The sequence below is a fragment of the Anolis carolinensis genome, chromosome 1 (genome assembly GCF_035594765.1).
Source record: "Anolis carolinensis isolate JA03-04 chromosome 1, rAnoCar3.1.pri, whole genome shotgun sequence".
In the NCBI taxonomy this organism is placed as follows: Eukaryota; Metazoa; Chordata; class Lepidosauria; order Squamata; family Dactyloidae; genus Anolis; species Anolis carolinensis.
In genome coordinates, this window is record NC_085841.1 from 264,791,250 (window position 1) to 265,068,311 (window position 277,062).

The following is a 277,062-nucleotide window of genomic DNA, read 5'->3' on the forward strand; positions in this document are numbered from 1 at the left end:
ATTGCTCTAGCCAGTCTCTGAACCGGTTTTCCAGTGCGGCGAGGAAGCGGGGCACTGACCTCAGGCACGGGTCGCGTCTGGCATGTAGTTGCACATACCAGCTGGCCGCTCCTCTCTTTAGTGTGTTGCCGATGGCCCGAACCATGCTTGCTTCGGAGGGGAATGTGTGTGCATTGTCTTCTATATATCCTCTGACGCTAATGAGGAAAAAGTTCAGTTCAGATGATTCCCCTCCGTATTCCAGTTTGAGATCTTCCCTCCTTTGCATCCATTCTGCGGCCCGTTGCTGCTGTCTGGGAGGCATGGGGTAGGGTTGCATCGGGTTTCCTTGGACGGCCCCTTTTAACACGCTGGGCCGACTCCGGCGGTCGTTCTGCGCGGCTCCCGAAATTCTGCCGCTGCTGTTGGCCCTTCTACCCATCCGAATGCGGGCCTCGCTGTAGCCCCCGCACCTCGCCTTCCCTCGTCGTACGGCACCTCCTCCTCCTCTTCCTGGATCTCCGGCTCCTCTCCGCCTTCGTCCGCTAATCCACTGGACCCGATCCCTGGCCTCAGTGGTCTTTCCACCCCGACGCCCATTCTGGGGGTTGGAAGTTGGGTTGGAAGTTCTGTTGGAGTTGGCGGCCTTAGAGTTCCCAAAGCTTGCTGGTGCTCCACTTCACGCGCCATTCTGTCTCGGAACTCCAGTTCCTGCCAGTATTCTTCATCCCCCTCGCTCCTCGCCGCCACGGGGCTCTGCGTTGAGGCGCGCTGGCCCCTTTGGCTCCAATCTTCTTCCTTACGTGGCTCTGTCTCGGCGCCATATCGGGTGGGCTCCTTCTGGAGATTCTCTTCCAATAGTGGCACCAACCTCCCCACGGTTTCCGACAGCCTGGATAAATTCGTTTCCAGGATGGATAACCGCAGGGCCACGGTCTCCGGCATGCTTCCTCCAGATCCCCAACTGGTTTCTGCCACCGCCGAAACGCCTCTTCCTCCTCTGGGAATCCTCTGGGTCACGCCGTTCGGCTTGGGGTACCCCGTAGAGGAAGCTATGGCTTGCAGCGTCTCTTCCCCCAACTGCCGGGCCCCTGGCAAAGGCCTCTCTGCTCCATTAGGGCTTTGATCTCCTTCTCCACTCATTATCACTTCACTGCGAATTCGCAGGAGGGTGAGAACGGGATTCTCGACTTAAATGTCACGCTCACTTCAAAGGACCAGTCTGAACGCAGATCAGAGATAGCTGCTCTCAAATCCAATCTTTATTGAAGAATACATGACTTTGGAAAAGTCGAGAATGACCTAATGTTTACATACACTCATTTTTATCACCTCTGATGCTACGTAACACCACACGCAAATATCATCATCAAACCCCACCCTTTGTATCACATTTCTACTATTCCCACACACTATACCAATTATAATTGTTTATACTTTCAACCCTGAGTTCCCAGGCTCATTCTATCTTCTCCCGCCAGGTGCTTTCAGGGTTATTTATGTTATGACTCCAAGTCCAGGGCTTGGAAATCCAGCCCTGGGAATTGGTTCCATGACACTTATGGATATATCTGTGGATTGACTATTGCCTACTGCATCTCATAGGACCCACAAAAATCAATGCGCATTTTTAGGAAGATGAGTAAAAGTATCAAAATGGCTAAGATTTTGAAGAATTGAGCAAAATGTCACCAAAATGGGTAGATGTTTACATTATCCAGAACTCTTTGTTAAGCTTATTATCCACACAATGTGACAACGAGAACTCAAAACCTAGCACATTATTTTGACATTTTGATTGGTCACAAATATTGCTTACATCTGAACTTTTGGATTACTTTTTGATGAGTTGCTAAGGGCCCCATAGGACACTGAATCCATATTTAGCTTATGTACTGCTCTTAAGCAATACATCCTCAATCCTATAAATGTGCATTTGTTTTTGTGTGTGGCATGAATGTAGAGTTTTGCATTGTTCTATTTAATTTCACTCAACCTACAGTGATACCTTGAGTTAAGATTTTAATTAGTTCAGTGACCAAGCTCTTAACTCAAATCGCTCTTATCTCAAAATGAATTTCCCATTGAAATGCATTAAAATGCTATTTATCTATTCTGCCCCGTACCCCACCCTATTTTGTTACATGTTTTAAATAAGAAAATGTACTTTAAATGGCAAATAATGTATAAATGCACATTCACATGGAACAATAAAAAAGAAAGATCAACTTTAAAAGGATAGAAGGACAAAGTTGAGGCAAGGAAGTACATTTGAAGCAACAAAATATGTGTTGGCCAGTGTTAACAAGTCAAAACTAGCACATCCACATGGAAAAATAAAGAAAGAAAGGTCAACTTTAAAATGGTAGAAGCACAAAGCTGTGGCAAGGAAGCACAAAGTGAAGAGGCAGAAGCATCATTTTCTTCATACTGTACTCATTCCAGCCTTCCTCCCTCTCTTGTTATCTCTCCTCCTCTTGCTTCATGAAGCCAAACATACCAGGAATGAAAACCACACAAAATCAACCAACCCAAAGTTCTTTAAAGTGAACAAGAGCAAAGCGGACCGCAATATCCCAAAGTGGACAAGAGCACGCACAAGACATGGTGGCACAAGGCATGGCAGCTGCTCCCTTGAAGCCCTGTACTCTCATGATAGTGCTCCTTCTGGTGTTAGCTCTTAACTAAAAATGCTGCTCTTATGTCAAAGCAAAACCTGAGCAAGCGACTGCTCTTAACTCAAAATGCTCTTAAGTTGGGATGCTCTTAAGTTGAGGTTCCACTGTATTTCATTCCAATTGTCAAGTTTGTTGTCGATCTTTTGAATTTTGCTCTTCCTTTCCAATGTGATAGCTACCTTTCCTAGTTTTGTATCATCTTGTAACAACTCAATAAGTATGTGATAAACCTTTCTTATTAATGCAGATATTTGGAGTACCTGAAATCCTGGAAAGTTCTCAATATCTGGGTTATAGGAATCTGATAGCCTTAAATTGTACAAGAACAACAGAACCTTCAGCATTTTCCTGTGACTGCCCCTATACGACTTATGGAGAAAGAGGCAACTGGGCACCACTAGAATCAGTTAAAGCCTGTCCATAGAAACAAAGGAGGGTAAAGAGTTGCTATGCAATGATGAATGGGTGGCATTTTAAGCTGTAGCTTCAACCTGGTTGCTCTCTGGACAAAAACATACAGTTCAAATAAAGGCTTTCCAACCGGAGCTTAGTTCATTTGCAGCAGGAACTTGTCATAAATTGAGAAAAAGCTTATGAACCTTTTTTTTGTTTTATCTGCAGTACACACCCAGATTATATCGTAAAGATGGTTGCATTTTTATCAGCTAAGGTAAGCAGCTGTTGTCAGTTTTTGCAACCAGATCCTGAACATTTATTGTTTGTTCCTTTCAGAGAATTGCTAGGGTTTGACACAGGATAGCATTTCTACTCCACCTGTTTACCTAGAACCATAAAACTTCTGTAATAAAACCAGTTTTCTTTACTTCTTGATAACAAGTAACAGGTTTTTCAGTCTTCAGTCTAGTGTTAGATGGAAAATACTTTGTGAATTCTAGTACCAACCCTGAATAGCACTAGATAGGATCCAAAATAGGCAATAAAAAGTTTCAGCCCACTTTTTAAGCTCAAATTTCCTTGGGGAAATTTGTTGACCAACTACAGATCAGGACCTGCCACCTCTCCAAACAAAACCTAAAGTCTGGAAAAGATAACAATATTAGTTAACAGAACAATAAAATTCATAACTCGAGAGGTTGGGGATATCCCTCATAAGTCAAGGATGTCCAGCGCTCAATATTCTGGAAAGATCTCACATCCAGACCTATGGTGAAAGCCATGGAAAAAGGCCAATTCAAAACAAGTGAATTCTGTAAGTCCCTTACAGATCTAAGCACTGCAAGTCCTTGTAGGTAACAAGCCAAAAACTGGTAAGGGGTGAAAAGTCAGCATGACAAAATAAAGACCTAGCCCAAATCTCCTGACCACTACATAACTTTGCCAAGCACGAACAGGGCATAAAGCCTCTTCAAGACAGTCTCAATGTAACATTTGTTCTTATCCTTCTCTGATCTGTCTTAGAAGTAAGGATCTGCAATACTGTTGGTTGTCAAGAAGGAGTTAAATATCTTTATGTACAATACTGTACACAATACATCCCCTTCAGACCACAAGACCACTTCACTAACCCACAATGCACCCAAAAAAGACAAAGATACCACATGGAACAAAATGGACTCATGACCCAAATTACAAATTGCTGATCGAGACCCAGGATCTTTCTGCCTGAGCATTTTAAAGGCTCATCCCCCAAACTACAGGCCCCAGAATTCTGCAGGAGGCTGCCACAGGATTTGATATGGTATGCATACTCTTTGTCTACTCTTTAAACTCTAGTGTGATATGGTCCTGAGTATCCCCTAATCCCTTACGGATCTCAGGGGGTAATGGTTTGTGACTGTCAGACACTTTGCCTCATTTCCGAGACAAATTCCTTGAGTGCCTTGTGAAATCTGAAGTCATTTGTGTTTTCCCTGAAACCCTGAACCTTGGAAGCAAAGTCTCAAACTGCCAACCTGTCTTGAATGGCTCATGAAGCTAACTTCCTACCCCTTAGGTGGACATAGAATGGCAAAGTGTGTGAAAGATGGATTGGTCAGAGAGACCAAAACCCATTCTCAGTTCTAAAGTTTTAAAATATCAAACTGGTCTTCTTATAACTTTAGGAGAAGTTATAAGAAGGAAAGCCCTGATCAAACTCATCACTCTTGAGGGCATGAATAACAAGGAAATAATAAACTGTTCAGTGGTTATATTATCACACTAGATATGGACAGAGGAGATAGTTGACTCTTCTGCCTAAATATGAACAGCCACCACATTTAGAAACTATTCCAAAAATATTAAATCTTGGGCACAAGGAGTGGGCTGAAGCACGGACAACTGACATCCAAAAACAATGGAGAAAGCTACATTTAAGGCATCCTGAATCCTCAGCTCATTTCTCCAAACAGAGATCCCATTAAAGAAAGAAAGGCATTCTGACCAGACCTTCAAATTTCTCTAATTTTTTTTTAGTAATACTCTGATGAAATTTACATATTCCACTACAGAGGTCCTGGAATTTATTAAGCATAATCTTCCTGCAAATGACAAACTGAGGGCCCATATAATCCAGAATATCAAGGCAGATAATACACATTATCTATTTTGAACTGGATTATCTGAGTCTACACTGTAAGATAATTCACTGCAAAGCAAATAATCTGGATTTTATACAGCTGTGTAGAAGGGACTTGAGATTTTTTCCCCCTGCAAATCAATCATCTTCTCCTTGGAAAGCCAACAGTATTGTCCCGCTGTATTGTCTTGATACCCAGAAAAAAACTGAAACATTGACTGTGTTTTCTCATAGGTTAAGGGCATACCCATTCCTGATGGCAATAAGTAATAATAATAAATTAAATAAATAAATAATAACTTGCCTCTGCGTCTGTTTGTCTCGGTCTCTGTTTGATGTGTTTATGGGCATTGAATGTTTGCCCTATGTGTGTATAATGTGATCCGCCCTGAGTCCCCTTCGGGGTGAGACGGGCGGAATATAAATACTGCAAATAAATAAATAAATAAATATTTATAAAAACTTTATTTGTATTCCGCCCTATCTTCCCGAAGGGACTCAGGGTGGATTCCAGCCACAAAAAGGCAAATATTCAATGCCTAAATATAACAACTAATATAAACATCATAGCAAAAATAACCCAACATATAAGAGCAAATTATAACTTAAGATCTAAATATAAATGAAACATAACTTATCAAATAAATTATATCTAACATAAAACAAAACATCAAACAGAAGCATTAATAACTTCTTCATTTAGGCCCCTTCCACACTGCCTCTATATCCCAGCATCTAATCCCAGATCATCTGTTTATCCTAGATGATTTGGCAGTGGGGACTCATATAATCCATTTCAAAGTAGATAATCTGGGATCAGATCCTGGGATATAGGGCAGTGTAGAAGGGACCTTAGAAGGTACATTGTCCTGTTCCTAGTTGTCCTGTGAATAAGAAATCATCCTAGTAATTGAATAGCCCTCTTTTGCTGAGACCTAATTATAAGGACTGATTCAAGAAAAGTTCACAACTTTTAGCATCATAGAATCAAGAATCATAGAATAATAGAGTTGGAAGAGACCTCACGGTCCATCCAGTCCAACACCCTGCCAAGAAGCAGGAAAATGACATTCAAAACACCCCTGACATATGGCCATCCAGCCTCTGTTTAAAAGCCTCCAAAGAAGGAGCCTCCACCACACTCCAGGAGAGAGAGTTCCGCTGCCAAACAGCTCTCACAATGAGGAAGTACTTCCTGATGTTCAGGTGGAATCTCCTTTCCAGCAGTTTGAAGCCCTTGTTCCTCATCCTAGTCTCCAGGGCAGCAGAAAACAAGCTTGTTCCCTCCTCCCTATGACTTCCCCTAACATGTCTCCTCTCAGCCTTCTCTTCTGCAAGCTAAACATGCCCATCTCTTTAAGCCGCTCCTCATAGGGCTTGTTCTCCAGACCCTTGATCATTGTAGTCTCCCTCCTCTGGACACGTTCCAGCTTGTCAACATCTCCCTTCAATTGTGCTGCCTAGAATTGAACACAGTGTGATTCCAGGTGTGGCCTGACCAAGGCAGAATAGAGGGGTAGCATGACTTCCCTGGATCTAGACACTATACTCCTATTTATACAGGCCAAAATCCCATGGTTTTTTTTGTCGCCGCATCACATTGTAGGCTCATGTTTAACTTGTTGTCCACGACATTGTAGGCTCATGTTTAACTTGTTGTCCAAGGTCTTTTTCACATGTACTGCTGTCGAGCCAGGCATCCCCCATTCTGTATCTTTGCATTTCATTTTTTCTGCCTAAGTGAAGTATCTTGCATTTGCCCCTGTTGAACTTCATTTTGTTAGTTTCGGTCTCTCTCTCAAATCTGTTAAGATTGTTTTGGATTCTGCTCCTGTCTTCTGGAGTATTAGCTATCTCTCCCAGTTTGGTGTCATCTGCAAACTTGATGATCATGCCTTCTAGCCCTTCATCTAAGTTGCCTTCTAGCATCAAATGTATGAATTCCAGTCCACAAAACAAGAACACACTTTTAAAATAGTTGACTTTAAATGGTGTAAAACCAAGCAGTAGCAATGTAGAAAACAAATTATGACCAGAGCCAGGAAAGCCCATTTGACAAACTGTGAATTCAAATATAACCTATTATAAAATGTAGCCTCTTATTCCCTGGCCATCAGTGTTTTTCTCAGGGCCCACACAAGCCCTAAAGCCCATGATAGCTAACGGGTTTACCTGAGGCATCCAAGCTGGTTTTCCCAGTTTACTCCACATTAATTTAACAGCTGCTAAGATCTGGACCTTAAGCTAATGTAGGAAATGGGGGTGGCTAGCCACCCCCTGAAGGAAAGCTTGGGTTGTGGGAGAAGGTGGGGATTGAAACCCAGGAGGAAGTGGTTTTTTTTAACCTGCGTCCTCTCGAGTTTTAGTTAAGTGTAGAAGGGCCCTCAGTTAAAGATCACACAGGAGAGGTGTGTTGGTGGGAGCAGCAAGAAGGCCAGGAAAGTGGTTATGAGCAGCAAAGCGAATATGTGGAAGACAAACATGTAAATGGACCAGAATTGAGGTAGATGGTGCAGATTTATCCTTTTGACTTCAATGAGAATTCATGCAATTTGGCACCACTTTAACTGTTATTGCTCAATGTGATGTATTTTCAGCTACAGATGGAATTGTGGGAGTTGTAGTTTGGTGAGGCATGATCACTCTCTAGCACAGAATGCTAAAGACTTTGTAAAACTACTTGCTCCCACCTTTTCTCTTAACCTTGGTTTATCCCTTTTCCTGTTTTCATACTGCAGATGCTTACCTGTTCCTTACTAAGCCACTCATGTTGCAACCATGCACTTGCTCTCTTCAGACAGACCTTGTGACACCATGTAATTCTAGTGAATGTAGTAATGCATCGATACCATGTTAAATGTATTGCTTTTCACCAAGACAGGTCATCTTGATATATTGTCTCATGCTGTTAAGAATCCACTACCCCTGCAAGGTATTTTGCCTTGAATGTAGAAAGAGGCCCACACCGCTGTATAAAATCCATTTTGAACTGGATTATATGGCAGTGTGGACTCAGATAATCCAGTTTAAAGCAGATATTGTGGATTATCTCCCTTGATATTCTGGGTTATATGGCTGTGTGGAAGGGCCAATTTTTCCATTGGGATGTTATGAAAACAAACAAAGCACAAACACAGGACAACTAAATGGTTGACCAAAAAGATTCCAAAAGCCACTCTATACTCCCATCTACATTGACCATTAAATGCAGTTCAAAGCTAGCTTCCAGACAACAAACTCCCACAAAAGCATGCAAGAGAAAGCCCTTAACATTACGTGCATTGGTGCTCTGTGGGTTTGTGCAATCACCATCTGGGACTCAAACCTCTTCTAGGATTTCGTATGCAACCATCTGTGCAGCAAAACCACTTTCTTTAATGCTGGCTTGAAACTGATTTAAATGGTCAGTGCAGATGTGCCCAATATTTCTACATTTTAAAAATCCATACAACAAGAAAGCAACTATTATAGTATTGCTTGGTTGCGCAATTGTATTATTGATGCAGAGCCCTCAAATACATGTGCTCACAAGTTGTTGAAAAGCACCTCACCATTTAGCAGATAAGGAGAATAATTTTGATATTTCGCATTCCAAAATGCAAGAATGAGATGAGCAATGATCAAAATCCTTACTGACCATTGTGGATGTGATCGAGGGTCTTACATGTAAGCACTAGAGACCAATGAGAATAAACCTGGGCCTTTTTAGAAAATGATGCTTGAATTGTTATCTTAAATCTGATAGTTAGTCCCAAGTAGAGTAAGGTACATGTAATAGTTTCCCCCTGACATTAAGTCTATTCGTGTCCGACTAAGGGGTTGGTGCTCATCTCCATTTTTAAGCCGAAGAGCCAGCGTTGTCTGTAGACACCTCCAAAGTCATGTGGCCAGCATGAGACTAGAGACACTGAATTAAGTAGAGTAGAGATACTGAATTAACTGGATATATCTGTGTTGATTCAAGAATTTGATTGACTAGGGGCCCTTTCTACACAGCCATATAAACCAGAATATCAAGGGAGATAATTCACACTATCTGCTTTGAACTGGATTATCTGAGTCCACACTGCCATATAATCCAGTTCAATGTGGATTTTATACAGCACTGTGAAAGTGGTGTAGGTCTGCTCTAGATGGGACTAAGTCAACTGAATTCCAATTCCTATGTCTGTTACAAAGACAAATTTCAACAAACAAGCTTTACAGAGCTGTGGCATGGAGAATGTCTTTGAAGCAAGATATATGGAAGTGCTAAGCATCTGATATGGTTTTAGCAAGAATGGCTGGTAGGTCTGCCACTAGAGGCAGTCCCCGTGTTATGACCAAGATATGTTCTGTAGGTTTTTTTCTTCAGTTGAATTTGTATGTAAGTGGGAACAGGTACATGTTTAAAGTGTAACTCCAGCCACACACACACATCACATACATACATGGTTTGGATAGCATAGGGACACCCTGTGGTGTCTGCTTTGTTGTCTGTGCCCCTGTTCAGAAGATTTCACCTCACTTTCTGTCCCTGTGATAATTGGATTTTGAAAAAAAAATGGTGGAAACAAGGATTGGTGATAATGCTTCAGTTGAGACATGTTTTTCCTGGGATAGCTCTTCCAGGAGTGAATTTTCCTTCCTAGGGGTAGATTTCTCTCACTTCCTCTTGCCTCACCTCCATTCTTAACTATGGGTGATTTCTAAGTCAGATGTTTGTAACTGAGAGACTGCCTGTATTCAGTCTTGTGTTCCTGGAACTGTTTTTAAGGTGGAGTAGGAGGATATAAGTGTAGGGAATCCACTCTGGACTTTATCACTACTTCAATTTGTATGGGAACTCTTTTGGTGTTGGATGCTGGTTCAGCATGGGAAGAGCCTCTATTCAGATCACCTGTGAGAGGAACAGCCATAAAGTCCAGTATAGGATAGGTTGGGATAGGTGCGCCACGCCAATGCATTCACCAGCCCTCTCTGTGCAGCAGCTGTGAGATTCTGCTACTGTGCCCAATCGCAAGGAAAACAGTCCCAGAGAAATTTCATAGACTGCTATCCTGCGTCACTGTAGGTGTTCTTAAATAAATATCACAGTTGGTATATTGTCACCTAAGGCATAAATTCACTCATGATGATTTACCCGTTTTAAGGATCCCATAGATTTAAGAGCTTTACACCCTGCTTCTAAATATTTGCACTGAGCAATATATGCAATGTGCATCTTTAGCATACACAGGACCTCTCCAAAGCATGCATGGGGGGGGGGGGGACATGAAAAATGAATGTGGATGTATAAAATGCTCAATTTTCGTCTAAATTTGATGGAATAAATACCCACACATTTACATGTTAAAAAAGCAAAATTTCAGTTTTGCTTGCTCTCCTTCCTCTAGTTTCAATTTCTGATGGTTTTGAGGGCTGCCATCACTTTTTCACCTGATAGACACCTTAATTTTACAGTGATATGATAGAAAGGTATAAACTTAATATTCTCCATGCCTGAAATTTTGTATTTGGCTGATCTGTGATCATTTTATAGTATTTGTATTTTGCTTTCTCTGGCTGGTTCCAACCAGCACTTTAATGTAAGTCTAATTGGGTTTTAAAAACCTGATTGGACTTGCATTGAAGTCCATCCCCCTCCCCCCCCCCCAAAAAAAAAAAAAAGATTGTGCTTTTCTGGGGAAGGTGTCCAGATGCCCTGCTGGACTTTCTGGTGGGGCACTGGGACACAAAACAACCCCCTCCCTCCAGAAAAGCCTTAAAATTGAAAACAAATTACCCAGCTGCCAATCTCCCTTCTTGGGAGCTCTCTTGGTGAGTAGAAATGACACGCCAGGAGAAGGGGGTGGCAAGAGTGATTTTTCTCTCCTGCCTTCTCCTGGTGCATCGTTTCTACTCACCAGGAGAGCTCTGGAGAAGGGGGAATGGCAGCCGAGTAACATTTTTAAAAGGCTTTTAAAAGGGGTTTTGGAAGGGGGTGCGGGCTGTTTTGGGTTTCCGGGGGCCCAAGAAACCCAAGATAAATGTGTGGATGGGCACTGGAAGCATAGCGCCCACAGCTGGAAAGACCCAGGTCTTCTGAAAGACCCGTGTCTTTCCAGCTGACAGATTACTTGGGGATAAAACAGGGCTTTATTTTTCTCTGAGGCTTCATTTGGATGCCCCAGGGGAAACGCTGGAGGGCATGCATTTTGGGTGCTATGTTGATGTGCCCTCTTTCTAAAGAAGACTCAAAATGACTATGAGAATGTTTGCAAATTTCTGAATTTCCTTATCAACAGAAAGAATCTGGGAATGATCCAAAATAATAATAATGAATTTGCCAGAAGTTAGTATTACAATTATGGATCCATAATTGATATATATTCATGATGCCTACATAATCATGATTATGGCACTTTTGTGATGGTTTTAATTGCTCCCGTAATCTACTTTTCTGGGCATCAGCTGCACCAAAAGAAGGAGGGCCATTCCAATGATATTTAGAGATGAATGAATAGTGTTTTCATTCACATCCTGTCAGTGAACAAGGCTGCAACATAGAAGTGAGGTTTAGGGTTATGCTTCTGATTGTCACAGCTTCACTTGTTGGCAGGAAACATCACCCACCTGCTTCTTCATTGCCAGAAAAATAGAACTCAATTCTCTTGGTGCAGCTGATGCCCAGCAAAATAGGATGGGAGGTGGGGGTGGGAAAAGGGGTGAAGAGTCAGGTTAAGAGCCATTACTTTGATTGATAAACATTATTAAATAGACTATGTAGAATTTGTTCATTTTTGGTTCAACCCAAGATATAATCAATTCTCTTTCTTATGTCAAGAAAAGTTTCCATGCAACCAATAGAGAGTCCCTGTTGTATATTCACAATGTAGCACATACAGGCATCCTGGATCCTGTAATGTGCTTTCCTTGAGGCCCACTATTGCCTGAATTCTACTTCCTGTACTTCTGTCAATGTTCTGTCTAAAGTGGATATTTGTTCATGTGTTACCATGAAAGTCCACCAGCTCATGATTTCAGTCTTTAAAATAGAAGACACTCAAGCCCTCTGCACTCCATGGTTTTTCAGCAGACACTAGATGTTGGATCTAGCTTTAGTGTTGCTTCATAAGCACAATTTGCCCATGCAGGTTGGCCAATTTCAAGAACTTAAATCCATCTGGAAATGTATTTTCCCTCCTTGTGAGTCATTCAATCGTTTACTATATCTTCTTCTCAAAGGATAGGTATTGATGATTGCTTAGTATATTAACTCGCATCAACTCCTAACATTTGAATGATAGCATGTTTGTATCACAACATGAATGATACAAGCTCTGTGACTGACCCTTGTGCAGATGAATTTGCTGTAAAAATGGAGTAAGACATTACCATGGCCAGCCACAATAGTAATAGGGTGGATGACTGTTTTGGCCAGATTCTGACTCTTATTCCATATGGTAATATAGTGATTCTCATCAGATTCCAAATATCTTACTATACCAAATCTAGAGTTATAGTTTGCTACACAGATAACTTAGAGAATAAAGATCTCCATAAAGGACCATTAGATGCACATGGGACCATAGGCCATGAGCCAACTGATCTCTCGATACTTTCCCCACAAAATACTTAGGACAGTAATCAGAGAATTTTCCTTTTCATTTAACTGGTCATCTTGAATTTTAATGCACATTCTTCCCTTTCATTTCCTTGTGTATTAATCTTGGTTGTGAAATACAAATTCCATGTTAAAAGAAAGCAATTATAAAATGCCCTACATACCTAGTCTAATCTCACTTTATACATTCAATCACTAACTTGTATTTGTTAACTGTGATAGCAGTAAAAAATAACTTGAGGAAAGACTGATACTGCAATAACTATGTGTACATTTCTAAATGCAATCAAAATGTTACCTGGGCAGCAATCGTTTCCTTCAAGGAAATTACGTATGTAAATGGTTTAATAAAGCCATTAAATGGGTATCAAGAAATGTTACCCATATTCTTTTGCTTACCAATCTTTCTGTTGTTGCAATTGCTATTGCAATGTCTGGTGAAGGTTGCAGCTTATAGTGCCATAGTTAGACTTTGAGAGAAGAAGCTCCAAGAAACAGTACTAATAGATCTATTAATTTGCTGTAGCTTGGGACTGTAATATGAATATATATTCACATGTGCACTGGTACATATTCTCACGACACATAACTTTTTCACCCACACCAGACCAGAATCATACAACACAATACGGTATATCAATCACAACTGAAACCCAAACATGGTCTTTCCCTGAATATCTGTGTATGTAATTTTTTATACAACATTTCACCTAAAAATAAAAGCACCCAAAGCAGGTAAGAGACATCTTTTAAAACTAAGAAACAAAACCATCTAATTCATTCCAATAAGCCCAAAGTATCAAAGGACTTTCAAAGGCCAGATTGAAAAGATGTGCCTTCATTGTTGCTATATGCTTTAACATTGGCTCTGACTCATAGCAACACTACTGTTTTCTTGGAAAGGTTTATTCAGAGATGGTTTACCATTGTCTTTGTATAAGGCTGAGCCAGTTTGACTTGCATAAGGTCACCCAGTGGATTTCTGTGGTTGAATGGGCAGAAGAATTCTGGACTTCCATAGACAAAGGCTGCTGAAATCTCCACACATTGTGGCAATTCCGGTGGTGCCTAATGGGGGGCATGAAGGATCCGTCACCCCATGCCCCACATCACCTGAACTCACCCAAGTCCCCAACGTAAGCCGGAAGTATCGACCGCCTGGCATCCTCCCCTTGTCCCTGGAGCGATATTGTGTTGCAACCATGGCATCACACTCCACTTCACTTTCTTTTTAAGCATGGAGCCCCTCTGGAAGTAGCTGTGCATCATGGAATAGGAGCCAGCAGGCTCCGTACTTAAAGGGAAGGCAAAGTGGAGCATGCCACCAAAGTCACCCCTATCTGATGAGGTTGTTAATCCAACAACCCAACAATCTGGCCTCTATGATTGCTCAGTGGATCTTCTCTCAAGACAGTCATAGTTGTTCTCCTTATTGCAGCTCTGAGGAGGGGGCAGTCTGCAATCTGGAAGCAACACAGGAAGAAACCCTCTCCCCTATGCCTTTCAAGTGAGGCTTCATGCGGAAAGGTATTTTTTACCAAGACCTCTCTTGTAAATCTTAACATAGACAAGTTCATAATGAAACAGGTGATGGTCCATTAGAATGCAAAACAAACACATTGAATTGATGTGGAAAGCAATCAGCTACCTGTGCAGGTTTTTAAGAGCACAATAATCTTGATAATTGTTTCAGCCAAAGAGGAAAGCAATCGCAAACCCACTCAGAAAAAGATCATGCCAAGAAAACCCCATGATAGGACCTTGTAGTCACTATATGTCAGAAATGACTTGAAGGTATACAACAACAACAACAACAACAACAACAACAACAACAACAACATGCTCTTGATACTATGAGTTGGGATAATAACTTCTTAGGAATGTCTGAGCTATGATGGTGTCTTCCAACTTGATAATTCTAGAGGAAAAACCCATTACCTAAAGAGGCAAGTAATAAACCAAAATAACTTCCCACAATATATATGTGATGGCTTGTGTAAGCTCGCTTAACTCACTGTAGAAGAAAATTCCTGTGTGTGAACATTTACAGATTTGGCACATACTAAGCATGGAAAGGGAAGTGAGTATGAGTATGGACCCTCACCAATTCCATGAGTGTCATTGTTTTTTCTTAAGCAAGGAATACTCAGAAATGATTTATCATTTCCTTCCTCTGAAATGTAGCCTATAGCATGTAGCATTCTTTGGCAGTCTCCTATCTAGATACTAACCAGGGCTGACCCTGATTAACTTTAAAGATTATAAGGGATGTGGTCCCTTTAGGGCATTTTATGCCCCCTGGAAGAAAGCCTCGTATATTCAAAGCAGGCTGCTTACCAGAATTTGCAATGAAATCCAATGCGTATTAGATTCTGGAACAAAGCCAATGTCCTGTTATACGCTCCATTCTAATCAGTAAGAACTAAGAGCACTTTACTAGATGATGGAGTCCAGCCAATGTGATTTAAAAGATATTCTGGTTTCTTTCATTCACTTTCTAATCTCTATGTGTACTCTCTGTATATGATTGTCAGGTCTTTCAGTGCAAATAAGATGAATTGCTTCTCAGAAAAATGTCAATCTTCCCAAATTACAGGTGAAACTTTTTAATAAAACATCACTAATGATAAGATGTTCTTTAGTAAGACAAGAACATATTAACATTTTACATTATTGGGTGGGGTTTCCTCCATTGGGTGGTGCATATTATAGCCCCAACCTTCATGTGTCAAAAAATCACAGATTTCAGATTTTGTTTCACAATGGTCATATTGTTCTGCTTTACATTATGATATGCCACCCTTAGTCCATTTGGGAGGGTAGATGTATCTCTGAGTACTTTACCACTGATGGATACTTAAGTAACCAGACTCTTGTCTGTCTGAGTTCAGCCTATTTTCTGTGTAAGCAGTTCTGAAGCAAACTCTGCCACTCATGGATCTTGGGGCATATTTTATCTGCAAGGATCATCCTTGACCTATATGATGGATTTTAACTATGTTTTGCCCCACCACAAACTGTAAGGAGAGGCAGGAAATAATAATAATATACCTGCCTCCCTCAAATGGGCATTTTCTTTGCTATCCCTTCTTAAATCCTATTACTATCTCCTGTGGAATTCCGAGGTGTATAACTTAGTGAGACCTGAGAATTTTAACCTCTCAAAACTGCAATCCTATGGTTCTATGGGAGGCAGCCATAGGATTTAGAGTGTGATAGCAGCACTTCAACAGTGTAGTGTCATAGTCCTCTCGGGAGCCATCCAGACAGTCCCAAAATATGGGACCTGTCTTGATTTTCACCGGAGGCATCCAAATGAAGCCTCTGATAAAAATGTATTACTTCAGAAGAAACCAATGTTTCCTTGGTTTGTTTTGAATTAATTAAATACCTCATTACATCTGGACCTTCCTGAAAGGTCCGGGTCTAATGGGGTATTGGGCCCGTGGGGACTCTCTCTTCTGCAGTCACAGGTGTGATGTCAGGGAGGAATGGGAGCAGGAAAGTGTTCAGGAACCTGAGTTGGAATCTGAGGAGGAGACTTTGCTAGTACCCTCATTCCAGGAGAGGCGAAAGGAAACAGAGCAGAGACGTCGTTCAGCTAGATTAGCTGCCAGAAATGTAGCTGAGGAATTAGGAACTGCCCTAGCAGCTGTGCGGGGACCCAGGGCTATAAAGCAGAAGCAGGTGCAGCCAGCTCTTGCTGATAACAAACTGACTCTAATGCCTTTGCTCACCATGTGCCTGCTCTGAGTCTGCATCTGGATTTATGCCTGTTTCTTTGTCTGAAGTAAGACTTCCTGGCTTTCTTTTGCATTATTCCACTGAGTGTGCTGTACTTTATGTTTTGCTGAAGTAAAGCAGTTTTTATTTACTTGCCACAGTGTCTTAAGGCTGTTCTTGAAAGACAAAACAGGACATGTGAGTCTCCACAGCCATTTCGCTTCTTTGGGCTTTGAAAAACCCAGAGGAGTAGGATGGCGCCCACCCCCTCTCCCAAGGCCCAAATTTAGCCCTAAAACTTACTAAAAAGGTCCCTGGCCAACACTAATACTCTTCTCGTGTTCTCCTAGTGCAAGTAAACATCCTTCTGGTGTGAGAAAGTGAGGAGATCGGGGGGTGCGGGGCAAGGAGGGATTTTCCTCCTCACCCCTTTCATCTCCTCAGGTGTCATTTTTTAACAGGAGGAGAACATGAGATGAGTATTAATGGTGGTCAGGAACGTTTTCAGGAGTAGGTGGGGGGCTACGGGGTGGCTTCATGTCATTCCGATTTCAATCTGGATGGTATGCAGCCCCCCTCCCCCAGAAAGCCCAGTGTTTGTGTGGGTAAGTGGGGATTAAAACCCACACTGAAGCAGGCTATTTAAACCCACTTCTGCAAGGGTTTTAGGCCTGCATAGAAGCACCCTTAGCCATCTTATTAAATTATTCCTCCAGATCTTCCTCACACTTTTGGCTCACACAGATCCACTAAATTTCAAGAACTCAAGACCACCATAAGAGTTTCTACTTTGCTATTTTTTCCAAGTTTTGCTATTTCTCCTATCTAATCTCTGCTGCTCCTCTATTACCACAACTTTCTGTTGATCTTTGTAGCCATGCATCTGATTTCCAATTGGTCAGGATTGCTTAAATACCCATTCTAGCTACATTTCCTTTTCTTTCTTCATGGTCAGCCACAGCTATTGCTAGTGCTTATTGGTAGATGAGCACACTACATACAGTGGTATCATTCCAAGGTTCCATTATTCCCAGTCATCTATTGGACATTGTCTGAAGGGAGTAAAGTTTGGGAAATGGTTCCAGACAGATCCCATAGATAATTTATTGATTTTTGTATTTCTAATGTTTTAATGTGCTTTCAAGTCAACTCAGACTTATGTAGACCCTGTCATGGGGTTTTAGGGGCAAGATTTCTTCAGGGAAGGTTTGTTATTGCCTTCTTCTAAAGCAGGGAGAGTCTGACTTACTTGAGGTGGGTTTCCATGACTGAGCAAGAACTTCAACCCTCAAATGTTACTGCATATGATTTTGTCAATAGCCATCTGTATTTAAATCATTAGGTGAGTTGCTGTGTTGTCCAACCCCTGGATCATTTATACAACACATATAATATTTACTTTTTCTCACTTCCAGAATCTACTTTATTTTTTATATCTTCAAACTGTCTTTCTTGAGTGCTTCCAGACAGTGCCATAATCCATGTCACTTTGGTGTGGATTTGTGTCCCCAGGTATGTTTTATTTTATTTTTAGGGGTAAATTGGGGACTTGGGGGGAGGGGATGGCCTATGAGAGTGTGCCCTGCCCAATGTATTGGTTTGTATGTTAGAACTAGAATTCAAACCCCAGTGTCCTAGAGTTCCAGACCAATATTCAAATCATTATGCTAACCTAGCCCCTTCTAATAAGAAAACGAGCACAAATATCCAAGCAAATCTTATAACACCATCATTAGTTGCTCCGATTGCAAGCACACATATATGCAAGCATGCACACAGGCATCCACGCAATTGAGTTTATTCAATTCTTGCTTATCAGCTCATTATGTTTCCTCAAATAAGGAAAAGGTTTTTTTTAGTTTAGTGTTTACCTGTGATGAATTTTCCTATGATTCAGGCATTAATAATAATCAAATATACCTCAGAAGATGTCACACAGAGCATCTGTGAAGCATGGGTACAAACTAAACATAGCTCAGTTTATTAGATATTTTACGTTGCCTGTCTTCCACACCCTCTGTGGCTATGCCCGTAACCTATAAACAGAGTTATGTACACAGGAGCTGCAGTAATTAAAAGAAAGCACCCTTGTCTGTATGTTACAATGCAAATAATAAAACCTGGGTTTAGAAAGGAAAAGAAAACTGTTCCCTTTTTGAGAAGTCTTGACACAAGAGACCAGCATCTCAAGAATTTCTCAGTGATAGTGTCAAAGTCCTCCTGGGCAATGTCCTTATTTTTTCCATGGTCTGTATGGCATGCAGCCAAGGAAGGCCCAAGGTAAGCCCAAAGCAATGGACAGAAAGCCCCTTTTAGATCTTCTGCTTGATTATCTTTGTTGCTATTGTTAACATGCCTTCAAGGTGGCTGTCATTTATGGCAACCCTTTCATATGGCTTTTTGTGTTGGGCAAGATTTATTCAGAGGCGATTTGCCACTGCCTTCTTTTGTGGCTGAGAGAGTTTGGCATCTCTAACCACATTAAGTGGAAAAAAATATTAATAGAATACTGAGATAAATTCTACTGGTTCCCACCCTCAAGAAACGTAGTTCCCCTAAAGGTTCTATATCCCCCCATCTTGACTAAAACAACTCAGGGCCCATCCAGGCAGGGCCCAAAATTCATGAGTTCTCTCACTTTTACTGGAGACATCCAAACAACACCCTCCTTTATTCCAAATTAATTTGATAGCTCATTCAAACTGGGCCTTCCTGAAAGGCCCATTCTAATGGGAGATGGACCCTGTGGGACAGACTCCCGGGTAGTCCTGGGACTATCCAGGTGCCAATCCCCACACCCATCTCACACCTTTTGGACTCCTGGAGTCCAATGATGCAAGATGGAACCTACGTCCTTCCCCTCCCCCCAAAGCCCTAACATCATTCAAAACTGAATGGGCCACATTAATTCTCTCTTCAGGCTTTTTGGGATGTACAAAAGATGTGACAGGAGGTGGGGGAATCACTCCTGCCCCCCATTGGTACATTCCAGGAAGCCTGTAGAGAGGCCTAACGGTGCCCCAGCATGTTTTCCTTTATTTTTAAGGCTTTTAGGGGTTGGAGGGTTGGGTGTCCTCATGCCAGTGCAGAAGTTACCATGCTGGCATGGGGACAACCCCCAGGAAAGCCCTCTTCTTTTGGGTGCCTGTGTGGACAGCAACATGGGCGAAAACAGGTTATTTTAACCCGTTTTCACCCACAATAAATTGCTGTCAGAAAATGCTGACATTAAAGCAAGGGAAAATGAGATTAGTTAGACCCTCATCACAGATCAGAGTTCAGAGGATGACTTAAAGTCAGGGTTTTAAACAACCAAGGAAATCAAAAAGAGGTTCATATAGGTTCATATAGTGATCTATAGCTGTTATAGTGTTCAATTATACCACTTTAATTGCCGTGGCTCCATTGTAGGGAAACCTAGGCTATGTCATTGTTCAAGTATTTGGAAGACTGAACAAGAGTTCTCCAACACAGTATTCTAAGCACTTCACTAAACTAGAAAATCCAGGATTACATAGTACATAGTATTACATAGTATAACATAAAACACACTTCAGAACAGGTATATTGTTTATGGCTACAAATGATCCATGGTAAATGTGTCTCTCTCTGCCACCCTTACAGATGATGTAATATGAAATCAATGGACAATAGTTTCAGTCAAAATAAGATTTAGTCCCCTTAACAAAAGTTTACTTCTGTGGTCAGATCTACACAGCCTATATAATGCAGTTCAAAGCTGGCTTGCAAGTGGGGTGTTCACAAAACATATACCCCAAACATATACTTCATCATGCATTAAGCCCAAAACAGTGCACAAAAACTCACCAGAAAGTCCAGAATAAGCCAAAGAAATGCACTTTGAGTCCCCTTAGGGAGATAAGGTGGGCTATAAATAATGTTGTTGTGGTTGTAATTATTATTATTATTATTATTATTATTATTATTATTATTATTATTATTATTATTATTATTGTATGACACAGCAAACAAGATAGACATGCTGGATTTCGTATCACAAAATCACAAGTCGAACACTTCCCAAGTGTCTAGGACTGTGTGATGTATTTTCGGATGATGCGTGCAGATCCCAGCAGGGTGGCCTTTTGCAGTTGGCAGATTGTGATTTTGTCAATGTCTATTGTTTCCAAATGCCGGCTGAGATCTTTTGGCACGGCACCCAGTGTGCCCATCACCATCGGGACCACCTGCACTGGTTTCTGCCAGAGTCTTTGCAGTTCAATCTTGAGGTCCTGATAGCGGCTGAGTTTTTCCTGTTGTTTTTTGTCAATGCGACTGTCACCTGGGATGGCGACCTCAATGATCCAAACCTTTTTCTTTTCCACAACTGTGATGTCTGGTGCAACTGTCATCTGTATTATTTATTTATTTATTTATTTTACTTCAGTCCAGAATAAGCCAAAAGAAATGTCACATTCTGGGCTCAAAACTGGGATGGGAAAATGCAGAGAGCTTGTCAGGCCACCACTAGCACTGAAGCACTCTAAGAAACTCCAAAACACAGTTGGCCTGAAGTAAGCAATTACTCCTGCAAGAGGGAAGCCACATCATTCCTATTGGGACTACCACTTTCCACCCCTTTGTTCTCATTTCTTATGCCCTGCCATGTTTCAGCACTGATCCTGAATAGATCTGGTGATACACATTGGTGCATCTCAGTGGATAAACTAAGAAAAAACCTTTCCTGGGGCTGGTTCCATCCACAATTATCCTCAAACTGGTTCCTGGGGTGTTTGTGTCAGTGCTCAGCAATGGAACTGGTTCTTTTTCATTCACTTTTGAACTCAGATTTAATGCCTGGTTAGAACTGCTGTGTATGAAGATTATATAATACATCAGGAAAGATAGACCTATATTGTCATAACTAATGCAGATTAAGATGTCTGTAGTTAAACAAACTTTTATCTCCCTCCCTGGAATCATGTGTATTAGAAGTTAAGGTAGATTAATTCAATCTGATAAAGTTTTGTACAGAGCATTATATACATTTTAAATAAAATTAGCAAAAAATCTCACTGGGATCCTAGATAAGCTGTAATATTTGTGTATATTTCTCTCCAAAGTGATGTAAAGTGTGTCACTTTAGGATCCAGCTGCCAGAACTGGCTTACTTACTCTGACTGAGTAAGTAAGCCAGCCACCAAGACTTGTGAAAGAGGTCCTGTTTCTTATTATCACAGTTTCCTTTACTAGTGTAAGAAAGTGTCTGAAAAGAAATGTTCTCCTCTTTTCACCTTGAATGGAAGCTGAACAGATTTTCTTCACCAAATCTAGACCAGATCAGAAAGTGGACTGGGAAGAATTTATGTAGGTTTCCAGTAAGACTTCAATCTTACTGAACAGAGACCAGTTACAAATCCATAACGCTAAGATATTATTCTGTAATTTCAGTTCATAATTATCTGTGATATTATTCACCTTGAGCTAAGTTCCGTAGTGATATTATGCACTTTAAATAATAATTAAAATTACTATAAGAAGGCTATATATACCTGCAATATAACACTGCTCAATCTATAATAACTTATAATTCTGATAACATACGATATATTGCAACATTCAGTATGCTAAGAAACAAGTTTTCTATCTGCTTTTCCAATATTGTTAATAACGGGGGGGGGGGGGGGACATATTAGAACACCTGTAAAATGAACATTAATCTTTGTAAATGTACAAGCAGCGTATTCATAGACAGGTGTGTGAAAGTCCTAGTCATGGGTGATCATCAGATGCTGACAGGCAACCTTGAAGGCATAAACCTTAACACATACACAAGATACTCTAGTGTAGAGTTTCTCAAACTATGCTCCTCCAGGGGTTTTGGATTTCAACTCCCATAATTCCCAACAGCTGTTAGTTGGCTGGGATTTCTGGGAGCGGAGGTCTAAAACAACCAAAGGAGCAGAGTTTGAGAAACTCTAGTGGTTTGAATAATAGAGATCAGGGTTCAAATCCCTGCTCAGGCATTAAAAATAACTCAGCCTCAGCCTCAAGAGAATGGGAAAGCATCCTCCTCTCTGAAATGATATTGGCAAGAAATTCATGAAACAGATTTTCATTAGGGTCGTCATATTTCAGAAATGAGATGAATGTATAGAAGAACAACAATGTAGTGCAGATTATCTATATACTTCAAAAATAATTATTACAGGTTGCATGTTTTTCAGTGTTACCACATTAGATTCGGGGGGGGGGGGGAGTAATTATATGCCTATTTATTTATTTTATGTCAAAAGCATTGCATAATAAATAAGTTTAAAAGTGATAAAATAAAGGAATCACAAACGGCTAAATAGTTTTAGACCAAAAGTGGGCAACAGCAATCGCATTGTCCGTAGCTTTAAACAACTCCTCCTCCGTGCATGAGGCAGGGCATTGTGGGCAAGCATACATATGACGAGTTGTTTGTTCTTTTTCACAGTCACACAAGGTGGAAGATGCCTAAATGCCTAAATGATGTACAGTGCTAATGCCAGGTTCAATACGGGAATGACCACTTTATCAGATGGGGTGAAATCAGTATTGTAGGATGCTTTCACCTCATCTGGGGGATGGAGGCTGACGCCAGACATCACACAATGTTGTGTGACTTCTGGCATAGGTCTTGCCCCAAACCGGGGTAAAAGCGTTGTTGGAGGCTTTCACCACAACATGGGAGGCTTCCCATGTGGTGCTGGCTTCAATGAAGCCAGCATGGGGCTTCCCTGCAAGGATGACACTTTCCCCATGTGATGGGAAAAGTGCTGCGAGAGAGAGTTGCACGTGGGGTGACAGATTTGCCCTGTTGCTCCCTCTTTCCTCACCAGAAGTCAGGCGAAGTGAGATGCTTCACCTAGCCTTTCTCATAAGGTCATCAGACAGAGAGCAATTAGTCTAAACCGATTGTGTATCTTTGATGTCAGATAGTTCTGGATTGTTGCCTATGCTTATCAGTTTTTCACATGTAAAATTGATTAATTTTAATGGTATTTGAGTGAATGTAAAATTATTTTTGGTTATTTGCTTATTTAATGAAAGTGCTCTAAAAGTTGAGGAATGTTAATTGGTTAACATGGTAATTATTTCTTTCCATCAAGCCACTAATGTATTGTATTTATGCGGGCAAAAATGACAAGGGGGATATTTTGCTGTCTTCTTCATTAAATGCATCAGCTCATTTAAATCCATTCACAAATCTCTGTTATCATTGCATATTTCTCCTTATCTCCATTCAGTCTGCATAATAGATTGCTTACATCATGAAAACATCCTTTTTGTATAATAGAAATAGCAGTCCTTAATAAAGAACTATGAATATTTTCGAGTACCCTGTGAAGTGTGCTTATTTAATTGTTAGCAGAAATGTCACAATAAAATATGCAGTAGTACATATATCAGCTGCCACTAAATGCCTGATTTTGTGCTCCTCATTTCCCTGAGTAGTAAGAAATCCCCAGAACAGCTATCCAATATAATTTCCTTAGGACAGAAGAAAATTTTGGAGACTGTTACATCTATGGAGACAGATACCTATTTAGAGGGCAGCATATTGTCATGCCTAAAAAAGATCCCTAGAGGTTTCCTCTTCATCTCTAAAATACCTTTACTTATTTACTTTCCTTCTCTTTCTCTTAGATCCAAGTTCTAGAGCACACAAAACATGAAACACATTAGTTGTCTGCAAGGCTGTAGCTGGGGTGTGTGTGTGTGTTAGGGGTTCAACCCCCCCCCCCCCCGCCAAATTTCAGGTTAAAAAAAACTGGTTAACTCATGAATTTCAACTGATTAGCCAAATCCCCATGAGTGTCCACTGAAGTTTATAGATGGAGCCTGATTTCTAAATTATTTTGCATTATGGAACTACTCTTCATGATTTGCTAAAAAAGGATTTCAGCCCCCCTGTCCCCCCCCCCCCCCCCGGAAGGCTTTTCATTGTTTTCTGGCTATGGTCCTGGTTGTTTGCCAGCCACACATGCTCTATTAACATAAGAACTTCATCACACCAGTCTGCTATTTATAAACTAGCCAGCATGGAAAAAGTGAGAGGAGAGGGGAGAAGAGAAGAATCATAACCTTCTTTCTATTTATTTATTTCATGTCAAAAGCATTCCATAAATATTCATTAGAAAAATACTGAGATATAAACATATGTCAGCAACCTGCACGGAATTCATCACTATATAACTGTAGCTAAAAATGATCTAAGGAACTAACCCCCCTAAACCCACCTTAAACTGCCAAATTAGTTATGAAGGCCAATAGTTTCTGGACATATTCTTGTTTGACTTGCTTTGAGATTCCAGGAGCTGTGGTCCATAAAAGTAATAATTTCTAGCTCTGACTCTCCTTTGGGGCATAGAACCATCATATGTATTTTCCCCCACAATAAGCAATGACAATATCAATAATTTATCTACTATGAGCCATGGATAATTACTAGTTTACAGAATTTTCAAGACTAGTAAGTACTTTTAAGCAAGCAGGAAAAAATCCATTTTAACTACTTTCTGCAGGTATGATAACTAAGAATCCTGTGATACTATAAAATAACAAATTGTTGTTGTTGTTGTTGTTGTTGTTGTTGTTGTGTGCTTCCAAATTGTTTCCAACATATGACTTATCACAGGGATTTCTGAGGGTAAGAGTGTCTGACTTGTCCAAGGGCCTTAGCACACTTGAGCATTTATCCACTTTAAATCAGGTTTCTGCCTCCTGTAGAATTCTGCGGTTTGTAGTTTGGTGAGGCCCAGGACCTGTCTAGCTGAGCTGTTTAAAGCCCCCCCCCCAAAAAAGTGGATTTAAAGAGGATCCAAACTCTAGTGCAGTGGTTCTCAACCTGGGGTCACCAGATGTTTTTTGGGATATAGGGCTGTGTGCAGAGCCGGACCTAGATATTTTTCAAGTGTAGGCGAACAGAATTTTGGCGCCCCCTCCCCCAAACCAATCACTGAAAAATAAAAGTGTTGAATAAGCGAAAATGTTGGATAATAAGGAGGGATTAAGGAAAAGCCTATTAAACATCAAATTACATTAAGATTTTACAAATTAAGCACCAAAACATCATGTTTTACAAGAAATCAACAGAAAAAGCAGTCTCAACTGCACCCCCATATGTTTTGCGCCCGAAGCAACCACTTAATTTGCCTCATTGTTGGACCGGCTCTGGCTGTGTGGAAGGGGCCTATGAAGGAGTATTCAAAATCTTCAGAGAGAGCTCTAGTGCAGTGGTTCTCAACCTGTGTGTCCCCAGATGTTTCGGTCTTCAACTCCCAGATATCCTAACAGCTGGTAAACTGGCTGGGATTTCTGGGAGTTGTAGGCCAAAAACATCTGGAGACCCTAGGTTGAGAGCCACTGCTGTAGTGTGATGAAGCCCCAAGTCACCCAGAGAGTTCTTATGGATGAGTTGGGATTCAGACCCTGTTTTCCAGAGCTGTACATTAAAATTCAGACCACTCTTTCATATAGGGTGATGACTGAAAATGTGATTTTTAAAAGTAATAAAAAGGTTTTTCATTATTTTTGCAGCAACTGAGTTAACACAGGCAGCCACCACGTGCTTGCCCTATGGAAATTCAGGCTGTGAGATACTTCAAATTAAAATTGGGCGTGACTCTGGTACAAATAGCATCTTTAGGGCCAAGTAAAATTGCAGTAAAAAGAGACAATTGCACGATAACTGAATCAATATTATACCATTTCCTGAATGGTAGACTAAAGGAATTACAAATAAAATTTCAGCTCTGTTTACTTTCTAATCTTTGCAAACATTGCGCCCATATTGACCCCTCCTTCTTCTCTCCACCTTTCATACCCTCCCCTCCAGTGATATGAATTGCATTTAGGGGCATTATATAAAGAAAGGTTGCCCAAAGGTTTCTGTCCTTCCCTCTTAGCCACCATGGGGCTAAGGCTAACCAGCCTTTTGCTACTATGGCTGGCTGTCTGCTATGCAAGTCAAGTTAAAACAGGTAAGACTTTTACAGGTGATGCTGGGCAGCTGTCCAGTAGAGAACCTGAGGAACATCCATTAGCTGCTGCCATGTGCTCAAAGGCTTATGCTTTTATTTACTCAGCTTATTAAAAGGGCTTTTAAGAATATGACTATTGTTGTGTAGTGAACATTGGATGCTTCTGCCTTGGATTACTTGAACTAATATGCTAGACATGTTAAGAAACAGAGAATTTAGTCTCAGATTATATGGGCTGGGTAGATAAATATGTTTTATTAGATTGTCTTAATGTATCTTTCAAACATTCTGATATTCTGAATTCTCTGTTCAAATTCAAATGTAAAATGGAGCTAAGTGGCTCTATCATTACTGGAAGCATCTTGATTCTGTGGCATATGTGGGGGGTGAACTTGTATTAATTTTTAATATTAATACAGTAGAGTCTCACTTATCCAACATTCTGGATTATCCAACACATTTTTGTAGTCAGTGTTTTCAATACATCGTGATATTCTGGTGCTACATTCGTAAATACAGTAATTATTACATAGCATTATTGCGTATTGAACTACTTTTTCTGACAAATTTGTTGTATAACATGATGTTTTGGTGCTTAATTTGTAAAATCATAACCTAATTTGATGTTTAATAGGCTTTTCCTTACTCTCTCCTTATTATCCAACATATTAGCTTATCCAATGTTCTGCTGGCCCATTTACGTTGGATAAGTGAGACTCTACTGTATTTAGAAAATCTTGGGTGGGTAATGGCAACTGGACCTAAAATGCCTCAGCGGGTGTTTTTCTTGCCCTTTGCCATCTTTGTAGCTAAAGAAATAACACAATGGCTTTCCTGAGAGGCAGCACATCCTACCTAAAAGTATCAATGCTTCATGGTTTTACAGTGATGATTTTGCTTTATCTGAAGTCTTAATAGTGTATAGTTGAATTGTTTATAGTGTGAGCTTACTTATCACTTGAGATGTTGCAATCAAATGTTTTAACAGCAAAATACCAACATTTCAATAGAACATTTGATAGCGGTGACCTCTTCTTCTCCAGAAAAAGAACTTAGTTTTTCCTGAATTGTGTAAGCAGCATTCTTTTGCTTTTTGATCCCATGATTGCACTTAAAGGTTACTTTGGCATTCTTTATCATTCCAGGAAGAAATCCTAACCATGGCCAATATGTCTGCAGTACCTGGGGGAACAACCACTTCAAAACGTTTGATGGCGATTTCTATCAGTTTCCTGGTGTCTGTGAATACAATTTTGTTTCTGATTGTCGAGAGTCCTACAAGGAGTTCTCTGTCCATTTACAGCGTGAACTGAATGATCAAGGGCATCCTGACATCAAATATGTCCTTGTCACAATTAAGGATGTTACCATCTATCTCACTCAAACGTTGGTTGTGGTGAATGGGCAAATGTAAGTTTCTCTGATATTATACTTTTGAGGCATGTAATCTTAAATACCGATCCAGGAATCTTTCACAGAAAGCTCATAAACTAATTATTGAAGCAAAATATAGAATGACTAGTAGCTGTGACCAGTAAACAATATGTTTCCTTCAGTGTCAGAAGCAATATATTCTCTTAATATCAATTAGGAGGAACCAAAGTGAGAAGGTTAAGTTGCTTTCATGTCTTGCCAGCAGGATCTAGAATTCTGTGATCTCCGGCTATCGTGAGAGCAGAATTCTGGATGGATGGATGGTGTCTTCCAGTAGCGTATTTCTTGCATCCCTAGAATTATAAACTTATACCAGTAGAACAAATATGAGCCGCATTGTATGGAAACTCAACTCACACTTTCGGACCATCTTGGGCAGTGTTACCACAAAATTCAAAGCAAATTTGGAAGTTATTGAGTGAATCCCTAGGGACTTCAAAGGGATAGGAAAAAAGGATATGTTAAGCTGCAAGATAGTCTACATATCTCTAAATCATGACCAGCTTCCAAATGAAAGAAAACTTGAAATGAATTTTTGCATTCTCATTTAACCAAACATCTGGGAAACTGCCATGAAAGCCAAAGGAATTCTGTTTATTTCTCAGTTGAGGTTTTGAACATCCTGCCTCCCACTACTGATGACGTGGTTTTCTAAAGTATTATTAAACCAAAATCTAACAGCTACATAGCAAGCCTTCTGCCTGATGATTTGATTTCCTATTTTTTATTAAGCCAGAATATAACAACTGCATAGCAATCCCTCTCCCTCTTAGAAAACAATATAATGCTGTTGTAATAATAATTTCCTTAACATTACTATAATGGGCACATTATTGCGATTCTATCCTGCATTGTAGATCAATGTTATAAAACATTACTGTTAAGGCTTATTTATGCAAGGGACAATATTGGAAAAAACAATATAACACATGATTTTATAATACACAGGATAGTTAAATTAGTAATAATTTGCATTTTCCATAATCGACTCTGTCATTTCTTATCTTTTTCATTTACCAACAGCAGATACAGAGCAACCATCTTCATTCTGTTTTAGCTTAACAATTTTAATTTTGTTCATCCTGACAAAACCTCTGTGCATGTATTCCCACTTTACAGGTGAGGAATGGAGACTCAGGCTCCATCTACCCTGACCATGTAATGCAGCTTGGAACTGTATTTTATGGTTCATTCTTGCATTTGCTTTCCACACCTTGGTGCTAAAGGTAGCCTCAACCCCCTATCTTTAAAAGACTCAACTCCTATCTTTAATCACAATATAAAGGTGTGTTATTGTATCAGAATACCATTTATTCTAGGAGTTTTTAAAGTCAGACAAGTTCCCTCTCAGGTTAGCTACACAAGTATTTGATGTCATGTATATTTCAGCATGCTTTGGATGCAAATCTGTTCTGTTGCTATTTCCATTGAGCTGAATTCAGAGGACACTGCTCTGTCCCCATTTTAGGATGCCTTTAAAATTCCATGTAGGCAATTTCTGGTGGAAAGAAAACAGGGGGGGGGGGGGGGAGAGAGAGATGAGGGCTGTCTCTGAAAAGCACAACTAAATTTTCTTAGGCAAACTTTACAGTCATAATGCAGAAACTGAGAAGAAACCTAGTGTGTTGCTATCTGGGGATGAGTGAGATGAGGGCTTTACTGCCCTCATGAGAATGAGTCAGTGCCATTAACACTTACAACTCTTCTGTTTACCATGTTCACATTCACTTTGGAACACTGAACTTCACCTGCTATTTTGTTTGAATGCCCAAAATGCATTTCTTAACGCTCAACTATAGTTTTAAATTACTGCAATGCTAGGAAACTGGAGACTGGAGGACCAGAATTTCATTTGGTGGACCAGAATTATTGTTGGAATTGCACACAACTTGTTCTCCTGTAGAGAACTTCTGATGAAACCTGGCAAATGTTAGGACTATATAAACAGCATTCGGCTGCATTTGGTCTTTTCCTATTTAATATTACTCAAATGAATAGGATTGGAAGCAAAATGTAAATATCTACACAATTCTAGAAATGTATCATTTCCCCCTTTTCCAACTCCTTCTCATGCTGGAACTATGATGCCATGGAAAGTAATAAAAGTTCAATATGTCATTTTTTTCCCTGTAGTGCAAAGACCCCATACCACAATTCTGGTCTTCTCATTGAGAAGAATGATATATCTACTAAAGTCTATGCCAGAACTGGTCTGGCACTGATATGGAACAGGGAAGAAGCTTTGATGGTATGTATATATGGCCAGTAGTGGCTAATGGCTTTCATTTCAGAGGAGCGTTGAAGCCTCTCTGGCTTTTTAGCGTGGACTTTAAAGGAACTCTCTAAAGCATTGAACCATATTCTTCAATACATTCAGCACACTGGGCAGCACATTTAAAGATTGCATTAAAACTTGGAGTGGGGTAACTACCATACTGACCATGAACTATACCAACTGATGTTGTGTGTGGTCTTTGACTTTTTCAGTGACTAATTGAACAAATAGACTGATATGCTGGTGTAGCCACCACAAGGCCATGGGGTAGTGGTTTGAGCTTTGGATTACTGATCTGAAGAATCCCTGCTCAGCCATGAAAGCCCACTGGGTGATCTGAGGCAAGTTGCACCCTGTGATATAATGGTTTTAGAGTTTCCATAAGTCAGAAATGACTTGAAGGCACACAGCATCATCTCATCAACAACAACAACACACATAGTCCTAAAGCACATTGGAGACATACGTTCTTTTCTACTGAGTATCTAAGAATTCTTCTGGAATAGGCCTGTTGACATTAAGGGAAAGGAAGTGAGCATTCTTAGTGATTGCTTTACAGCTGAAGGACTCATTTCCTTTGGCTACTTGAAAGTAGCATCCCTCAAATGGATGCCTTTCAGTTATGTTTTACTGCAGGCCTTATTATCTTCTCCCAATGCAAGCAGGTATAGGTGTTATAGTTACGGACCAGAATGCATACACACATACTTACTAGGGCTAATGAGTGTTATATTCAGTGTATCTGGGTGTGCCAGGTCAGAGCACCACTGTCTTAGAAACTAAGTCCAGACCAATTCCATGCATATTTCAAACACTTTTTATGGTTTTGCATCCCATTAGATGAACTTATGGTTTTGGGGAGAGAGAACTTTAGTACTTATACTAAAGTACTAAATATACTAAAGCAATACACTAAAAAGAGCATACTTTAAACTGGTTGCTGTTTAAAGTATGCTTTCTTTAGTATATTGCAAAAAGGCTCAGTTTCAGCATCTGTTTACTGAAAATTGATAGCCATTTGTGAGATGTTTTGTTTTCTAATTTTCCATCATGCTACTTCATTAATTACTCTTTTTAGAGAATTCTCCAGCTTATCATATTAGCCTTGATTTAGAAATCCTGTAATTAATTAGTAGAGGAGAGGTAGAGCTATACAAAGTTACTTTTGGGGTTAACTTCCAGAATTGTCTTGCCAGGGGATTTTATGAGTTTTACCCCCCAAAATAAAATTTCCCAAACTTGGCTCAGATGCTGCATGGATAAGGTTGCACTGCTGGTATCTCTGTTTAAATGGTCTTCTGAAACCTCCTTAAAGTTGTTCATTCTTAGAGGTTTCTGGGGAAACTATTTCTCACACTTCCTCAAACTCTGATCCAAAATTCTCAGATGGCACTACTGCCAGTCAAAGTAGTCAATACTGGGTAGACATCTCAATAGTTTAATTGTAAGGCAACATTATATTCTGTTTAGCTGCAGATATGTTTTTTTTACTTTTGATTTTTCAATTTAGGTTGAACTTGACATCAAATTCCGAAATTATACATGTGGTCTTTGTGGGGATTATAATGGTCAGCAGATCTACAATGAATTCATCTCGAATGGTAAGTGAGATTCAACTACTGAGAAGCACCTGCTGCAGAATAGGTAGAGGTAAAGGTTTTCCCCTGACATTAAGTCTAGTCATGTCCAACTCTTGGGGTTGGTGTTCATCTCCAAGGTCATGTGGCCGGCATGACTGCATGGAGCGCCATTACCTTCCCACCAGAGTAGTACCTATTTATCTACTCACATTTGCATGTTTTTGAACAGCTAGGTTGGCAGAAGCTGAGAACAGTGAGAGCTCACCCTGCTCCCCGGATTTGAACTGCCGACCTTTCGGTCAGCAAGTTCAGCAGCTCAGTGGTTTAACCCGCTGCACCACTGGTGGCTTTTTGCTGCAGAATATGCAACCTGAAATACAAAAATTACAACCAGGCCAATTCTTACAGTGTGAACTGTTGCAAATGATAAATAACAATTTAGTTCTGAAGGTTGTGAACAATATCATTTAAACCAAATTAATGAATTAGTCTGTAAACATGACTGAGAGAAAAATGTTCAATCTTCCATAAATCTTTTTTAAGTTATTAAAAAGATTAGGGTTATTTTTTAAAAGGCTTCGTTTATTTATTTGTTCATTTAATATCCCCCCCTTTCTCCCAATATGAGACCAATAGTCTCTTAATAAGCCTAGTGAGCTGACAAACAAGAATTGAACAAACCAATGAACATCTCAGAAACAAAAATTGTTCATGGAATATGAAAAAATATGTATGTGATTGCATGCATATATATGTATGCATATGTAATGGGAGCAAATAATTATGAAATAACATTTTACTGAGTACACATAACTAGTTTTACAATTAGAAGGAAACAGTGAAGTGTAGCAGTTTGAATACTCCAGGACACCATGGATCCAATCTCTTCTCAACCATAGAAATCACACTCTCTCAGTTTCAGAGAATGACAATAGCAAATATCATCTGAACAAAACATGGCAAGGAAATCCTATGATAAGATTGCCAAGTCAGAGTGAACTTGGAAGTAAATAACAAAACAGGAAGACAAATGCACCATGGAGTATAATGTTTTACTTTAAATCCTTATTAATAATTGTGGAAGCAAAAGGGGGTATTATGTAATCTAGTGAACTGAAATAATACAAGAAGATTCTTCCGGTAGTCTTCTGGATCACCTCTGTTTTCCAAAAGGATCTCATATAACACTTGTAATTCACGGATGTGTTATCTTGCCTATTCCTCATTGCCTACTCTCTTTAATTACTAGGATACTGGCACTAGGATACCAGTGGTATGAGCTATGAAAAGAGTTGTAATTAGTCTGATTATGATAAAGATTTGTTTCCCCTTTCTTGTAGGACTGAAATACAACCCAATCACATTTGGAAATCTACAGAAGATTAATAACCCCAAAGTAGACTGCGAAGACCCTGATGAGACAAAAACTGTACAACTTTGTAACCAACACGTAAGTCTTAAAAGTCATGCCAAACATTTCATCAGCCATAAAGTGATTGTTTTTATTTAGGGAAAGGAATTTGTTATTTGGTGTGGAAGCAGAAGTCAGAGGGCAGGAGAGCAAGAATATTTGTCCTATGTGGACATAGCCTCGTGTATAAAGCATGGGAACTTTCTTTTTGTTTGGATGAGCTCAGCAAATGGAGGGAGAGGGAGACTTATGAAATGAGATAGGATTTCCCTATCCTAGCCATAAGTAATCCAATTTTTCAAAATCATTTTCACCACTTTCTTGTTAGGAATACTCAACCATACTTTGGAGTCTTGACAGCAGAGGTTAAAAAACTACTTTGGAGAACTATAAATCCCATAATCCCCCAGACAGCATGCTGCTGATATGTTAGCTTGGAAATCTGGAGATTTGTGTTTCACAATTGTTAACCTTTCCAAGTTCTGCATGAATCCATGATTTAGCTGTGTTATTTTAACCAGGCATGTTTGCTGACATTGCTTTTTAGGCTGTTTTTAGAAAACGTATCATGAGGGTCTCAAGAGATCTGTTAAACCTTTCTTTCTTTTAATTCTAGCGTGATGAGTGTGAGAAGCTGCTGACTTCTTCTGCTTTTGATGACTGCCAGTCCCATCTGAATCTGGAGCAGTATGTTCAAGCTTGCATGCAGGACAGATGTGCCTGCCAGCAAACAGAAGACTCTTTCTGTGCCTGCAGTACCATTTCAGAGTTTTCCCGTCAGTGTTCTCATGCTGGTGGCAAGCCTCAGAACTGGAGGACACCCCAACTGTGTCGTAAGTTTATAATTGGCTCTTAAATATATGCCAGGCATTCTTAACAATAGAGGGAAGTTCTTGAACTTCTTTTATCTGAGGTTTCAAACTGTCTAAAAGCCCCTAGATTTGCCAGGAGTTATAGATATATCTTTCAGGGGGTTCAGATATTGATGCAAAATTCTTCCAGCAGGGCCAGCCGTAGGTAATTTTCAAGTGTAAGCGAACAGAATTTTGGTGCCCCCCCCCAAACCAATCACTAAAAAAATAAAAGCATTGGATAAGCGAAAATGTTGGATAATAAGGAGGGATTAAGGAAAAGCCTATTAAACATCAAATTACATTATGATTTTACAAATTAAGCACCAAAACATCATGTTTTACAACACATTGTCAGAAAAAGCAGTTCAATACATGATAATGTTATGTAGAAATTACTACATTTGTGAATTTAGCACCAAACATTGAACTGGGATATAGGGCAGTGTGGACTCAGATAACCCAGTTCAAATCAGATATTGTGGGTTATTCTGCTTTGATATTCTGGGTTAAATGGCTGTGTGGAAGATCACTGAGGGTCCTTCCACACCGCCATATAACCCAGAATATCAAGGCAGATAATCCACAATTAAAAGGCCACCGAAAGGGAATCTGGCCCCTGGTATTAAAAAAACTCTAAAATCAGGACAATAAATAAAGAACACCACTCAGAAAACAGAGGAATTCCAGACAGGAAACAATCAGGGCCAGCTAACCTCTCAACAATGGATTCCCCCAGACAGGAAGCAGACAGGCTTTGAAGTTGCAAATCCATTCAATCCTAATCAAGGTGGCCACTTACAACATTCACACTTTCCTCAAGGACTGACATTCCACACATATATAAACCCCACTTGCCTAGTTTCCAAGAGACCTCGCTGGAAGCGGCGGCGTGCACACTCTCCAGCTGCTTCACCCGGCAGGAAGCAGCCTTAATTGCACCCCCAAACGATAGTACCCAAGGCAACTGCCTAAATTGCCTTACGGGTGAACCGCCCCTGTCTTCCAGCTCTGCTATTTTCATCTACATTTTGCAAGAGAACAGCTTAAAAACTCACTGCAGCATGTGGTTTCTTTCTCTTGGGAATTCCCAACAAAGGTTTTCCACAGAGTTTCATTCCCTCATTAAATTTCTATTTACTGGATTCAATATTTCTAAATCCCCCCCCCCCAACCATTTGTTTTACAATTGCAGGGTAAAATGGTATATGATTATAACAAAAATGTGTGAGGTAGAGAATGGGCATAGCTGGTAGAATGGCTAGTTGTTGAGATTGTGGAGGAAAGCCACATGCAGACCAAAGCTGAACCAAATCTCAAGTGGGAGGCAATGTTTGAAAAGAAATGTGCAGATTGAGGGTAACACTGAACTCTCCTACAACCAGCAACAAACTAAGGCCAACATTTTGGAATATTTCAGACGTGACTGGATGCAGTTTTTAAAATAACAATTGCAGAGTGTGAACCCTTGAACCAAAAGCCCCAGGACTAATTTTACTGGAACTATAGGTAGTATATATACAGTACTTGTAAACCACCCTGAGTCCCCTTCGGGATGAGAAGGGCGAGATATAAATGTTGCTAATAATAATAATTATTATTATTATTATTATTATTATTATTATTTATTTTTATTTTATTTTTTTTTAAAAAGAGGACACTAAAAAATAGAACAAGGAGACCTCTCTCTTTCTCTTGCACTCACTTTTTACATACCCTTTAGAGTATTTGTTAAATTATCTTGGTTTTACTGAGAAATTGAACATTTAATGTAAAAGTGTCATTGACAAAAATGACAATTTTCCTTCTACTGAAGGCAACAATGTTTTAATTGATGTTAGCCCAGGTTCCTCATTACTGTCATTCTATTTCTCTCCTCTCCCCCTCCATTAGTATGAATCCATAGGTTAGAGTCTGCTTCTCCCAGTCATGCCTACTTCTTTTATTATTTTAGCTAAATCATGTCCTGGAAACATGGTCTACCTGGAAAGTGGCTCACCCTGTATGGACACCTGTTCACATCTGGATATCAGCAGACTATGTGAAGAACACTATATGGATGGCTGTTTTTGCCCAGAAGGTAATGATTTCAATGTGGTATAGTGGGTATAACTGTGTGTCTGAACACGAGAAATCCTGGTTCAAAACTTTTTTTTAGCTGGATGGCTATTATCATATTGCTAATCGACCTCTTGACATTGCAGTGCTATTTTAAGCACATAGACCTTATTGAAGTCAATGATGCTTACTTTTGAGTAAATCTCACTTATTAATCAGGTGGATTCTTTTCCTGAAGATGTAGTTTCACAAAGATTTATTCCTGATATGAATAACAATATTATTTTATTGTTTATTGCAGGCACTGTATATGATGACATCAATGAGAAAGGATGTGTGCCCACAAGCCAATGTTACTGTAAACATCAAGGAACTGTATTTTCCCCTGGTGAAAACATCACCAATGAGTGTGAAAGCTGGTAAGAGGGACTATGTTTTGTGCTATGCCATCCTTTTTTTGATAATAAATTAAGGCAGAGCATGCTAACTTATGGAGCCCCTGGTGGTACAGTGTGTTAAAGTGCTGAGCTGCTGAATATGCAGACCAAAAGGTCCCAGGTTTGAATCTGGGGAGCAGAGTGAGCGCCCGCTGTTAGCTCCAGCTTCTGCCAACCTAGCAATTCGAAACATGCAAATGTGGGTAGATCAATAGGTACCACTCCGGCGGGAAGGTAACGGCGCTCCATGCATTCATGCCGGCCACTTGACCTTGGAGGTGTCTACGGACAATGGTGGCTCTTCGGCTTAGAAATGGAGTTGAGCACCAACCCCCCAGAGTCGGACACGAGTGGACTTAACATCAGGGGAAACCTTTACCTTTACCTATGCTAACTTAGAGCTGACAGATTTTAGAAGAATACCAGTTTAAAATGTCAAACATAATGTTGTCTTAATGTCTCCTTTGAGAAGTCAGATGCATTCATAGCCTCCATGCAATTCAGTGCTGAAACATACCAAACTCGATCAAGTGAGTCTGGTGTATTACGTATTCGAAAGGGGAACAAACCTTTCCCTGCACCACACTTCAGACCAAAAGGAGGAGAAATCATCAGATTTTCGGCATGGCACATATAGTAGTGCAAAGAAACAGCAGATTAATTCTATAAACAAAGCTTGAAAATAAATTTTATATACAACAAATTATCCTAACAGCTCACACGAACTTTAGAATTTGCTGGATCTCAAGTAATTGGAAAGTAGTCCTATTGCAAGTTAAACACCCCTTATCCGGAATTCAAAATTTAAAATAATCCAAAATTTGTCATTGTCCACCTGAATGGCTGAGATAGTGGCACCTGTGCATACTGATGGTTCAATGTACACATGTTTCATTTCATGCACAAAGTTATTTAAAATACTGTATGCAACTACCTTAAGGTGTATTTCATGTTTACACTTGGATCTCATCTCCAAAATATCTCATTATGTATGTATGTATCTACAAACACAAATATTCTGAAATCTGAACAAAAATCCCTAAGACTTTTGATCCCAAGCATTTTGGATAAGGGACACTCAAACTCTATTAGGTGCACAGAACTTTCCATTTTCAGGTCACTCCCTGGATGTTCCCTTTTTGTACAATATGCTCATTGTCTGACCCCTATTGCACTCTGTGTTCCCAGCATCTGTGACTCAGGCAGATGGATATGTCAGGACCTACCCTGTCCAAGTACTTGTGCAGTTGAGGGTGGAGCTCACATTACCACTTTTGATGGGAAGAAATATACCTTCCATGGAGACTGCTACTATGTTCTGGCTAAGGTAAATGCATTGACCATTTCTGTTCTGAGGAAATAATTTTTGACAAAAATTAGAGCAACACTTGAATTTAAGTATGTATTTAGATATGAATTTCTAATCACATTTCCTCTGAAAAGAGGCATTCCTACACACAATGACCAAGATTTTCTATGTTGTGTTGTCGAAGGCTTTCGTGGCCGGGATCACAGGGTTGCTGTATGTTTTCTGGGCTGTATGGCCATGTTCCAGAAGTATTCTCTCCTGATGTTTCACCCACATCTATGACAGGCATCCTCAGAGGTTGTGAGGTATGGAGGATGCCTGCCATAGATGTGGGTGAAACATCGGGAGAGAATATTTCTGGAACATGGGCATACAGCCCAGAAGACATACAACAACCCCATTTTCTATGTTATTGGTAGAACACGTAGAATTACCAACCACACTTTTGGGCAGCGTCCTATCCTAATATATCCAGGAAATGCAAAAAAACCCAAAAACTGTTGTAAATTCCGATGCATAATACACCATGTGTTTTGGATCAGTACATATCAGAATTTTGAATGATAAAATTCCTCATACACTACAGAATTGTGTTATACCTATTTTGTTGAAATGGCCTTTAGAAGCATTATTTTCCCATTTTTTCTCATGCGACAGGTAACTTATTTGCTAGAAAAAAACCAATCTAGTTCTTGGCTTTGCTGGCTATGGTCCAGACAGAACTATAGTGCAGACAGTTTTGCCTCATTTCCCTCTAACTGTCTGTACAGCAGATATTGGGGATGGGCAAACAATAGTTTTCTAGTGTTGAGATAAGATGCGCTCAAATATTTTACTAAAAGACAAATAGCTTTCATTTAATGTGAAGATCTATTACTGTTACTACTCCTCCAGTGGAGTAGTGGGTTAAAGCCTTGTGACTTGAAGGTTGGGTTGCTGACCTGAAGGCTGCCAGGTTCGAATCCCACCCGGGGAGAGCACGGATGAGCTCCCTCTATCAGCTCCAGCTCCATGCGGGGACATGAGAGAAGCCTCCCACAAGGATGGTAAAAACATCAAAACATCCAGGCGTCCCCTGGGCAACATCCTTGCAGACGGCCAATTCTCTCACTCCAGGAGTGATTCAAGTTGCTCCTGATACGAAAAAACAAACAAACTATATGGTCGATGGAATTTGACTTCCTTAAGAGAAACTGTTGTGTACTGTTTGATCATCACTTCATCTTTCTAAAATGAAAAGGCTTGTGGAAGGAGGGATGGGTCACACTAATTTGTTCTTTTTGTAATTGCAGAGCAGTACAAATGACTCACATGTCCTTTTGGCAGAACTGGGCCCATGCAGTGCCACAGAAAAGCAGACATGCCTCAAGACAATAGTGTTGCTCATAGACCACAAGCAAAATGTAAGTTGAATGTGCATAATGATGCCATGGTTAAGGGACAGATCATCTCCAAGATGAGGCCAAATCAAACAAATCCTTGCTTGAAGCTAAATCAAGTCAAACATTATTTCAAAATGCCCCTCCCCTCAACAGCCATAAAACTAGCTGACATTCCTTTACAATTTGAGAGGTGAGAGAACAAAACATTTCTCCCCCTTCCAGTTGTTCATTTTGCTGAGACAATTATGTGTGTGTGTGTGTGTGTGTATAAATATGTGTGTGTAAGAAAATATAGTTACTATATAATTTTGTCATTCTAACAGTTCTACTTATTCAAACCTTTGTCACTATTGCTAATTATTATCAGTATTATGCTAAAAACTGAAATCAAACAATAAAGCCCTCTTTTGACGTATACCGTAAGCAAGGACACTTCATTTTTTCTGAGAAACTTTTTACCTGCTTACCCAAATATCTCTTGTGCCAAAGCCACAACATTATTGCATTTTGGGCTCTGTTTATTTTCCTTTATTTCTTTTTACACCTTTGTTATTTTTTATAGTTGCAGTTGTAAAATACACTGACCCTGTTCCAATGCATGCAATAAACTTTTATAGCATGTCATTAGCTGACATAAGTTAAACGCCATGGATTTAATGAGTCATTTTTAACATTATATCCTTATGATTCCAGGACTCAAGTTCCTGGTTGCCAAAAAGGACGCAGTATATTCTTGAGACCTGAACCAGTTTTGGATTATTTTATCTGGTCTTGGTTCTTTTCAAGAGAATACTTAAATGTATCATTCTAATAAAAGTTTCTTAACAACAATTCTTCAGCACTTGCAGAAAAACATACTCTCCAGAGATCATTTAAGGGATTCTTGATACTAAAACAACCCTCAAACTCACTATGTCTATCTGCCCGAAGGAAATAATTACTGTTTGTTAAAATGAATCTAGCACAAATAAATAAGTTAAAAGCATCTAAATACATTGTGCTGTATTGTGCTGTATACTTTCAGGTCTGTAGGAAAGGTGAAATAGGATGTGAGTGTAAAATATGAGTAACTTGATACAGGACTATAGAAGCCTTTAAACCGAAAACTGAAAATCTGAAACTATATGAATGCAATTGTATGTAAAAATCACCTATTGCATTCCTTTACTTATTAATGAACAAGGAATAAAGAAACTGTCAAATTTTATTTTGTCAAAATCCTGCATTGGTATTTTTGCTGACCCCCCAAAACCTACCTTTTAAGACAGGCAGCACCCCAACCCATGATGGCTCTCTGCTCACAGGGCGCATGGAGAGAGGCAGCTGGAGAGATTCCTTGTTGTCCTGCCACAACTGCTTCTCTCAACATCCCTCATATCTGGGACAGCACTGCAAATGTAACTTTTCAGGGCCTCAAATCTAAAGTGCTTCATCAACCTTTGGTTTAGGCAGTGCCCAGCTTAAGTGGTAGATTTCTACAGTTGAATATTGAACAGGGGCCAAGTAATGTGTTTGGATGATTTTAAGGCGTATGGGTAATAAGCAGCTACATCCAACAGCAATCACACCAAGTATAATTGATTAAGGAGGCTAACATATTTTTTCCAGTTTCCTCCTCAGAGACTCAGATACATATTAACAGCCTCACATTTTTTAAAGAAATCATTAGGTCTGACAATCCATATTGTGTGTGTGTATTTGTGGCACCTTTCCCCTTTGCGCAGGTACATGGGGTGTTGCATAGCCTGTTCTCCAAGTATTAGTGGGAGAAAGCTGTCAGGGTTTTACATTTCCATGATAAAATGTTGGATCTATAACACTGCAATTGTTATGGTTCATTGAGCATAACATTTCCCCTATCAGAGATGCCACTAACACAGTTCTTTTCTTTGTTCACAGATTATAGTTTTCAAATCTGATGGTACTGTGTTACTGAATGAAATGGAGGTTCACTTGCCTCATGTAGCAGGTGAGGAAGAGATCCATTCTCTCTAAGCATTCCCATCTACCCCTAAGCTTATGTTTCTACAAATCATCGAGATGAGCACCTTGCATTTTAAGCTTTTGATTATATGGAAGGCAGAGAGATGTCTAAGATATGGCCTAAGATTAAATTAAGTGATATGCTAGGGAGATTATGAAAAACTAAATTCTCCCAATTAGCATTTGACTTATAGTATTTTGCTCATTTCCTAGTGACTCCCCAATCCATTTTTGTTTACCAGTTCCTCCTCCCCTCCTCAAGGACAGATAGAGCTGGGCTATCAACCTAAGCTTTAGCCTTTTCCACCAGAGCAAATAGTGTCTGTTATGAGAATCCAGGAGAAAATAAGAAGGATATTATTTTAATTCTTCAGTTAAGTAATGAAAGAAAATGACTTGGTTTTCTCCCTTTTTTCAGCCACCTTCTCAGTTTTCCAACCATCTTCCTTTTACATTATTGTACACACTTATTTTGGCCTCAAGCTGCAGATCCAGCTGGCTCCAGTTATGCAGTTGTTTGCTGTTGTGGATCAATCTGCTAAGGGAATTCTTCAAGGTAAGTATGAACTGTGCTCCATCCCAGCTGAGAAAGTATTATACCCACATTAGAAATGTGAATTTTTACAAGAAAAAGGCAATGGGATATCTATGCCTACAAAAATAAAAGGCAGATAATGAGTTGTTTCATAAAATATTAAGATCTTGAAGAAATTATAATAACAGCCAAGACAATTGTAGTAGTAGTTGTTGTTATGTTTATTTATATCCAACCTTTTATCTCCACAAAGGAGACACAAAGCATCTTACATTAAAATCATTTCAATACAATTTGAAATCTAAAAATCTACAAAAAATAAAACAGATAAATATTGATAGTATTAAAATTTACCTTAAAATCCATAAAAACAGACTAAAAACATATTCAAAGCTAAAACCATAGCACTCCCTGTCTTGATCTTAAAAACCTTCCTCTTTAAAAGCCTGACTGAATAAAAAGGTTTTAGTCTGCCAATTGAAGCACATAAGGAAAGGGGGGCTTTCCTGGGATGAAGGGAATTCAATTACCTTACAATAGAGCTCTTATTCTCTTGAGATTCCAAATAGGTGTGTTCACCCTATTTTCAAATTTAGGCATTTGGCATATCTTCATTTTTGTAGGGATTTTTCAATTGTTTGTCAGGCTGTGATGATCCTGACATTATTGGTTCTGTACATCACCGGTAGATTTATATTTGGGATGCAGTATCTACAAATAAGGAAATTAAATGGAAGTCGCCCTGTCATGCTGTAGTATGGTCATCAATATCCTCAGATTGCATTATTTAGACATATGGAGTAGAATCCTAACATGCAAGGATGGCCAAGGAATCGTGTCATGTCACACTAAGCCAGTTAAAGCTGTGCTAAATCTAAAACCTTCTTAACTTATAGGTTTGTGAAATTTTTTAGGACTACTTTTTTCTTGCCTAGTTTTTTAAATGTTATAACTCTGCTTCTCCTTTGTCCCATCCCTTCTCATTTTGACTCTTCGGTTGGCAAATCTTAGCAAAGCAAAAGAGAGTTCTGCCTAACTGCCTACCCCCCCCCCCCCCCCGCCACTTCCCCTTCCAAGCAGTGTATCTCTAAAGCACTATAGAATTGCACTCTTACTTGCCCATGGTCAGGAGGCACTGTTTGGTTTGAAGAATACTTAGTTAGAAAATCTTGCCATTTTTCCAATCAATAAAGTACTATCTTTAAAACAGACAGAGGAAACTAACCTTATTTTTTAAATCAACAGGTCTTTGTGGAAATTTCAATGGAATTGAAAGTGATGACTTCAAAACATCAGGTGGATTGGTTGAAGCAACAGGGACGTCTTTTGCTAATACCTGGAAAGCTCAGGCCAGTTGTACCGACAAGGTGGAATCATGGGAACACCCTTGCACTCTTAGTGTTGAAAATGGTAAGCCTTGGTGGCTTTTGCTTTAAAAAAAAACATGCAGTTAAGTTCTAACTAGTATTTTGTATTCAAGCCCTGAAATAATGATCACAACAGTAGACAGTTCTGTTTAAATCAATACATAAGTTGTAACAATATTTATAGTCACAGTCCAGTCCTCAGCTCTATTGCTGAACATGTAGAAATAGGCATCACTTAATGCAGTAGTTTAGTAACATTTACTTTCTCTCAATTGTTACAGAAAATTATGCTGAACACTGGTGCTCTTTACTGAAAAGCACAGAATCTGCTTTTGCCAGATGTCACTCAGTCATTGATCCAGCAGATTATTACAAGGTATGTTGTTGCATGGATCTTTTCACTTTCAGGAAATGGAAAGCAATGATGGCAAAAGACATAGGGTTTGATTCCCTACTTGGCCATGGAAACCCACTGGATGACCTTTGGTAAGCCACACATTCTCAGCCCCAGAAAACCTTGTGATTAGTTCACCTTAGTGTTGTCATAAGTCGAAAAGATTTGAAGGCATACAATAGCAACAATTCCTGAATAGGCTGAACTTTCTAGAAGTGTCATTTAATATTTCCAGATCATTTCAGAGAGGAGGTTCATCTGCCAGCTTAATCTTGGAGTCTGAGCCCATTTGCTGGGACCCTTCCTTCATTGTAATTGTGGAACAAAGCATGGAGTGTGTCAATATTGTCGTGTCGGATGCCAGTTCACCACCTAAGTATAAATGACAATTCCCTGATTATTTATATTTCAGCGCTGCAAATATGATACCTGCAGCTGTAACTCCCAGGAAGAGTGTTTGTGTGCTGTGCTATCATCTTATGCAAGAGCCTGTGCTGCCAAAGGAGTCATGTTGTTGGGTTGGAGAGATGGTATTTGCAGTAAGTGTCTACATTTCTATTCCAACCTTGAATGAAAGGGACAACATCTTCTGCATAACAGTGTTATCTTTAAGTTTTTGAGACTTTAACAGGACTAATAACAACCACAGTGGTATCTTTATTTACCCATATGTCCTTTGGGACATGTAGAACAGTGTGTGTTTGATCTGGCCTGAGATGAGGTAGAGATAGGCACCATGGATTCAGAAAAACTAGATAGTGAAGTTCAGAAGGATTGGGTTTCCACAATACAACTTAAGTATATCTTATCAAAAATGGTTGAGGAGAGAAGTGTTTTGGATTTTGGATCTTTCTGGATTTTTGAATATCTCTATTTGTATATACGTGAATAATTAAGTATCTTAGAGATGAGACTTAAGACTAAACAAAAAGATCATTTATGTTTCATACACACCTTATACACATGACCTGAATATAGTTTTAAACACATTTTTTAAAATGCCCATGAGACATAGGCTGTGTACACTAACTAAACCACTGGGAAGTAATCACTCTCTTAGCAACTCATATGGACAGTTTTGGATTTTGGAATATTTCAGAGTTTTGAATTTTGTATGGATGGCATGTTCTAAATTATCTTTAAATATAGTTGAGCTTCCCTCCTTTTTGTTTCTTTTTCATGTATTACCTTCTATTCCTTCAGACGAAGATGTATCCTCCTGCCCTGCCAATCAGGTTTTCCATTACAATATGAACACATGCCAGCGAACCTGCCGCTCAATTTCAGAGGGTGATAAGCAGTGCCTAGAAGGTTTCACTCCAGTAGATGGCTGTGGTTGCCCCGAGAACACTTATCTGAATGAGAAAGACAACTGTGTACCAATATCCAAGTGCTCCTGCTATAACAAAGGCTCATATGTGCAGGCTGGTGATGTTATCATGAAACAGGATGCGCGCTGGTATGTTGAAGTCTTGATATGTTACCTTTTTGATAATATGGAGATATGGATATTCTTCTATTATCTCCTTTGGATATATAATGGATAATTGGAAAGCTCCTGAAAAATGTGCTTTATATAATTTTAACTCTTGTTAAAATTAACTTTTTTCCCTTCAAGTAATTTTCACCTTATACCAACCGTAAAGAAATCCTATCATGGGGTTTTCTTGACAAGATTTGTTCAGAGCCTTTGCCTTTCTCTTAGGGTGACAGACTGCGACTCGCCCAAGGTCACTCAGTGTGTTTTCATGGCTGAGTAGGAAATTCAAACCCTACTCTCCAAAGTCATAGTCCACACTTAAACCACTAAACTATGTGGGTTCTATGTTTAACTATACCGTATTGTAATTTGTGAGATACTTGGACTCCCAATTTTGGAGTCTTTATTGAAAAATACTCAGCAGTAAGTGGATGATTTGGTGCAGTTTTCTACCCTGAGTTCCAGTTTGAGAGAAGCAAGAGTAGCAGTCACAATATCTTACTAGCAATCCTGATTTTGTACTGTATTTTGTGCAACTTTCAAAATGGCTTATAGCATCTTAATCAAGAGTATAGTATCCAACGTGTATATTAAATGATTTTCTAACAGAGATGACACTCTTGTTTTTTTAGACTTTAGTAATGCATATTTAATTATACGTGCAAAATCCAGTTTCTAATTCATGCTTTATTTTTATTTTGTATTCTTATCTAGTGTTTGCAAAAATGGAAAGTTTCAGTGTGTATCAGTGGGAACAGGAGAACATGGTAAGTGAGAAGTTTTATTTTGCCACTTGACTAATTTTGCATATGATTTTCTTTGATAGTGGGCATAGTGGAACTGAATTTCCTTTCCAAGCTGATTAGGCTTAACACTTCTAAAACTATATTACGTCCCTAACCTGAATTGGCTCTACTTTTGGGGAACATTGAATCCTGCACAATGATATATCTGAGTAAAATGTTTCTCATTCAATGGGGCAGTCCTATACATGCATATTAGAATTAAGCCCCATTGGATCCTAGTATTTAAAGAAATGCAGCCACTGCCTACAATCTTGTCTATGGGTGGCCAAGTTTCCTGTCTGCAGAGAAGGATTATCTACATGTAGCAGGTCAGCCTGCATTGGTGTTAATGGCCTTCCAGGGCAGTACAGTATACAATTCTCTTTTACAGAAGTCTATTCTTTGTCAATGGCATACATATGTAAAAGGGTTAACATTTGTACAGTGAATGTTGCAAAGTTTTGTAAATGCCAGTTGTTCTATTATCTTAATCACCAGTTTTCTTTCTCCAGTGTTTTCATTTCTCTATAGATTATAAACATGGACCAGAAAACTTTATTTATTTATTTATTTCTACAGATTGTCCAAACAATAAGATATATTTCAACTGCAGCAACATTGGCTCCGGGTCATCCAAAACACCACTGCAGCTTACCTGCCAAACCCTGGGAACTGATCATGTAAGTCTGTCTTCCTTTCATTTGATTATTAAGTTAAAACATTTTCCCCTTTTATTGCTATCTAACAATAGCACTCCTTTTTCCACTTATAGAATATCCTTAAAATTTCCACAACTTTAAATTTAGGGTTTTTTTTCTTTAAATAAAATAATCAGCCACAATGAAGTAGTGGGGAATAGAATTGGGAGAGTGAATGGAGATACTGCATTGAGTAGAAGGTTGGACTCTGTGCTCCATGAGAATCCATGCAACTCTATGATTCTAACTACTCATGCTAAAACCAAGGATTTGAAGTCATGGGTTGAAAATGATTTTGAAAATTTCCCTTCTCCCTCCATTACTAAACACCAGCAGACACTCTTCCCAGGCCTGCCAGTTATGCAGGGCACAGGGAGCATGTGGAAATGCATGGACATGAGTCACTTGCTGAATGTAGATTTTTTTTTTTTTGCCATAATGCCTTTACTAGAGGTATTTAATGAATGTAAGAAGTTGAAGTCCTTCCTTCCTTCATCTCCTGTCTTGCTAAAAGACAGAAAAAATATTGGCCACTTCGTATTTTCAAAAGAAAACCACCACCTGCCACATAAATTTTGCTTATAGTCAAGTTAAACCTCTTCCCTCCCTTAGCCAATAGTAGTGACAGTTAGGCAATGAGCTTTGAATGTTGAAAGGAAATCTGATTTGGCTGCCTGCAAAGTCCATAACCAGATGTGAAACAAGTGGATTCTGACGGATCTGCTCATGAAACAGGGATGTGATATTTTATTCTTGTTTCCCATATAGTTCCAGACTGAATGTATCTCAGGATGTGTCTGCCCTGATGGTTTGCTTGACGATGGCAAAGGCCTATGTGTTAAAGAAGAAAACTGCCCATGCATTCATAACAAGGACTTTTATTCTACTGGAGATAAAATAAGAGTGGATTGTAACACATGGTAAGACCCCCTTTTACTATTAATTACAACAACAACAACAACAACAACAGTGTTGAACTATATGTTTGTAATGGTGACTGGTGGCTTCCATTTCAGGGATGCAATGGATTTCCTCTGTTATTTTTCTACAGATTTCAACAAAGTTATCCAAAGTGCTGAATCTACTCCCAAATAGGCATTACAATAGCCCCTGTAAAGTATGGAACAGAATCCAGAGTGAATTTCATAAATGGCTAATATAGATGCCATTGAGAGTTTCAGAACCTGTGTTTCAGAGCTATTGTACAGAGGCGGAGATCAGTCATTATTTATTTATTTATTTATTTTATTTTTCACAAATTCTAGTACTTGCCAAAAAGGAAGCTGGAGATGTACCACCAATGTGTGTTATGGCACATGCATCATTTATGGAAGTGGCCATTACATTACCTTTGATGGAAAAAACTATGACTTTGATGGCAACTGTGAATATGTGGCTGCACAGGTAATCTTCCGCTAGAAACCATGATGTAGGGATGATGTTCTGCTGATGGAATGGCTTCCACCAGTGGAAAAGGGGTAATATCCCTTTTATCCTGCAGCCTCTCGTTCAGGAGGACAAAGAATCCCAGTTTTGGCTTGTGTAATGGGATGTAGGAGGAGGAACACCAAACAAAGTTCTGTAACACTAGCGAGTGTATACTGATTTGATGTAGTGATAGCTGTCTGGTTAAAACAACTCCTTACAAATAATAATAATAATAATAATAATAATAATAATAATAATAATAATAATAACAACAACAACAATACTTTATTTATATTCTGCTCTATCAGAGCAGATTACAACATAAACAGATAGGCAAACATTCAATGCCTTTAATAAGAGGGAATAACAATGACGTACAAATACACAGAACAAAGGTAAAGGCTTCTCCTTTCATCTCCAGCTTCTGGAGGCAGTGCTCAACTGGCCATGGGAAGTGCTCTTGTTCCATTTCCAAGCCGAGGAGCCTGTTGTTTGTAGATACCTCCTGGTTGTGTTGCCAGCATGGCTGCATGGACGCCTTTATTACCTTCCTGCCAAGAGATACCTATTGATCTACTCACATTTGCATGTTTTCGAACTGCTAGGTTGGCAGGAGCTAGGGCTAACTGCAGGAGCTCACCCTGACCTGCGGCTTTGAACTGACAACCTTTAGGTCAGCAGATTCAACAGTTCAATAGTTTAACCCATTGCACCACTGTGGCCCCTTAATGGAAAGATTAGGATAAAACGGTTCCTTCTGAGTGACCTGGGACTTTCCAAGGTGTGGCAAAGATGGGGTTCATTTGTTTGTTTTATGCTGGCAGAATTTAACTTAAAAGTATCCACAGTATCTCAGCATAAAATTGTATTGTTCAGGTACAGGACATCCATGTGTTATTTCTGCATATAGGAAGTGAGTCTCTGTCAGCTTTAGTTATTACACAGTGAACTGTGCTATAAGATTGGATGCTAACACTAAAACCACCTAAACATCATTTGCTATTTGATTTATTATGTTTTGTTAATACAGTCCATTCATTTTTCTGTTCCATCAATACTTCGAGACTGACTATTCTCAGAACAACCAATATTTATTAGACAGGAAGTACAGTGAACTTGTTATAAATGCAAATATTCAATACAGTTTTGTTTTTTCCCCTTAAGCTACAATTAAAAATTAGAATAACTTTAATTTCATCTTGCTTCATTTTATTCAATGTCTTTTTCACTTTATCTAGGATTACTGTGGCAACAAACATTCAGAGGGAACATTTAGTGTCATCACAGAGAATGTCCCATGTGGAACTACAGGAGTGACTTGCTCCAAGGCCATTAAGCTGTTTATAGGGGTATGTATGAACAAAGTTGTGAAAATTGGTCAGTTTCAGTATTGTGGCATTTCTTAGAATCTTATCTTTATTTTCATCCAGTCCAATATCCAAATTTAAAATGCAAGCCACTTTTTGGGTATCCTGCATGAAAATGTTCATGTACTTATAATGTACTGTGCACTATTGCCTCCATATCTGCAGGAGATATATTCCCAGACTTTGAATAGATATGTGAAATTATATATTATAATGAACCCTATTGAAATGAATAGAGAACCAAGAAAATACCTAGGGAGAGCATATTTTGTCAATATTGGTAAATGAAATCACAGATACTAGTCCCACCAACACAGACATTGATATATATTGATATTATATATTTATATATAATATCACAGATATATTATATTGATACCAACATTTTTGTGGTAAAAATGTATTTCCTCCATTGAGTAAAAAGAGTATGTGTGCATTTAAACTTATGTGTATTTTTCCTTATGAATATTTATGAATAACCAAAGTATATAACAAATAGCTAGAATTGAATGTTCACAGTTTCTTCTCTACAACAGGAAAACTAAAAATATATACAAGCCATAATTTGGAGAAATGAATAAAAATACAAATATTGATTAATACACATTTTCTACTTTGTGTGTTCATTGGCTTAGAAGGGAACTGGCCTGTGAAAGGATTAGTGGTTTGGCAAATTGAGGGAAATTCTCAGAAGGAAGTATGCTTTACTTTTGAGAATGTATATAATGCCATTAAGAATAATAATAATAACAACAACTTTATTTTTTGTATCCTACCTCCATCTCCCCGAAGGGACTTGGGGCGGCTCACATGGGGACAAGCCCAACAACACAAGTTAAAACACAGAACAATCAATTAAAAATATTATAACTACATAAAACAAAACAAAAAACACATCAACAGAAATAAAACCAGGATAATAATAATAACTAAACATTCAAAAAATCTAATTGGATATTTATGTGACTTGAAAAGGAGTTTCCAATAAAGATGCCAAAATATGTTTACATTACAAAACCGTTGTTATATTTCTTTCTTTTTAGAACACTGAGCTAAAGCTGGAGGAAAAAGAAATAGCCAACATTAAACTGAATGCAAGTGGCAACATAACTCCTTGGTCTTATCAGAGAGTTGGCCTGTACATTGTAATTGAGATTGGCAATGGTATTATGCTTGTCTGGGACCAGAAAACTACCATTTTTATCAAGCTGTCACCACATTATAAAGTGAGTAACTTGGAGTTGTTTTCTATGTCATGAAAAGTTTATTATTGTGTGATGAATTAAATATTATCTTAGGAGGTTTGTGATCTAGTAACAGTAAGAGAATGTGTACCATTGTGGTACACATTGAATATCTCTTGTCTGAAATGCTTTGGACCAGAAGTATTCTTCTTTTGGATTTTTTCCTGGATTTTGGAATACTTGCATAAGGAGATATTTTGGAGATGGGACCCAAGATATTTATGCATTTATGCTTCATACAAAGCCTTATACACATAGACTGAAGGTTTCTGAAGGTTCTAATACAGCATATTTTAATCATTTTGTGCATGAGGCAAAGTTTGTGTACATTGAACTATCAGAACAATTTGGACAGTTTTGGATTTTGAAGTACAGTATTTTAGACTTTGGAATTCTGGATAAGGGATGCTCAGCATGTACTATCATCTTTCTTTTGAGCTGAGCAGATGCAGGCTGGAAAATGGGTGAGATGTCCTCCACTAAAATAACCCTTTTGAAAATAAACTAACATTTTTTTAAAATATAAAAATGGGACTAATATTAGCCCCTATTTAGTCATTCATTTGATTTGATATATCTACTGTTACTCTTTTCATGGTAACTGCTTGCAATTAATCCAAGATGAATTGTTCCAAGCTTCTGACTAACTGAATAGAAAGATAGTCTCAGGCTAAACTGAGTATGCTTTATTTGAAATTAAGTCATCACACTTCTTCCTCACTTCTCACTTTGAGTACCACTTGACAGCCTTTTCTCTACTGATGGGAATGGAGTCCACAAGCTACACTAATTTGTACCAAGGGCTAGTCAAAAACATTTCATTTGTTAGAGTGAAGGATAAAATGGCCTCTGCTCCATCAAAGATACAAGAGCTTGCTAAATTCATTTTTTGCCACAGCTGAGAAGCTGCCAAAACCATTTTAGGAGTTAAAACACTGTGTTGCACAGATGGATCTTTCCTCCATAAACAAAGAAAAGCTACTTCTAAAACGATAGTCCTCCAAATGGCCCAAGCAAATATGGTCATGAGTAATGTTGGCTGGGGGATTCTGGGTGTTGAAGTGAAAAAATAATGTTTAGTTCTCCAAAAGGAGGAGACTTGGGGAGGTTCAGAAAAGACAATTGAAGCATTTGATGAGTCTTGAAGTAATTTCCTCACTCTGCCTAATGGAAGAATTGTTTTTGCTTCTGCCTTAAATTTCCAAAACATTGTTTATATATATATATATTTCTAAATTCAGCAGTATCCATGATTTCTATTTTTGGGTCAGGGGAAAATCTCAAATTAAAATAATAAACCTTTTAAACAATTTTTCATAGGTGTAAGATGACTACACCTGCTGCATGCATCAGAAGTGGTTGATCTAATGTCTTGCATTTTTCTCCCTTCAGGGAAAGGTCTGTGGCTTATGTGGTAATTTTGATGACAAAGCCAGTAATGACTTCACATCAAGGAGTATGGTTCAAGAAGATAATCCACTGACATTTGGAAATTCATGGAAAAAGGACAGTCTGTGCTCTGATGTGGACACTGTCATTCAGCCCTGTGAGAAGAAACCACATCGTAAAGCCTGGGCAGAGAAGGAGTGCAGTCTCATCAAAAGTTCTGTTTTTGTAACATGTCACAGCAAGGTTGGTATTATTGGTTTGTTGGTAGGCAATATTTTACCAAGTAAAAGACAGGACAGGGCACTTGTGCTTTTAGTAGTTCGGCAGAAAGCGGGCTTTCAGAAAGTGTTGTGGGTCATGTAAATTCTATGTGCTTAAATTCCTTATACACAAGGTGTAGAGGCCTGTCCTGTATTGAAATACAGGTGAACCTGGCAACACTACAGTTATTTTAAAGGAAACTATGTAGTTAAGAGAACTTGTGCACCAGCATCCTACTAGTTACCTATCAATTAAAATCAGCTTAATTAAAAATATCCAGCAGATATTTCTATATCAATGTATTAAAATTCAACATACTTGAAAATGAATGTTGGAAGCATTTGTTGGCACAGGCATCATTAGCCACAAGAAAAACTGATCACCGATTAGAAATGCAAACAATGTTATCACATTTTCTCACTCATTAGAAATAGTATCCCAACACACGTTCACACAGCAAGACTTTCCGTTGAGAGAGACTTTCACACCACCCCAATATTAAAAGAAATTTTGCAAAAGATGTATTTGTTGGCTTTTGCACAAATCAAATTTTATTTTGCACAAAACCAAGTTATTAGCACATAATTTAGAGAATATAAATGTTACACACACACACATTTTTAACATTGTTTTTCTGAAATGATAAAAAAAATCTTTGAAAAAATTAGAACCCCCCCATTCTCCCACCCAGTGATGAGAAACACTTTGATATGATTTGTTATTGTATGTGAGAACAAAGCAAATGAAGATTTACATCCCTATCATAAAGAAGGATATGTAGGTACTAAGAAGAACAGAGGGAGATGTTATGGCAAACCATCTTTGATGTTCCCAGAGCTGGGCTAGGTGTTGAACTTCCATTTATTCTTCTCTACCCTTTTTAGAATTCTGTGGCTGTTGTGTTTTGGGAAATACATTCTGAAATAGCATTTATTGACCTAAATCCATTTCAAGTTGAGTAGAACCACTGAACTAATGGGAATTTGGTAAATCAACAAATCCCATCGTTTCAGAGCGATTTCAGTTGAGATTAATAACCATAACAGCTTAATTAATAAGCCGTTATGGACAGGAATACAGAACATTACTAGCTTAAAATCACAATGATGATTTCGAACTTCAAATGCAAGATTCCCAATGTTTTTTTGTGAGATAATCCATCATGAGACTGAGAAGGCAACTGGCTTATAAATATACTTTGAATACGAAAATGATGAAGAAGGTTGTGGTTGGTTAAGAATACTGTCTTAGAGCAGGGACATGGGAACAAATAACCCAAATAAATTTCCTAGCTCTGTAATGCTGTAATCTTCTCATAGGTGGACCCAGAGCCATACTATGAAGCTTGTGTACATGATGCATGTGCCTGTGATACTGGAGGGGATTGTGAATGTTTCTGTACTGCGGTTGCTGCCTATGCTCAAGAATGCACTAAAGCTGATGCCTGTGTTGATTGGAGGACTCCTGACATATGCCGTGAGTATTGCAGGTTTCTGGGAATATACACATGCAAAAAATACCTATGAGTAAGATGATTCAGTAGCACCCTGACTTAAACAATTTGTTATGGCTGGAGTGCTGCACACATTATTTTTAATCACCCTAAACCAGGGTAGACACAGTGTAGGCTCCAGACTGCAAACAGTTCCCCAAAATCAAATTTGAAGTTTCTGAACTACCTGCCTCAACAGTAGTTTGGAGGCCTCTTAGAATAGTTGTTTGGGGTTATAATAGGGTGCAGGAATCTCATGGTTCTCTGAACTAAGCAATAGCAATACATGTTAATTTTCCTTCCACTTCTAATTTGATTTCTGTGGTAAATTGTGCATTCTTCAAGTAGTCCAGAAAGGAAAAAATTCCTAGCCAAACAACCTGGTAAAATGCAAAATATATCAGTGTTTTCTGGTTAAGCAGTTTCATGTGATATATACAGTTCTTTAACATGACTTTGGTTCATCCTCATAGTGTCTTCAGTCACTACTCCAAAATGAAATTTAGAGCTGGGGAATCATAGACATAGAAGGAAATCAGTTGGTTAGCTAGGCACAATTTGGGTTTTCAAACAGGATAAATCTCAAGAATCCAGGGAATGAAGAATCCACCAGACACACTAGCTGGCTAGGTAGTATAAACCAAGGCTTGCCATGTAAAATAGTATCTACCACATCAGCTTATCTCATCAGCTTTACTGCTAATTCAAAGTTAACTATAGTGAGTCAGTACAATGTAGTTACTTACATGTTAGACTATGACTGGAGATCAGAGTACGAATCCCTTTTTGGTCATGGTGGAAACCCATTGGGTGACCTTAGACAATACACTCAAGCTCCTTGTAAAAATTTTTTTGCCAATATTGTATGATAAGTTTGCCTTGAAGTTGCCATATATTAGACAGCTGTTTCTTCGACACAAGTTTCTTTTATTTTGGCTGCAATTCTATACAATGTATTTTCATGGAAAGAGCCCACACTGTAACTATAAATCAGGATGTCCTTTACAGATGATCCTTCAAATGCATGAAGAGCAAAGTTTTGGGATCTTTGCAGGATAAAACATTATGAGTGGGAAGAGTGAATTTGTCCAGCTCCATTATGAGTTTGCTTATAATCACATGGAGGAACTAGACAACCCTAAAACTTTGGGGTTCAGATCAGAATGTGTTCCATGGCAGCACAGCAGCACAAAGAGAATTTTCTGCTCCTTGATTTCTGATGAGTATCTATTGTTTTATTAGCTATCTATTGTGACTTCTACAATCCTTCTCCGGAAGTATGTGAATGGCACTATGAACCTTGTGGACGAGACCTTCTAGTCTGTGTGATTCCAGATAATATTGGTAACATCACAGTGCCACGATTGGAAGGTAAGTAATTGCCAATTGGTGGTCATGTTTGTTTTCATTCAATATTTTTGTGATTCATTTTAGAAGGCTTTCAGTCCATTCATTGAGCTAAAAACATATGCCAATTTTTAAGTGTGTGTGTTGCTGTCTGAGAGATCTATGGAAATGCAGATTTTGTAGAACATTTTATAAATTTTGAAGACACAATCTTTCTCACTGACCATGGCTATTTGTTCTAGGAGAGACAAAATGAGTTGCTTTAAAAGGGACACTTTTCTTCCTTCTTCTCTTCTCTTCATGTCATCTTTCTTTCCCAAAGGGTCACTTCACCTAGCAATACCCAGTTCTTCATCTAGAAACAGCCAATCCAGTGACATCACAAAGGACAATTTCACCTAGCAATAGCCTTAGTGGTACAGACAGATAGACATACTTTGACTTATGTATAACAACTATATGTTAATTCTTGTTTAATAATGAGCCTCAGCTTTCCCCCAAACTGGAGAGAAGCTGCTGGATTCTTATTCACAAGGTCTCTCTTTTCTATTTATTGCCTTTTTTGGTGCTCCTCCAGACAGATTAGCTCTGCAAAATATGTTACCCAGCAAACTCAATAATATATAGATCATAATCAAACAGGAAACATTTTTGTGTTGTTACACGCTAGTGGGTAAAGTCTGCTTTCAGGCCATAAATGCTACTAAGCCACACCATCCCCATGTTAATAAATGCATATATTTTTAAATTAAAAACATTCAGAAAAAACATTTCAGGGTATCTATTTTGTATGTGTAATAAAATAGTCAAGTGCTGAGGTCATTATTTAATATTCATTTCAATGCAAATGCTTCAATGGTATTGATGTCCAGGGACTTTGACTAAGATCCCCTTGAGTCCCAAAAGTTGTCCCCCCTGCTTTAGCAGTTGAGACTGGGATTCACAAGCTTCAATGTGTCTGAGCTGAAACAGTTTTATTGTTATGTTCATTGAAAAAACAGGACAATTGGAGTTCTGAGGCCTCAGGGCTTAGTCCCGCTTTTACAGGCTTCAGAGTTAGGTGAGGAATCTCAGGGAGGAGTTCTGCCCTCAAAATAAAATAATTGTTTTTTAACTATGGTTGTCCTTGAACATTTGTGCTTTTGATTTGATTGTTCATGGATTTGATTTAAAATGTTATCTCTAGTAATCTCTAAATCCTCTAGTGTAACTCTATGGTTAACTTCCTCTAGTTCCTTCCATGTGATTTTATGTTCAGCTTCCAGTGGAAGTTGAACATGGAGTCATGCTGGAAGACATGAAAATTCCTGGGGAGCTTTTTTCTTTTCATTTTCTCACTTTTCCCAGGGGGCCTGTACTCCCAGTGAATGTGGAGGGCTGACTGTATGTGCTTAAAGCTGCTTTGAAGCAGCAACCCAAAGAGTCCACCTGACCATCTTCTCCCTCTTCTTTATTCCTTTCTCAAGTCAGAAGTGGTGAGCATAGGTAAATAAATACTGAGAAGCTTCAGTATTCACTACCATAGTAAATATTGAGTGGAGGATTGCTTCTTTCCTTACATTACTGTTGTTTCCTAGTTCTGATTCCACTGTCCTTACCTTTTGGTGACTAATTGAAGCCAAAATTCAGTAGGTTGTACTATTGTTAGAAAAGGTGTGGTGTCTTGCTTTTGAGACCTGCCTCTGAGGTTATTTGGTGTGCTGATTCAGAAAATTGCATTGGATAGATCACATTGGTTCTAACTTTTAAGATATATTATTTCTATAAATATGCAATTGACTGATATATGGCATATGTTCTAGATTTCAGAATTAGAGCTGACAGGAGAAACCTGGTGTCATTTTTGGAATGAGCAGGTCAGATTCACCCAGAAACATTTGAGGGGCCAAAATGTGTGTTGGCCAGTGTTCTTATTCTTTTTTAGTTCTGCTTTGGTACTTGCTTCCTTCATCTTTTAATTTTTAATTTTGTTTCTTGATGTATATTGACAATATATTATTTTGTTCTTTAACAAAACCACATCTTTCTGGGCAATAGGTTGCTACCCACGATGTCCTCCAGAGAGCCCATTCTATGACACAGGGACCAACACATGTGTTGCAGAAGATCAGTGTTCCTGCTACTATGATGGCGTGTACTATCTAAGAGACCAAATTATACCGAACTACCAACCCAAGGAGCTGTGTCAAGACTGGTATGTTGAGGATTCAGAGAAGATGGATTCTAAAGTGTTAGGAAAGCATTTGTGCAGACAGGGCTATTTACATCGCTGACTTTTGGGCCTGAAACCATTCATTTTTATGAAGAAACCTCCTCTTCTGAACTGTAAAATATTTGTAGGGTGATTGCGACACATTCACCTGGACATGTTGCATGCTGGATGTTGTAGATCTCTCCTTTATGAAATAGATGTATCTATCTGGCATTTTCCAGGTCATTGTCAGTGAAGTAGCCCCATAACACAATTTGTGATTGATTTCCTTGCCAGAGGAATTCAATCCCATAGGAATTTGGCATTTTTCTTCTTTATCATGGTCATGGTCATCATGAAACTGGGGCTGCAGTTTAGATGTTTACAGAAGTGAGGTTTTGTTGTTGTCATCTTTGCTTATTTCTGAAGCCTTTGTGGCTTAATAGTAAGCTAAACCTATTTGCGAATTGTAACTTCCTTAACCAGCGATTTCAGTTGCAAGGTGAGCACATGTCATAAGGTTAAAATCTGTGTTGCTGGGGTCTCATTGCAGTAAAGTATTGGTTATATCATGCATAAGCTCAAATGGCCTGTCCAAAAGCACTTAAAGAAGTATGTGTGTGTGTGTGTGTGTGTGTGTGTGTGTGTGTATACACACACACACACACACACACCCACACACTTTTTGTGTCTTTAGATTCGCAGAATAAACCATGTTTAACAATTGTGTGAATGAGGGGATCTTAGACCTCTCACATATCTGCAAAATATACCCTATCTTGAAATTGCCTTCCCAGGCAAATACTCCTGATTAATTCCATTTATAAGCCTCCAGAACCTAGCAAAAATGAGAATATACGATTTTCTGAATTTGAGATGTGCCCTTCTCAGCTTCCAAGGCCTGACAGAATTAGAGGCTTAACTTTGTCCCTAGTTACGTTATGTTGCCTATTATTTGCTTTTAACTATTTTAAATTACTGCATGATTCTCAGTGTTGTCAGTCACTGTAGGAATAATTGAGAAATGAGAATATAAAATAAGATTTCAAATATTTTATTTATAAAATAATCTTTTTCACATTTCAGTTTTTGCATCACAGGATTCAATGTGCAATGCAAGACAAGAGGTGGTATGTTTCATTTTATTCTTTTTCATAATATGAATGGATGCCATATACTTTCACATATCCTTATCAGACAGTTGAACATTAATTTAAAATAAGCCCTCCATTACTTCTCTTTGCATAGCCTTTCTCCATTTTTATGTCGCTCCCTAACAAAGGATTTCACTGAAGAAAAGTTGGTTCAGTTAACAACCAAACTTTTAAAAACTTCTCATATTGGGTTGCTGGAAGTTTTTTGGACTGTATGTCCATGTTCCAGCAGCATTCTCTCTGACGTTTCACCTGCATCTGTGGCGGGCATCTTCTGAAGATGCAGGCGAAATATCAGGAAAGAATTCTGTTGGAACATGGCAATACAGTCCGAAAAATTCACAGCAACACAGTGATTCTGGCCATGAAAGCCTTCGGTGACACACTTCTCACATTGTTTTTATTAAATATTATTATTAAAATTCTTTTTTCAAAGTACAAACCCTATAATTTTATTCGGAAATTGTTTCCATTGAGCATAGTGGAGTTTATCATTTATTAGTCCAACACTGTTCAGAATTCTAGAGCACACTGTATCAATAAAAGATTATACATAATGCAAGTTTTAGCATTTGTGATTAGTCAGACTATTGGCTTATATATACTTTAGATCCTGACTAAGGCATAACAGTCCCTGAAAGATTTTAGTGACTTCCTGTCATTCTGATGTACCTCCAAAGGTTATCGGGAAGTAGTGGTTTGAACATGGGACTATGGGCTCTTCCAGACAGCGTCAAAATGCGGGTTTTAAAAGTGAGGCAAAAAAATTCCAGGACCTGATAGCAAGTTCATACACAGACCTGTCAGTCCTGGAAAATGCTCCCACACCATCCTCACACCTTCCTTTGAAGCAGATTTTACAAGTTCGCAGGATAGAGGAGGGGATGGGAAAAATCTGGAAGAACTAATCTTGCCAAGAAAACCCTATGATAGTTGTGCCGTAAGTCAGGGATGACTTGAGCACACACACACATAAAATGCAAAGGAGGAGAGATGTGTGTTTCCTTGACTTAATTGGAAGGAAATTGGGATACAATTTTATTTACCAATTTGGAAAGTTAACTTGTTTTACGTATTTTTTGCCCACCATTGGTCTATTATTGAAACAAAACTGATATTCAGAACTTACATGGGGATGGAACCATTACTATATGTTCTGCCTGCCTGGGAATGGGAGTGACTGCAAGGGAAATTTTTGAGATAAATAGCCATTGTAATTCCTGTTTACAGAGGTTTACTACAGAGGTGGTCTTGTCATGGAAACCCTGCTACTGCTAACTCCATTATATAGGGCTTGGGGTTTATTCACTTCATAGATTATTTAGACATTACAACACACTTACTAGGAAGTAAGTCACATATATTTCTCTGGAGCCTACTTCCAAGCAATGTGTTTATGGTCAAAACATCAGCAAGTTAAATAAAAAGTATTTATCATATTTACATTATAATAGAAGAAGAAGGAGAAGACACTGTTTATGGAATTTGTTTCCAAAATGTACCAAATCTCCCACCCTCCAAAAAAGAAAAGAAAATGAATTGTAGTTGGCAGAATGTTGTTGGCGAAGAGTAGATTATTATGTACTGATCAAAACTATCAAACTGTTATCAAATCTCTTCAGTACAGGACTTAGAAAAATTGCATTTTATAGGAAAAGAGTGCATATCCTCAGCACATTTTTTTATTCCTGTAAAATTTGTTTAGATGGATTTGGTACTTTTTGGAAACAAGGCCCACATTTGAATTCTGGATTGTTGTATTTTGATGTCATGTTTTTGACTATACATTGAATAGAAGCATTTAACACGCTGTTTTTGCCCTTCCTTTTATACAGGCTGCTGTATTTTTGATGGGAAAGAGTACCATGAGGGAGAAAGTGTTTTGGAGAAAAATGGATCAATGTGCTTCAACTGGACATGCTTGTCAGATGGCAACATGCCTCCTCACATTTGGATTTGTGAAACAACAGCAGCTCCTCCTACAACAACTCTCTCAACTACTACTTCTACTACTATCACAACAACATCAAGTAAGCTTGCAATGTTGACAATATACATTTCCTGCTTTTAGTTTTTTGAAAGGAAAACAGTATAAAATTGTTTAAATAAAATATGGAAAAATAAAAACTCACCAGGTTTCCTCCCTTCCATTTCAGCCTTGACGACAACAACCACATCGGCAACAAGTAAGTGTTGAAATAGTATTTTGGGTACAGTAAATGTTTGGCATATATTAAGCTCTCGGGTGCAGTCCTTGGATCTTGTTAAAAGAGACAGCAAATGATAACACTGTGGTAAATCTGCGTAAAACACTGTGAGTTTCAATCTAGAGATAAGTGGGGTGATGTTGATGTTGATGATGATGATGATAATATTAATAATTTTTGAAGTCTAATGAGTCCTGGGATACCAGTGTCTGCCTTTCTAGTTCTCATCCTTAAGGAATTCTTCATTCTGATTTTTGACTGGTGAACATGGAAGGATGTGATGGTACAAAACTGTTCTCATTTTATGATAGAAATATTGTTCATATGAATTCACTAAATTAAACTCAGGAGAATGACTTTTATATTTGTCTTACAGCTCCATGTGTCTGCCATTGGACTCAATGGTATGATGTCAGTTATCCCAGAGATGAGCCAGGAGGTGGTGACTATGAGACATATGAAGCTATAAGAAATAAAGAAAAAACTTCAATATGCTCAGCCCCATTAGCTATAGAAGACATACGGTGCAGGGCTAAAGATGCACCTGATGAAAGTTTGGAAGCCTTGGGCCAGAAGGTGGAGTGCAATGTTACCAATGGACTTATTTGCAGAAATCAAGATCAAGATCAGACAGTGTGGAACCTCTGTTATAATTATGAGATCAGTGTATACTGTTGTTCACCTTCATGTGAACCAGCTACCACTACACCCACTACAACTACATCAACCACTTCTCCTACAACAACCACCACAACTACTACCTCGCCTACTACTACTCCCACAACAACCACTACCTCTCCTACCACTACTCCCACAACAACCACTACCACTCCTACCACTACTCCTACAACAACCCCTACAACAACCTCTACCACAACAACTACCACCACCACCACAACAACAACAGTTCCAACTACAACTACAGGTAATAAATTATTGATTTATGATACTGCTTTGCATGCAAGCATTTTATATCATTGTTGTTTTAGCTCTCATCATCTTTGTTTATATCCAAAAATTGCAATTCAAGATGCTTTAAAATTGTTACAATTTAATTTAAAATGTGAAAAAGGTTGAGACTAAAATAGAATTAACCTGTTAACTATACTAAAATTGTGAACCTGCATCTTTAGGGGAAGTGTAATCCCATCTAGCACAATTGATATCCCTGTTCCCTGATCTTTCTTTTGACTGATCAGGAGTTCTTCCATTTTGTCTGAACTGAGCTTCAATTTGCTTGATTTCATCCGGTCCATTATTGATGCCAGACAATGATTTTAAACTGAAATATCTTCCCTGTAGTTAAGTGGAAAGGAGAAATAGATTGGCTGTCATCATCAGCACATTGGTGTCACTGAACCATAACCCTCTGGACAACCTCTCCTGGTGGTATCATGTACATGTTGAATAACATGGGCGACAAAATGGAGCCCTGGGGTTTCCCACAGATCAATGGCCAAAGAATCTATCAGGAATCTCCAGCACCACTTTCTGGGATCACTCTTCCAAAAGGGAGAAAATCCATTCTAGACAAGTGCTTTCAAGTCCCATCCCAGTAGAGTGAGGCAGAGGTATACCATGGTCAACTTATCAAAGTGTAAAATACACTGACTGCTAATCATATATATCTAAACACACACACACACACACACAGAAAGAGATGGGCTTATTTATGCTGACTTCTAGGGTTTGATTTCAGGTATAACAAACATTTACTTAGGATATAGGTTCAACCTGCAATTTAACCTACAATCATTTGTTTAATTTACAAATTGCTGAAGGATTCTATTAATTTTTTTTCTTTCTTCTTTACTTTTCTTCCATGAACACGATTGCTGATGAAACAGGCTATACAAGTAAGTACAAAAGAAAAATACACATTAGAGTTCAAACCAGCCTCTAAGATATGACTTGAAAAATATTATAGTTCTGGAGCAAAGAGGAGGCAAGAAGTATTAAATGAAACATTCTCTCTAGGAACCTTTAGGTTCTATAGTCTGACTTTACAGAGTCACATTAGATGGCCTAGAAATTCCTAGAGAGAACATTTTATTCACATTAGGGAATGATCAAACCTGTAAAAATTACACCTCCAAATGTAGAGGCCTGACTGTAATGTTAAGAGCTGTGGTTTGGTATGTGGATGGCTACATGATCCCTAAAATTGTTTCACGATGTAAATCATCCCATGTATGCTTCCTATTTATGTACAGTTGTTTAGCAACTTTTTAGCTTATTCATGCATTTCATGATGTAACCAATTCCCTAGCTCATCCCATCAAAAGCTGGAATGGTTCCATGTAATATTATTTTTGATATCCCAAATTTTCGTTTTGGGGGAGATTATGGGGGAAATTAGTTTCTTTAATTGCCCTTCTTTCATGGTCTCATCTACACAGCCATATAATGCAGTTTCAGAATGCAGCTTAACAGCATTGAATTGCTTATATGGCAGTGCAGACTCATATATTCCTATTCAGTGCAGTTATTCTGAAAGTATAGATGGGGCCCATGTGGACAAAGCATGAACTATTTCATGCCATTAGAGTGTCATAGCAATGATGAAACCTCTGTTTGTAGAATGGCAATTTTGCTATCATGGCACCTGCTTTGGAGTCATTGGAGGAATGGCTTAGAACTGGGGTCCCCAAACCAAGGCCCGTGGGCCGAATGTGGCCCTCCAAGGTCATTTACCTGGCCCCTGTCCTAAACTTTAGACTCGGGGTTGACCTAAGTCTGAAACGACTTGAAGCTACACAACAACAACAATCCTAATTTTGGACTATTCCATCATAGTCCAGCCTCCCAACAGTTGGAGGGACCGTGAACTGGCCCTCCGCTTAAAACGTTTGAGGACCCCTGGCTTAGAGGCATCAATAAATAAAGAAGAGCATGAATAACAGAAACCATGGAAGAGAAGATCAACTGAGAAAAAATAGAGGATAGGGAGAAGGTGCAGTGGAAGTGGAAGGAAAAGGCAAAACAAAGCAGGACAGACCAGTGGATGGTGATGAAGTGGAGGAAAGAAGGCCATAAGGAGGACTTTCAGGTCAAATTACACTGTTTCCAAACACGCTGGAGGACCAAAGCAAGAAATCATGTTTATCAATCCCTTATATCTATGCAGAAAACAATTTCCCAGGACAATAAATTTCTGTCTTAATTTCTGACTTTTGGTAGAAAACAAAACTTAAGGTTTGATGAAGTCAATGATATTCTTGAACAAGCATTTCCACAAGCACAAAGATAGCACTATGTAACAAGATTTTTGGTCCTGGGAGATAAATATAATTTCCTAGTTTGTTCTATCATAAAAACATGAGGAAAGTTTGGTTTTACGGGACATCTTGCAGCACATTTTGCTATAGTTTTTCAATGAATATCTCATAGAGTCTAAACCAATTTGACATAGTTTGTGGCACAACAAAAATGAAGTTTCTGGAGTATAATAACTACTTTCAAAGTACCACACAATTAAACGGGAAACAACACTTTCAAACCAGGAACAGATTTTTTTTTTAAAAAAAATTATGTAGTGTAATTAATGCTCCAGTAGTGATAAAAATGGATTTTATATTCATATATATTCAATGGTTGCTTAATATATTCATATCAGTGCTATTCACATAACTTTTGTGATGTTTCCATCTGTCATTGCAGCAACTTGTGTGCCTTCTGAAAAGTGTGAATGGTCCCAGTGGATTGATGTGGGTTTTCCCCTTCCTGGCTTAAATAATGGTGACAATGAAACCTATGTCAACATCAGAGCCCACAACATCAATATCTGCGAGAGGCCAGAAAACATATCATGCCGTGCTGTGAAATTTCCAGATTTCTCCATCAAGGATTTGGGGCAAATAGTGGAATGTGATGTTACAACTGGGCTGATTTGCCATAATAAGGATCAGCCTATTGGGGTTCTCCCTCAGCCTCAGTGTTTGAACTATGAAATCAGTGTCTACTGCTGCATAACTATTATATGTGACACTACTCCAGCTACAACTCCTTCCACAACTACTCCAACTACCACTTCACCAACGACTACTTTCACCACAACCTCCACAACGTCTACCACTACATCAACCTCCACTCCTACTACCACTCCAACCACCACTCCAACGACCACTCCTACCACTACCTCCACATCCCCTACTACCACACCAACTACTACTGTCACCACCACTCCTTCTACCACTCCAACCACCACTCCAACTACCACTCCTACCACTACCTCCACATCACCTACTACCACACCAACTACTGTCACCACCACTCCTACTACCACTCCAACCACCACTCCAACGACCACTCCTACCACTACCTCCACATCCCCTACTACCACGCCAACTACTACTGTCACCACCACTCCTTCTACCACTCCAACCACCACTCCAACTACCACTCCTACCACTACCTCCACATCACCTACTACCACACCAACTACTACTGTCACCACCACTCCTACTACCACTCCAACCTCCACTCCAACCACCACTCCAACTACCACTCCTACCACTACCTCCACATCCCCTACTACCACACCAAGTACTACTGTCACCACCACTCCTACTACCACTCCAACCACCACTCCAACCACCACTCCTACCACTACCTCCACATCCCCTACTACCACACCAACAACTACCACCACCACCACTCCTACTACCACACCAACAAACACTCCAACCACTACCTCCACATCACCTACTACCACATCAACTACCACCACCACCACTCCTACTACTACGCCAACTTCCACTCCTACTACTACGCCAACTACTACTTCTACTACTACCACTTCAACTACAACTACAAGTAAGTAAGGTGTAATTAATTTATTATAATGTGTATCATGAATGAATTAGTCCAAGAAACCTGAAAGATACTAATGCTAACTGTGTACAATATCCTCACAAAAATAAATTGATGCAATCAAATTTAGTACAGGAATTCAATGTTCAATGTCTCATGACATAAATTAAGATGTTTCTTACAGCATAGAATCTAGGGTATGAGACTGCAATATGTAATCTCTCTCTCTCTCTCTCTCTCTCTCTCTCTCTCTCTCTCTCTCTGCCTGACTGCCTGCCTGCCTGCCTGCCTGCCTGCCTGCCTGCCTGCCTGCACCATTTCCAATGGCAACAGGCCCAACAAGTAAGTACAAAAGCAGCATATGTCTTATAATTTTAAAATACTATGTCCTCCAACCCCACCCTTGATTATATGTATGCTAAAATATTTTACATTTAGAAAGGGAACTGTATATGAAAAAACACTGACAGACAGAACTGGAGTGAAGTAATATTTTGCTATGTCTTTCTTGTTTCTGTTCAGGAATTTTTAAAGAAAAAGTATACAGTACGTTTACTAGGCTGAAATGATATTTACTCTGCGTAGTAACACTGTACTTCCCTCTTTAGTTAGATTAGCTCAATATATATTTTCTGCTTACATGTGCAGACCTATGTTAGTTTTATTCTCTTACATTTCAAGACATAGCACATTGGCTATGGAAACTCAAGTGATAAGCAAGGTGTTTTCAGCAAGGTGTTTTCACACTCCTACTGCTAGTAATTCCTGAACATACTGCTTTTAAGAAGCAAAGAATTAAAGAGCATTTATTATGAGACTAAATTAGCTTCTTTAATTGTAAATATTTTGTATAAGCAAAGCTCGACACAAAAAGTATCTCTCTAATAAATCCAGCTAAGCCAGGCATGGGCAAACTTTAGCCCTCCAGGTGTTTTGAACTGCAACTCCCACAATTCCTAACAGCCTTAGGCCTCTTCCTTAGTGGCTGAGGGAGAAAGGGAAGGGGCCGGAGGCTGCTAGGAATTGTGGGAGTTGCAATCCAAAACACCTAGGGGGCCAAAGTTTGCTCATGCCTGAGCTAAGCCATTTCTCTAGAACTGCCCAGATGTAATGTTGATAGTTATGCTTTTGATAATTTATTTCTGTAAATTATGGTATAGAACAAAAGGAAAATAGGGTTGTTGAAGGAAAATATTCTTCAAAATAATGCACAGAAGAAATGTGTAGGATTAAAAATGTTATTTTAATATAAGATTAATCTTCTAACTCCAGAGAACCCAGTAATCCAGTTTGGATGCAGCTAGCCAATTCACACACAAAAGCATAAATAAAAAAATGTCATGACATAGGAATGAACACAATTGTCACAGCACCCTAAGCTGTGTAAAGCTTGCCCGACCTACAGCCACCAAGGAATAGCTAATGGGTAATTTTTTTGATTCGGAGTTATATGAAGCAGGTTCCAAAATCATGCTATGATCTTACTTTTGCCCATTAGGAAACATGTAACTTTGGTTTACTCTGGGTACATCCACACTGTAGTTTGAAGGCAATGTTTTGGAATCATGGGAGTTGTAGTTTGAGGAAGCACCAGAATTTTGGCAGAGAAAGCTATAGATTCTGCAAAACTACAAATTCCATGATTCTATAAATATTGCAGTTAAAGTGGTGTCAAACTGTATTAATTCTTTAGTGTAGATTCACCCCCGTCATCAATTCTGTAGATAGCTATTTAATAACAAAAATGACACTTCAAATTGAAGTATAGATGGTGGTACAATTGGTAGTACAATTCAAAAACGGGATTTCATTCACCCTAAATAGTTTTGTACTTTGTTGCTACTTTAAGTGCCAGAACTCCATTCTTCACATTCCAGAGAGCTATAGTGCTCCATTAAACTAGAGATCTAAGGATTCCGTACAAAAAACTCATGCCATTTGAAGTATTATCAATCTGATATGAGCTCCATCTACATTGACCATTTCATGCAATTCAAAGCTAGCTTCGAACTTTGGCAACTGGCAACCAAGCAAGAAACTACCACAAAAGCACACATAAGAGGGTACTTAATATGCGTCTCTGCTCTATGGTTTGTATAATTCCCATTTAACCCTCAGACAGTCAAAGGATTTCCTATGTAAATGTCTGTACAGTGAAACCCCTTTCTTCAAAACTTCTTTGATACAGCATTAAATGATCAGGGTAGATGAGACCAACATTGTTTAGGGTAAGAAAGATCTTAGTAAAGACAACTGTATTCCTGATCAAGCATTTCTCTTAACTGTAGTGCATTTTATGATTGGCTAATACATTTATTTCAGAACCTCACACTTAACCCCTCCGTTATTTCCATCTGTCATTGCAGCAACTTGTGTGCCTTCTGAAGAGTGTGAATGGTCCCAGTGGATTGATGTGGGTTTTCCCCTTCCTGGCTTAAATAATGGTGACAACGAAACCTATGTCAACATCAGAGCCCACAACATCGATATCTGCAAGAGGCCAGAAAACATATCATGCCGTGCTGTGAAATTTCCAGATTTCTCCATCAAGGATTTGGGGCAAATAGTGGAATGTGATGTTACGACTGGGCTGATTTGCCATAATAAGGATCAGCCTATTGGGGTTCTCCCTCAGCCTCAGTGTTTGAACTATGAAATCAGTGTCTACTGCTGCAATATTGTTTGTGGAACTACTCCAGCTACAACTCCTTCCACAACTACTCCAACTACCACTTCACAAACTACTACTTTCACCACAACCTCCACAACATCTACCACTACATCAACCACCACTCCTACTACCACTCCAACAACCACTCCAACTACCACTCCTACCACTACCTCCACATCGCCTACTACCACATCAACAACTACCACCACCACCACCACCACCACTCCTACTACCACTCCAACAACCACTCCTACCACCACCTCCACATCACCTACTACCACACCAACTACTACTGTCACCACCACTCCTACTACCACACCAACTACCACTCCTACTACCACACCAACTACCACTCCTACTACTACACCAACAACCACTTCTACTACTACCACTTCAACTACAACTACAAGTAAGTAATGTGTTATTAATTTATTATAATGTGTATCATGAATGAATTAGTCCAAGAAACCTGAAAGATACTAATGATAACTCTGTACAATATCCCCACAAAAAGAAATTGATGCAATTAAATTTAGTACAGAAATTCAATGTTCAATGTCTCATGACATAAATAAGGATGTTTCTTACAGCATAGGATCTTGGCTATGAGACTGCAATATGTAATCTTTCTTTCTTTCTTTCTTTCTTTCTTTCTTTCTTTCTTTCTTTCTTCAAACACCATCTCCAATGGCAACAGGCCCAACAAGTAATTACAAAAGCACCATATGTCTTATAATTTTTAGAACTCTATGTCCTCCAGCCCCACCCCTGGTTATATGTATGCTAAAATATATTACATTTAGAAAGGGAATGTATGTGAAGAAACACTGACAGACAGAACTGGAGTGAAGTAATATTTTGCTATGTCTTTCTTGTTTCTGTTCAGGAATTTTTAAAGAAAAAGTAAAAAGTATGTTTGCTAGGCTGAAATGATATTTACTCTGTGCAGTAACACTGCACTTCCCTCTTTAGTTAGATTAGCTCAATATATATTTTCTGTTTACATGTGCAGACCTATGTTAGTTTTATTCTCTTACATTTCAAGACATAGCGCGTTGGCTATGAAAACTCAAGTGATAAGCAAGGTGTTTTCATAATGTTTGTACAGTCCTACTGCTAGTAATTCCTGAACATATTGCTTTCAAGAAGTAAGGAATTAAAGAGCATTTATTATGAGACTAAATTAGCTTCTTTAATTGTAAATATTTTGTATAAGCAAAGCTCGACACAAAAAGTGTCTCTCTAATAAATCCAGCTAAGCCAGGCATGGGCAAACTTTAGCCCTCCAGGTGTTTTAGACTGCAACTCCCACAATTCCTAACAGCCTCAGAGAATTCAGTAATCCAGTCTGGATGCAGCTAGCCAATTCAGACACAAAGGCATAAATAAAAAAATGTCATGACATAGGAATGAACACATGGACTAGCTGAAGTATCTGAACATTCTTCAAGAGCAGCCCTATACAGACTGCATTTCAATAATGTTAGCCATTTACTCAAAAACAATTTATGTTTTCCTTTAAAACTTTCATACAGCACTTGAAGTGAGAAATGTTGTCCTAAGGAGAGAATATTCAAAATATTTCAAATGATCAGACGGCTGAGATACTGTGACTTGTAACAATTTTGCATTTCAGAACTTTTCCTGCACAAAATTTGTATGTGATCATTTTGTACTGAAACCAGCATTTTCTGTGCAGGAAACTGCTTTTTTGAATGGGAAATAATATTTTAACACAGAAATATTAATTCTTTCACATCAGCAACATGTGGATCTTATGCAGAATAAATTCCAAATTACAAAATTTTCTGTGTAGGAAAGAGGATTATCTGCACAGGAATACATATTTCTTGCAGAAAAATATGCTTCTCTAAAAGAAACAAAAATGAAATAAAATGCTTACCGTATATACTCGAGTATAAGCCGACCCGAATATAAGCCGAGGCACCTAATTTTACCACAAAAACTGGGAAAACTTATTGACTCGAGTATAAGCCGAGGGTAGGAAATGCAGCAGCTACTGGTAAATTTCAAAATAAAAATAGATACCAATAAAATTACATTAACTGAGGCATAAGTGGGGTAAATTTTTTTGAATATTTACCGTATTTCAAAGAAAAACAGTAAACTAACTCTGTAAGTGCATAAGAAGGGTCAACAAAAACAATATGGTATCAACAATAACTTTATAATAATCATCATCATTATCATCATCATTAACAATAACAACAACTTCCTTTGTATCCTGCTCTATCTATCTCCCCCATGGGGACTCAAGCCGGCTTCCAACATAGTAACAGGCAAACATTCAATGCCTATATAAACAATGCAGGGCTAGATATAGCTCTATAGTTATATATACTAATTTCACATTTGCATTTCCCCCCTGAAAAGTTTGCAATTCCTCTCTCTATATATGTGCATTTCCCTCCTGCAATATTTGCAAGTCCCATTTATCTATGTTTACATCTATCTAGACGTGTGTGTGTGTATATTTAAAAGGCCTAGATCTATATTAATATCTATCTATCTAGACATTGCTCTCTATATAGAGAATTATATCTTTATAGGACTTGCAGAGACTTGAAAACATGTGAGGGAAAATTCATATATAAAATTAATGTATTTGTAGGGGAAAATCTATATATTATTTACAAGCTTTGGGGCATGCATTTGCCCAAGGAAGAAATGCAAGCAAAGCCCTCCTAAAAACAACTTTGGCCTCTTTTCTCCTCCCCTTTCCCACCTCTTTTATTTCTCCCTCTTTCAAACTCTAAAAGTAGCCAGAAAAGGCTTTTTAAAACTTCCCTCCCTCTCCCAAAAAAACCCACCCCATTTTTGTTTCCTTAGGAATAAAAAGAAATACACACCTTCTGTTGCTCTCCTTTCCCTCCCTTTTGACTCAAACGTTCTTGCAATAATAGTAATAATGATAATAAATCCTGCAAATTTGCAAGAGTCTCTTTTTCTTCCCCTTCCAACCATGCAATATTTTTCTTCTTCCTGGCTTGCAAGAGGTTCTGTCACTCACTCTTCTTTCACTTTTAAAAACATTCCCTCCTTGTCCCTCTCTCTCTTAAAAAATAAGATAACTCCAGCCTGGGAGGAGAAGTGGAGAAGGGAGGTTTTGGAAAAGAAAGCATACTGTGGCCTCCAGGCTCTGCTGCTGGCTTGACCTTGACCCGATTATAAGCCAGGGGAGGCTTTTTCAGCCCAAAAAGAGATTAAAAAACTCGGCTTATCTTCGAGTACATACGGTACTTCTCCGCAAAACAACCACATGGGACTTTTTCACTGAATTAGTTCTGAATTGCAAATTGACTTCGAAAATAGTGTGGAATACATTCTCACAATAGGAAGAAAATTGCTGAAATTACCTGTTGTTACTTTGAAGAAGAAACGTACTGAAGAATGGTGTTCCTAATTTTTTACTTGAGAATCAGACTAGATAAGATCCCATTAAAAAATAAGATCCAGTTGTATTTGTTTGGCACATTTCAATCTTTTCTTTGCTGAAAGCTTAGCAATAAAAACTAAAACCTGTAAAACAAAAAGGTAATTATTTCCCAGAAATATACCTGTCTTTTGATTTGGTTTCATAGCCAAATAAAATATTATCTAAGCTTTTTAGATTCCATTTAATTCATCCTCCCTCTTTAAAAAATGTTATTCTACATTTTTTTAAATGACAACTTTTTAAAAGGTTGTTTGTTGAAAGTTAATAATTTTCTCAGAGGAAATATCAACATACTTTATCCATTTTGGTCAATTTGCACATTATCTGATCAATATGTAGGTGAATTTTCACGCATAGCGGCTAAATTTATCAACAAGCAATGGTTCAAAATATTAGGCATTTTAATTATGGCAATAAGAATTCATTGTGTTATAAACATTTGCTTGCATTTCTATTACCTTTAGTTTTGTTTCAAGCTTTAGGTGAGCAAATTTGTAGCCAAAGTATTAGAAAATTCATTGCTGTTACCTGTTACATTTTTCTGAAAGTGAGCTTAATTTTTCTCTTGCAGCTGAGTGCTTCGTCTGCAATTGGTCTAAATGGATCAGTGTGTCTAAGCCAAACTACGCTGACAAGGACGGAGGTGACAATGAAACCTATCCAAATATCAGGGAAAATGGCGTATCTATCTGCTCACATCCATTAAATATTTCATGCAGAGCTATCAAATTTCCTACTATCCCTCTTCATGAACTGGGACAAAAGCTGGTGTGTGACGTTTCCTCAGGACTACTGTGTAAAAATGGTGACCAAGCCCCAGGAGGAGTAGCACCAATATGTCTTGATTATGAAATTAGTGTTTATTGCTGCAGTGATGTATGTTCCACTACATCGATTACAACAACCTCTGTGACTCCTGTAACATCCACTACAACTACATCGGCAACAACAACATCATCAACTACAATTCCATGCACTACTGAATCCGATGACTCCTTGGAAAGTACTCCAGGTCAGTGTAGTATCTAATTAACTTCTAAGCTATAAATAATATGGCTTACCTTTCATGTTTTGTTTGCAGTTGCATTCTTGAACCTACATGGTGAAACTTTTAATACCATATTTTCTTAGACAGATTTTCAGAACAAATAGTACTAGAAAATTGCTAGTGTTCTCTAAAACAAGGATGGTGGGTTAGTCTCCCAGTTAATCACTAATGTAGAAAAGCTTTATTTCCAATCATGCTGTTTTCTGTTCATGACTTCAGAGATACTCATATATAATTGTTAAGGGAGAAACTTTTCTATGGGCCATCATATTTAACAAAACCAGTATTTTCAGCTCCATTCCCATCTCTCTCTTTTTGGAAGCAATGTAAATCTAGGTGTGACTTCCATGATTTCATGAAATTAAAAACATATAGTCTTACATCTCAAAGAGATGGAAAATCAATTAATAAGTAAAATCTTTAGAATCTTTTAGTAACAAATTCAGTCACATTTGGCTCTCAATGAACAAATCACCATGTGTATTTTATTAAGAAAGAGTCACAAATGCCATATTATTTTCTAAAGGAATTTTATTCAAATAAATCTATAATTATATATTTATAAGAGCCAGGGTGGTGTTTTTCTTTGATCACTGAACTACAATTCTGCAGACCAAGTTTCATATTGTCATTCAGCTGTGAAAACCCACAAAGGCTGGTCAAATCTTGCCAAGAAAACCCCATGGTACCTTTGTCTTTGGGTTGCTAGAAATTGGAAATAACCTGAATGCACACAGCAGCAGACATTTCTGCATATATTTGGAAATTACACAATTCCATACTCCAGAAAATGTGGAAATCCCCACATACACATGCTTTGAGAATATGCATTAGAAAATATGTCAAAAAGTGTACAAAAATGCATAAAAAAGGATATGTTGCCAGCAAAAACATGCAAAATATTGCCTGTGCAATCTATCCTCTAAAATTCTTGTAAATGTATTACCATATGTAATTAAATATATTTGATTTGGGGATTGATAACATAAAATTTATTAAGTTGATTATATTGTTATAAATCCCGTTGCTAGCTCTCACTAGAACAAATTCGTCAGATCTACTGCTACTGTTAATGCTTATGCAGAGGTCATTGATCTGATGTGTCTATTATTTTTCAGATTAGCAATTGGATTTAGACTATTAATAGCATAATGATTTGAAATCAAAATTGTGCAATCCGCAGAATTCGAATTTGTTGATTTACTAGAACCTATGTTGAATGAATTTCTGCAAGGTAAATCTATTTAGGATTGCAGCCCATTATTTTTAAGAGTTTTAAGTTGCACGGAATTATCTCTGAGTAAACACGTATAAGATTGTGCTATTGATTAATTAACGGATTACCTTAAGTATACACTCATAATGTAAATGCTTTTCAAAAAGATGTTATGATTGTGTTTCAAAAGGCAATTAAGGGTTTTATTTTAAACTCATTTTTTTCATTCTTCCACTTCCTCTTTAGAGACTACTCCATCCAGCACCACCAAAACTACCATAAGTACTCCATCGACCACCACCACCACCACAACAGCTACACCAACTACTACTACTACTACTACTACTACAACTACTACTACCACTGAAATACCAACAACCACCACAGTACAACCCCACTGTATAGTAGATGGCAAAATATACCTTCCAGGTAAGACTCAGAGGCAAAATTAAAATATAGGTATCAAGGCAAATAAACACATTCAGTAAAATATACCTGGCTGTACAAGTAGGGTTCAGAGTAATGGCACTTCTTCTTAAGTCTAATATTAAATGACAAAATAACAAACAATAAGTACAGTAGCCTGTTTTTAAAAAATCTTAAAATAATAACCGAAACATTTAAATTTAGAATAGCACTTCTCTAAATGCCAGTAGGATTGCATAATCCCAGACGTAAACTATTGCTAATGTACCATTGATGGTAAAAATAGAATTCCACAGGCAGGAGCCACAACTGTTAATGTTAGATCAAACTGTTATAACAATGTAGTGTGTGGCACCCAACATACATGCAAGGAGGAGAATTCCCTATTTTTTGTGTGTAGCTTTTCTGATTCCGTGTATTTAGACTGGCTCTACACTGTAGAATTAATGCAGTTTGACAAAGCCTGAACTGCTATAGGTCCGTGGTATGGAATCCTGGGATTTGTAGTTAGTTTCATTCCACTACAAAAAGTAGCACTAGCTCTGCAGAATCCAGTTCTAGATTACATGTAGAAAGCATACCTTATCCAGTGCTGAACTGTAGAATTTTTAGGTATTCTTTAGAATATCTGGTTTTAAAATTTTCCTTTTAGTGTTAAAACCAGCAGATGGTTTTAATCCTGAGTAAAATTTTATTTATTTTACCATAAAACATTTGAACAATAGATTTTAGGCCAGTGGTTCCCAACCTTTTTTTGACTAGGGCCCACTTGACCGGAGACCACTTTGAGTGGGGACCACTTTGACCAAGGACCACTTTGACCAGGGCCCACTTGACCAGGGCCCACCTTGACCAGGGCCCACTCTCCAACATTAGTAACAAAAGTGTTACAAATCAGTTTTTTGTCACCTTTAGATTAGGTTTGGTTATTTGGGGTGCTGATTCAGAAAATTTTTCTGATACAGAGCATATGCTATCCTGTAGTCACCATCTGCTCACCCACAGAAAACCATATTTAAAATTCTAGACCTGATGAGGTCTATCCAATTCAATGGTCAGGTCTGCAGAAAGGAGCAGAAATAAAATTGATATAAAATAAATAAATAAATTTAGAGGAAGGAGGTTTGCGGACCGGATTTTCATTCTTCCAACCCACAGCTGGGCTGTGTTCCACAGGTTGAGAACCACTGGTTTAGGCCAAATAGACACCTTTAAATTTATCTTCTAGGGCTCCGTGGAACTTATTTCTCTGCTTTTTTAATAGGGCAGCAAATGATGGTTATATATGCTAAGTGTGTTGTAGGCATTTTCTAATATTTTATTCAATTGGGCACAAAAATGATGAGGAAGAAAAGTGCTGGATAATAATAATAATAATAATAATAATAATAATAATAATAATAATAATAATAATATCTTATTTATAACCCACCCTCTCTCCCCGAAGAGACTAAGGGCTGTTTACAGAGCCAAAAACAAAATGGAATTAAACAGCAGTAGAAGAACAATTTTAAAAAGCAATTAAAAATTCACAAATAACACAGTAATCGTTAAAATAAGTAGTAGTCTATTCATGTGGATTTTCTGTCTTCTTGTTCTCTCCTCCACCTCACCAACAATTTGCCTGAATTTAACAATTGTAGTCAGTGTTTCTCAAAAGACATATGCATTTTGCATACACAAATGGAGATTAAAATCAAGTGATTGGGCCACATACTCTTGCCCTGTACATTTAGTATACTGTGGAAACAGAGGCTGTTCTCATGTATATAACCTTGAGTATATTCATGTTGCACAGCTATAGCAGTTTGATCCTCTCTGATGAAATCCTGAATTTTTCATAAGGTATTTCAATTTCTGAGCCAGAGAGCTCAAATATTGTATTTCAGAAAAGGATCTTGGAGAATTCAAATCCTAGAATTCCACAGGCAGGAGCCACGGTTGTTAAAGTGGAATCAAACAGTTATATCAATGTAGTGTGTGGCACCCAACATTCATGCAAGCAGGAGAATTTCCACTTTTCGTGTGTGTGACTTTTTCTGATTCCATTTATTAAGACTGGCTCTACATTGTAGAATTAATGACATCACTTTAACTGCTGTGGCTAAATCCTATGGAATCAAGAATGTTGTAGTTTTTTGAGGCACCTTCCCTCTTTGTCAGAGAAAACTCAAGGCAACCACCATGATTCCATAACATTGAGCCATGGCAGTTAAAGTGGTGTCAAACTGCATTAATTCTACATTGTATACAGACAGAATTTCCATATGCATACTTGGTTGAAAAACTAGCCACAGAAGCAGTTGTGAAAGTAATAGTACACCTAGATGCCACAAAAATAAGTACAACTTCTTCCCAATGTTCTATACTTGTTCTTGTGGTCCATAGGCATATTTCCAGAATCTAGTAGTAGTACTGCTGTGCAGCTTGACAACATTTTTAAAAATCAGTGTAGACCACTAGCCTGCTGTTGCCCTCTTCTAACATTATATTGGATTTATATTTTGGTTACTACAAAGATTGGATTAGTTTGGGGGTTGTTTAACTTTTACAATGTCCTAGCTTTATTACTGAATTGCTCAATTATTCTTAAGTATTTGCTTTGTTTTTACTTCTATCTTTTTCTACTTAACAAGTTTGAATATCAGAATATAGAGAACAAAATGCAGAATATACATTTACATGAACATATTTTTAGTTATAGCTGATTTTAACACTTGTTCTTTAAAATCTAGGTGAAGTAATAGAGACTGGCAAGCATGGAGAAATGTGTTATACTATCATTTGCTCGGAGTATGGTGAAGAAGTATTTAACCATTGGCTTTGTCTCACAACTACATCCACAACCACAACTACAACTGAGACAACCACAACTACACCCACAACCACAACCACAACTGAGACAACCACAACTACACCCACAACCACACCCACAACTACACCCACAACTACACCCACAACCACAACCGAGACAACCACAACTACACCTACAACCACAACCACAACTGAGACAACCACACCCACAACTACACCCACAACCACAACGGAGACAACCACAACTACACCCACAACTACTACAACAACTGAGACAACTACATCCACTACTACTCCTACAACCACAACTACAAGTGAGACAACCACAACTACGCCCACAACCACAACTACAACTGAGACAACCACAACTACGCCCACAACTACAACTACTACTGAGACAACCACAACTACGCCCACAACAACTACAACAACTGAAACAACTACATCCATAACTACACCCACAACCACAAATACCACTGAGACAACAATAACTTCCACAACAATGATTGACGGGTGTATTGTAGATGGCAAAAAATACCTTCCAGGTAAGACTCAGAGGCAAAAATAAAATATCAGGTATCAAGGCAAATAAGAAACATATTCATAAAATATACCTGGCTATACAAGTAGTGTTCACAGTAACTGCACTTTTTCCTAGGTCTAATATAAGATGACAAAATAACAAACACAGTACATATAGTAGTCTTTTTTTAATTAAAAAGTTAAAATGTGACCCTTAAACATTTATATGTTGACTGGCATTTCTCTAAGTGCCAAGATTGCATAATCCCTAACATAAAATCTTGCAAAAATACCATTAACAGAATAAGATGAAGTTTTGTGAAAAACTATTGCATAATTACGTTTCCTAGTCACATGGGTTTTTGCGGTAAAAATATACAAATTGCATCTAATAGAGAATGTTTTTAAAGTGAGCATAGTGCCAAATTCAAGCCACATAATTCTTATTAACACATAACATTTTCATACTTTTCATATATTCACATGTACCTTAGTGAAACAGAAAACATGTCTCAAGATAATAAGATAGCTATAATAACTACCCTCAAAAGACATCAATATTAAAACATACATATCATATCTATATTGTACCTTTATCATAAGGTAAAGGTAAAGGTTTTCCCCTGACATTAAATCTAGTTGTGTCTGATGCTGGGGGTTGGTGCTCATCTCCATTTCTAAGCCGAAGAGCCGTTCAAGGTCATGTGGCTGGCATGACTGCATGAAACGCTGTTACCTTCCCACCGGAGCAGTACCTATTGATCTACTCACATTTGCCTATTTTTGAACTGCTAGGTTGGCAGAAGCTGGGGCTAACAGCGGGAGCTCATCCCGCTCCCCGGATTTGAACTGCCGACTTTTCAGTCAGCAAGTTCAGCAGCTCAGCAGTTTAACCTGTTGCGCCACCGATGGTGCCACCTTTATACATATTAATAATTTCACAATGTTTTGCAAGTTTTAAAATAAGGCAATATGGAGTGTGGATCAGAGAAAATGGGGAGTGATGTCTGATAAGCCGTTTCCAGATGTCCCCTTCCCCATTTTCTCTGGTCCACACTCCATATTGCCTTATTTTGGAACTTGCAAAATTCCTAGGACTTACAAAATAGTGCTGAGATTGACCATGAAATATAGCTTTCCTTTTTTACTTATTGGATACCTTATCCAGTGCTGATCTGTAGAATTCTTAGGTATTCTTTAGAATATCTGATTTTTAAAATTTCCTTTTAACATTAAAACAAGCAGATAGTTTTAACCCTGGGCTAAATTTTATTCTATTGTCACAAAACATTTGAGCAATGGATTCTGTGGTGCGACAATTCTCACATAGAGTTTAGGCCAAATTGACACCTTTAAATTGATCTTCTAGGGCTCAGTGGAACTTATTTCTCTTTCTGCTTTGCTAGAAGTGTCCATTATTGGTTTCAAAGAGGGAAAAGTAACACTTTCTCATGGATACAAGTCCACCTTTAGCACTGTTTATGGTAGAAAAGCACATACGATGTTGGTTCACTGTTTAGACCAGCCGTTCTTTTAGATGAGAACTTTCAGGATCTGTCATCTTTTTCCAGTGTCTCTGTGAAACTGAAGTAATCTTCGAGCAGTAATTCAAAAAAGTAACTTTTCCAAGCTCTGGGCATGTGTTTGAAAATATATATTTAAAATTTCCTTTTTATAGGTGCCACTTTATGGCATCAAATGATGACATACACTAAGTGTGTTGTAGGCATTTTCCAATATTTTATTCAATTAGACAAAAATTATGAGGGGAAAACGTGTTGGTTTCTCTTCATATGGATTTTCTTTCTTCTTGGTCTCCCCTCTGTCAAACCAAACAATTTGCCTGAATTCAACAATTATAGTCACTGTTTTTCTACAGACATATGTATTTTGCATACACAAGTGGGGATGAAAATCAAGTCATTGGGCCACATACTCTTGCCTTTGTACATTCAGTATACTGTGAAAACAGAGCCTGATCGTATGTGCATAACCTTGAGTATATCCACATTGCACAATTATAGCAGTTTGATGCTCTCTGATGAAATCCTGAAGTTTTCATAAGATATTTCAAATTTTCCTTTTCGTTTGTGGCTTTTCTGATTCCATTTGTTTAGACTGGCTCCACATTGTAGACTTAATGCAGTTTGACACCACTTTAACTGCTGTGGCTCAATCCTGGAAGCTGTGAGTTGTTGAGGCACCTTCCCTCTTTGGCAGAGACAACCACCATGATTCCATAGCATTGAGCCATGGCAGTTAAAGTGGTGTCAAACTGCATTAATTCTACAGTGTGTACAGACAGAATTTTCAGATGTGTACTTGGTTGTAAAACTAGCAGTCAGACTAAATAAATCAGTGTAGTCCACTAGCCTGCTGTTGCCATCTTCTAAAATTATGCTGTATTTATATTTTCATTACTACAAAGGGTGAATTGATTTGAGGGTTATTTAACTTTTGACATGTCATTTTAGCTTTCATATTGAATTGCTCATTTATTAATAATTATTTGCTTTGCTTTTAGTTCTATCTGTTTCTAGTTAGTAATTTTTAAAATCACAATATGGATACACAAGAAGAAGAAAATGCAGAATATACATTAACATGAACATATTTTTAGTTACAGCTGGTGTTAACACTTGTTCTTTAAACTCTAGGTGATATAATAGAGACTGGCAAGCACAGAGAGATGTGTTATGAAGTCTTTTGCTCAGAATATTTTGAAGTAGAAGTTCGCCATTGGCTTTGTTCAACAACTATGCCCACAACTACAACTGAGACAACCACAACTACGCCCACAACCACAACTACAACCGAGACAACCACAACTACGCCCACAACCACAACTACAACTGAGACAACCACAGCTACGCCCACAACCACAACTACAACCGAGACAACCACAACTATGCCCACAACCACAACTACAACTGAGACAACCACAACTACGCCCACGACCACAACTACAACTGAGACAACCACAAATACGCCCACAACCACAACTACAACTGAGACAACAACTAAACCCACAACCACAACCACAACAGAGACAACCACATCCACAGCTACGCCCACAACCACAACTACAACTGAGACAACCACAACTACGCCCACAACCACAACTACAACTGAGACAACAACTACACCCACAACCACAACCACAACAGAGACAACCACATCCACAACTACGCCCACAACCACAACTACAACTGAGACAACCACAACTACGCCCACAACCACAACTACAACTGAGACAACTACAACTACACCCACAACAACAACCACAACAGAGACAACCACATCCACAACTACACCCACAACCACAACTACAACTGAGACAACTACAACTACACCCACAACAACAACCACAACAGAGACAACCACATCCACAACTACAACTGAGACAACCACAACTACGCCCACAACCACAACTACAACTGAAACAACCACATCCACAACTACACCCACAACCACAACTACAACTGAGACAACCACAACTATGCCCACAACCACAACTACAACCGAAACAACCACAACTATGCCCACAACTACTACAACTGAGACAACCACATCCACAACTTCACCCACCACAACAACAAATGAGACAACCACAACAACCCCAGGGTGTCCAACCGAAAATGGAACTCTTCAGGTTAGTAATGTTGAATTCTTAATTAAGCATTTTAGTTAATTTAGAAGTATATTTTATTGTTTTTCTCTCTCAGTAGCAAATCTTAAGAAATCATTTTTGAAACATCTGAAAGTCTGAAAAGGAATAAAATTTTATGCAATAGCTATTGACAAGAATATAGCCTTCATTGTGTGCATGTTCTTTCTTTGATCTATTTCCTGTTTAGAAGTTCAGTGTTCCAAAGGCTCATCAGAATTGGTTTTGTGCATTTTCTTTGGCTTGAAAGTTCACTTTGATATTAGCCTTTATTCAACCTAAGAGGGACAATACCAAGGGCAATTCATCTCTTTCAAGTATAAAAGCAAACAAACCAAATACAAAGAAACCAAACACACGCACACAGTTAAATTGAGTTGCAAAAAGAATAATAATGCTGATTTTGGCTAAAATTGTGTTGGTTAGTAAGGTAACGCCCATTATGTAGGCAAAGTAACTTTCTTCAAGCAAGATGTAACGGTGGTGAGATATATAGTAGTGAGATAAAGTTCCCCTGCCATCTCTCAAAAAGCTTGGAGTCTACTGGATAGCTTTGTCACCTGATGATCTTTTGGGATAGACATACCCTGATCCTGTTATCACAGAGCTTGCCACTACTTTTTCCTCTTCTGTTATTTCCTCCTTGTAAACCAATATAGTTACACTGGCCAATTGGATCTTGACCAAAATCTAGATCTTGACTAGAAGAGATAGGCAGCAATTTATCAGAAAATAGTTGTTAAAGTTATACAAGGTATTGCTGGACACAGAAGATCTAGTAGCCTGGCATAGAATGTGTTGTCGAAGGCTTTCATGGCCGGAATCACAGGGTTGTTGTGTGTTTTCCGGGAAGTATGGCCATGTTCCAGAATTATTCTCTCCTGACGTTTCGCCCACATCTATGGCAGGCATCCATAGGTTGTATATGGGAAAACTATGGGAAAACATGAAAATGAACAAAATCTGGCTACCAGTATTTAAAAAAACTCTAAAATCAGAACAGTAAATAAGGAACAACACTGTAAAAACAGAGAAATTCCAGATATGAATCAATCAGGAGCAGCTAACGACTCCCCCAGGCAGGAGGAAGCCAGGAGGTGTAGCTTGCTAGGCTATTCAATGCTAATCAAGGTGACTAATTACAACATTCACACTGGCCTCCAACAGACAAGAGTTCTTTTTCCCACCCTGGACCTTCCACGGATATATAAATCTTCCTTTCTTAGTTTTCCCATATACCTCACAACCTCTGAGGATGCCTGCCATAGATGTGGGCGAAATGTCAGGAGAGAATACTTCTGGAACATGGCCATACAACCCAGAAAACACACAACAACCCTAGCACAGAATGTTGGGAGATGGCTTTTTGTATGAGTTGCAAGAACATGTGTCTTATGTAATCTTGGGGTTTGTAGTTTGGTGAGGCACTAGAGCAGCCTGTCAATCCCCAGGTATTTTGGCCTACAACTCCCAGAAATCCAAACCAGTTCACCACCTGTTAGTATTTCTGGGAGTTGAAGGCCGAAACACCTGGGGACCACAGGTTGAGAACCACTGCACTAGAACTCTCTCTGAAGATTTTGAATACTCCTTCCTAGGGCCCTTCTACACAGCCCTATATCCCAGAATATCAAGGCAGAAAATCCCACAATATCTGAGTCCACATTCAGGTAATGTAGGATTTTCTGCCTTGATATTCTGGGATATAGGGCTGTGTGGAAGGGCCCCTAAACTGTAAGTCCTGGGATTGTAGAGAATGTTGCCATAGCAGTTGAAGTGAAGGTATGATACTATAATTTTGTAACATGAAAAGGTTCCTGGTTCTCTGCAGTTTTGCTGAGCTACGAGATCAATCATGCCCAGAAAAGCATGAGAGCCAGCTTAGGGCACAGAGTCTCTGAACAAGGGCTGTAATACCTGCACAGATAGGAAAAGCTTTCTCATTTTGTGACCTGGATGAATCCAACTGATTTCAACTCATTTAGATCTTTTCTATGGCAATGTTGAGTATGGCCGATTTGATATTATCCTTTTAAAAACCCAGAAGCATGAATCTGGGCGTGACTTGGAATGTCATGTATTTATGTGTTTTCTTTAATTGCAACTTCCAGTCCATAGTGATATTTTTGTGAAAATATATGTGTGCAGATATTAAAAAATATTTTTTTTCTGCTTTTCAAAATACAGCCTGGAGAAAAGTGGTGGATATGTGAATGTACCCAAGCCATATGTATTTCAGATAAAAATTGGGAAATCGTGACTGTACCATGCAACCCACCTCCCAAGCCCGAGTGTGCCAATGGACTTGCCCCTGTGCGAGTAATAAATGAGGATGAGTGCTGCTGGCACTGGGAATGTGACTGTGAGTTTGCATATAATATGTGCCGATGTTCACTGAAAGAGCTGCAGCTAGTATGGGGGATTGTATGGAATACAGAGTGGAATGTGATAAGATAGTTGTGTCTTCAGTGGTTAATTTTAACTTAAAACAGCAATTAGGTTGTCAGTCATATGTGTTACTGATGAAATGGGGGTGGTGTCTATCCAAGCCTCACAATCTGCATGATGTAGCCCTGGAACATGTGCAGGGCATATGGGAAAAAACATACGTTTGAAAATGTACTAGACAGAATGCCATTCCATGATCACACAACAAATCTGTATACCGCCATGCCTTTGATGTGAGGGGCCCCAAACCTACAAGAAAAAAAGACAATAGAAATGTTGAAATCCCATTGAAACTCTTCATCCATACATTCATGGTGGCAGCATTGTTTCTCGTGATGGAGGAATGGATAGGCACCTCCCCAATCTATCTTGTACCTAAAATAATATATGTGGTCAGCCATGTATACAGACACATATGCACCATTCTCAGCACAGTTTCCTCCCTCAAAAAGGGACAACTTGTGCAAATCTAGTGACAGCACATATCAACATCTGTGCAAATGATTATGGATATTGTTTTTGGTAGCAATAAAATAAGAAGATAATATTGGCCATCTGGTTTCTAGCTGCATCAGTACGATCACTAGTACAAAAAGATTGCATCAGATTTTCAGAAAAATTAAGAGTGGGAGATAGTCTAAGTGGAATTTTTAAAGCTGTATTTCATTTTCTTCCATCTGTGTTATCTTTCCATTAAGGTAGATGTAGATAAAAATGTGGGGAGATTGTGTGATAGTTATCCAATTTTCTTTTTGTTAAACTTTCTGCTCTGTGCACCACAATTAGATAGAAAAGTCATGATACTTTCTAAGATCAAGTTGCATGAAAATTGCATTTCCCCTACTGCAGGTTAAATGCTTTTAGGGTCTTTAGCTGTCTTAGGGCCTTAGTTAATTATATTGTTAATGTGAAAGCAACACTGTATTTCCCCAAATCCCAAACCATAATGCAAATACATTTGAGAAGGTGACAGCATGAAATGTCAAGAGAAGAAGTTCTATTGGCTTCTGAGCAGCTTGGGAGGCAGCAGCTTTCTCTGGTGATAGAAATGACCCCTCTGCTACTCTTCTGCTGTTGTTGATCATCATCTGCCAAAATACCTGATGAGGCCAGTGAAACTCATAGTTTCATAGACCAGCCTCAGTTTCACAGATCATTACTATCTTTAGTAGGAGCTCCCGGTGGCACAATGGATTAAACCCTTGTGCTGGCAGGACTGCAGACCGACAGGTCGTTGGTTAGAGTCTGGGGAGAGCAGATGAGCTCCCTCTGTCAGCTCTAGTTTCCCATGTGGGGACATTAGAGAAACCTCCCACAATGATGGTAAAACAACAAACATCTGGGCACCCCCTGGGCAATATCCTTGCAGACAGCCAATTCTCTCACACCAGAAGTGACTTGCAGTTTCTCAAGTCACTCCTGACACACAAAAATACTATCTTTAGTGAACCCAACAATATTTTATATCTAGTTAGTTGCCATTTTTGATGTCAAACTCTACTTCAATTTTATTTTCAGTGTCTAGGATATACTGTCTACTGTTTTAATTCATGTTCTTCTGTGTCCTGCCAGACAAAAAGCTTATCCAATTCTCTTGTCTTTCTAAAGGCTATTGCACTGGCTGGGGAGACCCACATTATATGACGTTTGATGGCCTCTACTACAGTTACCAAGGCAATTGTACCTATACTTTGGTGGAAGAGATTCATAAAACCATTGACAACTTTGGAGTGTATATTGATAATTACCACTGTGATTCACGGGATGTTGTCTCCTGTCCACGCACACTCATTGTCAAACATGAGACCCAAGAAGTGCATGTAAAAACAGTCAGAATGATTCCTATGAAGTTAGAGGTATGACCAAAATTGTCTTTATTTCAGCACTGAATGGATCCTGAGATTTAGCAACAGTTACTAGCTGTGTCTTCCTACAGGGCATATGTGTTAGACTGCGGGAGTCATTTAGACTTGCAGTATTTTTTAAATCAGGTTATTAATATGGGCAATCCTATTCTACAGGTTGAGAACTGAAACAAATAAATTGTGAGGGGGTTGTGGGCTTAGCATTTATATTAGTATAGCTGGAATAATCTCAACAGATAATAAGGTCCTTAAAAGCAAGAAACAAATTATTCACAATGGTTAATTTTTCATTTTTCTTTGGTCCTGTCCCAATTCTACATTTCAATGTAGGTTTAAACATTGTTTATTTCACTGTGAACATTGTATGCAGCTTATCTATACTATTTCTTTCCTTTAAACAGGTGACTGTGAATGATGTGGCCGTGGCATTACCTTACAGAAAATATGGTGTCTACATTTATGAGTCAGGTCTAAACTATCTGGTGGAAATTCCTTTATTGGGAGTGAATATAACTTACAATGGCATATCCTTCACTATCCGATTGCCTTATCGTATATTCGGTGATAATACACAGGGACAGTGTGGTAAGGATTATTTCGCTTGTGCTTTTAAAATAACATGTTGAAAACTGAATAATAAAAAAGAATTTACCATACAGGGGATGGACATTCTTGCCAAAGATTGAAGTTCTTCACTTGGTTTCTTTGCAAAGTTTATTATGTTTGGTGAAAGAAAGGGATATTAAAAGGTTTTGAAAGGGTGAAAGAGTTTATCTAGCTATGTTAGAATTATGATATCCCTAAGCCACTCCTCTTAGGCATGGCTTGCAGAACTTTTACCATTTTTGTTGCCTTTCTCTGGACATGTTTTAGCTCATTCTTGAATTGTGATGCCACAAACTGGACACAATATTCCTGATGAGGTCTGATCAAAGTAGACTAGATTGATATTATTACAGTAGGGTCTCACTTATCCAAGCCTCGCTTATCCAAGTTTCTGGATAATCCAAGCCATTTTTGTAGTCAATGTTTTCAATATATCATGATATTTTGGTGCTAAATTCGTAAATACAGTAATTACAACATAACATTACTGCATATTGAACTGCTTTTTCTGTCAAATTTGTTGTAAAACATGATGTTTTGGTGCTTAATTTGTAAAATCATAACCTAATTTGATGTTTAATAGGCCTTTCCTTAATCCCTCCTGATTATCCAAGATATTCGCTTATCCAAGCTTCTGCTGGCCCGTTTAGCTTGGATAAGTGAGACTCTACTGTACTTCCCAAGATCTAAACACTATACTCTTATGGATGCAGCCTAGAATCACATTGGCCTTTTTAGCTGAAAAATCACACTGTTGTCCCATGTTCAACTGAAATTGATGTGCCCTATCACAAGCTGTAGATGGGAATTAAGAGTGTATCCTGCAAATTGGGAGTGGAAGGTATCTTCCATATATTGTGTCCTTCTATTCACAGAAGTCAGGTCCTCAGCCTAGCCTATAGAAATTAGCTGAATGAGTACAAAACCACACACAAGTTGCAAAGCCCTGTGATATGAGTTTAGACCTATTGTTCCATCAGCCCTTCTTGTGATTTATTACAAATACATATAAAATACGTTTTCCCCATTAATTCATCTGCTTGTCATGAATCTTAGGCACATGTAACAACAATCAAAAAGATGATTGCAGACTACGCAATGGAGCCCTTGCAGATAACTGTATCACCATGGCAGATGACTGGATTGTCAATGATCCCAGCAAGCCCCAGTGCCCGCACCAACCACCTCCAGCAACAGTTCGCCCCCCAACCTGCAAACCTTCTCCACTCTGTGAGCTTATAAAAGATAGCAGGTAAAACATGAATTATTTTGACTTCTAGCATTTATTTTAATATATTTGTATGTGCTCCTAATTGCATACAGTTTGATTTTTTTACACTTACTTGTTGGTATTTTGTGTGATTTTATTTTAGAATTTTATTTAGTACCAAAATGTTTTATTCCATGGCAAGTGACTTGTCCTTTATGATGTGTGGGCAGGGTATTTTGTATCTGTTATTCTCCCCTGCTGTTTTTAACTATTTTCTGCTGAAAAGTAAGAAAGTACAAATTTGTGTTACTGAAATACGTACTTCAAAATAACCATGCTGAGCAATTGTACTGCATATAGGCACCACGTTCCTGCTTTGCATTTTCCCCAAAACTATAAAATTGGTAACTGAAAGGATCCACACTGCCATCATCTATGCTACTGATATATTTCAGTTGATTCTTCCCTCTCCTGTCAGGAAGGGAAGTAGATTTCCTTCCATGGCATTTGCATTGGCTGTATGGTATAAGAAGGCAGCTACTGTAGTTCCCTGTATCACAGAAAGCCCAACACAGTTGCTGTTGAAATTTGACAGTAACACAATAGTGGAGGCATGTTTGATGGCTACCATGGAATTTTGGCAATGACCATAGCAGCAACAGGAAAAGGAAATGTAGGGTTAGCTGAGGAAAAAACAAACCAAAATTAATCCCAGGCAATACAAAGTGTTTTACTGTCAAGGGTCCTAAATTGAGGTTGAAAGTATGTCCAGCTGTCTTGGATGAGGTTATATCCCCCCCCCCCCCGAAAATCTTTTTGCAGCTGATGTGTGATCCTGGATCCATCCCTTCAAATAATAATGCAGATGGATGCTAATCTCAGGAATGCTTATATTATTAGTTCTGGCAGTTAGACCAGTTGCACCCTTTCTCAGAATTGGAAATGGCAGCAAAGATTCTGCTAACCTCAAGGCCAGACTTCAATGCATTGTTCATTGGGCTATCTATGCATGAAGTCTGGAAACTTCAGCTAGTTCAAAACATGGAAGTCAAATTGGATATTGGTATATCTAGCCTTATTAAAGAGGAGCCCAGGTGGCGAAGTGTGTTAAAGCACTGAGCTGCTGAACTTGCAGACTGAAAGGTCCCAAGTTCAAACCCCGGGAGCGGCATGAGCAGCCGCTGTTAGCTCCAGCTTCTGCCAACCTAGCAGTTCGAAAACATGCCAATGTAAGTAGATAAATAGGTACCGCTCTGGCGGGAAGGTAACGGTGCTCCATGCAGTCATGCCAGTCACATGACCTTGGAGGTGTCTATGGACAATGCTGGCTCTTCGGCTTAGAAATGGAGATGAGCACCAACCCCCAGAGTCAGACATGACTGGACTTAACGTCAGGGGAAACCTTTACCTTTACCTTTAGCCTTATTAAACCTTATTAAACCAACATTAAAATCACTCAACTGGCTGCCAATTAAATTTCTTGCAAACTAAAAGATGCTGGCTAGTGCCTTTAACTCTCTGGTACAGTTTCCTTGCATAGTTTCTCTATGTGAAGTGCATAGAGAGTTAACCATTTCCTTGATGAAATATGCCCAGATCATTCTGTACTTCGTATGCATTATCCTTTTTCTCTATCTAGAGTATTCGGAAAATGCCATAAGGCTGTGGATCCTGCAAACTACTATGCAGCCTGCCAATATGACAGCTGTTTTGTTCCTGGGGGTAAAATGGAATGTGCAAGTCTTCATATCTATGCAGCGACCTGTGCAGACCAAGGTGTTTGCCTTGACTGGAGAAGCTACACCAATGGCTCATGTCGTAAGTGCATGCCTCTATAAAGTTTATCTGGAAATGTTAGGATGACAGTAGAGTATATGTCGTTACCAAAGGTTTTCCCCAAACACTATTGACTGTCTTAGTTCAGACAGCACAGTGCCAACGAAGCTATGATGTGATGTCAAGATTTGCAATCACATGCTTCTCTGTGTTGGAAAGTTTCTCAGTTAGAGATGTCACAGTTCCAAGGCACAGCAGAATTTTAGACAAAGATAGGGAAAGGATTATGAAATATCAAGGCCCCACAATGAGATTTATCACATCTAGAAAATGGCAACTGCCATGGTTGCAGTGGCAACAGGTGCTATAGGAACAATTCAATGCCAAATGACAATTCCAAACAACATATGTATGAATGAAAATTGATATAGATATAATCACATTAGCACAATTACACAAAATGATACTACTTAGAACAGTGGTTCTCAACCTGTGGGACCCCAGATGTTTTGGTCTTCAACTCACAGAAATCCTATCAGCTGGTAAACTGGCTGGGATTTCTGGGAGTTGTAGGCCGAAACACCTGGGGACCCACAGGTTGAGAACAACTGACTTAGAACATGCTTTGTTATCCTATGATACTGCACTGATTCCCAGATATTTGGATAGGATTCAAATCTTTGATGGCCCAAAGATGAGGCAGCAGCTGAATGGCAAGGATAATGGGGAATATACTACTCTAAATTATTTTCTTCTCTCTTTTCTTTCTGTTGCTTCTCCTTAATGATGCTGGGTGGGCTTTCCCCAGAATGCAAAATAATTCTTTATTTTCATGGTCAGGTCGTGTGGGAAAGATTAGGCTGTTGGGCATTCCTCGTGGAGGAAGGTGCAATCAGTTCTCATCACTGGCCATCATGGAGAGAACAATACAAATGGGCCAGATCAGCTCTGTGTTTCTACAAATCACACTTGCAATTCCCCCCGCCCCCCTGTCTATGAACCACTGGCCTCCTGTTTGATGGATCCTACTTTCTATACAAAAAGGAGTTCAGTGGTGGCACTTGTTTGGGGTTGCAAACTGTCAACATATAGAAGTAGATACAGATATTATTGGTACTGATTTTGTTGAATCACTAATTTTATCCTTTCCCCTTTTTTATTCTAGCTGTTGATTGTCCATCAAACAAAGTTTACAAAGCATGTGCTCCTTCTCAAGAAGAAACTTGCAAATCAGGGTAATTATTTTCCTGAAAGTCAAATCTCATTACTATTTACCTGCAGGGAAGGATGTAATAAGTTTATGGTTCATTGGTAAGCACAGAATGCAGTTACAGGTCCCCAAAAACACAATATTTATAAATGCTGGGCACTTTTGAAAGTACCGTGTCTGGCCTGGAAATCACAAATTCATAAGATCTGTTTACATAATATCACACATTCATCTGACCAGGGATACCATATTTATGGTGGGATCAGGGGCAAGCACATCATGCAAATATAGAGTAATATATGATCCAGATATTAAATGTGTGCATTTATACAGAGGCTTATACATTTTCTTTTCATAATATATATGCAAATAATCCAGATTTTCCAAAATGTTAATATCTTGTAGTGTAATAGGACACAACGATACACAACTAAGAGAAGGCTGTTTCTGCCCAGATGGGACAGTGCTTTATGATGCTGCCGTGGATGTCTGTGTGAAAACCTGTGGTAAGTTTTAGTCCTAATTCTTTCTCTCAAACACACTTAGGCCACAATTCTATGTCAATTTACTCAGAAGTAAGCCCCAAACCTCAGTGACACTTACTTCTGAGTAGAAATATAAATCACTGGCTATTTAGCCACCATTTGGGATTATGACAATTGTAATAGTATCCTTCTTTATTCACTTACAGGATGTGTTGGCCCAGATAATATACCCAGGAAGGTAAGGCATATGTCTGTTTTCCTCTGTACCCATTTTCTACTGAATTCTAAGTATTTTCCAGGTCACAGGGTCAAACTATTGTTGATCTATTTAGAGAGATGTTCCAATAGAAATCCACAGTAGTTATCCTTTGGGAGAGTGTAGCATAATTTGGTCTGAACAACAAATACTTGTCAAGATTCATTATATTTTTTATTATTATGGAAAAATAAGGGGATTTTTGAAAGAAATTTTTGAAAGGCATCAATGGACATGGCAATGTTAAAAGAGTACCATAGATGATGACAATACTGAATTGTATTTTTGTGAGGTTAAGACAGAGTGTCTTTTATATTAGCCTATCAACAGGAGTGACAAAGAAGAGATGGTGACAGTTATTCCCCCTTAATGGATCAGGAATGCTGCCATGCCCAAGTACAAAATGCAGGGTGTTTATCAGTAGGAGATCAATCCTTGTTGTGGATTATAACACTAGAGCAGTGGTTCTCAACCTGTGGGTCCCCAGATGTTTTGGCCTTCCACTCCCAGAAATCCTAACAGCTGGTAAACTGGCTGGGATTTCTGGGAGTTGTAGGCCAAAACACCTGGGAACCCACAGGTTGAGAACCATTGCACTAGAACAAATGTGTTTAAAGAAAATGAGAAAAGGAATGCCTGCTGTGTTGCTGCCACTGCCTACATTAAGACTTAGAACCTTTAAGAGCTTTTACATCACCCTCCACCAATTACTTTACTATATTTTAAAAATTCCTAAATTTCCTAACCTTGAAAGTTCTTTAGCAAGAGCCTCTGACTAAGAAGTATATCTAATAAACATACCAAACCTCTGTGCTCTCTTCTGAAATCCTGACAACAGTTATAGCTGACATTCAGATAAACTCCCTCATGGATAGAACATTGATAGAACTAGATTTTAAGTGTATGTTGTGATGCCACTTGTGTCCTTATATGCTTACTTTTGCTCAATAACAGTTTGGGGAGAAGTTTGAGTTTGATTGCAAAGACTGCATTTGCCTGGAAGGAGGCAATGGCATTATTTGTGAGGCCCATAAATGTCCACCAACATCCATTGATGAACCATGTGAAGGAGAAGGATTCTACGAGATCACTGAAGTCAATCCTGTTGACAAATGTTGTTCTACTACCACATGTGGTAAGTCCTTATTGGTTGCTCTTTGCAATGGAAATATCCGTACTGGAGTAACCCTATGGGAATGATAAAACATTGCATGACTCTTATGTCCTATTAGCACCAGTATCAAGCTGCTAGGATACAGCTACCTGAAGGGGCCCTCCATGTGGACAGACAAGCCAGATAGAGTTTTGGTTTTAGGTGGAAATCACTTGCAGGCTTTTTATATAGAGAAAACAAGCCAACATGAGTATTCTAGAAAAATAACATCTAGATAAAAAAAATTGCTGACAATAGGAAAGATTCCAACACACAAATGATTTCTAAGATGCACAGCCCCTACCCCCTTCAGACATCTTGGATAATTTAGGAAGAGTTTGTTATCCCTGGTGTTTCATTGTTATTCTTTTTGTTTCACAGTGTGCAATGCCAGTGACTGCTCAACTAAACCTCTGGACTGTCCACCAGGGTTTGAGCTGTTTTCTGAGATTCCTGACCATGGCTGTTGCCCCGTTTATCAATGCAGTAAGTCCATTTTAATTGACTTTGGAAGAATGAAAACCCTCAGTTTAACACATAAGCATGTTTTTTTGAGGAGTAGGTTCACCTATTTGCAATGGGACAGATGTCTATGTTATTGTCCCTAGATTACAGCCTGCATACACTTCAGCAGAAGAATGTACAACTGGAACCACTATTAAGTGTGAACAGGTTTTACCTACTCCCAGTGAGAAACTAGTAACACAGACTGATTCCAAAGAGTTTTCTGGCAACTGCACCAGTTTTATGGAATTGTTTTCACCTTTTCCCAAGAATAGGTTGATTAAATTGGAGAAATGCCCTTAATAGGAGACACATTTTAGAGAAATATAAAGTTTAGTCCCAATCAAACCATTATATTTCAGAATACATAGCAGACTCTCTTTCAAAGCCACCCAGTCAGTTGAAATCAACCAATCAATCAATGGAAATGGAAATGGAGAAAATACTCTAGAACACGACCGTACAGCTTGGAAATCACAAAACACCCCAGTCATTGAATTCACTCAAGCTTTCTTTCTCCCATAAAACATTTTTTATCAATTGTTGCCATTTCCTAGAGCTGACGGGGTGACTTTTGGTGCAAACAGTCCTATCTTCAGTGATTGTATTGAAGTCTATTCACCAATAGCAATAATAGAACTGAAATTAGATAGTCACCCAGCATTCCAATCAGTCCAATTCATTTACAGTATACAATTATTTATTCTTTTAAAACTGTTCAGTAAACAAGGGGTGGAAATTGTACAGACTTCCAAATGTTGGACAGCAAATCCCAGCAGACCTAACCAGCAGAACCATTGGTTTTGGATGCTGTGAGCTGCAGTCCTACAGAACAGAGAAGAGCAGGCTAGGGAGCTATATAAAAGGTTACAATTTTAAATATACAGTTGCATGGTTTTTTTTAAAAAAAAAACCTAAAGCTTTTTAATCATTGCCTTCTCTTTGTTTGCAGAGTCTAAGGGGGTTTGTGTGCATAATGGTAATGAGTATAAGGTAAGAATTTTCTACTCTCTGGTGTGAAAAAAAGGGAAACCTTTGGTCTCTGGTGTTATTTTCTGAGAAAAAAATCAGAATTAATCATGTATGTTTCTGTTTTTAGTAATTTATTTTAGTAAAAATAAATTAATAAATTTCATTATCATATGGATTTCTTAGCTGCTAATAGCACAAGTCTAAACATTATCTCTTCAAGCAGGCCTACCCAGACAGTTTTAATGACTCATTTTAAAAATGGATCTTATGTTTAATCTCTGTTTTGTGTATTTTAATATATATTTTGGGGAAATATGCTTTAATACGTTTTTAAAGAATGTTTTTGGTGAATCTGTGTTTTACAATGTTGTAACCCACTTCAAACTGCAAGGAGAGGCGAGCAAGAAATAATAATAATAATAATAATAATAATAATAATAATAATAATCTCAAATGCTGCAATATCTGTAAGTTTTCCTGTATATTTCATTGCCTTTTTGGAAGAAAACCCCACAGAGAAATGGCATCAACCCTGAAAAATGTTCCAAAACACCTCTAAAAATGTCTCATAAAAGTAACTTTTGAAACTTGCTAGAAACCATTGTAATTTACACCAGTTACATAACTTCGCTCTTATTTATCTTACTGTTGAAATGCAACTTTCCTACTCAGGCTCATTCCCTCCTTATCCTCACCATCCAGGAGGTCAGTGATGGCCACAGGTGCATCTGGGGGTGATGAATAACTGTATATCTTTTTGTTTAATTGCTATTACATTTAAAAAATAATAATTTCCAGGGGGCGCTGAGTAATATTTTTTTCTAGAAAGGGGGTGGTAGGCCAAATACGTTTGGGAAACCACTGAACTAGTGAATAGTAGATAATTTGCTTGTCATTATTGTTTTAACCAGGATTTAAGCAGGTCTATTCTACCTTTTTGTTTTGCTAATATTTTGTGTCTTGCTCCTGTATTTCAGCCTGGTTCTGAAATCATAGGAGAGAAGTGTGAGCAATGTCTGTGCACTTACAATCAAGACAAGAACACACTCTTGAATATCATAACCTGTGGCCATGTCCCATGCAATGTGACATGTGAACAAGTAAGAATCAACTACTTCAAAACAAACACACACATAAATGAATGAAAGCACCTGTACAATGCAAGAGCAGCTATACATATTCGTGGAAAATTGTTGTAACTTGGAGACTGCCTGTATTAGTTTTCTGCTGACAGGATAGTCAAAAGCACCATATCAGACTCAGCTCTTCATAAATAGCAAGATAGCCTGCCTGCATAGTTGATTGCATAGAATACACAATGCTATAAGGGCTATAGGGATTAATGGTGTAATAATAATGAACTTATTTATGTATCCATGCAGAAGGGACTATCAGTAGTTTCAAGGGGAGGGCCAGCCCTACATAGGCATAGGGAGGTAACTGCTTCAAACATCAGATAAGCAGAGGTGGGATATTGATGGGCAGAGCTGTGTGAGGCACATCAGCTGTTCGACTGAATAGAGAACAAAGGAAAGAATATTATCCTGTCACAAGAGTTGACATGCCAGTCTCAATGACTTCTATGTATAGAATAAGAAGTTATTGAAAGGGTTCTTCTTTGTCTCTTCCAGCAAAATCAATCAATCAATCAATCAATGAGATAAATAAATCAATACAGTAGAGTCTCACTTATCCAACATAAACAGACCGGGATAACATTGGATAAGCAAAAATGTTGGATAATAAGGGGGGATTAAGGAAAACCCTATTAAAAGTCAAATTCCTTATGATTTTAAAAATTAAGCACCAAAACATCATGTTTTACAACAAATCAACAGAAAAAGCAGTTCAATATACAGTAATGTTCTGTAGTAATTACTGTATTTATGAATTTAGCACCAAAACATCGCAATGTATTGAAAACATTGACTACAAAAACATTGACTACTAAAAATGACTACAAATAAAGATAGAATTGCATAAAATGAACTTACAGTGACAAAATTATTGAAGTTAAATCCGTAAAAAGTTCAGTCCTTGCTGCCTAGAGAAACAGCTTTGGATCCGGGTGGGAGGCAGACTACATTGGATAATCCAGAACTTTGGATAAGAGAAGGTTGGATAAGCAAGACTCTACTGTATATCTAATTTGGCTTTGTTTAGGGAAACATTTGTAGAAGTGAAAAAAATAATTTGGATGAAAATATAGATATATATTGTGGAGGAGAGAACAAAATCACCCAAATATGTGTAGTCAACAAACAGTGCTGAGTGTTAGGAGAAAAGGGAATGGAACAGAAGAGAAGAGAGCAAAGCTAGTTGGATGAAGGCAGAAAATGCCAAACTGCAACATTTTGTTGAAGATTTTACCTGTCCAACATAATTCTGTGCAGGGCCAGTCCTACCATTAGGTATAGCAAAGTAATGAGCACAGGTAGCAGATGCTTAATTATTTTATTTTTACTTTACCTTGACTTCGTGTGTGTGCATACACGATATATCACTTTGCCCCGGGTAGACCTGATTGTGCCTCTTTTCTCCCTAGGGATATTCTCTCATACTGTACCGTGGTGAATGCTGTGGGAAATGTGTGCAGACAAGTTGTGTGACACAAACAAATGGGAATGTTCTCATGTTAAGAGTAAGTATGTTGCACTGATTTCTTTGTAATTTGTTAATATTTGTTGCATGAAAGAAACCAACTACTATAGTATTTTTTTTAAAAGATAGACTGGATGTTTTCTCATAAATATATAAAATTCACCCTTGGTCCCTTTCTTTACCTCCTGTCTTCAAGAGTCTAAAATCTGTCAGATTTCTTCAAGGGGATGTTCAGTTATTTTAGAAACAAATGAAACCATTGTATCCCTGCTGTTTTCTGTAAATATAAAAGGAATAAAATTGAGCACAATAATGCAAAAAGGGAGGAAGCACATTAATTTTCACAATACACTTCATTTTTTCAGTCTTACCTTGTCTGTTCTTCCTGATATGTGGCTGGGATAATGCTCCAAAGTAAATAGTACAAGAAAAAAGTTTCATAATTTCTTGGTTGAATAGACAATAGTGATAACTAACAGAAGATAAGACAGCTGTCCCCTGAACATTATAGGATATCACCTCCTTGTTTCTACAATGGCGATTCTTTGTGTAATCTGAATGAAATTTATCACTCTGAATGGCCAGGGAAGGTGACAAAATGCCTTTTAAAACCTTTGTCAAAAGCCATACCACTATAATGGCTACTCTGCTACTAGTGAGGAAAAAATGCTTATGGAAAACATGAAGTTGTTTAACCAATCTAAGTTTGTCCTCTTTTGTTAATCCAGCCTGGTGAACAAATGAGCGATCCAAAAGACAACTGCACTGTTTACAGCTGTGTGAAGATCAATAACCAACTGATCTCCTCTACTTCTGTGATTAGCTGCCCACCATTTAATGAGGAGAGATGTGAACCGGTGAGTGAGTGAATGTTCACTATATGCATTAGTTTTGTCAAAACTTCTGGTTTTATTCTGAATCACTGTGAGCAAGAAATAATGCAGCTGGATTTTCTGTTATACTCTAGAAATATCTATAACTTAAAATGTGCAGGGAGATGGATTTGAAAGGAGATTCAGCTAGATGCTTGATGGATATGTATAGACTTAGCCTGGAGAACATTTGGTCTTCAAGATGTTTGGACCACAAGTCTATAATCCTTTATCATGGGCCATGCTGAGTGAGGCTAATGAGTGTCAAAACCCTCTTGAGGCTCAATTACATTCTTGATATTTAGATAGTAATTGACATTAGAAGCCAGCAATTATTAAACAAGAACATATTCTATTCATCTTATAAGTCAAGTTGAATGCTTTAAATATATATTTTTAGAAATGTTGTACATCAGCTTCTCTTAATGAACATTTACAGAATGTTTGCCTTTTGTGACCCTGAAGTAACAAGACATAGGTTATAAATTGTTACAGATGTGAGGACGACCTGGTTATTACAGTATAGAGCTGTATCCATAATCATTACAGTGTAAGGTTTGGCTGTTCTAGGTGGATGCAAAGTTCAATAATGCAAATACTATTTTCTAGGGCACCGTTTCATTTTTGCCTAGTGGCTGCTGCAAAACATGTAAGTATGATAACAGAATTACATATCCATTTCAAATGATTGTGTCATGTCTAACTCTCTTTCCAACTATCTGCCGCTCTGTTTAATCTATCTACTCTGTATGTGCTGCATTTATGCATACATATATATACATGTATATTCTGTTAATTGATAAAATATTTTAAATATTAGTGACAACTAATATATAAAAATATTTTCTAGGGCCAGAGAATTATAAGCCTGAGATATTGAACTGAAATCGTTTACTTAAAAGCTAGGGCTTTTCTCATGGGAATAGGGATTTTTGAAATAGACTTACCACCTTGTCACACAAAGGGCTTTTGGCCCCTTGCTCCTCTTCGGGCATGGGGCTTGCTGAGTGCCATCACATGATACTGGTTTGTCCCCATCCCATTGGTCCCCGAAGTGGCATTGCCAACAATGCAAGGTAAGCTGTGTTTTGGGTAGCTGAAGGGCAACACACATGTGATAGGGGAAGAAGGGAAGGCGCACCTTCTGTTTTGCCAGGAAATTGGGGAGGGGGTGAATTCATCTGTATGAAGATGTCCTTTCTCAATTGGCATTTGCAGACATTAACAATTTATTAGAAACACATTAGTGGTTCATTAATTATTTCGTTTCCTTTTCCTTTCTACTTTTTCATGAGTAGTCGTTTGAGAAGCCCACTGGAAATATAGAACAGTGTTTCTCAAATCCTTCTCCTCCAGGTGATTTGGATGTTACCTCTCAGAAATCCCAGCCAGTTTCCTAGCTCTTAGGAATTGTGGAAGCTGAAGTCCAAAACATCTGTAGGAGCACAGTTGAGAAACTCTGATATAGCAGATGGAAAGCATACAAAGGAAAGGTCTTCATGGGATTTTGATTAGGCACAAGTCTCTTCTGTCAGCATAAATGCCCTCCTCTGCCAGCTGACCAAAGAGGTCTTCTAAATAAGAGTCTATCTGCCCCATAAAATTAATATAATTTGATACCACTTCAACTGTTAGGACTTGCTAGTAGAAAACCCCAAAACATGAGGAAATTGATGAATTAATTACTCCAGATCCAGATGTCCTACACATAAGAACTGTGACATGATGTTGTTGGGCCAGGAAGTAATCCTGTGACATGGCCATTTCACCAATTAAGGCTGTGTTTTGATTTAGCAAACAATAAAAAGAGAAGGTGGCCTTTGTATGCTAAATTCAGAGTTTAAAAAGGTTGCTTTTTTGGACTACAGTACTCAAATTTGCCCAGTCGACATGACCACTCATTTTTCTGCCTTGGGAATTCTGGAACTATAATCCAAAATAAGTACCTATTTAAAGCTCTGGCAAAAATATATGAAATAAATTGTATTTCAAGAAACTGTTATTTAGTAAAAGAAAAAAGAAAAAAAGAAATGTAAATTCATGAAAATACACATGCACACACACACACACACAAAGAGATAAGAAAAGATAACAAACTTGGCAATAACTTGGGGTTTAATAGTATCCATATTCACTTCTCCATAATTAAAGAAGTCTCTCAATGTACTTAATAATGTTGACCTCATATCAATTCATCATATTATATATCCCTACCAAAATAACTATTGTTTTGATATTAGTGTATTTTGGTGTAGTCACCATTTTGTTCAAAAATGCTCAATAAAACTTTGAGTTTGAAGTTATTAAAATTTAATTTAATTTAAAAAGAAAACAAAAGGAGAATATTACATATCACAAATTATGTGTTCAATGAAAGGTTTAACTCTTATAGCAAGAACGAGATGTTTCTGTAAGTGTTTGGATTTATATCTTTTCAAATTTCTTCAACAGGCATACCTATGACATCAGAGACAACACCAGCATGCTATCCTTCTGTAAGCAGTGAATATATTGTGTATGAGGGCTGTCGTTCAGAGGAGCGAGTTCCTGTGACCAAGTGTGAGGGAAAATGTGCAACTTCATCAATGTACGTAAGCCAAAGCAAACCAATAGCCAAAGCAAATCAATGTATATGCAAAAGCATACTACAGCTCCCCAATTGTATCAGATATACTGTGGTATCTTTACTTGTGCCATATACAATGGTAAACCAAATAAAGATGTGTATGAAAAGACTCCTTCAGAATAGCCCAATGTTTTGGATACCCACAAGTCATTTGGATAAAGAAACTAGCAGAATAATTTTGTTTAAATGAGAGTGCAAATGGGAAGGCAGCATTTTGGCTAATTTACCTGAATAAGGTTTCCTTGGGAGGATCTGTTAAGATTTTTTAAGCACTTGGCACTCACAGTATTTGGGGTCCAGGACCAAAAGGCCTGATTCTGACTTTCCTCTTCTCTAGGTCTAAGAGCCAAGAGAGGAATCTCAAGGCAAGAGCTATCCCCAAAAATTATGTATTAAATTGCATGGTGCTGGTTCCTGTTGTTGTAGGCTGCATTAGTTTGGATCAGTATGCAAATGGAATTTGTAGCACCTTTTAAGATTGAGAGAAAGAAGTTGATATTATAAAGTTTTGTAGACTACTTCATTTGTTAGACCTACTTTTAAAAATAATTTGGAGGCATAGTTTGAGCAGCTGCAGTTTATGCTTAATATATTATGTTTAAAGGTATCCCAAGGCCTTGTAACCTGTGACCTTCCCAGGAACTGTTCCTATGTCTCAGGCTCTGGAAATGCAATCTTGGAAATGGGATGCTCTTCAGCTTACAATCAGTACTGAATCTGTCAATCCTACTGAATACAGTTTTGGAAATGATTTTATGTCTCTATAATAAACACCAACCTCACCCAACAAAAAAAGCTTCCCTTCCATCTCATGGAGATCTTTTGGAGTCATCTCTAAGGGCTTCAGATGGGAAGAGAAGAAAGGTCCATTGCACTGGCAGTGTGACACTGGCATTTCAATGTTGGTTTAGATAACTTTCATGGCTCACTAATAGATGTTTAAAATGCATTATACTAAAGTGTATGTGAAATGGCAAAAATGGAATCTAGGCTTGGCCAAATGAGCAAGTCTAACATTGCTTTCATGGAATCCTAACACTCAGGCACTTCTTCAGTTATTGCTCCATTTACTGTACAAATAATGCAGTACCTGTTTTCATTTCTTCATAAAATAGATACTCTGCTCAAGCCAACTCAATGGAACATACGTGCAGCTGCTGCAGAGAGTCAAAAACAACTATGAAAGACATCACACTGATGTGCCCTAATAGACAGCCCAAGAAGCATAGCTACCTCCATGTGGAAAGTTGTGAATGTCAAGAAACTGACTGTGATGCATCACAGGCAGCAGAAGAATCTCAAAGATGAAAGTAGCATGGCACAGTCTAAGGATTGGAAGATGAACAGAATTAATCATGAGAACAGTTAAAAGAACAGCGAAGTGAAGGATGAGACTGATGTTTTTAACCTAAACATCAGGTTAAAAATATAAAAGTAAAAAAAATAGTAACTTTACATAATTAAGCATTTTTCAGAAATAATTTTGCCTTATTTTCCATAGCTCTCAGAGCCCATGTCCTCTGATGGCTTTCTGTTATGTTTCTTTATTTATTTGTGTAAAGCCAAATATGTTTAACAAAAGGTTTCTACTGAGTGTGAAAACAAGGTGAGATTTTGTAAGTTGGACTGTTTTGAATCAGCTTCTTTTGCTTCTAATAATTAAAAAGCACATTTAAAATTGAGGTCTCTTCATTTGGTTTTGTCAGTAAATGTGATAAAATCTCATACGTTCCCAAATGAGAGCAGGACGAACGGGTCTTTGGAATTCCAAAACAATACCGTGGGCCCTTGGTATTTGCTGAGTTTTTGGTTCCAGTATCCCTCATGGATACCAATATTTATAGGGGCTCAAGTCCCATTATATACAATGACATAATAAATTTATTTATTATTTCATACATTTGTATCCCATCCTTCTCACACACACACCTGGGGGGGGGGGACGGGGGGGGACACTCAGGGCAGCTTCACAACCGGCAGTCATTAGATGCCAAAAAAACCCTTATAACAATTACAATTAAAACAGATAATTAAAACATCGATTATAAAACAACATTTAAAATTGCATTAGTCTAAGTCATAGTCCAGGGTCCGACCATAAAATGGCGTTTCTCATTTGAATTAACAAACTTAAGGTTTGCTTTTTAGAATTAGATTGCATTTCCCCCATAAATCCTTCAAGAGTCATTTGTTTTATTGGAACCCCATGAGTTTTGCTATTGGTTGCCTGATATTCTAGCTTTCGAGGTATCTATAAGCTCCTGCTTTTCACCCAGACTTTGACCTTTCACCCAGCACAGTATTTCCAGTTGACTGACATCTGAATCTCATTATCATCACAAGCAATATGCCCATCATATATATATTCTTCCAAACCAACATGTTCTTGATTACTATCTGTATCCCCTCACAATTACATTACTTTATCTGCACAATAGCCCTACAAAGTAGGTGAAGTTGGGAAAGAGAGTGACTCATAGGGGATTTAGTAAATTAAGTGGCCCAATGGGGACTTGAACCTAGATCTCATGCCCTAATTCAACCCTGGAATCACCACATTAACTGGCTTTCATACAATCTGATTCTCCAGAGATTAATTATGTTTTTGAAAGCCAAGGCTCCCAAGAGCACATTGGAAGAGGGAAAATGCTAATAATACAATACTAAATACTAAATACTAAATACTAAATACTAAATACTAAAAATGCTAATAATACAATACTAATAATGATGGTAGAAATTACTGTCGGAGGGGAAAGTAGTGACAGACATTAAAGGAGAAATGCATGGAATAGGAAATGCACAAAAACCCTCTTCAAAATTTGGATAGACTCTTTTGTTAATTCTCTCCTAGAATGTGAAAAAAGTTATCATTTTGGCCCACAACTTTCAACATTCCCCAGGCAGCTTGGGTCAGTTGTAGTACAAACAAACAAGTAGTAGTAGTAGTAGTAGTAATACAAATGGTAGAAGAAGAGAAACATGCTCTGGCAGATTTTGTGAAAGGCAGTCAAGAACCAACATTGAGGGAAGTCAATAGTAGTAAACTGCTTCAAGTTCAAAAGACAAAGAGTGAATACCGTAAAAAAACAATCCAGAACAGAAGAGAAAACTGGTGAAAGAAGGCTCCCCACAGACAGTTCCTGGGAAAAATTGAGAGCCAAATTGACAAAGAAAAAAATATGGCTGTGGCTCACAAATGGAACTTTGAAAAAGGAGACAGAGGGCCTGATTCTGGCAGCCCAAGAACAAGCCATTAAAACCAATGCCATCAAAGCCAAAATTGAAACATCGACGACAGATCCCAAATGTAGACTCTGCAAGGAAGCAGATGAAACAATAGATCACATCCTCAGCTGCTACAAGAAGATTGCACAGACTGACTACAAGCAGAGGTATAACACCATTGCTCAGATGATTCATTGGAACTTGTGCCACAAATACCATATGCCTGAGACAAAGAACTGGTGGGACCACAAGCCATAAAAAGTTTCAGAGACTGAACATGTTAAGCTACTCTGGGACTTCTGAATTCAGACAGACAGAGTTTTGGAGCACAATACTCCGGACCTTAAGATCGTGTTAAAAAACAAAGTATGTATTGTCGATGTTGCAATCCCAGGTGACAGCTGGATTGAGGAGAAACAACTGGAAAAGTTGACATGATATGAGGAGTTAAAAATCGAATTACAAAGACCCTGACACAAGCCTGTCAAGGTGGTCCCAGTGGTGATCAGCACACTGGGTGCAGTGCCTAAAGACCTTGGCCTGCACTTAAACACAATCGGCGCTGACAAAATTACCACCTGCCAGCTGCAGAAGGCCACTTTACTGGGATCTGCACGCATTATTCGCCGATACATCATACAGTCCTAGACACTTGGGAAGTGTTCGACGTGTGATCCAATACAACAGCCAGCAGAGTGTCTGCTGTGGAGTCATCTTGTTGTGTTTCAAATAATAACAATAATGATACCTTTATTTGTATGTTGCCCCATCTTCTCGGAGGGACTCGGGGCAGCTTATAAGGCAACAACAATGCAACAACAGCAACAACATTAAATCAGTAAAACAAAGTAACTTTTCAACATTCTGCACTCTATAAAACTTTTTATCTCTTGTAAAAAGTTTCATATTGGCATCTTCCCCAAAAGCCATTATTTATCAAGTACATTTAAAAAATGGAGTGTGCTCCGACAGTGCTGAAATCAGGATTAAAACAGGTTTCAGCTAATACTGGAGATCATGGTTTTCAACACTGCAGGGCAGTCTGTAGCTGAATATACTGAAAATTGCTGGGTTTTTAAAATATAACATCCAGTGGTCTCACATATCTCTTGTATTCATTTTCTTCAAAGCTGAATATATCATTGTGTGTTGGGCTGAAATTGATCCAGCAGCTCTTTCACATCTGATCATCCTAAATAAGTCAATCTATGAGCCATTTCATGACAACAGAGTCAGCCACAGGGCAACACAAACAATCGTCAGCAACTTGACATCTCACAACCTGTGAGCGTCCAGTTCATGAAGCATAAGGAGAAAGGGGAATGTACTTAAGGTCAAGAGCTTCTCACTTTTGTAGGCAACTAAATATTATCAAAGCCTTTATCTGTACCTACTCTGACATTTGTACCTTTCTCCAGCCACCTACTCCGAGAATGAGTTCTAAAAAGATCAGTGTGTGGGGGAAATATTACTTTGTGATATATATCACTAGATGATACTACTACTAGGCTATTCTTGTTTTGTTTTTTTACAGTGAAGGTGAGCATGGCATACGGATCTGCTTCTGCACTGACAAAAAGAGGCATATACTCCATATGGATGATATTGAGTAGCTTTAAAATGATAACTATTACTACCATTGCTATTGTTTTCTTGTAATTATCCTTGTCCAAGGGGGATCTTTTCATTTTCTTTGCGTGTGTGTCTAAATGTGACCTCGTTCCAGTATGAATTTATAGTTAAAAAAAAAAAAAAGCAGAGCTTTGCCTTCGCAGTTCCTTCTGTGCTACAAAGCGGTGAATCAGATCCATAAAAGATTCCTCACCCATCACCCTTTGAAGTAAACTACACAGTTAATGTTTAAGCTTTGCTTTATCAAAAATCAAATACTTCACTGTAGCAAATGAACCACAACAATTGTAGCTCCAAAGCTATATATGTGTGACAAATAGGATCCATAGCTTAACTGATGATGTAGAGCAGTAGTGAAGAAACAAACTTCATATGGCAATATGTCTAAAAAGCAATAATAGCAATTCACAGTCAATAAGTCTAGATATGTTTATAATTGTAGTTTTTCCAGAAGCAAAGTGTCAAGGAGGGAAAGGATCTGGAAGATAAATCATATGAAGATTTTTTTTAATGTGCTGATATATTTTTCATGAAGAAAAGCAGATTGAAAGGAGACTTGAAAATAGTGTTCAACTCTCTAATAAGCTGTCATGCAAAGAGAGAGTTTTTATTTATTGCTCTAAGGGTCAGGGCAAGAACTAAAATGTGAAAATTGCAAGAAAGCAAATTTCAGCTAGACATCAGAAAGAATGCAACCAGTTTTGACAATGAAATTGATTGCTTCAGAATGTGGCAGGTTTTCATTTGCTCTTGGTACTTAAATAGACTGGATAGTCATCTGTCAGGATTGCTGTAAAAGCATCTTAAGGAATAAAGGATTGGTTTATTTCAGTCAGAGACAACAAAATTAGTGTACACTCTGTTGAAGATCCCACATTAAACAGAGCCATTGGACTAGTATAGGGTTGTTCAACTTTGGTTGTCAAAGGGTGCATTTAGAATCATAGAATCATAGAACTGGAAGAGACCACAAGGGCCATCCATTCCAACCCCTTGCCAGCCTCACCAGAAAGCTACATGAAGTGATAACTGTGGGTGTGATCAGGAGTCCCCCCAAACCCTGGTGGGACTACTATCCCTCAACTTAAAAGCATCTGCTTATAAGTATGTGTTTTGCTCTTTCTCCTCCCTGCTGGCTATCATTTAAGGCACGTTGTACTCCAGCCATTCAGCCCTGCCAGGCTACAAATATTTTATTTACAATGCTACTCACACATCAATTAGTTGTCACGGCAGGAGGAGGATGATCAAAGAGAAAGACCGACCAGTCTGTGTGTTGCCAGCTTTTATGCATGACCCTCCGGACATGACATGTTTTTGACTGGAGGACCTCTTTGACCAGACTTAGGCATCTCCTTAACTCTTCAATGACCAGGTGCCTTTTTGCCAAGACATACCTGAGGATGTTTGTTCCTAATACACACATATCTCCAACAATAACTAAGGTCTGAGGGCAAGGATGGGCAGAAAGCAAAATGCACTCAGTGAGGACAGCAGTTGGCACCATTTATTGCAGAGCTCACATCCCATACAGCCTTATCTACAGCACACATTCAAGGCCCTATTCTGCTGCTTCTGCCAGAGCTTGTAGATCAAGAAGATTCATAACTCATGATTTCCAAATTGCTCTACTTGCCTTGCTCCAAATTGCGCAAATGGATCCAATGCATGCTCCTTCCTTCCTTCCTTCCTTCCTTCCTTCCTTCCTTCCTTTCTTTTTTTGATGTGTGATGCATGCAAAAGTGTAAGGCAAATGCGAACATCTTCACTTTGAACCAATGTGTCTTGTAAACAACTGGCAATGAATAGAGATTGGTACCTCCATGGTAATGTCATTTCACAAACAAAGATAAAATATCCTCCCCTAAAGCTACTTGTCCTGAGAGTTTTCTGTCTGCTTTGATACCTAGAAAAGCTTAGCAAGATGCCCTGAAACCTGTCAGTCCTATGTGGGGAGGCTATATGTATAGCGGTGACTCTCCAAATCTGATTGTTTCTCTTTACTTGAAAAGAGCAATGAGGAAAGAGAGGTGGTGTTAACCTTCTCCCTCAACAGACATTTATTTTAATCACTTTTCAAACACCTTAACTGAGCTCTAATCTCTAACTACTAGGCTTGAGCAAATTTTTCGTTAGTTCGTTAAATTCGTTTAAAATTTGTTTCATAATTACTTTTGAATTGATATTGAACCATCTGCTCACTGCCTTACAAATATTACGAATTTGAATAATAAAAGTACATTTTTTTCGTTTGTTTCTGATGTCTTCGGATGTAGCTGTAGCCCCTCTGAGAGGAGAAGCCATGTTGGCATGCCTCTCAGCCAATCAGAGCGGAAGAGGGAGGGAGGGAGAGGCATGGCCATCGATCTGCTAGCATTTTAAAAATGCCATTGAGATGCGCCCCCCCCCCCACCGGCTCAGTAGAAGCCTTCCGCATTGCTCTCTCTTCCCTTCTCTCTCTCCCCTCCCTGCTTCTCTCTCTCTCTCTCTCTGAGAGAGAGAGAGAGAGAGAGAGAGAGAGAGAGAGAGAGAGAGAGAGAGAGAGAGAGAAGCAGGGAGGGAGGGAAGAGAAGAGAGAAGAGACATGCCTGCCTGCGCTTGGCCTTCTCCTCTGGAGCCGCATGTTTGGTTTTGCTTCTTTCCAGACTTTCCAGCCACTGGCTTAAAGCGGAATACCAGAGCCAGGCAAGCCTTCCTAAACGGAATCCTTAGAGCCAGAGGATATCCCTTTAAGAGATATCTCCACTGAGGAGATCTCCCGGAAAGGATTATGGCACCAGCTCAATTGCAACAGATTCAGTGCCATGTAATCATGTAAGCTGTAGTTTTACAAAGTCCCTAGCCTTCCCTGCAGAAGAGAGCCAGTACCATGCCAAACTACAACTCCCAGTTTTCTGTCAAATTGTTTTGGATTTCAACTCCTACAATTCCTAACTCCAGACATGGGCAAAGTTTGCCCTTGCCTGGTATAGAAGCATTCTATTCTTCTTCTCCAGACATGCCAACAGTATTAAGTGATAAAATCTTGGGCATTTTTTCCTTTAATAGGTTGTTCAGCAACAGCCTACTGGCTGGGTTGCTATGAGTCTTCCGGGCTCTATGGCCATGTGCCAGAAGAATTCTCTCCTGACGTTTCACCCACATCTGTGGCAGACATACTCAGAGGTTTTGACGTCTGTGCGAAGCTAGGCAAGTGGGGTTTATATATCTGTGGAAGGTCCAGGGTGGGAGAAAGAACTCTTGTCTGTGGGAGGCAAGTGTGAATGTTGCAATTGGTCACCTTGATTAGCATTGAATAGCCTTGCAGCTTCAAAGCCTGGCTGCTTCCTACCTGGGGGAATCCTTTGTTGGGAGGTATTAGCTGGCCCTGATTGTTTCCTGTCTGGAATTCCCATTTTCTGGGTGTTGTTCTTTTACTGTCCTGATTTTAGCTTTTCTGTAGCTAAAAATGCATATAAAATTGATTCTATAGGGAGGATAAATGATTGGATTTCAACTCCTACAGCTTAGCTTTCTCTGCCAATAATGGTACCATACCAAACTAAAGCTCCCAAGATTCTGTAGCAGTGAGCCATCTTGGATATTGTAAGGGATTTATTATTATTATTATTATTATTATTATTATTATTATTATTATTATTAGACCTTGCTCCCAGGAAGGTGCCTTCGCTGTGGCTCCCAACTTATCTATCTACCTTTCCACATATTCTCCACATTGTGTGTATGTGTATGTATATTATATATACATGAGCCCCGATGGCGAAGTGTGTTAAAGCACTGAGCTGCTGAACTTGCAGACCGAAAGGTCCCAGGTTCAAATCCCGGGAGCAGAGTGAGTGCCCGCTGTTAGCTCCAGCTTCTGCCAACCTAGCAGCTTGAAAACATGCCAATGTGAGTAGATCAATAGGTACCGCTCTGGCGGGAAGGTAATGGCACTCCATGTAGTCATGCCGGCCACATGACCTTGGAGGTGTCTATGGACAACACTGGCTCTTGGGCTTAGAAATGGAGATGAGCACCAACCCTCAGAGTCAGACATGACTGAACTTAACGTCAAGGGATACCTTTACCTTTACCTATACACACACACACATATGCAGGGACTATATATATATATATATATATATATATATATATATATATATAGTGTGTGTATATATATATATATATATATATATATATATATATATATATATATATATAGTATATATCACACACACACCAATTTAACAAAGTTTCAGCCACAAAAACAAAGTTTCTGAAGTAGAACAATGACTTTCACAGTAAAGACAACCCAATTTAACAGGAAATAAGACTTTCAAACCAGGAACAGATTTCTGCAATTATTAAAAAATGGTTTATTATAAAAGCTATGAAAATTCGCCAAAAATCAGAGGATAAGGGAAACGTTCCAAATTTTAGTGAGATATCAGTGTTAAATGTGTTCTACCACTGTACCAAGTTTGAAGAAGATCACTCAAAAAATGAGGGCGGGAGAGTCCTGTAAAATCTCCCCTCGTGCTGTTTTTTTTGGCCACTGCGCATGCGCATCCGCCATTAACGAATTACTTTTGAAACTAACGAATTTTCATTAATTTCGAATTTTTTGGGGGGCAAAATTTGGAAATGACATCAGAAACGAAACGCTGGCGCCCCCTACTTTTGAAATGAGTTTAGAATCAATTTTTTCATGGATCGCTCAAGCCTACTAACTACATTTATACACGTTGTAGAACACTATACCAGGAAGCATTCTAGTACAAGTTTCTGTTTCCTTCTCTGTATATTTTGTATGGCAGAACAGCCACTTGCCATGTGACATCTTAAGTACTACAGGTCAAAAACAGGTTAACTACCTTTGTGACTTCTTGTTTTTAGATGCAGGAAAAAAAGTGAAGGGAAAAAATCAGAAAGAATCATTTCAAGTCCATCTATGACCTTTCTTCATAAAGATATTGAACAAGATGGGGCTCGAAAGTGGATGTACAGACTAGTGTGTCAAGGCAGACCTCATGAGTGATGCAGTAAAATCTTTAAAGGAAATCAAGACTCAGCTTCATGCTACTGCTGAAGGTTTTTTGGCACCTGTCTGGCTTCAGTGGAAGACTTCCAAGCTTGGTCTGGGAAAAGACTCCAGAAACCCTAACAGAATCAAAGATTAAATGTAATGTTATGGAGATAAAGAACCAAATATCTCTTATCATTCTAAATCTACAAGAGAAACAAGCTCTCCTCTCAGTTCTTATAAACTGGTGAGGAGAAATTGTCGAGACTCCGATGTTTCATTGTTTGTTCATATGCTAAAATAATTGGACCATAAACCAAGAAAGAAATCACTTCCCAGGAGAAAATTGTCCTGCTACCACCCTGTTTAGGATGACTGGAATAAAGGACGGAAGACGACTGTGGATTTTGTGCATTCTCTGCAGTTGCTGCCACAGCAAAACATTGATACAGAAGGGTAAGAAGAAAATCTGTTTCTCATATTTTTTTTGTCCAGATGCTACTGAATATTAGACCATTATAATTATACCTGATTCCCATGTAACAAAACAACTTTCAGCTGTCTGCACTTAATCAGGATTGATATATATTGATTTAAATGTGAGTGCTTAAGCATAAATTGAACTCATTTATTGAATGGAATATGAAGGTGTTCAAAACTTAATTATCACCCAATTTAAATGGGAAATACTGTTCCACTTCCAGTCAGCTGTTCATGCAGTAATCTACAAAGCTGAGGAATGGAACCTTTGGGGAACTACAACTCCCAGGAACCTTCTTCCAAGCACTGGTGATCTCTAGTCAGGTCCAAACACCAAATCCAGATGATGATGATGATGATGATGATGATGATGATGATGATGATGATGATGATGATGATAAAGGTGGGATCACAGGCCTGAAAATGTTACAGAAAATGAACATGTCAAGCTACTCTAGGACTTCCGAATTCAGACTGACAGAGTTTTGGAGCACAATACTCCTGACCTGGATTGTCAATGTTGCAATTCCAAGCAACAGCAAGATTGAAGAGAAGCAATTGGAAAAGCTGACACTGTACGAGGATTTAAAGATCGAACTGCAAAGACTTTGGCACAAGCCAGTAAAAGTGGTCCTAGTGGTAATCTGCACACTGGGTGCAGTGCCGAAAGACCTTGGCCTGCAGTTAAACACAATCAGCACTGACAAAATTACCATCTGTCAGCTGCAAAAGGCCACCCTACTTGGATCTGCATACATTATTTGCCGATACATCACATAGTCCTAGGTACTTGGAAAGTGTTCAATGTGTAATCCAATACAACAGTCAGTATAGTCATCTTGTTTGCTGTGTACTAATCTTGTTATGTATCAAATAATAATAATAATAATAATAATAATAATAATAATAATATTACAACAACAAAATAACATCATTATTAATAGTTACTATAAAATAAAATTAATAATTAAATAAACATAGTTATCTAGACAAACACATGAACGTCATAAAGACCAGAGCAACAAAGTGCATAAAAGTATATAAAATGATATAAAATTATTTATAGCAGCATGCCAGCATCAAATAAGGTTGTCATTAAAATGTCTTAATCCCCACCCTCTCCATAGGCTAAAGTGCAGAAGTGCATTTTCAGCAGTTTTTCAAAGAAGAGTTGTGCTTTGAGCAAGGAAGTTGCCCTTTCCAAGTAGCCACTTTCATACATTTTGAAGCCAAAATCTTAGTACATACATGTAGCCTTTCTAACTGATTCAGAACATACATACATTTTGCATTTGTGTGTCTCCTCTCCACTTGGTGAATGAAAACTTATCTACTGTGAAGAGACTTGGTGGAGAGGTTTAAACATGTTCTAATACTTTAAAATATCCTATATTATATTAGAAAATTTGTTTTAAAAAACATCTGCCACAAGATTTGTAGTTTTTTGTTTTTGTTTTGCAGTTTAATAGGACAAGTCTGGTAGGGAAAAGGTTTTCCCTTGACATTAAGTCTAGTTGTGTCCGACTCTGGGGGATGGTGCTCATCTCTCTTTTTTTAAGCCAAAGAGCTGACGTTGTCCGTAGACACCTCCAAAGTCATGTGGCCAGCATGACTACATGGAGTCCCATTAGCATTATAATATTTAATATTAGAAATTATGCTTTGTTTAAATATGATAATGCTTTGTTTAAATATTATCATGCCATCCATGCCATCTTGAATAGAACTGATCTTGCTTGATTTTAGAAGCTAAGCAGCATCAAGCCTGGTTGGTGCTTGGATAGAAGTCCTCCAGCATGCCACGGCTGGACAAAAAGAGTGGGGAGGCGAGCAAGGAGGGACAAGTTTATCCCTCTCCGCATGATCTTGTCCCTTCATGCACACAGAACTATTCTGGTATTTCATACTGCAGTGACTATCCTATTGTTTGATTATTTTGAGTTGTAACAAATCATGGAATGTATAGGTGTTTTGCAAGTTGGTAAATCTTTTAATGAGAGACACTGCGGAAAAACAAATCCATTTTTCTTTTGAGATTTAATGAAAGATGGTGATTTGGGTCATATCAGCCTAATTGGATACTAACTTAGAATCAAATGCCTTCATGTTAAATTTGTGTTTTTATTAATTTAGCATTGATGAATAAAATCTTGACAATCATTATAGAATGATACACCTATATTGTTGTATCATTTATGTAACACTAGATTTGAGATATCTTCTTCTGTGAAGGAGATTTAGGAGATCTTCCAAATTGCCTGATATTTCACAACACTCAGAGTTCATTGAATAGGAAAGAGCTCATTTTGATTGGAATAATGTGATCACTTGCTCTGTTGACATTTCCTGCAAAGAGCACATCAGAATATAAAGAAACAAGGTCCCTTAATCCCATCTATTGCTTCTACTTGCCAATTTGGCAAACATGAACTTAACCTGAGAGAAGTCTTTAAGCTGAACAATGCTGTGATTACTGAAATGAATCCTGCCTTTACATCAGCAGTACATAAAGCAGCTCTCCCAAATGTGGTGCCTTTCCCAATGGGATAATCTCCAGAAGTGCTGAACTATGATTCCTATCATTGCCATCACTCCTTGCTATATAAACATACCTAGGAACTAACATCACTGAGTACAATGGGACCTTTTGTGTGTGATCATTTACAGGATTTCCTTAAATGCCACTCAACTGATCCCAAACCCCACTGGAAGTATATTCACCTTGATCTACCAAGAAAGGACAAACATAAAGAAGCAAGCTTCCATATGCAGGGTTACATTTGGTAATACCAGGTTCAGAGAAATTTGGTGATCCAACTGTCGGATCACTGAAAATGGACCAGGCAGGGGGCAGCCAAAGATTTAACTGATGTGGATCACAGCAGCTAGATCTTTTGGCTAATGGGCCTGAGCAGCACTTTATCTGACACAAAGGCTGCAACATGTGGGCAGTCTCACAAATCAGACAAGAGCGGACACCTGGCAGTGGAGATGTCTTCTCTTCTTTCTTCCCTGGCAGCCTCCTTCATCCTTTCCCAAAGGCCCCCCCCAGCACCCATTTGAGGCAAATGGGAACTCACATTCCAAGCAGCATTTTGTGTGGAGAATGCATTGAAGGAGTCTCTGTTCTCCCTCCTGGGGTGTGATGGGAGTTGAGGTTTCTTTCTCTCTCTGTTTTTCACTTTCTTTCTCAGCTAGTCAGAGGCTTGGTTGACTGCGCCCATTCTTCTCCCTTGTTGTGGCACACACTGATTAGGACTCCAATTCCCAGAACCCTCTCTTGTGGATTTTTTTAAAAAATGCTGTGGTAAAATAATTTAAAAAAATTCCCAAAAATAAGTGGATTGGTGAAATGTTCTGAAACTTGTCAGGCTTGCAGTCATAAATGTGGCCTACAAGTGAGGCAAGTTTCATGCTGATAGACCTAAAAATGACAGAGAAACAAGCCTATTGGTGTCAATGGACTGAATTTTACCGGCACCAAAAGGGAATACCCCCTCTCGATTTTGGGAATTTTCTGGTAAACAGGATTGGGGGAGGGGGGCAGTTGAAAATAGGACCAAAACCAGCACGGTTTTGCTGAGTCACACATTTTAAATATGCATATTGCTTACTGGTTGAAGAGCTTCATAAAAGAACTCCAGAGGTGACTAGTGTTCTTTGATACTGGTTGGATAATGCATCTCTTCTGGGCTTAAGCCTGAGCTATTCAAGAAGCTAAACTGTTTTAATTATAGAATTCTTTAATAATAGAATTTTAAAGAAGATACAATTACTGACATCAGAGAAACTAACTTCCACTGGCTATGTATGCTCTTTGTTCTGGCTCTATCTGATTGTCAGATTCATTACTTCAGCCCTGATTTAAAAACCAGCCATAGTACTAATCATCTGATGAGGGGTGCTGGAGCTACAGATAGATTCCTGACTCCATCCTATTCCCAAGGAGCTCATCAAATATAATATTGCTCATTTGACTATGGCTCAGTCCTGATAAGTGTGCAACAATACTAACTGGCGTTGTTACAGAAGGCAATTAGGGGTAAAGAGATATTCAGGTGAGTATGCATGATGAGATGAACTGGAACAAAAGACTTGCAATTTCAAAAGTGTAGGCATTGGAATAGGTAAATCCATATTATTTGCCTTGGTATTCTGAGAAAAGAAACATCTTCCCTTGTTTTCAGAGTGAATACAAGGGGAAGCAGAATGAGGAAGAGAGAAGCACTTCCTTCAATGCCATAATAACATAGTCAAATTTGGATACGGAATTCTGTAACATCACATTAATGATTTGGTCCCATTATTTGGGATTATCATGTGAAGAAACTGATTTTAACCTTTTTCCAAGGGGAGGGAACAAAACTAGCTTCAGATTTAAAAAAATGATTGTGAACAGTAAAAAAGGAGGATCATGTGACAGGGGTGTAAAGTCTGCATTACCTTTTGTTCCTTCCTCAGAGGTGAATTGCATTATAAAAATTGAGTTTCATGAAAATTTGGCACAGTTACTGGTTAGAATGCAAAAGAGAATATGAAATCTTTTTCCATTAATGTTTTACATTTGCTTTGCAGAAGAATAAGAAAGGGTAATTTTAACAACAACAACAACAACAACAACATCAGTAACTTTCTTCTTATACCCCGCCATCATCTCCCAAAAGGAACTCGGAGCAGCTTACATATGGGACAAAAGACACATAAGCACAGCATATTGTTGTGGAACCTAGGAAGGAAAGCTCTCTATGTGATTTCAAATAATCAAAGAAAATGGGAAGTCCAAAGAATGGAGTGAATGCCATACACAAACTCCTAATTCATGGGTATTCTAAAATGGAGGATCTCTGAACCTTTGGATGTTTTATTCAGCAGTTACCACTGATCCACCATGGCCAGAGATCAGGGATTATGAGAACTGTAGTTAAAATATCCAGACGGTCAAAAATCCTTTTCTCTGTTCTAGATAGTGAGAAGGGAGACCAATGCAGATGCAGGGATTTTCCTACAACCTTCCGGCAAGGAAGTAGAAATGGCCCAAGAAAGGGAATAAGCCTACTTCACTTGTCTCAGTGACCTAATTTAGGTTGGGAAGTTTTCAATGACAGGAGTGGTATGTAAATGTTTACTATTGTTTAATAACTGTGTCACACATTTTAGCCTCTTTCTTTGAATATTTAGACATTATATCATGATCATGGATGCTTGTAGTCTGCTTTATTGACCTTCTTACCTTCTTGATTCTCTCTGCAGTTCAGCACCCAGCAGACACCTTCAGTGAATGTTCCACATGGGGTAGCTTCCATTTTCAGACATTTGACCACGTAAAATTTAACTTTCCTGGACTTTGCCACTATGTTTTCGCTTCCCACTGCAAAGATGATTACCAGGACTTCAATATTGAGATCATGAGGAGCATCAAGAATGGGACAGTCATCTACTGCACTGCCACTATTGATGGTGTGCTTCTGAAGCTGAAAGAATCAAGCATCACTGTAGATGGGAATGTGTGAGTTTGTCTAACTTCAGTTCATGTATCTTGTTTTCTTAAGAACATTACTGTTTCTGCATTCACTGATCTGAGCTGTGAAATCTGATAACCGTTGTAATAAGCTACCTGAAGTCACAGCTTATGGGTAAAGCAGAGTATAAATAAAGTGGTTGATTTATTGATACCATCATGGAGATAATTCATATGGAATGGATCCACATGCGGATAACTGTGGTTGGAGGCTTCCATAGTGGTATGGCCTTAAGTCCACTCTGGACTTTACTCTGAACTTTAAACAATCTTTTCATACTGCTGAATCTTGTCACCAAAATGGGTTGATCACCTTGGATAGCCCCCTCAACATTCAGATGAAGACCAGCCACAATTGGAGATTTATTCTGCATAAAATTCAAACATGGTGAAATTAGCTTTCTGTGCAGGAATTAATGTTAATATTGAAATACTATTTGCCATGCATCAAATTATATTTTTTGTGAGAAATACCCACATGCAAATTTTGCACAGAATAAGGCCTAATCTGCAAATGGTCTTTGAAACAGTGTGTTTTTTGAGTATTTTCTCACAGCCGGAAGAAAATTACTTAAATAGAATGTTTTTACTTTTGAGATGAAACTTAGTGAAGAATTACATCTCTAGTCAGTGTGATAGGGTCCTTAGTCCTTCATAGCTTCAATTATCATTAAAATATTATTTTCTACTAAGGTTAAAATTGACAAAGTAGCACCAGATGTACAATCTACCTTATAGTATTTTTTTCTTGATTACTAAGATGGAAATGTGGAGAAGATTTACTTACTGAGCAAAACTTTATTTAGTCATTTGCTTTAAAAAAAATCAGGAGCCAAATCTCAGCGTATTTCAAGAAAAAGAAAAAAAGAATATTGGGTTGCTGTGAGTTTTCAGGGCAAGAATATTGCTTCATTTCATATAGAAAAGCTAGTCTCTCTGTGCTATTACCAAAACATAGCATGCTTCATTAAACAGCTATGCCCCTATGAGCTCTAGGAAAAGAATGAAAGAAGTCATATAAATTAATAGTGCATTTCTCAGGAGAAAAAGATAATCATCTCTCTCATGGGTTTTCTGTTTCCTGAAGCAATGAGGAATACTGGCAGAAAGCTGGGGCTTTTACATTGCTATACCTGCCGTTGGGGGCTTCCCTCAATTGACATTTTTCTGCTTTGCAGCTTTTATAAATGTGGATGTCCCCCCTCTTCCTCCATGAGATATTGTTCAGCCTCCTTGTCTAATTTGTCAAATCCTTTTAACTCTATGAAGGGCTTGGCCTCCTCCAAAGACACATTGTACCAGTGGTCAAACCAAGCTCATCTAGATTGTATAGTTTGCATGGTAAATGAGTATTCATTTCTAATGGCAAAATGTAGCAGGTGAAAAATGCCTTCAGTGTAGCTTTACAAACAAACCACAGGTTATCCCACAGATTGGCAAATAGCAGGTACACATATGCTTCATTGAACCTCACATTTAAATTAATAATTCTCTTAGAAATATTTGCAAAACAGGTTCTTATTTGTACAATGTGTTTTGGCTTGTTGGCTGTTTGTTCTTTGCGGTCCATCAATTCTCCCTTTTTTTGCTTCCCTGTGTTCATTAAGTGTTGCAGAAAGTCATGTTGGAGATTAGTAATGGAAGTTATTTGAGGCATTGTTTAACAGAATTGGAACAAAATGTGACATATGTCCAATTCATTTTAATTCTGACTTTTGTTTTATTTTCTGGGCTTTTATATTTTTCACTAGAGGTTTTTACATTAATTTTAGCTTAATCAGAGAGTTATGCTCATGCACAAATAATGGAAAAATAAGTTAAAAATGAAATATGGTGGCTTTTTTTTTTCACTGTCATGTGCCAACTGCAAACTGTTCAGTGACTCCCATTTAATAGCAGAATAAGTGGTTACTCTCTGACAGTTATCCCATGTCCTAAATTGGTGGAAAATGGTGTTTAATTTATTGCAAGTCAGCTGTGAGGAGCTGTGAAACCTTCTTTTGTGTTGAATGAGTTCCCTTCCACACAGCCATATAACCCAGAATATCAAGGCAGATAATCCACAATATGTGCTTTAAACTGGATTATCTGAGTCCAGACTGCTATATAATCCAGTTCAATGTGGATTTTATACAGCTGTGTGAAAGGGGCCATAATAGTAAGAATGAAAGTTAAGAATGCCCTGACTCATCCAGGATTCAAAACATGCTGGCTGCAAGCTTTCAGAGAATACTGCACTGAGGCCTAATTTGTCCTAAGGGTGTGTGCTTATGATGTTGAACCACCTGGATGTGGATATCATAACAATAATGAGAAGGTATGCAAGAGTGTTAAGCAAATGTAAATCATCAAAAGTTTTGTTCTTGTGGGCATCAACAAATAGTCTAGCATTCTTCCCCCTGTGGTGAGAAAGCAGTTTTAAGGATTATTTGAAGTTCTGGGTTTATTCTGCAACAAATATCCATATATCTGTACCAAAAAAAAATTTTGAACCCAAAATTTTTTTTGTCAAGAATTTTTTTTTCTGAGAAATATGTTTTTCACACAGACCTGGGATTCATCTCATGGATTTAGGGCTTCATTTTCATGCCCTTTGGAAATGGAACCCCACTGGAGTCCCATAAAGGCCATAATGTGATATAGGGGAACTTCTGGTGGGAATCTGTGGGGCTCAATTTCCACAACACATGGAAACGGAGCCCTAAATCCATCTTCAGGAGTCTAGTAACACCTGACTCTAAACTGAGAAAAGCAAGAAAAAGCAGGGGAAAGATGGGCATTGACACAGTAAAGACGTGGGATGGCTGGCCATCCCAGAAGATGGCGAAAGATGGGAAGGAACAGAGTAAGATGGTTCCCTACACTTTCTACTCACTTGTCTTGAACTGTTATGTGTCTTGAACTCTGAAGACTGTTATGTGTTCTCAAGGCTGATACACAGAGAACCCTTTTTTCCCTGGAGGATCCAAATGTTTATGAATATTTTTCCCTTCCTATGCAGATCTAGTTAGAGTAGTCTCTGCTGAATGTGAAAGCATTTCAGGATACAGAGGCTGCTGCAAAAAAAAACAACAGCAAGGGAATATGTCCTCATTATTTAGACAACAAAAAACTCTAATAGTTTATTTGACCTGTCTCTAAAGTCTTCTGTTGCTTGTCTCCCCTTGCTGTGTACTTATGACATTTCATCCCTTGTCACACCAAGTCACACATTTCTACAGTGTCTGCTTTGGAACCACATAGCCCACTGTACGTGCAAGGGCCAGGGCAAGGCAGGGCAGTTACAGCTGAAGAAAAATTGTGTCTTCCAGGCACTATGTGTAGATAGTGGATGAGATGAACAGGGTGAAGGGGAGAAAGAGATAAGTCTGCCCAATCATCTTTTTTCTCTCCTTCTTGATTTCTTAATTCTCTAAAAGCTTCTTGGCCTCTGATCTAGCGGTTCCTATGTTAGAGGCAGTATTCCGATTTCATGTTCTAATCCAGGCTTTAAAGGATTTCTTCAAGGACCTGAAATCTATTTCTAAGAAGTTCCAGGACCATGGAGATCATCTTTAAAGCTAGCATGGAAATAATTCACTGCCCTTGTGATGTGGGAATATCCAGCCACCAGGTGATAGTAAGAGAAAATAATCTTTTCAATGTGAAACAATGAATATTGCTATTTTCTAAAATGTCTTAATTTTCCCTCTTTTAGAATTTCTCTACCCTTCAGCCTGAAGAGTGTTGTAATAGAAGATCTTTATCCTTACATCCAAGTCTCCTCCACACTAGGCCTGACTCTCAAGTGGAATTGGGGTGACACTCTCCTAGTATGAAACTCCAGTTAGTTGGATTTGTTTTGACACATTTTAGAACTGGTAAAATGTGATGGGTTGCCATGCTTCACACATTTCTGTTTGCTATCAATATTATGAATAGATGTGGCATATAGAAGTAATATTGATTTCTGTACATCTATATATATAAAATGATAAAGTTGTTTGCGCAGTGACTATAACAAAAAAACTAAACATCCCGGAAATACGAAATTTGGCAACACAATGCAAAAGGCTTGCCTCCAGGTTACAACAACACAACCACACCACAAAACCACAATCCAGACCCACAACACTCACAACAACGCATCATGCGAGAACAACACAACTAAACGCCCCAGAAATACAAAACTTGGCAACACAATGCAAAAGCCTTGCCTCCCAGTTGTAACAACACAACCACACCACAAAACCACACAGGGCCCACAAAACTCACAACGCATCGTGACTATAACAACACAACTAAACGCCCCAGAAATATGAAACTTGGCAACACAACGCAAAAGCCTTCCCTCCAGGTTGTAACAACACAACCACACCACAAAACCACAATCCGGACCCATAAAACTCACAACAACGCATCATGACTATAACAACACAACTAAACGCCCCAGAAATACGAAACTTGGCACACAACTAAACGCCCCAGAAATATAAAACTTGACAACACAACGCAAAAGCCTTGCCTCCCGGTTGTAACAACACAACCACACCACAAAACTACAATCCGGACCCACAAAACTCACAACAATGCATCGTGACTATAACAACACAACTAAACGTCCCAGAAATACGAAACTTGGCACACAACTAAATGCCCCAGAAATATAAAACTTGACAACACAACGCAAAAACCTTGCCTCCCGGTTGTAACAACACAACCACACCACAAAACCACAATCCGGACCCACAAAACTCACAACAATGCATTGTGACTATAACACAACTAAACGCCCCAGAAATACAAAATTTGACAACACAATGCAAAAGCCTTGCCTCCCAGTTGTAAGAACACAACCACAACACAAAACCACAATCCGGACCCACAAAACTCACAACATCGCATCATGACTATAACAACACAACTAAACACCCCAGAAATACAAAACTTGGCAAAACAATGCAAAAGCCTTGCCTCTCAGTTGTAACAATACAACCACACCACAAAACCACAATCCGGAGCCACAAAACTGACAACGCATTGTGACTATAACAAATACAAAATTTGACAACACAACTCATCCACCTCCCCAATCCCTACATTCACACTTGGCCTCCAAAAAAACAATTACAATAATAACAATGACAACAACAACAACAACAACAACAAGAATTAACACCATCACAGGCAAGAAACAGCTAGGCACTGAGGCTGAGAGGCCAGTCAGTGCTACACTGGGCCTCCAAAAAACAATACAGTAGCATCTAACTTATCCAATCTTCATGACCACAACAACAACAATAATAATAAACACCTACACAGGCAAAACAAAAAAAGGACTATTGTACCACAATAAAAATATAAACCACACTCAGCAGAATCAGACATTACAACTAACAACAAACCAAAGACAACAGGGATCTCAAGCAATTATCAATCAACACAAAAATTGAAGAAGGTAACAGACTTCAAATACTACTACTAATGTGAGTATAAAGAAGGTGGAGGTCACAGCATAAATACAACCTAATGTAGACTGACCAACACCACCAGACTAAGCCACAGCAACGCGTGGCCGGGCACAGCTAGTTAATAATAATTTCATGATCCATGGAATTAATTTTGAAGAGAAAAAGATCCCTCAATTTTTCTGTTTTTCATTGTCAACAGTATGAAAGAATTGTATCTTAAACAACTTCCAAGTATTTATTGCTGCACTGGAAGTCATAATCCAATACCAATTTGTATGATTATAACTCTGAATTAAATTAATTAATTAATCCAGACAATTTTAATCTTCAAGGCATATCATCTCTTAAGTCATAAATAAGGTTGATATTGATTCTACATTTGGAAATAGAATTAAGATCAGAGTAAATAACTTCCATTTGGCTGTATAATTAGCTCTCCACATTCATCATGGTTAGGAGTACAGGCTCACATAAAAGTGATTTTAAAAAATTAATCTAAGGGGACACCTTTGTATGAGTCTCTACCAGAAACTAACCATAGAATCATACTGAAGGAGCTAGAGATACCTAGAGATAACATTTTAATCAAATCCACAAATAATTCAAACCTGCGAATGTGGGACTATACACTATTGTGACATATTTTCAAGTGCCACAAGGTCACACCTAGACATGATCAAAACAGTATTATGTATCATAATTCTGATTATGTTTTGCTGAAAAGTAAAAAAATGAAATGTTTGTCTTTTGCTTATCTCTCCTTAGTTGAATTTAGAAAATATGTACAAAGGGAAGACTTGTGGTTTGTGTGGAAACTATGATGGCAATGAAAAAAATGATCTGATTCTTCGTGGTAAGCTGTAAGAAAATCCTATGAAATTAATGGGATCATGATAATTCAACAGGTGACTTGAGGGCACGGACACACTTGCAATATATTCAATGCAGTGCTTTATAGAGGACAGTTCTCTGAACTTTTGGAAACATTCCATGAAATCCTAGGGCTTGTAATTCACTAAGGCAGGCACAAGAGCATTCTGGCTGAGGTTCCTAAATGACACTCCTTAAACCTCAAGCCCCAAAATCCCATTGGATGTTGGTCATTGCATCATAGCTCTATAACTTACTGTGAAAGCCCTCCAGTAGCAGGCAACTGTTAGGTGTTATGGACTGCATTGTCTCACTCAGGTGGCCTCGGAGGGCTGCATGTCTATTATATCAATCTGGAAACCAGTTTGGTTTGTATAAGTTTGAAGGATAACCTTGCTTCTCAGTAGTTCTTGAAATCATTCTAGAATTCATTTATGCTTTTCAAAATTGAAGATAGTGCTGATATATGATAGTGGAATAGAATACCTGGATAATGGAACAAAATAGCTGGATTATGATGGTCCAGTATTGCTGCACCTGCGTTTTGTACATGTATACAATAAAGCATTTTTTTTCTAACTTCATGAAAATATAGTGTAGAAATTTGCTAAAATCCTGAAGCTGTGTTGCTCAGTAAAGAACAAATGCTCTTTCCCTTTAATTTCAAAGACCTTCATATTAGGTTTATTTGTTTTCCATTAACGATGTAAGGCCTTGACATTTTCAGGAACTGAAAACAATCCATCTTCCCTAATAATATGCATAAACACAGCTGATATGACGATAGCCTTTAATGTTGGTGGTGCAAAAATTTACAATGCCCTAATAACAATGGGATTTTACAGGTTATAAGCTTTCGCCATGGCAGTTTGGAAACCTTCAAAAAGTAGACGATCCAACAAAGAAGTGTCCTGATATCCTTGGAGACAGCAGAAAGCAAAAAGACAACTCCCTCCAGCAAGATAAATGCAAAAGTAGATATGTAAGTCGGACTACATTAGATAGTTATGTAACAAAATGTACAGTATCAATGCTGATTTCTGATCACAGTCTTTCTCTCTCACACATACACACTCACAAAGCAAGAAAGGAATTAAACGGACACAATTTTCATAGGCAGTTAAGGGATACAGTGGGTAGTGCTTACATGAAGTCTAATTTTTTAAAAAGATATTTGTGTCATGCTGTTCGCTACTTTTCAAAGAAAATAATTTAGGGACAATTTGCCTAACATGGGGGGAAGAGTCAGTTGGCTTTAACAGAGCCCCAGCCTTTTCTGAGGAGGGAGATGATGCCATGCTTTTCAGATCGAACTTTTGTAATATTATTGAGAAAAAAGGGCCTAGAAAAAATGGATTTCAAAATGTATACTTTCAGCTTGCAGAAGGTATTTATACAGAATCAGGGTTCATGCCTATAACTTGATCCAGTGCCATAATTCAAACCCAGTGGTTAGGAAGTAAGCATAAATAAGTTTGCATATTATTGTTTGATAGCAGAAATATCCTAAAATCACCCATTCCTGTTTGATCTCAGAAGCTACACAGGATCAGCTCTGGTAAATCTTGGAAGCACCAATGAATGCCAGGTGCTCTAAGCTATATTTCAGAAGAAGGAACTCACATCTGGGTATTTCATGCCTAAGAAAACCCAATGAAATTCATGGGTTGTAATAAATCAAGTTGAAGGTAGATACAGGCATACAGATAATTTTAACAATTAAAAAAGAAATGTTTTTTTGGAAGTGTATGTTGATTGAGGCACAGCTGATGGAGAAAATAATAATAATGGTGGATTGGATTGCAGGTACATAAGATTTTTCAGGAACCCAGGAAAATAAAGGGCAGTTTTGAACCAGTGTATTGTTCTATTTGAGCATCACAAAATGTTTAGAGTGAAGCCTTCTAAAATAAATCATGGTTGCCTTACTTTGTCTAGCTCCTCATGGGAAGGGGGGAGAGAGAGAGAGAGACAGTAGGTTTTGAGCAAACAAAACTAATTTACCTTTATATACATTCAAGGAGTGGAGTTGCAACATGTAACTTTACAATGTAGCATTATATAAACCACACAAGGCCTCATATGGCATGAAAATCTATAGAAGAAAAGCCTGCCTGCACATAGCTATACATGAACAGAGCTCTGTTCCAGCATTCAAAAACTACTTTATAACAACAGGATAACCCTGCCCTCCTCCATTCCTGCCTTTGTGAGGGCAAATATCTGAAGTGAAAAACCTTTTCTATTACTGATGTGGGAAATCAGGATTCTACATTGCACATGGAATACTCACACATAGAAGATGCTCTCTGCTTCAGATAAGAATGGGGACAAAGGAGGTACAGAGTTAGTGTTCTTATTGTTCTTTCTTGTATGTTATATAACATTTAGAGATTTTTAATAGGGTTTAATAGGGACTAACATGATTCAGGACACCACTCTGTTGTGATTTTGGATCATAAAAAGGTCTACCCAAATAGAGTTCCATGTGTTGATTCCAAACAGCGGAGAGGCCTAGTACTCTAGAGAAGGAGACTTTCTTTCTGGAAACAAGTGTGTAATAGAAGAGACTGTTAAAGAAAATTACTAATACATTTAGTTGGGTGGGGCTTCATGACAAAGCCTTGATTGCATGCAATTATAAAATAGTATTTGCATGCAGGAATTAATTACACCTTGAAAAGGGCTTGAATTCTAAAGTAAATTTTGGCTGAAATTGGAAATTGAATGGCATTCTAGATATTACTATGTTGTCTAGAAAAAATATCTGGCACTTTACTTTTTCTATCTCAGCTTGATTCATATCTGCCAAAATAATAATTTTTGAAATTTCCATATATTCTGCAGAATTAAGATTCATGAGCTTTGGACATTTTCATAATAGAAGTTTTGAAATTCAAACACTACCATTTTTGTGGAAGCAGTTGCTCTGTTTATGCAAAGGTTTCCCTTTGGAAGTGAATTAAGAAAGCAATTATTTTTGTTTACTTGTTGTTCTTCTTTCTTTGGTATAAGTTGCAAGGAATATGGCCAACCAGAAACTGATGTTTAGATATTTGTGTAACCACAAAAAAGAGAGTGGAGTTATAATATTAATTTCTGTAAAGTACATTATATGTATGAGCTCTGCAATCTTGCTTTCAGAAATCTAAGTGCAAAAGGGCTTTGTCTCGTTTTGGGAACTGTGCTAAAGTGATTTCTCTTGATGACTACTTATCCCTCTGCATTGAGGACATGTGTGACTGCTCTCAGAAATCTTCTCATTCTGACCTGGTTGCAAGCTGTGTGTGCAGCACTTTCAGCCAATACTCCCGAGATTGTGTCCTCCAAGGTGGAGACCCAGGAAAATGGAGATCCAAAGAACTTTGCTGTAAGTCTATAAAGATGCTAAAGCAACAACAAATACTTTTTTTCCAGACCCTCTATTTAGTAATTATAATTCCCTTTGTCTATGATTTTTCCCTTGCAATAAAAACTTACATTTATTCTCTGTATTGTCATGGCAATGGCAAAGATTTTGTGTTGTTTGATAGAGCGTAAAGTTATGCTATATGTGAATTCTGCCCCATCCCCTTTCTTCACATAAAGATCACACCTTCCTCTCGCAGAGTCCTTCTTAACATGATGAGTCAGTTGGTTAGGTGACAGCAGGAGCAGCCAAGGAGCATCTGGCAGTGTCTCCACAGCCAAATACCTATTGACAAAGGCATCCTCCAGGATGACTTTGTCATTGGGCATGCTGATGCATCATGTGTTCATGTCAAATCAGTCTCTATAGGAGGAAGGTGATTTTTCCATGAGAGGTATTATTGTGTGAAGAAGGTAGTCAATATATCTTTCTACAGTGACCACAAAAAGACGTGTTCAGATGTAATTCAGTATTAGGCTTGTAAATATGTATCACCAACACAAATCTGGCTGGTAACATTGAAGCATAATATTCAGAAAGTAAATGTGGTTACACCAGTAGCCTTGGGACCTCATCACATTATCTTCAGGAAGTGTCCTAGGACGCTTCCAGGATGCTTTCTCAACTGAGCCCATCGAATCCCATCAAACAATGCACAGCTACTTCCTGTGGGGCTCCATTCATGAACTGTGCTGTAAGTGTCCTATGATGAAACAAGGGGAACACAGAAGGCTTCCCATGTTCTCATAAGTGATATTTGTCTTTACTGTTCTAATGTAGCACAAATCTTATGTAAAATCATACTATGTATTTTTGACATTAATATTGAAATCTAAAATATATATGGGGAAAGTGCAGGGAAATCTAATTAATTTTCTCCTCATTTTCACATGAAATAATGGTTTCACAAAATTGTGTGTATTCAGCTACCCGCTGCAAGCTCACTTCTATGCTGAAGTTTGCAATTCCACATATATGACTGAGAGATTAATTTTGTCCCTTGTCACTAACATTTATTTAATTTTGTTTGTGGTCACAGACCAAAAATGTCCACACAACCTGGAATATATGGAATGTGGAAACCCATGTTTTGATACTTGTTTCAACCCAGAAAGGAGCAAAATATGTAGAGCCCAATGTACTGATGGATGTTTTTGTCCTGAAGGTGAGAATATTACTTAAGACACTATCTATAATTTCTATGCCATTTAAATGATACAAAGTATTTTGCGAGATGTTACTGCTGCATTTGGGCAATATTCCTATGAGACAAGTCTCTGATTTATTCATTTTGCAATGGGGATGAAGAGCAATCTTTGATTTGTAAAAGGTTGTGAAGGCAGGTTTCATACCTACTTCCTCATAGTGACTAAGCAATGTATTTGAAACAGGGAAAATTCTTGATGACATCCGTGACAAAAAATGCATCCCTGCTGCCAACTGTCCATGCACCTACCAAGGCAAAAACTATTCCATTGGAGACACCTATTCTCTCCCCTGCCAGAACTGGTACTGTTATAACTTTTCTAAGCACTGTATATCAGAATGAAAAAGCAACTAGCTAATATTTGGTTAATATCAGTATGTATCCAGGTATTCCACTGATGATGGAGATAACAGAAAACTGAGGCACCAATTTGCTTTTCTTCGAGAAGTTCAGAGCTAACAATCAGAAATGCATTCATTGACAACATTGCATTGGATCTAAAATCCTGTATCCATTTATTTAAGGACTGCTACTGTAGCAGCGGTAGTGGAGGAGATCATTGGCAGTGCAGCGGTGAATCTATTCTAGATTTTAATTTTAATTTAAATAATATGTTCAGGGTGCTAAACCTATTTTTCAACTGGAACTCAGCATTTCTGGTAGTTTCTTTACATTTCTGGCTTAAACTCATATGGAAGCCACCAATCAGCACTGGATGTTTTGGTAAAAGCATTCAGCATGGCTGGCAATATAGGTAACAGTGGGTCATTATTATCCTGATTATTTGGTTCCAGGACCTCCATAGATTCTAAAATCCAGGGATGTTCCAGTCTTATTATGTATAATGGCATTATAAAATAATGTCTCTTATATAAAATGGAGAAAAAAATCAAGTTGTGGATGGTTGAATCTGTGGCTGCAGAATCCATGAATATAGAGGGCCAACTTAGTAAAGTGTGGTGTGTTTGATCTAATGTGAGCAACAAGCAACCACAGCAAATGGACTTTGCACCAAGTTCATGAGCTGGAAAAATATGGTTTTATACAGGAACACAGCAAAATTACATATGCAGAAATTATACACAGGGGTTTTTTTTGCAAATAAGCACCCAAGCACATAGCAAGCATGATCAGTAGAGGAGGGAGAAAACCAGAAGTACACAACAAATTCTGTTCTATGTCTTTTGTACAGCTCAGTTAGCCTATTCAAAATCACTTTTGTTGTGCTTTGAGTGGCAGAATGTGCTTTGTTATTAGAAGAGATGCCTTGTAAAAAAAATAGTTGCTGTACTTGTGATCTTCCTAGGTTGCATGGTTGCTGAGTATCTACGTTGTTAGAATTCACCAAACTTTAGCATGGAGATCTGTTTTCAGCACAACTATGGGAGCACTTCTATCAATGTGAAGCATCCATTCTCATTAGCAAACACTACATGGCTGTCAAGAAACACCAGAATATCTGGATAAAGGCTGAGACAAGACAGGTTAGAAATACCTAGACAGGTCAAAGGGACAGTTTCTCACATCTTTAGGAATTCAGAGGAAAGGAAGATTTTACTCTAATTCCTCTCTCACACACATAGTGTTTTCACCTCGCATTAAAAAAGCAAAGAGCCAAAGTGTGTTGTGTTCTAAATTGCCTGTTTAACATCATAGAATCATAGAATAGTAGAGTTGGAAGAGACCTCATGGGCCATCCAGTCCAACCCCCTGCCAAGAAGCAGGAAATCGCATTCATAGCACCCCCGACATCTTGCTTTAGTTGCCTGACTCTGATAAATGTTCAAGGATGGTCAAATGTGTTTCCATATAGCTATTACTTTATCAGAGCCCCCGGTGGCAAGTGAGTTAAACCACTGAGCTGCTGAACTTGCTGACCAAAAGGTCAGTGGTTCAAATCCGGAGAGCAGAGTGAGCTCCGCTGTTAGCCCCAGCTTCTGCCAACCTAGTAGTTCGAAAACATTTTTTGCATTAGGCGATCCCTCGTAGTTTGAGGATAATGGTCCTCCATTTCTTGGAAGATGCCTGTGCGTGATTTTTTTTAAATGTGTAGAGGTCGGTGCACAGCCAGTCAACACACAATCTTCACAGATTGAGGTCCCAGCAGTGGTGTGATTAACACAACAAGAGTGGCTTCCCAGTCTGTTGCAGCCCTCTTCCACCTTCACAGCCATTGTAAAATGTATCATCCTCTGCCTGCTCTGCTGTTGATGTCTTTGGGTCTTTGGATTGTTCTTGGTCTGGATCCTCCCCTGTGACCACTCCTGGGAGTGTGTGACTCCCGTGGTTGTGCCTGCAGGTTCATTGGAACACGCAAGCCCCCTCACCACCTCAAGGTGACAATCCATCGAGGGGAAGTAGTTCGAAAACATACAAATGTGAGTAGATCAATAGGTCTGGCGGGAAGGTAACAGTGACCTTGGAGGTCTCTATGGGCAATGTTGGCTCTTTTGCTTAGAAATGGAGATGAGCACCAACCCCCAGAGTCGGACACAACTAGACTTAATGTCAGGGGAAAACCTTTACCTTTACCTATCCCTTAATCATAGTAATTACTCTCCCTCTTTCTTTCTTTCATTCATTCATTCATTCATTCATTCATTCATTCATTTTGCAGTACCTGCACTGATGGCAAATGGTCGTGCTTATCCCTGCCTTGTTCTGGACACTGTAAAATAGAAGGAGGATTTCATATAACTACCTTTGACAAGAAGCAATTCATTTTTCATGGAAATTGTCACTATGTCTTAGCTAAGGTATCTTGGACTTTAAATAAAATCAAATGTTCTACACCTTTTGGGAGTAGCAAAAAGACCGGAAAAATATGGTTATTCAGTATACTTTCAATTAAGTGTCTGCTCAAATGTTTCAGTAAAAGAAATTTATCAATTGTATATGATTTTGATGTTGCTGTTGTGCCCCTTCAAGTTGGCTAATATATTACAATAGGTGCCTGTTGCATTTGTGTAGTCACTCTACCCTATTGGAATGCTACAAAACTGAATGTATAAGGATTCTAAAGCAAACCTGAGAAAGGCATACAAGTATATCACAACACTAGAGTAACAATTGTGCAATTTATATCAGGGGGTGGTGCGTGGGCAAAGTAGTCTGGAAAGGCCTGAAGAGCAACTACAGGAGGTAATTTACATGGCAAACATCTTTCATTCTACCTTTCTTTCTGAAACTAAATAATATAGGATGGTGGATTTGGGACACAGTCCAAATACAATTGCCAGCTCTGCTGGTTTTTTTTTAAAGAAAGCAATATTTATGCTATGCAACAATGGAATTCAATATCTCTTTTTTAATTAGAGGAACCAGTTAAGAAGCATTTCCCCCTCTACCTGTAGCCTCCTATGTGCAGTCAAGAGCCTGTTTTGGAAGGCTGGGGCTTTCCAGAGCAGATTTTTGGCGTTGCAAGATATAGGGCAGAAAACAGTGGAAGTGTGATGCTAGTTTCTATCCAAAGCTTTGCTGAGAAAAATAATATAGCAATGATATATTAATAATAAACATGTTTTGGTTGATGAAGTGGCTTCTGTTTTGGATTGATAATGTGAAGGCTCAGGAAAAAGAAACAGTTGCTGAACTTATGTAATTCATAACATAATTAATTGATTACTCTTTCCCATTAGAGTGCTTCAACAGTATATCATAGACACAATGTAAACTATCTTTGCATATAAGTTACTAGCTGTGCCCAGCCACGCGTTGCTGTGGCAAAGTGGTGGTGGTATTGGTTAAAAATTGTTGTGGAATTTTTATTTGACATTATTTGTATTTTTTAATTAATTTTATTGTAACTTATTTTTTTTTAGTTATTATATTTTATTATTTTCTTGTATTATTTTTAGTTATTTTCTGTTATTATAGTATTTTATTGTATTAATTTTTAGTGTTTTTAATTATTTTTAGTGTTTTTATTATTTTTATTGTATTATTTTTATTCTTTCATTATTATTTGTGTTTTTATTATTTTATTTTATTATTTGTATGTATTATATTTTATTATTTGATTATATTATTTTTATTTATGTTTTTTTAATTGTATTATTTTATTTTGTTTTTTATTAGTTTTTGTATTTATTTTAGTATTTTTGTTTCTCTTTGTATTGGATTGCTCTGAGTTCTGTGGTCTGTGTGGTCATGTCCCAAATGTATTCTCTCCTGATGTTTCGCCTGCGTGTATGGCAGGCATCCTCAGAGGTTGTGAAATGTGTTGTAACAAAAGGAAGTGGGGTTTATATATCTGTGGAATGGCCAGGGTGGAAGAAAGAACTGTTGTCTGCTTTAAGTAAGTGTGAATGTTGGAATTGGCACTGAATAGCCTTGTAGCTTCAAAGCCTGGATGGTTCCTGTCTGCCTGGAATGAACAAAATGTGGCTCCCAGTATTTAAAAAATCTGTGAAATCAGGACAGTTAACTAAAGAACAGCACTGAGCAATCAGGGAATATGATGTACTGAGGGCCAGCTAACATCTCCCAACAAAGGATTCCTCTCTGAAGCAGGAAGCAGGCAGGCCTTGAAGGTGCAAGGGCATTCAATGGTAATCAAGGTGGGGAAGTGGGACATTCACAGTTGCCTCAGACAGATCAGAGTTGTCCCATCCTGGATATCATTGCTGAGATAGAAATAAACATCCCATTTGTCTGTTTTCAAACAGATCTCATAATCTCTGAGGATGCCTGGCATAGACATGGATGGCAGTTTGGCAGCAGATAGGGTCGTGAGGGAATGAGATGTTTAATCGGCTTTTCCTGAATCCCTTCTTATTATCCAACATATTCAGTTATCCAATGTTCTGCCAGGGTGTTTATGTTGGATAAGTGAGACTCTACTGTATATCTTATATTATCTGCTTAGAACTGGATTATATGAGGCTCCTTCTAGAGAGCTGAATAAAATGCACACTGAAGTGGATTATATGGCAGTGTGGACTCAAGATAATCCAGTTCAAATCAGATAATATAAGATTATAAATGGGTTATATAGCTGTGTGGAAGGGCTTTGAGTCTACAATGCCATATAATCCAGTGCAAATTAGATAATCTGTATTTTATAGGCAGTGGGGAAGAGAGAGTGAGGCCTGAGTAGGTTGCTAGGAGACCAAGTGGGCGGAGCTTAGTCTTCTAACTGGCAGCAATTGGCTAAAGACAATTATTCCTCTCCCTCTAATTAGGACTTTATTTTTCTTTTCTTTTTGTTGTCGGAACATAGGGGCAAGGACGGTTGATTGTGCTGCCAAATTTCTAGGTCCTGGGGCTTGTACTTTTGTTGTTTAGTGGCAGGGGAGGACACCATTTGTCTTTTATATATATAGATTTAAATAGAGAACACCGAAAGGCTTGTCCTGATTTGCATTGGCTAATGTTGGTGATTTCTCTTATAATTTGAATGAGGTGTTATTGATAGATCAGGTCAAAAATGTTACTACCTTCTTTATTGCGGTCTTATTAGACACTATGTTTAATGAGCATGAATTTCTATTATTTAACAGGCAAGCAAATGCCTTAAAGTATAGATCTCTGCTTTTGCTAAAAGTATCAAAAGGAAAATATAGCTTTTGTTCTAGTATTTTTTCTTTCTTATAAGCAGACACATGTAAAACTTCTCAAAATTATAATAGCACTGATTGCTTGATAGCTAGTGGGAAAGGGCAGGTGTTATTGTTTGTCATTGACTTTGCTTTCCCCCTACATTTGTTAGTTCAATACACCCTTGGTTGCCCATCATATTCATAGTAATTTTTGTCTAATTTTTCAGGATACTGATGGATCTTTTGTGATCATTGGAGAAATAGTTCAGTGTGGCCTTTCAAATACTATGACATGCCTGAAAAATGTCTTAATTACCGTAGGAGCCATTGTAAGTTACTGAAATTAAGTTAGGAGGAGCTACCAGCACCATTCAGAGTAAGGTTTCTCTTTGTGTTGATGTAATTTCTGCCGCCATCTTTTCTTTACAGAAGATAAGAATCTGTTCCTGTGGAGATGTCTATGTCAATAATGTCATTGCAACATTACCTTTAACGAAAGGTCTGAATTTATTTTCATCTACATTTCAAATAAAAATTATATTGCATACTTCCACAGAAGACCCTCTAACTAAAATCGTGGGCTTATTTCCTAGATGGTGTCACTCTCTTCAGACCATCCACATTCTATGTCAACATTGTGACTTCTTCACGGGTACAAATTCAAGTACAGCTGAAACCCATTATGCAGCTCTTCATAACAGTAGATGAAACTTATCAAAATCGATCTTCTGGTAAAGTACTCCTTTCGTATGCCTTAATTCCTAATTTCCTTGTGTTTACTGAAATGACTCTTCCCTTCTCATTATTTGAGAAGTTTTGATTTCATGATATATTGAAAACACTTGGATTCTTCAGATCTGAATGGTCAACAATGACCACAATAGATGTACTGGTGATAATGGTGATGTTGGCAACTTATATTAAATTGTTTAGATGAGTTTATATTTAAAAAACATATTCTCCAAATCCAATTTATATAGCTTACTTCTTTTCTTCTGGCAAACTTAGTTTTCCTACCTTTCAGTGAGTATATTCACTCTGGAAAATCAAGTGTTATCAAACAATTGTAGAGGCAAATCATATCTGGAAATGGAATACTACAAAATACTGTGGTTCCAACAATCCACGTAGAAGTGATTTTACTTCAATAAGTCAATCAATCAAACAAGCTTTATTTATATCCTGCCCCATCTCCCCATGGGGACTCGATGCGGCTTATAGCAGAAAAGGCAACCAGTCAATGCCACAAAAATATACAATAAATTAAAAAATACAGATAAATAATGTAAACATTCACAGCGAGGCTGTGGTGCAGGCTGTTGAGCAACCAGCTGCAACAAATCACTCTGACCAAGAGGTCATGAGTTCGAGGCCAGCTCGGAGCACCGCGTTTGTCTTTGTCTTTGTTCTATGTTAAGGCATTGAATGTTTGCCTTATATGTGTAATGTGATCTGCCCTGAGTCCCCTTTGGGGTGAGAAGGGCAGAATATAAATACTGTAAATAAATAAATAAATAAATAAATAAATAAATAAATAAATAAATAAATACATAACCAAAACACAAAAAAGACAAATAAAACACAGTTCAGAGGAACAGTAAAAAAACAAAGTTTAAAGCCAGATCCATAGATTAAAAAACCATATCCAGTGTTAAAACCCATATCCATAGACATAGACCATTTCTTGTTTGGTAAAGACATTTGGGATGAGGGTGGAACTGAGAGGAGGGCCTCACCTGATGAAAGCAGTGTCCAGGCAGGTTTATATCAGGAGAGGCGGGTGGTCCAGTAGTCTCAAACTGTTTAGGGCTTTAAAGTTAATGACCAGCACTTTAAATTTTGCACAGTAGCAAACCAGAAGCCAGTGGAGCTGCCGTAACATGGGAGTTGTTCTCTCCCTGTATGGTGCTTGCGTTAGTAACCTGGCTGCTGACCTCTAGACCAGATGAAGATTCTGAGCACTCTTTAAAGGCAGCCCCATGTAGAGCGCATTGCAGTAGTCCAAAAGATATGTAACTAAGGTATGTACTACCATGGCCAGGTCTGGTGTCTCAAGGTATGGGTGCAGCTGGTGCAAAAGTTTTAATTGTGCAAAGGCACTCCTAGCTACCACCGAAACCTGCGGTTCCAGAGTCAGTGGTGAATCCAGGATCACCCCCAAGCTGCAAACCTATAAGTGGGCTTGGGAAAGCATTCTGTCATTTTCTGGTTTTAATGACAGTAACAGAACTGCCACACATGAAACCTTAGAGGATGAAAATGTAATTGCCATTGTAATTCTGCTACAGCGACAATCAAGCCATGTACAAGTGAGAGGTGCTAGAATAAGTAAGTGCTTTTCTCCGTTCACTTCAGTTCAGTCAGTGGACATGAGCTTGGTTATTAAAATTTGAATTTGTCTCATGATTTCACCAATATTTTCAGTTTTCACCAACAGTTCTAGTTCAACCATAGTTTGATTCTCTGGTAGCAGTTAGAATGGTGAGCTCCTCTTTTCACCTGGGGTTTTAAGTCTTAATACATTCATTAAATTATTATTGCTTGCCAGTCCTAAAAATGGGTAATAGAACCACCCTGAAGAGCTAGTGGTTTCTGAATGTCAACCTAATGAGAGGTCACTGGTTATTTTCATTTCCATAGAGTGGCATATCCATTCTTAATTTTGACCCAGATCTGAAGGAAGCTAGGTGCTAAATCCTATCCCCAAATACATCCAGCATATTGGACAGTTTCAGGCTGAAAACCAGTGCAAATTCACTGTCCCACAGGCATGGAAGCCACCAGTGACTGCTAACTCTGATTAGACTGTGCATGTATTTTGTACAAGTTATATCTTGGATGTCCCCGCATTCTACTTAGGCCTTTGTGGGAATTTCAACAATATACAAGCTGACGATTTTCAAACCATCAGTGGGATTATAGAAGACTCTGCATCTGCATTTGGAAACTCATGGAAGACCATGGCCAACTGTGCTGATGTTCAAGACAGTTCTGAAGATCCGTGTTGGAAAAGTGTAGGCAAAGGTATTGTATTATGTCTTTCAGAATCCATGCCAAGTTGCTGGAAAGGTACCATAATTTAGTGTCAGAGAACTTGATCTGCAAGAAGAAGGTCCAAATTCAAATTGGCTGGAGAAGACTGGAGGAGAATGCTAGTCCATATAGACTATGCTGTCACCTACATGATGAGTGATCTGACTCCATTTAAAAAAAAGATTTGTATGTATCTTTTGACAAACATTTAGCAACATAGCAAAAAGAACCAAACTCAAACCAAAAACCAAAGACCCTTCCCATCTTAGTGTTAAATACAGACTGTGGAATGACCTGCCAGAAGAACTCCAACAGCTAAATGAGCTGTTGGATTTTTAAAACCATGAACAGACTTATCTCTTCTGGCAGGCCTACCAGACTTTTGTTTAATCTCTGTTTTGCGTATTTTAATGTGTATTTTATAGAAATACGTTTTGGTGTGTAACTTTTGTAGAGATATGTTTTAATATGTGTATTGTGGTGTTTTTGTTGTGCTTATGCGTTTTAATTGTTCTATTACCCACCTTGAGCCATGAGGAAAGGTGGGTAAGAAAATTAAATAAATAAATAAATAAATAAATAATAACAACAACAACTTTTAGTTGTTCATGTGGCATTTCTGTCACCCTTGTGTCTGGAGAAAACCATTAATACCAAATTCTGAATCATCTTAAGAGAGATGGTGAGAACAGTTAAAATTTTGCAAATAATACTGGATATCTCTATATATTTTTTTCATAATAGAAAAATTTGGGCAGCATTGGTGTGCAGTTCTGTTGAACACAAGTGGAGTGTTCGCTGAATGTCATTCTGTTAGTGATCCCACCCCTTATGCTAAGGTAAGAAATAGATTTAGTAATAAGATAAATCATCTGCTTTGAGTCTCCTTCGGGGGAGATAAAGAAACGTATAAATAATAACAATTATAATCATCATCATCTTTTGATATCTGGCATATTTAAGTAAAGGTAAAGGTTTTCCCCTGACATTAAGTCTAGTCGTGTCTGACTCTGGAGGTTGGTGCTCATCTCCATTTCTAAGCCGAAGAGCCAGTGTTGTCCATAGATCCCTCTAAGATCATGTGGCTGGCATGACTGGATGGAGTGCCGTTACCTTCCCACCAGAGTGATACCTGTTGATCTACTCACATTTGCATGTTTTCAAACTGCTAGGTTGGCAGAAGCTGGGGCTAATAGATGAAGCTCACCCCACTCCCTGAATTCAAACCACCAACCTTTCGGTCAGCAAGTTTAGCAGCTCATTCTAATCAGAAGGCACAGTGTGGTTTTGTGGTTTGAGGTTTGCACTATGACTCTGGGAGATTAAGGTTCAGCTATCAAACAATTCTGAAGGCACACAACTGTATTAAATGGTCAGTTAACACTTTAAAAAACAACTCTGTTTTAAAATTTTACATTCTTGGTCTGTGACTGTAACAATAAAATTCATTCATTCATTCAGTGGTCACATATGCTACAAGTTCTATTTGCATACTGATCCAAACTAACATATTTATGTCTTCAAAATGAGACAAAAGAAAGAGGGAGGAAATGTGGTGGTCAGTTAAGGCCATGACTCATAAAAGGGAAGATACTCTAAAAAAGTGAACAGCTTTTTCTTCATCATAACAAGTGCAATGTAGTGCATATTCAGAAAAGTCTAAGCCAAGTAACAAGATTTGTATCTCATTCTGGTTTAGCCTTAAACGAAGCAACTATCCTCTTAATTTGCTTAATAAAAGAACTCCATTTCTATAGATGCATCAATTCCCCCATTGTAACACGTTGTCACACATGTATTATAAACAAGCACTTGAAACTTTATTCTAGATCAGTGTTTCTCAACCTGTGGGTCCCCAGATGTTTTGACCTTAAACTCCCAGAAATCCTAACAGCTGGTAAACTGGCTGGGATTTCTGGGAGTTGTAGGCCAAAACACCTGGGGACCCACAGGTTGAGAACCACTGTTCTAGATTATGAGATAACATACAAGAGGTAACAAAGTCAGATTATCTGTTTTCTCTTAGGACCTCATGTTGCCAGCTCTATGGGGGGAAGCTGCATGCACTACGTGTGCTCCTTGCTTCCCTCCATGTGATTACCCTGCCAACTGGCGAAGCAAGGTGAGACGATTTCCTTCTGTGTTTATCTCGTAGAACTGTGCTTATGACACCTGCAATGCTGAGAACAGCAAAGAAGTGTTGTGCAGTGTTTTCTCAGCCTATGCCAGAGATTGTGCTTCAAGAGGAATACATCTGAAAGGTTGGAGAAATGGCATCTGTGGTAGGTATCAGCCATATAGAATAGTAATAACAATAATAATAATAATAGATATACACTCACATTTTCAAATGAGGATTTTTTTATTATTTAAGACAACATGCATTTAAAAGAGTTTACTTGGTTTCTTTGCCATATATATGGTACTGTGTCTAGATTGAGTTAAAACGTGTTAATTGTAATGCTGAGAGTAGATGAACTTGTAGAATACATTTCTTCCATAATGGGGGAGTTCAATAGAATTCAGTGAACTGGACCTGGATGTGTTGGGATATCTCATCCATTCTTTTCTCAATTTAGACTGGAGTCTTGTCATTGTTATAAGTTTCACACTGAGCCTAAATGCAGTTTCTGACTGAAATAGGGGCCTATTTCAAGATAAATAACCATTTCATAGTTTAATGATGTTCCTAGTAATTGTATCAGAAACATCGTGATTAGAACAGAGACCAAGTTCATGCATAGCTGTCTTCACTTCATCCTGAAATCCTGCATCATGAATATGTATGTGAAAACTCTCCTCCAGACCTAATTCTCATATTCCACTTTGTTTCCATGTGAAACTCCTTGAAATGTATTTGTGCTAGCTGCATGGAAACTCATTTTTAGCAGCAATTTTCCTGTTCATGGTGTGTGTGTGTTTTACAGTTACAGTGCTTAGAGGAAACATTCTCAAGAATTAGATATTCCTATAAAATCCCAGATTGTATCTATGCTAATCCATTCTTTGCATATATTATGTTCTGATCAAATTGTGGACATCAGGGAAAATAAAATATGTGTCTATTAGTGTAAGGTATGGACTTATCTGTTTATATTTGAATGGCTTCCTGAAGAAATACTTACCTTCATGTCCATTTGGCATACAATTAATCACACTTATGTTCCCCAAACCCATTTCAGACCCTACCTTTTTTATTTATTTCTCTTACAAAGATGTGTCCACGGAGTGCCCTAGAACCATGGAGTACAGCTATGAAGTGAAGTTCTGTAACAGGTCGTGTCGTTCATTGAGGGAGCCTGACCTGCTGTGTAATGTTCACGTTGTCCCTGTTGAAGGCTGCGGCTGCCCAGACGGGACCTATCTTATGAATGAGAATGAATGTGTCTCTCCAGAGGACTGCCCATGTTATTATAAAGGCCAAATGATCCAGCCTGGAAATTTGCTCCGAAAGGATGGGCTCATGTGGTAAACTGTTTCAGATAAAAATAAAAACTCTCATTTTTAAGTGACTGCAGTAGACAACAAGAGCAAAAGTTGTTTATTGTTGTTACAATTGTTTTGAAGCATTAATTTCTAAATCATGGTGACTGCAAAGTGCCAAGGTGTAAACACACACAACCCTACACATATAAATTGCTGCCCCAAATACCTAAAGTTCCCACACTCTTTCACCATTCAACAGAAAGACTTGGAATAAAAAAAACAGGTTGTAGCAGAAACAGTTGATAAATGATTTCCTTTTCTTTTTTTAACATGCTACATTAAAAAGTGCTGCTGGGACATCACACTTCAAGTATTCCATCTTGTACTGCTGGCATCATGGTAGACAGGGGCGGAAACTGTGTACTCCACAGACCGCATATAGTCCTTGGAGGGCTCAATGCGAATCTTGGCTCTCTCCCCATCCAAAGTTTCATACTTTCCCCCTCCCCCCCCCCCCAAATATTTTACTCTTGCATACAAATGTGTTTTTCAACCATGGTTTCAGTCCTAAATGCTTATACTTATACACTGAAGAGATATGGAGAAGCTCGAAAAAGTGAGCAGGAGTGACATTGGAAAATGTAGTTATAAGACATTCAGAGTGACATACTCACAATGTATTGAAGGGACAACATTCTTCAAATTTCCATTATCCCTTTCTTTAGCCCAGAAGCCAAAGTTGGGGAGAACCTTACTAATCTCACTTGGTTGCTGAGTGATATGTCCTTTACTTCCAGCTGTTAATTGCTTTTGCATTCTAACTGACTTCTATTAATGAGAAATGGACAATTAGAGAAGTGGCATGGAATGGGTTTATTTGTATGATTGGATCTGGGATCAAAAATTTCTTTCTTTTATGCACTGGCCTAAGACTTATTTATTCATATTTTTAGCAAATGCATTCAAGGACAATTGGATTGCATTGAAAAAGCAGAAATCAGGAAAGGTGAGATTTTTTTTTGTTACTGTCATGACTAAATGCACAGCACAAATCAGGAGAAATACAGCTTTCTTCCAGTATGGGGCTCATATAACAGAAGAGACAATGTTATATTTTAGATGGTTTCAATTCTGGAAATTGCATTGTACTATGCATACTTTTTCACCATATGACTCCCTTGCTTTGGTGATATTTTTTTTTCCTTTTCAGAATGTCCTTTTCCAATGTACTACTTTGACTGTGACTCTGCTGGCCCGGGTGCAACTGGATCAGAATGTCAGAAGAGTTGCAAAACACAAGACATGCAGTGTGTAAGGAATTAATCTCTTAGTAATTATGTGTACTTAGCTGTTGTTCTATGCACTTGAGTGAACTTCATGAATGCTGTATTTATTTTTACTACTTGCAATTCCACATGTCCTCCTCTAGAACAGAACAGGTATAATCCCCTAGGGCAGGCATGAGCAAACTCTGGCCCTCCAACCAGTAGGCTGTTAGGAATTGAGGGAATTGAAGTCCAAAACACATGGAGGGCCAAAGTTTGCCCATGCCTGCCCTAGCTGAGGACAATACTTGCTAATTTCAAGTTCTGTTGTTTTTGCATGGCTGATAAAAAAGGAGTTAGCCAAAACTATTTTCTAAAATATTTCAGTTGAATTGAGGCGAAGCTAGTCTTTTGTTTTCATGGGAATTGTACCCAAACATAATGCTTCTATATCATTTACTGTATATGTCTATAATATGAATCTTTATCCACTTGACTGCCTACATTTTAGTCTAGTATAAGTCTTTTTAAAAGCCATGTACATCTGTTGTATGAGACTGCAAAGCTAAGGATGAGAAATGTGTGATCCTCCAGACAATGCTTATTAGGCTTGAGCGATCCATGAAAAAATTGATTCTAAACTCGTTTCAAAAGTAGGGGGAGCCAGCGTTTCGTTTCTGAAGTCATTTCCGAATTTTGCCCCCCCAAAAATTCGAAATTAACAAAAATTCGTTAGTTTCAAAAGTAATTCGTTAATGGCAGATGCGCATGCACAGTGGCCAAAAGAAAAACAGCACGAGGGGAGATTTTACAGGACTCTCCCGCCCTCATTTTTTGAGTGATCTCCTTCAAACTTGGTACAGTGGTAGAACACATTTAACACTGATAGCTCACCAAAATTTGGAACGTTTCCCTTATCCTCTGATTTTTGGAGAATTTTCATAGCTTTTATAATAAACCATTTTTTAATAATTGCAGAAATCTGTTCCTGGTTTGAAAGTCTTATTTCCTGTTAAATTGGGTTGTCTTTACTGTGAAAGTCATTGTTCTACTTCAGAAACTTTGTTTTTGTGGCTGAAACTTTGTTAAATTGGTGTGTGTGTGATGTATACTGTATGTGTATATATATATATATATATATATATATATATATATATATATATATATAGTCCCTGCATATGTGTGTGTGTGTATATAGGTAAAGGTAAAGGTATCCCTTGACGTTAAGTTCAGTCATGTCTGACTCTGGGGGTTGGTGCTCATCTCCATTTCTAAGCCCAAGAGCCAGTGTTGTCCATAGACACCTCCAAGGTCATGTGGCCGGCATGACTACATGGAGTGCCATTACCTTCCCGCCAGAGCGGTACCTATTGATCTACTCACATTGGCATGTTTTCAAGCTGCTAGGTTGGCAGAAGCTGGAGCTAACAGCGGGCACTCACTCTGCTCCCGGGATTTGAACCTGGGACCTTTCGGTCTGCAAGTTCAGCAGCTCAGTGCTTTAACACACTTCGCCATCGGGGCTCATGTATATATAATATACATACACATACACACAATGTGGAGAATATGTGGAAAGGTAGATAGATAAGTTGGGAGCCACAGCGAAGGCACCTTCCTGGGAGCAAGGTCTAATAATAATAATAATAATAATAATAATAATAATAATAATAATAAATCCCTTACAATATCCAAGATGGCTCACTGCTACAGAATCTTGGGAGCTTTAGTTTGGTATGGTACCATTATTGGCAGAGAAAGCTAAGCTGTAGGAGTTGAAATCCAATCATTTATCCTCCCTATAGAATCAATTTTATATGCATTTTTAGCTACAGAAAAGCTAAAATCAGGACAGTAAAAGAACAACACCCAGAAAATGGGAATTCCAGACAGGAAACAATCAGGGCCAGCTAATACCTCCCAACAAAGGATTCCCCCAGGTAGGAAGCAGCCAGGCTTTGAAGCTGCAAGGCTATTCAATGCTAATCAAGGTGACCAATTGCAACATTCACACTTGCCTCCCACAGACAAGAGTTCTTTCTCCCACCCTGGACCTTCCACAGATATAAACCCCACTTGCCTAGCTTCGCACAGACGTCAAAACCTCTGAGTATGTCTGCCACAGATGTGGGTGAAACGTCAGGAGAGAATGCTTCTGGCACATGGCCATAGAGCCCGGAAAACTCATAGCAACCCAGCCAGTAGGCTGTTGCTGAACAACCTATGAACTTTTAGCATTAAAGGAAAAAATGCCCAAGATTTTATCACTTAATACTGTTGGCATGTCTGGAGAAGAAGAATAGAATGCTTCTATACCAGCCAAGGGCAAACTTTGCCCATGTCTGGAGTTAGGAATTGTAGGAGTTGAAATCCAAAACAATTTGACAGAAAACTGGGAGTTGTAGTTTGGCATGGTACTGGCTCTCTTCTGCAGGGAAGGCTAGGGACTTTGTAAAACTACAGCTCACATGACATGGCACTGAATCTGTTGCAATTGAGCTGGTGCCAGAATCCTTTCCGGGAGATCTCCTCAGTGGAGATATCTCTTAAAGGGATATCCTCTGGCTCTAAGGATTCCGTTTAGGAAGGCAAGCCTTGTTTTGGTATTCCCCTTTAAGCCTGGCTGAAGAAGCAAAACCAAACGGCGGCTCCAGGGCGAGGCAGGGCGAGGAGAAGGCCAAGCGCAGGCAGGCATGGCTCTTCTCTCTTCTCTTCGCTCCCTCCCTGCTTCGCGGAAGGCTTCTACTGAGCCGGTGTGGTCCCCGCGGGGGGGGGGGGGGGGGGGATCCGAAGGCATCAGAAACAAACGAAAAAAGGTACTTTTATTATTCAAATTCGTAATATTTGTAAGGCAGTGAGCAGATGTTTCAATATCAATTCAAAAGTAATTACGAAACGAATTTTAAACGAATTTAACGAACTAATGAAAAATTTGCTCAAGCCTGATGCTTATCCTCTCACACAATTGACTATCCTGACCAGGACTGATGAAACTATAGTTCAAGAGCATCTAGAGGGTCTTAGGATTTCCACTACCATGCTAGAGATTACTGCTGTCTTGTGCCAATGGTCTGTCTGTTACCACTCATTTTTTAAAAGGGGAAAGATTTATACGATCTGAAGAGAAACCAAAGTATGTTACCACTCATTTTTTGTATGGATGGTTTCTGCTGAACGAATTAGGACATCCCTAATGTTGTAAATTGATGGCTTACCCCTTTTAATCACTGATTTACTGTAGATATTAGAAAATGAGTTCTCTTCAGGACCAGGGAAATAATAACCTGCTATAATTCTATGAATAAACACATCCTTAGATTTATTAGCTCATCTTGGTTCTATGAATGCAGTATCCACAACATCCCAATTCCTCTAAATGTATCTATCAAATGTTTTTCATGTACTAGTGAATAATAGAAATGAGCCATTTCTTTCTTCTGGTACCCCTTTTCCAGCACTTTCCAGAATTGTTCATAATAATCACTCCACAGATGAAGCATAATTTCATTTCTACCTAATGTTACTTTAAGGAAGCTTTTCTAACCTACCGAATAAGTCAGAAGTCTCACAGGGTGAGCCACTTCCTGAATGTGGCTAGATCCATCATCATGCTGGTGTGTTGTGCACACCAAAACTCCCCTTATAGAAACCTGTTTTGGATGGTTTCTTGACTCTGTGTAACAGATTTTGGGTGTGAATTAGAGCTATGGGTGAAAATACCCTACTCCAAGTTCCACGGATAGGAGTTCTTTAGTGGATAACTTCTGTTATATTATTATTCCAAAACTATTTCTTCCTATTTACTCTGTTGTATATTGGCTGTATTTCATGATCTAAACAAATAGCATCCCGAAGTATAAGATTCAAGTAAAGTATTTATTCTCTCTTTCTCTTCTTTTTAATATGCTCATTTTTACATCATTTTCTGTCACCTACCCAGTATGCTACAGAATGTGTCTCTGGATGTGTATGCCCTAATGGACTCTTGACCAACAGTAATGGTGGTTGTATTGAGGAGGATCAATGCCCTTGCATCCATGGAGGAAATTACTACAGTCCTGGAACATACATCACAGTTAACTGTAATACATGGTATGGTATTTTCTTAGTATTCTTAAAATCTTCTATGAACATTGTGAAAAAGATCTTAAAATATGTGATCCAACATGCATTAATTTAAAACTTGATCAGCAAGAGGTTCTAAACAAATTAGATGAATGCCCATAGATAATAAAAAGAGCAAATGGATCACCAACAAATGGAGAAAATAGGAGATAACTTTGCATGATGTATGCATATGTTACTTTAAATGTATACATGCAGAATAGTTATTATATACAGGCAGTCCCCGAGTTACAAACTTCCAACTTACAAATGACTCATAGTTGCAAACATCTGAGACAACAGGAAGTGAGAGAAATCTATCCTTAGGGAGGGGAATTCACCCCTGAAAGAGTTATCTTGGGGAAAAGGTGTCTCCACTGAAGCTTTATCACCAATCCTTGTTTCCAGAACAAGCCATTTTTTCAAAATCCAATTATGACAGGGGCAGAAAGTGAAGTGAAATCTTCTGAACAGGGGCACAGACAGCAAAACACACATCACAGGAATATTAACCCTTCCCTATGCTATCCAACACACACATGCACACACACGCACGCGCGAAAGATAGATAGATAGATAGATAGATAGATAGATAGATAGATAGATAGATAGATAGATAGATAGATAGATAGATAGATAGTATTTACTCAAATATAATGCACACCTTTTTTGGCTAAATGACCTTACCAAAAATGGGGTGTGCATTAGATTTGATGGCGCATTACAATCATCAAAGGGGGTTTCTCAACTGGCCTGATTCAGGCTCTGAATGAGGCCAGCTGGGAAGCAATGCCCCTCTGCCAAGCCAAGGCCGGTGAGCTCGCCAGTCTGGGCATGGAGGCAGAACTACTTCCCTCCCATCCGACTTCACTTTCTCCCAGCAGAGAGAAGCAGCAGAAAGCCCCCTCCCTTTGGTATGAGTTTCTGGTACTTCTCCTAACTGGGGAAGCATAAGAAAGCCCTTTCCCTTTCCCCTAGGTTTCTGGTGCTTTCGCCAACCAGGGAAACACCAGAAAGCCCTCCTCCTTTCCCAGCTGACTTCTCTCTTTTCTCTCATCAGCTGAGAGGCAAAGGAGAACTTCCCCACCCTCAACCAAGCCAAGACTCCAAGTGGAATCACCTCTGCTTGCACCTAGGTGGGAATGGACACAAAATGGACAGAAAATCAATTTTGGGGGTAATGTGCACCTCAAAACTGTGGTGTGCATTACAATCGATGGTGCACTATATTCAAGTAAATACGGGGTGTGTGTGCTGGAGTTATACTTAAAAATGTACCTATTCCAACATAAAAACAGATTCAACCTAAGAACAAACATAAAGAACCTATCTTGTTCGTAACTTGGGGACTGCCCTAAATTGAAATAGAAGTACAATTCTTTCTCACTGCAGTATTAAAGCAGGCCACCACATCTTACAAAATTGTCTGAAGTTTAAAAACCAGTGATACAAATAACATCATTAAGCATACAAATGTCATAATTATACTCTGAATGCCACTCCAGTAACTGTTAATATATACATACAGTGTGATACTAACTCCATCAGTGTTTCTGAAAAAGTGAATTGTAACCCACTAAAGCTCACACCTAAATACATAACTTCAAACATGTTTTAAAGGTGCTGCTACATTTCTCTTGTCTTCCTCTGCCCTCTATCCTACACACAAAACTTTCCTCTATGATACAAACTGTAATCTTTTTTATTCAATCTAGCCTGTGCCAGAAGAGACAATGGAATTGTACAGAAAACCCCTGCCAAGGAATATGCACTGTGTATGGGAATGGGCACTATGTCAATTTTGATGGAACAAAATTTGATTTTATGGGAGACTGTGATTATATCCTGGGTCAGGTATCAAAAGTTTGTTATCTGTTTCCAACATGGGATATGCAGTAGTGTACCAATTAGCTGTGTTTTCAGTGATAAAAGTTACAAACCTATACTCACCTCGAAGTCGGGATAGAATTAATATTCAAACATAGTCAAAATTAGTAAAAAAAAAACAAACAAAACCAAAACCCTAGTTTTTGAGTGTAAAGAAACCTTGACAAGAAGAATCTTGGACTGGAAGGAGGTGCACAATTTTTTTAAAAACCACTGGTAATGTCTCTGTTGTCTGAAATGATATGAACTCAAAACTATTGTACGCCTTTGCTCTATGCATAGATCAATATAGGTTGAGTACCTCTTATCAGAAATACTTGGGATCAGAAGTGTTTAGGATTTCTCACTTTTTTCAGATTTAGGAATACTTGTATCCATACATAACAAAGTATGTAAATGGAATATACATCTAAACATTGATGTTTCATATATACCTTATACATATAACTTGGAGACAGTTTAGTTTTATACATAATCTTTGTAATAATTGTGTACAGGAAACAAAAGTTTGCACACACAACAAACCATCAGAAGGCAAAGGTGTCACTTTCTAAGCCATGCACTTTCAGATTTTGGAGTAGTTCAGATTTCAGAATTCCAGATAAACAATGCCAATTTGTATTTAGAGCTAGTTCTGTGTTCATTAAGCTAGAAGTTATAGAAAATATAACATCCATTGTTCTTTTGGTTTCTTTTTCTAAGGATTTCTGTCCCAATAATTTGCAGCCAGGCACTTTTCGAATTATAGTGCAAAACACTGCATGTGGTAAATCCCTTTCAGTATGTTCTCTGAAAATTACCATCTTCTTGGAGGTAAGTCCATAATCAGTTTTAGAAGTGGTAAACTGTAAACAATGTTTGGCTACATGTTTATTTGCAGTTGCCTGCTTGCACCTATTAGTACCCTGTCCTTTTAGCCCTATTTCAAAAGGATTTCTGCATTAAGTTTTAGCAGTAATTGAAACTGAAAAATATTGAAATCCACTAGGATTTGAGAAAGTTTAGCGGATATCTTGATGCTGACATAAACTGCTTTAAATTCCCATGATGTCTGCATAGTTTAATCTTAGTGCCTATCATTGCACAAAGAGATATTCAGTATTTCCTTGCTCAATGATCCTGAATGCACTGGTTAGAGATCAGCAGAAGATGGTGCTACCAAGGTAACCTCTAGCTATAGTTTTGTTGCCAAGAGAACAGAGAAGATGCCCTCCTATTGGATATCAGCTTCAAAAGGTTATTGGTTATTGGCTATCAAACAGATTTGTTGGGCCCATGAAGGGAGGGAGAGGTCAATGATACACTTGTTGGAGCTTTATGCTTATATAGGATCATAATTATGTTCTCCTAACCTCTTGCCCAATCTATTCTGGACATCTGAAAAGGGATCTAGGGCAGGTTTGGCCCTCTAGGTATACTGGGCTACAATATTCCCATTCTGTTACCACTGGTCATATTAACTAGACCTCTTGGTGCAATGAAGTCTACAACATCTGAAAAACAGAAGATACCCCCATCATTGTAGTGAAAATAGTTTGAAAGCAACACTGGTCTTTCAGTTTTATAATCAGACTTGTAATAGGCTCAGAAATTATTTCCAGTGTAGAAGAGACCTTACTTTTATTTTCTGTTCTGTTTTGGGAAGCAATAAGAGGATGGAGAGTCCTGATTTTTGCTGGAAGAAGTGACAATAGGCTTTTAGATCCCAGGATGTACTGGATGATGTCCCCAGGTCTACTATCCAGATGTCTGTAGAACTTGAATATTTAGTCAATTCCACTGGATTAATTCTGAAGTGGATTAGAAATGGATTTTATATGTCAAACATTAGAACTTTGCAACTAAAGACCACCAAGTTTACGTATGTTTTTGTGGCCCACAACATGCAGCCAACGAAGGATCATGCAAGAACAAACCTGATCAGTATGAAATAATCTTTTGAAGGTTTAATATTCTTGTTTCCCATCAACAGATACTATTCATACTCCCTTCTACACATACATTGTTCAGAGACCATACTACCCTCATTCACATCTAGCATATAGGCAGGCCTGTAGCGAGGGGGCGGTTTTAGGGGTTCAAACCCCCCCCCCCGAAATTTTTCAGGTTATAAAAAAAACCTGGTTTACTCATGAATTTTAACTGGTTAACCAAATCCCCATGCTAAGTCTATGAGACACAAAAAATTAAGAGTCCCTCCAGGCACTATCTCAAGTAGATATTGACAGGTTTGTAGCGGGGAGGGGTGTGTGCAAGGGGTTAACCCCCCCCCCCGAAATTTTCAACCCCCCCCCCCCGATTTTTTTTTCTGACTACGGCCCTGCATATAGGTAATGTGTCATGTCACACACTGAGTGACATTGTATGTTATCATGTATCTTGCCTCATCTCATACAACTGGCATAACAGTTTTTAAACACTGTAATACTGTTGCCTCCTTTAGATTCTGCCTTTCAGGATTCAGACAGTTTTATTCTTCAGTAGTTTGAATGGTCCTACATCCATGAGACTACCACAACTGGAGGTAGAATTCTGTTCTTTGACTTCCAGGCTTCTCAGAGAATTGTCTTAACAAAATTAGACTATGAGGAAGATGTGTTGTCTCTTCCTGGGACCTAAAGCAGACACATGTTGTCTATAAATTGTTATAATTGCATTATGATAGTAAGCCTTTGTTTCAGCTGCAGCTTTTATCTTTTAAAATATTTTTTTCTAGGGCAGTGAAATCAGGCTCATGGAAGATAAAATTAAGGAGATAACCAGTAAACCAGATACTCAAAAAGGCTACACAATTTATATTATGGGGATGTATATAACAATTAGAACTTCCAGTGGAATGAGCTTCATTTGGGATCAAAAAACAACTCTAATTGTGCAAGTGGCTCCTTCTTTTCAGGTAAGGGCGCATTAGAGATGTATATCTTTGCAAATTTCATTTTCATATATACTACTTTCCTGGAAGAAAGGTGAAAAATAAATAAATAATAAAATAAAATCAGAAATGCATTATCCTTTGAATTTTACAGTTTTGATTGTTATGGTGCTATTCTTGTCTTAACAAATGTACCAAAATATATTACCAACTAGAATGGGGGGATGGGTCTACATTTAGAAATGTTTAGTTAAGATTTATATTTAAAAATGGAAATATTTTGAGAAATATGTTTAAAATGCATTTAAATGTGTATAAGTGTATGGCCTTTTTTGTTTTGAAAATGAATCACATTGACATGAAAGCAGACAAGAATTGATGTATGGAACAGTAATCCCTAATTCTCAGGAAGTCCTGTTTTAAATACATTTAGTGTAGTATTCCCTGATCTGGTGCCTTCAAGGTATGCTAGTCTCCCATTAACCTAAGCCTTTGTGTTCATTAGTGCTGATCAAGTATGGTGGAAGTTTTGCTGTCAAGTATATCTTGAATGTCCCAAACCTGGAAAAGATTTCATTATCTTAAAATAGCACAATACCGTTGCAAGGAAAGATGTTTTAAAACAAAGTGCTTTATAATGTACTGATTTATAGAAATCAGATGCACAAAAATTGTAGCAGCCTGGAAGAAAGGGACATTTATTTTGAGAAAAGTAGTAAAATAGTTTCCATTAATTTCCTAGGGCAGAGTTTGTGGCCTTTGTGGCGATTTTGACAACAGTGCCAACAATGATTTTACCACGAGAGGGCAGTCTGTGGAAATAGATTCTCAGACATTTGGAAACAGCTGGAAAGTGACTTCCAGCTGTTCAGACATGAATAAAAGAGATCTCTGTGTGAAACAGCCTTCCAAGCTTGCACTGGGGAGAAAGTATTGTAGTATCATCAAAAGTGAAACTTTTGGAGCTTGCCATAGTAAGGTAAGTGTACCTTTCTCTATATTATTCCATCCGCCCTGCTTGCTATCATGCTGCCAATCTCCCTCGCTTATCTCTATATATCTTTATATGACATTCATAGGTTATGACTAATCTGCTATAAACTGCATTGCCTGTAAATTTTCCATGATTTGGATAAAATGAGATCCATGGTGCTTGTGGTAGTCATTTCCATACTCAAATATTTCCAGATAGTTTAGGCAAGGATGAGAATCATGAGGCTCTCCAGATCTACTTAGACCACAGGTCTCAGCAATCCTAGCCAGTGTAGCCATTGGCGACTGGAGCTACCTTAAAGACTGAGCAAGAATGGAGGTTGTTCACTTTGAAATGATATGTAAGGAAGCTTTGTTTCCATTAAGATGATGAACCACCAGAGTTGACAGGTCAAATTCTTTCCCAAAAGATCAGTGAAGCATACAGTTAACAATGCTATGTGTGAGATTAGATATCATTGTGTATAGCTTGAACATCCCTTATGAGGAATTCTGAACGCTAAATCTGAAATTGTCCACATGAGTGGTTGTAATAGTGATACATTTGACTTCTGATGGTTCCGTGTACATAATTTTTGTTTCATGCATAATATTATTAGAAATATGCTATGTGTATAATGTATACATAAAACATACACTAATTTTGTATTTATTTTATATTTTTACTAATTTTTATTTAGAATTTTGTGTTTAGATTAGGGTCCCATCTCCAGGATATCTCGTTATATATGCAGATACATGTTTTCCAAATTCCAAAACATCTGAAATCCAAAACACTTCTGGCCCCAAGCAGATCAGATAAGGGATATGCAACTTACATTTCTGGGTACTCAAGAAAGTCTTCCCTTGGACTCTGTAACTCCATTTCAAAATACTATAGATTAGGTTGGTTCCTTCTATGCTGTCCTTCCCTGAGCAGGAAAATATGTTTTTATACAAACAGACCTGTAACATTTAATGTTTGTTGGCTAAAATAGTTTTGATACATTTGATATTGTTCATATCTCATTTTTATTGAATTTTGAACTATATTTTTAATTACTTGTATTAACAAGTTAGGCATTTCTTGAAAATCATGAAGTTCTAGATTCTAAGATAAATTTCTTTTTGCCCAAGATAACTTAGAGTTTCTGTTCTCAGATGCTTGTTGAGATCTTACATCCTGGAGAGAAACCTTTCTTTTCACTGTTTTTCCTTTTTTTAGATCAACCCAACACCTTATTATGAAACCTGTGTGTCAGATTTCTGTGGCTGTGACAATGTGCCAAACTGTGAGTGTTTTTGTACTGCTGTAGCTGCTTATTCCAAGAGTTGTGGCAGAGCTGGCATCTGTATTGATTGGCGGAGTCCTAGAAATTGTCGTAAGTACTCACAAAACAAATCTGCATTCAGCAGGATTGATCTTATGACATCTTATTACACTGGCCAATGCACATTTTGGTGCCTCAAATGTTAATCCTGTTTCTGGGTATATTTAACCTGTGGATCCAAAAAAAAAAATGCACCAGTTGTCCCCTATCAACTCTAGTTTTTGAGATACAGATGTCATATACCACTCACCCATAAAAAATCATGATATCTAAAGACCCGTAAAAAAGGACCATGGATTTTCCACACATGGGCTCCTGTGTGTGTGTGTGTGTGGGGGGGGGGGTCATGGAGAAGCCATCACTCCATGCCCCATATTGTGTGACTTGCCTTACCCCTCCTCCCATGGAGGGAAGCGTCACCATCCAGCTTCCCATTGCTGCTAAGGCAACATGGGAAGGCTCCTGTGTTGCAGTGGCACACGTCACTTCCTCTCCTCTTTTGGCATGGAACCCAGCCAGAAGTCCCCATGCATAATCTAATGGAATCTGTGCTGAAAGTGGAGAGCAAGCAGTGTACGACAGGAAAATCAGCCCGTATGATGAGGTAGTGAGAAACTAGAGCTGATGTTGTCTATCCAATGCAATTTTCTGAATCAATGCCCTAAATAACCCAAAGAACATGCCTAAAGATCAAGCTACCAAGATTTTTTCTTTACTGGGCTTTTATTGAATTGAGGGTAAACATTCACTAATAATATTAAATCAGTTAATGAAGTGGTTCATTCACAAAATACCCCTTGGGAAACTAAATAAGGATTTGCTTTTATCCTCAGAGTACATCTTGGTGTAATATCACACATGTTATTCACTTGTGAATTGTTGTACATGGAATTAGAGCAAGTTAGTGGGTTAACCTTATTGATTTAGCCAATGACTAAACAGTTGATTGTCTTATGGACTAAATATACAAAATATGGATTCAGAGCTCGTCTTGTATACACATGCTTATACTCAGTGAGCAGTTGAAAATGGGATGGGGTTGAGAAAACAGCTCTATTGCAAATTAATGATTGATATGTATTCTCATATAGCTTTGTTTTGTGATTACTACAACCCACCAAACAAAAAGGAATGGCACTACAAACCCTGTGGAGAACCTTGTTTAAAGACTTGCAGGAATCCTGCAGGGAAATGTGACGATCTACTCTACAGTTTGGAAGGTAAGAATTTGATGATGCTTACAAAGCAGAATAAATGAGACAAATAGCATGGTTCTGCTGACATTTAGAAAATCTCAGCCAATGTAAAGGGTTAGTGTTTGAGACCTTATTTACATGGGGAAGTTAATTTGTCTTGAATAACTGAGATGTGAAGTTTATGATGTGGATTGTAACAAAGCAGCATGTAGTGAGACATGCTATAAACATAGTAATAACATCATCATTCTAGTTTCTGATAACTCCAATCCTATTTTAGTGTTGGTCAATTACTATGGAAAAACAAGTTCATTTGCCAGTTTGTTTCCATTTTAGGTTGCTACCCAGAATGCAGTGCTGAAAAACCATATTATGATGAGGAAAAAAGAGAATGTGTTTCAATGCTTGAGTGCACCTCGTGGTAGGTTTGTTTATTTATTTATTTACCATATTTATATCATGCCTTTCTCTACTTTGAGGGGGACTCAAGGCAGCTTTCAAATGGCACTTATACAATGCCTTGAGCATACAACACAGACATGAAATACAATTACAAAAATTTAAACAGATATAAAACATAATTAAAATACATTCCAATATGAGACACGTAATCCAAAGGCAAAGTCTCAGGTTGTTAATGGTGACAGAATTCATTCTTTTCTTAGTAGCCTGTGATCATGAAATGCTAATTCGGCATACAGGGAATATGTGAGTTTGTGTATAAATATGTTTTCAATTTTAGGATTAACAATATATATATATTTAATTTCCCCACAGCGATCCAAAAGAAACACTCTGCTTGAACAAATCAAATGGTAAGATGTCCAAGTGGCAGATCTATATTAGTTGTATTGGTGAAATATTCAGTGTTTATGTTTCTTCAGTCTGTGATGAGCTGAATCTATAAACTTAATGGTAACCATCACTTCAACTGAATGTCTATAAATAAGTTGCTACCTTGATGTTAGCCAAAGAGTCCTTAAATAAGTATTTTTCTGCTCATATCAAAAACGTTTCCTTCAGCTTCAACATTAACTCATTTGAATGTCCACTTATAAACGGAGTCCATAATGTCTTTGGGAAACAATAGTTCAAGTTCTCACTTAGCCATGAAAATCCAATAAGTGACCATGTGCAAATTGCACACTCTCTAAAGGAAGATAATGAAAGTAATAAAGCAAAGGCCCAAATCCTATTGCTCATCCAAATCAGAGAGGATAATTTGAATGACTGATTGAATGTTAAATCAACACTTACACAAAGCCCATTGCTTTAGTCTACTCTGGTTAGGCAATAGCTATTAGGCAATATTGTCCAGCTGTGTGGATTTAAAATTTTAACACTAATTCACAAATTACTGTCAGTAAAATGATGTATTAATCATTACTTTCATATAAGTAATAACCCAGCTTGGGAAAACTTGCATCATGGCTTTCACCGTTCCCCAGCCAGCATGGCCAGAGGACCTGAAAAAAAATCCATATATCCATAATGCAAACAAAATTAAATAACTCCCACTTTAAAAGTGTCAGGTTAGGTTTAGTAAAATTCTAGTTTCTGCATAAGTTGTGGAATGAAGCGTGTTGATTAATGTGTGTGCCAGTGCTTATCTTTTGTTTTGGAATTGTTTCAAGTGTACCATATGAATTTCAAATTGGAATTGTTTTAGGAAAATTGGCTATGTCTTCCACTATCTCACCAGCAAAACAAGAAATCAGAATCTCCCCATGTTTCTGTAATATAAACAGGCAGCTGATAACCAGTGGTAAGGAAATCATGTTTTCATATCTTTTCACTCACTTATTTTACCTGTGTGTGTGTGTGTGTGTGTGTGTGTGTGTGTATGGCTTCAAGTCTGCTGTCAATTTATGGCAATCCCATGAATTCCATAGAGTTTTCTCAAACGAAGAATACTCATCTGTATTTATTTATTCCGTAAATTACAATTACAATCTTCAGAGCAACACATAATTTTCATTGATGGAAATCCTCTAACAGCACACTGCTTGTGTAATGTTCTATGTTTCTTTCTTACCATATGCATAGATATTTCATTGCTTTTAAATTATTTTCTCATTTTTAAACTGGTTGTTTTAGCCAAATGTACTTGTAACATGATGTTTATTTATATCATACTTCCTCATACAATCAATGAAATATATCCCACCTTTATCCCACCACAGAGCCCAGAACAGCCTAACATACAAGTTAAAACTCCTCCAGGCCCTCCTGTTGTTCCCAAAAATGTGGTCTGGTCCTCAGAGCACTTCATCCAGATTAGAGCACTGAATGGGAGATCACAATTTTTAAAATTTTAATTACAACAAAAAAGGTGTCTGCAGTCTCAAACACAAAAGAAGAAAGACACCTTAAGCAAGACAATGGACTAACCCCATTTCCAGCCTCAAATCAATGGGGAAAAAATCAATTACATTCCAGAGATTTATGAGGATGCTATTTAAAATTGTTCCCTCCCATTTTTTTTAGCCTGAAAATACTTATTTTAGAAACAGGAAGAGCCTTTTTCTGGCCTAAACCAATCAATGGGGATGAAAATAACACTAAAATAGCAAATTGCTCATAATATCTTGAGAGGTTCAGGAGGGTCAGGGTGTGTGTACAATTTGCCCATGAGAGGGGAGAAATTGCTCTAGTCATTTGCCTTCAAGTCATTTCAGACTTAGGGTGAGCCTAAGTTTAAAACTGAGGGTGGGGGGCAGATAAATGACCTTGGAGAGCCGCATCCTGCCCACGGGCCTTAGTTTGGGGACCCCTGCTCTAGACTCTCAGCAGATGCCTGCACCTATGCTAAAGCTATACAAATTAGTGGTTACATCTGACCTGGATGAGAAAATGCTGATTTTGTTTAAAGGGAATGATTGTACACTCTAATGGTATTCATCTTAAGACCATACGGTTTTAATTCACTATTCTTTTGGATTTTTAGGCAGCAGCCAGTTTCTGACAAGGGATGCTTCAGGCTGGTGTATTTATGCCTTTTGTAATGCAACCTGCCAGACTGAATTCAACTTTGGAGAATGTATCTCATTCTCTACCACTACAATTCCAAGCAAGCTGCCCTTAATTCCCAACAGACCTTGTAAGGAGAATATAGAGAAGTGTGAGAAACAACCTCCTCCTTATTCTGCAGGTAATATTGTTCCTACATTTACTCCTGGGAGCGATTGCACCAACCTTCACCCTCCTAGAAAGGTGAGCAAGATGCACTATCAATAGCATATTTATGATAGAAAGGGTTTTCCTTTCAATATTTGATCTCAAGAGAAAAACCATGACATTAATTCATTTTCAGACCTAGATACAATACTGTAAAACTATCAGCAACATTGGGGTGTTATGTGGTTTCCAGGCTGTATGGCCATGTTCTAGCAGCGTTTTCTCCTGATGTTTCACCTGCCTATATGGCTGGCATCTTCAGAGGATCTGAAGCATTGAGGATAAGAAGTACTGCCATCTCCTCCTATTTCCATCATCGCTGCCTTTTCCCGCCTTTCTTACCAACAGTAATAAGCAATATTGATAAAGCCATATGATGGGATGAACGTCTGAGGTCTTGCAGTCTGAAGGGGCTGCCCTATATGACCCCATATAAGCTGCAAAGTCACTTGGTGTTACATCAAAAGACTGGATTTCAGCTCTTACTGTAGCATTTAAATTAATTTGTATTTGCTCCAAAGAAAATCTTTTTTATTTAGTCACTCTTCCAGCATTTGTCACACTGCTGGGAAAAGGACTTTTAACAGATTGGTGTTATAGATTTTTTTAAAAAAGAATTTAAATGATTGAATTTAACGATGTTTTTAATACTATTATCAATCAATTAATCAATTTATTAATGCTCCGACCAATGGTCATATGCATTTACAGAAACAACATCAAACATCTATACAAAACACTGTACAATCCAACAGTTAAAAGCAGGATGCAAGCAGGATAAAACAGAACATGCAAAATATACATTGTGAGGTGCAGCAGCACAAGTGCAACATGTGCTGGGAACTGCACAGTTACCGGTAAAATGCCAATATATAAGATCAGTCATTTTAAAAAAACATAAGTAACAATATCAACCAAGCATCTATAGAAACAATGTAAAATTCAAGAGTTAAAAGCAGGATGCATGGAGTATAAAACAGAGCTTGCAAAATATAACCGGTAAAAAGCCAATATAAAATATCAGTCATGTTAAAAACTAGATAAAAGCATCCCAGGCACAGTCGACTGCAATGTCCGCAATCAGTCTTGCTCTGATTTTATTTGCTGCCAAGGTAAAGAGAGAGACCTTATATGTGAGTGTGGAGTTTTTGATACTAATTTGCTTATGTTTTAGCATCCAACAGTCCCCTTTTATCAACACCTTGCCTTTTTACCAAACAGGGAATTGAAGCAACTTACAGAGAAGAGAAAATTACAAATAAAATCACTGTAGCATTGCAACATTTCACAGTTTTCCTGTATACTAGTTCTAATTTTATTATGAGCTACCTTACCACCTCATCACATTGAGAGGGGAATGCATGGGTGATTGTCCCTTTAAGAGTATTTGCCTCTCTTACATCTTCAGCAATACCATTTCGAGTTCTGGCTCCCCATCACACTCACATTCATTTAAGAGCTGGCAATACATTCACCTTACATTCATCACGAGGTCAGTATTTCTATTTTGTTTTTAATCAGGAGAAACAACAGTATCCAAAAACTAAGAGATCCCTTGCCCTGCCCAAAGACCCTTATATTAAAGGAGACTGACATCAATTTAAAATTATTTGTTTCCATGGGATCCTATGGTTCTGCATCAAAGCCCATAGGATATAAGAGACAGGTTAAAACTATTTCTTTCCATGGGATCCTATGTTTCTGCATTGAACCTCATAGGATACAAGAGACAGTGATTCAGGTTTAAACCATTGCTGATGGTTGGACAATGAAACAGGACAGGAAACTTTGATGGTTCCCATCACACCTGTTTTTCACTTGTAAACATGGGAGTAAAGTGTGATAAGAGGCAGGAGCTCTGAACATGATTGCTGGCCCATGTTCAGAACTCCCTCCTTTCTGGACATTTCTGCCTCTTTTCAGTCCTGGAACATGTGATGAGCTCAGTGCCTCTCCATGCTTGAAAAGAGGCTGAAGTGTCCTACGAGGGAGAGATTTCTCAATGTGATGAGGTTGATTGCTGGAGTTCCCTCCTTTCAGGACACTTCTGCCTCTTTTCAATCATGGAGGGTTATGCATGACTACCAGAAGTAGTTTAACTCATGTGATGAGCTCAGTTCCCCTCCATGTTTGAATAGAGATTGAAGTGTTCTACAACCAGGAAATTTCTCAATGTGATAAGGTGGTTAATCCCCATCCCAATTGAAAGGCTGTTTATAAATCACTAAGATAAGCTATATCAGATTATCCAAACATTGGAAGGTAAATTGTCATTTATTTTGTTTGTTCTCACATTCAAGAATTAATAACTGCAGAGGTGAAATTTTCACTAGATGAGATGAGAGTTTTCCCCCCACATTTTTCTTTTCTTTTTTGCATTTCAGTTTTTTTCTGAAAAATTCACTTGTGAAAAAGCCTTGTTTTGGTACAAGTAGTATTTTTTCTGTGCAAAACATTTTCCAAATAAATTTGTTACCAACGAAGCCCTCAAATGTGAAAAATCGTACAGCAGTCAATAATTTTCTCATTGAGGTGTGCCGATGTATCAAGTTATGCTATCCACTAAGAATGAGGAAAATTGGAAGTATTCTGTCTCTACATTAAGTAGCCAGGTGCTGTGTGGGAGCTCTGCTGTCAGTGAATGCACCAGAGAAGCTACAAGACTGCTCTAATTTTATCATTGGCTCTGCAACTACAAAGCCACTGTTCAAGTGATTCAACCTCCTGTTACTTTAACTTAGCAAATGTAGGATATTCTTGTCTATACTGGCTAGAAGGCAACCTTTGAGACTATTGATAATGTGAAGTAAATATTAACTGCAACTAAGGAAAGGTGTATGGTATGAAAAATTCTGAGGGAACAATTAAATTTAATAGCCTAATTGGCAACTATTTTATTCAAGAATGATATGGCATTATAAGCTGTAGACACTGAAACACAATAAATTACTTATTATACAGCATTTTGACAGAGCAAGTACACTACAATTGTACTGAATGAACATACTGGATGACAATGGTAAAGTCATTTTTATTTATTCCTTTTTGTTCTTTTCTTTCAATTAATATGATGGTAGTTTCAAGAAATATGGACATTTGGAAGATGCCACATTGCCACTTGCTTAGGAGACAAAAACATTAAAATATCTGATGTGCAGTGTCCACCCCCAAAATTAAAACTCTGTGTCAATGGATTGCCTCTTGTAAAAAGCCGTGATGCATCTGGCTGTTGTGGGAATTCTGAGTGTCAGTGTAAGTAATTTTGGAACAATGTCCTTTCTTTTATAATGTTAGCTCTAAAATAATGCACAATGGAATGGATGATTGTATTATGCTATAGTCCAAAAAGTAATTTCCAAGCCTCTGAAATTGCCTTTTTAGTAGGTACATAGGTAGAAACAAAGCAAAAAGAATACACAAGCATTGCAATTATCTTACAATTTCTGAATTCTGCAGCATTGCTCCAACTGAGATGAGTGCTTCTGGTTCATGGACTATATTGCTTATACAGTTGCAGATACTAGATGGGAGTCACAAAGTATACTGAAGCCTAAAATAGCCATTGATGATGGACTTCCTCAATTGCTCAAGAGTTTTGTATATTATGGAAGCCTTGTCTTTTTTTGAATACTAAATATTGCATTGCATGTGTTAACCTATGCAGGGTGAACTAATGTGTGTTTTTGCCTTAATAGCCCTTTACTTCAGATATATGACTCCTTATTCTGTGTGTAACACATTTACATTTAGGTGCTTGTAGTGGTTGGGGAAATCAGCACTATTTAACATTTGATGGATCCTATTATAATTTCCGTGGCAATTGCACCTATCTCCTGATGAAGCCATTCAGACCTGGCTCTCAGAATTTTTGGATCCAACTGGACAATCATTATTGCGCAGCCTCAGAAAGAGCTGTTTGCTCCATGACCCTCTTCATCTTTTACAACCACTCTATCATCATTTTGACACGGGGAGTTGAAAATGGAAAAGAAGGCAACTTGGTAAGAGGTGGATTTTTACATCATAATAAGAGCCAATGTGCCATCAAAATCAGTCAATTAAATTGGGGTGGAATAAATTAGAAAGGGAGGGAGGTTTATGAAATATCCTGATAAGTTTTTTTCTGATATAGAGATTACCATTTAATAAATGGTGAATATATATTCATTATTATTTTATTATGACACAGCAAACAGGATAGATATGCTGGATTTCGTATCACAAAATCACAAGTCGAACACTTCCCAAGTGTCTAGGACTGTGTGATGTATTTTTGGATGATGCGCGCAGATCCCAGTAGGGTGGCCTTTTGCAGTTGACAGATCGTTAATTTTGTCAATGTCTATTGTTTCCAAATGCTGGCTGAGATCTTTTGGGATGGCACCCAGTGTGCCCGTCACCACCGGGACCACCTGTACTGGTTTCTGCCAGAGTCTTTGAAGTTCAATCTTGAGGTCCTGATAGCAGCTGAGTTTTTCCTGTTGTTTTTTGTCAATGCGACTGTCCCCTGGGATTATTATTATTATTATTATTATTATTATTATTATTATTTCTTTTACATATCATGGCATTAGGTTTGTTTTCATAATAGAGAAATTGAGAACAAATAAATAAATAATTGAATTATTTACTGAGGGATATCCAGTAATATATTACCTTCTTCTGAGACAATTTTCCCTCCTCACTGTGCTTTTTAAATCTTGGGTGGGATATGATGAACAAGCATCCTAGACAGTTATTGAATAGTATCTGTGCTATCACTAGTGATAAGTAACACAGTTATCTCTTTCATGTTCATATTGGGATTGGGATTTTTGTTAATTCTTCAGAGGCAAAATACTCTCACTTTACTGTTACAGTTGGTGTTGTTGCCTAATGCTTCAAACTGCAAATAAGCCAGCCAGCACATACCAGTGGAACTCAACTTCCCTGCTTCATTTCATGAGGTGGTTTTATCAAACTCTGTGAAATCTGTTTTATCATGGGAAAAAGCACAAAGATCTCACCTACCCTTCTTTGAAAAAATGGAAGTGGCTAATCAAATATGGCTGAAGGAGGATATACAGATATGTGCAATTGAAAGCTGCCCTATTATTAAATTTCTGACACTTTTCAAGAATACAGTATGGCCCCTGTATCCATGGTTTAATTTATCCACATCCAAGAAAATATGTCCTCTCTAAGCATTTTCTAGGTCTTCCAGAGTGATTTTATGATATTCTTGAGCCAGATCCATCGTAGAGGCAAAAGTCGTACTTTCCACCTCTTTGTCAAAGGGGAAATCCTGATATCAGCCCAAACCTTCAAATGGTTATTTAGAATCTTTTTGCTTGTGTATCACTCTAAGAAGATCTAAAAAGAGAAAATGTGATTAATATTAGTGTAGCTTTCCCATTATGCTATATTAACATTAGCTTTTTTACTTCTGTTTCAAACCACTTGTATTGTTGCTAGGTACCTCCTTTTTATCATTTAAAAAAGCCATAGTCCTTGCTTGTTCAAACTATTTGACATAATTTACTGACTTGTTCCAATTACTTTTTAGGTACTATATAACAATAAGAAAATCACTCCAGGTTTTTCCAGTGATGGGTTTGATATTACTATCTCTGGTCAATATGTGGTGGTTAAAATTCCTGAAATTGGACTCTACATCACTTACACTCATCTTATTTTTTATATAAACCTGCCTTTCAGCACTTTTTATAACAACACCGAAGGACAATGTGGTAAGCATAGAAGGAATTGTGAATGCACCAAGTGGGTTTTAATTATACTAACAGTCTGTCTGTATCGGAGAAATTGTGTGTGTGGAGTAGAGGGGTGTTACATATCACCTTGTTAAGATTACTTTCTATTCTGTGATAAAAGTCAGAAGAAAAGCTTGAGCTTGAAGTTACAATAGCTCTATAGTGGGAGGAGAGGGGAAAGGGTTTCCAGCAGGTTGTGGAAGGGCATGGTAAGAATCCACCGGGAAAGCTGTTTCTGCCACTGAGGGGGTGGGATACATACATACACACACACACACACACACACACGGAGAGAGAGAGAGAGAGAGAGAGAGACAGAGAGAGAGAGAGAGAGAGAGAGAGAAGATTCTTTCTATTAGATGGTTTACAAGTGCTCATGACTTCTTAGCCTTTACCAAAGGTGCCCTTCTTATAATTGTCAGGCACATGTAACAACAAAAGGTCAGATGATGCAATGCAAAGGAATGGCAAGATTGCAGATTCTTTTACAGAGATGGCAAATGATTGGAAAGTAATGGACCTTGTGACTAGACACTGTGATTCTGTTCAACACCTCCAACCATCCCAAGCTGAAATGGCTGCTTGTACAGGTCCTCCTTTATGTAAACTTATCTGGTAATGTACATGTTCATTTAATGTTATTACATTCATCCCTTATAAGGTGTTCATTTATTGGTTATCTTTATGCAGGCACCCAAGCACTGAAACAATTTAATTCAGTAATCATTTTTTAGTCTGTAGATGAATATATAATGACATTTCTCTGTTTTTTAAATTTAATTTTTAAATGAAGCAAATTGTATAAACACAAAATCAATTATATAGCAACACATGAGAAAAATTAAGCACCAATTGAAAGTATCTGTGAATTATAATCTGGTAGAGAGTTCAGTGTTAAGAATAACAACACATATAGCCGGCATCCTCCATTAGGAAACGTACTTACAAGAACATACCTATATCACTATAACTACAGCTACATTTTAAGACATGGAGACTGCCCTTGAGAAATTTCTAAGGCACTAGGGGGACAAATGGTTAGCAAAGTGGTTAGTGTCCAAGCCACTCCTGGTGACACTGTGTGCCATGGGAAGCAGCAAGAGTTCTGTTTGGCTTCAGGGATTGGTTCACATAATGAATTGGTCTTTGTGATACTACTGCAATTTTAACAGTGCATTAACACAATTACCCTTTCAGTAATCATGCTTATGATATGAAAATAACTGAGGGATGCCATCCATCTACTAAAAATATCTTTTTTGTGGGATTACTGGATTCCAGCAGACAACCCCCTTTTCTTATTCTTATTGTAGTCAAATTTGGAATCATCACAAATTTTACATGGTGAATTCATTTCTATGTTTTGTTCTTTCAAAATTGTTGGCCAAAGCATATAAAATATGATTCCATCTTTTTTTTTTATTAAACAAGGAACTTAACAGAATGTCACAATGTTGTGCCCCCACGGCCTTACTATGATGCCTGTGTTATCGATGGGTGCTCCGCAAAAAAGCAGAACACTGAATGTAGAAGTCTGCAAGCTTATGCAGCCTTGTGTGGTTTCCATGGGATTTGTGTAGACTGGAGAAGCAAAACCAGCAGGAAGTGTGGTGAGCTATTTTGTTTCCCAAATCACTAACAAATTGCTTGTTAATTGTTGTCCTTTTTTGTTACCAAATATAATTGAGTCTACTGCCTGTAGTGGGAATCATGTTGTACCTCCCACCAATGTAGAAGTTAAAAATATATAACTTCTCAGGAAAAAATGTTGGTAGCCCCACGTTAGCAAAGAGGGGGGACCCAGGCTTACTGTTTGACCTTCTTCAGTTGAATCTGGTCTTTGTAGCAGACAGTACATTAACAAAGTGCGTAGTTGTTTTTTGTGTCTAGCCGTGGGTGAAATAGCAGAGGTGTCTGGAGAAGCAACCTTAAACTTCAAGAACTGAGAGCAATGTGGGTTATCATGTGAAGACTCTGCTGAATGTTTCCATACCTAACGTTCAGCGCTGACTTGGCTCCATGCAATTTCTTTCCCCAAGTCCAAAACCCACCTCAAAGGACATCATTTTGGCATAGTTGAAAACATCCACAAAGATGTGATGAGGGCTTTGAACAGCATCTCAAGTGAAGACTTTTTCCACTGCTGTGATAAGTGCCATGGCAGAAATTGGTTACTGTATTTGATCACAAGGAGTGTATTTTTCATGTATTTTGCATGTATGTTCAATATATTTTTAAAAAAAATCAATCTCATTACTTTTGGGACAGATCACACACACTCACACACACACACACACACACACACACACACACACACACACACACACAAATAAATAGAGAGATCCCTTCCTCAGAATCACAGCACTACCTATTGCAGTGACATCTTCCTGCACCCCCTTCTTTTCTTTGGACAGAGGTGGAAAAAAGTGATGGCAAATTATAGCATTTATTTGCTTGCGGCTGCCCTTGCTATTTTGCCCTAGGTCGTCCTTCACATGCAAAGAACTCCACAGAAAGTGCGGAAGGACCACTTTGCATGTACAAAGTGATGAGGACAAGGAGCTTTCCTCTCCCATAATGTACGTGAAGACTTTCCAGTGGACTTATATTCTTGAATGGATTCTTCTGTTCCTTATTTAGGAATCTTTAAATATTTTAAGCTAGAAAAATGCAAAGCATAAGGAAATTTTATTTGAACTGATATAAATTAATGTTTCACAGAACTCACATGCTCTGGGGGCCAAATCTATAATCCATGTGGGAGGATGGAAAGGATCACTTGCCCTAGTGGGTGAGTAATTTTTAAGTAGTAAGTTTGTATCAAATAACTCTTCATAAGATTTGTAACCAAAACACTATGAAAAATATATTCTGTCTCTATGTGTTCATTTGATAGTTTTCTAGGTTTTTATTTTTCTAAAACAGGGATATGAATATGATATAACTGTGCCAAGTATTTTCTGTTTTTCTTGCTCAAAAATAATCCAGGCCAAAAATGTGCTTTTTAAGAAAGGAAATCATTTAGATTTTTTTTATCTGTCTGTGTTTGCTCTAACTCCTAAAATATTGGATAAAGCTATTCATAATGTAGTGCTCTAGAAATTGACTTCTGCTCATAAGCTGCATGAATTCAGTGAAAAACCAATAAAGGTAATGAAATCTGAATTATAATATTCCTCAATACTTGTTTTACCCTGTTAACACAGAAAAATTATTCTACAGAAAAAACACTTCCAGTGCCAATCTATTGCAAAGTGAAATTCCAGGAATATTTGTTGAAGGATGCTTCTGCCCTGATGGACTGATACAGCTGAAATACCATGATAATATTTGCGTCTCTCTCTGTGGTAAGGCAACTGAAGGTAGAGAGAAGAGTCCAAGCTGACTGTTATGTGGCTGTCCATGGATGGTTCATGTATACAATGTATCTCACATTCTGAGTTTGTAAAACTCAGAATGTTAAATACAGTAATAAAAAAGAAAATAGAAACAAAAATGTCACTGTGTATAGCTTGAGCTGAATGCCTTTTTGAATCAGAAAACATCACAATTTAGAAATAAAAACGTTTTTTCAGCTGGGGCTCTCACATGCATTCCTCTATGCACTCTTCTGGCATCCTCATTTGTATATATTTTTGTCTGTCATTCAATTGTGTTGCTTTCTTCTTGATTTCATCTTTTAATTGTCTTAATTTGTAGGTTGCAAAGGACCTGATGGTGTAGTGAGACAGGTAAGGAGTACAAAAAAAGCTACTGCCATGCAACAAACAATTTTGCAGATCCTGTCTCCTGCAAGATAATTTTGAATGAAAGGACACTTTCTAGGAAACACAATGCAGCAGTAACTGACAAATAAGCAACCGCTCCATGTAATATCTATAGTATTGTTAAGGGGAGGTTGTATCCAATCATTCTCATTCAATAGGGAGTCAGAATTTTTACTGTATTATGATATTATGGTGACTTTTCCATGTACTTGCAGAAGACTGAGAAGAGTTAGAATCACTAGTTTGACAGTGAAAAAATATTTCTCTAAGGGAGAAAAGGTACAATCAGAAATGTTGATAATATGATTCTAATATACACTTTCCCCCATAAATTTATTATCTTTCCAGAGACTGAGCTTAATCAATTTCTGCAAATTACCTATAAAAAATGAAATTAGAAACTCATTTATAGAATTAGGAGCTGTGCTGGTCATTTATTTATTGCATATTTATCATACAGCCTGGAGAAAGCTGGGAAAAGGATTGTCAGGTCTGCACTTGCAGTAAGGAGACACTGGAGATTTCTTGTACATCCCATATATGTGCCAGGTTCCCACCAATTTCTTGCACTGCAGAAGGATTTGTCCCTGTAGTGCGGATACAGTCAGAAGACCCCTGCTGTACGGAGACAGTGTGTGGTAAGAAACTGCTGCAGTGAGTTTGGAGATGCCTTTTATATGGGAGAGCCAATATCCATATGTTTCCAGAACTGATATTATCCATATTACCTGATTTGAACTGGATTATATGAGTCCACACTGCCATATAATCCAGTTCAAATCAGATAAACTGGATTTTATATGGCAGTGTAGAAGGGGCCCTTGTCACCTGTAAAACATGAATATATATTTACTTGAGTCCATGCTCACCTTTTTTGACTAAATTACATTGCTAAAATTGAGGTGCGCATTAGATTTGATGGTGTGATAGAATCATGCACCCAAACCCATCTGTGCTGTTGGGCAAGAGATCCTAGTTGAGGACAAAGAGGGAGAGGGAGCTGTGGCTGTAAAAAGGGTGGTGGGATACTGGTCACAAAAAGGCTTGTGAAAAGGTCAGATGGAGGGGCACAGCTTCCCACCAGATTTTTCATAGCCATAGCCATAGCCATTGCCGGGTTTTTACCAGGCCTGACGAAGGGGCATGGGATCCCACCAGCCTTTTCGTGGCCACCACTGTCTCACATTTCATTTCACAGAAGATCCTTTTTTTTTGTAATTCACACTTTAAAAATTGAGGTGTGTATTACATTTGACTGCACATTATACTTTATTAAATACAGTATGCTGCTTTATCTCTTTCTTCATTTACAGAATGTGATATAAACTCCTGTGCTCCAATCAAACCAGAATGCAACCCAGGTTTCCAGATTGCAACAGTCACTTCTCAAGATGCATGCTGTCCCATTTATTTCTGTAGTAAGTACCACACTTACATACATCCTTTGGAGTAGGAGTAGAGTAAGGTTTCAGTTCTCCATATACTTATTTGAGATAGTCACACTGCTCAGTAAGTCTTGTTTCTGATTAGATAGTACATGAGGGTTCGTCTGTGATCATAAAATTAGAAGTTGCATTGAGATATTTTATGCATTCTAACAATGCATTCTGAGATATTTTATGCATTCTGCCAATGATTTCTTGCTACCTCTTAAGAATAAAAATAGAAAAGAACGTAGGAAAATCATACAACAGAGACAAAAAAAAATATAAGCATTGTATTTCTTTTATTTACAGGACCAAAAAATGTTTGTGTTTACCAAGGAATTGAATATCAGGTGAATACTATTGCTTCCTTTAACGTGTTGCTAGGATATTGCTGCAGTTAATCACCTGTAATTGATGAGTTGCTGAGTACCTTCATATTTACTGACTTTTAACCCTTCAAAAATCTTGTCTTTTTAAAATTCATAATCAAATCTATTCAGAAATCAGGTTAAAATATTTTTGAATTCAGATATATAAACTCAAAGCAAAAGAAAAGATAACAATCATAAAATAGTTTTAAAAGGGAAGATAGTAAATTTAAAAGAAAAACAGCAATAATGTCAGGGTTGTTGTGTGTTTTCCAGGCTGTATCCTCAGAGGTTGTGAGGATACCTGCCATAGATGTGGGCAAAACATCAGGAGATAATACTTTTGGAACATGGCCATATAGCCCGGAAACACACACAACAACCCTGTGATTCCAGCCACGAAAGCCTTCGACAACACAGCAACAATGTCTCTTAAGGGCGAATATACTATGCTTGACTAATGTAGGGGTGCTTTGTTAAAACATAATTTTGTGTTTTATTAATGTAATATAATATAATATAGTGTAATATATTCAGACAAATTAATATAGCTATATGAAGGAACACAAATTTTATTCAACTCCAAAATATTACAGCCATGAATTGTGAAGAAAACAATAAACACCCCTGAGACTGAGTCTTTTTAAGAGAATCTACTGATTTCTTCATTGAGAAAATAAACTGGATTTTGCTTGACTGATGATGGAATGCATTCACTCTACACTGGCATTTCTCATGAAAAATCAGTGCCAGCTACATTTGAACAAATGGTCAAAATTTGAGCCCCACACCAATTCTTTTTAATACACTACAGCAGAATTAGCATGGAGTAAATTTTTATCCATTTCAGGACAATTTTTGATAAGTTTCAAGAGCAATGACATGCTATCTCATGCTAATATTGGTAGTGTTTTTGTGAACACACTTGAACAATTATTAATACTGTATGGAAGTGACTCATATGACCCCCGAGTGGGCAAATTTGAGGAGATAGAAGGAATTATACCAAAATAACTCACTAGATTTCACCAAGCTGGAGCCCCTGGTGCTAGAATTCAGCAGTTACCAACATAAATCACATTGCTGTCACAATTTTAAGACTTTGATGTACTTTTTGGTGCTAATTTATCTGTCTTTAACCATGCAATGATGGTAAAATTGACTCTGAATAGTTCACTTGAATGGATGGGTTGACCTGGAATTATTAATCAGTTACTTCCTTGAGGCCAACTTGTGTGGGAATAAGAGTCCTTTGGGTAAAACAGAGAACACAGATAGGCCCCTTTGAGTGAAAGGTGAGGTAAGAGCAAAATCAAAAATAAAAATACAAAGTTAGTGTCTGTCATATATCCCTGCTGCTAGTGCTGGCTTTAATGGACTCCTGTGGGAGTGGCAAACCAGTTTGAAATTAAAAGAGGAAATGTTTAACATAGTGTGTTTTCTTGATCCTAAAAAGCCTGGACTTGTTTAACATTAAATTGGTGTAAGCTGTAGATTCTATGTTTTTACATTTTTGTGTTCACATGCTGAAATTGTGTACTGGCTTCTCCTTCTTTCCTTTAACATATCCCATTTAAGCCTGGATTCTTGGTACCTTCTGATTCTTGTGAAGAATGTATCTGCACTGAAACACAGGATCCTAAGACCAAAACTAACCAAATTAAATGCCTACCAATGAAATGCTCTACTGAATGTCAAAAGGTAAATAGTCAGTTTGGTAGCTGCCTTCCCAAATAATTTTTTATCAAGATGAAGGGCATGATGATGTCATGAAGCAAAAACTGATTGGAAAATCCCTGTCTGTCCTTGCTTACATTATTTTGTTCTTATGTTTCTGATGTATGATGACCCTGGGGTGAACCTATCATATGGTTTTCTGAGACTGAGAGTATGTTAACATATGATATGGCTCTTCCATATGATAGGCTCTTCACTACAGCGTAACTGAGGCATTTGTCATAATTTGTTAACAGGATTTCAAAAATGCTGAAATTTCCCAGTAGAAAATGCAAGTTTTTGAAAAATATCTCTTGTAGATCTTTTTGCAATAAAGTTTTTATGTTTTGGAAAATCTCATACATTCAGGTCACCTGGTATTGGCATCTGATAGCTAACATTATTTCATCTTCAGGGTTTCCACTATATCCAGGAAGAAGGAAAATGTTGTGGTGAATGTGTGCAGACTGAATGTGTGGCAGAACTTTCATTTGGAACAGTGAGCATTGGGGTATGTTGTTTATTTCTACTGTTATAATTACAATGTTCCCATGGGTCAGTGGTGGTGAACCTATTGCAATCAAAACAGTTAAAATCCTTAGAACTGATTAAAATATATTCAGAGCTAAAACTACAGCATCTCCTGACTTGACCTGATCTTAGAAAAATAAACCTATTAACAAGATTTTGGGAATTTTATGGCCAATGAAAAGACTTGCTCAAATCTCTTCTTATTAAGGTGTGATATGATTGTCTGAAAGTAGTCACTTAATTAATTGTCTTTATCAATACTACTCAAGTCACACTTGCTTAGGGTAGATCATGCAAACTGCAAAATAAGCAAATATCTTTACAATCTTGGTTTGTATTACCCAAAAATAATGGCAGAAATAACCTGAGACTTAAATCCATTTTTGTTTGCAAGTTCCAAGAGCCATTCAATTAATGGATCTTATTTGAGTAGGACTTATCAGGTCCCCGCTAATTCTAATTTGGATTAGCAATTGTATTTTACATTTTGTTAATGTGTGTATAGAAATCAAATTCACCACAATATTTACATGTATGCAGTCCTAAATTCTAGTAACTATATATTTAGTCTATTTGAGGCATGTGTTTTCAGTGTACTTGTAGGGAAATTCCATAACTTCTTGTTCTGAGCACCTTTAAAGTATACCATCTCAGCAGTAATCATGAAAAATTGGTGTTGAGAATTCTACATAGATATTAATCACTTATTTTTGGATATTCTTTATTCCTCTGCAGGTTGGGCAGAGCTACAAAGATCCACAAGATAACTGTACACAGTATCTATGCACCAAGTTATCAGATCAGTTCATTCTGAGTAGCACAGTAAAAGCTTGCCAAATATTAGATCAGTCAAACTGTGTTCCAGTAAGTATTAGGATAACAGTCTTTGGTTTGATAAAATCTGTCAACATTTGTAATATAGTCCAATATGAAAAGCTCATTTTATTTAGTATGCCAAATAGAAAATTGTGGACTGGGTCATATTTCAAGATCCATGCCACTATGAAGAACTTTGTATTAAATGCTTTTTCGGTCTTCTTTGGTCATGGAGAAATTTAGACTGTAGTGCTGAATGTAGCCATGTATTTGTACATTCACTATTATGTCTGGTAAATTAATCTACCAGATTCTTGCATAGTTTCATAAACTTGTGAAAGCCTGGATGATCAGAGCTAGCAGTGGGGCTAATGTGTTGACACACAACAACAACCGTATTTTTATCATATTGTTGTCAGTCTTCTTAATAATAATGGCCTATGTCCAGCTGAAATGAAATATTTTAATGTATGTTTCCTGTTCTGAACACAAAATGCACCATGGCACGCACACATCAACACAGATATGAAATCAGTACAAATCCCATCTTATCAGGAGGAATGAAGGCACGAACCGCATTGGAAAAATCTACTTTCCTTGGAAAGAGTGAAGCTGATGCACTAACGAAAACTGTCAAAGGCATTGCCAGCCAGAGCAGTCACTTGACTTCCCAGAAGTTTAGAAATATGCCTAAGTTGCGTACCTAATCTTTCAGAGGGAGTTGCCATTCCTTTTTTTTGGAGGCTTTCCTCATCTTTAACATCTACATGGCAATAAATTTCTTTCTGTACTAGGAAGGCAGACAGGTACAGTATTATCCTCTCAATACAAGGAAAAACTGTAAATACCGAATTTGATTGGTGCAAAATGGGAAGAAGTTTTCATTTTGTTTTTGAGGAGTTTCATCAAAAAATTAAAATTATATTCAGGATATAAATTTAAAATAGTTTTTTAAGTGACTGTAAAATGTAGTCACAAGAGATTTTCCTCTCTCTATCATTGCTCAGATATGCTGTATCATTATATTCACCCTTCCTATAGCTGTTTCTCAAACTACTCCAGTCTAACTGAGCAGATGCTTGCTGCACGGCTAAAGAAGGCTAAGTGAATAGAGATGGCATAAGTGATGCAACAAAAGAGCATTTTACTCTTATGCAATTCAGAGAAACAAAGGATTCATTTCTCCTTAGAATCCCTTTTCAGAATATTTATTGTCTCCAAAAGGCAGCTATTTGAAAGAGGAAATTAATTTGAGAGAATTAACATCTGGAAAGCAGATCCTGGTCATAATTAAATTTGTGTGCATTGAAGATCCAAAACATTTTTGGGAGAGAAATAAATATTTAAAAAACAAGAAATAAATTTCCTACTGGTAGGATAAAGGAGTTTGCATCTAAACAGAAAAAGGAAGTCTCTCTTGCCCAGACAGGCCCTATATACCAGGATCTGATTCTGTTTATCCCAGATTATCTGGAAGTGTGGACTCATATAATACAATTTAAAGCAGATCAGATCCTGGGATATAGGGCCTGTCTGGAAGGGCCCTCAGATACTAAAGTGCTGGTTTTTCCCAGTTGCTTTTCTCCATTTTCTTCTGTACAGAGTAGCAACAGCCAAAACTTGACTATAATTGCCTGAATTGATATACAGTAGAGTCTCACTTATCCAACATATACAGGCCGGCAGAATGTTGGATAAGCGAATATGTTGGATAATAAGGAGGGATGAAGGAAAAGCCTATTAAACATCAAATTAGGTTATGATTTTACAAATTAAGCACCCAAACATCATGTTATACAACAAATTTGACAGAAAAAGTAGTTCAATACGCAGTAATGCTATGTAGTAATTACTGTATTTACAAATTTGGCACCAAAATATCACGATGTATTGAAAACATTGACTACAAAAATGCGTTGGATAATCCAGAACGTTGGATAAGCAAGACTCTACTGTATTAGGGGCGAAGAACATGTTGAACTGTAGTTTTCATTTTTCACTATTAGCTGCACTGATTTGCACTGATGGAAATAGTAACCGTACATGAGGCCTACACAAACACTAATCCTGTTTGCAAAGTTTATCACCTAAATTCAATATTAGCTCCAATAGCAGGAGACCCTTTCTATCAACCAAAGTCAATATTTATGTAAGTTTCGATGATTCCATGGGTCTATCATAGTCAGAGTTAACAAGTGAAATGGCTACTCTGTAACTATAATTAGAGTAACAAAATCAGCATTTGTTGTTTTTATCTTATTGAAGGGGTGTTATAATCTGGCATATAGTCATATTTCTTTTCAAAACAGGGAACCACACAGACTACTCCGGATGGATGTTGTGAAACCTGTAAGTATGTAATTTGCAACAGTCTGTTAATATGACACCCATCTTAGAAGCAAGGGTGGAAAGAATATTCATTAGCATTTTTTTCTGGTCAAAAGAGAAGGGTTTCCTGACACTTGGGAGATCCAAACAAGAAAAAAAAAACAATTGAGTATCCAAGAGATTTATTTCATTTTGGAAAGTCTTTGGGGGCAATTTGTGTATTCTGGTAAATAAATTTGCCAGATTTTTGCATGGTTTCATAAACTTGGGGAAATCTGGATGATCAGAGCTAGCAGTGGGACAAATGTGTTGACATACAACAACAACAACAATGTTTTTATCATATCGTAGTCAATCCTTTTAACAACAATGGCCTATTAAATGGCATTTTTTTCACTCACTCTCTCACATACACTTTATTTAGCTCAGAAAATGTGTTTTCTGGATAGGAAAACAGTATGCTTTTCACAGAAAGGTCCTGTGTATTTCTATGCCAAAGGATTCCCAGAAAGTCTTCCCAAAATGGAAATAGCAACCAAAAACTAGGAAGAAATCCTTTTGTACTTGCACAACAGGGTTAAAATTATGTAAATTATCAATTTTTTGCTTATGAGGATAACATAAGGACACAGTTCATGCACTTTGATTCTGCTTCAACTGTCATGAATGCCTCCTATGGATTCTTTTCATTCGTGGTTTGTGGATTCACCAGAGGAGCAATTGGATGGAGAATTCTAAATGTCCCTCCTTAAATTGCCAATCTAAAAACTCCAGAGATTGCATCTATCCATGTCATCACACATGGGGTTTTTGGCCCCTTGCTCCTCTTCGGCCACATAACCTACTGAGTGCCATCACATGATGCAGGCCATGGCCCTGCCCCATTGATGGCCGAAGTGGTGAGGAAGCATTACAAGATGCTTCCTTGCCAGCAATCTACCCAGAGTTTTCAGCCTTTCCCTCCATCTGATGGGAAAAGGAACAGGGTACCAACACACCTTGTCCTGATGCCCCCATGTGATGGGGGAAGGAGGGAGGTTATATAGGCTGCAGCAAGGCGCCCCACGTGTCTTCCGTTTTGCTGGTCAAAGGGAACTAAATGGGGGGGGGGGGGGGATTGGTATGACAAAGTTCCTTGACAAACTAAGTGGAATCATAGTGCTATACCTGTGCAGTATGAAAGGGCCCATAATTTTGTAAGGCACTATGGAAGATATCAACTGGCCTTTAGGGAATCTGAATTTTTTTCTAGTGATATAAAAGTGGTGTTACATACATACGTTGTGTTTCCTCATACTTCAGGCATAATTTACTGAGTGGTCTCCTCCTCCACATTTCTTTTCAGGTGTTCTCTTGTCACACAACTGTAAAATTACTCAGAAGAAGCAATACATCTATCATGATCAGTGTAAATCAATCACTCCTATCATGATACCTTCCTGTGAAGGATTCTGTGACACGTATTCTGTGTAAGTAAGATGTTATTTTACCTGGTATTGTTTATATGTCATCTAAATCACAATAATAATAATAATAATAATAATAATAATAATAATAATAATAATAACAACAACAACAACAACAACAACAACAATAATAATAATAACAACTTTATTCTTATACCCCGCCCCATCTCCCCAAAGGGACTCGGGGCGGCTTACATGGGGCCAAGCTTGGAACAACAATATAAAAGCAAACACAAACAATAAAATAGATCAGACAACAATAAAACATCAAACGATAAAAACAATCATAAAAAGTCACCTGCAAAGATAAAATCTTAAAATCCCAAGGATCTGGGTCAAGGTGCAAAATATGTCGAAATGATCAGGGAGGGGAGATTACCCAGCTGTCATAATCAATTAAAGTGCAATTATAATACTGGGGAAGGCATACCTGAGGGTCTAATACTGAGTCCAAACAGGTCAATCCTACAGGGGATCACTCATCAAAGGCCTTTTGGAAGAGCAGTAGTGAGACACAGTTGCCAGAAGTTTTCTCCCTTTGTGCACATTTTAGAATTGAATGCAGTTTTTGCAAATATGCACTGCATCAAACATGCTACAAGCTTAGAGATGTATAGATTTCCAGTTGCAAATTCCACCAACTTTAGAAGTGTGAGTTGGGTAAAGAAGAAAAAATCTCAATAATAATATAAAAAAACTTGAACACTTTTAACCAGCCTTGAAAATTGTGCATATTTTAGTGCATTTTGTTTCTTTCCAGAACCTAAAAAGTTACTTTTTGCAATTAAAAGCTCCACAATCCTCAATCCAGTACAACCAGTAACTATGCTTGCTGAGAAATTCTGGGATGAATAACCTTTCTAAGCTCTGAAAGAAGCAGAATGCTCTGCTGAGAGATGAGGGAGATGTGTACTCTGTTTTGCATGTTGACATATAGAGCAGGTTGTAATTTTTCAATAACTCTGTGGGAGTCTTCCTTTTGTCCTTCCATTTGTTTTCCTTTTGTCTTATCCATGATTTAGCAAAGGAGACAGAGACATCCATACCTCTAGAAGAAAAATCAATGTCAATTTGCCTATCGCTGTTTGAGTTTGTCAAAAAAGTTGTCCTTTCTCTTTTGATGATAGTGGCAATATTAATTGACTTTTACCATCCCCTAGTATCTGCAGCATATTCATAGAAACTATGTGCAGAGAAATGTGAGAAGAACAGAGGCAAAGACAGGAGCCAAGTGTCTCATAGGCTCCCCCCACCCCCCACGCCCCCCCACCCCGCCCTTCATTTTAGCAGTAGGGAATTTTTAAAAAACCCAGTTAGCAGTGAAAACATGGTACAAAATGACAATTTTTCATCCAAGGCATGAGAAGTAAATTTCCTGCTCTCAAGTTGAAAAAACATTACAAAGGTCCTTTTCACCTGTCGTCTTGTGATGTCTTGATTGTAATAAAAATGCTTTTCTGTGTTCTCTGCCTGTCAGGTATTCCTTTGTCACCCACAAAATGAAGCACAGATGCACATGTTGCCAAGCTACAAAATACCATGGTGTGAGAGTAGAGCTGATTTGCAGTAAAAAGAAGAGAATGAAATACACCTACCTTCATGTAGATGAGTGTGGTTGTATGGAGACTAAATGCTCTGCATAAAACAAGGAACCCAAAATATTGACAAGCTGTAGTGTGAACAGTTGCTGTATGTGCCCTTATATATCCTCATACAGTATTTTCATTCTGTAATGTTAGTTGTTCAGAGTTTTGCTATGTTTCATTACTGTGATTGTGTCATTTATTCTTACTGTTACAGCAAATTGAACAATTAATAACATCTCTTGAAATTTGTCAAATAAATCATATTTTCATGTTTTCTTGCATTGTATTGTCTTTAACTAGATTAACTACTGTATCTGTACATTTCCTTCATATCAAAAGGTCTTACAAATAAGGATTAGGAATTTGAGAATACAAAATGTAAATCATATGCTTACATAAATATTGACCAAGGTATTAAACTCTGGCATGGCCAAAATATTAAAGGGGAAATATAAAGGAGTGTTTTTGCTGGTCCTTCTGGTGCTTTTGAAGCAAAGAACTTTAGTATGTTCAGGATAGGAGCTAAATACAATAGATGTTGGCTGCAGTTCACAGTCAGTTATGGAATTGTATTCACAGCCCCTAGGTATATAGTTAAGGAAATATGTAAGGGTTGCAGAAGTCCCCCAATCCTGTCTTACCAGGCACTAGCTGCTCCCAGTAATGAGTGCACTGCCCATTATCCTGTAGATGTGGCTGCAGCACAGTGGCTCAGGATGCAGCTTCCATCCCCTCCCATCAGCAATCTCCAGTGTAATCTTGCTTCCAGTTCTCCCACTAGAAATCATTAGTAGGAGAAGGTGGAAACATCAGCCTGCTTCATTCTAATGGAGAACATACCTCTTTCACTCACTCTACTAAGCAGGATGGTTCAGGATCTGGACAGGAAGAATTACTTAGTTAAATATGCTAAATTATATTTCTGATCTAGAATTTCAACCCATATTATTTTCATTCAGTAATTTGACCACTGAATTTCACCTTCTTCCCCTACATAGATATTTGAACATCTTCAGAGTTAAGTTTGATAGCCTCATTCAGTATATTTTGGCAGAACAGCTGAAAGATTTTTTTCTTATGAATAGTCTGATAAACTCCAGAAACATGCCATAATATGTATGAGGTTATATGGGTGGAGGATTATTTTACATTTTAGTCTGACCATGAGACAGAGCTTTTCAGATTAGAGACAAGTATTTCCTCAGCAAGTTGTTGTCATCATAATTGTGTTTCCAACTTATGGCAGCCCACATGGTTTTCTTGGCAAGATATGTTGTGTGTGTGTGTGTGGGGGGGGGGGTGCTTTTGCCTCTCTCTAAGATTGAGAGAGTGAGACTTGCCTAGAATCATTCACTGAATTTCCATAGTTGAGCCAGGATTCAAACTTGGTCTCCAGAGTCATAATCCAATCAATGTTCATACCACTAAACCACACTGGCTATCTGCAGTATATAACTGGGCTGAATGCTGAAGTCATTTGCTCTGCAGTTTTTTCCCCTCCAGTGATGTATTGTGGTCTGCATATTATCCTTTAAGTCAGAAAACTTCCAGCTTGCCATAGCCTGGACAAAATAAAGTCATATCATATTAGAAAACAAAACTAACCAAAAACAATATTTTTACTTCCAAGAACCAATTAATTGTTAGCAGTCATAAGTATACAAGATGTCTAACTTATATGTGACTCTGATTAAGGATTTCATTCCATGGGATAAGTAAATGAAGTAAATAGTTGGTTTCCCCTTAAGCTTCATCATGCCCCATTTTGAAATTAAATTGAACATTTTCCTACCCCCATCACACCTAATCATTTTCTCTGCTTTCTTTAAAATTTATCCATTTGATTTGCCATCACACAGGACACATATGCCTCCCCCCACTGTCTCCTCCTGCCCATGTTGTTTTCCCTCATACCCTTCAACTACAGCTGATTTAAGGCACCAGTCTTAAAGAACCACTTTTTCTGGAGTGGTTTGCCCTCATACCCTGCAACTACATAAGACATAACACTTAAGAAGCTACTTTTTCTGGTGTCATTTGCCTTCAACACCCTTCAGCTATAGCTGAGTTAAGGCATCATTTTTAAACACTTATTTCAATGAGAGCCACCCACCTGAAGAAGCATTAGCCATTGTTAAGAAAGATATAAATTACCTGCTCAGTTCTCGAGATTATGGTGAAAGAAGGGATTCTATACTGCCCATCTCGGCTCCCCTCCCCATGCCGACGTCATCATTTTATTTACAAATGGGCAGGCGGGGATTCTCATCACATGTTTAATTGGGTGTTTTTACATGTCTCTATGTGGAGAATTGAAAAATAAGTTGATTGCCAACCAACTTAGGAAACATGGAGAAAACTCACACTTTAGAAACAGTGAAATACCTGGAACACACAGTTGAGCTTTGTGTCATGTGATGGGCTCCATGGGTTGCCAATTCTTAAATATGTAAAAACATTGATTTTATTGCATGTGAAGTCATGCATTCTCTCTGCTATGGATTTTTTCTTGCCTGCATTTTGATAGTACAGGCAATATCCTAGGTTTGTTCTTAAATTAAATTTATTAGTCAGAACAGGTACATTTTTAAAGTGTAACTTCATCCAAAAATATATAGTTTCAGCTTTGGATAGCACAGGGAAGGGTAAACACTCATGTGGTATTTGTTTTTCTGTGTCCCTGTTCAGAAGATTTCACCTCACTTTCTGTCTGTGATAACTGAATTTTAAAATTTTTGGCTTGTTTTCGAAACAAGGATTGCTGATAAAGCTTCAGTAGAGACACATTTTCCCCATAATAACTCTTCCAAGAATGATTTTTCTCTTCTTGGGGTAAATTTCTCTCACTTCTCGCTATTAACTGGAACTCATTGTAACTTCCTGTATAGCAATTTGAAAAGTAAAAGTGCCATCTGCTGGTTGACTGAAGTTGCTTTCAAGACTATACAACTGAAACACATCAAGCTAACTAACCAATTAGGAATTTAGGGAACACTGCAGTTGTGCCCTGCTTTTCACTCTGGTGTCCCCAAGCTCTGATTACTTGGAAGGTTTCATTCTGAGACAAAATTCCAACCTGAAGAACCTAAGCAGCATCATCATTATTATTATTGACACAACAACGTTGTATGACACCGCAAACAAGATAGTTATGCTGGATTTCATATCACAAAATCACAAGTCAAACACTTCCCAAGTGTCTAGGACTGTGTGATGTATTTTCGGATGATGCGCGCAGATCCCAGCAAGGTGGCCTTTTGCAGTTGGCAATCATAATTTTGCCAAAGTCTATTGTTTCCAAATGCCGGCTGAGATCTTTTGGCACAGCACCTAATGTGCCGAGCACCACCGGGACCACCTACACTGGTTTCTGTCAGAGTCTTTGAAGTTTGATCTTGAGGTCCTGATAGCAGCTGAGTTTTTCCTGTTGTTTTTCATCAATGCGACTGTCACCTCTTCTTCTTCTTCTTCTTCTTCTTCTTCTTCTTCTTCTTCTTCTTCTTCTTCTTCTTTTTGGAATATTTTCAAACTGTTAATGTCTGAATCCATGGAGATAGAGGACTGTGTAGAAGCATGTGCCCCTTCTACACAGCTTTATAAAATTCAGATTAGCTGCTTTGAACTGGAATATACTTTGATTGTGCTTTTCCTGCATGGCAGAGGGTTGGAATAGATGCCTCATGTAGTCTCTTCCAACTCTATTATTCTATGATTCTATATAGCAGATAATCCAGTTCAAAGCAGATAATGTAGATTATCTGCCTTGATATTCTGAATTATATGGCAGTGCAGAAGGACCCATAGTCTGACCTAATACTCTCTTTCAGGTGAGTATAGTCCATATAATTGCTGGACATTTAGTGTCCATGGTTCAGTCTTTGATATGAGCAGCAGCATGAGGGCATAATATTCTATTTACTCAGGCAAAAGGACTCAGTGGCCAGTCTCTCTTTATAAAACTGCAGCAACACAGGAGGCTTTCTGTGTTACCATTTACTTTATAATGGGGAGAAGCCATACACTCCACATGTGCACCACACTTTCCCTTATGGGATCATCAGCTACAGGAGCTGGGCAATGCAGGGTGAGGGCTGGCAGCTTCCCCATGCCCTGCGGAGAGGCAAAGTGAGGTGAATCTTTTTTGATGGCTGTGTGATGAGGCTGTAAGATCTGGCAGTGTCTAAGGGGCATCAGAAGATCAGACCAAAAGGGAGTTGCTGTGGTCAATTTAGAAACATAGACAAGCACTGCTATCTTAGGCCCCTTCTACACTGCAATATAATACAGAATATCAAATCAGATAATCCACATTATCTGTTTTGAACTGGATTGTCTGAGTCCACACTGTGATACAGAATCATAGAGTTTTAAGAGACTTCATGGGCCATCCAGTCCAACGCCCAGCCATATATAATCCAATTCAAAGCAGATCTGGATTTTATATGGCAGGGTAGAAGGAGCCTCCGACTCACTACTCTCTCCCTTGCCGAACAGGTTCACAGCAATACTACACATGCTTTTAACACTGAAGGAGCAGAAACCAAGGTTTTACAATGGATACAGCAGTTAGTGGCTGAAATTCTACATGGCAGCAAGTAAAGCATAATGCTCTGAATAGATACCTTTGTACAGCTGAGCTTCACAAAGGCAGATGTCAAGAGCCAGGGAGGGTCCTGCAGCCAGTGAGAGAGATGCATAATGAGGACATGACTAAATAAAGCTGCTGCAGCTGGGAGATGTGTGATGAGATTCTTTCCAGAGATCTGTTAGAGCAATGGTTCCTAACCTTTGGTCCTCCAGGTATTTGGGACTTCAACACCCATAAATCTTAGTCATCTTAGCAACCCTCAGGAATTCTGGGAGCTCTCTCCATCTCAGAGGAAGGCATAGGCAGTGCTACAAATGAATTTTGTCATTGCCTCGCCTTTTAAAATACTTTTTTATTCATTGATTGCTTCCTTGCCATGTAACTTTTGTAATTATCCACACCCTTTGAATCACACCCCAGTCACATGCCTTATGAATTCAGTGTCCCTGTTTTCATCTGCAAAATATCGGAAGGTATGCTACCATGATTTTTCCAGGCCTGATGTCAAGGCTGTTTGCAGCATCAGAAGCTATGGAACTGGCTGTGATCACAATGCGCAGTGTCCCCAGCCAATACTGCAGATCTGTGTAGCAATATAAAGTTTCACAAAATATAGGTATTAAAAAAGATGTGAATAATATTTGCTACATTAGTTTTAGATTCTATGTTAGAATGTGAAGATTATGGAACTTTGTTTCTAAGCCTTTTTTCTGAAGAGTAATTGAACAAAGATACATATACTATTTTTGTTACTGTTTCACCAGCAGATGTCATATCAGTTACGTTTAACTTTGTAAACTGTGTAGCACACTAGCTTTTATGCGTAAGGAGGAAACTGGCTATTCCAAGGAGAGTCTAAAAAGGAGTTGAGGCACACACTCAAGAATGCTTATTTGTGTAAGACTTGATGGTTACAGATGTTCTGCCCTTCTCTTCAAGATATAAGAGCCACTTCTGTCATTGGGTAGGCTGGCAATTGAAGTTACATTTAGAGTGGGATGTATACATTTGTGGTGACCAAATTATACCATCAGACATCCACATTTACTGGGTTTAGGGATGCAGGACCCACACCAAAGTGGGAAAACATCAAATAAAAACAACAACTACCATATGTTTAACATGAGAGAACACCTATCTAGGCAGCTCTACATCTTCTGGCATCCTTTGACAAAACTTGAACATAGAATAATATTGGATTAGAAAAGTGTTCTCTCTATGAATCTAGCTCCTCCAGCATCCTATGGTCAATTTTTGAAGTTCGCCATAGGATAGCGCTAGAAGACCTAGAGAGTCTTAGGGCTCTTTCAGACATCACTTAAATGTGTGCCATGGGTTTAAGTCCCCAGACCCCGCAAAAAAAACTGGGCTTTCCGTGGGGAGGGGGGAGTCTACATGCCATCCTGATTATTATTGGGATGGAATGCAGCCACCCTGAAACCTCTAAAAGAATCCCTATTTTTTTTTTAAAGAACTTCCCTGACTGCTATTATGGTCCTCCTCCTCACACCTTCCTGATGCAAGGAAATGACATGCCAGGAGACCTGAGTGGGGGGGGGGGGGCACCGAGATGGCTGAGTGGATTGTGCCTAGTGATCGCGTAACACGGTCCCCAGGCCAATCCACACTGGGTCCACATCTGGTAAGACCTGGATCTTACCTAAGATCAAGATCTTACCAGGTGTTTGTTTGTTCTGAATTAATTCGGTTTTACTAGAGATGTCATTTGGACGCCTCCGGTAAAATTGAAACAGATCCCAGTTTTTGGGCCTGTTTGGATGGGCCCTTGGAGAGAACATTTTTAATAAAATCTGCAAAAGTCAAACCTGCTGATGTGGAGGATCAACTATACAAAGAACTTGCAGTATTTTATTATATCTATGAGATTTCTTAAGTTTGGAGTTAAACTATAAATAGTTTTGTTATTGAATTAGTAACCCAATTTCTGAGAGTCTGATTGAGGGATGAATACTCTTAGAAATAATCACTGTAAAGAAGTATGATGACAGGGATGGAATCTTTTGGATCCCACCGCTGCCACCAAATTGCGAAGGATTCAACTTCTACCTCTATGTATTCCACTTTTCAATGTTGTCGCTGCCACCACCTTTGAAAGATGCTTTGCTCAAATAATAAGCAACATTTGAAGAAACAGTAACTTGTTTATTTATAGCACAAAGCTTGATAGTCGCAAGAATGTTATATCTTGAAGTGAACGATGTTACTTCTGTACAGTAAGTGTTGCAAGATTTCTCAATAGTTTCACTGAGCTTAGTATGGTATCAGCTTTATATGACTTGTTTCTTTCAGTTAGGAATACTGTCCTTCTTGAACTTAGTTGATCTGTACCCGATCAAACTTGGACTGGGGAGTTTAACTGGTCAACCCTAGTCTTCCTTGACTTAGGGATACAGCCTCAGCTCTTTAGTTATCTCTACTAAAGGCTCAGCAACTTTAATTTTAGCCCTTCTCCACTAAAACTCTCTAGCTGCTCAACTTCCTCCCACAATCTCTTCTCTCGATCTCACTCCTTCCCCACTGAACAGAACCAACTGCTCTGGTCAACCGACAAACTCCAACTGCCCAATTCCAACTGCTAAATTTGAATTCTAAGGCTTCCACCAGCAAGGTGAAGCCACGCCCCTTTTCCTGGCCATGCCTTAGAGGCTCCCAGCTTCTGTATAAGAATAGCTGAAATATATAACCTTAAACAGTCAACCTAAACATAGCAATCATGAATAAAACACAATGATCCTGACATCTTTACATACCTTCCAACCCGGAAAGATTATTTTTGCTTTTTCTAAACCCAGAATAAGCAAAAATAATAGAGAGTAACACAAAATACATATCTATACATAAACATAACATCATACCTTAAACTCTAAATACAAACCGGTGAGTCTTCCGATCAAGGTGCTCTGGATAGAGCATCAGCTACTACATTACATTTGCCCTTTATATGTTTAATATCAAATGTAAAGTCCTGTAATGATAAACTCCATCTCAATAATTTGTTATTGGTCCCTTTTACATTATCCAACCATCTTAGGGGTGCGTGATCAGTTTGTAACGTAAACTTCCTTCCCCACAAGTATGGTTTCAGTTTCTTTATGGACCAAATTATCGAGTAACATTCCTTCTCGATTGTGGACATGCTATGCTCATTAGAATGCCACTTCTTACTGAGGAATAGTATGGGCCTATCCTCTCCATCTTCATCAATTTGACTTAGGACTGCTCCTAGTCCAGTGTCTGAAGCGTCACAAGTTAAAATAAATGGGTTATCAAAATTTGGGGCTTTCAAAACCGAATCAGAAGTAAGGGCCTTTTTTAAATTGTCCATGGATTCCTGACACTCAGAAGACCAAATTACCTGGTTTGGGTGTTTCTTTTTTGTAAGGTCTGATAATGGGGCAGCCAAATTACTGAAAGATGGAATGAACTTTCGGTAATATCCGGCCAACCCAAGAAATGATCTAATTTGTTTTTTCGTTTTCGGGATTGGCCATTGGTGTATATCTTTGACCTTGGTGGGATCAGGTCTGATACACCCTCCACCTATAATATGTCCCAAATACTTAGACGTATGGTTTCCTAACTTGCATTTAGAAGCTTTAATAGTTAACCCAGCTTCTAATAACCTGCCCAACACAAAATCAAGATGCTTAAGATGGTCCTCCCAACAATCACTATAGATACCTATGTCATCCATGTAGGCTAAACAGAACTCACCTAAGCCATAGAGAACTTTGTCTACCAGCCGCTGAAATGTCGCAGGGCTATTTTTTAATCCAAACGGTAAAACTACAAACTCGTAGAGTCCTCCCTGAGTTCTAAAGGCCGTTTTGGACTGGTCTTCAGGTGCCATAGGCACTTGCCAGAACCCCTTAGTCAAATCAATACTACTTATAAATTTGGCTTTTCCAATCCTTTCTAGTAAATCATCCAAACGGGGCATCGGATACATGTCATTTTGGGTGATTTTATTTAACCGCCGGTAATCTATGCAAAACCTTACGGTTTTGTCTGGCTTCTTTACTAACACTATGGGCGAAGCCCAAGGGCTGTTAGATGGCACGATTATATCCAAATCTAACATCTCCTTGACCTCTTGCTCTATGCATTCGCTTATCTTACCCGTTACCCAATAGGGAGGGGATGCTATCGGTGCGGCGTCACCGGTGCATATTTTATGTTGCACTCCCTGCACTCTCCCGGGTAAATCCGAAAACATGACTTTATACTTAGCCAAGATTCCTTTAACCTCTCTTTGTTGTGATGGAGATAAGTCTGAACTTATGGATACTTTATCCAAGTTTCTATGTATCTCCCTATCACCTTCCCAAAATGAAAAAGGACCTGTATCTTCCTCTGATACTATACAGTAGACATTTGCCGACCTATTTACATACGGCTTAATCATGTTTACATGCACCCGTTTCTCAATCCCCAATCGTTCATCTAGGATGTCACAGTTCACATGGTTCTGCTTCCTGACGATCCTCCACGGTCCAGTCCAGTCTATCTGTAGTTTGTTATTCTTGTTGGGTGTTAAAAACAGGACCTCATCTCCGACGTTGAAGTCTCGGGGTCTCGACGTTGCGTCGTACCGGATCTTTTGTTGCTCCTGGGCCGTCATAAGATGTTCCTGGGCGATGTCCCTGGCCATCTTTAATGTTGACTGAAGATCTTTGATATAGTCGTCGACAGGAACAGGATCTGGCGTAGGACTTGCTTCCCAGTGCTCTCTGATCAAATCAAGGGGTCCACGAGCCTTCCTTCCGAATAACAATTGAAAAGGCGAGTAACCAGTGCTGTCCTGTGGGACTGATCGATATGCGAATAACAGCTGCTGCAACTTGGTGTCCCAGTCGTGGGGTCTCTGCTGGCTATAGGCCTTGATCATTTTCACTAGTGTTTTGTTCAGGTTTTCTACTAGGCCATTCGTTTGCGGATGATAAGGTGTGGACGTTAGGTGTTTAATTCCACACAACTCTAATAACTTCTTCATTAGCCGCGAGGTGAACTGAGTCCCCAGGTCTGACACAAGCTCTCTGGGAAATCCAGTCCTTCCCCAAATTGATAACAGCGCATTGGCTATGGTGGAAGTTTCAATATTGGTCAAAGCCACTGCATCTGGATACCTGGTTGCATAGTCTATTACTGTGAGGATATATTTGTATCCTCTCCGACTGGGCTTATACAAAGACCAACTAGATCAATCCATACTCGGAAAAAGGGTTCCCCAACAACCGGCATGGGGACTAAAGGTGCTTTGGTCTTATCTCTTCCCGTGCTAAACCTTTGGCAAGTATCGCACGACCTGCAAAACTCCTTGATATGTTGATACATGCCAGGCCAGAAAAAGTTCTTGCTGATTCTTTGGGCGGTTTTTCTAAATCCCAAATGCCCTCCTTGTGGATTGTCATGGGCCACATCTAACAGTTGTTTCCTGTAGTTTACAGGTACCACTATTTGGGTACGTGTTTCTGGCTTATTCAAAGTCTTATGGTTTGTACTTTTCCTGTACAAAACTCCCTCCTTAAGTACGAACTTAGGAGTTTTATTTTCTTCTGTTCCTGTGGCACTCTGAGCTTGCAAGAACAGAGGTTGTAATGATTCATCTGCTAGCTGCTCTCGCAGTATCTCTTGTTTTCCCTCTATTCCGCTGACCAACTCAGTGATGTTCGAACTAGACTCAGGAAGTTGCTCTGAGCCAGCTTGGATGGTCAAACATTTGGCTTTTGGAGTGTGGACCTCCATGTTGCCTTCATGTTTATCAGCTTCTTTCTGCCAATTCCTAACTTTTCCATTTAAATCATTCCCAATCAAACATTTGTATGGGATATCCGCGCAGACAGCGAAGTCCCATAATCCTTCCCAGCCTTTGTACTTGATGGGTAAGGATGCTACAGGGGTTGGTATCGACGGACCTATCCCCTTTAAATTTATCTCTGAAGAGGGATGTTGGTATCTCTGTGGGACCACTTCAGGACGTATAATGCAGACATCCGACCCAGTGTCTCTCCATCCCTGCGTGTGTATCTCATCTATGACAATAGATTCTAAATAGTCTTCAGAGATTTCTCTTGAAAGGATAAATAAACATTGTTTTTCTTTTGGCCTCGCATCAGGGCTTCTAGACTTAACTTCAGGTTCCACTTCTTGTTCTATTGGAGCTCTATTTACAAAGAAAGTAGACCTGTCTTTCCTGATTAAGTTACATTGATATCTAAGATGCCCTAGCCTTCCACAATGGTAACATTTTATCTTTTCCTCAGGCTTGGCTTGGCCTGCAACTGCCTCATGCTTCCTATAGGCGGTGTTTTCTCCTGAACCTCCCCTTTGCATCTGTGTGCGTGAGTGAGGGTAAAACGTCGGCTTTAGAGGTTTTTTCTCTTTTGGTTCTTCTTCCTAAAGCCTTCTTTCAAGGTAATTAGCTGGTCAATCATAACTGCAGCTTCGTTGGCTGTCTTTGGGTTTCGGTCTTGAATCAGCCATCTGTATTCTGAGGGAACTAGGTGAAAGAGCTGTTCCAGCTTCAATAGTTCCTTAAGTTGCAGAAAGGAATCTACTTCAGAAGTCCTCACCCAGCTGTCAAAGTATTGAGCTTGCTTTGAAGCCACTTGCGCAAAACTTTGGTGTCTGTCCCTCTTTAAAGTTCTGAACTTTAATCTGTAAAATTCAGGCGTCAACTGAAACTTTTGTTGTACCTGCAGTTTAAACATCTTATAATCTCTGTGAGTGTCTTCAGCCATATCACTATATATTTCTAGAAGCTTTCCACTAATTTGTGGCCTCAGATATAACATCCATTTGTCTTCACTCACTTCAAAATCTTTACAGCACCTTTCAAAGGATATAAGGAACTTTTCTATATCATCTTCCTTGTTATATCTGGGAAACCTTTTTAAAATTACATCAGGTGCTTCAGCTCTCGAATCCCCTTCTTGGGTATCAGCATGAAGTTGAGAGTGTGTCAATCTTTGCTTCTCCAAATCTATTTCCATTCTCTTCAACTCTAATTCTGCCTGTCTGGCTCTCTCCTTCTCCTCAATCTCTAATTTCTTCATCTCTAATTGATACTTGAGAGACATTTCAGACAAGGTTACTTGTTCTGAATCTGAGGAGGAAAGCTCTCCCGCCTCCTCTGCCAACTTTTTCTGTTTCCTGGTGGCCATTTCCAGACAAGTTTTACTTCAGCCCTTTTACCTAAAGCTGATCTCCGGCACCAAACTAACCTTTGCCAAACGAATTTCAGGCACTGAATCAGTTCTTGTCACACATATCCCAGGCACTGAATCAGTCTTTGTTACACGGATCCCACCGCTGCCACCAAATGTAAAGAAGTATGATGACAGGGATGGAATCTTTTGGATCCCACCGCTGCCACCAAATTGCGAAGGATTCAACTTCTACCTCTATGTATTCCACTTTTCAATGTTGTCGCTGCCACCACCTTTGAAAGATGCTTTGCTCAAATAATAAGCAACATTTGAAGAAACAGTAACTTGTTTATTTATAGCACAAAGCTTGATAGTCGCAAGAATGTTATACCTTGAAGTGAACGATGTTACTTCTGTACAGTAAGTGTTGCAAGATTTCTCAATAGTTTCACTGAGCTTAGTATGGTATCAGCTTTATATGACTTGTTTCTTTCAGTTAGGAATACTGTCCTTCTTGAACTTAGTTGATCTGTACCCGATCAAACTTGGACTGGGGAGTTTAACTGGTCAACCCTAGTCTTCCTTGACTTAGGGATACAGCCTCAGCTCTTTAGTTATCTCTACTAAAGGCTCAGCAACTTTAATTTTAGCCCTTCTCCACTAAAACTCTCTAGCTGCTCAACTTCCTCCCACAATCTCTTCTCTCGATCTCACTCCTTCCCCACTGAACAGAACCAACTGCTCTGGTCAACCGACAAACTCCAACTGCCCAATTCCAACTGCTAAATTTGAATTCTAAGGCTTCCACCAGCAAGGTGAAGCCACGCCCCTTTTCCTGGCCATGCCTTAGAGGCTCCCAGCTTCTGTATAAGAATAGCTGAAATATATAACCTTAAACAGTCAACCTAAACATAGCAATCATGAATAAAACACAATGATCCTGACATCTTTACAATCACAAACCTAATATTGTTTGTAATAGTGTACCTTCCAAGAATTGTCATTTGAAGTCATATGATGGAATGTTAAAAGATGAAAAGATTTAATGCAATGTGGGCAAATTCTCATGATCTTGTTCTTATGGCTGCAATCACATTAAAGCCTTTTCATCACTTTTAAACACTCATGGAGCAGAAGAGCTACATTATTATCCAATGAACTATAATAATTGCTAGTTATTTAATAACTTTTAATGCGGTTGAATGCAATCCCCAGAATTTAAATTAATACTTCCTCATTCTCTGTATATCAGGAACATTCTTTGTTAATATAATCTAGAAATCTGTTGAGGTCTAAATCTAAATCACCTCTATACAAACAACAGATGGGTTGATTAAACTATTTTGCTCTCTGTGTGTTCTCTGTTCCCAGCTACCTGGGACATTTGGGATCAGCTCAGTTACTTCAGTATTTCTGTTAATGTTAACTTCACTCACCATGAATGTTCTGTTCGTTCTCTGCATGTTTCTGTGAGGAACACCAATATAAAAGAGGAATGAACATGTTCTTGAGAGCCTTACAGTATTTTTCCTTCAGCAGATAATAGTGGCCACTATGGATTTGGAGATAAAGAGCCCTTCTACACAGGCCCTAAAACATGTGACGGATCACGGGTTATCTGAGGAAAACCCTCCCAACCTCCCAACACATAATTTTGGTTTGCCAGGAGTACTGAACGGAGGGGCCTGAGGATGCAGGCAGGCCCCTCAGGTAAGCTTAGGGGCTAAATGGGGGGCTAGGGGCTGGCTGCATGCCATCTCTCTTGGCATGGCATGTAGCCCCAACCCCATAGGGAAAGCCCAGGGCTTGGGTTGGGGACTAAATCCCAGGAGAAACTGCGATATTATGTCATTGATGCCTAGAATGGCCCAAAGAGCCCTTAACCCAATTGTTAAGTTCAACTAACAAAAATAAAATTGACTTAGCAACCAGCAATTGACTCAGCAGGTGTACTCTGATGGGACTAGCAATTGAATTTAGGGCATGGTGTCAAAACAAGAGCATGACTTTGCCACATGTTTTTTGCCTACCATTGTTGGATAGGTCAGTTGAGTCCACAGTAAACACTTGCATAGCCAAACTTATTGGATCCCTGACTATTTCTGGTATCTTTCTACGGTCTTATTTTTCCCAGAAATTGGAAATTAATGTGATGGTCTTTTAAGTTATTAGACTTGAAAAAAAGCCTTCCATTAGATTTAGTGGACTGGTGGTGTTTCCAAGTATATTTGTTATATGGAAGGCACATGCATGTATAATTGTTGTGTGTGTGCAAGAGAAAGTGCAGCCATAGGATTTAAAGTGGATAGATGTTCTAGTGCAGGGGTCCTCAAACATTTTAAGCAGAGGGCTGCTTCACAGTCCCTCAGGCTGTTGGGGAGCTGGACTATAGTTTAAAAAAAATCCTATGCACACTGCACATAGTAGTGTTAAACAGATGAAAGAAAAATGCAATATTTAAAACAAAGAGCCATTTTAACCAACATAAACTTACCGGTATTTCAATGGGAAGTGAGGGCCTGCTTTTGGCTGATGAAATAGTCATTATTTAGGATTGTTGTTGTGTGTCTTCAAGTCATTTCAGACTTAGGGTGATCCTAAGTCTATCTATTGATGGAGTTACACTTAAAAATCTATCTGTTTCAACTTACATACAAATTCAACTTAAGAACAAGTCTACATAGCTTGGAGACTGACTTAAATAGTTAATAAGTGTAAAAGCTTAAATTTGCATACAACATACTTCATGGTAACTCCAGTATGTCATTCAGGACTCATAAAGATCTGCAATAAAGATGCCATGGCAGAAAGAAAGGAAGTAACACTAACTTTAAAAATGTGCTTCATAAGATTTGTGGGAGATTGGGGGCCAATAAAATGCAGGCGTGGAAAAAAGTATTTCCACAAAAGTCATCATGGTACTCCCCTAATGGGAATGATGGATTTATGACTTCCCAGTCATGTTGCAGTTCTGGTGCTTGCCACTTCTATTCCTCCTGTGGATGACAAAGAATAGAATGAAAGTAGATTGTTCTCAGAAAAGTATGGTGGCAATGTAGCATTCTCCAACAATTGCAAGAGCACATTTATTCAATGAAGCAAAATGCATGCCTTTCAAGAAGTCAAGTGAAATTAAAATGTCATATCTATCTATCTATCTATCTATCTATCTATCTATCTATCTATCTATCTATCTATCTATCTCCTGCCTTATCCTAAATCAGATCCTTGGTCCATCTAGTCTGGCACTGTCTTCAACAGAATATGGAGTTTGTAGTTTAGTGAAGTCCAGGACCTCTCTGACTGAGAGCATTAAAGGCCCCTCCCTGAACTACAAACCCCAAAATTCTGCAGGAGGCACCCATAGGATTTAAGGTAAATAGATGCTCTAGTGATGAGATTCTTAATCTGCAATTCCTCTGTTTTCTGAATAGATCACTGTGGACAATGCTGTTTTGGTTACATGAGATACATTCTTTGCATATGCTTCTACTTTTATATATGATGATTTCTTATGTCTTCATAGATCGTTGTGGTTTTCACGCCTATAAAAACAATGCTTTTGCCTCCAACAAGGACCAAGATGGATTCAGGGCCCATCTACACAGCACCTAAAACTTGGGATTTCCTGAGGTAAAAAAAAGGGGCTACATGACGTTAGTGGTAAATCCTCACTGATTGCTACAGTGGATGAAAAATACAGGGTAAAAGGTCCCCTTTTATCCCCATTCACATCACTGTGTATCCCTGCACTCCTGAAAAACATATGCTCCCCTTCCTTTCCCGCCTGCAGAGACTGCTTCAGCACATGTCTGCTTTTAAAAAGCCCAGAACAGCTGATCAGCTGATTGGGCTGTGAAACAAACACACCGTGGATTTAAAGGAGGCATGAATTGAGAGCAATTGGAACTCTCCGAAACTCTTTATTTTAAAACTTATACTATTATGCAGAGCCTGAATAAACAATTAGAGGAAGAGAGAAATCAGACGGATTTTTTTTAAAAAAATCCCTCCATTATGTTCTGAACCTTATATGCGAACATGCAAATCTGCTTGAATTTATATTAAGATATTTGCCGATGTGCCCCATCCACTGTCCATCTTGTTCTGATGCAGAGGAAGCTTGTGAAGATGGAGGGGGAAGAAATCCCGGGATCCACAGGTATCTGTGGGGACATATTCTCAGGGTTTTTTTGTCCTCCATTTAAAACCCACATTTTCATGCTGTCTGGAAGCACCCTAAATCCATTCACTCCTTTTGGAGGAGATCCCGAGCCATTTGAGATTTGAGAAATGAAGTAACACACTTTTATGGTGTATTTACTTCGATATAAATGTCAGTAGGTATAAAAGGCTATCAAACTAAATTGTCTGGTTGAAAGGGTTAACACAACACTCTCTCAGCCTCAAAGAGCAGCAAGGACAAATTCCTTCTGACCAAATCCTGCCTAGAAAACCTGTGATAGGTTTGCTATAGGGACACTATAAGTCAGAAATGCCTAGACAACAAGGGGATTCAACCAGATTTTATAGTTCCTTGTCTTTCAGAGTCCCGTGGTTCTCAGCCTGTGAGTCCCCAGGTATTTTGGCATACAATTTCCCAAAATCCCAGCCAGTTTACCAGCTGTTAGGGAGTTGAAGGCCAAAACATCTGGGGACCCACAGGTTGAGAACCACTGTCGTAGTCAGTTGTGTATCTACTCACTAGTTCATTTCTATGCAAGTTAAATGAATTAACATAAAGGCCAGTTTCAGGGCACAGTACAACTGAATTGTTTATTGGGTTGGACAATCAGGCAATGGACCTTTCTGTCTGTCTCAGGACTTCGGTTTGTCCTGTATTTTGCTCTATCCAGCAGGGCTAATGTCTGCTTGCAGACTGATTCATATGAAAAGAATTCAATTCAGTGCATGGGAGGATGACCACTTGCATCCATCCTAAATTTCTACATTCTTAAGGAGGGTGGGCAAATAGAAAAAAAAAACTAAAAGACAGATCTCTGACACAAAACTGGTAGAAGCTGGATATGCAAGTTTCATATCTCTAGAGGCAATCCCAAATGATAAGGCTGCCCTCAGTCAGGGCTTGGGTAACTGGTGCCCTTTGGTTTACTCTTGTTCGAAGAACAAATATTTGCTAAATTGTACGTCATGGCCCCAATCATATGCAATCATATCCTGAAAAGCATTTATCATGATGCTTATGCAATCTTCTCAGGGACAGAACAGAAGTTCCCACAGCAACCTCCACCTCAATGTGCCCACCTTTAACGGCCTACAAAGCCTCCGGCCTGATACTACATTAACCCAACATTTGACATTTACTACCATTTACATATAAATGTGAAGGAAAGATAAAATATATGTGCTCGTTTGTATTTGAGGCAAGAAGCTGCGGTTTCATGTTTTATTTCCTTTGAGAGGATTGTTCAGGTGTGGGATCAGGAGTTTTGCTGGGTACTGATACAAATCTACTTGATTCCTATCTCTTTGAATTTTTTTTTAAAAAGAAACCATAGGTTGCATATATAAAGGGCAGCTCAAATGAAAGTTTCAATCTGAGTCAATGACTGGAATGAGCAAGCAACAAGACTGAAATGAAAGTTAAAGCATTACGATTAATTTATCATGGCACTTAGCCTGAGAAGTATCAAAGACATAGATAATCCCATAGTAGATGTCTTTGCTACCTTAAGTACATTACAAACAGCACATAAGACATATCTTATTGCATGCCATGGTATCATGTCAAAGATGGTCTGAAACTAATGTAATGATGCTCCTGCATCCATGAGCTGCCCGAAGGCTTTGGAGAATTCTTAAAAGATCTGCAAAGATTCAAAAAGTTATTAAGCAGAGATAAGGTATGTTTTCCTCAATTGATCCTATTCTTAGGCCCCTTCTACACAGCCTTAAAATGCAAGCTGGGAAATGGATTAGTTTGAGGCATCCAGATGATGTTTCAGGCTAATCCGTTAATTTAGGGCACTTCCAGACAGAGCCCAAAAAGTGGGTCCTGTAGGACTTTTACCTGAGGCCTCCAAATGGCACCTCAGGTAAAAGCAAATTATTGGACAATGCAGGAAAAACCTGATGCCATCTTAAAAGTTTTTGGGATGGCTTGGGGACACCCACCCAGGAAAGCCCGGGTTTTGGGGTGAGGTATGGGGACTTAAGCACACTGACGCAGGTTTAAGCTCTTCTGGAAGCACCCTTAGAGTACATTAAATTTTCTAAATTAAACCCAGCTTTAAAAAATACCTCAAAAAATCCGGGCCTTACCTGAAGGTCCAGATCTTTTGAAGTATGGGAACAGTGGAAACAGGATCCTGTGATTAACTTCCATGATCCCAGTGTCTGTTTCCACAGTAACTCCTCCTCCCCAGACCCTGGCAGCCTGGAAAAGAGGAATGGCACTGCCAGCCTCCCCCTCCCTGCCTTCCATTTTCCCCTCAACTTACTGGGTGAAGACTCCGAGGCAGGCCTGGAGACTTTTCCCTCTCCTTTCTCCCTCCAACAGTCAATAGAGGGCCTTGGAGAAGGAATTCCCCTCCGCTACCCAAAGCCCTCTTTCATGGGGGGGAGAGGGTCCAAGCCTCAAACGGAGACTTCATCTGGTAAGTGGAGTGGGAAATTGAGTGACCATTTCCACCTCTGCTGATCTTGAATCAGCACAGGAGAGCATCTAGCCACCCCCTGCAAAGCACAGGGTTTGGGCCAGTACACAGTTCAATGCAAATAAATAGCTTAATAATTAAAAAGGATTAACCCAATACTGGTGTCTCATTACTTCTGCAATGGGTCAGAAAATTGGCCCCATTCCCATGGAGTGCATGGAGGAGTATCATTTTTGCTGCTACAAGTAGAGTAGAGGCCAAGAGGAAATGTGCCACAGGATAGCATGTCATGATACAGAAATCTGGGGTGGTGCCAGGTGGTTTATAATTCATTATTCTTTACATAATGATGCTGAAAGGTACAAGAGCAAGCAACGGAGAAGGGAAGATCAAGCTAAATGTGCACAGCCCGCAAACCACTGCTTGGACTTTCCTTACATGTGATGAAGTTATTTTGCAGGCATATAGGATGAGGGCGAACAAATCAAAATTGAATCCAGACAAGACAGAGGTCCTCCGGGTCAGTTGTAAGGCCGAACAGGGCATAAGGTTACAGCCTGTGTGGGACGGGGTCACACTCCCCCTGAAGACACAGGTGCGCAGCTTGGGTGTTCTCCTGAACTCATCACTGAGCCTGGAACCCTAGGTTTCGGCGGTGGCCAGGGGAGCATTCACACAATTAAGACTTGTGCACCAGCTGCGCCTATACCTTGGGAAGTGTGACTTGGCCACGGTGGTCGACGCTCTGGTTACATCCAATTTGGATTACTGCAATGCTCTCTACGTGGGGTTGCCTTTGAAGATGGGCCGGAAGCTCCAATTAGTTCAATGGGCGGCCACTGGATTAATAACTGGAGCAGCATACAGGGAGCGTACTACTCCCTTGATAAGCCAGCTCCACTGGCTGCCGATATGCTACCGAGCCCAATTCAAAGTGCTGGTTTTGACCTCTAAAGCCCTAAATGGTTCTGGCCCAACTTACCTGTCCGAACATATCTCCTCCTATGAGCCATCAAGAACCCTAAGATCGTTTGGAGAGGCCCTGCTCTCGGTCCCACCTGCCTCGCAAGCGCGGCTGGTGGGAACGAGGGACAGGGCCTTCTCGGTGGTGGCCCCTCGGCTGTGGAACACCCTCCCTAGTAACGTTCAGCAGGCCCTGACTCTTCTGGGCTTCAGAAAAGCTCTAAAGACATGGCTATGTGTGCAAACATTTAATGAATAATCATTATGATCTGACATCGTCTGAACTAAGGTTTACATACGAGGTTCTGGATAAATGGATTTAAATATATATACACATTTAAGTTTTATAATGTGTTTTAATAGTATTGTTAATTGATTTGTATGTATTGTTTTGATTTTAGTGATTGTATTTTGGGCATTGAATTTTGCCAACTTCTGTAAGTCGCCTTGACTCTCCTCAGGTGAGAAAGGTGGGGTAAAAATGTTGTAAATAAATAAATAAATAAATGTTGAAAATGTAGTTGCAGGGAAGGTTGCCATGCTGCTATAGTGTCACTCAAAGCTTCAGGACTGTGCAGCTTTACCCCACATACTGGGACCTCTTAGAAAGAACTAACTATGGCAAGGTGGTGGTGGATCAAGGGGGAGGCACTGAAGCCACCTTCTAAGCTCAAGGATTCTCCTTTAGGCCTTATATGGTTAGGTGATGAGCTACACACCATGACTGGCTAATTTGGAGTCTTCAGATCCAGATAGGCCATTGCAGAGAGATTGATTGTGCTTCTGTAGGGCAAGATTCTTCAGCAAGAGATTATGTACCACATGATGCCTTATATTCAACTGATCTCACCTTGGTGGACGCAGCCTGGCCCTGAGGATCATGGATTCTGCCTATTAAACAGCCTTCAGCAGTGGATAGGTTATTAGTATCTGATGGAAGTGTGGTAAGTCCATCTTGGGTGGTGATTGTCACAAGGCCAATGATCCCCATTGGTAAATTATGCCCTTCTTTGGGAAAAAGCAGATGCTGGCTAGCAAGATGGCTAATTTGGCATGTTAGAATCCACATATACCAGACATGTTAGATCAGGTATGGGCAAACTAAGTCCTGGGGGTCTGATGCAGCTCCTTAGGTGCTTACCTCAGGGCCTTCTTATTTTGCCAGGACATGGTGGCCTAACACATTCTTATGCCAAAAATATGGGGGAGGAAGGCACGTAGCAGCTAAGAGCCCTCTATAGCACTCTCAGCCACCGTGTGTCTTGATCTCTACTCGACATAAGGACGATGTGAGTGGCTCCATCCTTATGCCAGGAAGACGGCTCAAAGAAGACACACGGCAGCTGAGAGGGCTCTGGAGCACTTTCAACTGCCATCTGTCTCGCCCTCCTCCCAGCCCAAGGACAGCCGAAGATCAGGTGAAGAGGATGGAGAGGCAGATCAGGAGGATTTGGGCAGTTGCTGCATGTTCCACCTTCCTATTGGCATAAGGATAGGGTGAGCAGCCCCATCCTAATGCTAGGAAGACAACCTGAGGATGACCCACATCCTGCCCTGCCCTCTCTTGGATCCTTCCTGTCCTGGGCCTGCCTCACCCAGCATGTGCTCGGCCCCTTTTCCTCCTGGCCCAGCCATCCTGGCCGGACCCACAACGTGGCCCCAAGAGAAAAAGGTTTGCCCATTCCTATGTTAGATGATAGATAGGGCCCTTCCAGACAGGCCCTATATCCCAGGATCTGGCCCCAGGTTTTTTGCTTTAAACTGAATTATATGAGTCCACACTGTCAGATAATCTGAGATAAACAGAAAACTTGGGATCAGATCCTGAGATATAGGGCCTGTCTGGAAGGGCACATAAATAGATAGATACTATTTTGTTGACCACATCACTCATCATCTCACATACTTATTTTGGACTACTATTTGTTTTCAGAATCCAGAATCTAATTAATTGTGTGTTATGATAAATATTTGATTTTTACAAAGACAATAGAAGAACCTTCATCTATATTGATTAAGAATGAACAGTTTGTTTTCACATGAAGTCTGTAGCAAAGCTGACTTGAGCCTGGATCTCAATCCAATACTTGTGTCAAGAAAACATTGTTGCCATTAATTTACTTGTCAGCAATACGCCTGTCTATTTCAAAAATCAGCTCCCGAATCCTTTTGGCAAATAGGTCCACCTCTTTTGCATACAGGATGCAGAAGACCAGGATATTTTTTGATAAATGCTATCTTGAGATTGTTTTCTTAGCAGCTTTTTTCTCATAACAAGAAGAGTGGTGTTGCTTTTTGCACTACGTACACATTAGGTTAGCAGAGTAATGATTCACCCCTAAACACAGTCATTTGGAAGATACTTCTTAGGGCTCATCTACATGAATCACAGAATCTGAAGTTGGGTCTGGAATGGCAATACTGGTACTGGGGCTCTACTGCTCACCTCAGTCTGACCATCCTTAATTTTGCTATGTTTTTCAGCTACAGCAGTCAGCCCCAAAGCTCCAAATGGTACCTTTATTGACATCAGCTATGGTACTTGTGCAATCTCTGAAACGGAGGGGGAATCAAAAGTAAGTTCAATTCCCTTAGCGGTACTAGGCCACTAGTCCTCACAATGTGAGGCTGCTCCAGAGTTTTGATGAAGCTCCAGAGCATTCTCAGAGTTCTGCTAGCATAAGGTTAACCTGTTTTATCCCACAGTATGGTCCAGAAATTTTGTCATGTGGACATAAAGGAACAACTTCTGGGCCAATTCAGGGTTCTGATCAGTGTAGACAGGCCCTTAGTGTCACCAGGGATTGATGAACCACTTGCTTTCTAGTCTGTACCACTTTGACATATATTCAGTAGAAATTGGTAAGGATTTATAAATGTATTTTCTCTCAAAATGTGTATGCAAAAATTATTTCAGATGTTGTCCTTTTTTGAGTCAAAGTTGTATGAGACTGTTGCAAAGTTCCATCTGCCAGGTCCCAGCATTTATGAGATGGCTCCAGTCCCATGAAATATCAAATTTATTATCAGACTATTTTCATTCTTTTATATGCCATATTCAGAAAGAAACACATAAAATGCAAGCAAACAACAACAAGAAAAGCAAGATTACTTTACAATTTATTCAACTCTACTAGTACAACCTATCTAGTAAACTTTTATTAAGTGGATATTAAGTAGTCAGAGATCAAAACGGAACTTTATGATCTTGTAACTACTGGGTATTCATCTTTATTATCATTAATAATGTGACCCTTATTACCCATCTTTTCATCCTGACAATGTCCCAGCTGATGGTTCTGTAGAACCATCATGACATCTGAAGTGCTCTACTGAGTCTCAGAATATTGAAACAAGCTGTTTTAGCAGGATCCTGAGAGGTATTTCCAGCTACTTGTTCTTTGGTTAGGGCACTGCCAGTCCAAAAAATGGGTTGGGAGTGGCATTGACAGATATAACTACAGTGATAGAACTACATGAGCATCGTGCTCTGATTAGGTGTTCCTGCATGGCACAGGATTGGATTGGATGGCTCTTGTGGCCTCTAGGAGTCTATGACTAGCTACATACCACAATACAAGATCTTGGACATAGAAATCAAGAAGAAATGATGAGTCACTTCATGATATTTGGGATCTTATCTGAAGAAAACATGAATAACCAACTTCTCCTCTGTGTGTCCTAATAAATTAATAAAACTAATGAATGACATGACAACTCAAATCAGAATGAAAAGTCACAATATGAACATACACCTATTAATGTTTCAGAGACAGCAGTATTATGTGACCTCTAGCAATACTGAAATGAAATTATTAAGAATCTGTTCTGGAGAGCCAATGTAGATAGAACACAATATAAATACTGCTTTATGGGTTTATATCATTGTCAGGAAATTTGGAGAGATTGCCACAAGGGCAATCTGTTGCAACTCCCTGGCATGCACTCCTGACAAATAAAATCAAACTAAGTACCATAACCAGGTAGGATTCCACATGTCATTTGTGGACAAGTATTCTTAACCAGAGTTATTAAAGTTTGTGTCCCTATATGGTTTTAGGCCAGGACCCTACTTTAACTGGACACCATTGTTTCTGCCAGAATCAGCTAGTTCATTTGCATCCTCCCCACACACTCTAAAAGCCAGCATAGGCTGAAAAATTATCAGAAACAGGACATTGAATCTGATGGAAACAGTGAGATTCAGTTTAAGTATGCAGTTGGATCCTGGCCATTACCTTTGATATATAGGGCCCATCCAGATAGGGCCCATATTCTGGGACCTCTCGCACATTTATTGGAGGTGTCCAAAGGATTAATTTGAGACAAAGCAGGAAAACCCTGCTTTATCCTGAATTAATTTTCTTTTTCTTTTTAAGGGTTTTGTGTGGGTTTTGTAGTGGTCCCATTGCGGGACGGAAATTACCACACTGCAATGGGGACAACCCATAGAAAAGCCTTTAATTTTAACACGCTATGGAGCAGACTTACTTAACCCACTCTGAAGCAGGTTAAATGTATGCCTGGAAGTGCCCATAGGGAAGATTAAATACCCAGAAAACAGGTTCTAGACCAGTGGTTCTCAACCTGTGGGTCCCCAGTGTTTTGGCCTACAACTCCCGGAAATCCCAGCCAGTTTACCAGCTATTAGGATTTCTAGGAGTTGAAGACCAACACTTCTGGGGATCCAGAGGTTGAGGACCACTGTTCTAGACTAAGCTTCTCTCTCGCATTTAGTTATTTTGTTGTTTTCATTTGTACTGCAGATAATGGTTCACTATCTTATAAGGGTGAGTTCTTTGTTAAAGAGACAGGATCTCTGTTCCGATTAACAACTGATACAACTTCAAAGTTCACACAGAACAAGCACTCTTCATGTTTTATGATCCATTAAGAAAAGTGAATGCTTTTATGTTTAAGATCCTTTAAAAATAATCTGTTCATTGACAGAGATTTTGAATGTAACAAAGGGGTGTTGTCCTATTAGCACTGCTTGTCTTGGATGGAGTACAGAACTATTGTTTATTTTACCATGCAATGTCTGTTTGATGAATTGTTTCAATAAATTGTGTTGTCCTTTGGTGTGAAGAGTATACAGAACGTATGTTTTCTGAAATTTGCTAATAGCCCTTTCCCAACACTTTGCTATGCTATTTCTGTAAATACAAATACGACCTTCAATCATTTAGTATGTCAGGCTCAGAAGCTTTCCGTGACTCAGTTTAGAATGAACTAGTCTGAATCAAACTAATTCCCATTCAGCTCAAATTAATGCTCTGTTCAAGCCAGGTAAGAACTGGAGATTTAGGAAGGGTATCTTTCTTGGAACTACTGAACCAAGTTATCAGGATGCGGCCGGCCCTGTTTTTACTGTTTTTTGTGATTTGCGTTGTAGTGTATATTGTATATTATTATTTACTGTATCGTTTATTGCTCTATATTATGTTGTATTCATACTTGTTATATTGTTTTGCTCTGGGCATGGCCCCATGTAAGCCGCCCCGAGTCCCCGCTGGGGAGATGGTGGCGGGGTATAAATAAAGTTTTATTATTATTATTATTATTATTATTATTATTATTATTATTATTATTATTATTATTGGTGGATCTTATACAGCAAGAGTGGCCAAATATGAACATCCAAATGTTATTGGACTGAAACCCTGCTCTCCACCCCAATGGTAAGGAGAGAAGGAGGTTTCAATCCAACAAAAACGAAAGTCAAAACATTGGTCAGTTCTCTTATAAAGGGTATAATCATGTAACTACGTTGTATGCAATCTATGTTGGGAGAAAGACAGATTGTTAGTTAATTAATTAATATAAATCAGATTTATTGTTTAATTTTCAAAACTTTTGCATGAGTTGTTTTGCTATATTTTGGCTTTAATGTGGAAAAAATGTGGCATATAAATAAAATAAAGCAGGAGACAATAAATCTACTTTTATTTGAAGTCACTCAGTCAGAACTGTAGCAGGCTCTACATTTTTTTATATATATATTTTATCCTTAGAAGGGATTTGTCAAATGGCCACTGGGACACAATTTACAGTCATGTGTCACTATCCCCATGATGTGACAGCTAAGTTTAGAGAAATGGTAATTAATCAGTTGACTAGCAACAGCTGCCTCCTGCCTAAAGTAAATTAACTTGTCATTCATACATATGGACACAGAAAAGAGCCTATAACTGTGGTTCTCTGAGTAGTCTTATCCCTGAACTCACACGATTCAAACTTCTTCTCACAAGGGCTATCATTGCTTGTGTCTACATGGCCAAAATAAAGTGGGCTAACTAATAAAGTGCTCAGGTGTACATCATGGCTCTTGAGAATCCAGAGATATACACAGGAGCCCTGGAACCCCACCCCAGTAGATACCAAAGCTCCAGTGTAATGTACAGAAGCGTCAAAAGAGCCACTCAAATTTTAAGACTATTCAAAGTGAAATCTAAAGTTATCTAGTTCCAAACCCTCTGCATATGTGCAGCAGGTATAGTGCTCTTCATATAGATTGAGCATTCCCTCATATGGAATTCCAAAATCCAGAATACTCCAAAATCCAAAAGTCATGGATGACACCTTTGGTTTTCAATGGTTCAAAGTATAAAACTTTGCTTCATGTACTGTATAAAATTAATTAAAAATACTGTGTATAAAATTCACTTCAGACTATATGTATAAGGTGTACATAAAACACAGTTAAAATTCATGTTTAGATTTGGATCCCATCTCAAAGTTAGCTCATTATGTATGTATATGCAAATACAGGTATTTCAAAATATGGAAAAAACCAAAGCCCTTCTGGTCTCAAGCATTTAGGGTAAGGGATACTCAACATGTATCATTATGTCTATTGGGCATGTTGAATTCTGGGTTAAAAAAAACATGTAATCCAAAAAAGGGTAACTTTTCCTCACTCTGGAGGCAAGGATGGAAGAAACAGAATCTGGAGTAAGCAAATGCAAAATGAAACAAAAGATGTGCATGTACTCATAACTTTAAAACAAAAGCAACCTGAAGTTTTTAACGGAAAATTCCATCTAATCATTTAATCACCTTCACTTAATATACTGCCACAGAGTGATGAATCTATGAACAAACAATGTCAAAAAGGAAATTCCCACTTGTATCATATTGGAGCAATAACAAAAGGAATTTCCCACTTGGAGCATATCAAAGATTAAGTAAGCCTTTAAAACATGAAACAGTAAACCATTATGAAGAACTCTGAAGTGCTCTCAAAATGGGGCTGTTCAATCATTGCAATAGAAATAAATCTGCTGGTGGTATAAAATGATATGCAAAAAATTATAAGTAACACCGTTATCTATAGTGAGTTACATTTGTGGTTAATACAGGTGTAACAAAGTAACATAATGGATAAGGGTAAAATTATTTCATTGGTAGTTTATTTTCAATAGTAGCTTTTAAAAGACATTTTCACAGACGTTTTCCTAGTTGCATGCCATTTCCTTATCAAACCTAAAAAAAAGTGGTATTGACTACGACAAGTACATAAACAAAGCTTTTTAGGTATGACAAAAGCAATGATTGATAGTTTGATATCATTCATTTATAACTTCTTCAAAAGGCTATTGCTTTGAGACAAATCATGGTACTATGGGCATGATTCTTTCTGTAACGTAGCTAGAGATTTGTAAAGTTATAAAAAAAGATTATTAACAATATTCTTTTTCACTTTTGTTGATCACAAACAATACAAAGGAAACAAAATAGAAAAAGCTCTATAGGTAGCATATAATTCATCTAAAGCTTTATTTAATAAAATCATGGTCAGTGGTTATATTTTGCAACTTTGTAAATCCCTAGTTATGTTGCCTCCAGCTTGGATCGTTACCTTGATGTGGTGCTGGGGCTTGAGTGCCTCGATGAAGCCATGAGCTATACTGTGCAGGGCCACCCAAGATGGGAAGGTCATGGCAGAGAGGTCCGACCAAGCACGATCCCTGGGGAAGGTAATGGCAACCCACCCTAGTATTCTTGCCATGAAAACTATATGGATCAGTACAACCAGAGAAATGTCAGTATACCATCGGAAGATAGCACCCCCAAGGCAGAAGATGGTCAAAATGCTACTGGGGAGGAGTAGAGGACTAGTCCAAGTAGCCCCAGATGTGATGACGCAGTTAGCTCAAAGCTGAAAGGAAGGCTAACGGCCGACGGTGCTGGAGGTGAAGGATGAATCCGATGTTCTAGAGATCAACACACTATAGGAACCTGGAATGTAAGATCTATGAGCCAGGGCAAACTGGATGTGGTTATTGGTGAGATGACAAGATTAAAGATAGACATTCTGGGAGTCAGTGAACTGAAATGGACTGGAATGGGCCACTTCACAAAAGATGACCACCAGATCTATTACTGCGGACAAGAGGAACACCGAAGAAATGGAGTAACCTTCATAGTTAATAATAAAGTTGCGAAAGTAGTGATTGGATACAACCCAAAAAATGATAGAATGATCTCAATTCGAGTTAAAGGCAAGCCGTTTAACATGACAGTGATCCAAACATACGCCCTAACCACAGCTGCTGAAGAAGCAGAATTAGATTAGTTCTATGAGGATCTGCAGCACTTAGTGGATAACACACCAAAAAGAGACATTATTCTCATTACAGGAGATTGGAATGCTAAGGTGGGCAGTCAAATGATAACCGGGATCACAGGCAAGCATGGTCTGGGACAACAAAATGAAGCAGGACGTAAGCTGATACAATTTTGCAAGGAAAACTCAATGTGCATAACAAACACTCTCTTCCAACAACCTAAAAGACGGCTTTACACATGGACTTCACTGGGAGCTGGCTAGATAGGGATTTTGGTCTGTCTGCGAGGGCGCCAAAGCTATTCAATTCAATTTTGTGCACAAGTAATACTATTTAAATGGAAGATGTTAGTCCTAAGCAAAATGCCAGTAAATATTGTCGGACAAGTAAATAGTCATATTGTTTCACTTTGGCAAGAATATTAGGCAGCACAAGACATCCTGAACATGATTGTTGTTAGGCATTTCTTCATGTGATATAGCAAGATAAAAATGAAAACTCCTAAAAGAGATTTAAAACATTGTCTCTGCTCTCCTAAAGTTTTTATGGGATCTGAAACATTTCTTCCTGATTTCTGATTACATTGACAAAGACAATCTATTGACTATAGAATAATAGGTTTTTAAAAAAATAATGTTTGTCAAATAATGCTACTGATTGTTATGCTGCTCACACAAAGGTGTGTTTAAAAGATCTGTTGGTCTTTCCATTCTTTACTTGATTTTCAGATTATAGACAATAAATGAAATGATAATATGCACATTACACACATGGCCACTTCCAGCCCAGTCTTTTTCTCCAAAATTGTTTTGCATTTATTCATTCCTTTTTATAGAGCATCCAGAAATTTCACCACAAAGAATTATATGAATCATATGCTAGAATGGCTCTCATACAGTTCCTAACTAAACAGTTTGCTCAGATTTCCCTGATGGCTACATATAACTGTGTTCTGTGATCTCACTGATAAACCTACTGCATTGTGTTTTAGCCATGACATCTGGAACAGCTCTTTAAATTTATTTGCAGTATAGAATTGATTTGTATCTCTCTGTTGGGCAAGATCCAACATTGGACAAGAAAACTACTATTTGTAGAATGAGTCATTTCCATCCTCTTCTTTCCCTTACAATTCCTGTGCCTGTCCCAAATCTGCTGCAGAGTCCCCAACCCCTAATGGACTGTTGTGGCTTGTGAAGAATCTGATGCTTCATAGGACGAGGAAGGGGATTTTGTGGAGTCTCGGGGGGGGGGGGGGGGGGGGGTTGGGGTTGGAAATGAAATTGAGAGATGTGTTAGTGAAACTCCTAGTAGTTCTCAGGATGTTAGAGAAAGCAAAATCTGTTCCCATGAGAATTTGCCAGTTTGCTCCTCAGAGGAATGTGGGGGAGTGTGATTTTTTCCCTAGGTTAGAGTGGCTGCAGCTGCACCAAGAGAGTGTGAGAGACAGACTCACTTTTTCCAGAGGCTTCTAGATAAGCTATAAAGAGCCAAGTGTACGAAGAATGAAATCATGTGAGGGAATTGAGGCTTTTAAGTGGGCTCCAAGTGAACCGCTCTTTGTGAGAACAACATTGCATTTCAAGTGGGAATAAGTTCTATGGCCTTGCTTCAAGTGTTTAAGTTTCTGGATTTTGGGTCTTGTTCATGTTGCTTGTTTAAGTTTCAGATTTCTGGATTGTAATTCCTGTTCATGTCTTCATGGTTTTTGGTCTGGTTTATTCTCGGTTTCATTCTCAAATTCTGGATATTGCTTTGATTAAATGGATTGACTCAAAGTGAAGTTCTAAGTTTTTGAATTACTGTGATTTGATTCATGAAACTGATTGTCCCCTATACTCAGCAACTTTAGAGTTTCTGGATTTGTCTTGGATTTTTTTTATTGTTCTTTTTTATTGTGCTTCTTATCTTTTATATTTTTCTTAATAAACTTTATTTGGTGGATTCTCTTGTCCCTGTGTGGTGTCTGGGTGAAAAGGTGTCCCATGGCTGGGGTACAACATGGACCAGTTTATTGAAGATTCAAGAGATACAGGAAATTATTACTGTGCTCTTATTCTACTAAGGGCCCTTCCAAACAGCCCCCAAAATTTGGGGTCTGTAGTGCTTTTACTGGAGGCATCCAAACAATGCCTCCTATAAAAGTGAATTAATTTGGGACAAGACCAGTAAATTTGTCCTGAATTAATTAGATACGCCATTAGATCCAGGCCTTTCAGAAAGGCCTGGTTCTAATGGGGTATGAGCCCTTTGGGGACTCACCCCCAAATAGTCCTGGGACTACCTAGGGGTGAGTCCCCACAGCCGTCCTGCTTTTTTGGGCTTCCAAAAGCCAGGAGGAGCAAGATGGTGCCCACCCCTCCTCCCCCCCCCCCCCGGCAAGCCCCCCAAACAACGCATAGCATTTAGAAAAATTTACCAGGCTGCCATTATGGTGGCCCTGGAGTCCTCCTGGTGTGTAGAAATGATACACCAGGAGATTTGTTGGGGGAGGGAGGAGCTATTTTCTACATGCCAGGAGGACTCCAAGGCCACCATAATGGTAGCCCAGTAGTTACTGGGATGGCTTGTAGCCACCCCACCAGGAAAGACCGGGTTTGGGTGTGTGTGTGTGTTAGAATGTAAACCCATGCTGAAGCGAGTTTTTAAACCTGCTTCAGTGTGAGTTTAAGTTATGTCTGGAAGCGCCCTAATAGAAGTACGGGGAGATCCATTCTTAGCGAAGCCTCAGGCCCCATCTACACTGCCATATAATGCAGTTCCATAATGTAGTTAAACTGCAGTATGAAACTACATTATATGGCAGTGTAGATCCAACCTCAGTTACGTGAAACCACTTACACTGCTGAATGCCATTAAATTACCTGATTTTTGGTCCCAGTATATTATAGAGTAGCCATTGAGGACCAAGAAATGCCTTGAGATAGGTATTATTTAGACCATTTTAAAAGTTAGAGTAATGTTTAAAGTACTTAATGTTTAATAGGGAGACCCAAGTTCAAATCTCTGCTTAGTTAAGAAAATTACAATGTGACTGTGGCTGGATCTACACTGCCCTATGATCCAGTTTCAGAATATGGATAAACTGCATTGAGCTGAAATATAGGGCAGTACAGATTGGCAGTGTAGATTCAGTTTGTAAGCTACCACTATCACCAACCTTTCTTACATGATTGCTGTGGAGTTTAAGAGAGAAGGAACATTTATGGATGCAAATTGTCTCACGAATTACATCTTCCTATCCGATCTATCTATCTGCCTCCATTGAGGCACTTTGTGATGCATCTGATGAAATGTACTGAAATCTGAAAAAGCATATGCAAAATAAAACATCTTAGGGTGCATCTGCAATATAGGATTAATGCAGCCTGACAACTTTTTACCTGTTATGGCTCAATGCTGGGAGTTCGAGTTTGGAAAGGCATTAGTATTCTTTGGCAAAGACGAGTAAAGAGCTTGTAGCATCCTTTTGTTTCACTGACCATTAAGCAAAAATCTATATGGGAGGCTGAGTAGGAGAAATGAAATCTGGAAGGTAAAAATGGAAGTATGATTGTATTACTATGGCCATATAGTATGTTTGTGTTGTCATTCCTTCAAGGCAAAACTATCACAGAGATTTCTTGGAAGAATTTGTTCAGAGAAGGTTTGTCCTCACGTTCCATTGAGGCTGAGAGTCTATGACTTGTCCAATGTCACTCAGTGGATTTCCATGGCCTTCTGGGGGATTGAATACTGTTCTCTTAGTGCCCCACTCCAATAGTCAAACCACTGTACCATGCTGGTTCTCTATTGTCATGACTACCTTTGGTTAATACAGCTGAATCAAATTCCTAATGACTGGTTATATTGAAGTCAATGTTTGTTTCACAAATATTTGTTACAGAATCTCTATGGACTTGCAGTTTATGCCTAAGCAGTACAAGGAAACTGGCATAAATTAATGATAAGTGGCTATTCATCAGTGATTGGGAATCATTATGACATCAACAGATGTGTGGGCAGGAGGGAATAATAGTTCCCCAATCATCTCATATGGTATTGTTTAGCAGGATGTCCTGTTTAATCATCTCACTCTTGTAAATTCCCCAAACTATTCAGTTCACCTTCCTCATAAGTCTAGTGTTTAAGAATTGTGTTGTTTAAGAATTGTGGCTGATGGGGATGCTTAATACATGCACTCTGAATTGTTATGCCCTCAATGTAGAAAAGGCATAACAGGAGTGTTGGGCCACTTTAAGATAAAATTGTCCTGAAAAGTAGAGCTAGATTTTCCCCTGCAAAATGGTATGTTGCTAATTATTGAAACTATTCAAGAACAGAACTGAGGTAAGTTGTCTCATCCTGACTGGTGATGGAGTATAATGTTGAGATGTTGCTAAATGCCATGCCTGTATGAGATGGTAAGAGTTCAAGAATAACCCTTCTGTCAGGCAAAAACCCTCCTCAGACATTCATAAATTAACTACAGCTGATGAAATGGGAAGGCTGAGTCTCAGGACCCTTCCAGACAGGTCAATAACTTGCAACCTATCTTGGGTTTGCCTGAGGCATCTAAATGACACCTCAGGTAAACTCGAATTAATCCAGAGTAAACTAGGATTTTCCAGTTTACTCCAGATAATAATAATAATAATAATAATAATAATAATAATAATAATAAAACTTTATTTATACCCCGCCACCATCTCCCCAACGGGGACTCGGGGCGGCTTACATGGGGCCATTATTTAAACACTTGGAAAGATCTAGACTTTAATGTAAGATCTGTATCTTTCCATATGTGGGCCCTGTGGGGATTGACTCCCAGGATTGATTCTGTGATCCCATGGGTCAATCCCCACAGCTATCCTGGTTCTTTAGGCTCCTGGAGCCTGAAGAAGTGGGATGGTGCCCGCCCCTCCCAGCCTCCCTTATTTAGCCCTACTTACTTACTTGAGGGGCCTAGCTGCATGTAAATGACACACACATTCATGCACATTCAAAGATAGGAGGAGAGAGAGAAGAAAAAAATGGCTGCAGATTATAGTGCTTCAGGAAGAGAGGGGAACTAGTAAAACAAGCAAGCAGGAAATCATTGGGGAGCAAATACCAGCCTTGGGCTTTGGGGAAAAGGGAATTAAATGATTTTGTGGTTGGAAGAATTCCACATACTACAATAACCAAAAAGTGAATTATGTTGGCGCAAATTGGATTTACTGTAAATCACTAACAAGATGTCAGCAAACACTTTCATTCCAGAATAATGAGAGTGATAACACAGACTAAACTTTTATATGAGGATTGTATTCCGGTTCGACTGTTTAGTATCCCTGCCCCAATTTGACCACTTTACTGCAATTTGCAAACTGAAATCAGTCTGGGAAAAACACACAGATATCCCATGACATAATTACATAAGTACAAGGATTTGTCTGTATTATGTGCACATGTTCACTAGACTGATTTATGTCCAGGCACACAACCGTAACAATTGCAAGGGTTTTTATTTCCACTATGTATGCACATCTTCACATATTCACTTAATCCAATAGCTTTTCTCTGTTTCCTATCCTTATTACCCACTTGTTCTTCTACTGGTGTAGCAGAGCAACTGAACTCTGTCCTGAGAATGTGTGTAATGGTGTGTTTACAAACATTCTATATACAAACACCAATTCCTCCTTCGACCCCGCAAAACAACACTACTTTTTTCCAGACACTGATACATACAAAGAAGCTACCCTTTTGTGGTTGGAACAATCAATTTATCTAGGTGACCACTCCTCTCCCTCAAGTCAACCATAGGGCCCTTCCAGACAGGGCCCAAAATGCAGGCCCTGTCAGACTTTTACCTGAGGTGTCCAAACAATGCCTCAGGTAAAAGTGAATTAATTCAAAACAAAACAGGTAAAACCTGCTTTGTCCTGAAATAATTAGATACTCTATTAGACCCAGGCCTAATGAAGACACCAACAGGGAAAGCCCATTGTTTTTGGCTGGGCCTGGGGACAGCAGTGCAGGCAAAAATTGATTACTTTAACCCATTTTCATCCACAATAAATTGCTGTCTGGAAATGCCCACAATCTCAATCTGGGTCTCAATTGTTGTACCTCAAAATGATGAAATAAACCAGAGGTTTTTTAAACATTACCTCAAAACCATTGGGTATAAAAAAGAAATATTTTCAAGTAAAAACAAGGAAAATATTGTGTTTTTCAACAGTACTGGGGTTGTGCTAAATGTGCATTATTTATCCTGTGTAGATTTAGCCTTGGTTTGCTTTGTAATATGAAATTAGTTACAGCAAAGATTTTTTGCAGATTCATGAGCTGTGCAGATTTGATCAAGCCTTTTGAGAACTCAGTCAACAAAATGTTTCACTCTTTAAGTAACCCAACACTACAGAAAAATTCCACCAAACTGGTTTTCAGCTTCTGCATGCCGCATGTGGCAATGATTCCTAGAATAGCAGAGGGTCAAGTGGCTGGCATGGCAGGAGGCAAGGTTAAAACCTGCAGTGTGGGAAAGTGACTATCTTGGTCCACATACATTTTGGTCTTGTTTCCCAATCTTCTGTCTGAGGTCAGACAGAAAGGCTAGGCAGACATCGAGGACTTGTGAATCCCAGCTGCATTTCTAAAGTTCCAAATAAGAACACAGGTGGTAATGAAGCAGAATCACATGAGAGGATCATTCTGCACTGGTTTTCCCAAGTAAATCCAGATTACAATGGTTTTATCTTGAACAAGTGTTTCTTGTATGCATTTCCCGTTTAGAGGGGGGTAAAGTGAATGTTGACATTAGGGGACAAAATAAAGTATTGAAAAGTTAAGCCTCACATTCCCACTTGTCACTTCTTCATCATTAGATCACCACCTCATGCCCCTCTGAATAACCTATGAGGATACCTCCCAGGTGTAAGTTGACCACCTTTTTAATTTTCTTGCTTTAGTGTGTCACTATTTGAAAGAGTGACTTGGAGGTCTCCCTTTCATAGGATCACCATAAGTCAAGGTTGACCTGACAGCAATTAATAACAACAAAATGCATGTGTTGTGTAGAAATAAATCTTATCAAAATACATGGAGGTGAGGAATTGATCCTTTCTCACAGGTTCCTTTTATACATCTAACAAACCAGCATTGCTTTTTTGAGGATTTTCAAAGAGTTGTGTTGGTAATTCCATCCATTTGCTGTGAGGGATCACTAGAGGGGTAGAGTAGCTTATTTCTTTTTCTTTTAGAACCATTTAAAGGTAAGGGGAAGTTTATGCTCTTGTTTGCACCAATTCCTTTGCTGCTCTGTGGTGGGAGAACAAGAGTTTAAGCTACCCCATTTCCCATCATGCCTCTGGTATCATAAGGTGCCTCCAGACAGGAGTAAAATGCGGCATGGGTTTTAGTCCCCACAGCACCCCAAAAACCCAGGCTTTCTTGGGGAGGGTAGTTACATGTCATCTTGATTACTATCGAAATGGCATGCAGCCAACCTGAAGCCCCGGGAAACAAGGAGGAACATAACAGTGACCAGGTAAGTTTTATTATATTTTAAGGGGTCATTTAGGGGTTTAGGGGGAGGGTGGGTGCCTTTTCGGGTTTTTGGGCTTCTGGGCCCGGGGATCACATTATGCTCCTTGGAGACAGTAAGGTTGAGAAGGTTATGTTCTACACTGCAGCCCAAAGTAGCATCCAGATACTTTTAGCTAATAAAAACAACTTTGAGTTACTAGAAAACAAGCAGCTTTAAAAAAATATTGTTATAGGTGAAACTACTTGAATGGTGGCTTTGAAACTATAGCTGTAACAATCAGTTTCAAGATCTGCAATGATTAATGATGTCTCTACTTGGATGTCACTGGGGAAAAATTGGGTTCCATTAAGCCCATGGAGAGCTATCATAGTGTTGTGATTTCAGCTTTGGACTATCATTCTGGAGACAAGGGTTGAAATCCCCACCCAGCCATGGAAATCATCTTGGACAACCCAAATTATCTCAGCCAAAGAGGAAGGCAAAGGCAACTCCCATCTGAACAATGTGTGTTCAGAAAATCCCATCATAGGTTCACTTTAGGGACACCATAAGTTGGAAACCACTTGAAGGCACAGAACAGCAACAGCAGCAGCAGCAGCAGCAGCAGCAACAACAACAACAACAACAACAACCACCACCACCACCACCACCACCACCACCACCACCACCACCACCACCTTGTATATAAGCCACACTCACAGAAGACTAGATAGGCTAATATCCAAAGTAAACAGTGTGGTGATAACATTATTAGACAAAACAGATTGTCACATTGCACTCTTTGGATTTTGTTTTATGGTTGACACAGCTACTCCTGATTTTTCTAAAGATATGCTCATAGATTCTATAGCCAAGGACTGAAGTAAAGGAGATGATGTGTGCAGTGGAGGTGTTCTTTACTAATATAGTGTTACACCTCAATAGAGTTCTCATGCGTATTTGCACCCACTAAGTCTCATTAATGGCTATCCGTCACAATAAAAAAATCAAGGATCATTGATGAAAAGCTAAAAGAGATCTCTTTGTTCATGTAAAGTGGAGGAACAGTCATCATCTTCAATGATCAGATGTAATGTTTAACTTAGTAAAAAGAGATTTGTTAGTAGTTTTTCTAAAATAGTTCTTAAACAACACAAGATAAAATTTACTCCACCTCTACATGAAATATGCGACAGAATTTCATAAATTACACTATGTAACAAAATTTAAAAAATAATTCTGTTCTTGATTTGAAAGTATTATTTCCTGTTTAATTTTGCAGTACTTACTTTGAAAGTAGTTGTCATACTCCAGAAACTTGGTTTTGTTGCTGAGGGTAGTATTATTACTTCTTTCAGTCTAGGCACTTAGTTTGTAATTTTCTTTAGTGAAAATATGCCTTTAACCTTTCAGTGTTTAGACTGCAAAAATAAAGTTTTTGTAGTACAATGAATTTTTTTTCCATGTTTTTATTATAGATCCAATTAGGAAATACACAACATAACCCAGGAACATAGCATGGCATTGAAAGATATAGCCATTAATGTTATGGAGATTATCATAGCATCATCATTGTGAACCAATGGATGAGATCCTGTGTGGGAGACTCAGATAATGACATAGTCACAATCTGTCTCTCAATCCAACTCCCCAAACCCCGCTTTAAAAGCCAGACAGACACACTAACTTAAGACATTTGGTGAACAGGGCACTGAAAGATAACATCATATCCACCTCCTTCCCTCTGTCAAGTGAGCTACAGTGTGTTGAGCACCAGTAGGGACTCCTGTGACATCCTCTTATACCTAGTAGGTATAATGTCTAGTAGACATTTGCAACTGATAAAAAAGTTTCAAAACTCTTTAAAAAATTAGGGAGCACTAGCGTTTTGTTTCTAGAGTACGGTTAGTGAAAATTTCATTACTTTTTTGTTATAGTAATTGCACATAATTACTATATTTGGGGAAACTTCAGAGGCTCCTTTATCCCTCATTTGCAGAGCCATTACGGTGAAACTTGCTAAAATGGTAGAACACATTTACCACTGTTAGTCCATCAAATTTCAGAACATTTAACTTATCCATGGAGTTTTGGAGAATTTTGAAAGTTGTTATAAACATTAAAAAAAAATCTACAAGAGCTATCTCCTTAAATTTTCTATACAGTAACACAAGATAACAAGGGATCGTTTCCCCCAATTTTCAGAAATATTCATACATCTAATGATTTTAGGGAATTTTTTTAAAGTTTTGACAAAATTGTTTTTTTAAAAAGCCACAACAGCTATCTCATTGAATGTCTCTCATATTAACCAATAGAAACCAATATCAACCAATTCTACATTTTCATAGAAACCTAGAGTTGGAGGGAACCTACAAGAGCCATCCAGTCCAATTCCCTTCTTCCAGGCAGAAGGGCACCATCAAAACTCTCCTGGCAGATGGCCGTCCAGCCTCTAAACTAATTAATATGCTTCCCCTGTTGAGCTAGAAGGGACCTCCAAGGGCCATCCATATAGAGAATTATTCCCAGCCCAGCACTGATTTAAATAAATAAAATAATTATGGCCACACCCCAGACCTAGTGCACCTATGACCAGTGTACCACACAAGAGACCAGAGTAAAGGCAAACAGTTTATTGTAAACACACACACACACACACACACACACACACACACGATATATAGTAAAGATCAGGAATAAGAAAATAAGGTATAGAATCCAAAAAGCCAGGAATCAAATATCTCTGGTAAATCCAGAAGCAAGACAGTTCAAGAACAGTCCCAAAATCCAAAAGCAACTTAAGTCCATAAGCAAAGCTTGAACAAGGATACACAACATGAACATGGAAAAACTCCCAGAATACTTGAATCCCAAAACCAAGACAAGAACTAGAGAACCCAAGCTTGACTGTAACTTGAAAACCATGTTGCCTGAACTAAAGAGCAAACTGACCGTTAGCTCCTAATATACAGACATGAAAGCATTCTGTCTTCCCTGGAACTTTTGCTTCCCACGAAGGCATAATGACATACGAAGCTGGTTATCTGCTTGAAGCTGGAGGCGAGCCTCCTCACTCAGGTCACCAGGTGTGTTCCCATGAGAATCTCTCATCAATTCATCTTCAATAGACTCCTTAATTGTTTCTAACTCTCGTGGCTGGCCTTGAAGGCCTTCAATTACATCCTCAGACCCAGCTGTGCCTGTCTCCCTGTCTAAAGCAGTTTCACTTTCCAGCTCTGCATGAGAATGAATCCCAGGACCTGCATCAGAATGAATCCCAGGAAAGCCTACAATCCCATCTGACTCCAAATCATCAGTGAACCCATCAGTCTGCTGTTACTGCTGCTGGGTTAACAATTATTATTACTTACTAGAAGTATCAGTCAGTCCTCCTCTTTGCAGATTCAACCATTCATTGGAACTCTGGTTGGCTGCTGCTACAGAGGGACAAATCTCTCCCCTCTCCTGACTGGGGCTTTCTGATGTGAGCAGAATCCTGGGAAATGTAGTTCAGGACAGGGGCTTTTGCATTCTCTGCCATAGGTTTCCTCACCTTCCCAAAATACATTTCCCAGAGTTCTCTGGTGTCTTTCCCAGCAAGCTCTGCTTTCTCCATGCTTTTCCTCTTCTATGGGTGAGAGGCCATTAATTTAAAGAGGAATGGCACCTTTTTTGCTCTTTCCATGAATATGAAACTAACTTTGGGAGGCCTCAAAGCATTACAAAATTAAAATGAAAAAGGATTGGGTAAGTTTGGTTCTCAATTTTTAGGCACAGACCACACCCATGTGTCGGATATCACTTCAGAAGTACAGATTAAACAAATTTTAATACGATTTACAAAATTTCTGAAATTTTTTCACAAGCCTAATACCTACTGATTGCACCACAACTCAGTGAGGGGAGTGGACACATCATGCCAGTGCCACAAAACACCTTGACTCAATGTAACTGCTTGGCTTTTATGCCAGGTTTTAGGGGACATTGTGAATATGGCAATAGTGAAATAGTCATGACAATGAATAGCAAAAAGTCTAGATTATGACATCATAAATACTGAACAGGATGCCAGCCATAGATCGTCAGAACAGGTATAATTATCCTCCTCATTCTGGTCCAAACCATATCCGTATTCATTATGGCAGGCCAAAATATTTTTGCTAAACAAAAAAGGTTGAATTTTAAAAATGCCTACCTTTGTTCCTTTAACCCTTTCTAGTAGAGCCTCCCCTACTCCTGACGTATCATAAACAACCAGAAGGCCAAAACCGATCTATATTTTTTTTCTTATTTTTATTTTTGAAACATGGAACAATATTTGGATGAGATTACAACTGCATTGGTTGTAACTTCATGTGACTAAAACCAACCATACATAATCTACTAGCTGCCACCAGAGGGAGAAAGAGGGTATAACATATTTTCAGCTGTAAATTTGGTGAAATAGGAAGAATATTCAATTTTATATGTAGACTTGATTTATTATTATTACATCATTCTTTCTGAGCAAGTGAAGGCTTACTGGTGTAGATCCTGGTCAATTTCTGCTTTAAAAAGCCATTAGGTAAATAATGCTTACATACTCAATTCTGAATAGGCTTACTTCCATGCACAGTGGGCACTTAGTATCCTCTAGGGTTTGATTCCAGGACTTCCTCCTTCATAGATACCAAAATCCATGGATGCCCAAGTCTCATTATATACAATGGTGTAATAAAATGAAGTCCCTTATATAAATGGCAAAATTAGAGATTGCTTTTTGGATATTTTTCTTGAATATTTTCAAGTCATAGTTGGTTGATTCCGCAAATGCAGAATCCATGCGCATGGAAGGCCAACTGTACTTCCTTTCTTTTCCAAGTGGATATCAGTCTCCTGGGTCCCTTCTGTTTGATCCACAACTTTACTGATATTAAAACATGTGCTCCTGGCCTAAGTTTGACCAGAGTCTGTAAAACTACTTTATTTATTCAGTCAATTTGTTTCCAGGATTTTTTGTATGGCTTTTTAAAACTCACTCAAGGTGTTTAGAAGGTAACTGAATGCATTACTTCTTGTATTGCTTCTTACTCTTTCTTTAGTTTTCTTTTCTTTCTTTTCTTTTCTTTTCTTTTTTTGCCAAAAACACAAACATGTTGGGTTTGTTAAGGAAATGTCATAAAACTTGAAAACTTTAGGTCAAAATGGTTGAAAATTTCCATGAAGGGTAACCTTTAACTACCAAATATTAATTGTTATACCAATACAGTAACTTTATTTTGCTCCTAAGCAAAAGAAAAACAGAATAGACTCTCAAGTAATTATGTTGCTTGTAGCACATTAATTCCATGTCTGAGTTTAATACCTTGGTGTTTTCATTACAAAAAAAAGTGTCTCTCAGATATAATCAGATTTAATGTTAATTTGAAATGTTTTGTGATGGTGCTTTCAGAATATTCATCAAATTGAAAAAAAAACATTTTTCTTTTTGTTCTGTTGCCTAAATTGGCACTTTTCTTTCAACTTCTTGCCATTCAGCCAAAAACAATTTAAAAACAAATACAAAATATAGCACCTATTAATAATGCAAATTTCAAGTTCTGACAGAAACTTACAAGAAGTTCTCTTTTTCTGAATTCTTAACAGTCACATTTCAAAAATAATAGAACGTGTTAATTGCATTGTTATGTTTGTATGTCTTGAGGGAAAGAACAACATAATTCAAAATATTTGTCACAGACACTTTTGGGTACATTTCAACTTGCTTTTAAAGAGACCATGGAGTTTCAAAGGTGACTGGACATTCCAGTCTCAGACTGAAATGCCTATAATAATGCCTATCTAGATTTTTGTTCAGCTTGTATTTTAAAGAGAATAGTATTTAAAAGTGAATAACCTTTCTGTTTCCTGACTTAATGTAAAGATTGGAATGTAGTTTTCCTTCAGATTTTGTGCTTTTCTCAATGTTATGATTCAGCTTTCACCTTTCAAAGAGCATCTAAAGGGCAGCTACAAACCACAAGTACTGGATCTACAACAAGACATTTCCAGTTTGGGCTGGCTGCTTCTGCAGAGCTTGCTATTAAAATAGAGCCTAGGTCACTCATAAAATGATAGAAAAGCTGACCTCAAATCTAGATGATATGACAATTATTCAACTTAATCTTAAACTCTTGACATCAACAGCTCCGTGACTTCCTGGATTATATGCCTGTGCTCAAAAAACCCTGGAGAGCTCCAGTGTTCCTCTTTGCTTCTTGTTCCATTAGTTTCGTAATATAAATAGCTTAAATATCTGGCAATGCTTGGGTTAGGGATTTTATAAGGATAAACTTAGAAGTAGTCATTGTTTGGTTTTTGGTTTTATAAATGGAACCATTTAAAATGCATAACAATGTGGATAAACTACAACTCCCAATACCATGGGTCAATTCCACCCACTCCAAACCCAGCAGTATTTTCCCCTATCCCTGGTCATGATAATTGGTAGGAGTCAGAGGACTCTTTGGATTTTGGTGGACTGCAACTTCTATTGTCTCCTTCTGGAAAGAAAAAGTGAGGTATACATAAACATACCATAATAATGATAGTAATAATCATCATCATCCAGGGTCAATCCCCCCCAACCCTGCCAGTATTTTCTGTTGGTCAGGGTGGGTATGTGTGCCAAGATTTAGATAATATCAGTGAAAACATATCTTTAAACTATCTAATTCACACAAAGGCCCTGGAAATGTCTTAATCCTTGTAACTTAATTAAGTAGTTTCATAATGTAAGTAATTTGCCTCTTCCTTTTACAGAGGAGAACTGATTTGTGCCACTTACCACTAAAAGAAAGAAAAAAAGTTTTAATTGGCAGGTCTGAATCTCTCTGTTGAAACCAACCAACAGTTTGAATCTTAAATGGTACTATGTTTTATCTTGCAGTGCTTTAGGTTCCTGTTTCTATTTCACACATAATTGTAGAGATTCAAACCTCAGACTTTTTCCTCAGATGAGCCTAGATAAGTGAGCTTTTTGAACCATAACTCCCCCAAATCACCGTGGCTGTGCAGAATGGAGGATTTGGGAAGTTGTACTCCAAGCAGTATCATTTCCCAATGCTTAATGCTTTGCATCTAGGAAATGATTGTCCTATATCACTTCAATCCAACAATAATGACCATGCAGAGGTCAATCTTATTTAAAGGTTTCTGCTTACAAATCTCCCCATTTAAGAGTACAAACAATACTGGACAGAAAAGCAATCTTGTTCTTACAGACAGCATGGGTCCATTGAATGGTTCAGTTTGGCATGTTGGACAACAAGATATACAACAAAGAAAAGGCGTTCTAGTTAGATGCCCATTATAATGAATCTAAGCAACATTATTATTTGACAGAGAGTCTGAGAACGTGTATAGATAAAAGTCAGATTGTAATGTATGTATTACAAAGCTTTTTCTCTTTTTCTTGACAGTTCATTTCCTGCAGACTAGATGCTCTAAATAAATAGCTTATGCTTACACTGATGGAACAGTGCATCTGCACACACACAAGACCAACATGATCCTACATAGTTCATGTGCAAAGAAGTCCAGCTCTTGGGGATTAGCTTATTCAAATAATTATTGCTGTACAACTGACAGATTAATTCCCAGACAAAGGTTGTGCATGCTGTCTAGCTTTCTTTGGCATCCATAACATTACAACCATGCTGTCGTTCAGATGATAGTATCAGCAAACAACTACCAAAATAAAATAACCTATTTGAATCTACAGGACCAACCCAAGACATATTCCTGCCTGACATGGAGGCAAGATGATATGTCTCTCACATAAACCTGATCAGCAGTTGAGTCTTCGATAGTGTAACAGGACAACATCCTCAGTCACAAAGTCAATATGTGTGTTTAGGTCATGTAGGTCAGCCCATGTAGCACACATTGGTTTGTCATCCAAATTTGTGACACCACTGTGCATGCACTCCCCAAATCTGTTTGCCCAGGATTCACTCCCTGAGGAGGCCACCTCACTCTTGTAAATGATAGAATCAGTAGGCTTGCTCAAATAATTCGTTTTCCCCGTTTACCGTTATTGATTCGTTATTTTCGATTGTTTTGAAGCAATATCGAACCTTGGTTGTCCACACGTCTGGATATCGTGGTTTCGAATCGCGAGAGGCCATTTTTTCTAATTTCTTCGTTTTTTTCGTTAAGAAAAAAGAGCTTTTGCAAAGCACCCAAACTCCTTTCCTTTTGCCCCTCAGCCAATGGGAGGCTCAGCCAATGGGAGGGGGCGAGGGGGAAGGAGGCCGAGGAGGAGGAGGAAGACGGAGGGGGGAAATGGCCGCCGCCGCCGCCTCGCCTCAGCTCAGTGCATTAATTAATTGGGCCTTAATGAGCCCCCTTCCAAGCCAAACCCACCAGAGAAACACCCTCAATGCAAACCTTGCAACGTCCTTCTCTCCTTCTTGGACACAAAGGCAAAGGGAGGAGGCACTTTGGGTTCCCAAGCGACCTGAAAAGAGCCATAGAGAAAGGGAGAGCCAGTGCGCATGCTCCACCCTCCAAGGCACACAAGGGGGGAGTTCGCATGGGAGCCGGAAGTGTTGGGGCCTCCGTCCCTCCCTTGCTTTTCCTCTTTGGTCTCCCTATCTTGAACACAGAACACGCATGAAAAAAAACACACCATAATTTCACAATATATAGTTTAAATAACAAAAGGAAGAGGAAGGAAGAGGCCCGGGATGCGAGGGGGTGTGGGCCAGGCCCGTCCTCGGCTGCTCCCAGGGGCCCAGATTCGCACCCTCCCTCCCCCCAATACAGGTCTCCAGTCCATACCACGCTACATGAACTTGAATGGATACTGTGGTTGTGTTGTCGAAAGCTTTCATGGCCGGGATCACACTGTTGTGGTATGTATTCCGGGCTCTATGGCCATGTGCCAGAAGCATTCTCTCCTGACGTTTCACCCACATCTGTGGCAGACATAGAGGTTTTGACGTCTGTGCGAAGCTAGGCAAGTGGGGTTTATATATCTGTGGAAGGTCCAGGGTGGGAGAAAGAACTCTTGTCTGTGGGAGGCAAGTGTGAATGTTGCAATTGGTCACCTTGATTAGCATTGAATAGCCTTGCAGCTTCAAAGCCTGGCTGCTTCCTACCTGGGGGAATCCTTTGTTGGGAGGTATTAGCTGGCCCTGATTGTTTCCTGTCTGGAATTCCCATTTTCTGGGTGTTTCTGGGAAGGTAATGGCACTCCATGTAGTCATGCCGGCCACATGACCTTGGAGGTGTCTATGGACAACACTGGCTCTTGGGCTTAGAAATGGAGATGAGCACCAACCCCCAGAGTCAGACATGACTGAACTTAACGTCAAGGGATACCTTTACCTTTACCTACACACACACACACACACACACACACACACACACACACAAGCAGGGACTATATATATATATATATATATATATATATATATATATATATACACACAATATATATCACACACACACCAATTTAACAAAGTTTCAGCCACAAAAACAAAGTTTCTGAAGTAGAACAATGACTTTCACAGTAAAGACAACCCAATTTAACAGGAAATAAGACTTTCAAACCAGGAACAGATTTCTGCAATTATTAAAAAAAGGTTTATTATAAAAGCTATGAAAATTCGCCAAAAATCAGAGGATAAGGGAAACGTTCCAAATTTTGGTGAGCTATCAGTGTTAAATGTGTTCTACCACTGTACCAAGTTTGAAGAAGATCACTCAAAAAATGAGGGTGGGAGAGTCCTGTAAAGTCCTCTCCCTCTGTGCTGTTTTTGGGAATTGCGCATGCGCGTCCGCCATTAACGAATTAATTTAGAAAATAACGAATTTTCATTAATTTCGAAAATTTTTGGGGGCCAAATTCGTTATTAGCAACAAAAACGAAAAACTGCCCCCTCTAGTTTTGAAACGAGTTTAGAATCAAATTTTTCATGGATCGATCAAGCCTAAGAATCAGCTCTATCTAGTTGTTGCTATTGTATTCTGTACATATACCGTATAGTAAGTACTCTTGGTTACTGTGCAACATCATTTTTTTTTTTAAAAAAAACTCATCAGGAGGACATTATTAAGATGCAAAAGAAAAGGTGCAGTGCTTCCTGCATGGATAGCAAACACACAAATATAATTTACTTTGCTGGTAATACTGGTGGTTTTATGAAATGATGGTAACACAAAAATAAACAGATCTCTACTAATGTCACAAGACTTTGATTCATGTGCAACAATGGGGAGCAATGCACTTTTATCCATTTTATACTTGAATTTTCAACCATTTCATGCCTATACTAATGGATTGGTGGGGATAGAATGGTTATTGCTCAGCTTCTGTCTTGCCAAACTGTTTACTCTGCAAAGTCAAGCACATGGGCTTATAGAGCAGAGAGAGAGAGAGAGAGAGAAAGAGAGAGAAATAAAAGAGAAAAAGATTTCAAGTTCGAATAATGGGAGAAGAAAGTTGGTCTGGCAAAACAAGCAGAGAGGATGTCAACATAATGCCAAGTAGAAGTGAGTCAATGTAGGCATACAAGTGATATATATTTTATATCTATATCTATAGATATAAAAAAGTCAGTGTTTGTATGCGGCGGTGTATGTATGTATGCGGCGGAATAAGTGCCAGCTTTCTGATTGGCCGACACTATCACAGGCCACTGTGTCCACCAGGAACGACGGACCTGGCCCAAACTTGACACGCTTAACCCCCATGATGCACTTTATGTCCTGCTGCCATTTGTGGGATGATGGACCATGGGTGATGGGATTTGTAGTACTTTCAATCACTACAAATCCCACAGGCAACTCCGAAGCCCATCAGTGACAGAACTGGACCTAACTTGGCACACAGAACCCCCATGAACCCCTTTCCATCCTGGGGCAGATTGGAGGAGGATGGACCAAGTAGCTTCACTCATTTCTTGCTCTGAGAGTTGTAGTTCACCCTTAAACAGATGGTGCTGACCCCAGCCAACTTCGGATCTGGACCAAACTTTGCACACTGCCTCATCATGCCCAACTGAGCATACAGGCAGGGTTTCAGGGCAATTGTCCTTTCGCTCTGGGAGTTGTAGTTTACCCTTAAACAAACAGCACTGAACCCAGCCCACTGTAGTGTCTCAGAGACCCCCGAGTCATGACCCCGTCGCTATTACGGAGCAGACTGAAGAAGAGATGGGGTTTCTGCCATTTCCGCTTGATTCCGTCCCTTTCCAGGTGCCCACTGTGGACAGTTCTAGCCCACAGTTCATAAGAAAGAGAATGTTAGTTTTGACCGCCGATTGTTTTGGGAGGCTTCGTGCGCGGAAAAACAGATTTCGAGAAGGAGCGCTCGTTTAGCGGAGAAAGCAAGCGTTAATTAAGCTGGTCCCCTTGAGAGTTTTCAGGGAGGACTGCGTCTGACAAAGTTGTTGACTCTGGTCATTTTCCCTTTGGAAAGAGCTTGGACACCTGGCTGAGGAGGAGAGCAAAGTCCCATAAAAGTTCTGGGCACCAAATAGATTTTGTGGTGTTCAACGTGTCAGTTGAGGGATTCACATCGACTCTAGTTCTGCAGCGCGCTACTCTCGAGTAGACCAGCTGCCTCTCATTTCCCTGTCAAGCCTGGACAGCGATTCAGCTTTACCATGACTAACTTTGCCTTGCCTTGCATCCTAGCCTCGGATTGAGCCCTGGAACTCTGGACAGATCTTGCCTTAATTCCCCACTCAAACAGCCTAAAGGTTTGAGTATGTTTCGGTTATTGGATTTTAAACTTTGAACTCTAATACTGGACATCTCTTTTCATATTACTGGACTATATTTGACCTTTCCTGGAAGGTCTACTGTTGGACTATATACTCTACTTATTTTTAGTTGTCTCCTTTAATTCCTTAATAAAGATATTAGATTGTTTATTGGCCTTCATGTCTGATTCCCAGTGCTCACGCTGCCTGAGGTGTCACACCCACTTCGAAGCTGGACCAAACTTGGCACACAGCCCCATCATGCCCAACTGAGCATACACGCAGGGTTTCAGGGTGATTGTCCTTTGGATCTGGGAGTTGTAGTTCACCCTTAAACAGACAGCCCTGAACCCAGCCGACTTCGAAGCTGGACCAAACTTGGCACACATCCTCATCATGCCCAACTGAGCATACAGGCAAGGTTCAGGGCAATTGTCCTTTGGTTCTGGGAGTTGTAGTTCACCCTTATACAGACACCACTGAACCCACCCGACTTCGGATCTGGACCAAACTTGGCACACTGCCTCATCATGCCCAACTGAGCATACAGGCAGGATTTCTGGGTGATTGTCCTTTAGCTCTGAGAGTTGTAGTTCACCCTTATACAGACAGCACTGAACTCAGCCGACTTCGGATCTGGACCAAACTTGGCACACTGCCTCATCATGCCCAACTGAGCATACAGGCAGGGTTTTAGGGTAATTCTTTGTTGGCTCTGGGAGTTGTAGTTCACCCTTATACAGACAGCACTGAACCCAGCCAACTTCAGATCTGGACCAAAATTGCCACACAGGTTTCTCAAAACACCCGGGCACCACCAGATCCCCAAGCTAGTGTATTATAAAAATTACTTGTACATGTATTTCAAACTGCTCCTTATTGACTTTATGCCACAGCAAATTCTATCTTTTTACTGTCTCATTTTTAAGATGCCTTGCAAATGATTGAGTTCTGAGGCAAAAGGGATTCATTAATAACAGCAGAGTTTGCTTTCTCTCAGTTAAAAGAACATTTTATACCACCAGTTCCCCTTCCATAGCAACTACATGGACTTTGACTCCCTCATGAGAGGCAATATTTCATTTGCAGGAATGAAACCCTTTCCAAACATTTAGTTGTCAAACCCAATATTACTAGCCTCCACGTCAATAAATCCTTTAATAATACTCAGAATTCTTAGGAAACCCCGTGACATTAAAAATCCTTCTTAACAGAATAAGAGGCTAACAAATAAAATGACTGAGGGAAGCTCTTCATTTTTATTGTTGTTTATTCATCAGTTGCTTTGTGACCTCATGGACCAGCCCACGCCAGAGCTCCCTGTCGGCCATCACCACCTCAAACTCCTTCAAGGTCAAGCCAGTCACTTCAAAGATACCATCCATCCATCTTGCCCTTGGTTGGCTGCTCTTCCTTTTTCCTTCAATTTTTCCCAGCATCATTATCTTCTCCAAGCTTTCCTGTCTTCTCATCATGTGGCCAAAGTACTTCATCTTTGTCTCTAATATCCTTCCCTCCAGTGAGCAGCCGGGCATTATTTCCTGGAGTATGGACTGGTTGGATCTTCTTGCGATCCAAGGCAATCTCAGAATTTTCCTCCAACACCACAGTTCAAAAACGTCTACCTTCCTTTGCTCAGCCTTCCTTATGATCCAGCTTTCGCATCCATAGGTTACTACAGGGAATACCACTGCTTTCACTATGCGGATCTTCATTGACAGTGGGATGTCTCTACTCTTCACTATTTTATCGAGATTGGTCATTGCTGTCCTCCCAAGAGGTCAAAGTCTTCTAATTTCCTGGCTGCAGTCTGCGTATGCAGTAATCTTTGTGCCTAGAAATACAAAGTCTGTCACTGCCTCCACATTTCTCCCTCTATTTGCCAGTTATCAATCAGTCTGGTTGCCATAATCTTGGCTTTCTTGATGTTTAACTGTAACTCAGCTTTTGCACTTTCTTCCTTTCACCTTGGTGATAAGGCTCCTCAGCTCCTCCTCACTTTCAGCCATCAGAGTGGTATCATCTGCATATCTAAGGTTGTTAATGTTTCTTCCAGCAATTTTAACTCCAGCCTTGGATTCGTCAAGTCCCGCATGTCGCATGTTGCGTTCTGCTTACAAGTTGAATAGGTAGAGTGAGTGTATACAGCCCTGCCATACTCCTTTCCCAATTATGAACCAGCCTGTTGTTCTGTGGTCTCTTCAAGTCTTTAATGAAAGCTGGATTGTTATGTCTCTCAAGCCACAGAAAGAGGCGGCTAACAAATAAAATTATTTGTTGCTGTTGATAATTTCATTAATTTCATTAATAGCAATTATAGATTTTATTTAGGTAACATTCATAATAGTTGCCTTTGGTTAACCCATTCACGTGCAGGCTTGTGCGGCAAAAGCCAGGCAGCTCTGCTTGCTGGAAGAGTTCTGTGGCGCTAGCAAGCAGAGCTCATCTCCACCCCACCCACAGTGCAAGTCATGAGAGAACGCAGAATGCATCATGTCTCAATCTCCCACTCTCCAGCATAATGTAAATCTGAGTAGTAAACTTCACATAGTGATAATTCTAGTTTACAACATTAACAAGATGCCTGCCACAGTTTAGACATGCAAAGAAAGAAAACGCAAATATGAACACAGCAAATATACTACTCTATGGTGTAGTATATTTGCCATGTTAGAAATTTGGAGACTGAAGGAAAATGTTATTTTGAAAAGCAGCGTTATTAGGCACCATGCCCCCATTCCCACCCACTTGCTACAGTCCTGCCCAACAATGAATGTCATTTTCCTGTAAGCCTGTCTCATTTGTCCCAATGCAATGTGTGAGAAAGTAAGTGTTTGCAGTGTGTGGAAGGGTGGTCACCAAAATTATGTGTGTTCTTTGGTAATCTTTTGTTTTATTTGTTATAATAGTCTAATCCCAATCCAAGATTTAATCATCACTTACAAGAATTGAACCAGAACCACACTTACAAAAAGGAGACAATTCTTTACAGATTGATTGGCAGTACCCATTTAGTTGACAGTAAATGGTTTTGGCAAGCTGATAATGTTTGGCAAGATACACTGTACTGGATAAGATAGGCCTACTGTTATGTGCTCTATTGTTTCTGGTTTATCAATGCATGGTTTGTAGTTTGATTATGTCTAATCATATTCTGTTCTGTTCTGTTCTGGATAAGATAACATTACTATTAAATGTTCTATTGTATTTGATTCTGGTGCTTTGTGTTTTTTACAAGTTGTAGGAATGTACCCCACACTTCTGTCTAGTTCCCAAATAAATTGAGGTACTTCAGGCATTATGTATGAACACTCAAAAGCCTTTGAGGAAGAAATGTCAAATGTTCAATGGAACAAGCAAAGGAAGCCGTTTTTGTAGGTGTTTTAAAAGGACAAAGTAAGAAAATGCAGATTCTTTGTACCCAAGAATTGTTGGGAGAGGACTTCCAAATTTTCATGGTCATCTGAATCACATGGAAATATGTGTTTGATTTGTATTTGGTGAAAACTTTCCAAATCTGCAAATTATTTTGTTAAGTGGATTGAAAGCATTTAATCAAATAGGAGGAAAAGCAAACCTGTCAGATTGATTCATCATAGCCATTGTTACTGTGTCTGAGGCAGGAATCTAGCAATCCTTGGTTATTTCTATTTTTATCCATTTGGCTGGATGCTGTTTTTTTCTCCAGTATGATTGAAAACAGATGTCAAAGCATGTGCTCTATAGTGCAAGTATAGTGGTCTCCTGGCTTTAAATGTCATGGAGGCTTCCACTTCATTGCCAGTACTATTTGGTTTGATCTGACATCTCTGCAGCTTCAGTATGCCATTTGATATAAGGAACAAAAATTCAATGAAAAGGCTCATGTATACAGTAAATGTAAAAAGAAAACCCAAGGTGTATATAGTTAAACCTGTAACTATATAATTAAAATATCTTATCTTATTCAAGGGATGCAAGGAACAAAGAAATGCACATTGGGCAAGATCAAGATTGTGCCATAGTGGTGTGATCTTTCATGACAGAGAAACCAATATAATTATTTTTGGCACTTTTTTTAGCAGAGATTTGGTCTGTTTCATAAACTGAAACAATCAAATTTTTGATTTTGGAAAACATTGATTGAACACATTTTTTTAAAAAAAGGTTCTAAGGTAAAGGTAAAGGTTTCCCCTGACGTTAAGTCCAGTCGTGTCTGACTCTGGGGGGTTGGTGCTCATCTCCATTTCTAAGCCAAAGAGCCAGAGTTGTCCAGATGACCTCCAAGGTCATGTGGCTGGCATGACTGCATGGAACGGTTTTATTTATATATTATTTTTTTCCTTCAAGGAAAACAGGTTAACAAAAACATCCTCTTCTAAGCTTCCCAGAACCCATAACTTGTCCCTGAGTCTTAGATCCTAAGACCAAAGAGGACAAATCTAAGACAAGATTAGCACTTTAAAGATTGTCTGTCTGTCTATCTATCAATTATCATCTATCTGTCATCTCCATGTATTTAAGGCTTCACAGAATTGCAGGCTAATTTGGCTATGTATACTAGCTAATTAGAAATGAGAGTTTGGAATACTTTGGCTTACAATCAATATTGCATCATTTCCCCCAAAATATTGTGGGTGTATGTGGAGCCCTATATGAAATGCTGATATTGAAATATTTGGATTTTCTGCCTTGAAATTCCTCAGATATAACTGAGCACAGCCCTCCAAAATTACTTCCTATTTTTGTTTATGAATTGTTATGGCTTCACTTAGGAATATATAGACCACTATAACCTCAGAAAAGCATCACTGTTCCTATTAGAACCCCTTTTGAGGGTGTTTCTAAATCAATGTTATAATTTAATATAAATTAATATGTTATGTGTGACTGATTTTCTATTAGGATGTACCAATCCATGTACTTGCTCACTGAGTCACCTAATGATGGGTTGAGAAATGTCTGGCCCTTAGGATTAGCCAAAGTTTACCACCACCACCCCAATGCCTTTTAGGTGGGCTTGTGAACAATTTTGCTAGGTTTTTGCACACACACTCCAGGCATTTTAGGTCCAAGAGAACCTATTAAAAAATAGGAATTGATCTTAAAGTGACTTTTACTACAAATGGAGGAGACTCTAGCATCGGCCCTGTGAATACTCCAACCCGCTAAGGAAGAGAAGCGGTTGAGCAGCATGGGGGGTGGTACACAGGGGTGACTGAACTGGTAAGCGAAGTACACAAATGAAGAAGGAGCCAATCCCCTGGGGGGACTATTGAGGTGCCCGGTTGTCACGCCCTGGCAGCGGAGCACTAAGAACCAGCACACGGAGGCCAATAACAATCTAATATCTTTATTAAGGAAATATTATAGTAGGATAAAAACAAGTAGAAAATGTAGTCCAGCAATAGACCTTTCAGGGAAGGCCAAATATAGTCCAGAAATATATTGTCCAGTATATAATATTAGAGTTCAAAGTTGTAATCCCAGAACCGAAACACACTCCACTTCCAAGCAGTTAGCGTGGGGAAAGCGTCCAGAAGATTTACTGAAGTTTAACGTAAGTCCAAGGCAGGGAGTTGGATTCAAGGCTGGATACTTGACACAAGATGCAAGGCTGGGAAACACGATGAGATAGGTCATGAAACACGGCAAGGCAAGACACGAAGAAACTGGAGGTTGCAGACTCAAACGCTTGGCTGGAACCGAAGTTAATCCTTAAGCTGATCTGTTGACTCCGCAACGGATTCCCCAGTGCGGGGAACTTTTAAAGAACTTTAATCTTCCTGCAGAGCAGGTGTCCAGAGCTTCCTTTCCCAAGGGAAAAAGAAGCGAAACACATCTTCATCCAGATGCGATCCTCCCTGAAAGCTCCCAGGGGAAACTAGCTAATTAACGCCCTGTCTGGCTGCTAATCTCGCACTTCTCCTCGTTTGTTCTCTTTGGAAATGGCTCACCTGGTAGAACTCCCTTCTCGCAAAGGGGGGAGAAGCGCTAGGAAGAACTTGTTCAAGGTCTGTTTTAATGAGTTCTTGGCAAGAATTGTCCACAACAGGCATCTGGAACGGCTCCGTCTCTTGCTGAGACGGCAAAAAACCCATGTTTTCATCATCATGATCCATGATGGCGCTGGGGTCAGAACTCCGAGGCCCATGGGGCATCACACGGGTACAGTGCCGAGAGAGAGAGAGAGAGAGAGAGAGAAAGAGAGAGGCGGGCAAACAAAAGTTCTAGGAAATCCCAGGTTTCCCTAGGCTGGGCCTTGGCCAGAGGGAGGAAATTCTTTCCTCCGGCCAAGGCCCGGGATTTTGGGAAAACGTGTGGTGCGTTGCTAAGCAGTAGCGTGCACCACATTTCCCTAGGCCGGGCCTTGGCCGGAGGGAGGCTCTTTGGGGAAATCTTCATGGTTGTCTTCTTCCACTCTCACTGCATTGGGGGGGGGCAAAATACGGTTTGCTTACACTTGAAAATTGCCTAGGGCCGGCGCTGGTGGTACACTAACTGAATCCCTAATGTTTCCTGGCCAACTGGAACAGATGAATGAATTGAGCACATTTCCTAGTTTTAAAGAAGTTCCTGTTTCGATTGAAGTAGGCATGCACTGTTTAACAGAATTCAGAGCCGGCCCTAGGTATTTTTCAAGTGTTGGCGAACAGAATTTGCCCCCCCCCAACCAATCACTGAAAAATAAAAACGTTGGATAAGCAAAAATGTTGGATAATAAGGAGGGATTAAGGGAAAGCCTATTAAACATCAAATTACATTAAGATTTTACAAACTAAGCACCAAAACATCATGTTTTACAACAAATCATTGTTGGACCACCTCTGACAGAATTGCTAGTCTCAAGAAGGTCACACTTATTTTCAGACTATGATCATTTCCTGCACATGGCAAACACACTTTAGAAATTATATGATACACATAGACATTTCTGGTTTTCTACATCATCAAAAAGAAAAAGACCTTCCCTCAAATACAACAGAGTAAAATGAAATGTAGCACCCAAAAACCTGTATGAATTAGTTCCTTGTTCCTATGTTGCATTATTATAACTGCTTATCAGAAAATAGCCATAGTTATGTGGAGTTATCACTGTGCACTACACAATACAAAAGGCTTAACATTGTTCTTACTTCTAAGTTATGTTGACTATTTTACCATACCCTATGACAACCCAGGCTTCAAGAATTGAGGTTTATCAATGGTCACCCTAAATATATATTTACATTAATAGTTGACATCAAGTACACATCAACTGACAAGACTGACAAACACTAAATCAACAAATTGACACAAATCCATTGATATGAACATGAAAATATATATGATATGAATGGTTTTGATCCAACATGTTTGCTTACACCCCCACAATAGATATAATTTTACAATCATGTTAATTTATTGCTACAGCACTGAGTTTCACATGGAGATAGCACTTTGAAAAATATTCCATTGAGTGTTAATAATTTTTTTAATCATGAAATTTCATTTTGAAATGATGTTACAAATGAAAGCAAGACAGAAAGTCATTACAATAGAATAAGATTACAAAAGATATAAACACATTTGCAGATTAGTCAATTACCGATATGACTGTGAACATCAAGAGGGAAAGTAACTATACTAAAGCTATATACATTTAGTCCCCCACATTTGCAGGGGTTAGGGGCACAGGACTCCCATGAAAGTGAAAAACTGTGACTGAAGAAATTGCTATTTTTTCTACCTGAGAGAACAACTCTTTTGGAATTTCTAGGACTCCCATCATGATCCCATCAACCTCATCAGATGGGTTGCCAGCATATTGCCAGGACAGATTCTGCTGGAGCCCATCAAATGAACCCTTCTGGAGGGACTCAGTGCCAGCAGTGTGCCGGCAGTGGACAGAGACAGAGCCCTGGGGAATGAGGTGACTACCCAATTCCTCACAGAAGAAGAACAGAAGAGCATAGAAGGGAGCCAGGGACAGTGGGGAAACATTGTGGGATGGCAGCCCATGACCCATGATGGTAAGAGGATGAAGCAGAATGCTACCCAACAGTTTCTCCCACTGTCCCCTGGCTTCTGGACCTCAATGCTATGAGGTCCTATGCCAACTTCCACTGGAACATGGACACAGAATCAATCTGAGGACATAGAGATTCCTAGAGACAACGTTTGAAGTCATACCAGTTGAAGTGGGTTTCTTGAGTTGGCCTGCCAAGAACTGGTTGGATAGAAAGCAATCCAGCTTTCCGTTTTGCCTTGGAGTTCAAGTTTTTCTCCCAGCAAAAGCTGTGAAGTAATCTGGATGAAACCACCTGCCTCAGCTGCTCCCATACGAGATTGCTCCATTTTTTGCACATCTCAGGGGTCTGTTGTGTTTATCTCCATGGATGGTCAGCAATAAGATGATATGAGAATTTAAACTTAGAAAGTTTCTCCTTTATCAGTGCACATTGTTTATGGTGCAGAAATTTTACTCTTCCTATGGAGGCTCCATTCTAGGGTTGTTTTATTTATTTATTTATTTATTACAACATTTATATCCCACCCTTCTCATCCAACAGGGGACTCAGGGCGGCTTACAATAAAACACACATATCAAAACTGTACAATACATTATAAATCAGATTAAAAATGATTAGCTTACATCAACATTCATAAACACATTCTAAAATACAGATGGGCGTGTTCAAGTTCAAAAGACTGGGTCTGTCGATTAAGTTCTGGCGTACATAATAATAATTAGCGCTGCTAGTTGTTATTCGAAAGCTCCACAGCTTCATTTGTCCATAGGAAATGATGTTTACCGCTACAACAAAAATAAAAAATAAAAAAATAGTTGGAGATTCTTATGAGTGTAGAATTCTCCTCATCTGGGTTTACTGACATTTACAATACTATGATTTTGATCATTTTCAGAACATTTGTGAATATTATTTTCTCTCCTTATGAAATTGAAGTTAGATACTCTTACATGCCTCAGTGAATGACAGAGAGATGAAAATTTCATTCAGTTCATTTCTTTATATGCACTTCCCAAAATTCACAATTGTCATCATAAGATAAAAGATATACAGGTTTTTAAAAAGATGAATGTGAAGAAACCAAAATTGACAAATTGATTCAACAAGGGCACATGGGTCTTTTCAAATGTATTAACCTGGCTGCACACATAGCTGCTGAATTTCTTACACTATGGCAATTTCCAATGATTAGTTGTTAACAGGAAGAAGTCTCACAACAACAGCAATGATTAGTTGTTGCCAGGAGGAAGTTCTAACTTTTTATCAGAGAAGGATGGCATGTTTCAGCACCTCTATTAAAGATTAATGAAAATATATGAATGTTTGTGTTAGACCTTTAAACACCAGAGCAACACTTGCTCTAGGTTGCACCATATCCTTGTATTATATCCTTGTTTGGGATTGTTATGTTAATTACATGGCTTCACATAGTCACAGTTTATAAAAACAGCCATTCATTATTTCTTTTTACATCCAAAGACAGTGTCATCTATTATCTAGTAAAAGAAAAAAAAAAAGGAATTTTCTTAGATAACAGCTGACCAATCCTGCAACACCAGGAAATAATCCAGATTTTTCTATTAGTAATAAATGATTGTCACATATATTTGAAATGTAATCTGATATTGTCCAAAAGTTACCTGCAAACAAAACTATTAATATCTAGATGACTCAGTTTAAAACTAGAATTTCTTTTGCTTCAAGTTTCTTTTGCAATTTCTGGCTACCTACAATGACTTGAATAAAATATCATAACTTGGCAGGCTTGTTGCCTTGCTCATGTTGTCTCACTGTGCACAATTTAAAGGATAATTCTTGTCGTTTTTTAAAAATTTATTTTTAATTGAAAAAACTTCAACAAATTCCTAAAAATCTTTCTGAAACTTTGCAAGATTAATGCCTTACTTGTCTCATTGTGCAGAAATTGCTAAAAATCACTGGATGACTTAAACATTCTGAAACTTGGCAGGTTTGAAGTTATAAATGTTACCCACAACTGTACCATGTTTGGTTCTGATAGCCTTAAAAATTATGGAGAAATGATTCTCTACATTTTCCACGTTGTCCCTATTGGACCAAATCATAACAATTATGAAGCTTCAGAGATTCTGATTAGTAATCAGAATGGGATTCCGCCGAATCTTTACAAAATGAAGTGGGGGGAAAGGAGCATCTGAACCTCTGAAAGGAATTACTAATTGTATTTCAACCACTTTGCACACCTCTATCACTCATCTCATCAAATGAGGTTTGGGCTCCATCCTAGGACACTTCCAGGACAGAGCCTGACGGAGCCCATCACATGACACAGGGCTCCTTCTGGTGGGACTTCCTCCTGGCTCCATCCTGGAAGCATCCTAGGATGGATCCCAGAGAACATGGGAGGCTTCCTATATTCTCTTTAGTTGGAATGGAGCCACCGCAGGGGGAAGCCAGGCAGCGACACTTTCCACTGTGTGATAGGGAAAGCGGCGATGTGGACAAAGTGAGGCATACAGTTTCCCCTGCTGCCCCATGGATTTGCCACACTGCCCAGAAAATCCCTCTGCTGTTGCCCACACTAGGACCTCCATGTGATGAGGTCCATATTCATATGGATCTAAATACCCACTATTATTGCAAGCATCCCTTAATCTAGTTACAAGCTGGGTAGATGCGGGGAATGCCGTAGATGTAGCCTATCTGGATTTCAGTAAGGCCTTCGACAAGGTCCCCCATGACCTTCTGACAAACAAGCTAGTCAAATGTAGGCTAGGCAAAACTACAGTTAGGTGGACCTGTAATTGGTTAAGCGAACAAACACAAAGGGTGCTCACCAATGCGTCTCCTTCATCCTGGAAAGAAGTCACGAGTGGAGTGCCGCAGGGTGCCGTCCTGGGCCCTGTTCTGTTCAACATCTTTATTAACGACTTAGATGAAGGGTTAGAAGGCATGATCATCAAGTTTGCAGATGACACCAAACTGGGAGGGATAGCTAACACTCCAGAAGACAGGAGCAGAATTTAAAACTATCTTGACAGATTAGAGAGATGGGCCAAAACTAACAGAATGAAGTTCAACAGGAATAAATGCAAGATACTTCACTTCGGCAGAAAATAATGGAATGCAAAGATACAGAATGGGGGACGCCTGGCTAGACAGCAGTACGTGTGAAAAAGATCTTGGAGTCCTTGTGGACAACAAGTTAAACATGAGCCAACAATGTGATGCGGCAGCTAAAAAAGCCAACAGGATTCTGGCCTGCATAAATAGGAGTATAGTATCTAGATGCTGGGAAGTCATGCTACCCCTCTATTCTGCTTTGGAATACTGTGTCCAATTCTGGGCACTGCAGTTGAAGGGAGATGTTGACAAGCTGGAAAGCGTCCAGAGGAGGGCAACTAAAACGATCAAAGGTCTGGAGAACAAGCCCTATGAGAAGCGGCTTAAAGAACTGAGCATGTTTAGAACCTCACTTGTAATACACATCTTTTAAATATTGCCAGAGAAGATGTATTTTCCTCATTGTTGCAGTCTCTGAAAACACAGGATTGTATATTCTTTAGTAAGGTCACAACATGGGACCTTCAATAACACAATGCAAACAAAAAAAGTTATTACTTTAGAAGAGCCTTGGGAAAATAGTTTTGGCCCTGGGACTGAAAGCTCAATTTGGGAAGTATCCAGAGCAGTAACTAAATTGATGCTTTGGGGCTAATGATATCACATACAGCCAAAGAAAGTAGACAGACTCACATAGAATTCATACCAATTCAAGAATTTTTCCACTGAAAATACAAAGCATTGCTGAGTTCTATGTAAGTATACTCAAAAGGAAGCCCCAGTTCAACAGCTTCCAGGGGTGCAAAGCAGAGCTCGATTTTTTTCTGGGCATTAAATAACATCTTATCTTTGATCATGGACTAGAGAGAACAGTAGACATTCTTTATTAGAAAGTGCATCAGGACTATTGTTAACTGTAACTGATCTGTAAGCAAGAAATTCCTTATTTCTGCCATACACAAAAGAGTCAAGCAATTTAGACTAGAAAGGAATAGTCAAATTCTGTTTTCTCAAGGTGGAATTATTTTCAAGTCTAATTTGCTTTACAGTCCAACCACCTCAAGACTGGTCAAGGCTGTACAATATAAAAGCTGGCATCTAGCAATAACAGTGCTGTTGCTATAGAGCACAAATACAAGGTATACAATCACAAATGCCCTGCAGCCTGGTGAATTAAGTCAATGTGCGTTCTCAAAGTGAGTCCTATACAGACAGATTAGTGTTTGTCCATTGCCTTGTGGAAATAACAAAAATGTATAAATTGTTTGGCCAGGAAGGCATCAGTGCTGGTAAACCTGAACAGAAAGGAAGTATGGCAAATCAGTTCAGGAAGAAGGTGTTCAGCAGGTAAGGCAGCAGCAGTAACCCCAAGATGAAAGGAAGATGATGCCAAATCAGTTTGAAGGAAGCTGTTTGGCTGAGAAGGCACCAGTGCTGGCCCCAAAGAAAAAATTATTCAGGGATCTCTCCCCACTCTCAAATTTGTTGCTTCCCGATGTAATTATTCTATCACAATGGATGATCCATTACAATGTGGCCAAGATCAACTGGTTGGACACATGTTGCAAAACACAGCAAAACACCACATTTTCCTGGAAATTGCAGAGCAATATGAGTGGTGAATATTACATTAAAACCTTTAAAAAGTGTTTTACTGCTAGAGGGATTGTGCACGAGGTGTCAGGATCAAGCCAGCTATGAAGTGACTACAATTTTAAAAGTCTAGACCTCTGGGTTTTTTTAACCCAGTTTCTCCCTGGATTTTGTCCCCACCCCCAACCCAAACCCCAGGCTTTCCCTTGAGTGTGCCTAGATGCCCTCCCAGATCAACCAAAGGTTGACCCGGGAGAGCATCCAGACCCCCTCCTGCCAGCAGTGCATATCCCTCAGGAGAGTTCTCCTGATGCATGAAAATGACATATCAGGAGATGGGAGATGGGGATGGAAGGGATGTGTGCCATCCCACTTCTTTGGGATCCAGGAGGTCAACACCCACAGGCTGAGGACCTGCAAATATCCGGACCTTAGATGAAGGTCTGGATCTTTACAGGTGTCAAATCAATCCAGAGAATACTGGGATATCCCAGTTTTCTCCAGACTAATCTGAGTTTACCTGAGGCATCATTTGTTTTTTTCTATTTCTCCTCCCCACTTTTAAAGATTGATTTAATCCTAATAAACTTGCTGGAATTCAGTCTGGGGATCTGGGGGTAAATTTTAAAATGTAACAACCCCCCCCCCCCACACACACACACACAAAAGGAATGCTAATATAACAAACATCAATATTTTGGTACAGGTAGACTAAATTATTTAGTCTGGCTACTTAACTTCAACATCATTTTATCACTCTCAGAAAGATTAAGACTGTTGTGAAAATTTAGAAGTATGTCTGCTAGAAAGGAAATCATTTATCAGAACATATGTTCCTTTTTCCTTCCTTGTAATAAGAACTACTTAAGCCTCCTTGGGTAAGAAAGTGCCATGCGGTAATACTTATATGAGTAAAGAACAGACAGGGAAACTTTTAAGAATCTTGTGGGTCCTGTTTTATCATTATATCAAATGTTTGCTCACTATTTCATAGAACTGAAACAGGACTTTCCAGAAAATACGTCCTTGAGGTAATAAAAAAGAGGTAAGTATTAAGTACATTTTAGCATGGAAAAAATGACCCAGTGGCGGGGTTGAATTATTGCATAGTACTGCAGTTCCTCCTGGGATTTAGGGCAGTGTGGAAGGGTCCTGAGGCTGTAGCCTTGACCATGACTGCTGTGAGTCTAGGGAATTGTCTAGACCAGGGAAAAAGGAAGGAAAAGGGAAAAGGGGCCAAATAAGGGCAAGATAGATGGATGGTATCCTTGAAGTAACTGCTTTGACCTTGAAGGATCTGGGGTGGCCACGGCCAACAGGGAACTCTGGCATGGGCTGGTCCATGAGGTCATGAAGAGTTGAAAACGACTGAATGAATAAACAACAACTGCATATTATTATTGTTATTTGAATAAATGATCGGTCTTTCAAATGCATTAACAGGGGTGCTTTCAATGAAATATTACAAATGATGGATTAATGTTTGACGTTGTGTGCTAAGAATTGGGAGATTCAGGTTCAAGTTCCTAATGAACCATAAAATTCACTAGGTGGCTTTAGGCCAATCACTCACAAGGCCCTACATCAGAGGACTGTTGCACAAAGAGTGTGACAAAGAGCACAGCTTACTGGAATAAAATCAGGATATAAATGTAACTGATAGCTAAATAATGAGAAAAATGAATTAAAGTAATCTGAAAACAACTATTTTAAAAGGCTGCATGAAAATAACATAAATAACATGTTTTTAAAATAGGCAGTGAAAGTTTAGAAGCCTTGGGTTTGTTTGTGAGTATTTCCTTTTGTTGCCAAAAACATACTACATTGGGCATTGCAAGAGCCTTTTGGGGAGTATATTAAGACCTTTGTAACCACAGAATCTATATCTGGGATTTCACTCACTCGTATCTGGGAGTAAAATGGTCTCTCTTGGAATTTGGTAGGTCATCTAGTCCATTTTACTATATATTTCTATGGTTACCATATGCTAAACATTAAGGTACAACTCATCCCAAGTGAGGTCATTTAATAGCATTTGATCATATCCACATTTTCATATAACCACAGTCTAGTTGGGCATGTATGCCTCATGGATATGAGGTGTCTTACTGCTAATTGTCTATGATAACTGTCTTCCACACTTCAGATGGCTTGAAAATCTAGAGAAAAGCTTTCAATGCCAACTTCTACACATAGACAGCCATATGTGGAAATCTAAGGTAGCTTAACCATGACAGGCTTAAAAGGGTCAGAGCAGTACTTTAAATTCAGCCACAAAGTAGCTCAAAAGCAATTCAGTTGACAAAAGGCTAGCATAAATACACTCAAATACAAAATCTTCAGTTTTCAGAAGTGGAATCCAGTTGAACAGGATGTTTGGAGAATGGAAACCCTATCCTCCAGCCCAAAACACTGTGTTGGAGCTGCACCAAGTATCAAGGTGAAACCAGCCAAGAAAGATTTACAGTTCTCAGCAAACCATCCAAAATATACCTTTTAGAAAATAATGGCTGTATATTTCTTCAAATGAGGCATGCTTCATATTCAATTATTTTGCAATATTCTACATCAATTATACCTGGCAGGCTGTCAATACCTTCTGCCCAGAAAACACACAACAACCCTCAATACCTTCTGTTTTTACTAATTCTGTGGGGGAGGCGATATGTGCATTTTAAAATGTTGGATGACATACACACACACACACACACACACACACACACACACACACACACACACACACATATATATATATATATATATATATATATATATATATATATATATATATATACTAGCTGTGCCCGGCCACGCGTTGCTGTGGCGAAGTATGGTGTTATGGGAAATAAAGTATTGAGGTGGTAGTTAAGGTAAAGGGTCAAGGTTTTCCCCTGACATTAAGTCCAGTCGTGTCCGACTCTGGGGGTTGGTGCTCATCTCCATTTCTAAGCCGAAGAGCCGGCGTTGTCCGTAGACTCCTCCAAGGTCATGTGGGATGACTGCATGGAGCGGCGTTACCTTCCCACCGGAGCAGTACCTATTGATGCACTCACATTTGCATGTTTTCAAACTTCTGGGTTGGCAGAAGCTGGGGCTAACAGTGGGGGCTCTCTCCGCTCCCGCAATTCAAACTTGCTTTAACACGCTGCGCCATCAGGGGATATTATTTCCTAAAGGTTGTGAATATACAATATTTCTGATAGTTTATTTTTGTCTGTTGGAGGCAAGTATGAATGCTGCAATTAGGAAAAATGATTAGGATGTAATGGCCTTGCAGCTTTAAAGCCTGGCTGTTTCCTCCCCGAGTAATTTTTTTGTTGGGAGGTGTTAGCTGGCCCTGATTGTGTCCTGTCTGGAATTCCCTTGTTTTCAGAGTGGTGTTCTTTGCGATATTTTATGTGCTTCTACTGTCTGTGGCCCTGAGAAAACAGAGGATTTGCCAGACTTTGATGATGGGAATATTTTGTTGGGAGGTGTTAGCTGGCCCTGATTGTTTCCTGTGTGGAATTCCCGTTTTCAGAGTTTTTCTTTATTTAGTGTTCTGATTTTAGAGATTGTATTGTTCTGTTTTATTATACCACATTAATTTTTATATATTCTGATTTTAGTGTTTTTGAATACTTGGAACCAGATTGTATTCATTTTCACGGTTGACCGCAACACAATAATAATAATAATAATAATAATAATAATAATAATAGTAATAATAATGACTTTGGTAATACACAATACTTCACTCCCTTCTCAGCTTCCTTTCTGGAAGAATCCTTTCTTGGGAGGTGTTAGCTGGCCCTGATTGTTTCCTTTGTGGAATTTCGAATTTTCCTGCTTTCAGACTGTTGGTCTTTATTTACTGTCCTGGTTTTAGAGATTATATTGTTCTGCATTATTCTATCCCAGTAATTATTTCATATTAAAGTAGAATCTCACTTATCCAACATTCGCTTATACAATGTTCTGGATTATCCAACGCAGTCTGCCTTTTCATAAGCAATGTTTTTGTAGTCAGTGTTTTAAATTCATTGTGATATTTTAGTGGTAAATTTGTAAATACAGTACAGTAGAATCTCACTTATCCAACATAAATGGGCTGGCAGAATGTTGGATAAGCGAATATGTTGGATAATAAGGAGGCATTAAGGAAAAGCCTATTAAACATCAAATTAGTTTATGATTTTACAAATGAAGCACCAAAACATCATGTTAGACAACAAATTTGGTAGAAAAAGTAGTTCAATATGCAGTAATGCTATGTATTAATTACTGTATTTATGAATTTAGCACCACGATATATTGAAAACATTGACTACAAAAATGCGTTGGATAATCCAGAACATTGGATAAGCGAGTGTTGGATAAGTGAGACTCTACTGTAATTACAACATAGCATTACTGAGCATGGAACTACTTTTTCTGTCAAATTTGTTGTATAATATGATGTTTTGATGCTTAATTTGTATAACGATTACCTAATTTGATGTTTAATTGGCTTTTCCTAAATCCCTTCTTATTATCCAACATATTCACTTATCCTGCCAGCCTGTTTATGTTGGATAAGTGAGACTCTACTGCATATTGATAATCTTATATTATCTGCTTAGAACTGGATTATATGATGCCCCTTCTTCCCAGCTGTATAAAATGCACACTGAAGTGGATTATATGGTAGTGTGGACTCAAGATAATCCAGTGCAAAGCAGATAATATAAGATTATAAATGGGTTCTATAGCTGTGTGGAAGGGCCTTGAGTATACACTGCCATATAATCCAGTGCAAATTAGATAATCTGTGGAAGAGACCTAAGTGAGGCCTAAATCTGCCTGTCCCCTAACTGAACCCTGGCTGTCCTTTGGCTGAATTGGTTGCTAGGAGACAAGATTAGCCCTCTAAACTGGCAGCAATTGGATAAAAACAATTATTGCTGTCCCTCTAATTAGGACTTTATTTTTCTTTTCTTTTTGTTGTATCTTACTGGAGCCATGGATGATGGGTTGTGTTGTCAAATTTCGAGGTTGGGCGGCCTGTAGTTTTTTGTTTTTTTTTGTGGGTTGCCCTGATGCCATCACTCTTTTATATATATAGATAGTGATGTTTTGTTACAAAAGTAATGTAAAATAAAAAGAGCTATTTATCGTATACTTCACCTTGGACCAGATGTAACATCCCTGAGATGTATTAAAGAATTAGTAAACAGAAAATGTCTAGAATGTTATTGGCAGCTGCCAAACTATTATTGGAGAACAATTAAAAATGAAAAACAATATAAAGGTCTGAAATCCTGGGAGAAAATAGTTTGGGTTAAGTGGGGATTTGGAATAGAAAAAAAAAACCCATTTCCCGAGAAAAGGGTTGCCTAGCCTCCTAAAGGCTGTATAGCCGGGGTCCTCAAATCTTTTAAGACCCATGTCACAAAAATACATTGACAGCTTTTAAAGCATTCCACATTTTCTGTAATAGTACTGTACTTTGAATACTTCTAACACCCTTTTTGAAAGGGGATATATCTAACAAACATCTTTATTATTCACTACTTATGTGGGAAATATATGTAGGTAATCAATGGAAATGGGAGGCATTAAATGTTTTTCACAATCTACCCTTGACTGACAAAGATGAAATATTTTTCATAGGTCTCCTCTGCCTAAGGTACTTATAGCAAATTCTGACCCAGAGGAATGCTATAATAATAATAATAATAATAATAATAATAATAATAATAATAATTATTATTATTATTATTATTATTATTATTATTATTATTATTATTATTATTATTATACCCCGCTCCATCTCCATCCGAGGGGACTCGGGGCGGCTTACACGGGGCCAAGCCCAGGCAACAAGCAATATAAAACTCAGCAATAAAAACAAATAATAAGCAAATAAAATCACATATACCAATAAACAATAAGCAAGCTTTGACAAAAACTTGGGTTGACTCCTAAAAAGGGTAGTGCAAATAGTTTTATACAATACAGATTAGGAAAGAGGTAGGTACCAGGGACTATTATTCCATTAAGGTGCTGGAGGAGGCATACACCTAAAGACTTTAAACTGCAAGGAGTAAAAATGCTATAAAAATAGAATGGACAAACAAGGCAATCTCAAACTAAGGAAATCAGTCACCAAAAGCCTGTTGGAAGAGTCAAGTTTTCAGGCTTTTCCGAAAAATAAGGAGGGTAGGGGCCTGCCTGATCTCCCTGGGGAGAGAGTTCCAGAGCTGGGGGGCCACTATGGAGAAGGCCCTCTCCCTCGTCCCCACCAATCGCGATTGCGACGGTGGTGGGATCGAGAGGAGGGCCTCCCCTGATGAATGGAGAGACCGTGCAGGTTCATAGGGGGAGATACGGTCACAAAGGTAGGTGGGTCCCAAACCATTAAGGGCTTTATAGGTGATAACCTGCACCTTGAATTGGGCTCGGAAAATAAACGGCAGCCAATGGAGCTCCTTAAACACGGGGGTAGACCTGTAATTTGCTCCAGTTAGTAGCCTGGCTGCTGACCGCTGGACTAGTTGAAGTTTCCGGGCCGTTTTCAAGGGCAATCCCACATAGAGTGCATTGCAATAATCCAGTCTAGACGTAACTAAGGCATGGACCACCATGGCCAGATCTGACTTCTCAAGGCACAGTCGCAGCTGGCGCACAAGTTTTAATTGTGCAAAGGCCCTCCCAGCCACCGCCGACACCTGAGCATCAAGTGTCAGCTCTGAGTCCAGGAGGACCCCCAAGCTGCGGACCTGCGCCTTCAAGGGGAGTGTGACCCCGTCAAGCACAGGTTGCCACCCTATGCTCCGATTAGACATACGACTGACCTGGAGGACCTCTGTCTTGTCGAGATTAAGCTTCAGCTTGTTCGCCTTCATCCAGGTCAACACAGTGGCCAGACACTGGTCCCGTATCCGAGGGGCTTCCTTGGATTTAGGTGGAAAAGAGTAGTAGAGTTGGGTGTCATCTGCGGAGAGGTGGCACCGAACTCCACAACTCTGGATGACCTCTCCCAGCAGTTTCATGTAGATGTTAAAAAGCATGGGGAACAGAATGGAACCTTGCGGGACCCCACAGGTCAATGGCCAGGGGTCCGAGCAGGTATCCCCCAGCTTCACCAACTGAGAGCGACCCTCCAGGAAGGACTGGAGCCACTGCAAAGCAGTACCCCCGAGGCCCATCCCGGAGAGCCATCCCAGAAGGATACCATGGTCAATGGTATCGAAAGCCGCTGAGATGTCCAAGAGAACCAGCAGGGTCACACTCCCCCTGTCCAGTTCTCTGCAGAGGTCATCCACCAAGGCGACCAAGGCCGTCTTGGTACTGTACCCAGGTCTGAAGCCAGACTGCGATTGGTCCAGAAAATCAGTATCTTCCAAGAATCCCTGGAGCTGAGAGGCAACCACCCGCTCCAAGACCTTGCCCAAAAAAGGGAGATTAGAGATTGGTCTGAAGTTACTTAAAAATGGTAGGCAATACTTGAAAAAGGTATAAAAATATTTTATACTATGGCTTGTTTAAGGCAAGATGGAAATTTACCCTGCTCCAAAGAGGCATTAATTATCCTCACAAACCAATCTACTAACCCACCACCGGCATGTTTTAAAAGCCAGTAAGGGCAAGGATCAAGGGCACAGGTGGTCACCCTCACTCCTCCAAGGATCTTGTCCACGTCATCAGGTTGCACAAGCTGAAACGAATCCCACAAACTCGAACAGACAGATGCCTAGGTTACCTCCTCCGGCATTGCATCAAGGCTGGCATCCAAGTTGGAATGAAGTTGAGCAACTTTGTCTGCAAAATGGTGAGCAAACTCGGTACACCGAGTTGCCGAGTCGTCAGGTGCCCCCTCAACCTCATGAGGGTGGAGGAGCTCCCCGACGACCTGAAACAACTCTGACGGTCTATTCGTTGCAGACGCAATGCGGGCAGTCGTGAAAACCTTCCTCGCTGCCTGCAACGCCACGGAATAGGCCTTAATGGTGGCTCTAGCCAGTCTTTGGTCAGAGAAGTCACGAGATGTTTGCCAGCGGCACTCTAGTCTCCTTCTTGCGCGTTTTATCTCTGCCAGCTCCCCGGTAAACCTGGGTGCTGAAGAGATTCTGCGCAACAAGAGGGGACGTTCATGTCTATTGCCCTGATCATCTCGCTATTATAGCAATCAACCAAGGCATCGACAGGATCGTCAGCCTCCATGGCAGGCAGATCCCCAAGAGACCTCAGGAATCCATCAGGATCCATAACCCTCCTGGGGCAGACCATCTTAATGGGTCCCCCCCTGCAGAGGTTTGAGGTCACAGTGAGTCTTAAACTGATCAGATAATAGTCGGACCATGACAATGGAAGAATAATTTGCTCTTCCACTCCAGCCAAACCATCACTTACAACGAAAAATAGGTCAAGTGTATGTCCAGCTTGATGAGTGGGACACAATATTACTTGGGACAGTCCCATGGTCACTTTGTCATATATATATATATATATATATATATATATATATAGTCAAAGTATATCTGTTTGTACCACAACACCTGTTGCTAGATGAAGTGGCCCTCTGTGATGTCACTGGTAAAGAAAGTCGGCATGTGTATGAGGAGAAGGAAGGGAAAAGTCACAAAGAGATCCATATTGTCATGGAGACATTGTGAAGTAGCCCTGCTCAGAGCAGAATAGGGGAGAAAGGGGGGAATGAGAAAGGGAAGGGAAAGGAGGGGAAAGGAAGGGAAGCAGAAAAATAAGGGAAAGATAGGAAAGGAGGGACGGAGGAGAAAGGGAAAAGGAAAAAGAATTAGTTACAGTTCATGGCTAGATTCTAGTCTTTTACAGTTTGAGAGTTCAGTACATAATGTGCTGCCTAACTAAATCTAAAATTGCATCTACAAACATGTCAATGAGCAATTGTGAAATGTGATCCCATAGAAGAGAGAGTAGGTGTGAAAACTGGACGTATTTTAACATAAAAGCACACTGTGCAGGTGTTTTTTTTGTTGTGATTTTGGAAAGAGATTATTTTCCTCCATGCTAAGAAGGAACGTACATAGCATTGCTCTTTTGCTTGTGGAATGTAGTTAGGCTTTTGCTTTATTATTATTGTTCTCACACTGGTCTGTGCTAGTATTTCTGCAGGTTGTTTATGTGTTGATAACCAGGTTTGTGGCATTTAACCAGATATTATCAATCAAGACAGGATGTTTCCAAAGATGCTAGCACAAGGATGCCAGACTAGCAGGTTGTGGGCTTGGGTTTGCTTTAATTGGTACTACAGCTGTGGGTCATTAGGTGACACACTTCTTCCAACTTTGATTTATTCTTCTTGTCAAGAGTAAAAAAGCCCCGATACCATGGCTACAGGTACATTGTCTGCCTTCTAGCCAAGGCTTTAATAATAGGCTTTATGTGTATATGAATGGGTATTTTGTTAAAGGGACAGCATTGGGAGATGTGTAACTGGAATGCGCATCTAGCAGTAAGCCACCAACATCATCCGTATTTGCCTGTTTGAACACATGCCAATTTTTGTCCACTCCTAAAGTTCCTTAAAGCAAGACTATCTTCACGATTTCCATGAGTACCTAAAACCATGAGGTAGAGTAAAACTTTGTTGAAATAAAGGGGAAGTTTATGTGCATAACTCTATAGCTCTATTCCAAATCTAGTTCAATGTACAATGTCCTTGCGTACATGTCTTTGTTCACTATGAGAAAGCACATCAGTAGCTTCTAATTGTACCACAGTCCTGGGACTTACCTTGTTTGATGAGATCCCCCAGCTTCTCTGGTGGTACGCATTCCTCTTCCCAAAGGGAAAAATTTCTTAAAAGGTTTTTCTTCTCCTCTAGGCAAGCACTATGCAAGTGTGATGTGCCTTAATAAAACAAAAGCAATGAAAAAATAAAGGGAGGGAGCAGTACAGTGGATGGATGGAATTACATTGCCCTCTCAAAAGTATGGTTTCGCATAGCCAAGGTACAGTAGAGTCTCACTTAGCCAAACTTCACTTATCCAACATTCTGTATTATCCAACACAGTCTGCCTTTTAGTAGTCAATGTTTCTGTAGTCAATGTTTTCAATACACTGCGATGTTTTGGTGCTAAATTCGTAAATACAGTAATTACTACATAGCGTCACCCTGTACTGAACCGCTTTTTCTGTCGATTTGTTTTAAAACATGATGTTTTGGTGCTTAATTTGTAAAATCATAACATAATTTGATGTTTAATAGGCTTTTCCTTAATCCCTCCTTATTATCCAACATTTTTGCTTATCCAACGTTCTGCCGGTTCATTTATGTTGGATAAGCAAGACTCTACTGTATCACAATTGCATGATGCCAGCAGCTATATGAAATTGTCTGTCATCAAGGCAGTATGTTCTTGTTGTCCTTCATTGCAGAAATGCCAGGAAATACCAGCAAGTGTGTAATAATATCCAAAGACTCTCACTAATGGCAAATATAACTAATTAAAGGAAATGATGCAATTATTCTACATAAAATTTGCATGTTGTTAATTACACATATAAAACATCATTTTTTTGTGCAGGAAAAAGCATTTTCTTCACAGGAAACAATGTTTCTGAATAGTTCCCCCCACACACACACACACAGAAAATGCTGTTTCCTGCCCAGAAAAGTTATCTTCTGTGCAAAACAATTGCTTGCAAATTTTGAGCAGAGTAAATCCCAATTAATATTATTATCATTATCTTCTTTATCTTCATTTCTGTCTGCAATTCACAGTGATATCACACAACTCAATAAACATTAAAATAAGGCAAATACAAAAAAATAAAATAAAAACAATTAAATATTTGCATCATGGATACAAAAGTTAAACTATAATAAAATACTATTAAAATTATATTTAAAAGCTAAACACCCCTGTAGAGAAGTTATGTGTTAAACAGAGATTATTGATATGTTTTTATTTATTTGTTTGTTAAAGGAAAAAAAGAGTTGTATATTAGCAAGGAAAAGCCTAACATGGAAACTAGCTGGAAGCAGCATTTGGTAGGTTGCCATGGTAACACAGCTTCCCTTGGGAGAAAAAGGGGGCATGGCTAAGTTGACAGTTAGAGTATATTCCCTCTTTTTTTAAAAGGAGTTGCTGTGAGGGTTTAAAAAGGACAGTTGCGGTTAGGTTTTGAAAAGATTAGGAGCTGTGGGAATCAGCTAAGGATGGTAGCTTATGGTCACTCAGGAGAAAGGCTGGTGATATAAGTTGACCGGGTGTTTTATTTACTGTTCGAAGGGAAGTTATTTAAGATATATCCATTCAAGAAACACTACATTGTAACTTAAGATCCTGAAACGTTTATGTATTGGAACCATACGCTTATGTACAAATAAACTTGAATTTTGTTATTGTTCACAAAGATCAATCTCCTTGCCTCTCTGTAAGCCTGAAAGAAACCCATTACCTCACGTTGGTGGCAGTTACCGTACCTATCTATATAAGTTACCGTACTTTCCTATATAAGTTACCATCTCTACTCATTTAAACCCATCAGTTCTGTTATCCTTCCTTATCCCTAAATCTTCCCTGTCATACATTCACACATCCTCCATCCCTCCCTCTCACACGCGCGCACATCTCCTCAATTGGAGGCAGCAGTGGGATTTAGAAAAAGGTTTTCCCCTGCCTGAGTTGAGTACCACAAATTGGGCTCTCTTCACCCCCCCTTCCCAAATCCCACCCACAACATCCCAGCAGTGTGCCCCTCATCCTCCCCCAAATTCCTGATGGCAAAGAAATATCTTAATCTGCTTGAGAAAGGCAAGCAGGGATGGAGCCATCCTGGTGTCTCTTGGGAGGGAGTTCCAAAGTCGGGGAGCAGCCAATGAAAAGGTTCTGCTCTTGAACAGAATTGTAGATTTGAAACAGATTTGTCAAGAGAGATACAGTCCTTCAAATAACCTTGACCTAAGCCATATAGGGCTTTATAGGTCAAAACCAGCACTTTGAATTATGCCTGGAAAGAAGTTATGATTAAGATTTAAGAATTGTGTTTTCAGAGATTTTGTTGCAACAAGAAAAAAACTGTCAAAATTATTTTTTGCTTCCTTCAAGAAGAAACATAGTAAGGAACTAAGTAATGGTTGTTTAGAAAGCAGCCTATCCAGTCCAGCTGTGTTTCAGGCTGCAGCCTTATCTTTTTAGATTTATTTTTGAAGTGGGATTTCACAAAAAACATTTCCTGGAAAAGCAGACGTGGTAAATTAAATGGAAAGTCTGAATACAGAGTAGCATTATGCAAAACATTAGAGTTTGGGATAGGATTTTTTTTCTTTGCGTCATTCGTCATTCACATAACAATAGGTCTTAAGATCTGATCTGACAGAAATTAGGCTGCTCAGATATCTTATAATTTTCAGAAGTCTTAATCTTATTGCTTAGTCTTAACTCATTGTGTCTACTAGGCATGTGTGATAGATAAAAAAAGGTTTCAAAAGCCATTACAAAACTGGGGGTGCTGGCATTTCATTTCTAAAGTGTAGCTAAAATATAGTTAATTAAAAATTGTTACTATAACGAGAATAATGAAATGTAGAGGCTTTTTCCATTAAGTAATTGAGCAAGTGGGGAAACTTCAGAGGCTCATTTCTCCCTCATTTTTAGAGCTATTGTGATGAAACTTACTATAATTGTACCACACATTTTCTACTTTTAGCCCACCAATTTTCAGGACGTTGCACTCATCAACTAATTTTATGGGAATTTTTATTTTTTTACAAACTTTTTTTTAAAAAAGACTACAAGAGTTATCTACTTAAATTTTGTATATAATGCACAAGATAACCAGGGCATCAGTCCCTAGAAGTTTCAGAAAGATTCACACATATATGGATTTTTGTGGATTTTAAAAACTTTAGACTAAAACAATTTATCAGCCAAAAAACCAACAACCACAATCCCCTTGAATGTCTATCTATCTATATGACACACAATTAACCACATAACTTCAATTTGGCACAGATTTATACTATTACTTACTTGCTTTAGTCCTCTTTGCAGATTCAATAATTTTATTTATTATTATTAGACTAATGGCTGGCATCATTGGGGCTTTCTGATGATGAGCACTGTATTCTGGGAAATGTAGTTTAGGGCAGGGCCCTTTGCATTCTCTGCCACAGTTTACAAAAATGTGCCATTTGGGGATAGAAAAAACTGAGGTAACTTGTAAACTGGTACAGGGCTTTAAATGCATCATTCTTAAAAATCTTGCTTGTATTTGATCATGTTGGTGTGAATTAGGGTTTATTTCATTTATTAACTAACTTAGATACCCAGTGATGTCCAGGTTAGGTATTTTGTAATAATTTTGAATTTTAGGAATGGTGAGCCTTCTGATCGGTAAGAAGAAGAATCCCTTTGGTTCTGGGTGGGACTTGTGCAGCTGTCCTGAGCTGACTGGCTTTCAATTCCCATTATCCTCTGTCATGCCTCAGAATCCCTTCTAATTTGCCATGATGGTATGTGTGCCAAGTTTGGTTCAGATGCCTCATCGGTGGCCATAATGCAGCACTCTGCATGTTGGTGGACTACAACCACCACTATTCACTGTCATTCCCCTTGAAACATCACCAGTATTTTTAGATGGTCATGATGGATATGTGTGACAAGTGTTGTCTAGATCCATCATTGGTGGGGTTGACATAGCTCTCCAGATGTGGGAGCCATCCTGGAAAATAGATAAATAGATAAATGATAAATAGATAGATATTTTGCCTTTTATCATATACATAGACAGATATATTAAAATCATGCTCTACATCATAAGATCTCCAGGAGACTTACAACAAAATCAATTTACAGAACTTAAAATTTTAAATTGGATTTTTGGTCTATGGAGAGGGAGGCAAAATGAGTGTTCTCTCCAGCTTTCAAATATCTAGTATTGCCATAATTTCAGTTGAGTGATTAGAAATACAGTTGAGGCATCTCAAGTAAGGCCCAGTTGGAGTTATAGAGGGAGTGTGAAGAAATTTTGGTATCTTACTCTCTGCAGTGCTAGAAATTGTTGATGGAAGAGAGACAAGATTCTTATTTGGGTGGCAATTTCCCCATCCCACCTGCAATAGCTACAACGATGAAATAGACTATCTACCCACTTCCTCTTATATACATAGATCAACCGATTAAATCCAGTGTCCTAAAGAAACTGCTTGCAGATAAAGCAACTGGGTGGATCATATAAATGGGCCTTGTATGTTTTGTTGGAAGGTAAAACTGGGAAAGCCCTATACCTCCAGCCAAGGTGAACTCAGAGGAAATTCTTACCCTGTCCAAATGTGACAACGACTCCAAATTTAGTAAAAATTTGCAATGTTCCCATTCCTTTTATTGAGCGTAACTCTATGCCACCTTCTTCCTCATACTAGTAGTCTGCTGTGAATAGATTCCAACCACACCTCCAGGTCTCACTGCCTCTGCATTACATGGTGCAATTTGGTTTTCTTTAATTAAAAAATATTTTAGAATGTATTACCCCCAGAAGGGTTTGTACAGAGCACAAAAGAAAATCTCTAATAAGTACATTTTTGGCCTAACTAATTGGCAAGAGGTTGACATGTGACTGATTTTCAGACATTTTAAATAGAAATGTGTCTCTATGGCATGGTTTTCTTTGTTATTTTGGATGGCCAAGAACCTGTTTCATGCTGGCAGTGTAGGTCTCTACCTGCATGATTGCAGGAGGGAGTGGGGGCTACTTCTTCTATCTGGTTGTTTTTGCTGGTGCACAACAGCAGCTGGGGAGGTGACAGACATACCTCCATTACCCTGGTCACTGATTAAGCATAATGATGTGTCTGGTCACATTCCAGTTGCTTTTCAGCATAGGAGATGGGACAGCCTACAGTAGGATTGTTCCTTCTTCGATCAGTGTTTCAGAGCAGACGAAGAAAGCCCCAGCACATATACATACGACATAGTGACTGAATAAACAGAACTGAATCCACCAGGTCCTGCAGCCATTATACATCTCTCTTAGGTGCTGTCCTTGCAGAAGGAGGTAGTAGATGCCCCTTCTACAAAATCGGAAAAGGTGAAGCAGGGGTGTAAAAACAATGGTGAAGGTTCAAGAAAGATTGTGTTTGAGTATTGTATGAGTACATTACAATAATTTTATGTAAAATTAGGATAAGTAATAGAATTGACAGTGCTCCATTTTTATAATTCTATTTAAGTAATGATAGGATTGGAGGCATAGATATGCGAATAGATGGTGAGATAAGACATTCTCATTATGTTTCAAATGTTTAAATAAAAGTGTATTAAAAAGGTGAAGTAGGGGACATACTCTCCGATTACTTCCATCTAGAGTGTTGTGTAGTTTCCGGGCTGTATGTCTGTGTTCTAGCAGTATTTTCTCCTGACCTTTCACCTGCATCTGTGCAACAACATGGACATATAGCCCAAAAACCACACAACATCCCAGTGATTCCGCTCATGAAAGCCTCCAACAATACATTGTACATGCATCTATGTTGCCACTTAGATGCCAGCCCATATATGTCCCCCTGAGTGCTAGAAAGTACCATGCAAGCCCAAAATAAACCTGAACTTATGGGTGTAAACTTTTCTAAACCAGGGATTGTATTACATAAAGGAGGGAAGCTGACATTAATGGAGGATGTCATGTTTATTCCATTGCCAGTTTGCCTCTTCTCTACAATTAATCCATCCCCAGCAATAGATAGACAAAACCATCAATAGCTGTCAATCACACAATGTTCCTATCACCTACCTGATGCGATAGGGCCATTCACCTTCTGTCAGCACTTTCTTTTTCGTGTCAGGAGTGATTTTGCCATCCTTGCAGGAGGCTTTTATCATGTCCCCACATGTGGAGCTGGATCTGATAGAGGCAGCTCATCTGCGCTCTCCCTGGGTTGGATTTGAACCAGCAACCTTCAGGTCAGCAACCCAACCTTCAAGTCATCAGTCCTGCCGGCACAAGGGTTTAACCCACTGCTCCACCGGGACAGCATGGCAGCACTGAAGTGATATGAAGAGGTGAGATTCCTCCCCTCTCCCTCTTCTCTCTATTCCTGAGCCAGTATATTATTATTATTATTATTATTATTATTATTATTATTATTAGTAGTAGTAGTAGTAGTAGTAGTAGTATTTTGGCTTCCATACCAGGAAATGTGAAAAAAATTAATTAACAAAATTACAGAGCAGCAGAAATGTAGGAGGATGATGTTACAAGATTATTCAGATCTACAAGTGTGGATCTACAGATCAGTGAATCAGTTAAGCTGTGTGAATTGAGAGATGTGCACTGGTGAGGGTATTTAGGTGCTATCAGTAATTGCACAACTGCTGTGGAATAGCTGCTTCGTCTCACAGACTGACAGGACTCTGGGGAAATGTTTATTATAACATTGAGCTTATGTCATACAGAAAACGCTACACAACAATTCCTCCAACATCATATGCTAAATCATCTATTACTATTTATGGGGTTTGTTCAGCCTAGTAATTGTAATAGTAATAGTAGTAATAGTAATAATACATCTGGCACACCCAGACATTCTCTTTGTTTATACCATAACTTGTGTAGATTTTGTCACTCAGTTCATTCTAGGAAAGTTGAAAATTTTGTTAATGAAGAAAGAAAGATGGGTGAGTTAAGCAGCATTTCAGTTAGTATAAGTAAGGCAAGCAAACAAACAAACAAGAGTGCATGTCTAATTGCAATTCACTGCCTAGATCTCCAGTCCTTTTCCTCCTTCTGTCTAGTTGTATCACAAATGCTTTGTTGTGTGTGCTATTTGTGGCACCCACCTGCAGAGTGTCTGCCTCAGTAACAGGAAAGTGACATGCACAACTATTCTGGGAATGCCCAAATCCATGGATTAAATTACAGTAGAGTCTCACTTATCCAAGCTAAACGGGCCGGCAGAAGCTTGGATAAGTGAGTATCTTGGATAATAAGGAGGGATTAAGGAAAAGCCTATTAAACAACAAATTAGGTTATGATTTTACAAATTAAGCACCAGCACTTCATGTTATACAACACATTTGACAGAAAAAGTGGTTCAATACGCAGTAATGTTATGTTGTAATTACTGTATTTACGAATTTAGCACCAAAATATCATGATATATTAAAAACATTGACTACAAAAATGGCTTGGATTATCCAGAGGCTTGGATAAGCAAGGCTTGGATAAGTGAGACTCTACTGTAATCCTAAAAACTGAGAGGTGAAAGATTAACCATCCCTCCAGACTCATTTCCATTTAGTAAAGTTTTCCTCTGCATTCCTTTGTGAGTTCTTTTTCCAAATAGCACTTTCCTGAAGTGGAGATTTTTTTTTAAATACTTTTTTGTTATTTGGAATGAAATGCAGGTCAGCAGGGGAACATGACATAAGGAGATCCTTATCTTGACCTATTTCAGCACACTTAGCAGAAGTTTCTATCGCAGCTCAAACAGGTACAAAGGACAGATTGATGCTAACCAGCATAGAATATTCTCTCAAATACTAAATATATCACGAAGGACTACTTTCAAACTCTGAAACACAAGCCAGCAGCTTAGGAACCGTGCACTGAGGATACAGGCTGAATGGAAAGTGACTTGCCCTCTGAAAGCTAAAGTTGTCTTTGACAAAAACAATCTTTGCTCAAGCTCCCACCTTCTATTGTGGTGCAACCCACAACCATTATTGTTATGTGACAAACTGCTCAGATTTCGTAGGTGCCGTTCCAGGCATTGCCCACAGTTGAATGTGTGTTTAAGGTTTGTCAGGGTTTGTCCTGATAATCTTGGCATAGTTCATATGTGAGTGACTCAATAAGGGCTGGTTGCACAAGAGCGGTCGGTCCCCTTAGCCCCATTTATTTGCCTTTCATTAGGTTTCTGGAGAATTATGTTCTCATTAAAGAAATGCACATCTGAATGGACCACTGCAAGACTTTCCTCCTTCCCACTTCCTTATATCCAATCTATGGGGGTGGAGATAGGAGAGGACAGAAAATAAATCTGTTTTGAAGTGTATGGTTTTTTTAAAAAAAATGTGCCTTTTTCTGTATGTGCTTCATTTGTCAAGAAGTATACATAGATAACATGCATTCATCATTTTACTAAGGTATATGTGCATGTATTTTTAAACAAATCAATGTTTCTATGTGTCCTTTTCAAATATGCTTACTGGATGTGATTTTCAAAATTCTGAGATATGTAGATTTCTGAATACAAAACACATCCAGTGGAGGCAACTGATAGTTCCACAATGTGGGAGCATTTACCTTAGAGTTTACTGCTCCTTCTTCCGCACCAGCTGAACAGAAGCTGTGCCAGGGGCAAACAACTCAACTCCAGGACCATCAGAATTCCTGTTCAATTCAAAGAGTCTGTGGGAGGGATGACGGTCAAATTTAGAATGGGCTCACCACACAAATGGTGGCAGAGCTACCAACTAGCCCTGAAATCTTGTCTGTGTTTGAATGGAAAAAACAAAGAATCCCTGGCAGAACCCTGAAGAGAATGAGTACTCGCATATCCCTAATTCCTGCTGGCTATATCTATCTAAGCTAGGAGTTAGCATCACTCATAGTGATATGGATGAGCTACTGCATTGGGATACATACATGTCTCATATACCTATGTCTCTGCAATTATATGTCTCAATGCTTCCTCCTCCAAAAATCCCAACTTGTATAGCATGTAGTCCCTCCATAATGGCTATTTCTAAGTTGCTAGAAAGTGAGAGAGTCAGCGTTGACACCTCCAGTTATTTCTTTTTTACTGGATACATTGTGACAGATAGTAACAGGGACCTCCAGGAATCCTTAAGATGTCATTACAGATGATGCTTTGCACACATTACTATTAATCCCCTCACTCTCAAATCATTCAGAAATGACCATGTCAAGTGGACATGTAATTTACAATATTGTAATTTCCTAATAGGATATCAGTCTTTTTTCTCTCTGAAATGCCAAGCAAAAGCACTAGTGGAATATATAATGGTGGCTTGTCCCTTCCATGGGAGTGGCACAATGAATCCATTCCAAGTTTTCATCTGAATTTTAAAGTAGCTATCAATAATACAGGACCCTCTTCAAACTAGGTTCAGTAGCTCCTTTGCTGTTTAGATTAAGAACTGAAACAGAATCAGTCACTGTGTCCTACTAACATGGAAACCATGTGCCACAACTTTTTAATACAGAAGAAAAGGGAGAGAAGGAAGGAATTCTCTGCATTAGCAAGGCTCCAAGGAAACTGTCAGCAAGAGTGTTTGCCAACTTTAAAAAGAGCCTCTCCTAAGATAATTCAAGCTCTAGATGGTAAAAAGATTATGTCAGTAGTTTTTTCTCAATACTTCACACTTTAACATTTGTTCAGTAGCAAATACGTTTGCCTTAGCCAGAATGCACTAGGAGCCCCCTGTAGCACAGTCAGTCAAACTGCTGAGCTGCTCAACTTGCTGGTCGAAAGTTCGGCAGTTCGAATTGGGGGAGCGGGGGAGCTCCTGTTGTTAGCCCTAGCTTCTGCCAACCTAAACATTTAAAAACATGCAAATGTGAGTAGATCAATAGGTACCGCTCCAGCAGGAAGGTAACAGTGCTCCATGCAGTCATGCCAGCTACATGACCTTGGAGGTGTCTAAGGACAATGCCAGCTCTTCGGCTTAGAAATGGAGATGAGCACCACCCCCCAGAGTCAGACATGACTAGACTTAACATCAGGGGGAAATCTTTACCTTTACCTTTAACTAGCCAGAATGCAATAGTCTTAGTTCAAACTTACTATTCACACAGCATACTTAAACTCTCTTCAAAAGAATAAAATAATCCATCAGTTTGATTAGAAATTTATAAAACACAATGGACCTATCCTCCCCTTATTAACATGGGTTCCTTTTCTTGCTCTTTTAGCATTTGCAAGCTTTTTAAAATTTACTATTTTTCAGTGCATTATAAATTATCTAGCTACCAAGCCAATAACCTAAATCTGAGAATCCTTTCTCTTATGTTTTACAAAGTTCTGAATAGACCCAATCTGTCACTGATTCGTGTAATTTGAGAAATAATACTCCATCCCTCTCACCTCTAAATTCTTTGATTCTCTTTCAAAAATACCTTTTTTCAACAAGCCTCTTTAGAATGAACTGTCAAAACATGAGAGTGCTAGAGAACACATTTTGAGGTCTATGAATCATGAGTACCCCAGGTCCTTTCAAATAAAGGAAGTTTTTCAAAATAAGGCACATTTGGCAGTCTCGGGGTGCACTATGGTTAGTTAACTGAAACTATAATAAGGGAAAATATTAATGTCTCTGTTATTTTCATCAAATCAGTATTAGAGCTTGAAATATGTAACTTAGTTTTAATAGGAACAAATAGTTACTGCAACCATTCATGAAAAGAGCAGTGTGAAGATCTTCTAGAAGAAAAGCAGGTACTCATTTTATCCCACCTCTCTAGTAAATTCTGCTGTCTTATAGTACCTGTCTCCTCTAGGTTATTCCAATTCTGGTACTTTTTTCATTTAAAAATATAGACAAAGATAAACCAGCACAGAATCACCTTCTGATGAACTATTCTTCCTTCCCATGCCTTGCTATGCCACATACATGTATGCTGTTACAGGTGGGATCTCTCACAAAAGGAAATTCTGCAAATGTGGAAGAAAGCTTAGATTAGTGGCCCACTTAGATGAAAAGCCCAAGTATAAGGGGAAAAAAATCCTTTTTTTCAGTTAAGGACCACTCATTGTTGAATTTATTTCTCTTGCAGCAAACTGATATCAATGGAAATATTCAAGATGGGAATCAGCTTCTATGGGAATCGGCTTCACAAAGGAATGAAATGAAACCAAACATTTGCTAGCACTGAAAAGCTTTCCCACCCATTTGCTTTAATGATTCAGAGTGAATGAATAAGCATACAAGGGTGTTCCAAACCATCTAGATGCACACCATAAAAGCAAATTTACCTTTTTCTCCCTCCCAGGTGCTGAGGAAGAGAAGAAAGGTGAGCTCTATGGTGGACCAGTCACATGGTCTCCACTTCCTTTCCCCCTTCGCTACTCCCCTGCTAAGACATTCATGTACAATTTTATGTCTTTCACAATATAATACATTATGATGGCTATACACATCTTTACAAATATCTCCAAAACATCAGAATGGCTACAACTACCTTTAGGGCTTTATCAGGAGTGAATTTCTGTGGATAAGATGAATTCAAACCAGCCCTTTCTGTCAATATGAGATAAACTTTACCAGAATGACTGTTAGCATACAACAATTGTGTTCACCATACTGATAGTTGCCAAGAAAGTGACCTTCTGACAAAAAACCACTTCTGTAACCCCCTAGCATTTCCATGGCCTTGCTTGGCTGGAGGAATATTATGTTTGTAGTCCAAGACAGTGCTTGGGATCTTGCAGCAGACTTGTACCCGTCCATGATGTTGCGGCTACAATCTGTCTCCTGATCTGATTCTTAAAACCCATCTTAAAATCCAGCCAGAAATAGTGGTAAGCAGGGCAATGAAGGATGGTGCATTGGGCCACCTCCTGTCAGTAATCGGCAATTTACCAAGCAGAAGCATTGCAAGGTCCTATTGTAACTCACGAATGCACAACTGATCACTGCATTAGGAAGTTGTACACATCATCCCTCAGTACTCTATTCACCATAATGGCAGAACTCCATTCCTTAGTACACATGATTGGATTTTAAGGTGGGTTTCAGGGACATTTGCAATTTTGTCAATTGTACCACAATGATAAATGTGAATTGTGAAAGATTATGCGATTATAAACCCAGTTTGTGACATCATAACCGACTAACAGAATGTCAGCCGGTAATTTTCAAGATACTACCTGTAGCCATTATTCTTAAATTCTTACTCCTTTTACATTCTTATGAAAAGGAATTAAGCAAATTTGTGGAGGATAAGACTATCTATGACTATGAGTCACAATAACTATAAATTACCTCCATTTTATAGGACTTTCATTAACAATGGCTGGAATACAAACAGGAGGTGCCACAGTGATCCAATCTATATGAGGATTTCCCACCAGCATTTGTTGACTACTGTGATGAAGTAAGATTAGAAAACACTTTTGTCTGAACCAACACATCTCCTCATATGCTTCTACCAAAGGCACTTTTCTATGATGCATATGTATGTGATGGAAGGCTGCGTCTAAATTATACATTGTTTCATATACGCCATACACATATAGCCTGAGGGTACTTTTAATAAATAAATAAATAATGATAAACTTTATTCTTATACCCTGCCCCATCTCCCCGAAGGGACTCGGGGCGGCTTACACAGGGACAAGCCTGAACAACAACACAACAGCATTTCATGTATAAAATTTAACAACAGATTAAACATTCCAGCAATAAACAGAATAACATACAAGACAATTACTTAAACGCCTGAGCATCAATTATTGCACAAGGTGACAAGTGCAGCGCTCAAGGGTCCATGGATAAAATCAAAATGGATAAAGAAGAAATACGGGAACAGGTCCCATAAAGTGCTATAACATATACTCTGGTTTCTCTTCAGATCATATAAATCTTTCACCTTTTACTATAACATATGAGATAAGGATTAGTGATAAAGTGCCAGACGATTTTGTAAACATAACCAATAACAGTATGAATACAAGTCTGAAGGGCCTATTCATTCAAACGCGCACCGGAACATCCATGTTTTCAGTTCCCGGTGAAAGATGGGCAAAGAGAGAGCCAACCTGATCTCCCTAGGGAAAGAGTTCCAGAGCCGCGGGGCCACTGCCGAGAAGGCCCTCTCCCCCGTCCCCACCAGCCGCATTTGAGACAGTGGTGGGAGCGAGAGGAGTGCCTGCCCGGATGATCTTAGGGTTCACATAGGTTCATAGAGGAAGAGGCGATCACAGAGATAGGCAGGTTCTGAACTGTTTAAGGCTTTATAGGTGACTAGCTGTGCCCGGCCACGCGTTGCTGTGGCAAAGTGGTGGTGGTATTGGTTAAAAATTGTTGTGGAATTTTTATTTGACGTTATTTGTATTTTTAAAATAATTTTATTGTAACTTATCTTTTTTATTTATTATATTTGATTATTTTCTTGTATTTTTTTAGTTATTTTCTGTTATTGTAGTATTTTATTGTATTAATTTTTAGTGTTTTTAATTATTGTTTAGTGTTCTTTATTATTTTTATTGTATTATTTGTATTTATTTTCTTTTTTATTCTTTTATTATTATTTGTGTTTTATTATTTTATTTTATTATTTGTATGTATTATATTATATTATTTGATTATATTATTTTTATTTATGTTTTTTAATTGTATTATTTTTTTTATTTGTTTTTTGTATTTATTTTATTATTATTTTTCTCTTTGTATTGAGTTGCTCAGAGTTCTGTGGTCTGCCTGGTCATGTTCCAAATGTATTCTCTCCCGATGTTTTGCCTGCATGTATGGCAGGCATCCTCAGAGGTTGTGAAATGTGTTGTAACAAAAGGAAGTGGGGTTTATATATCTGTGGAATGGCCAGGGTGGAAGAAAGAACTGTTGTCTGCTTTAGGCAAGTGTGAATGTTGGAATTGGCACTGAATAGCCTTGTAGCTTCAAAGCCTGGATGGTTCCTGCCTGCCTGGAATGAACAAAATGTGGCTCCCAGTATTTAAAAAATCTGTTAAATCAGGACAGTTAACTAAAGAACAGCACTGAGCAATCAGGGAATTCCAGACATGATGTATTGAGGGCCAGCTAACATCTCCCAACAAAGGATTCCTCTCTGAAGCAGGAAGTAGGCAGGCCTTGAAGGTGCAAGGGCATTCAATGGTAATCAAGGTGGGGAAGTGGAACATTCACAGTCGCCTCAGACAGATAAGAGTTGTCCCATCCTGGATATCATTGCTGAGATAAAAATAAACATCCCACTTGTCTGTTTTCAAACAGATCTCATAATCTCTGAGGATGCCTGGCATAGACATGGATGGCAGTTTGGCAGCAGATAGGGTTGTGAGGGAATGAGATGTTTAATCGGCTTTTCCTGAATCCCTTCTTATTATCCAACATATTCAGTTATCCAATGTTCTGCCAGGGTGTTTATGTTGGATAAGTGAGACTCTATTGTATATATTATATTATCTGCTTAGAACTGGATTATATGAGGCTCCTTCTAGAGAACTGAATAAAATGCACAGTGAAGTGGATTATATGGCAGTGTGGACTCAAGATAATCCAGTTCAAAGCAGATAACATAAGATTATAAATGGGTTATATAGCTGTGTGGAAAGGGCTTGAGTCTACAATGCCATATAATCCAGTTCAAATAAGATAATCTGGATTTTATAGGCAGTGTGGAAGAGAGAGTGAGGCCTGAGTAGGTTGCTAGGAGACCAAGTGGGCGGAGCTTAGCCTTCTAACTGGCAGCAATTGGCTAAAAACAATTATTCCTCTCCCTCTAATTAGGACTTTATTTTTCTTTTCTTTTTGTTGTCGGAACGTAGGGGCAAGGATGGTGGATTGTGCTGCCAAATTTCTAGGTTCTGGGGCTTGTACTTTTGTTGTTTAGTGGGAGGGGAGGACACCATTTGTCTTTTACATATATAGATAATCTGCACCTTGAATTGGGCCCGGAAATTTATTGGTAGCCATTGGAGCTGTTTAAACAAGAGGGTTGACCGCTCTCTATAACTTGCTCCTGTTATTAATCTGGCTGCTGATCTTTGTAGTTTCTGAACCATCTTCAAAGGCAGCCCCATGTAGAGTGCATTGCAGTAATCCAACCTGGAGGCAAATAAGGCATGGACCACCGTGGCCAAGTCAGACTTCACGAGGTACGGTCGCCGCTGGCACACAAGCTTTAACTTTGCGAAGGCCCTCCCGGCCACCGCCAACACCTGAGCCTCAAGTGTCAGCATTGAATCCAGGAGGACCCCCAAGCTGCGGACCTTAAGGGGGAGTGCGACCCCGTCGAGCACAGGTTGCACTTTTATACAATATTAATGATACTCTTGCACATGAAACAAAATTTGTGTCAATTGAATCATCAGAAAGAAAAGGTATCACTATCTCTGTCACACAGATAAGCTTAGATATTGGAGTGTTTTGAATTTTGGAATTCTGGTTAAGGAATGCTCAGCCTATAGACTTGCTGCATTAATGTATTAGGATGCAACTAGATTACTTTTGATTGTGTGTTTAATAGTTTCAATTAGAATGGATATTTTGATGGTAGTATGCATTACTTCACTCATTTAAACATGTGATGAGACAGGCTGGATACGTTTAGAAACCCTTAACATGGGACTATTTCTGCTCTCAAATCTATCCTGGTTGGCATCACGACTATCATGTTCTATACAGGGGGTTACCAGAAGCTGTGCTAGTATAGCATTTAAACCTGTGGCATGGCAATAGCATCCCAGATAGAAATAAAAAGATCAGGTTTTTGAAAAAGGGTGGCAAGTTATTTTCCAAACATCATTTTACATTTCCCAATTACAAGTGGAAAATGACCGAATGTCTAGCTCTTTGCTTCTCTATATTTTTTGCTTTGTGAGTTTATCTACTGGTAATACTCCACACAGTGAATGAAATAATTTGAATTTCCTGATATAATGCCTGTGTCTTCATAAACCGAGAAAGCAAACACAAAGAAGCTCAGTAGAACAGTCTACCATGCTAATTTTCTATCCTGGGCCATAAGTGTTTAATAAAATGACATATCTGAAGAACATCAGGCTTCATCTTATAGCCAAACACATTATACTGCATAAGTGTTCCCAGATGTGGAACAGTACTTGAGAGATGTGTTAGAAATTTTAAGCAGGTTTTGATAGAACTCAATGCAAAATCAGAACTGAAGAGCAATTTTTTTTCTCCCTTCCACTCCTCACCATACTTTTCCAAGAAGACTGCTATGTAGATATTCAACTACTTGTGATTTTAATAGGGGTATATGGTAGCCCAACCTCCAGTACCATCGCATGCCCATTTCATCTATAGACCTTATCATGTTGAATGAAAAGAATCTAGGATTTAAAATTCAGCCATCTAAATGTGTTTACAACCCGCTTGATAAACAATGAATATCAGGTAGGATTTGGACAGTGGGAGACCAAAAGGAAAATATCATTTGTGCATGAGATGGGGACTATTTTTGGGAAAAAAAATTAAAATTTTTGGGATGTTTTACTGTTATGTTTAAATGGCACTGAATCTTGCTGAGGCTGTAAGCCTCCTTGAGTCCCCCACGGGGTGAGAAAGCAAAACAATGAAGCAAATACATAAATACCCAGAATACCAACCACTTTCATTTGACTTTGATCATCTTTTTCCTTTTCCCATTTTCTTTCTGGGCATTCAAAAATAGGTAACTTGGTATGTCATGTACATTGTCATGTATAATGTACACAATGTACATTATGTTAATTCATTATTTCACTTTAAAGATACAGAACTTAATGTGTTGCCGAGGGCTTTCATGGCCAGAATCACTGGGTTGCTGTGAGTTTTCTGGGCTGTATGGCTATGTTTGAGAAGTATCCTCTCCTGATGTTTCACCTGCATCTATGGCAGGCATCGTCAGAGGTTTACGGCCTGTTGGAAGCTAGGCAAGTGGGGTTTATATACCTGTGGAATAATGTCCAGGGTGGGAGAAAGAACTCCTTTTTGTTTGAAGCATGAATGTTGCAACTGGCCAGCTTGGCACTGAATAGCCTTGCAGCTTCAAAGCCTGGCTGTTTCCTGCCTGCAGGAATCCTTTATTGGGAGGTGTTGTTACCTGGTCCTGATTGTTTCTTGTCTGGAATTTCCCTGACTTCTGAATGTTGTTCTTTATTTACTGTCCTGATTCTAGAGGTTTTTTAAATACTGGTAGCCAGATTTTGTTCACTTTCATGGTTTCCTCCTTTCTGTTGAAATTGTCCACATGCTTGTGGATTTCAATGGCTTCTCTGTGTAGTCTGAAATGGTGGTTGTTGAAGTGATCCAGCATTTCTGTATTCTCAAATAATATGCTGTGTCCAGGTTGATTCATCACGTGCTCTACTATGGCTGACTTCTCTAGTTGAGTTAGTCTGCAGGACCTTTCATGTTCCTTGATTTGTGTTTGGACAATGCTGCTAGGGGTCGCTATGTAGACTTGTCCACAGCTTCATGATATATGGTAGATTCCTGCAGAGGTGAGAGGCTGGCTCCCTCTTGTCCTTTGCTGAACGTAGCATTCATTGGACTTTTTAGTGGGTCTGTAGATAGTTTGTAGGTTGTGATTCTTCATCAGCTTCCCTGTGTGGTCAATGGTTCCCTTGATGTATGGTACAGAACTTAAGTCAATGATAGGCTGGAGATGGGAGAAAAGGGGAACTATAAGATATGAGGTTTTTTTATATATATATTCTTCAGCGTAACTATATGATTGGGAGGTAGGGTGAGGGAGTTCTCCTAGCGTAAAAATATCTCAAACACTTTTCAGTCAATCAAACCAAAATGAAAACATCACAAAATAACACTACTCTAGCCCCTGCTAAGACTGTATGGGGTTACATTCCCCCTGAAGACACAGGTTTGCAGTTTGGGGGTCCTCCTGGACATGGCATTTAACCAGGAGGCCCAGGTATCGGCAGTGGCTGGGAGGGCCTTTGCAAACTTGTGCTCCAACTGCACCCATTCCTTGGGAAGCCAGATCTGGCAACGGTAGTACATGCCTTAGTTGCATCCTATCTGTATTACTGTAATGCATTCTACGTGGGTCTGCCTCTGAAAAGTGCTTGGAAACTTCAGCTGGTTCAAAGAGCTGCAGCCAGGTTGCTAACTAGGGCTGGCTACAGGGAGTGGACCATCCCCCTGCTGCAGCAGCTCCACTGGCTGCCAGTCTGTTTCTGGGCAAAATTCAAAGAGCTGGTTATGACCCTTAAAGCCCTAGATGGCTCAGGTCCAGGCTATTTGGCTGACCATGTCCCCTTATATGAACCTGCTCCAAGATCTTCAGGAGAGGCTCTTCTCTCAATCCCACCTCCATCTCAAGCATGGTTGTGGGAATGAGAGAGAGAGGGCCTTCTCAGTGGCTGCCCCTCAACTCTGGAACTCCCTTCTTCCCAGGGAAGTCAGAACCGCTCCCTCACTGCTGTCCTTCCAGCAGCAGGCTTAAACGGTTTTATTAAGGCAGGCTTTTAAAGATGATGGTGTTTAAGATCAATTCAAGGGGTGCTGTGGTTTTTAACTTTGAATTTGTTTTAATAGTTTTTCAATGGGAATTTTTTAAAATACTGTTTATATTTAATCCTGTCTAAATGTTCAAATAGTTGTATATTTTAAATTGTTATGCAAATGCTTTTATGTTAAGCTGCTTTGGAGGAGATAAAGTGAATATAAATAAGAAGGAGAAGGAGAAGGAGGAGGAGGAGGAGGAAGGCCTGCCTCATTCCTTAGAAACTCCTTTTAAAAAAATATTCAGATATTTTTTCAATACTATATGGCCCTGATATCTCCTGCAACACCCATTAGTGTGGTTTTATTTATCCATGTCTTACAAAGATATGTGTCTCTAGGCATTTTCTAGGTTGTCCAGTGCAGTTCTATGCTGTTCTTGGGACTGAAATCCTTCATTTCAATAGGTTCCGGTATTATACATGATTTCACATATAATAGCAAACCCTTCCCCTACAGATACAGGGATAATATTGTAATCTTAACTGACTCAATAGGAAGGTGCAAACAGGCCAAACCAGAAACACACTTTGAATTATCTGAGACCTGTTTTCTTTCACAGTACTGTTATCTCTTTGTTTGGGTCACTCAATATTGATCACTCAACAGTTGATTTGTTATCTTTTCAGGTTAACAAAGGATGTTTAAAAATTCTGCCCATACAGCATATGATAAATGCAACTTTAAAATGTCATAATAATTATAGATAGAAGTAGTGTTGCCTGGAGATAGGCATCTGGATTTCAGGCAACAGATCATGTTTCTTAAAATGATTCATTAATATACAACGAAACAGTCACATATTATATTTAACATTTTTGTCTTTTTTCATACACCAGCATTCCAAAGTGACACATGCACTGACAGCTTATCTACATAAAGCTGACAGATCCCAAAGCCACCTAGTTAAATAGGATGCATCTCTAAAACTTACTTTTGACTGTTGTGTCAGAAAATAAAATCATTGTGTTTGGAAAGAAGTGGAGCTTCTTCTCAAAATAGAACACCACTTATGAGTGATTTAAAAAATCATATAAGCCAACAGGGTTTTTTTAATGAAAGAAAACAAAAATAGTTGTCGTCTGAGTTGCTTGATTCAGAACATCATTCTCCATGGTTGCTTTATACAGAAAAAACCTTACTTATCAGCTTGTCAATTTGCCTTTCGTTTATATGCATCTGATGATCTCTGCATCTGTAAGTCTTTATTAATAGCACTTTTTATTGGTGGTTTGTTCACAGAAATCATCGCTGTGATAGATTCCTCTTTACCTAGCACCACATTATCTTGTATTATTTAATCCAAGAGTCAGGAGTCTACTAAACTAGTTGTTTTAAGTTTATTTAAGTTTATTTGAACATCCACATGGAGCCCACTCTGTTAGGATCAGTTCAGGACTTCATGTCCTCCATAACAACCAAATAGTACTTGGTGCCACCTTTGCTGCACACTCCAAAACTAGTTTTGTACAGGAAATTCTCTGTCTTAAAACCAAATGAGGCCATATGGAATCACCATATTATTCATGCATTCAAATTATGAAAGCTCATTTGAGACTTCTCTTTAAGACTCACTGAATATGTTTCTGAATGAATATAAAAATGGATGTAAAAGTAGACTAATGATTAGATATGTATGTCTTTATTTTTAAAGCTTATGGGTGGGGGGTTGGGTGGACCGACAATCTCGAACAGGATGGCATGGGGACACCCACCCAGGAAAGCCTGGAGCTTTGGGAAGCAGGTTTAAGCCCTGTGTGGAAGCACCCTAAGCTTCCACCATGCTCAGACACAATGTAGTCCTAACTCCATCTCTTCAGCTATCAAATCCTATATGTGAAGACATCAGAAGCAGGGTAGCACAGCAGAGGTCCATCCATCAGAATTGGCCCTTGAAAGTTTTGCATTAGCAATTCAATAAATGCATACTCAAAGACCTGAGCATGAAAAGCTGGAGCCCACCTCTCTATCGCCCTTGGTTAGTGACTGTTGAATGATTTATTTCATATAACTAGAGCAGGCCTGCACAACCTGTGTCCCTCCAAGTGTATTGGACTTCAGCTAACATAACTCCTGATCATTGAACAAGCTGGTCAGGGCTTCTGGGAACCGGAGACCCAACCTTTTGGCAGGCTGCAGGTTGTGCCGCCCGATTTAGAGCACTGCTTCTTAAACTGGGGTCCCAACCCCAAATGGGGTCCCCTTTGCTCAATGTTGGGGTCACAATGTTTTTTTTCTGATTATCCCCTAGTGGTTGTCTTGGACATTTACATGAAGATGTTGTGCTGTGTTTATGGTAGATTCTGCAGAAGATGCTTCAGCTGTACTTCATAAAAAGGAAAATCAGCCCATTTATAAACCTTGAAAATGCTGATGTGTTATGAGTAAAAGTTGGTTGTTATACCTATGTACCTGGGGTTAAATAAAAAATTATCAGGCTGAAAGGGGTCCCAAGTGGAAAATTAAAAGTGATTAATTAATAATGCTGTTTTTGTCTCATTGTACTCTTTAGGGCTTTGTCTGCAGTTGTCTAAGATTATATGTCCTGGTGGCTCTGCAGAGTAGTTTGGAAAGTGTTTAGGACAAAACATAGGAAATAACTTTAAGCAAAAAGTGTATGCCTCAGAAGTACTGTGCTAGGAAATCTCAAAACAACTGCTTTAACCATTTATTCTAAGCAATTCTTTTTTTAACTTCAGATGCCCAGGAACCTACATGAAGTTCTCTTATTGTTACTGAGTATATCTAGATGATCTCTATCCCTTGGAAAAAATAATAAAAGAAAAGAAAGAGACAGAGACAGAGAAAGAGAAAGAGAAAGAGAAAGAGAAAGAAAAAAGAATTTTGTAAGACATTTTTCAAAATGTGGGACTTTTTTCTTACTGCAATTATTCTTTTTATGTTCCTGGGTTCTTTCAGTTCTGCTTACAAAAATCAGAACTTTCTTCTCAGCATCCTCATCCACCCACAAATTGATGAGGAGGCATAAGGGAAATATTTCTCTATTGAAACCAATTTGAAAGGTATAGGGAACACCTTGCAAGAATAACCTTACAAGTCCTCATGGATGAAATATGCACAAATAAAAGGGACAGGGATAAATCTAAGACAGAAAAAAGAGATGTGCTAAATATAAGCTTCAGACCATACAACCAAGAGTAGAAACTAAACTCAGGCAATTATGTATTTCATTTTTGGTGAGCTTATTCGATGAAAAAACCTAGGTCTCAAAAAGTGTTCCCCCCATAAATTTCTGACCTGTTGCTCCATTTCCACTAACGATTTTCACATGGGGCTGGGCTGTGGCACAGGCTGGTAAGCAGCTGCTGCAATAAATCACTCTGACCATGAGGTCATGAGTTCGAGGCCAGCCAGTGGTGGGGTGAGCATCCGTCAATTAAAAATAAAATATAGCCCCTGCTCGTTGCTGACCTCGCAACCCGAAGGATAGTTGCAGCCAAGAAATAGAATGATGGTCTGCTTAGTATTTAACAGAGTTTTGGAATGTTGCATTTTTGAGCTATTACAATATCATTTCCACAATTTTATTTACCAATGCTCTAAACATAACCCTGCTCCCACACACACACGTATTTGTGGGGCCCTTTAGTTCCTCCAGTGCTATTTTATGGTATGCTGCCAGCCCAAGTACAGTGCAACATCCTTATTCACAGACTCAATATCCACTGTTTCACTTCAACCCCCCCCCCCCCCAATTTTTTTTTATTTAGTTCTATTTCATGGTATGCTTCTGGCCCACATATATTCAAAATATAAGGGATACATGGGCCATACTATAGAGTCAAAATATAGGGTCCTGTATTATCCATAGTTTTGAAGTCAAAATTTAGGTTTCTAAAAGCCACAGATAACGAGGACCACGGATACCAGGGGCCACCTGGTGAGTTCTGCTAAATGCCAATGTTCCTGAACAGAGATCAGGACCCACCAAGTGAAGGCAAACAGCAGACACTTTATTCAATCTGCAGAAGGGATGCAATGGACTGCAATGGGTGCCAAAATGTACAAGCATAAGCAATATGGGAAATGCAGTAACCTTTATACAGAAGACACACCATGAATTAACATTGCCACGTTTTCAAATCCCCCCCCCCTTCCCGCTGAAAGCCGGCCAATACCGCCTCCGCTCCTGATTGGCTGAGGGGTGGGCTCAGGCGACACGCTCTGTGATTGGCTCAGTCCCTGATGATGCAGCTGGGGATTCCTTCCCAGTCAGGTGGGGAAGCCCTGGGGCCTCCAGTCAGTGGTCAGAGGCATCTTTTGGGGTAGAGAGGGTTCCCAGGATGTTGCACACATCTCTTGATGCTTAATGAGGGAATTTGGAAAACAAAGAATGTTTGGGTGAAGGAATGATGGAATTAGGCAAATATCAAGTCCAGGATGTTGGGGACAAAGGGTGGTAAGTCATTACGCCTGTTCGCAGACTGAAAAAAAAATGGCTGAGTGACAGGATGTCTATTGGGAATAGCAGAGTAATTGTATTTCTTTGTCCATGGCGATGTTTAGCTGACGTCTCAAGTCCCACTAGAGGGGACCCAGGATGATGGTCATAAGAACATCCACCTAGTTGCATAAAGATAATGTCCAAGTGATAATTGTCCATGCTGTGCCTTGAGCTTAAGGTGTTGGAGGGTTGGGCAGAGGTTGAAATAATTCATTGTTTTGGAAAATGGCATTTATAACCTTTTGGAAAAACACCTTTTGGAGATCATAACTTTTAGAAAAGCATGACTTTTCAAAGAGCCAAAAAACCCTTTAGAGTAGAATCTTCTCTTGTGATATACAAACAGATATAATTATGCAAGGCAATGGTTTCAATTGTTAGACTGAATATCTTGTTATTTCTGATCTGTTAGGAAAACAGAGTTTTGCCAGTGCATAAAAACAGCGGAGCTTTAGAAGTGTTTTTCAGTGTCCAAAATATACTTTCCCATAAAATAATTTGTTTTATATCATGCACTCAAGAGACAAAAATGAAGTAGACGTTGATAACAAATAACATATTTGGTTTACTCACAACTTTGTTCAGCATACACAAGTACAAAACTTATCAGTCCAGTTTCAGATATGTTTGAGATAATTCTCTGTGCCATTTGGCCAGGGCATCTCTCATATAACAAAACAGCTATCAACAGGCCACATAGTAAAAAGGAGAGAGAGATGGGAGCATGTGGTCTGCAGCCCCTTTTGTAACTTCCCATGGTGAACTATAAATCCCTTTTTATTAGGGGTGGGGGTAACTGAGCTCAATAACAGTTTCAGGTATCCATGAGGGTATCTTGGAATGTATCCCCTATGGATACAGGTATCATACTATACTGAATCTTACACTCAGCATGAAAACCTTGTACAAAAAAGGAGACTTCGATCTTGCATTGTCAGATGCTGATACAGTGGTCAAGCTCCATTATCATAGCTGCTTCTGTTCATACAACTCACTCCCCAAACCTACATTTTGAAGCCAGGCACCACCTGAAATGAAGATTTTTTTGAAGCACTGCAGATCAAGTCAGACAACTGCTTTTCTGAGTTCATAAATATTGAGCAGAAGTCCAGCCAACATTTCCATGCTGTTATGTTTTGTTTGGTTCAGTATAGGTCTAACAACTCCAAGGTTCATGATGGGTTTTATCCACATGCACTTTTCAATATTATTTTTAATCTTGGAGGGTTTTGTTTGTTTGTTTCTGCTTTTCTGGTTTTAAGATAACCTTTTAAAAGGAGCGGGGGCAGAAGGATAATTCAACACGAATAATTCTGAATAAGAGCAAAAGCACAATTAATCAAGCATGATTTTGAAAGGGAAAGGCATCTGAGCATTTGTAGGATGTTGTGTTATTACAGAGAGGCCTCACCGTTGTACATACTGCATGCTTTTGTATTACTCATGATCTTTATTCTTTTCTGTTCCCTTTGAGTTTTCATTTCCAATTTCATGTTCAAGCCAGATCAAAGTTTTGTAGAGATGGGATTTTTAAATGTAATCAAAAATATTATCAAAACACCTTCAAGGTTATATTTTTTGGGTGGGTTTCATGTTCATGCAGTCATTAAGAGACCAGATAATTTCAGCTGTTAAGGCCATGTCTTAACAGTTAATTCATTTGGTTAATGTAGGAGTTTGACACCACTTTTTTGATATTGTTGTTGTTGTTGTCGTTGTTGTTATTGTTGCTGTTATTAGCTGATATTCTGTATATAACTAAGCATGCATCTACACTGTAGAATCAATACAGTTTCATACCATATTAATTGCCATGGCTCAATTCTATGGAGCCATGGAAATTGTAGTTTTGCAAGGTCTTTTTTCTTTTCTGTCAGAGTGGTGGTGTCTTACCAAACTACAATTCCTAGGATTATGCTTAGCATGGCAGGGTGGTGGACCTAAATTCTAGATTTTTCTGCTCTCTGAAAATGTTCACATAGGGAAATGTCAATCTGTGCAAGTGAAGTGAGCATACAGCTGAAGATACCATTCCACTTTGCTAACCACTCTGCTGCCAAATAGCCCTATCTACATGGAGAATATCCCCAAAGAGTCTTTTCAGGGCAGCAGAAATATCTGTGAGTCCTCTAAAAAGTAGTGGAAATTTCCTAAAATACATTTTCCCCTTTATTGTTTTGATGAGTGTTTTTCATTACCAAAGGAACACTAGTTGGAAGGCATCCAATAAGTTTTGCAAGACTAGCTTCTGGACCTGACCCCACAGAGGGGGCATGTTAAATGGGTGTTGGCTCAAATATTGTAGGTCAAGAGTGGGACTTTTTAAAGTAAAATGAGACCTCATTCCAATCTTGAGGGCACTTAGGCACACTTGTCTACTAAGGAATAATGGAAACCTTTCTCACTATAATAGTCACAGCATTTTCTCACCTTTATTATCAAACTGCATAACTTCCCAAAAGCCCAGAAGAGATAAGGACAATTGACCCAAAGTGGTTGTGTATTCTGTTGGCATAACATTGAGTTAATAGCACTTTTTTGCTAAAGATACTACGGCCACTGCTATGAATGGTGGTTGGCTTTGTCATCTTTAGCAGTGCCAAGCCTTTGTTGGGGGACTAATTGCAAGCTCTCCTTCATAAAAGAGGATAATCTCTTGGGCAGATTGGTACACCTCTGTGCATATCAATTTCAAACCTATGGTCTTGGTGACCAAATTGTTAATGTGTGCTTTCAAGTTGACTCCAACTTATGGCAATCCCATCCCACTGATATCTTGGTTAGATTTCTTCCGAAGGGGGTTGCCATAGCCTTCCTCTGAGTGATTTGCCCAAGCTCCCTCAGTGGGTTTCTAAGACAAAGTAGAGGTTGAAACCCTGGTCTCCTGGAGTCCCATTCCAGCACTCTAGCCACTACACCACTTTCTTCTTTTACAAGGTGTTGGTGCCTCACCAAATTACCCTGCTAGTTTACATGTCATTGAGAAAGCTGACAACCGAAATACATTTTGATATCTGTATCCAAATAAAAATATGAATTGAGGAATAGCTGTTAGAGGATTTTACCTGGTTCAGTTTCACTTGTACTAATTAACAAAACTGCAGTATAATTGAACACACTCTGAAAGCTGAAATCCATGGGGAAAGAAGATACACACTTTAGTTTAAGCTATCTTGGTTATCTTACAATGTTGATCTGTGATCTCAAATAACATATTTAGCCTATATAATCCAAGGATTCTGCATCCACAGATTCAAGCATCCATAGCTTGAAAATATTTCTTTAGAAATTTAAAAGCAAACCTTGATTTTGCCATTTTATATAAGGAATACCATTATATTATACCATTGTAGATAGTGAAACTTGAGGATTCACAGATTTTGGGGCTTCTGGAACCAAATCTCTGCAGATACCAACTGTACATACATAAAATATATTATCATTATTGGAAAGCTTGTATATGAACACTAGTATTATATGTTGATATTGGTAAAAGTTTTGGACTCAGATTTATGGGTCAGATGTGCTTAATTCCTAAGTGCAGTTATATCTTATTGTTCATTAATGGAAAGGTAATCAGCATATGCTTGTTCAGTGATACTTCTCTGTACTTCTGGACATAAGTTTTGTATGGTTTTATTAATTCTACGTAACCTTAATGTTAAGTTTTCCTTTTGTTATTTCAATGAATTTGAATGTTTAGGTTTCTTTGAAGTTGTGCTTTATTATTACTAGTTTATACGTAATATTTATATTAAACAAGTTATAAGAAATGCATAATTAGAAGACGATGATAAAGGCTTGGTCTGGCTTGGCTTACTGTGAATTGCAATACCAACATTGTCAGGGCTATGAATTGCCCTGTTTCTTGTAGCATCCTTCCCATCTCCTGTCCTGAGATTTATGAGCTTTCTTCCATACATATGTACTTAATGCAGCAGGAAAAGGCCTGGGAAATCTAACAGTTGTTAAGTTTTCAGCCCTATTTTTCATAGATGTGTTTCAACAGTGGATGAGTTGTGTGATGGCTGACATCAGAGATGTGGACTTGTAGGACAAAATATGAGGAAGTAGAAGATAAGAGTGAGCTCACGTTTTGAATCATTTATAGGCAACATGCAAATATTTTCTGCTTGAGATTTTTCTGTGTGTGTGTGTGTTTGATAAATGTAAGCGCATCTTACCAGTGGAATTATTTTTGGACTTATCTTAAGATAAACCTGTAAATTCAACTATGAAACTCTTCAAGGAAAACACTCTAAAGCAGGAAGGGGACTGAAGCTGTTAGGAATTGTGGAAGTTAAAGTCCAAAACACCTGGAGGACCCAAGTTTTGCCCATGCCTGCTTTAAACTGTAGTTGATATAAAACAGCATATCTGATATAGATTTCTTCCCTAGAAGCTAAAAATATAATTGTTTTTTAAAATAGGAAGTAATGAGTAATCTATCAACTTCATTCCCAAAGTAAGAAACTTTTGAAAAAAGCATGCTGTTTTGAAACCTATTTGCAGGTTAGGACATGTTCTGCACAACATTCACATGTGGATTTTTTGTGCAGAAAATAGAAAGTTCTCAGCAAGAAGTTTTGTGCAGAATAAGTCATGAACTGGAAAGGATCTTGTCAGTCCATAATTCTTATTGTTAGGTTTTTAAACCATTTTAGAATATTTTTTAATATTCTGTTCAATCCTACTAATCTTTGACAAATGTTTTCTGTAAGCCAGCACTTTGTTTTCATAGATTCTGGCTTAATAATTGAGAGTTTGCATGGTATAATACAACCAATGTAGCCATCTGGTCTTTTAATGTGTCACAATACAGGAGAGTAGCCTGTGTCATCCCTATGTATGGCAACATGTGGAGCATTATGTGTTTGAAGTGAAGACGCATCAACATTTGTATATAGAGCAATTAGGGACAGAGGGAACTTGTGGTGTATGCCTGCTGTCTAACTTACATCTCTGTTTCTTAGAGCAATGTAACTCAAGATGGTTTGCTTCCTGCCTGCATATAATGGTTACTTCCCTCCTTTTCCCAAATGCATTATTATCCTTTGTTTGAGACCGATATCTGCATCATGATGCTTCTTAAAGGAGGGGAGGAGTGTCTTAAAGAGCTGGGTATGTTTAGCCTGCAGAAGAGAAGGTTGATAGTATAGGGGTGTCATAGGGAAGAGAGAGCAGTCTTGTTTTCTGCTGCCCTTGGAAACTAGTACTCAGAGCAATGGGTTCAAATTTCAGGAGAGGAGATTCCATCTCAATATTAGGAAGAACTTTCTGACTGTGAGAGCTGTTCAGCGGTGGAACTCTCTGCTTCAGAGTGTGGTGGAGGCTCCTTCTTTGGAAGCTTTTAAACAGAGGCTGGATGGCCATCTGTCAGGGGTACTTTATGCTTTTCCTGTGTGGCAGGGGGTTGGACTAGATGGCCCATGTGGTCTCTTCCAACTCTATTGTTCTATTATTCTCTCTGCCTCAATGTGCCTTACACAGTGACATGAGAGTCAGCATTAGGGTCATGTCTATCAAAGTTAGATAACTTTACTTTGCCTATCTGCCTTTTTATCTAAGATATACTACTGTCAACAATAAAAGCAAGGCTTTACCTTTTAAATCCTTACCAGATCATCCTGTGTATTTTCTCTCCTGTTTCCTACCATAAGCTCATATATAGTCCTTGCTATGCTGGACTTTATTCTGCTATAGATACCAAATATCCCTATATCCTGGACCACAGAAACCAGTATAATCTTATATCACTTTTGAGACTAATTGAGGGGGAAAGGTTGGCAGCATAACTTTTCTTAGACTAGGTCTACTTCATCAGGTTTAAACTTGGTTACAGAAGCTTATGCTACTGACTTCTTTCTCTTGGTTAGTTTTAAATGTGCTACAGAGTTCCTTTCCACAGTGGTCCAGATTAACATGGTTATGTCTTTGAATATGACCAGTAGTTTGTCTAACAAGGGATGTGCCCAGCCACATCTCCCAGGAGTTCTGCCCTCTCATTTCCCATGAAAGAAAAAAAGATTAGTATGCTAGGCCAAAAGAATCCACCTAGTGTTTACATTTACTGTATAAAAAAGCGGAAATTCCTCCATTCCAATCTGATGGACAGATGATTACATTTGCTTGCATCAGGGTGAGCATCTATCAGAGAACACTGGAGATGATGTCTTAGAATTTGGCTGTTTTGTTTTACCTAAGCTAGTAGCTGTCAGCAAATTGCACCATTGCAATTTATTGCTTTCCAGTAATATGGGCCCCCTGTTGACAATATAATTTAGGAATAGTATGTGACAAAGTCTACATTATTGAACCACATTCTTTCAGGCCGATATTTTGTGTAACTATAATCCAGTAGGTTTTCCCAGAGTTGTGAATCATGACTTAGGGTGTGATTGATAGTCTCCACTTTACTATTCTTAGGTACAAATCTTATTATTCTATTGATTGGTGCACAAGGAAAACATTATTTACTTTTGCACTTTGGAGAGAGGGAGAGAAAAATGGGAGGGGTTTATTTCCCACCACCTTCTCCAAGCTTAGACAATTTTAACAACCATAAACTAGTCTTCATGAACAAGCACATACTTTTCAGAGGCTACAGCCATTTTGTGAGACAACATTTTTATGCAGCAAGACAGGTAATGTATCAATATCTTAACTAGCTAAATGTTCTTAAAATTTTAAAAAAGCTCTGGACTTACAAACATAAAAATCTGTATTATTCTTAACATAATGGGGATTTCTTATATAATCCCCATTGTGTTATAGGCATAGAGGTGATAAAATATTTCTGCTGTGTCAAGCGGGCCCCTAAAACAGTATTTGGAAAGAAGACTTGAAGTGAGATTCTTCACATTTTTATAACAGACATATACTATATCTCAATATTTATGGAATACAGTTGTCACCTTAGTTATAGTGGAAGACTAATTCACTAGAGGTGATAAACAGAATGGATTTCTCAGTGGAAATGTGAATATTAAAGCTGGAACAGTTGTTATTTATTCTAAAAAAGGAAGTCATCTTAAATATGTAACAGCCCATGCCTTAAATTAGTAAGTGTCCTTCATCTTTTGAATATAGCACAGCAAGAATCATAAAGGGGGAAAACAGGGAGGGCCTTTTCTGCTATGACATTCTTTCATTCTCTATTAAAGATTCAACTGATCCCCACCCCCCACCCCCCACCCACAATAAAACAGGTAGTTTTTAGCATAACTGGGAAAATCCACTGCTCTCGCCAGATTTTTCAGGCTCACTTGTGCCATTAAAACAGCATTTAGTTGTTGTTGTTGTGTTCCTTCAAATCATTTCTGACCTATGGCAAAGCAACCCTAAGGCATACCTATCGTGGTGTTTTGGTTTTGCTTTGTGATTTTTTTTTTTTTTTTGCAATATTCGTTCACAGGGGGGATTTGCCTTTGCCTTTCTCTAAGGCTGAGAATGTGTAACATACTACATGAAGCCGCTGGGAGAGATCATCTGGAATTTTGGGGTCCAGTGTCATCTGTACGCAGATGATGTCCAGCTCTGTCACTCCTTCCCACCTGTCACTAAGGAAGTTGTTCAGGTCCTGAACCGGTGTCTGGCCACTGTGTCGGACTGGATGAGGGCCAACAAATTGAAATTGAATCCAGACGAGACAGAGGTCCTCCTGGTGAGTCACAAGACCAAACAGGATATAGGGTTACAACCTGTGTTGGACGGGGTTGCACTCCCTCTGAAGACACAGGTTTGCAGTCTGGGAGTTCTCCTGAACTCATCACTCAGCCTGGAACCCCAGGTTTCAGCGGTGACCAGGGGAGCATTCACACAACTAAGACTTGTGCGCCAGCTGGCCACGGTGGTCCACGTTCTGGTTACACCCCACCTGGATTACTGCAACGCACTCTACGTGGGGCTGCCTTTGAAGATGGCCTGGAAGCTTCAATTAGTACAATGGGCGGCAGCCAGATTAATAACTGGGGTGGCATACAGGGAGTGCACTACTCCCTTGTTAAGCCAGCTCCACTGGCTGCCGATATGCTACCGATCCTAATTCAAAGTGCTGGTCGTGGCCTACAAAGCCCTAAACGATTCTGGTCCAACTTACCTGTCCAAAAGTATCTCCTCCTATGAGCCTACGAGAACTTTAAGATTATCTGGGGATGCCCTGCTCTCGATCCCACCCACCTCACAAGTGCGGCTGGTGGGGATTAGAGACAGGGCCTTCTCTGTGGTGGCTCCTCAGCTGTGGAACTCCCTCCCTAGTGACATCCGGCAGGTTCCATTCCTTCTGGGGTTCAGAAAGAAACTGAAGACCTGGCTATGCACGCAAACTTTTGAAGAACAAGTTTTTGTTGGCTTCGACTCGGTCTGGACTAAGGTTTTTGTACAAGGTCAGGTGGATGAATGGCATAAGCACTTTGCACTGTTTTAAACTTTGTATATTGTATATTATAATGTTATTTAACTGTTTTAACTGTTTTAATGTTTTGTTTTAATGTATTATGGTGTATTGGCATTAACTGCCAGTTTTGTAAGCCGCCCTGAGTCCCCTCAGTTGAGAAAGGCGGGGTAGAAATTATGGAAATAAATAAATAAATAAATAAAGGTCACCCAATGGGCTGAGCAGAAATCTGAAGCGTGTTACCCAGACTCTAGTCCAATGCTCAAACCACACCACACTGGCCTTTTGAGTTGTTTGAGTTTACTTCTGAGTTGACTGAGTTTTACTGTATTTTAATTCCTGTTTCAGATGTGGTTCTCAACCTGTGGGTCCCCAGATGTTTTGGCCTTCAACTCCCAGAAATCCTAACAGTTGGTAAACTGGCTGGGATTTCTGGGAGTTGTAGGCCAAAACACCTGGGGACCCACAGGTTGAGAACCACTGTGTTAAGTGAATGTCACTTTCTCCACTCTTGATTAGTTGGGAAATGTGACTTTAAAATGTCATGAATAAATTTAACAGGTAGACTTTGTCTCTATTTGCAGCATTCAGATATCCTGAGGCGGCTGATAATCTGTGGCTGCAGGGGTAGCAAATCCACTCTGGATTTTATTGTCATTCTTCCTGTAGCTTCTCTGAGTTGGATAGGTGCTCTGACATTGCCATACTCACAACTAGAAGTAGCTGAAGAAGCAGCAGCAATGAAATCCAGAATGGGCTTGGCTATCCCAGCAATTACAAAGCCCAACCAAAAAGATTATTTTTGTCCTGGAGTTATTTGTAGCACTGATTCAGAAAATTGCTTTGGATACTGTATCAACTCTAGTTTCATAGATATGGCTGGTTATCATGGTTTTCTATGGTTGTGCAGAAGGCAACTGCTAGGTGGTATATATTCTGTATCTCAATGACTAGAGCTAATAGGGGAAAACTGGTGCCATTTTTGGAATTAGCAGGTAAAATATCCCCAGAAACAGGGCTAACATTTGAGGCACCAACATGTGTGTTGGCCAGTGTTATTATGGTCTTCCTTTCCCCAAACAAAGAAATGTAGGTCTTAAAGATGGAAGATGCCATTCCACACTCTGAACCACTTTAAGAATATATTATAAGTCAACCATCTCCACCTCTCTACTCT

General features: G+C 38.8%; 2 protein-coding genes and 1 long non-coding RNA gene across 4 annotated transcripts; 2 read left to right on the forward strand and 1 right to left on the reverse strand.

The window, feature by feature from the left end:
- Window positions 1-27,559: 27,559 nt before the first annotated feature.
- On the forward strand, window positions 27,560-101,157 carry muc2 (mucin 2, oligomeric mucus/gel-forming; the record flags this gene model as incomplete). The annotated part of the gene is made up of 52 exons (XM_062966145.1): window positions 27,560-27,864; window positions 30,022-30,136; window positions 31,674-31,764; window positions 33,084-33,193; window positions 33,771-33,987; window positions 35,960-36,085; window positions 36,365-36,482; window positions 37,689-37,827; window positions 39,102-39,212; window positions 41,091-41,160; window positions 41,593-41,730; window positions 42,955-43,119; window positions 43,358-43,452; window positions 43,883-44,009; window positions 44,674-44,929; window positions 45,665-45,717; window positions 46,234-46,415; window positions 47,202-47,353; window positions 47,699-47,837; window positions 49,100-49,210; window positions 50,272-50,454; window positions 51,865-52,104; window positions 53,442-53,598; window positions 54,857-54,985; window positions 56,948-57,155; window positions 58,239-58,282; window positions 60,142-60,336; window positions 60,463-60,492; window positions 60,890-61,556; window positions 64,130-65,333; window positions 67,640-68,405; window positions 72,025-72,465; window positions 73,964-74,146; window positions 76,879-77,502; window positions 80,128-81,131; window positions 83,334-83,508; window positions 85,203-85,450; window positions 85,861-86,044; window positions 87,122-87,317; window positions 88,915-89,093; window positions 90,217-90,286; window positions 90,667-90,767; window positions 90,953-90,984; window positions 91,957-92,137; window positions 92,537-92,641; window positions 93,612-93,652; window positions 94,609-94,731; window positions 96,177-96,272; window positions 96,961-97,089; window positions 97,714-97,753; window positions 99,556-99,691; window positions 100,846-101,157. Coding segments are annotated over 52 exons (11,124 nt in total), but the record flags the coding sequence as incomplete, so codon positions are not given.
- Window positions 101,158-108,805: 7,648 nt separating this feature from the next.
- Window positions 108,806-175,361, forward strand: LOC100563316 (mucin-5B). Of its 2 annotated transcripts, XM_062967610.1 has the most exons (46): window positions 108,806-110,051; window positions 115,326-115,581; window positions 119,291-119,405; window positions 121,809-121,896; window positions 122,759-122,895; window positions 125,058-125,283; window positions 126,362-126,487; window positions 126,714-126,831; window positions 129,147-129,285; window positions 132,297-132,398; window positions 132,499-132,568; window positions 132,663-132,800; window positions 134,929-135,093; window positions 135,847-135,941; window positions 137,258-137,384; window positions 138,318-138,570; window positions 139,482-139,534; window positions 139,739-139,839; window positions 143,734-143,885; window positions 145,613-145,751; window positions 146,487-146,597; window positions 148,501-148,680; window positions 149,399-149,635; window positions 150,854-151,010; window positions 152,051-152,179; window positions 152,492-152,576; window positions 152,933-152,970; window positions 153,825-153,920; window positions 155,103-155,368; window positions 158,410-158,584; window positions 159,083-159,333; window positions 160,878-161,061; window positions 161,505-161,697; window positions 162,514-162,692; window positions 163,804-163,873; window positions 164,305-164,429; window positions 164,782-164,813; window positions 165,310-165,487; window positions 166,163-166,267; window positions 166,586-166,626; window positions 168,223-168,345; window positions 168,776-168,871; window positions 169,627-169,755; window positions 172,017-172,056; window positions 173,381-173,504; window positions 174,979-175,361. In XM_062967610.1, exons 1-46 carry the CDS (start codon window positions 109,967-109,969, stop codon window positions 175,142-175,144), a joined length of 6,195 nt encoding a protein of 2,064 aa, XP_062823680.1. In that variant the 5' UTR covers window positions 108,806-109,966; the 3' UTR covers window positions 175,145-175,361. The 2 variants fall into 2 exon arrangements, with proteins under 2 accessions (XP_062823680.1, XP_062823679.1); XM_062967609.1 differs by lacking the exons at window positions 108,806-110,051; window positions 115,326-115,581 and having other exon boundaries at window positions 119,328-119,418.
- Window positions 175,357-178,189, reverse strand: LOC134295361 (uncharacterized). The gene is made up of 2 exons (XR_010001904.1): window positions 177,242-178,189; window positions 175,357-176,649 (listed from the first exon to the last, which is right to left on the reverse strand). It is a non-coding gene; the product is annotated as an uncharacterized LOC134295361 (long non-coding RNA).
- Between the last annotated feature and the right edge of the window lie 98,873 nt (window positions 178,190-277,062).

Bases quoted from the DNA above. Each gene is read 5' to 3' on its own strand.
- LOC100563316 (XM_062967610.1), top strand. From the start codon at position 109,967: ATGACTGGAATAAAGGACGGAAGACGACTGTGGATTTTGTGCATTCTC. The intron at 125,284-126,361 runs GTAAGTCTATAA...TTGTGGTCACAG, and splicing joins GAGATCCAAAGAACTTTGCT to ACCAAAAATGTCCACACAAC. The intron at 135,094-135,846 runs GTATTGTATTAT...TTTTCATAATAG, and splicing joins TTGGAAAAGTGTAGGCAAAG to AAAAATTTGGGCAGCATTGG.